The sequence below is a fragment of the Pelobates fuscus genome, chromosome 4 (genome assembly GCF_036172605.1).
Source record: "Pelobates fuscus isolate aPelFus1 chromosome 4, aPelFus1.pri, whole genome shotgun sequence".
Taxonomy (NCBI): Eukaryota; Metazoa; Chordata; class Amphibia; order Anura; family Pelobatidae; genus Pelobates; species Pelobates fuscus.
The window spans coordinates 166,078,966-166,297,665 of NC_086320.1; the positions used below are offsets into that span (position 1 = coordinate 166,078,966).

General features: G+C 42.6%; 2 protein-coding genes across 3 annotated transcripts in view; one reads left to right on the forward strand and one right to left on the reverse strand.

The window, feature by feature from the left end:
• The window catches only part of TXNDC5 (thioredoxin domain containing 5), a 22,902-nt gene extending 21,454 nt beyond the window's left edge, over positions 1-1,448 (forward strand). The window contains exon 10 of the mRNA XM_063451749.1: positions 464-1,448. Coding sequence (XP_063307819.1) covers positions 464-586 — 123 coding nt within the window. The 3' untranslated portion in view covers positions 587-1,448. The remainder of the gene's footprint in view (positions 1-463) is intronic.
• An 8,439-nt stretch (positions 1,449-9,887) lies between these two features.
• On the reverse strand, positions 9,888-199,858 carry BMP6 (bone morphogenetic protein 6). 2 transcript variants are annotated; one of them, XM_063451748.1, is made up of 7 exons: positions 198,836-199,858; positions 83,578-83,770; positions 80,573-80,721; positions 46,968-47,165; positions 19,166-19,242; positions 13,788-13,898; positions 9,888-11,060 (listed from the first exon to the last, which is right to left on the reverse strand). In XM_063451748.1, exons 1-7 carry the CDS (start codon positions 199,383-199,385, stop codon positions 10,911-10,913), a joined length of 1,428 nt encoding a protein of 475 aa, XP_063307818.1. In that variant the 5' UTR covers positions 199,386-199,858; the 3' UTR covers positions 9,888-10,910. The 2 variants fall into 2 exon arrangements, with proteins under 2 accessions (XP_063307818.1, XP_063307817.1); XM_063451747.1 differs by having other exon boundaries at positions 80,573-80,724.
• Between the last annotated feature and the right edge of the window lie 18,842 nt (positions 199,859-218,700).

Consider the following 218,700-nt stretch of genomic DNA (forward strand, 5'->3'; position numbering starts at 1 on the left):
TTAAGTGTTGCACTGAGCTTGACAGTCCATCCTGTTAAGTCCTTGGTGGTTTAACTCCGTGGAGCTATACCCAAGAGGCAATCAATTGCTTAGAGCACCAGCTACCTTGTAAAGACTTCTTATTGCAAGTCTTCACCTTTTTCCCTAGCCCAGATTTTTCTGTGGCTTTTTAATCAGACTTACTAATACAGCTCAAAGGCTTCACACAAGATAACTACAGCTTGCATGCAGGTTTACATTGGGCATAGATCTACTAAACATTGGTGTATATTTTTGGTTTTTTTTATTTTATTTTTTTGGTCAGTGGAGTGCCCCTCTAATATACTGGAGACCGCACTATGATGCTTATTGCTGTAGAGCAGTGATGCTTGGTTACAATGTACTCTTGGATATTGCAATGACAAAAGGTTGTGTTTATGACTTTATTTTAATCCTCCCCTTCCCATTTTATCTTATTACACAGGTTCGTGGATATCCATCACTGATACTTTTCCGTGCTGGGGAAAAAGTCGATGAGCATGAAGGTGCCAGAGATCTTGAAACTCTGCAGAACTTCGTTGTACGTCACTCTAAAGATGAATTATAAGACCATGCTAAACCCTATGGGTTTGTGCTGCCTGACTGGGCCAAACAATTATTGAATTCTACCCATGCAGTACTTTTGGTGGAACACTGAATTTGCTAAAGTGATTTTCAGCTAAGCTTGTTGGTGTTCTACAAAAGACACCTGACTTGAAGGAAAAAAATAGTAGGTGTCTTGGTTTTATCTTTTGAAAATACCACAGACCTCTTCTTCAAAAACATCTCCGGATGTAGTCAATAATGCCACTACTATGGACCACAAGGCAGAGCTTTCACTCTGCCTAAAGAGAAACTTACACTTATTTGCTGGTGGGTTGTTGTTTTTTTCTGCTCAAATCCAAGATGGTGTGAAGTGCCTTAGTGTATTTGGGTGACAAGATGAGAGGCATACATTCAATATTTCTGTTAACGTGGTTTTTTTCCCCTCTCCCCTGATTTCCCTTTAGATGGTTGCCCATCTAACATGTTTTTTGTTATTGTGTACTGTTATGTACTACCAGCATCTGAGGTAAAGGCACATCAGCCCCAATAAAACATATCTTTTTATATGGAAAACACAAGTGCACCATTTTCTTATTTCCTGAATGGAGCTATGTAAGGCAATTTGAAATGCCATCATAGGGAACCTATAACAAACATGTAGTAATGTTCAGATTTATACCTGAGCCTTCCCATATGTTGTCCTTGTAGGTTTTAGCCTTCCATTCCATATGGCTTCTTCTTTAGTATCAAAATGTGAATTGCTGGTGGTTCAAAGGGATCTTCAAATTATAGGCCAAAAGAGCTGAACTGAAAAACTATCTTATTCTGGGAATTTTTCCTAATCTGTTTCTGATCTAAAATATAAAAAATACTTTGTATAAAAATTGTCTGGGTTTGTTTTCTTTCTGTTTGTTGGATTTTGGGTGTTCTGTATTTGGAACATTTTATGCAAAATATGAACGGACTACTCATATTTCCAGTAATATGTCAGAAAATCATTACAAATGGCCCGTATAATACAATTGTATAAATCGTTCATTTTAATTAGCTGAACGTATAGTACTAAAGTTTAGGTTTTTTTTTTTTTTGTTAGAAATCTTCGATAATGACGCATTGGTAAACAAAGTAATAGTATGTGGTATTCAATGAGCTCCCACGTGAAATACTTTGTGTACCCTAGTAACACCCATTTACAGCAATAGGTGTGAATTTTGTAACTCACATTTCAAGCAGCTCCGTTTCACTCAACTTAGCAGCAACAACCTGCAATTTCACCTATAAAGTTCTTCCACTTATCAGAGCTTCATCAGTTCCTGTACATGAGGATATGGTAAATGAACTGGATACTAAGCACACCATGACACCTAGTGACTACATTTAGTATACACACATGCTCTGTGCCATAAAGTTCTTAAAGCTTTCCTCCCTAGAGAGGGAAGCACCTACAAACATTTGTCTACCCCATCTCACTTTTGCCTCTTATTACCTTCAATACATTATATAAAGTGCTTTTTAAAATGCAATGAGTAGGTCAAGGACTGGTCTTTAAACAGAATAGCTGGTAAAAAGGTTTCCTGATTCATTTGCTCACGTATGAAATGATCATGTGTGGTTAATAGAGAATCTGGCTAAATCATAAGGTGTCATGCAGAAAAATGTCCAGGCACATCATATTGAACAATATCTAAATGTAGGTGGAAACAATGCATTTACATAAACTGATTGGAGGTCTAATCATTTGAACAGCTTCGCTGTAGAATAGTAACTTTTAAACGCATGGCAGTACATTTTAGGGACTTTGTGTTTTTAAAAAAAAAATAAAAAAGACCATATTGGATGTCACTTTCACAAAAGTCCTAAGGGTTTTTTAATTTATGTTTTGGTAATCTGAAAAAGGTTGCTGAAATGTATAAAACTAATTATAGGAAACTTCCTTTTTGTGTATATATTACGAAGAATGCAGCACATTAAGATTGTATGCACTCTCTAAAGTCTTCAATGTGAGCAAAGTTCTTTTCTGCTTCAGCTCCAGATAGATCTGGTACAACTTCTATCATGATAAAGACTAATGGCACTAGTTAATGAAATGAATAGGATAAATTTGTGGTGTGTTTGGGTTTTTGTTTTGTTTTTTTCTTGCAAAAACAGAATATGGAAACTCTGAGAACCAAGCTGATCAGGCAAAAACAAGTTCAGAAGGTCCAAGGTAAGGTCAGGTAGCAAAGGTTCATAAGCCGGTAAATGTAGCGAAGTCCAAATAGCCAGGAGATCCAGTGCATTGGGAGTAGAATAGGACCAGAGAGCAGATATGTATGGTGAACAGTAGCAGGATGCCGTTAAGCTTAGCCAAAGCTTCAGAATAACTGAGCACTGAACTGAGCTTTTGTATGGGTTTCCTACTCACAAAGATGGTCTCTTCCTAGACCTAGAGGTTAAGTGCCACCTGCCTCCATAACTAGTGCTTGTTGTGACCGCTCCATCTTGGCACATAAATGCAGCAGAGATTGAGGTCTGATCTCCAACACTGAATTGTGGACAGTCACAGCATGACATGAATGATGCAGAAGGTAAAGCAGGTGATGAGGAGCAGCTAAGAGACTTTCTCCTAGGCTCTTGTAACAACCCCAGGAAAATGGCAGTGAGTGTTGAAATGGAGTAAGCTTAACCTGTGGGATGGGAAACATTTTAGATTTATGGGCATTAAAATTAAGGTTAGAAAATTTTACTTTGCATTTCAAATTTATGTAGCATATTAGGGAGGGAATCCACAACAAAAATCATGTCTGTAGAAGCAACAATATAGCCAAATTACTATACACTGTTAATCAAGCCACAAACTTCATTGCCAAAGCCTATCTGCCCCAATTTAGCAAACATGTCCTCATCTACCCTATCTCAAGCCTTTTTTAGACTTTCTACGGTCCACAACTTCTCAGTGGGATCGGGCAATAACTAGTGCATAGCTCAGCATCCTGACCATCCATGTGAAGTACTGTAACATGGGCCATGAAAGTCAGGAGAGATAATTCCCATGTAAAATGGCATTAATAGCCGCTAACTGTTACGGCAAACAGGCTTGGGGTCAACGTTTTAATCAGAGCCAAGGACCTTTCCAGTTTGATGGTCTATGTAAGTACCTCCAGGGTGATGTCAGTTTTTAGTGCTTTCAAAATGTGTGTGCAGAGATATGTGAGGACTTTATGCAAATCCTTAGACAGGAGGCCATTTGGGAGTTTGGAAAAAGATTCTAGAGATGGATAACCGCCTCTTAAAGCTAAAATGGCATTGGGAAATGTTTTCCCTCTATGCATATAGACAAAGGACACGAGATAGTAGCATTTATTAGAGTATTCATAGAAGTGCTGTATGGTTTCTGGGCCGTTAAGCTATCAAGTTTTTTGCGAGCAGTAATAAATTGCAAGAAAATATCCTCATTCAAGGTTGTTTGTGCATAGTTCCTAATCTGGAGATTTCTTGGTGACCGTGCAGCTCTGCAAACATCAAGACCTGCTGGACAAAAGTATGGGAATTGGCCAGGCCACAGGTCTCCAGTACAGCCACTGACATTTCAGTAGCAGCTACCTGAGTCAAAGCTTGCCGAATCTGCCTGTAGTAACTACTAACCATAGTAGTAAGTCAGAGCGTTGTGAAAGTTTTAGTGTGTGAGCAGGTTGTGCAACGTTGTCAGAGATGAAGGTGAGCAACATGCTATGTTGGGCAGGGCATCACCAGAAAACCATCCGTAGTGCCCAAAGCTTGGGTCACCCTAGCTCCTGACCTGTGTAGTGGCGTTTCTTGGTGTTTATTGTTCCCCCTAATGGTGTGCGTGCTTTGAAAATGTGCTGATTGGAACTTGCACATGCAGGAACTCAGATAATGTGTCAGTATCCCGCGGGCGGCTGTGAAGGGAGGCTGCAGTCTGCTCGCGGCACTCACCCTCCAGCCGTCCGCGGTCACCCTCCTGCCATGCGCTCGGCGGGCGGCATCCTCCCAGCCACGGATGCCGCCCGCGCCTTCCTCCACGTCCCCCAGCATGACGCTGGGAGACCGCCCAATTTATTACATGCCGGGGTCAGCCACCTGACCCGGCGTTAAAGGCACAGTGCCTCAATCACAGTGGGAGGTCTAGATACCTCCCACGTGTGATTGTTAATTCTGATTGGAAATTATCCAATCAGAATTAACCTTATGGTTTAAATACTTACCTTTCCTCTTCCTCCCTGCCCTGTTGTGGTCTTTGATTTATAGTATTGATACTGAACGTGTGCTTTCTGGTTACGTACTCTCTGGCTTGTTATACTGACTTTGTGACTTTCTCCTACCCTTTGACATCGGCTTGTTTCTCGTTATTCTGTCTTCTGGTTCTCCTGACTATTCTTTGTGTGCTTAGCCCGGCCACTCTAAGGTCCGGTACTGCACCTTTTCTGTGTGTGTGTGTGTGTGTGTGTTAGCGTGTTTGGTTCCGAGAATCGTGACATAATGTGCCTCAATCACTGCAGCTATGCCACGTCCTGGCAAGTCAAATTTTAATTCATGATTGCAGGGATTTAACCCCTTAAGGACACATGACATGTGTGACATATCATGATTCCCTTTTATTCCAGAAGTTTGGTCCTTAAGGGGTTAAGAACTCACTCCTCAATAACCTCAATCAGCAAAATCCACATGTCTTATGATCTGCGTAAGTAGAACCATCCACACAGATATCTGTAAGTTTCATGTAGCAAACAAATTACCAATGAGGCCAACATTTTAATCCATGCTCCATGTGCAAGACCATTGCAGACCGCTTTTGTCTTCAAAATTGCTCTAATGCAACACTGAAAGATTATGCATACACACTTTTACACTTTTTGTCTGCTACACCTTTTATTCACACACAGCATCCCAGGCATTCTACATATAGCCCCGCTCTTTTATCGTGATTTTGTACCTCTTCGTTTTGGGAGGTATGTTGTTGGTGACAAAACAAATTGAAAATCCAATAAAATCTAAATTTTTGATATTCGTATGGTTTCCAAAATGCTTTTAATCTGTCAACATAATCTATTACCATAAAAGTAGTCTTGTATTTTATTTCTGAATTCATCTTGTTAAAGGGTTGGTCTATTTTCATGCCCTTAACAGGAAGCCTGATGTCTTTATTAATTAAAGAGTAATCTAAACTTATAGTTTTATCATTTACTGCCACAATTATCAAGGCAAACAGCTGTAATTATTGGGAAGTATACACATACTATACTGTTTACATCTGTAGGATATTCTGGAACAACAAATCCGATCCATGAAGGTCACCACCTCGCAACTTGCATGACTTAATTTCTTGGTGCCAGATACTAAGGACACATTCAGAGATCTTGTGGAGTCCATGTCTCAACACATCCAAGCTAATTTGGCAGCATGAGGTGGACCTACAATGGTATTAGGCAGGTGGTGTTCATATTGTGGCTGATCAGTGTATCACCAAGATATATGCTGTAGTCAATGTAAAATACAGAGATTTACTAATCTCTACTTGCTTCTAGCACCAAATTGTGGATGTTACTCTTTGTGTAACATCCACCTGTAGGGCATCCACTTTGGTTTGCCCTGCTTGGAGACATTTTAGTGATGTCAGCAAACTAGTTTTGTCCCTCTATTCCTATTCTCTCTAACCAGAACTAGCAGTGCCAACTAGGGAGTTTCTGTGTCAACCACAGCACATGTGTTTTGGTTGCTATGCTTGGGAGAGCAGAAGGAATTCCTGTGAGTGTCTGCTAGGAGATTGACTGAGAGCTGGGAGAAAAAATGTTTTTTTTTTTTTTTTAATTTTATTTTAAATAGGGTTTTTCTTCCAAACTATACATTTGCAAACAAAGCTGCTAGCACAATGCATAGACAGAATCTTATGCTCTTTCGAAAGAACATAGTGCTACATGTATCCTTTAAAATAAAATACAAATACAAATGAAGAGGGGAGGCTAGGACTATCCAATGACAATTGGGATGCCTCTACTTTCTTCTAACCAAGTTTACAATGATCTCCCTATTTCTTTATTTATTTGAGACCAACTATGGGAAGCCTTCCCAATAAAACCAGTTCTAATACCAATTTAATCAAGTTTACTAAGTTAGGGAAAATAGCCAACTTTTCACACTAATTACATTGCAAACAATATTCTATTTTATAATCAAGTATACGTATTTAGGACTTGCTAAAGTACCCTAATGTATATTATTCAGAGAAATAAATGGTATATACAATCAACAATAACAGTAGGGTGCATTTGCAGCCTTTTCAATAGACATTTTATATTAATCCATAAAGCACATACATTAACTAATTGCAGTGTTGTGCTACCAAAAACAGAAATCAGTCTCATGGTCTGTGTGCATCCATATGGTAAATTTGGATGCCCTTATGATGTTGCAGACAGCCTCTTCTACCAGTATAGTGATAGGCAATTTTCCAAATGAACTCTGAATTCGGCAGATGAACACTTTGTTTTTGATAAATCAGGAAAGCATTAAGTTGGATTCATTCTTTTTCGGGATGCATCATATGATACATGATGCGGGTGCAGGGCCGTCTATAATATGAATAGGACCCTGGGCAAAGAATTTTGTTGGGCCCCCTAGGCCCTGCGACCCTCTCAATCCACCAACCCCCCAATTACGCCCAACCCCCAATCACTGACATATTGACACATACACACACAGACAGACATATTAAAACATTCACAGATACATACTGACACACACATACACTGACACACAAATATATACTGGCCGACATATTGACACACATTCAGACATACTGACACACACACAGACGCACATACATACACACACAGACACATACACTGACAGATATACTGCAACACATACAGACACATACACTGACAGACGTATTGACACACACACACACAGACATGCTGACACACACAGGCATACTGACATACACACAGACACACTGACATACACACAGACACACTGACACACACACAGACATACTGACACACAGACACATACACTGACAGATGTACTGACACACACACAGACACATACACTGACAGAAATACTGACACACATACACTGACAGAAGTATTGACACACACACAGACATGCTGACACACACAGGCATACTGATATACACACAGACACACTGAAACACAGACAGACGTACTGACACACACACACACAGACAGACATTCTGACACACACATAAATAGTGACACACACACTGACAGAAGTATTGACACACAAAGAAATACTGACACACACAGACATGCTGACACACACACACTGACAGAAGTATTGACACACACACAGACACACTGAAACACAGACAGACATACTGACACACACATACTGACACACACAGACAGAAATACTGACACACACAGACAGAAATACTGACACACACACACACAGACAGAAATACTGACACAGACATACACACACAAACATACTAACATACATTTAGCCACCCTCCAACCACCCTTACCTTTTCTGGAGGGTGGTTTCCCTGGAGTCCAGTGGCAGGCTGAGGTAGTTGGGAGTTCCACTTTGAAACTCCCCTCCTCCCTGCCTTTCTCCTCCTGTGCGGCTCTAATCTCCGGTGGGAGGAAGTGACGCGCGGCACTCACTTCCTCCCATCCGGCTGCCGAACAGGAAGGGGCCCGGTCGCGCTGTTTAAGCGTAACAGCGCCCGACTGGGCCCCTGCTGGCACATGCCCCCCGGGTGGCCCTTTGTGCATGGGCCACCCGGGGGCCCTCTTTAGCATGCGGGATGGTGCGGCTCTGTGCAGCCGCACTGCCGGGTCCAAGGGTGGCTGCGCAAATCGCGGGGCCCACGGAGCAGCTGCTCTGGGGCCCCCCAGGAGCAACTGGGCCCGGGGCAGCTGCCCCGTTTGCCCCGCGCTAAAGACGGCCCTGTGCGGGTGTAAAAGTAACAAAGGTGTTTCTAAGTTTACCGGCGAATGCTCTCCTGACTCAGTTTTATCTCTCGATGCACAAATGCTGGAAATCAGATCTAGCATGGATCTAAACTATCTAAAGCAGCGTTTCCCAACTGGTGTTCCGCCAAAAGTAAAAAAAATAAAGTGGGCGCTGGCAGCGAAGGAGCAGTGATCTGAGCACGCCAGCCGCTCAACCGCCCCACTTGACCCCGGGGACTGCTCGCCAGCCGCCCAGCAGCCCCACTGGACCCCAGGGACCACTCACCAGCCGCCCCGCAACCCCACCGGACCCCAGGGACACCTTGCTAGCCGCCCAGCAGCCCCACTGGACCACAGGGACTCCATGCCACCACTCCTAAAGGTAGGGGTGGCTGGATGAAAAATGTAAAAAAAAATTAAAAAAAATTGCATGTGTGTCTGTTTGTATGTGTTTGTGTGTCTGTCAAAGAGTATATGTGTGTTTGTCAGTGAGAGTGAATGTGTGCTTGTCAGTGAGTGTGTGAGAGTGTATGTGTTCTTGTCAATGAGAGTGTATATGTGTTTTTATGTGTGTCTGTAAAAGAGTATGTGTGTTTGTCAGTGAGAGTGTATGTGTGTCTGTCAAAGAGTATGTGTGTCAATGTGTGTATCTGTGTGTCAAGGTTTGTGTATGTGTCACTGTGTGTATCTAAGTGTGTGTGTGTATGTGCCAGTGTGTATCAGGGTGTTTGTATGTGCCTGTGTGTGTGTGTGTGGCAGTGTGTGTATGTGCCAGTGTGTGTATATGTCATTGTGTGTATCTGAGTGTATGTGTATTTGTGACTTAAGATGTGTGTATCTGTGTGCCACTATGGACCAGTGTGTATCTGTGTGTCAGATACATATATACACACACACACACCCACACAAATATACACTGACACAGAGATACACACACTGGCACATATAAACACAGATATACACACCTTGACACACACCGGCACATACAAACACAGATACACACACCTTGACACACAGCTACATGACGTTGATACGTTATGTCAAAGGGTTCCACAGGAAATTAATTGGGAGCCCCTGATCTAAAGGGACATTAGATTAACCCTCCCCATTCCCTTCTTCAAACGTGAATGGAGTACAGTGCATTAGTTCATTTAGTTTCCATAATTTTAAGGGTAAGTTGTACTACCAAATACACTGAAGCAGACATCCTTCAGTCAAATGTCCAGAAGACTAACTTCAAAGAACCAACCAACCATTTTGTCCAAAGTGCTTATACTTTATATTTAGGAATTTTAAACTCAATATTTTTGATCCTACATCACAAATTGATTACATCGTTATTTAAGAGATAGGCCTGTTTAATTGAGCTATTATACAGAATGGCATGCTCATGCATCGGTGATTTGGTTTGGGAGTGAGAAATAGTTTTATTGCAAGATATTACAAGAAATCACTTCTCTTTGATGACAGTCCAATATTTAGATTACAATTAAGGCAACTAGAGGGGAAAAAATGCACATATATATATATATAACACTGTGTTACACATAAAGAATGAAATGATCATTGCTAAACAGACCAAACTTCAAAAGAGTGTGTAAAACAGGACACAGCGGGTAAGGCTCCAGCATAGTCCATGCAATTTACAATGTATCAATATAATTGTAGGTGATGGTGAGGTTTGAGTGCTGCTTAGGCAGAGAGCCAACTGGATTCTGGTTTTAAGAGATGTTTAAGACTGATAAATACTGATAATGAAATCCCTAGGAAGGATGTTTACATTGAGTACAAAACCCTGGTGGACATTTAACTCTTCCATTTCCAGTTAAGGCCTGCTTCCTTGGCCTACTGGCAGTGCGTAGAGTAATTGTATGCTACTGTATCTTGGATTTTATTTAATTCCCACTGCCCTGGACCAGTTGGTGACATTGACAAATGTTTGGGGGACAGATAGTTACAGATACAGCAGTGACAACTCTAGTTGGCTTCACAACAATTAGAAAGATAACTACGTTCTTCCACCATATTGTGAGCTAAACAATGTCTGAGACTGGGACCGTTAAAGCAGCAAAAGAGGTTAATACATATATAATTATATATATTATTACTATTTTATTTTTTAACTAGATGAAACACAGCTTGATCCAAGCTAACAAATAAACTTGCAAAACCTCATTGTGGAGGATTCCTTCTCTTTCACCTTCACATGCCCATCTTGAAACTGAGATTATTTTTCCATGGGGACAAGGTGAGTTTAGGTGTACAATCCATAGCTGGTGTCCTCTTTATTAAGCAAGTACCATATAAACTTTGCCCATGCCTCAGATGAATGTCAGTCAATGTTGGCCATGTGTGTTTTCTTCTGTTGGACTGAGCTGGAGTCTAATCCACTTTTGGAGAGTAGTTGCTAGACTCATTTATTTCAGTTCAATGACAACCACAGGCTCTCACCACCATATTTCTGTACTTCTTCAGGATGACATTAGAGTTATCATCAAAATAAAGCACTGATATGGCATTTAGTTTGGTTGGAGCACAGCAAGGTTTAGGGACATACTCGGGATTCATAAGGTGAACCTGTACAAAAAAAAGGAAGACTTTAAGTTCATGCCCGCAATGTATTTCACAAATGTAGGAGAAAAGATACATCAATCATGACATTTATTTAATCACCACCTAGCAACTAGCCACTGTCTAAAAATAACTTTATTTTGATAGACGTTCTATATCTGTGCTCTTTGTATTTCTATATTTACATACCATATCTGCTGAATAAAATGATATCCCTTCCTGGATTATAGTATCAAACTCTACCTTCAGAAATCAGAGGCTTTTATCTATCTGTGTAAAGAACATCCTTTTTCTTATATACTTTCCTATTTTCCATATATTCAAAGTTCCAATGTGTAGACAGCTGCATAGAAATACATAAGTTAAATAAAAAATTCATAAATGTGCATAATTTACAGAATTTGCGGTGGGATAATTTTATTTTTTATTTTTTTTAATATTCCTTTCTGGCAGGGGCTGCTTAATCTTTCAGTAAGAGGAGTAAAATCCCTGTTGGTCCATTGAAGTGGTTGCCATTTACCCCTCACCAATGGTTATAATTCTTCCATTCAGGGCAGTCATCCTTAGAGGTCCACTTGGAACAAGTGGACCTTTGCACCTCCGTGTCAGTGCTCTAAATCATTCAATGACGGTGATCTGCATCCACCATAGGTACACACAACAAGTTCCCTTACTATAATTTGGTATTAGTTAGGTGGAACTGATATCACCTGTAACATACCCCTTGCCCTTGGTACATGTAACTCATGGAGTATGTATACTGGGTTTAGTACCATGGTTATAGGGGAAACTTGTTTCTGTACTTCTTCATTACAGAAAATATATTATAAAAAGAATATCTTGGAGAAGAAATTAAGGAAGAAAATGGAAAATGAAAATGATAAAAGTGAAAATAGGTGAGTAGGTGGAGGGGATAGAGAGAAAATGGAAAAAGAAACCTGGAGGCATCTGGCTATCTTCTGAAATCAATCCTCCCCAAGGGGCTTAACAAATTGGCCCCACAAATGTAAGTAGATGCTCTCTTTGTGCACCCTCTGTGACAAAGGGAACACCATTTTCAAGTTGTTTCGAACAATATTAAAAGGTTAAAAGGTGGACGTACTATCTTTCTTTTTTATAATTGTTTTTTTTTTTTTTTTTTGCACTGCAGGTAATATGCACATGAATTTTTTTATTTATTTATCTTTGGTTTTGTCGATATGCAGGGCATTAAATACCATAGGAGGAATTCCTCCTGATCTAAGGCCGGTGAAACTAAAGAGGGAGCATTGGAAATTGTAGCCCCGTGCGCTGCATGATGGGTGTATGCCTTTGTAGTGAGTAGTACCCCTAACCAATGGGGCTGCAGGTGGGGAAGGGGAGTATTCCCTGCCAACTACTAGGGCACCACTTAGCGCACCATTTAGAGCCGACACATCTGGCAAGTACTCAGCCATTTCCCTCAATTGATGAGTTAAGGCACCTGCCAAGGTTATTGAATTGCGATAATAGTTGAAACAAGATAAAATAAAATAAAATAAATGCAACATTAAAAGAACAGAGAGGTAAGATGGGTCTGAAACCCAATGTTCTGTATCAGCATAAGCCTCAGTCAGGTGTCAGGGTGGTCCCCTGCTAGAGTCCTTGGGGTGAAGGGCATCACTGCATCCTGGATCCTAGGTGCTGGTCAATGCTTGGGATCAGCACCTAGGTATGGGAACGGTGCCCCATCGCCGGCGTGTGCTCAGTCTGAGGCAGGGTAAGCTAGTCTGCTTGGTCCAGTTCCCTGGGACCACTTAAGAGTGACTCCCTGGTCGCTAGGGCCAGAGCGTAGTAGGCCGTGGATCTGAGCTGTTGCTTTTGCAGAGTGAAAAAATTGCATTAGTTAATGCGGCATGGCTCCCTGTGACATGTGCGAGTGCAGAGGATCTGGTTTGCCACCCGTGGCAAATATGGGTGAGAAGATTGCACCAAGTCCACATTGAGCTTCCAGGTATAACATCTGATCTGGTTCGTGGCAAGCTCCGTCACCCATGGACCCATGGTATCTTGCCAACCCTTTGTAACAATTATTTTTAACCAGTGTGCATGAGATAATGTTCATTATATTATCAAAAACATCTGTCCAGTTTGCCTGATCTGAAGATTCTCCCAAGCCCCTCACCTCTCAACAATACTTGAAGGATCATAATGGGCCATATAAATAGAGTGAGAGTACCGGTGTATAGCAGGGATATCACCCATTGGGAATTCCAGGATACAAAATCATACAAAGTGTAGTAGTTACATAAATTGAAATAGTTCAGTCCTAGGAAGACTGATTTTTTTTTCATTCTGGAAGTCTTTTGTTATTCCCTCTACACTTAAAATGCAAGTTCTCAGTGATTTGCCCATGCCCAACACATGTAGGTTCCACATGGAACATTGGGGTTGGAAAGGTGAGAGGAGTCTAGTTTCCATCAGAGAAAGGCCTTTCTGTTTTGTGCATGTGGCTTCTTGAATTGTCTTGGAGTGGACTTTGTCACGTTTCACAATTCTATTCAAAAGAGAGGTAAGACTCAGGGTGAGAGCTCACTAAATGTTTGAGATCAAGTACCAAGAAGACATTTGAGCCAGGGACATTGATATTTCTAAAGAGATTCAGAGCTGTCTCTTCTTCCTGTGAGATCTCTCTATACAAGGATGGGAGCTTTAATAAGTGAATAATTATATGCTTTTCTTACATTATGAAATAATAATTTCTTTTCTACTTACCAGGGTCTGCACGATAGCATGGTTGGTAGCATTCATGTGGGCGTTGAGAGGAAACGAGCACTCTCCACCACAGTAATTTGCAGCATAACCTTTTGGTGCAATTATCCAGTCCTTTAAAAAATACAGTTATATGAGTCACTCCTTTTTTATGACCAACAAATTTACAACAGACTAATGACAGACTGACAGAATGATGGCAATTATCCCAGTTATTCAGGTGTTTGAGGGAAAGAGTAATCATGAAAACTAAATGAAAGGGACTCTAGAATTAGACTTTTGTAAACTACTTACAACTTATAAGAGGTCTCGGGTTATTATCTTTTAAAATTATTTCTTTAAAACAAATGTTGGTGGAAAACAGAGAAGTATCATTAATAATAAGAAGACCATCACAACCTGCAAGGGACATTCCTTAGCAGTGCAAGGTCCGTTCATGAGCATCAGCATAGAGCTCTAAGCCTCTCAGGAGGAAGATTGATAAACCCTTTACCAAATGTCTTGACTACTTACATTGGGATATCACCAGTGCAGTAGTGATTATGGTGCTTGGAGTGTTCCTACAAATGTCTAGGCACCCAACATAACATACATTTGCAAATGTAGTGGTTATAGTGCCATTAGACTGCCCCAGTTCCAGTTCTAAGCATTTTTAAACCCCCTGCTTTCCTCTTTTGGAACAGTTTTTGCAACACTTTTGTCCATGTTAAAAATCAATTAATTGATTGTAGAAGTCAGCTGATGTGCCCAGACAATGAATGGCTTTAAAATATGCATGAAATTGACATTGCTAATGCTTTCAGCATAACTTACGCCTTAGCAATAGTTAAGCAGGAACCAAGGCGAGGTGTGCTTTGGGATCTCTGTTTTTACTAAAATAATTCAAAAACAGTTTGACCAAGAGTTTGGGGATGGTACCCACAACCTTCTATCAGGGGACATATTATTTGTGGGGATACCCCATGTATAAAGGGGTGTTCTGAATATTGGGGAAAATTGGGATTTTTCTGCCTGGAGATAATCAAGTTATTACTTTATCAGACTTGATTATCTCCAGGGCTAGGGGAGGGAATTGTATGTTTGTGCTGGGTGTGTTTTACGTTTTTACTGTAACTGATTGGTTATACTGTGTCCCTCCCTGTGGGATGTCCCCTTGCATGGGGACTTGCATAAAAGCCTGTGTGTGGTCATTAAAGCCAGTTCTGTTGTACCCTTCTTCTTGACTTCGGCTGATGTTTGGGGATTCGTATGCTTTATTAAGGGAATTATCTTATAAAGCTATTTGTATTTGTATGGATTTCGTCTATTTCATCTACCGAACGGAGAGCTATATTCACTGATGCTCTGGCGGTTCGGGAGAAAACTACCGAATGAGGATTAAATATACTAGGTTTCCTTACATTTATATAGCGGCATCAAATTCCGTAGCACTGTGCAATGGCCTCACAAGGGGGGGGGGGTGCAGACCACACCAGGGTACATCCCCAGGGAGGCATGGGGGGTGACACCACCGACATGAAATAACACTATATGACCGGGTAGGGGGGAGGAAAGAACACTATGGGACAGGGGAGGTGGGAGAAATACCACTATGGGACAGTGTTAGGGGGGAGGAAAGAACACTATGGGACAGGGGGAGACACTAGGGAGGAGAGAGAGGAACATTAAGGGGGGGCACTAAGGTACAGGGGAGGGAAGGGAAAAAGAACACAGGTAGGGAAGACCACTAAAAGAGAAGGGAGAGGAACACTAAGAATGGGGTGGGGAACATTTATGGTAATGGGGGGCACTAAGAGACAGGTAAGGAGGGGGAAAGAGGAACACTAAGGGACAGGGGAAGGAGAGGAACACTAAGGGACAGGGAAGGGAGGGGAGAGGAACACTAAGGGACATGGAGGGGTTACATCATGAGTTACTGCACTGGGTGATACCAACCCTAGTGACACCACTGTCTACATGGTTTATATTTTATTTTATGCATTTCTGGTATCCTGACCCAACTTGTTTCTGACCTTGAGTATTTCTGCAATCCTAAACCAGCTTGTTTATTTGTTTATCTGTATTTCTGTAATCCTGAACTTGACATTTACTGAATTTGTCTTTATCTTTCTTACTTTAAGTCCAGCCACTCTATGGCTCTATGGGATTTGCCATTTCCTGTAAGTTGGGGTACGACCCCGTGACTATATATATTTGGAGCCAGGCAGCAGTGCATTTCCTGGGACCTATTTACTTGTTTATTCCACCCCACAATACACAGAATCCAGCGTACTCACTCACTCACTAAACATCAGCTTCAAAGCTTACAGAATGTAATATTTTATTTTCTTTAAAGACACCTGACCTCAAAAAAGTGGGGATTTACCATTCCAACGGTAAGCCTGCGATAACTCCAATGCGATAACTCCAATGCCTGTTTTCATATGTACGTGTATATATATGTATTTATATAAATGAGATGGTGTCTCAAAGAGATCTGTGCATCTCCAACCACCAAACACCCCGCACAAATATTTGGAGAAGTAAAATTTAAAAAAATGAATAGCAGTCCACCTTGTTTCCAACCAAACTGAAAATTGGTCCTTCCTGTCCCTACCCATAACCCTTGTCCTCTTGGGACTTTCTCAAGAGCCTCTAAGAGGAGCAGTGAAATGCATAACTTGGCGTCAGACTGGAAGACATTGTGACATTGTGGGCATATTGAAAAGATTGAGGACTGGTACAGTTATTATATTGTGGCGCTGAATTGTGTTTAGGTTGTTTGAAATAACTACAGTGTGTTTCAAATACCGATGAGACTGTGAATTAAATATATGTTGTTACATTGTATCAAGGAACTGTATAAATTTCAGACTATAGTCACAGTTTCCTATGAACATTTCAGGTGAATATTAATCTTCAGTTGAATTAAGCTATTTCCTCCCTATTGCTTTTATTGACGTGGATATAATAAAGTTGTTAACTGGATTAATGGAGATCAGGGTTGCTCCTTTTTCCTGCTGGAGTTTATATATTTCGGATCCTATGTACATAAAGATCACATCCACCGGTGCACAGCTGTCTGAATGGAACATAGCCACTCTTATCTTCTGAGTTTTCTCCAAAAGGGAAAATGTTACTTAATGTTTTTAAGTTGTATGATATATAAACATTTGCATTATTAATGTTTTTTTTTTAATCTGTTTTAACCACTTCACTGCCTAAACGTAATATTAAAGTTTGTATTTATTTATGTATTTTGTAGTATATGAATCTAGTCCATAAAGCCTAATTCACCCTTATTTAAACTCTAGTTATTACAAAATAGTTTTTTCGTTGATTTTTATTGTATGTATTGGGACTGATGTGTAATATAGTCACTGCTGCCCCCAGGAGTAGTGGGAGTTTGACCACAGGGCTTAATTTATTTTTATTTTTTTCAATTTGAATTGTATTGAAAATTATTTGCATTAAACATCTTTACCATGTTATGGGTAAGGTAATTAAGCACTGATGTAGTGACACAATCTGACTGTATATGTCATAAATAACAATCTTGTCTAGAAGACATTGTGAAGTTATGTAAGGCATAGGTATGCACAAAGAAACATTATGTATGGGTGATGTAAATCTGGAAATAACATAGATGCAGTAAAACGTGGTGAGAACAGTTCTGTGCCTGAGCACCCTTCCATCGATATTCCTTAACGAGCCGTGCTGGAGTGGTATGAGCCTGGGCAACAGCAGGCGCTTGGGAAGGTTCAGCAGGCTTTAGTAGCTCTTTGTATTGAGACAGCTTGGTTCCTGGTATGTGAGTCTCTGAACTTTGAAGTGTCCATCTAAGTGTCGCGGTTTGCTTGAGCTTGTGTCCTTGCCTTTCAGTGTGGGTTGTGCCTGCTTGGTCGGTGATTTAAACCTTTGCTGGGACTCAAGGGTGCCGATGGTTGTGGGCTCTCGGTCATTCTTGGGTGTCTCTACTTGTGTCTCTGCAGCGGTTGTTCGTGTACGAGGTGAGAGCCCGAGTTTCTGCAGCAGGGGCTCTGGATCTTCTGCTGACGTCAGTGTTGTAGTTGCGTCTCCACTGGTCACTACTAGGGATCCCCCTTGTCCCCAGCGGTACCTTATGGAGTGTTCTCTGAGTTTTCTGGCGGTTGAGGCCAGCTTCCTCCTTTCTGTTAGGGCAGAGAATGGTATGTCCGCGTATATTGAGACCACTTGGCCCTTGTGTTGTACCGGTCCCCATTCCCTGGAGCGTTTCATAATCGCTGCTTTCACTGAGATATCACGGGTTATGGCTATTATATCTCTAGGCGCGTTGTTTGGAGCCGCAGCTGACTTCCTCACTCTGAATGCTGAGCTTATTGTATGTTGGGCAGGGGTGTCCTTGATGCCCATAGTGTCTGTTAGGTCCCTTACAAAGGTGAGTATCATCTCGTCAGGTATTATTTCTGAGACGCCTCTGAGGCGCAGATTTTTTTTGTCTGTGGCGTGTTTCTAGTGTGGTCACTGCTTGGGTCAGTTGTTGTACCTGAGAGGAGAGGCTTTCCAGTTTGTTGTCTGTGGTTTGTATGTGTTTGGTTCTGGAGGCCTCTCTGTCTTCCATTTCCTGCACCCTGTGACGGATCACCCCTATTTCTGCCTGGGCTGCCTGGAGGTCTTCCTTCCAGACCTTCCTGAGGTCGGTCAGTAGCCTCCTGATGTCTCCCTTTGTGGAGGGTGTCTCATCCTCCTCGGCCTCAGATAGGCCAGCCTCCGCTCTGGAGCATGGAGAGCTCGGCGGGTCTTCTTCCTCCTGGGAGGCCCCTGATGGCTCCGGCGTCCCCTGCTCCTCCGGCACCATTTTGGTCTGGCGCTGTGCCAGCGGCCTCTCAAAGGAAAGCTGAATATCTTGCTGCCGGGGAGCTTCTTGTTGGTAAGTTCTCTTATGTTTGCGCCCCATTGTCTCTGTGTGTGGGGGTGTAAGTTTTATCGCCGTGAACGCTGTTTTTGCAGCTCTTTTTCGTTTATTCTCCCAGGCCTTTACGGAGCACAAGGGAGACATGTCTGCTTGCCTGCTCTGTAGGCCACGCCCCCCCCCACAGGGCTTAATTTTGTAAATACCAGGGAAAATAATATGTGATCATTCAGAGGCAAGAGGACTTTATTCGTATAAGTAGAATACAGACACACTTTTGTAGAGAATTAGGGACAACTTTCTACAACATAGAAGCGATTATTTACTTTTAATCTTGGAGTTTAACATTTATTTTACATGTCAACATGTCGGGGATTGGGGATAGTGGCTGGAAAACTCGATTTTTGTCTAGGGTGGCATAAATCCGTGCAATAACCCTGCTCAATTTAGTAATAAGAAGGAATATCAACAATTACATAGGATTTTACTCACACAAAATGACTCTTACCTGCCATCCCAAGTCCTGAAAACTAACATACAGCTCATGTTTCCGGCACGCCGTTTTAAGATCACTGCTGTTGTAATCTAATGGGGGGAAAAATGTAACTATTAACACAACGTAATTAGACACAAAAAAGTGGGTTAAAGTTAGGATACTGCAGTACCTAAAAAATAACAAACTTCACGTGTGAACAGCTGTAAGTTCTCCACCATTGTAGCTCTTAAACAATGGTATACACATAAGCAATCAAACATAAAAAATGGAAGAAATGCAATAAGAATGCTAGTGCAACACGGCGTCACTCAATTTTAATGAAGGACATCAAAAAAAAAAAATTCGGGTTTGCTACCCTTTATAAAAATGGCCATTCATAAAGCGTGTTTTGCCAGAAACATACTTTTGGATGTCCATGGTTAAAATTGAGAAGCACTTTGTTGCAGTAGCATTCTTGTTGTTCTTGTTTATTTATATTTTGTAACATAAGCAGACAGTTTTATCTTCAAGAAAAGATATCACAAGTAAACAATAGTTTGGCAAAATGATCTGTTGCAAAATTGCTGTTGTAACAGGTTATATTGAGTGCACTTCAAGATAACTAACTATTGCGCTGTTATTTATAAAAACTTCAAAAACATCTCCACTAAATCTGGAAATGTGGAGAATTGACAAATCCAATTTAAGGCCATTTTGGGAAATGTTCCAATTCAACTACTTATGCAACTTGGATATTTTGACCTACAATTTGCAGTTTCCTTATCAATTCTCAAATATGTGCATTGAAGGGGGCACTTTCATCGCCCTCCTCCCCCCCCCAAATATAAAAGGAGTATTTCATAAAGATACAATTTCAGTGAAATTGAAACCTAGTCAAGAGATATATGGAGACAAAGTACTATTTTGTCGTGGTATTTCTTCTCCAATAATGATATTTCTAGAGTCTGCACTAAGTAACTGCTAGCAGAAAAAAGAAAAAAAAAAGAATATCCCAAAAGGAAAAGTGTAAAAACATTAATTTTATGCTAGAGACCGTGAGCTTTGTAGTGGAGACAGCCTTATGTTGAATTGAAATATTTGTTCTCCTTTGATTTCTCTACTGCCAAATGAAAAACAAATTTAGAATTGGCAAATGCTTTCGACCTCTTTTATTTCATTAGTACATGTGCTATTTTGCTTTAATTTAAGACATCACTTGAGCTTCCTTTAATTTGTGTTTAAAAAAAAAATTAAAATCATGACACATATTCCCCAGGACTTCAAATAATTTGACAAAATAGTAAATCATTTCTTCAAATAAATAAATCACTATTATAGGGAACTGACAGTGAACTTTCCCAGATATTAATTAATTAAAACTTATGTATTGAATCCAAGGGAGTCAATTTACTAGCTGCTGATACTGCATTTTTGCACCAAAATTCGAATGGGCACATACACAGCTCTTACAGAAAAAAAATAGGCTTCGGTCAAAGAACGTTCACATCACATGAAACCATTGTAATCCATTAATAGATAACATTGGAGTTTTTTTTAGGATCAATTCTATTGTGAGAGAGGCTTGGAATATGGCTCCACTAGCTAAATGTCACCAGTAGGTCTAACTTGAATAAGGGATGTGTCAATATTAAAATGAACCCTTTTATTATCACATCTCTCTAATGTGTTGCAGAAAAAGCAAAATGAGAAGAATCAACTATAAACAAAAAATGTCTGAGTGTCTGTAAGATTCCAGAAGTAACCCTGACATGTATGGCATTACACGCCAGCTGGTAGAGTTAAAAAAAAACAAAACATCAGCATGGGATAATAACATAGGGAAGCCCAGCAAAAGGCCCTTTCTTCCTCTGTCCACCCTATGTGTGGTGGGGTGAAAATAATTTAGATAGGAATTGATCGGAAAAAATATAATTTTATGACCTAATTTGTATTTTGATAATAAGCTTTTTCTTTATAGAATCTATTCATGTGATGACTTTTATTATAATGCTGTGCTGTGTGATAGTTTAATTTATTAAGTGATAGGCAATGGTATGCATTTTGAGTTTTGACTATATGAAAATGATGTTAGCATCTTACACCAATAATAAGTCCTTTGTTTCACTAGGGAATACCTGGTTCTACATGAAATCAGTAAAACAGCTAGGTAGAGGGATGTAATTTAGGTAATGTTACTACTTATATATGCAGCTATTTTCAGGGGGTCTAAAATGATGGAGGAATTCTTGTTTTCAGTAAGCTTGTTCCATAAACGGATGACTCTTCGGGAGAAAGCTGCCTAACAATTTCCTTTTTTAATGTGTATTGAAATGGAATCTCTAAAATTAACTTTGCAGGAAATTGTTTTTTGTACTCTACATGAAATCTAGAATTGGACTTGACTTGGAATATGAGACAGAACTGGACATGACATGGTGCGAACATGACTGCTCTAGGAACATGGTCGAAGGATATTCAATGCGTGTGATTATACACCTTAATATCATACACAGTGCAATGTCATCTTAGACTTTCAGGATGGAATAGTAATATTGTTAGTAAGCATATCCATAACAGGGACAATAACTTGACAAACGTGGAGAGGTCAGAAACCCAAGTCATCATTAACTCAGATAAATTTTTCAGACTTGGCCAAGTCAAAATATTGGCAGATCATATCTCTAAGGTCATAGCAGGTCAAATAATAGTGACAAATCGTTAACACAATTGTCATATTAAAATGGTTTAAATTTTGGTACTTTCTTTTTTTAAATAATTATGGGTAACATTCAGTAAATTCACAAATAAAATGGACTGCACTCAGCAAGTATGTAAAGGACCACTATTATGTTAGGAACGTACAGCTATAGTGCCCTAGTCCCTATTTAGATTCAGACCACATCCCATTGTGCAAAGTGCAAAATAGGGGAATTAAAAAAAAAATTCTCTAGTGCCAAGACTCCCTCAGTGAATCTGCCCGCTCCACCTTCCGCAACTTCAACATGGAGACGTTGCTGCCTTGATGAATCTCCAATGGAATGCTCCTCAATGAAGTGTGCTTCCAATCAAATGCTTCTCATAGGGAAGTATTGAATTCAATGTTTTCTTATGAGCTGCATTTAGTCATATGACTGAGATGCATTTGGCTGTTCCAAAGGAAGCGACACTAGAAAACTGCAATTTTTTTCACTGGAGGATAAAACTACAGGGCTACTGCATCCGTTAGTGGTCTTTTAATGTGTGTCAAGGCTGATTGACATCACTGTACTAAAACAGCAAACTGTCACACCTGTGTAAGGCACAGGAGAATTCTACCACTGGCCACAAGAGCAGAAGTTGCAATGGAACATGGAAAGGTTAGACAATGCCACACATCACCACCGCCAGTTAAGGCATAAGGACATCCACTAAATCTCCCTACTACATTTCTGTAATATATTGAGTTAACTTTAAAAACTGACTTTGCCCAAAATTGTCAGCTTTCTTATATTAGTTATTTGGACACTTCTGTTTTACATTGCAGTACTCTTTATTTGTTTCTGGCTACACTAGAAACATGTGCAAAAACATGTGATCTCTAATACACCACAATCTACTCTTTAACAGCTAAATCTCTACCAGAATCTCACATACAGTACAAGACATAGACTACAACAATACAAGACAAGACAAAAAAAAAAAAAAAAGCAAAAGCCAAAACTGCATCTGAGCGTAAAAACATCTGCCTTAACAAAGCACTGGCTGCTTAGATCAGGTTTCTGAGCTTTGGCTTGGAAACAAGAACCAAAGGACACGGTCTTCTCATCAACAGCGTCATTTTAAAACAGAAGCTCTGCTTTTCAGTTTAAGGTATGCACCTGAGGGATATCTTATATTTCATGGAAACTGATTGGGAAATACAAGTGCTCTGAAAATTTCCTATTTTTAGAGCTGAAAGATCCACTGAATGGTATCCGTTAGAACGATTTCCTTATACGGAGATTCAAAGACAACACCTGCGTTGGATTGCTTTAATATGTGCACCTGGGGCAGTGTCAGTTGCATGGTACCTGATAAATCAGCATTGGGAGGAACATAACAAAATAGCAGTGTCGTCCTTTCATGAACCTTTAGAATTACAGTGAAATACAGAATCAGAAAGGACATATTTGTCGTTGGAAGATGGAAAACAAATGTATGACAATACTGGTCTATAAGAATGGAAAGAGAAACCCGAAATAGCCTTCCAGTGCAAGGAATAAAAGCCAACACAGGCTAATCATTTAGAAATGTTTAGATGTACAGAAGGCTATCCTGAAGAACAAATAAACAAAAAAAGAGTCTGAGAGCCCACAATGAGCAGACAATATACATTAATGTCTTTTTTTTATTTTTATTTTTTTACTTTTTACTGTGAACTTTGCCAGTTTTGCTATTTCAGATTTTTTTACAGTACAGTTGTAGAGATTGGCAGAGTAAATTTGTTGTTGTCTTAAAGGGAATCTGTAAGAACTTATTTATTTCCTTTACAAAATAACCAGTAACCGGGTTCATCACTAAAGTGAGAATTGCCAGGAATGTAAATTCAAAGTAAATGTAAAATTAAAGGCTAAACTGACTTGGACAATTTTTCTAATTTGACTTTTTTGGTCTATATTTTGAAATTAATTTTGAATACACTTTGAATCAACAACAATTCTCGCTTTACTCAGGGCCGGATTAAGAGCACACTGGGCCTGGTGCTGACAATTACGATGGGCCTAATTACGGAATCTTATCGACCAAAAACATTAAAACAATCATACCTCCCAAGCGTCATGTATCTGATGGAGATGGTGCTGGAGGGAAACTCATAGGATGCAGCTATAAGAAAACACATACTCCATGCTAATCTCTCTCTAATTTATATCTTTCATCTTTCAATTAAATCCATAACCCTTAACAGCAGTGTCCAGTGAAGCAGGAAGTCAATGGGTGGGGTAAAAGGGTGGCCACTGGTGCGAATCACGTGACCAGACCTGCCAAAAGGGGAGAACATGCCCAAAAAGGGGGCATGTCTGTCCAAAGAATTTGAAGAACAGCCTGGCATGAATGCATGTCAGGCTGCCCGCCAATCATGCAGGCTGTCCAACTAAGGGCATACTATGCAGGCAGCACCCTGAGCTTGACATAAATGCGTCTAATGATGCGCTCACTCCATGCTTTCTAAGGACTGTCCCCTAGCACTCGCTGGTCCACTTGTCTCCTTACCTTCTTACTAGCAGGCAGAAGTTCCTGGTATATAATCTGAGACCGATAAAAGGTGTATGTAGTGAGTGTAGATGAATGGGGACATGCCACAGTGTTAGAGAGACAAACGTCTGCATTACCTAAACTAATTTTATTGTCAGCCAGTCCACACAAGTTTTGTTCCCATACATCCCTCTTAAGCTTCCAAACTTAAAGGGACACTATAGTCACCAGAACAACTACAGCTTATTGTATTTGTTCTGGTTAGTAGAATCATTCCATTCAGGCCTTTTGCAGTAAACACTGTCTTTTCAGAGAAAATAACTCCACTGGCCACTCCTTAGATGGCTGCTAGAGGTGCTTCCTGGGGAAGTACTGCCTAGTGTGCAGCACTGCCATTCAGTGTCTCCACCCTCGGCATGCAGACACTGAACTTTCCTCAGAGACGCATTGATTCAATTTATCTTTATGTGGAGATGCTGATTGGCCAGGGCTATGACTTGTGCTGGCTCTGCCCCTGCTCTGCCTAGTTGACAGTCTCAGACAATCCTATGGGGAAGTATTGTAATTTGCTCAGACCACCACTTCTGATGATGTCAGCAGACAGTCAGTTTAGAGGCAGAGCCAGCAGCTGCAGACTTGAATACAAGTTATATTTTACTATACTTAGGGAGGCAAGAAGGGGGCAGGGTGGTGGTTTTAACATAATAGGGTCAGAAATACATGATTGTGTTCCTGACCCTATAGTGCTACTTTAAGCAAGAGTATGTGAAGAGTAGGTTGCCACCTTTCTTGGAACAAAATACCAGCCTTAATCCTTTGTATAATCACAAGGAGTGACATCAGAGAAAATTCTGTAAAATCACCAACAAACTACTCACAGTTTGATTCTGCTGTATAGATGGATTGCTCCCAGTGTCTCAGTCTCGCAAGTCACCTAGTGTCTCAGTGTCCCTATGTATCACAGTGTCAGTGTCCCCATGTCGCCCAGTCCCCTAGTCTCCCAGTGTCTCAGTGTCCCCATTTCTCCCAGTGTCTCAGTGTGTCCCCATGTCACTAGGACACTGAGAGACCTGGGGACACTGAGAGACCTGGGGACACTGAGAGACCCGGGGACACTGAGAGACATGGGGACACAGACATTTAGGGAAACTGGGAGAAATGGGGACACAGACACTAGGGACACAGACACTGGGAGACATGGAGACATTGAAACATTTGGGGACACCAAGACACTAGGGACACAGAGACATGGGAACACAGACACTGGGAGACTATGGGACACTGGGAGACTAGGGGGACACTGGCTGGGAGACAGACACTTGGGGACACTGGGAGACATGAGGACAGTTGTGGACATAGACATGGTGACACTAGGCACACAGAGACATGGGACACAGACACTGGGAGACTTGGGGACACTGAGACACTAGCGACACTGGATGGGGGACACTGGGAGAAACAGCGTCCCCATGTCTCAGCATCCCCATGTGTCTCAGTGTCCCCAAGTGTCTCAGTGTTACCAGGTCTCCCAGTGTCTGTGTCCCCATGTGTCCTAGTGTCTGTGTCCCCATGTGTCCTAGTGTCTCAGTGTCCCCTAGTGTCTCAGTGTCCCTGCTGCCTTTCCCCCCATCCCTCACTTACCTGAGCTGTAGAGCTGCTGTCTGGACTCTGTGCTGTGTTGCTGCTCCCCACGGATCAGTTAGTAGTAGAGAGAGGCAGGGATATGCATAGACATATAATACCTAGACGCTGCATTGACCGCTACTTCGCGGGGCGGCCATCTTGGATTGGTCACAGTGTGATCTGCAGCATAGACATATATAGAATATATATGTCTATGATCTGCAGAGCAAGGTCCTCAAAGTAAACCTGGTTAGTCTTAAAATCCACCTGGAGGGGGGGCGGGGCCTGTCAGCCAACATGGCCGGACGTGTTCTGTAGGAGCTCCGGCACAAAGACACATACAAAAGCATTTTGCAAACATGCTACCAAGCCACGAAACCCAAAAAGTGACACAGCGCTACACACAGAGCAGAATGAGGCAAATCCCAAGCCGGGGTGCCACCGGGAACTCTGAACCGGCCGTGCGGCCTAAACAGGAGCGGAGCCTGGGGCCTGGGGGAGGCGGCCGATTTCCCGGCGCAGGGCCCGCTCACAAGCGTGGAACACTCAAGACCCTGCAACCCCCCCCTCTGGACCGGCGGGGGATATCCCGGTCCACGCTGGGGACGACCACCCCAGCAACGCTGCCTGACCAAGCAGGAAAATCCACAACCACACGAGGCCGGCAAGGCCCCGACAAAATGGCGACGCAAACGAGGCCTGCGGCAAACCACACACTGCACAAGCCGCCCAAGCACACAATAGAGTTCGTTGACAAACTCTGTGCTCACCTCTGGACACAGCTCCGCCACCGGGAACAGTCATTCCGGCTGGCCAGGAGAGAAGCGGTGGCCTGGTTACGCCCGGCTATCAGGAGACGGATGGGCAAACTCTCCTCTCGCTCTTGCAAACAGGGACCCCGAGTACCATGCGAGAGACCGAAATGGCAGGAAGCGACACAGTATCCCTCGGGAGCCGACACGCGCACCAGCACACACCGGGGTGAGACTAGAGAGCACGCCTGACCTGCTCACAACCCGACAGCCACAGACACCGGGGCCCAGCGGGGAGCAACTTTACACCCACAGTCGCACCCGGTCTGCGGCACTACTCACCGGAACGCGGCGCGGAGTCCCGCTGATGACCGAAACAAATGGAGAGCCCCTACACGGCACAACGAAGATGGACTCTCACTGGGACACCAGGCCTGCCTGCGTCCACAGCCCACCTGCCCAGTATACCTGCAGGAACTGGCTTCACCTGGAAGCTTAAGGCCCAGCCGGGGTATAGGTTAACTGACTGCTGGACTGTGCTGGCATGCCAGACTTGCTGCCGTAAAAGATCACTCCTCCATTGCTAGTGATACATGGCGGTGTTACCCATGCCTACTAGTCACCATTTGATGTTTAGACGTTTAAATGTTTTAGCCAGCTTATGCTTTGTCTCTCCTCTCTCCACTTACGCTCACATTTCTCTCGCACTAAATTAGCTGTGCTTTGGGTCTCCCATGCATAACTATAACTCATAAGTGAAATCCCAGCACCAAGACTAGGCACGCATACCTAAATTGTGCTTTATCAAATCAGACCTGTTGTTTATACTATATAGACCTCTCACCCATGCACAATCAGGACTAACAACGCTGTTGCAGTTAGCGCAGTTTAACATGTTTAAGTCCTCTCACCTTAAAGACCCATAGCGGTACTAACAGAAGTTGATGCAAATGATTATAACAGTTTTAAAAATATCTCATGCTTTGACACTTCTCCAGCTCTAGCCTGTTATTATTATAAAATGTGCCGTCAAGCTGCAATGCCATGTCAAACCCACTGTTGCTAATCATCTTGTCAATGCTGTTGTGGCATTGCAAGAAAAATGTTCATTGTTTTTTCCATGCACAAGAAAAATAAAGAATTAAAAAAAAAAAAAAAAAAAAAATCCACCTGGAGGGTGTATAGATCCAGTAGCATGATGTTTAATCCTGGGATATTAAATAAAATTAACTGACATTTGCTGCTTTAAGACCTCTGTGGTTATTTACGTTATCGACTAAGTTTACTCAATACATTGAAATTATTTGAATTTCCAGATTGAAACTATGCGTTGCATTTGGATTTAGGTTTGCTAAAATTAAAAGTTTAGTGAACTAACCCCACAATCTATCATCTTAATATACATGTTTTAAAGTGGGACTGGATTTTTGCCTGATTTGTAATGTATTTACTTTTCACCTATTTTTAACTAATATGAATTTTGGAACTGTGCAAAATAAAATGTAGATATTTACAACTCTTTATTATTGTGAGCTCTGTCTTTTGCACTTTGGGGTCCGCATGGAGATAGCATAAAGAGAATAGGAGAACTCAAACAATCACATCACTATTTACTAAAGTGAGATTTGTCACTAAGGCAAAGTAAATTAAAAGAAATTAGGGACAGAAGTCCTAATATATAGACATATAATACCACACCGGGTGACCGGCTCAAAATGGCGCCGGCATTTCATTTTGCATCACTGATTTTCTTAGGAACAGCCTGTACTTACCATGAAGAAAATATGATTGTTTTCCGACTCCGCTATATTTTTATTAATATTCCAAATAAATTATTAACAACCCACTCACCGCAACTCACTATTTAGTGAGTAAACCATTACAAAAATAACCTTCTAGACATATTGAAATGAACCATATGAGCAATCTAGTCTATTATTAAGTCTCTATACATTCCTGCTTTTCATCATGTTAAACCCAGCATTAACCGCAGTGGGTAAAATGAAAGTTTACTTTAGGATAAAAATAGCAATAAAACTTTGTTTCAAGGCCAAACCATTCTATAATCGATCCCCAAGCAGTGCTAAAGTTAGAAACTTAATAATTATACAAAATCATACCATGAACACTGCAGATTAATTATTCCCAGAATTTGCATTCCACACACATAGATAAACACCATAACCACTACATCAAGCTACATTGGCTATGGTGTTTAGAATATCCCTTAAAGTTTAGATACAATCTAGGGATCCAGGCACAGACACATGTTAGGTGTAATATGCTTGCTGTTTTTGCTTTGTTTTTTTCATTTTCTTCTTTAGATTATTATATATTTTTTTCTGCCCCATGTGCTCATCATTTCTGCCCTTCCAACCTGGATATTTCCCTTTTGCTACTGTTATGTGTAATATTATGACCATTGGCGTACACACAATCCATGGGGCCCCGGTGCAAAACTGATCCGTGGGCTCCCTCCGACAGAAACACACACACACACACAGATACATACAGACACATACACACAAGAAACACATGCATACAAACAGACAGGCACACATATCTATAGACAGACAGACACACACACACAGACACAGACACATACATACAGACCGACACACACACAGACACAGACAGGCACACACACACACACACACACACATACAAAAACACATACATACAAACAGACAGGCACACATACATACATACAGACACACACATACATACAGACACACATACATACACACAGACAGGCACACATACATACAGACAGACAGGCACATACACACACATGCAAAGACACATACATACATACAGACGCACACACATATACAGACACACACACACACACACACACACAAGACACACATACAAAGACACATACATACATACATACATACATAAAAAACAGACAGGCACACAGACGCATACATACAGACACGCACACCCATACAAACAAACAAACACACACACAATGTTTAAGTCAACCTCCTGTTTCCTACCTTTTAGGTGCAGGAGGGTGACTTTCCTTGTGGTCCAGTGGTGGCTCAGGTGGATGGGAGTCAGAGTTCCCACTCTGACTCCCTCTGCTTTCTCCCGCGCGGGCTCTGTGTGTTAGCTGGGAGGAGTGACGTGCAGTCAGTTCCTCCCAGCTGGTGATCTCATCACAGGGGGCCCGGTCGTGCTGTTAAAGTACCCAGCGCTGACCGGGCCCCCTGACAATCCATCTCCAACGGGTGACCCTAGCAGGATGGGCCACCCAATGGACCCCTTGGACGGCGGCCCTGGCGGTATGCCGCGAAAGCCGGGGCAGCAAAACATGGCGGCAGGTACCCGGTCACAGGGGTCCGCAGGGCTGCCGGGCCCCCTGGAGTGACGACCCCTGCGACCGCAGTATGTACGCCACTGATTATGACTTAGTCCTCTGGGTGTTCTAACTCAGATAGTAGCTTCATTCCTTTGGGGGGTATCTGAATTTTGGCTTCTGTGTTTTTCCCCGATGTCCACTTTTTAAAAATGTTTTATCAAAAGGCAAAGTCATTACAAAAGATACGGTAACTATTTTCTAGCCTAGATGGTTCTTTAAAAACATTAATAGCTTTTATTTCAGCAGGCGAGGCAGTGCCAAGGTGTCAATTTAAAAAGATTTCAACTCATCTCTCAAAAACCAGTGCTCCACGAAGACCATTAGCTCATAAAATGGAGGCATGGGACCTTAATTTGAATCGTCTGACTGTCACGTATTTCATTTTCACTGTAGTTTTCTCAGTGACTAAAACAAGCGGCTAATATTTGGAAATCTATCAATATGATGGTTTCAATTAAGAAACCATCGTGGTGACAAGCTACAGCTGTTCCTTTTAGCAGTGTCACTGGTATTTTATTTTAAAGAAAACAAATTCCAACCCAAAATGTCTTTACTTTTCCCTCCCACATATACATCTGAAGCAATTTTAGATTTCCTACAGCTTTTCTTAAGTTAAGTGCTGGCAAAGAACACATAAATATTTACCAAGGGTGATTTTCCATGGAAAACTAAACTAAGCCAAATTTACCAGCTCCCTAGTTGAAAATTAAAAATTAAATTAACTTTTAAATCACCAGTACAAGCAGCATGTGCAAGAGTGCAATCGTTACTACTAAGTTATCGCCACGCTTCAAATCAATATAATCAATATATAGAAAATATAGCCTGTGATTGTGTTACTTATTGTGACACTTTAAAGGTCTACTGTCACTTTCCAGAATTTGGATTATTTATTTTTATTATGTTCACTTATCACCTGTATTTAACAAATATGCATTTCTGAGATGAAGTCAAAACCTCTTCATCCTCCAAGATGGAGGGGCGCCTCCATCTTAGCTCCCTGTCAATCATTGGTATAAACTCTGTCTTGTGCACCTGGCAGTCAGAAAAGAGAAAACATACCAAAAAGAAGAGAAATTAAGAAATGTTTCTAGTTCTCCTTCTTATTTGCAGTTTGTGCTCTGGCTGTGCCTGGATTGAACTGGATTTTTATGGCATTTGTTAAATCTTTAATATTTAAAGGGACCCTATAGGCACCAAAACAACTTTAGTTTAATGAAGCAGTTTTGGTGTGTAGGTCATGCAGAACGTTGTTTTGATTCATATAGTATCCCTTTAAATTGTTATCTTGATATAATCTTTAATACTGCTGACATCCACCAATATGGTTGCCATTACAGCTATCTTAATTAAGGACATCTTGGTTAAGTTGCTCAGAGGGAAATAATAATAAAAAAAAATAAAATAGATCCTACACACAATTAAGGAGTATATGGATCATTTCTATTTATTCATCAATCAAACAAACTTGCATTAAGCAAATAAAGGCAAATACCGGTACCTCAATAGCTGTCTGCTACTGTAATAGTTAGTGGACTATTTATACATCTAAATTTAAAACAAACCCTAACATGAACCCGTAACTAACACACTGTATCTTCATTATTTCTTACATATTCCGACTTGTTAAATAATTTATTTATAATAACCAGCGGGCCATGTGATATTCATACATCCCAGCAAAAACTTGTTAAGTGTTCGTGCAGAGACATTGCTGCTTAAATTAAGCAAAATCTACACCATCCATGGAGCAGTTTCTCATTGTGGCTGGATCTTCTGAAATGACCTAGATATTTATTGTAGATAATACTGCAAATAGGCACTCGGACAAATGTTGCTGATACTTTAGATACTTGCCCCTCTGCTGTAAAAAAAAAAATTAAAGACTCAGCAAGTATTTTTAAAAAAGATGAGCTGGCAAAATGTTGATATCAGTAGTGCCAAGCTTGAATGAGATACTTCTGGTTGTCAGGTGATTCTTTCAGATGCTGAGAATTTTCTATTACTCTTAAAGGGACTGGCTGTGACGAAGCCTTTGATGATGTTGATGGGGAAAATTACCATGATTTAACTAAAGTCATATATTTAAAGTGTGTGTGTGTAAAATAAAAGAACTATGCTATGGTTTTGCAGCTACTAAACAGCAGTCACGAGATCACAAAGAGACCCCCCAATTACCATGGTCGCACATCTGCAAGAGATTCACAAAAGCATTTCTATTGTACTTTCAAGTCATCCTCTCTTAATCCTCTCTTATTAAATATAATCTTGCAAAATTTGGCCCAGCGTAGAATTGTAACAATGATTTAACTCCAGCAGCGCCAAAAGGGAGAATAAATGTTAAGGCAGTAAAACAAAGCTTTGTTTCTGGCATTGATATAGTTAGTGCAGATGGAAGAGTAAAATTGGTGAAGGGCTTTGGTTTTCGGCAATCATTTCAATCAGATCCAGATGTGCTTATATACCCTAGGAAGTCCAGTTTAGTTTAACCCATGCTAGATGTGTGGAGATTTGCCAGTCTGTAGCATTTTGATGGAATTTAATCCAACACTTCATGTAGTCAAGATGCTTTCTGTACACTGATTAGAGGGAGTGTACGGTGGTCGCATTTCATGTAAGCTGCATGACTTGGGGTTTTTGTTTCAAACAGACTTTAGCAACCACAGAAAATTTGCTAATGAGCAGGTGAAGCTGGAGCATAGCATCATTCTGGCTTGGTGGATTTAGTAAATCCATAGAGTGCAATGCAGAACAGAAATAAAATAATGCAATGATTTATTGTTATTATAAATAGAATGTAAAGAAATCTCTACTGGTATGCACAATATCGGCTGCTGCACGCCGCATGGATGCTGTATCATGTCTTCATTTAAGATGATTTACTTGTTCATCAACTTGTTGAATACTATAGGGTTCTTTAGTAACAGTGCAAATACTGTACAAGAACAAACACATATGTAAACCAAAAAGAATTAAACATCAACCTGGATACTTGATGTAATGTTCTTGATGTAGGTTTAATTCCTCAGCAGCCCTCTTAAAATATTATACCTGAGTGTCTTTTTACTCCAACTAGTGAAAACCCCAAGACAACAATGGATAGCAAGCTAATACCACTATTTTGTTCTCACCACAATGTATCAACACAGGCAGGGACTTCAGAATGTTGACAATAGCAAAACTTTCACAATAGCAAAGGTACGAGTGATCTCAAGATGACTATCTTCAAGGGACACTTTAGTCACCAAAACTATTTTAGCTTAATAAAGCAGTGTTGGTGTATAGGCTATGCCCCTCCAGTTTCACGGCTCAATTCTCTGCTATTTAGTGAAATCACTTTATTAATACAGCCCTAGTCACACCTCAATGCATGTGACTTAGAAAGCCTTCCTAAGCACTTCCTGTAAAGCGTCATCTAATGTTTACACTTCCTTTATCTCAAATTCGCTATAATTTAGAATTTACTATATCCTGCTCTTTTAATAGCTTGCTAGACCCGGGACGAGCCTTATGTATGTAATTAAAGTTCAAATTACAGGGCAGGAAAAAAAAATCTATTATTATTATTATTATTATGTTATTATTTATATAGCGCCATCAAATTCCGCAGCGCTTTACAATGGATGGACGAACAGACATGTAGTTGTAACCAGACAAGTTGGACACACAGGAACAGAGGGGTTGAGGGCCCTGCTCAATGAGCTTACATGCTAGAGGGAGTGGGGTAAAATGACACAAAAAGGTAAGGATAGTATTAGACTAGTGACAGCTGCAGAAAAGGAATCAGTCCGGAGCTATTAACAGTTTAATTGATACGCTTTTATGAAGAAGTGGGTTTTTAACGATTTTTTTGAAGGAGTGGAGACTGGGTAAGCATCTAACGGAGGAGGGAAGTGAGTTCCACAGGAAACTAATGTATGTTACATCTGATTGAAAATGAAACCATCCTTTTTCATGCAGACTGTGTGAGTAACAACCAGGGGAGGTGTGGCTAGGGCTGCATAAACAGAAACAAATGTGATTTAACTCCTAAATCGCAGGGAATTGAGCAGTGAAACTTCAGAGACATGATCTATACACAAAAACAGTTTCATTAAGCTAAAGTTGTTTTGGTGACTATAGTATCCCATTTCAAGTGCCATTGGGGTTCTCTGTGACTTCATGAATGATGTGTTGCTATTGAAAATATTTTGGTAGGACGACTCCTTGCTAGAATAGTCATGTAGTCAAATGTTTTGCCTATCTGCCTATAATATATTGCCAGAGGGCTTCATTTATAGCATCTGTTTACTTATATTGTTTTCTTGACCAACATGCTCCAGCCTCTGACGAAGGTGCTTGCAACAGCACCGAAACACGCGTCAGGCGATCCATTGTCTTTTTTAGACATCACATTTGCTCACTTATTCACAGTATGACACTGTAATTGATTTCACTTGTCCTTGTTTTATGTTTGAATAGATAGGTAACTATTTCTGCCACTGTTAGAAGCCAGCGGATTATATAGTATTTTCACAATCAGGAACATTGTTGCTATTTAGGCTGCTACTAGTCTGTTAAGCAGCTTCAGTTACATTTGTCTTGTATATCCGTTCTGACTATCTACTCTGTCTATAGATATGCCGTGAGCACTCTAAGCTTCACGATATCTATATTCTCTATCTCTCTATATTGTATATATTTACAACCTCCTCTTAATTCTCTAATATTTTGTATATTGATTCTTTGATACTATTATATTAGCCCATATATATATATTTTGGGGGATCTTTTTTGGAGGAATTTAGTATCTCTACAATTTGGAGACTTCATTAAGTGGTAGTTATTGAGTATTTACTAATATATTCTTTTTTTCTTTTTTCTCATTAGATATAGTAACTATATAAAGCAGAGACCACATAGAGCATGATGTATTGAAGCTCAATTTGGTGTGTTATTCTGCCTATACAGACTCATATATACTATTAGGGGCACATGATATAATACCATATTCCTATTTATTCTTTAGTTCTATGGGATATTTAGCATTTTTTATTTTCATTATCTTTATTTTTTGTTTGACTACTTGATCATTTCCAGCTATATGCAGTCCGATACATCTGCTTTTTGCAGCTGTTTGTTCTGTTTTTTTATTTTTTCTTCTATATAACCTGGGGTTAGGCCCCTGGAGACTTCTGGAGTCTCCATTAGGTACTGGGCAAGTTTACCTATACCAGTGACGCCAACTTTGTTAGGCGTTACATGGTAGTTGTTTACTTCCCTTATCCATAGACCGACATGCGCCAGCAACAGCTTTTTAATGGATGATATAGTCCTCTACATCCATGCATTTAACACTATCCATTTAATGTACATCATACATCATACATCATAGTACTTTAATTAAATATTTGACACAAGTAAACTTAAATTTTGTGAGTTGAATAAATCTTCAGGATTTATATAAGAGTTTTTCCTTTTATTATAATGTAGAACAGTGGTTCCCAACTTTTTTTTTTTTTTTACTTGTGTACCCCTTGACAGCACATTTCCATAAATTATATGCTCTTCCTCTGCTCCAGGCATCCATGCTCCTCCTCTGCCCTGGGCTCCACCTCCTACTCCAAGCTTTGCCTACTTTTCCTCTGCCCAATGCTCCCCTGTTTTTCCTTTGCCCCAGGCTCCCCTGCTCCTCCTCTGCCTCCGGCTCCATTTGTTTTTCCAGGCTCCCTCTGCTCCTCCTCTGCCCAATGCTCCCCTGCTCTTTCTCTTCCCTAGGCTTTCCTGCTCCTCCTCTGCCCTAGGCTCCCCCTGCTTCTCCTTAGCACCAGGCTCCCCTGTTCCTCCTCTGTCCCAGGCTCCCGCTGCGCCTCCTCTGCCCAGGCTCCCCTGCCTCTCAAAGACTTAGGTTCCCCTGCTTCTCCTCTGCCCCAGGCTCCCTCTGCTCCTCCTCTGCCCCAGGCTCCCCCTGCTTCTCTTCTGCCCCAGGCTCCCACGCTTCTCTTCTGCTCCAAGCTCATTAGTCCATGTTTGAAACATAAACAACGTTTAACATAAACAGGGTTATTCACTAATGTGAGACTTGAAAGAGAACTTCAAATATAAGCTCAAAATAGTCAAACTAGAAAAATCAGCTTTGCGTTCACTTTGGACTTAAATGTGAAATTCTTGCCCTTCACAAGCACCATTAAAATAAGGTAATTCTATATAAATAAATCTGACAGGTGCATAGTATTTACAGTGCATTTTCTTTGTGTACTTATTTCAAAAAGAGCTGTACACTTTTTCTGACGTGTGCATATCATACCTATGCATATACAGGGGACCCAGATAGGGGCCCCCTGCTCCCTACCTCTTATTTTACAAGTCTACTTTTTACCTCCTTCTGTCCTCCGCTCTGCGTCAGAGGGAATCAATAAAAAGGGGGACATGATGGTCTCTTCTTATTTCCTGACGGCTGCAGAGGGATGACTTGGCAGTTCATCACTTTTCATTGGCTGACGGCTGGAGAGTTGGTGATGTGAGGATACAGTGCTCCTCATTGGCTGGCGGCTGCAGATAGGATGACGTGAGGGTGCAGCGCTCCTCAGTGTCTGGCGGGTGCCGTTTCCAAATAGATGCAGAAGTCAGTTCCGTCATTACTGCATTTTTGTTTGCGTAGGCCTGGGGGAACTTGTTCGTACTCTTGAACTGGTGGGAACTGGTGTGTACCCCTGGGGGATACCCGTACCACACGTTGGGAACCGCTGATATAGAGGATTGCAGGTGTTTTCCATTTCAGGTCAGGTCTGACTGTCACATCATCAAATATTAAGACTGTTGCGTCATTGAACGTAAATATTTTTATGTAGTTTATAGAGCTACATTCTCTACATGTCTCAGTTAGGAATCAAAACAGTAGGCGTCTGAATATGATATCTTGCTATGACTGAACTGTCCAGGCTTTTCAACAATTTGTTAAGCAGAATGCTGGATAGTCAGATCTACAGCTGGAGATCATACTCCAGGGAATTACACATCACCTATGTCACTTACTTGTTATTGCTATTTCAAATGGAGTAATCTCGAAAGACTATCATCTTCAGCTGTGATGATACAGATCCAAATAGTTTTCATTCTTATGCTCGCTGTAGAAGTCATAAAAATACAATACAGAAATAGAAAATCTGTAATGAACTGCTAACCAACGATGCAAAGAATTACATTAGGAGAGGCCAGACATTAATCCCACAGGGTTTACACTACCTGACCTGATCTCTGGTTATTGACCTAACATCCTTCTAGTCGGCATCCTGAGCATGACACAACACTTGTGTATTCGTAACATTTCTTATCCATCTATAAGCCATAAAAAGTGTCAGTGAACAATATTATGCTGAATAATCTCAGGCCTATTTTGTGCCATAAAAGTTACTAGTCATTTATCTTTCATTGCCCCCCAATAATTCTTCAAAAAAGGTATCAGATTAAAACTCAGAAAAAATAGAAAGAAATGGGATCGGTGTGAAAATGGGTGTAAAAGGGAATAAACACCACCTCCACACTGATCCCATGCACCAGGAGGGCACTCCAGCAATGCCCAGGGGCTTAACCCTAGATACTAGCAACAGAAACAAAGAAGCAAAAATTCACTGAATGTAATGCTGACTGGAGATAAAGACGTAGGCACCAAAGTATCCAGTGGTATGGAACAATGTAACCAGAGGGAGACCACTAAAGATCTGAAGTAACAGAAAGTATCAACACAAAAATAAACTGTGACTCCAAATAATAATAAATACCGAACTAGCCTTATACGGCTACTCCCATGCCTAAGTAAGTGAGGAGATAAAGTTACTAAACACCTAATTCTGCAATATTCATATAGGCTTTATTAGTCCTGGCCCTTTAATGCATAGGGTGTTAGTAAATCTCCACTTAGTACCTAAGCACCAGAAAAAGTGCTAAAGGGAGAAAGGTCACTGTCTAAAGGATTGGCAGCCCTAATAATCAAAAGTAGACAGACGGATAAAGTAAAATAAAATAAAGAAAGGCTCTCTCCTTGTGAGACTTACTAGATAGGCAGAGAAGAAAAAAATTTAAATCATAAATCATAACAAACTCCCATGCCTAAGTAAGTGAGGAGATGAAGTGCTAAACACCTGAATCTGCAATATACATATAGGTTTTATGAGTCCTGGCCTTTTAATGCATAGGGTGTTAGTAGATCTCCCCTTAATTCCTGAGCACCAGTAAAAATGCTAAAGGGATCAGCAGCGCTAATAATAATAATAATAAAGTAAAGTAGAGAAAGCCTCTCTCCCTGTTAAACTAAATAGGCATAGAAGAAAAAAATTGAATGGAAAAACTTAAACTATAACAAAAACGTGTATCACACAGTGCAGTGAAGTGCCCATGTGTGTGCAAGTTAAAATTGACCCATAGGAAATAGCCTAAAGATTAAAACTCATGATACATTTTAAATGCAAAAGTGAGAATTACACCCAATTTGAGGGCAAGTTTAAATAAATACTATGTGATTTTATGTGATGGTACAGGTAAGGATGTGGAAGCCTTGTGCGTAGACATATGGATAGAAGGTAACATGGGAAATTCCAATAGTAGGAATATGTTTTGAGCCCCAAACCTTAATACCGATGGGGTAGAGCAACTGCTATCTCAAATCAAAAAGTCTGCACAACTGGTTAATTTGTTAATCATGGGATATTTTAATTATCCAGACATTGATTAGACCAGAGGGACTAGTAGTACAATTAAGGGAAACAGGTTTTTGAACCTGTTAAACAATAATGTTTAGACATGTGCAATTCGTTTTGTTCCGAATGTAAATTCGGACGAATTATGTCTAATTCGTACATTCGGATGCTTACGAATGTCCGAAGTTCAAATGGCTGAATTTCCGAATTGCTAAAGTGCTTCGGATTTCTGAAAAGTGGCAAAACAAGAGGTAAGGGTTGAGGGTTAGATTTAGGGTTAGGGGCAAAACAAGTGGTTAGGGTTAGGGGTTACGGGTTAGGTTTAGGGTCCTAAAAACCAAAGACGAATTGCCAAAGTTCCGAATTGCCTAACTGAACCGAATGCTGTTGGTCCGAATTGCTGAAGCAGACAAATTTGTTTACTTACCCAAATTTCCGAACTGAACCAAATTTTTTGCCCATGCACATCACTAATAATGTTATGTCTCAATTAATAGAAGCACTAGAAGAGATACTTGCCTGGATCTTATCATAACTAGTAATGTTGACTTATTTTCAAACATTCAAGTTAGGTAGAGCTTTGGAAATAGTTACTATAATATGGTATAACTTGAAATTAACTAAAAAAAAATGAAAAAATAATGTGGGCTGTATAAAAACACTTAATTTTAAAAGGGCTAAATTCAATAGAATAAGAGCATTTTACAACTAATTATCTGGTAGGAAATATTCACTGGCAAAAGCACAGCGGATAAATGGAAGGGTGTTTAAAAAAATTCTACAAAAGTACATTTCTCAATACATACTATTAGGAAACAATTATAAAAGAAACAAATTAAACCAATGTGGTTTAGTAAAAGGGTCAGTCAAATGATAAAAGATGTGATCTACTTGGCCTTTGCTAAGGAATTTAATACACAAAATGTTTCTAGCAAAACTGAAATCAGTTGCTTTCGATAAAAAATTGTGTTGTTATGGAGGATTTACACAGAAGGAGACACATCTGGATCAGGGGGATACCGGAGTCTATAACCTCTGGGGAAATACCACATTTATTAAGAAGAATCTGGGCTAACCTGCTGACCTCATCCAAGGCCAAAACTATTGCTGTGGACTCCCAGTTTCAAGTGTTAAGGGCCTTCAGAGCACCGATCGGAAGCGAAGGACGGCAGCTATATCCTAACTGTCCTTCACTACCAAAGGGCTGGTAAGCAGACGGTGGACTTATTTTGCTGCTATATGTGTTTTTAAGGCTTATAATAAAGGAGTTTTTTAAAATTATTACCCGGGTCACTCTAGGGACTGATCCTCCCTGGTCTCAATATCTTTGAGTGGGGCTATTATCACTCTCAACTTGTGAGTTCAATATCTACAGAGGTTTTATACATATTTGTTTTATTTTTGTAACTTTATTGCACTAGGAGTGCTTTCTGTGTTCCTTTTTGTCTCCGATTTGCAGATACCACCAGTGTATACTTATGGAATTGCAAGTATATATACACATGTGTTTTATTGTGGGTTAATATTATTTCACTTTTTTGCAGATAAACACCCAGAGAGCACTTTTGCTATATATATCACTAAGGGTGTTCTTTTAAATCTTGCGCACCAGCACTTTTTTTGTTTCATTGTTTGAATGTTTTACCAAGATCTGAAGCGGGTTGCTGCAAACAATATCGAATTTTATTTAATGTATTGTTAATTTCCTGCGCCATCTTATTTATATAGACATGTGTATTGATCTCTAACAAACCTTCATTCCAGAGGGATGGCAAGAAACTGCAACTAAAATGGAACAGTAGAGGAATCCCCCAGAATCTTGCACCTGGGCCCTTTATTCATTAGTTCTGCAAATAGGCCATATAAACCCAGATTTTAAGCATTCAGGCATAGATTTCAGCCATTTAGCAGTGTTCAGTATGGCTGAAAACTGGACTATAATTAGGCTCATTTGGAGCCTGTATGCAAAACCTGGATATTATTAAATAGCATCAAGAAAGTTGAGATATTCCAGTCTGAATGTCCTCATACACAGCTGGATGGTTTTGCCCCATACAGTACATGGCCATTTGTATCTTTTTTTCTCCATGAACCTTTCAATAATGCCTTTATAACACTGTCATCAACAGAGCTCATCATGAAAACCTTATGCAAGATTCATATAATCCTGCTCCAACCAAGATTACTTTTTAATTCTATATTGTTTCTCTTAACCTTTGTGGGGAGCAATCCACCGCAGAATAACTTTATCTATAGCAGTGGTTTTGCTATACGTTACTCCAGCTTACCTTTTCAGACAATGGAATAGGAGCGCTACAATATGCTGAGGGTCCACATCCCCCCTACCCGACTATCACAAGATAAACCGACTAGTATTCATTAATAAGAAGCATATGGTTGGAGGACAGGAAGCAATTACTCATTAAATAGCTGTTACATATCTATTGCGCTACTGGAATGACAAATGTTTGTACTATTAAAATGGACGTTTTTGTTTTATAACAACATTTCTAGCATTAAGTTTGTTCCATTTTTTGCTAAAATGATACTATTATTAGCAAATGTATACAATGTGCAAAACTGGATTACTTACCATGCACAATTAATGTTAAAAGATAAACATTTCTAGAAACAAAAATATCAGTAGTACTCTGTTACCTTGGGTATTTATGGCAAAGTGTATTATGCAGGACAAGAACCTTTCACAATTTGTCATGTAAAGATGCAATGCACTCTGAATGATAACATTTGGATGCCCCTAATCTGACTGCAGCACCAGGGTATGCATGTCCAAGTCTGCCTGAGATTAGTGGGGATTGCAATCCAATACAGGTGCTACTGTTCACAGCTGTCAACATTAATCCTGCCCATGTCTCAATCATGATATCCCAGGAGAGGGGCAAAAGAGACAGAAAACCCCACATTTTCTCTCCCCCAGTTCCTCTCTCAGCATATAATCAGAGGAAAGAGACTGCTGCTGCTGTGCAGTATAATTGACACTAATCTCGGGTAGCCCCAAGATCCCTAACCTAAAACAAATGCTGTACATTTTATATAACCTACAATGAAGAAATCACTATATATGATTGTGTGGGAACGTCATTTTTTTGTGTTTAAAAATAATTATATAAATGAACGACGTTTTTTTTTATATATGGAATAGAGTTAAGAAAAATATTAGTGTAAGCAACTCTGCAATAATAAGAAGTTAATTTCCCAAGGGATTCAAAGAAGTGGTAGAATTAAAATGTCCATTAGGTTACATATACATACTTTTACATGTTTATTTTACTGAATAGTTTGGCCTGTATGGGAATAGAGGAATGCTTGAGCATTTTCTAAATATTTCATCATTTAAATGCAACTTATATTTTAAAATCATGTTTCTCAAAAAAGTGAAAAAAAAAATAGTCTTGCTGAAATGGAGATATCTTTTGCAAGTCAGTTCTCCAGTTACAATACTTTGCTTTTTAGCAAACAGACCCAAATAAGTTTAAATTCTATGCTATGTACTTTTATTAATACTACAGGGAATGTGTGAACAGGGGATGTGTGTTGTTTGCTTTTCACTTTTCAATTCACCGAAATAGTTTGGTCCCAGTCTAATTGTTTAATTAATTTCTAATTGTTCAGATTTTGCTGTTTGAATACTAAAGCCCCGCCATTACATACTGTTCTAGCAATAATACAGTAATTGTAGAATAGAATCAGTGGTGTGGGATTAATGGTGAAATATTCATATTTTGTAGAATTTTACTAAAGAAAATGTTTGTTTTCATTGAAAATGCCATATCTGCGATATTCCACAAATTATTTTGCATACAAAAGGTTTTGCATTTAACTTGCAGACAATACCAACAAGCAGGGACGGCAAAATGTAGAGAATTAAAAAAGTACAAAACAGGGAGAGAATAGTTGTATTTATAGTTTGCATATAGAACCCAGGTCCACTGTGTTCTCTGCCAGGAATTAGAGAGGAGATATAAAGGGGCACTCTAGGCATTAAATCAACTTTATCAGCGTTAAGCTGTTATGGTGTTAACAGGACTCATCTTAACGTAAGGGGTTAAACTGTTAAATTACAGTTTAGCCCCAACATTCTGAAGATTAAACTTGTTCACTCTGCCCATCAACTTTCTTCAGAGTCCAGCGGTGTCCAGTCACAGACCTCTGAAGTACTTCAAAAGTCTGGGGTCAAACAGTTTGTTAAATGTTTAATGACCTCCTGGCACCATACCAACTTCATTGTGATCAAGTTGTTATGTTGCCCAGGTGGTCTTTTAAAGAGCCACAACCAGGTGGGTATTGAATATTGACAGAACATACTAGCAGGTTTATTCACTAAACTAAACATTGCCAGGAACTCACAGTGACTTACAAATTTAAAGCCAAAAGAGCCAAACACAAAACATAGGTGACTTGGAGTATTTTATTTAGTTTGGCTATTTTGGCCTTAAATTTGAAATTCACTTTGAAGTAGCGTTTTCCAACAATTCTAGCTTTAGTGAACAACACTGTAGGATACAGATTAAGCCAGTTTCTCATCAGGATTAATTGTGGGAGTGCATAATTAAAGGGACTCTCCAGTGCCAGGAAAATATATTTGTTTTCCTGGCACTGCAGGACCCTGCAGTGCTGCTCTGCCTCCCACCCACCATCCCATGTTGCTGAAGGGGTTAAAACCCCTTCAGAGACATAACAGAGTCAAGCTCCAATGTCCCTCAGCGTTGGGTCAGGCTACGCCTACTCTCCTTGCTTGCTTTCCTATGGGGATTTCGGCGACGCTGGAGGTCCTCACATAGCGTGAAGACGTCCAGCGTCGTTTAAAACATTTTTCGTCGTTTAAAACACTTGATAGACAGCCGCAAGAGGAGGACTTAACCCTGCAAGGTAATTATTTCAGTTAATAAAAACTGCAATAATTACACTTGCAGGGTTAAAGGACCACTATAGGCACCCAGACCACTTCAGCTCAATTAAGAGGTCTGGGTGCCAGGTCCATCTAGGGTTAACCCTGCCTGCTGTAAACATAGCAGTTTCAGAGAAACTGCTATGTTTACATATGGGTTAATCCAGCCTCTAGTGGCTGTCTCATTGACAGCCGCTAGAGGCGCTTACACGCTTCTCATTGTGATTTTCACAGTGAGAAGACGCCAGCGGTCATAGGAAAGCATTGAGAATGCTTTCCTATGGACTGACTGAATGTGCGCGTGGCTCTTGCCATGCATGGGCATTCAGCCGATGACGTCGGAAGGAGGAGGAGAGTCCACAGCGCCGAGGGAGCCCTGCGATGGTTAAAGGTAAGTGATTTAACCCCTTCCTCTCCCTTCACCCAGCGGAGGGGGACCATGAGGGTGGGGGTCGACCTATTAACACTATAGTGCCAGGAAAACAACTTTGTTTTCCTGGCACTATAATGGTCCTTTAACCCCTTAAGGACCAAACTTCTGGAATAAAAGGGAATCATGACATGTCACACATGTCATGTGTCCTTAAGGGGTTAAGGGTGGTGGGAGTTGGCACCCAGACCACTCCAATGGGCAGAAGTGGTCTGGGTGCCTTGAGCAGAATGGTGTGAATTACTTAATGGGTAGGATGGTGAAGCTGAGAAGTTTCCATGCTAAATGTATTAGGACTTGATCCCTGTTTATACTCAAACTCCATCTAGGAAACTTGCAATCCAAATTACTGGATTATTTCACAAATTTCCAAACATGGTACAAAATGTTAAGGTGTAAATTTTTATATCATATAAAGCTGAAGTATATCACTTGTAGCCTAGTAGCTGCATAAAAAATATTATTACTATTTCTAAAGCGCCAACAAATTCCACAGCGCTGTACAATGGGTTCACTACAAACGGCTGAAAGTGATTATGGTGCTCAGTCCCTTTTAAGTAACACACAACAAAAATCCCAAAGAAACAATAAATTAAATTTATGAATACATCTATATCTCCCACTCAAGAGCTGTATACCTTAAAACTGAAATGATAAATAATATTACTTCATATAAATATATTAAAGTGGCTACATTTCATTAGGATAGATATTATAAAGTTCTTAAAGAGTTATTCAAAGGATCATGCTGTTGTGGTTATGATGCTAGAAGTACCCTGGTGCCATGCCCCATTAATGGGGAAATCTGTTTTACATCTTGTGTCCTGTTAAAATGATTCTGTAGTGTTAGGAATACAAAGTTGTATTCCTAACACTATAGTGCCCTCAGATCCCCCCCTCCCTCGCGACCCTCTCCTCCCTCACATAAAGTGTTAAAAAAAAGAATTATAATCCCAAGTTTGAAAACAGTGGTTGGATAAGTAAAGCCTAGTTATCACATATCAATACCAAGATAAAGAATATAAGACGGTGTTCAAAGGTAAGTTTTCAGGGCTCGAGTCCTGCAGGAACGCGTGGGAACGCCGTTCCCGTTTGTGGTCCTGCAGGCACTCAGGGGGCGGCAAAAAATGCCGCCCCCAAATGCCTCTGTGCTCCCCCTGTCATGGGAGGCCCAAGAGGTGGCCTAATGGCCACCTGAAGAACCCCCCCGGCCGGCTCTTGTCTCGCTGTCAGACGCGGCGAGGGAGCTGTGTTCTCTCTGCTCCCTCTCGCCGCGCGCCGTTTGCTGATGCTGGGAGCCGGAATATGATGTAATTTCCGGCTCCCGGCATCAGTAGACAGCCCGCGTGGCGAGAGGGAGCAGAGAGAACACAGCTCCCTCGCCGCATCTGACAGCGAGACAAGAGCCGGCCGCACTGAAGCCCCACTGGACCCCAGGGACAGGTCCACGCCAGCTCTCCAGGTAGGGAGGCTGGGTGGACATTTTTAAATTTAAAAAAAATATACAAATAATTCTTGTGTATATGTGTGTTTGTGTCTGGGAGTGTATGTGTATGTGAGTGAGTGTGTCTGGGAGTGTGTGTGTGTGTGTCTGTGTGTGTGTATGTGTCTGGGAGTGTGTGTGTCTGTGAGTGTATGTATGTGTATGTGTCTGGGAGTGTGTGTGTGTGTGTGTCTGGGAGTGTGTGTGTCTGGGAGTGTATGTATGTGTGTGTGTATGTGTCTGGGAGTGTGTGTGTCTGGGAGTGTATGTATGTGTATGTGTCTGGGAGTGCGTGTGTCTGTGTGTATGTGTCTGGGAGTGTGTGTCTGGGAGTGTATGTATGTGTGTGTGTATGTGTCTGGGAGTGTGTGTGTCTGTGAGTGTATGTATGTGTATGTGTCTGGGAGTGCGTGTGTCTGTGTGTATGTGTCTGGGAGTGTGTGTGTCTGGGAGTGTATGTATGTGTGTGTGTATGTGTCTGGGAGTGTGTGTGTCTGTGAGCGTGTGTGTCTGTGAGTGTATGTGTGTGTGTGTATGTGTCTGGGAGTGTGTGTGTGTGTATATGTCTGGGAGTGTGTGTCTGGGAGTGAGTGTGTGTGTCTGTGAGTGTATGTATGTGTATTTGTGTGTCTGTGAGTGTATGTGTGTGTTGGTGTCTGTGTGTGTGTCTGTGAGTGTGTGTATGTGTCTGGGAGTGTGTGTGTCTGGGAGTGTGTGTGTCTGTGAGTGTATGTATGTGTGTGTGTGTATGTGTCTGTGAGTGTGTGTGTGTGTGTGTCTGTGAGTGTGTGTGTGTCTGTGAGTGTGTGGGTGTGTGTGTCTGTGAGTGTGTGTGTGTGTGTCTGTGAATTTGTGTGTGTGTGTCTGTGTGTGTCTTTGTGTGTGTGTGTGTGTATGTGTTTGTGTGTGTCTTTGTGTGTCTGTGAGTGTACGTGTGTGTCTGTAAGTGTATGTGTAAACCTGAGTGTGTGTGTGTATACGCGTTTATATATGTATACAAGTTTTGGTGTTTTTTTGGAGGTGGGGTGGGGGTAGAACTCGAGTGAGTTCCCACACTTTATTCCCCAGGACTTGACCCCTGTAAGTTTTCATAGACAGATTCTTAGCACAATAAGTTGTAGTGGGTATATTTTCTGGATTCTCATTTTAACATGGTGTGGCACAAAATAAAACATTTTGAATGATTATATGGAAGATCTGAACAAGGTCAATTTTTCTCATAAAAAAAATCCTTCCACTGATATTTATTCTTCCAAACTTGGAAGAATGAGGGGTTGTCCACTTGGCTGAATCTCTGTTAATAGCAATATGTAGAGCTTTTTCGAAAAGTCATAAATTATATTTAATATAAAGGACTGACAATATGTAATGCAGAGCTTCATTACCTGTTATGCTGGATGTCCTGGACACATCTTGTGATTGAGAGTAACGGTTGCGATTCTGATTTTTGCGCTTGCTTGTGGCTGATCTTGTAGTTCTTAGGTGGACTTCACTTGCTTTAAAGAAAGCCACCATAAATGGTTGTTTATCGTATGGACCATCTCTGCCAACTAAACCCGCAGTTCTGCTGTTCACATTCTGACCTTAAAACAGAAGACAACATTATCCTATCTTAATGAAACCATACTTCTTTATAAACACTGCTCAACAATTGCCCTCTAGCTGAAGGGGAGAACCCAGTTTGTTTCACGGATTTATATTTAACAAAACAATGTAGAGTCCTTAAACGTTGACCTTGTAAAAAACGTATGCAAAAAATAAACATTTCTTGTAAATTTAAGCACTTAATAAGGACTCCTAAAAAGTCCCACACAAGATTCCCTCAACGTAATCTCTAGTTTGCTTACCTATTACATAATCTCATTATACCCCTTCTGCTTTAAATTTCCTATTTCCTTTCTCCATAATTCTGCAGGAGAATTCAATTAACAGATTATTCACAGAGAAGAAAAAGGCTAGATGAAAGCTGTTGATAACAATAATACTAGTAAAATTAATTTGGCTCATAATCATTTTGACTACAGGACAGAATATATATATACCTCTTCCGAAGTCATCCATATATATATATATATTTCCTTTCTACACATAAAAACAAATATGAAACAAATATAGAAAATAACGGTTTTCAGGCTATAGTGGTCACTGAAATAGAGGATATCATATCACAAAGACAGACAATGAGTAATATATTCAGCACTAGATACTGCCAGTGAGTCAAATGGATTACCCGAAAAAAAAAAGCCAAGGCACATATAGCCATAAAAGTATCCTATTTTTTCAATAACAATTGTCATGAAAGGTTCACTGTAACTGTGATTCTCTGCTTATGCATTGAATACATAATTAATCATAGAGAACCATTGCTATGGGTGTTAGGTACAAAAACCCAACCCTATTGCAAGAAAAGGGGACTGTATGGGGCATAACCCCGGATAAATTTCAACAAACAAACCAAATAGAGATTAAACTCCCAAAGAGATGGAGTTAAATCTCCACTAGTATAAAAACACTTATTTTAACAATACAATAGTGATACAATTAGAGATAATGTGATTATAGTCTTTATTAGTATTAACTGGACACCACCTCTACATATACACTATGGTGAAAAAATATATAATAATAAATAACGTGAAAAAATAAAAAGAGAATAAATGTGAATTAAATAGGAGGGAATCCCTATATTAAGAATCCCTTAATATAATATATTAATAATAGGAGGGAATCCCTATATTAAGAATCCCTTAATATAATATATTAATAATAGGAGGGAATCCCTATATTAAGAATCCCTTAATATAATATATTAATAATAGGAGGGAATCCCTAAGAGTAATAAGCTTGATATCATACATATGACAAGTTACTCTGTATATAAATACATTTATATCACAATTTAACAGAGGATAACAGCAACTCCTTATATTGAGATACATTAGATACTGAATTATCTGGGCTTAGATACTTGTAGTTATAGTAGCACACTATGGGGTCTACTGAGTAAACAAAAGATTAAACAGCACCTGTGGTCCTCAGTAGTGATGTACCGAACTGTTCGCTGGCGAATAGTTCCCGGCAAACATAGCGTGTTCGCGTTCGCCACGGCGGTCGAACACATGCGCGGTTCGATCCGCCCCCTATTCGTCATCATTGAGTAAACACGGTCAGCAGACACATTCCAGCAAATTAGCAGCAGACCCTCCCTTCCAGACCCTCCCACCTCCTGTACAGCATCCATTTTAGATTCATTCTGAAGCTGCATTCTTAGATAGTGTAGGAAAGTGTAGCTGCTGCTCATTTGATAGGGAAATTGATAGCTAGGCTAGGTCCTGAAGGACTCATCTGATCTCTGCTGTAAGGACAGCACCCCAAAAAGCCCTTTTTAGGGCTAGAACATCAGTCTGCTTTTTTTTTTCTGTGTAATGTAATTGCAGTTGCCTGCCTGCCAGCTTCTGTGTCAGGCTCACAGTGCATACTGTGCCCACTCATATCTGGTGTCACAATAGCTTAAGTTTGCATTTAAAAACAAAAAAACTTTTTTCACTGTAATAGATTGAATAGCAGTTAGTTGTCTGCCAGCTTCTGTGTCAGGCTCACAGTGGATACTGTGCCCACTTGCCCAGTGCCACCACTCATATCTGGTGTCACAATAGCTTAAGCTTGCATTTAAAAACAAAAAAAAATGTTTTCACTGTAATAGATTGAATAGCAGTTAGTTGTCTGCCAACTTCTGTGTCAGGCTCACAGTGGATACTGTGCCCACTTGCCCAGTGCCACCACTCATATCCGGTGTCACAATAGCTTAAGCTTGCATTTAAAAACAAAACATTTTTTTCACTGTAATAAATTGAATAGCAGTTAGTTGTCTGCCAGCTTCTGTGTCAGGCTCACAGTGGATACTGTGCCCACTTGCCCAGTGCCACCACTCATATCTGGTGTCACAATAGCTTAAGCTTGCATTTAAAAACAAAACATTTTTTTTTGCTGTAATAGATTGAATAGCAGTTAGTTGTCTGCCAGCTTCTGTGTAGGGCTCACAGTGGATATTGTGCCCACTTGCCCAGTGCCACCACTCATATCTGGTGTCACAATAGCTTAAGCTTGACATTTAAAAACAATTTTTTTTTCACATTAATAGATTGAATAGCAGTTAGTTGTCTGCCAGCTTCTGTGTCAGGCTCACAGTGGATACTGTGCCCACTTGCCCAGTGCCACCACTCATATCTGGTGTCACAATAGCTTAAGCTTGCATTTAAAAACAAAACAATTTTTTTCACTGTAATAGATTGAATAGCAGTTAGTTGTCTGCAAGCGTCTGGGTGTCAGGCCTTCTGCGTGTACTCTGCCAACCTCTGCAAGTGCACTTTGCCACTCATATCTGGTGTCACAATAGCGTGCCTTTAAAAAGCAAAAAAGTTTTTCACTGTAAGCTAATAGCAGTCAGTGTCCTTCAAGTGGGTGTCAGGCCTTCAGCGTGTACTCTGCCACTTCTGCAAGTGCACTTTGCCACTCATGTCTGGTGTCACTATAGCGTGCCTTTAAAAAGCAAAAAAGGTTTTCACTGTAAGCTAATAGCAGTCAGTGTCCTTCAAGCAGGTGTCAGGCCTTCAGCGTGCACTTTGCCACTCATATCTGGTGTCACTATAGCGTGCCTTTAAAAAGCAAAAAAGTTTTTCACTGTAAGCTAATAGCAGTCAGTGTACTTCAAGTGGGTGTCAGGCCTTCAGGGTGTACTCTGCCAATCTCTGCAAGTGCACTTTGCCACTCATATCTGGTGTCACAATAGCGTGCCTTTAAAAAGCAAAAAAGTTTTTCACTCTAAGCTAATAGCAGTCAGTGTCCTTCAAGTGGGTGTCAGGCCTTCAGCGTTTACTCTGCCAACCTCTGCCAGTGCACATTGCCACTCATATCTGGTCTCACAGTAGCTTGCACGCATAGTACCACTAATCCAAAAAAAAATGACAGGCAGAGGCAGGCCACCCCGCAGGGGCCATCGTGGTCGTGGTGCTGTGATTCGCTTTGGCCCCAGAATAATGCCCAGTTTTCAGAGGCCACGTACCCTGAACTTGAAAAGTTGACTGGCTAACACAGGACACCCAATCTTCTACAGCTTCCGTTCGGAACCTTGACGCACCATCCTCCTCCAGCGTAGCTTGGGCACCTCTCAAGATACCACTCACCCGCCTGCCGCCACCACCAACACTAGCACCACAGCCGCTTCACTTAGTATGTCAGAGGAGTTATTTACACATCCGTTTGAAGAAATGAGTGATGCGCAACCATTATTGCCAGAGGATGTAGATAACAGGGATATGTCTCAGGCAGGCAGCATTACACACATGGACGTATGGTGTGATGATGATGATGTTGTACCCGCTGCTGCTTCCTTTGATGAGTTGTCAGATACAAGTGAAGCGGTTGATGATGACGATGCGTTCATGGATGTCACGTGGGTGCCCACTCGGCAAGAAGAAGAACAGGGCGAAAGTTCAGATGGGGAGACAGAGAGGAGGAGGAGGAGACAAGTTGGAACTAGGGGGAGGTTGTCACAAGGAGCTAGTGGCACAGTCAGACAGCATGCATCGGCACCCGGGGTCAGCCTGACAGCACGCCAATCAACGCATGCTGTGTCCACCACCAGAATGCCGTCATTGCAGAGCTCAGCAGTGTGGCATTTTTTTTGTGTGTCTGCCTCTGACAACAGCGATGCCATTTGCAACCTGTGCCAAAAGAAACTGAGTCGTGGGAAGTCAAACACCCACCTAGGTACAACTGCTTTGCGTAGGCACATGATCGCACATCACAAACGCCTATGGGATCAACACATGAGTACAAGCAGCACACAAACTCAAAGCCGCCATCCTCCTCCTGGTCCAGCATCTTCAGCCAAGTCAACCACTGCTGTCCTCCTTGCCCCCTCTCAACCATCCGCCACTCCGTCTCTCGCCATGAGCAGTTCACGCTCATCTGCCCACAGTCAGGTGTCTGTCAAGGACATGTTTGAGTGTAAGAAGCCAATGTCAGAAAGTCACCCCCTTGCCCAGCGTCTGACAGCTGGCTTGTCTGAACTATTAGCCTGCCAGCTTTTACCATACAAGCTGGTGGAGTCTGAGGCGTTCAAAAAAATTGTGGCTATTGGGATACCGCAGTGGAAGGTACCCGGACGAAATTTCTTTGCACAAAAGGCAATCCCCAACCTGTACTCGATTGTGCAAAAGGAAGTAATGGCATGTCTGGCACACAGTGTTGGGGCAAGGGTCCATCTGACCACTGATACCTGGTCTGCAAAGCATGGTCAGGGCAGGTATATCACCTACACTGCGCATTGGGTAAACCTGCTGACGGCTGCCAAGCATGGAATGCGTGGCTCTGCAGAGGAGTTGGTGACACTGCCACGACTTGCAGGCAGGCCTGCTGCCACCTCCTCTACTCCTCCTACTCCATCCTCTTCCATAACCTCCTCGGCTGAGTCCTCTTCTGCTGCTGCGTTTTGCACATCAACGGCACCCCCCCAGCTCCCAGGTACTATTCCACATTCCGGATACGGCAGTGTCACGCCGTCTTGGGTTTGACTTGCTTGAAAGCAGAGAGTCACACCGGACAAGCACTCCTGTCCGCCCTGAACGCACAGGTGGAAAAGTGGCTGACTCCGCAGCAACTGGATATCGGCAAAGTGGTTTGTGACAATGGAACAAATTTGTTGGCGGCATTGAAGTTGGGCAAGTTGACACATGTGCCGTGCATGGCACATGTGTGTAATCTGATCGTACAACGCTTTGTGCATAAGTACACAGGCTTACAGGACGTCCTGAAGCAGGCCAGGAAGGTGTGTGGCCATTTCAGGCGTTCCTACATGGCCATGGCGCACTTTGCAGATATCCAGCGGCGAAACAACATGCCAGTGAGGCGCTTGATTTACGACAGCCCGACACGTTGGAATTCAACACTCCTAATGTTCGACCGCCTGCTCCAACAAGAAAAAGCCGTTAATGAATATTTGTATGACCGTGGTGCTAGGACAGGCTCTGGGGAGCTGGGAATTTTTTTGCCACGTTACTGGACCCTCATGCGCAATGCCTGTAGGCTCATGCGTCCTTTTGAGGAGGTGACAAACCTAGTCAGTTGCACCGAAGGCACCATCAGCGACATCATACCATTTGTTTTCTTCCTGGAGCGTGCCCTGCGAAGAGTGCTGGATCAGGCCGTAGATGAGCGTGAAGAGGAAGAGTTGTGTTCACCATCACCACCAGAAACAGCCTTATCAGCATCGCTTGCTGGACCTGCGGCAACGCTGGAAGACGATTGTGAGGAAGAGGAGGAATGTGGCTTTGAGGAGGAGGAGGAAGACCAACCACAACAGGCATCCCAGGGTGCTCGTTGTCACCTATCTGGTACCCGTGGTGTTGTACGTGGCTGGGGGGAAGAACATACCTTCACTGAGATCACTGAGGAGGAGGAACGGGAAATGAGTAGCTCGGCATCCAACCTTGTGCAAATGGGGTCTATCATGCTGTCGTGCCTGTTGAGGGACCCTCGTATAAAAAGGCTGAAGGAGAACGACCTGTACTGGGTGTCCACGCTACTAGACCCCCGGTATAAGCAGAAATGTTACAAAATTACAACAAGTCGGAAAGGATGCAGCATTTGCAAAATAAATTAAAAAGTATGCTTTACACAGCGTATAAGGGTGATGTCACAGCACAACGGGAATCTAACAGGGGAAGAGGTGGAAGTCATCCTCCTCCTCCTCCCACGACCATGCCGGCAAGGACAGGACGCTTTAAAGACGTGTTGTTGATGGAGGACATGCGGAGCTTTTTAAGTCCTACGCATCGCCACAGCCCTTCGGGATCCACCCTCAGAGAACGACTCGACCGACAGGTAGCAGACTACCTCGCCTTAACTGCAGATATCGACACTCTGAGGAGCAATGAACCCCTTGACTACTGGGTGTGCAGGCTTGACCTGTGGCCTGAGCTATCCCAATTTGCGATAGAACTTCTGGCCTGCCCCGCTTCAAGTGTCCTGTCAGAAAGGACCTTCAGTGAAGCAGGAGGTATTGTCAGAGAAATCGCCTAGGTCAAAAAAGTCTAGATTACCTCACCTTTATTAAGATGAATGAGGGATGGATCCCGAAGGGACTGACAGTGGGCGATACATTTGACTAAAAAAGGCCTGATGAGATGAGCTGCCTTGATCCACACGCTGCTGTATGTTAGCTCTGAATGCCGGTTGACTTGCGTGACTTATCCGCCACCAACTAGGGTTCAAGCCGCAATGTTTTAGGGCACTTTCTGCCTGGGAAACAAACATCAATTTTTATGGCCGCTGCTACAGCAGCGGCTGCAACAATACCTAATTTTTCAGGCATGCGTACATGCCTAATTTTTCGGCCCTCTGGTGCTGCACTGTGGCTTCAAAAACTATACCAAAAAAAAGGCACATAACAGGGATTAAACTGATAGGAATAGTACTACTTAACACACCACTCCTACCTGGTGGCACATTAGATTGCACGCGCAATGCCCCAAATTTGAAGTAGGAGGACCGTCCAAGCATCTTTTTCCATCTCCCGGTTCCTAAAATCGATGCCATATACACGTCCCCTGATAGGGCACCAGCGCGTTATTCTCTTTTTCACTTCACTAGGGACACTTTACTGCACTATGGGCACTTAGACCCACTCTTTGTCTTGCACACTGTTATTCCTAGCCAACATCTGTGATGGGAAATCAGGCAGTCATCTAAACGTTTAGATTGAGCTTTAGCTTAGAACACCCTTGAAGGTGTTTAAGGAGATTAGGGCTAGTTTAGAGGATTCTTCTTAGACCTCTCTGAGTCTTTATAGCCCTTCTACCTATCCAGCATTTCTGGAAACTAGCTAAGAGAAAGGGTGGCTGTGTGTCTGTGATACATTTAACTTTATATCACCTTATTGACACTTTATCACTCCGGTCTCCATACTCTCTGCCTATACCAATCTATTTAGAGGGAATTTCCTTGCCCCCTGCCAATATTATATAATAGGTAATAATGGTATTACCATTATTACACAATTAGGTCTCCGAGGACAGGTGTCAATCCATATCTGCCAAGTGACCCTATGTAGGGGGAACAGTCCCTATTCTGCTCTGTGTCAGTGTGTATCAGGGATCATTAGGATAGGTGTCAATCCATATCTGCCAAGTGACCCTATGTAGGGGGAACAGTCTCTATTCTGCTCTGTGTCAGTGTGTATCATAGTCTCTGAGGACAGGTGTCAATCCATATCTGCCAAGTGACCCTATGTAGGGGGAACAGTCTCTATTCTGCTCTGTGTCAGTGTGTATCATGGTCTCTGAGGACAGGTGTCAATCCATATCTGCCAAGTGACCCTATGTAGGGGGAACAGTCCCTATTCTGCTCTGTGTCAGTGTGTATCAGGGATCCTTAGGATAGGTGTCAATCCATATCTGCCAAGTGACCCTATGTAGGGGGAACAGTCCCTATGCTGCTCGGTGTCAGTGTGTATCAGGGTCTCTGAGGACAGGTGTCAATCCATATGTCAAGGTGTCAATATGTCATGTCAGGTGTCAATCCATATCCATTGTGATTTAGGAATGTTAGGTGATTTATGCCCTTTATGGATTAAAACCAGACTCTGCATCAACTGTGTAATTTTCCATGGGAGTTTTGCCATGGATCCCCCTCCGGCATGCCACAGTCCAGGTGTTAGTCCCCTTGAAACAACTTTTCCATCACTTTTGTGGCCAGAAAGAGTCCCTGTGGGTTTTAAAATTCGCCTGCCCAAGTCAATGGCGGTTCGCCCGGTTCGCAAACGTTTGCGGAAGTTCCCGTTCGCCGTTCGCGAACCGAAAATTTCGTGTTCGCGACGTCACTAGTCCTCAATTGAGGTATATTCCAAAAAACTAAAGTGGTTATAGTACCAAATCCCACTCTCCTTCATTGGAAACCTAACAGCACGGGAGGGAATCCCTGTAAAGAGTACTAAGCTTGATTTCGTACATATGACTAGTTGCTCTGTATATTAATTAATTTTATATTAAAGTTTATATCATGATTTAACTGAGGGTTTGTCTTTAATGATAACAGCAACTCCTTATATTAGGGATGTGCATGATCGAAAAACTTGGTTTTGGTTCGGGTTGGAAATGCCACCACAACCACTTACACATCTGTAGGGCTCCCAGTGCCAGGATTGCCACCACAACCACTTACACATCTATAGGGCTTCCAGTGCCAGGACTGCCACCACAACCACTTACACATCTGTAGGGCTCCCAGTGCCCGGACTGCCACCACAACCACTTACACATATATTCTATTGGGCTCCCAGTGCCAGGACAGCCACCACAACCACTTACTAAACATGTGCAATTTGTTTTATGCAATTCGGATGCTTACGAATGTCCGAAGTTCCGAATTACCAAAGTATGGTAGTTCGGAAGTGCCGAACTGAACTGAATGCCATTGGTCCGAATTGCCGAAGCATGCAAATCTATTTACTTACCCGAATTTCCGATCTGAATGGAAAAAAATTTTTTGCCCATGCAGATCCCTATCAAATATATTAGATATATTGGAGATTTGGAGGGGTTCAAGATAGCCATCAACATGTATTTGATAGACAATTTAGCTAAAGCTAATCCTCTTAAACCTTCTCCCTATATGTAGATCACAATACTTCACAGACAGTCCCCCCTAGATCTATCCTCAAAAGATTCTCCCTACCAGTAATCCATTTATCAAATGTAAAGAGTTGCTCCTAACAATATTAAAAATCAGTATCAGTTTGATGAGCACTTCAGCACAATATCGTGCCTTTATCAAAATACATATTTATAAATTAGACGGAAACTCGAGCATTGATCTGAATTGACTACTCAAGAAGGACGCTAGTATAAACTGATAGCTGAACTTCATGATCTTTAAAGATTGAGCGAAAAAAACACAGAATGGTTAAGCAGTTATAGAAAAAAAATGCATCTGGAAAATTAAGATTATGCAAAGATCCAAAACCTCTCAGTAAAGCACTGAAAATATCTAAAACGAATGATATTTTACTGGATTCACCAAAGGCAAATACATTTTCAGTATGTGATTTAAAAATTGCTTTTGACATTTAGAAGTGAATGAAGATTCTATCTGGTAGAAAACCTCAGCAAAATATGCATATGTTGTAATCCTGCATAATTAAGAAGATATAAATCACACATCAATATCAGCGACCTTTACTTTATGCACCATGAACACTGCTGAAAAACGCAGCAAGCAGGGTTTTCAGGCATTCAGTGGAAAATTGGAGTTAGTTATGCAGGGCAATATTTTATAGAGAATGCTGTTTTCAACCAAGTAGAAACATAATTCAAGGATTCACAATTAAAAACCGTACCAAAGAGAATAGAGAGGTTTAGTAAATAAGCTACTGTAATACCAAGAATCAAATCAAATAAGTCAAATATGCAGAACAGGTCAAAGCTAATGAGCCAAGACTACTGGGCCCAGTAGGATTAAATATAAAGACAGGAAGTCACAAGCCTGGAACTCAAAAATAGATTCCAACAAGCAAGCAATCCAGAGTTCTTCCAGAATCTATTCACAGTAATGGCAGTCTTCGAGTATCACATCAAGTTGTAAATGTCACAAAGTGAAACACATACAAAACTCTTTTTTTTTTTTTAATGGAAGCACAAAAAAATCTAGTCTAAATAAGATAACAAGATAAAAGATAACAGGCCAAACTGCATCCATGAAATTGAAGGAATGTGATCCAAATTCACACTAGACAGGTGAATTGGGCTAAAAAAGGTTATGGTTACAGGACCTTTGTCGAACCTCTGGGCCCGAGGTGGCCAACCAAGGTCATTTTATGGTGAATCCTGCTCTGATTCCTGAACAGAAATAAACTAAGCCAGCAGAAATATTGTTTAAACATACTGTGGAAAGTAAAACTGATCTATGATTAAAATAAGGATCCTTTGTGATTCTGATGTTTCCCCCGGTAGTAATGGAGAAACCAGGAGCAATCAGCCTTCGGCACTGCTGTATGTCTCATGCATATGATGCTTGGTGGCACTCAGATCAGTACTACAAGGGTAAATAAAAACAGTCTGATATACTAATTCCAAAAATTCCTCCGAATGTCACCAGCAAACTAATGAACTCTTTGAGGTATCTCTAGGTACGAAGTATAGGGCAAGACATTACGTTTTTGTAAAATCACAAAAACACAACTTCGTTTTTCTTGTTCTTTAACTTCATTTTTATGTTTAGTAAATTATGTTTTGTAAATATAATTGTTGATTCATTGGTGATTGAGTCAGAGAAATAAAAACATCTAATAAGGTCTCTGTAGCATGTTTTTCCATATCTGCTTCAGCCAGGATAAACCATGTGGTGAAAGAGACTCTCGAAAAATAATCGTTTTGCTCTTCTATTTGTTATTTTTATTCCATAAAGATTTGTCTTATTCTTTATTTTTAGATCTTTTACAAGTAGTGTTTATCAGAGGTCATAGATGACATCTACTCTAAAATAGTTCTGTTTTTTAGTAAAAAGTAAACTCCATGTCTGGAAATTTAAATAATTTTTACAAATTATACTTTTTCCAGTATAACAGCCAAAACTTTTAAAACGTGTAACTGTCGGGAACATTGCGAAGATGTAAAACATATTATATTATACAAAACAAAACATAAGGAGTATTATTAGATCAACATCCAATAGTACTGGCAATGAAGGAAAGTGAAGGACAGTGACCAGGATTCTTCAAACCTCAGTCCTTCAGGACTTGAATAAGATAAATATTTACTATTTCAGTGTTTCCTGCACAACTTAGAGACATATTTTGGATCACTGTGTTACAAATGCAGACCTCCCAAATGTCCTAAACCTGGTAGGATTGTCACAGTTTTGAGATCCTTTCCTGCCGTCCTCAGTTTGTTTGAACAGTCCCTAAAAAGTATACCGTGAGCGAGGGGCGGGGCCGGACCGCCAAGCAGAGTAGATGCATGGAACTCTAGCTCCTGCAATTTACAGGCAATTTGGTCCCAAAACGCAATTTCTGGCGATGAGACACGCAAGGCAACTGCACTATGAGGTGCTAGCTCTGAAGATCAGCCAATAACTCGATTCTTGACCCTTTTAGGGGAGAAAACTGAGCTCCGTGACCAAGGCCTAGTCAAGCCTACCTAGGTGGTGAGTAGGGTGGACGGCCGCCGCCCTGCTATCCTGCCTGACTGCAAAATGGGGGTGATGGCCCTGCTTCCCCCCCTCTGGGCCGGTGGGGGTCATCCCGGCCTACCCTGGTGCTCTACTCTGATCGGAGACGTCGCCTAACCTATAAGATGGCGGCTGAGCCTGACCGGCACTCTGTGGAGAAGGTGACCAACCCCCTCTCAGGGCTCTTGGCGCTCACAGCGGGCAACTCTGGAAGAAATCGTCTGAGCAACTTACATATCCTGAGACCCGGCCTGGGGTGCTACCTATCGACACTGAGTACCCTGTGCGGAGATCATCTGACTGACAGCTGGTACGGACCCACGATGCCGAGATACACAACCGATAGCTGCCTCTGCACATATCCAGTTCCCAACCGCAAACGGCTGATACCACCTGACAAGCTATACCACGGCATCAGGGAACCACTCGCAGATGGAGCCGAGAAGCGAATGACTGTGGCCTGCCAGTGATGGGAGCTAGCTGCTCTCTGCATGAGGACTGGGGTTGCCTACTCTCTGACTCCTGAGAAGTAATTATCAGGGTCACATTCACCTTCCCACTGGGAAGAGAGTCTCTGTTCAGGGGCCCAGGGGTCTTTAATCACTGTGGCATGATTTCCTCCGTTTTTTTTTTTTTTTATGCATACACTAGCCATGCCATTTTGCTTAGCACACTTGCCATTCTCATCTAAACTACTTTAACTATGATTTCCTTTTTTTGTTTTTCATTTCCTTTTCTCATGCCTGCTGTCAGGAAGCAAAGTGCTCATATTATACCTATATAAAAGTGCACATATTATATAGTTGATTTCCTATTGACAGATGTGATACCTTGTCGTAAGCACCTACTACCAGCCTGCACAGCCACCTACATGCATGTCCTCTTGTCTGTCATTTAACTACCAAGCCTTGGGCAAGGATCATAATAATCTGTCACTGACAGTATAGATTGCACAGTATCTGATCCAGTATAAGCACCCTGACAGATAAGCAAGACCAGCCTGAAATAGCCTGTTTGTTATTCACTGTTTTTATTAAGTTCACTAACTCCGCTAATATAACTAAACGTAATGAACATGTTTACTATAACAAAAATGTGCATTCCAATTTTATGCCATGACAGTGTGTTGATTTAACATGCCTGCAGAGGCCTGATTTTGCTGTTGTGGCAATACAGGTCAGTTTGTATTTTCTTATATGCACCAAAAATAAAGAATTAAAAAAAAAAAAAAAAAGTATACCGTGAGCATATCTTTAAATGCACTTGTGCCATCCTATGGGCACTCGGACCATATTCAGAGAGCTGTACCAGTACACTGTGCATGCTCAGTCTGTAGGCTCTCCATCCCTGTCCCATTTTCATGCCTCCCAATGTTGGGAGGTATGTAAAATGACTTGCCTCTGTCATATACTAAAAACATCATTCCATGAGACAGATTTTTCATAAGGCTGCCAAGGGGCAACAGACAGTCGAGGGGAGGCACTGTTAGCAACCTGGATCATCGTTGCTATAGTAGGAGTGTTTGGGTGGGAAGGGGAATACCTCTTTGTCCTTTTTGCCCCGACAACCACAATGGCAGGTCCTCGCTTCCTGGCAGACAGCAGGATAAATTATACTAGAACATGCAGAGATGACATCAGCGCCACAACCCCATGTGACCTATGGCTGAATGCTTTTGCTGTTGCAGCCCCATAACCAAAAGGCAGGAGCTGAGTTATGCTTTGGGAGCTTATTAGAAGGAGCACAGGCGAAGGAGGAAAGAAAAGAAGGGAACCAGCGGAAAAGGGGAGAACAAATGAGCAAAGTGGGAAAGGGAACGGAAGAGGGGTACACATGATTAAAGGGGGGATTAGATGGGAAAAAGTGATTGAAGGTGCCAATTAGAGGGAAACAAGTAATGGATGAGTAAAGCAGAAGGAGAAAAGATCGGAACAAGTGATTGAAAGGGGAAAGAAGAGGGTATCAACTGAGGGAAAGGGAAATGAGAAGAGGGGAACAATTGGAGAAAGGGTGCGTTATGAGGAGGGGTACAATTGGGGCACACCTGTGAGCGGGAGATAAATAAATAGAGGAGATTGAGAGAGATACAAAGCGACAAATGGAAATTGGAAATATAGTGCACAAACAAATCCGCATACATGCACATTCACACAAATACTCTCTGCATGCACACACTGAAAATAACACAATTACTTTAATTTGAAAGGGTGTAGTCCTCTGATTGTATCAGCATAAGGGCAAGCATAATCAGGCAAATTTCTTCAGCAGTGTTACTTAAACGATGGGGTCATTACTCATTAGGCTTTGATTATACAATTTTGTAAAACCAATGTTGCAACATAAATAATAGCCTGTGAATGGTCAGTATAAAAGTATTAAACATACAGTTGTTACAGGTTGCTAGAATAGCAGATTTGTGTTATTTAAGCACAGTGATGTACTGTGACTTTAAAATGGGAAACTGCAACTGTGTGTAGGGAACTATTTCTTTAGTGGCCATTTTAAGTGAGATCCTTAGTGTTCAAGTAGGGGTTGTTCCTGCTCTCCATTCTGAAACAGTCACTAGCCTGGATTAAGGTATTGTGAGAAGGACATTGTGTGCAGTTTTATCCAATATCTTCAATGGTAGTTTACTGGGAATATAAGTGAAAACTGGAAGCAAGCAAAGATTTCTAATCTATACTGAGGCAGTTGAACTTCATCAACAAGGGACTGAAAATCCAGATTGCCATAGCCCTGCATTATTTGGTAAATGGACAGCTAGAACACATTAGAAATATTTGTGCCTGCTGAAAGAACATTGGATTCAGAGCAGACATTTTTCAGGGACCATTATAACCTGCTGAAAAATGTTGTGTTTGAGTGACATTAATTCCGGGGACATTCACCTCTGAAGGGGCAAGGTATTGAAAGGTATGTGACAGAATTTAAAAAGAAAGCCAATGATTGTGAATTCATTTTCTACACTTAATAACATGTTAAAAGATAAATTAGTCTTCGTCATTACTGATAAGAGACTAACCTCATGCTGCAAAACATAAAGAAAATGTGCCAGGTCACTAAAGAGTAAATTTATGTTATGACTGCAAACATGCCTGCAAGGTTTTACCAGATTATTTATAAATTAGAGAATAAACCTACAGCTCGATATTTTACAAACGTCGCCAAAACCCGCCCCCCCCCCAAAAAAACGATTTCCAGTGTTTGGGTGTATTTGTTAACCTTGCAACAAAATGAATCATTTTGCAACATGTTATAATTCACAGTGCAATGAACAGGAAAACGTGAGAGCAGTGAATACTTCATTTATTGGGGCACTACTGACAGGTAAGAAGAGAAGAACTTAAAGTATCACCATAGGGCCAGGAACACAAGCATGTATTCCTGACCCTATAGTGTTAAAACCACCATCTAGCCCATCTGTGCCCCTCCTGCCTCCATAAATATAGCAAAAGCTTACTGTATTCAAGCCTGAAGCTGTAGATCGGCATGCTGTTTGCCTAAAAAAAACAAGCAGTCTGCTGACATCATCAAAAGTGGTAGCCTGATCCAATCACAGTGCTTCCCCCATAGGATTGGCTGAGACTGACAAGGAGGCAGATCAGGGGCAGAGCCAGCATGATTCAAACACAGCCCATGCCAATCAGCAGCTCCTCATAGAGACAAATTGAATCAATTCATCTCTATAAAGGAAAGAACAGTGTCTGCATGCAGAGGGAGGAGATACTGAATGTTTGGATGCATTTTAGGCAGCCATGACCCAGGAAGGATCTCTAACAGCTATCTGAGGAGTGGCCAGTAAAGTTATTACTAGGCTGTATTGTAAACACTGCAATTTCTCTGAAAAGACAGTGTTTACAGCAAAAAGCCTGAAGGTAATTATTCTACTCACCAGAACAAATTCAATAAGCTGTAGTTGTTCTGGTGACTATAGTGTCCTTTTAAAACTCTGTATTATTTTCAAACGTGCAAATCAAGTGCACATCCTTTAAAGGGACACTATAGTCACCTGAACAATTACAGCTTAATGTATTTGTTCAGGTGAGATCTATAGCTCCCTGCAGCCTTTCTCATGTAAACACTGTATTTTCAGAGAAAATACAGTGTTTACATTGATTGATAGGAATACCTCCAGTGGCCGTCACTCAGACGGCCACCAGAGGGACTTCCTATCATGCAGGGCCCTAAAAAGGCCCTGTACACGTCAGACGTTTGAAAATACGTCTGACGTGTGCTGGAGAGAGAAGGCACTGTGTGCGCGCCTTCTCTCTCCAGCCTGTCAGCAGAGGAGGGGGGCGGGCAAAGACCGCGAGCTGAGCTGTCAGTCAGCTCAGCTCGCGGCCAGTCACACCGCGCGCATGCGCGGTAGTGCGCTGAGGACTTCAGAGGGCGGCATGAATGCCACCCTCTGAAGTCTGTGCGCATGTGCGGCGAAGCCGCGCATGCGCACAAGGGAGCAATGACGCTTCCAAATGGAAGCGTCTGATTGCTCCCTGCTCGCGCCCGCCTATTTTGTCATTTTGACTAAATAGGGGGCGCGGCTTCACGAGGCTCCCGGCGCTGGAACGAAGTGAGTAAACAGGGGCTCCCTGGAGAGTCCCTTTAATGTTATGCCAGAATTATTTACTAGAACGTTTCGCATCAGAGATAAAACACTATGTGGCGAAACCGACCTCGCCACGTGTCCTTGGAGGGGGCTGATTGCCCGCCTCTTGCCTTTGGACTATGGACCAGACTTTATGGGAATGTGATACCCCAGATAGCCATACCATGCTGCCTATTCATATAATGAAAGACTATGGGAAAGACTTTAGCTCCATGGCAATTGTACTGTGTGAGTAGGATCTGCGCGCTATTCGGTAGTTTTGTGCGTGCAGATCCCAGCTATCTGGGGATAGGTGAAATGTCTGTGTGTTATGTGTAAATGTGACTTTATGTATTTTAAAGTGTTTTATGTTGTTTTGCAACCATGTGGTTAATGGAGTCTGCCTTTAGTCCTGGGTAATTGGATTACTTCTCTAATTAACTCCAGGGCAGAAGGGAGGAAACCAGGGTGCATTGTGGGGATGTTTTTCTGCCAGCCAGAAAGGAACAAAAGATACTTTTAGTAACTTTTGAACCCCTGGTCGGATTCATGCCATTTTTTAATATGTTGTTCCCCTGAATGGATTGATTGTGGATATGTATTTTTATGTGAATGTGATGTATGGTTTTAAAGTTATGAAAGTTGTGTAAAAGTATATTTTACACTGTATGCATAATGGGATTATGTGTCACACTAAGGGGAGGGGATGTGTGGGAGGTAACATCTATGTCATTGGTTCTTTTATGCCTCCCCCTGGGTGTGGCCTGTATGTGTGAGTTGGAAATAAAAGCCAGGCTGGATGAGCCAGTCCAGAGTTCCTGTTTTACCCTCAAAGTGATGTGTCGTCTCATTATTGGGGGGAAGGATTTATGGCATGCTGTTCCAGTTGACTGCTAGGAGTACAAGCCTATTCGTATGGTTCCTATTCAATGGTCTACGGCATTCATATGCTTGGGAGAATTTAAAAGGTTTCCCGGATTCGGTGATTGTGGTGTCTGCCAGAGTGCTTGGAGTCCTCAGGAAGCACTAGGAGCATCCATTAACGGAGGTACCCAGTCGGGGTGCCAGGCGATCCGTTACATTGGTGGCAAGCGGTGGGATGGCGTCCTAGTGCGAGGAGAAGCAGCTCAGAGACACTGGTAACGTTTGGAATTACAAATTGAGGGCAACGCTAGTATCCGTACAGCGCCCCTGGCTACAGCAGGATGGAATCAGCTAGTTTTTGGACAGCGTTCCATGATGAGGAGGAGGAGGCGGCCGCGGACTACAGGGATGCAGACAGAAAGGAAGTCTGGTATGATGCCCTGGAAGACGCCCAGTGGCGGCGAGGTGAGAGTCTCCCCAGTGATGAGCAGCGGCTACAGAAGCGTGTGGCGATGCGCATGTATCTATTGGGAGAGCAGCCCCTGGATGAGTGGGTGACAAGACTAGAGACCCTGGTATGGCGAGAGATCTGGCTAGACAACGCATACCAGGCCCTCTGGTGGCATACCATTCGACTTACCCCCTGGACGGCCGAGCACGACTTACCGGAGGGGGATGATTATGATGGCCCGGGTTTATTATGGGATGCCTTGGAGGACGACATTGATCTTGGCAGCACGGAGGGGTCTAGGTTTTGGGACATCTACGACTACCGGATGGGCATGTATGTCTGGGCTGACGAATGCGAGGTGAGCAAAGACATGACCCACCTGGTAACAAGGGAGTGGGAGCTGGAGCAGGACTACCAACACCTGCTCAGCTTCGTGCAGCTCCAACCTACCCGACAAGCAGAACCAGACCTCATAGACTGGTCCTGGAGAGACCCACAGATGGCAGGTGGAGATGGGATCGAGGTCTCTCTACTGGCCCTACAGGGATGCTGGGCAGTCGGCCCAGATCCCCAGCGGCAGGTTACAGTTCAGAGAGAGGAGCTTGTTACACCCTCTCTCCAGCGGCAGCCTAACCCACCAAGGGGAGACCGTAAGCCCCACACCAGCGCAGATGGGACCGTGGTCTCGGCGCCCAAGTTACAGGGAGCTGAAGGAGCCGTCCTCCCTCCCCAGCGGCAGTGTGATTTGTTGGGAATTGGGAGCCCGATCTCCATTCCCCAGCGGCAGAGTATCCAGCAGGGAATAGAGAGCCCATCCCCCTTTCCCCCACAGCAGGACTCTGTGCTGGGAGGAGAGACAGTCGGTCTCCCTCCGCAGAGACGGGAAGTATGCATGGGAGAGGAGATTGTTACCACCTCTCCCCAGCGGCGGATCATTAATGTACAGGGAATAGAGAGCCCAGTCTCCATTCCCCAGCGGCAGAGTGTTCTAATGGGAGAGGAGCTGGTTACCACCTCTCCCCAGCGGCAGCTTAATGTACCAGGGGGAGACTGTAAGCCCCACACCTGTGCAGATGGGACCGTGGTCTCTGCACTTCCAGCACAGGGGGTAGGGACGGTCGGTCCTGCCCCCCCACAACAGGGCTGTTTAGCCAAAGGGGAGACAGTCTGTCTCCAGCAGCAGAGTTGTGTAACTCAAGGGGAGACAGTCGGTCTCCAGCAGCAGAGCTGTGTAACTCAAGGGGAGACAGTCGGTCTCCAGCAGCAGAGCGGTGTAACTCAAGGGGAGACAGTCGGTCTCCAGCAGCAGAGCGGTGTATTTAAAGGGGAGACAGTCGGTCTCCAGCAACCAGGCTCCAACCAGACTACTCCCGTGGTAGTGCTGGCAACAGGACAGAGTACCGCTGGTCTCTGCCCCCTCAGCAACCTACCAAGGCAGCCTACCAGTCCCCCACACAGCCGTGGTGAGGCACCTGAACCTGGACAAGATTCTCCCTCACCCAGGTGTAGTAACTGTTTATTGTGGGTGGGCTGCTCTGCTGTTTCTGTCTTGTGGGTGGGCTGCTGGACTAACAAGGGCACTGACCGGCAGGAGGTCAAGTACCCTGTTAGTCTGGGGGGTAAAGGGGAGAAGTGTGGCGAAACCGACCTCGCCACGTGTCCTTGGAGGGGGCTGATTGCCCGCCTCTTGCCTTTGGACTATGGACCAGACTTTATGGGAATGTGATACCCCAGATAGCCATACCATGGAGCCTATTCATATAATGAAAGACTATGGGAAAGACTTTAGCTCCATGGCAATTGTACTGTGTGAGTAGGATCTGCGCGCTATTCGGTAGTTTTGTGCGTGCAGATCCCAGCTATCTGGGGATAGGTGAAATGTCTGTGTGTTATGTGTAAATGTGACTTTATGTATTTTAAAGTGTTTTATGTTGTTTTGCAACCATGTGGTTAATGGAGTCTGCCTTTAGTCCTGGGTAATTGGATTACTTCTCTAATTAACTCCAGGGCAGAAGGGAGGAAACCAGGGTGCATTGTGGGGATGTTTTTCTGCCAGCCAGAAAGGAACAAAAGATACTTTTAGTAACTTTTGAACCCCTGGTCGGATTCATGCCATTTTTTAATATGTTGTTCCCCTGAATGGATTGATTGTGGATATGTATTTTTATGTGAATGTGATGTATGGTTTTAAAGTTATGAAAGTTGTGTAAAAGTATATTTTACACTGTATGCATAATGGGATTATGTGTCACACTAAGGGGAGGGGATGTGTGGGAGGTAACATCTATGTCATTGGTTCTTTTATGCCTCCCCCTGGGTGTGGCCTGTATGTGTGAGTTGGAAATAAAAGCCAGGCTGGATGAGCCAGTCCAGAGTTCCTGTTTTACCCTCAAAGTGATGTGTCGTCTCATTATTGGGGGGAAGGATTTATGGCATGCTGTTCCAGTTGACTGCTAGGAGTACAAGCCTATTCGTATGGTTCCTATTCAATGGTCTACGGCATTCATATGCTTGGGAGAATTTAAAAGGTTTCCCGGATTCGGTGATTGTGGTGTCTGCCAGAGTGCTTGGAGTCCTCAGGAAGCACTAGGAGCATCCATTAACGGAGGTACCCAGTCGGGGTGCCAGGCGATCCGTTACATTGGTGGCAAGCGGTGGGATGGCGTCCTAGTGCGAGGAGAAGCAGCTCAGAGACACTGGTAACGTTTGGAATTACAAATTGAGGGCAACGCTAGTATCCGTACAGCGCCCCTGGCTACAGCAGGATGGAATCAGCTAGTTTTTGGACAGCGTTCCATGATGAGGAGGAGGATTTAAAAGGTTTCCCGGATTCGGTGATTGTGGTGTCTGCCAGAGTGCTTGGAGTCCTCAGGAAGCACTAGGAGCATCCATTAACGGAGGTACCCAGTCGGGGTGCCAGGCGATCCGTTACACACTACTTTGTTTGATTGGGTAGACACAATGTAGGCCTTTTTTCCCCCCTCTGGCTGAACCTGCATTGTGGCAATGCCTGCTACCTCCACCAGCACAGCAAATAAATTGCTAGTGTACAGCATTTGCACTCTGTAAGTCTGCCCCGCTCTTGGGCTGAAACAGGTGATTAAGTTGTCAATTGCCCACTCGCTCTCCCTTTCGACTTCAATTTCTACATTCCTTTCTTTCTCAATCGTCCTTTTTTTTTTTTGCCTTCTTTTTTTTTATTCAAGATAGGCTTTTATTCACATCATTTTGCATACATAAACAGTGGGCTTATTTCAATATAAGCTGTTGTACAATCATATTGCAGCATTACAGTGCAGTAAAGTCAGTCGTGATAGCAATAATATAATTACAAGTCTGGAAACCAACACGTCCATGAAGTGTACTACAGGTGCCATATCTGTATACAGGCGTTTATAATAAAGGGTGCGAATGTAATTTGACATACTGTGACATTGCCGACAGATATTACAAAATAAGTGGGCATTTTTATGAATGTGCTTAATGAACTTAAGAGTAACGAGTATATTATATATGTAAGTCTATCAGTGCTAACTTTAAGTATTTAAATTAATACTAATATAAGTACAGCAGGCTTAGTAGCACATGTCTTATAAAGATAACTAATAGTCGGTATGGGGAAGTATGTAGAAAAATTGCATGGTTGCAACTGTGCATCAGGCCTACCTGCTATCCAAGTTGTATGAGCTATGTGAGTTTTCAGGTTAACCTTTAAAGGCGAGTGTCAGCCCACAGTGTTTCGCTTATGTATGTCTGATTGTTCATTTTCCTTTGCTCTATCCTATTTCCTGTGTGTTTTCCTGCAATTATAAAGGGTATATTCCAAAAAAACTAAATCAATTTACAGGGTCACAGTTATGAACGTTGTGCCTTAACGTGCGGGAAGAAGAATGCAGCGAAGAAGAAGCAGCTCTTCTGTTTATCGCCAGCTGGGAGCCCCTGGGTTCTTATAATTTATCTTGTGGCAAAAACGGTGTCATTAACTATGGCGTATGGCCTACTCCATTCTACTGTTAGGCTTATGTAGCCATAGCCCAGGCTCCATATTAAGTTTGTACCAAGTATAACTCCCTCTAGCGCTCCAGGTAATCAGGATGTGATAGTATAAGAGAAGGGGAAATAAAAAAGATGGGAATGGTGCCCTCGGGGTTGTGGAGGGGCCTGTGGGATAGGGCCTGTGACGAAGTGCCCTTCGCCACTTGTGCCTGGAGAGGACTAATTGCCAGCCTCCTGCCCTGTGACTATGGCCCCTGGAAGATTTTGCCCTTTTAGATACTTTATTTGGGCATAGTGAATTTTATTAGACTGATTCTGGCCCTTTAAATGCTCTGACAAAGGATCTGCAGTTTTGCTATGCACTTCGGATGCAGAGTGTGAAGAAAACCCCTGTTTTATGGACTTAGTTTGACTGTTTTATTCCCCCCCTCTTAGAACACCAGTTAAAACCCTTAATAACTGTCATATTTTCAAACACTGTCTGACCCTTTTAACTGTCATTTTTTTTTGTCTTCCTCTGAGGAGGAGTTGTTTTGCTGCATGAGTGCTGTTGCTTTTGTGTACTCATTAAACAGACCTGCTTGACCCTTTCTTGAAGCCTTGGCTCATGTTTGGGGGATGGGATAGGTCTGCAGTGCTGATGGTGTCAGTTGGAGAGCTTGGAATCCTCGGCAAGCACTAGGAGCATCGATTGGCGGAGGTAGTCGGTCGGAGTGCCAGTGGGTCCGTCACAGGGCCCTACATGAAGATCCCCGGTTAGGTCCTCTTGTGAACCCCAGGGATCTTGGTCCAAGCACGTGCGGCCAGGTTATATTAATAATAAAAAATAAAAAAAAAAACACAAGTAAGTAATTAAGGAAATAAAATAAGTAAGTAAAAATAACTTCCTGATTTAGGTGGGAGCTATCCCTGCCTGAGTGTGTCACATGTAAGCTGTAGTATGAAGCCTCTGCGGGGCCCTGCCCAGTGCATCAACATCTGGCACCCAAGGGTGCCAACATATACATTAACACCCGGCTCCGGGTAAAGCCCCCCCCCATGAGCTTCTCGGTATAGCGGGCACTCGAGGTACCCCCAGTCCATGAGGCCCCCCTCTCCTAGAGTCCACTAACTGGGCGGCCTCTGCACCTCCACTGTCCCGGTGGAGTCTCAATAAGTAAGACAGGGTGCCTCCGTGGGCCCCCTCCATCGCCGGCCACTGCTCCTAAGCTTAGTCCATGCGGCCCCGCGGCCACCGGTCCACCGCAGCCCCCCACAGACCAGCCTGGCCAGGCTCGCAGCAACGGGAAGCAACATTCTCCATGTCTCCGGATCTCTTAGAGATGGAGGTCACTCCTGTCCGACCCGAGACAGTCCGGTAGCCATGATGCCACTGCATGTCGGCAGTCCTCTCGGCGCTCCTGAGTGATTTCTGGGCGGACTCCAGGGTGAGTGTGTTAGGAGTCATTTAATCCGTTCCATGACAAGGCAAGTAGGGGGCTCCACAATGTATGTCTGGTCTCCCCTGTAGTGGCTGAGTACATACTGGCAGAGCTGCATCCAACGTCCCGCAATTGCAGGCTGGTAACCGCAAGCCTGTATATGAAAAATTGCATCTTCAAAACAGGAAACAAGTTAAACAATTTAACAGGTGACCGAGATGACCCCCGGGGGTGCGGGGCCGCAGCGTGTTCTCTCCGGTCGCCTCTTGCAGGCGCTTTCATATCATGCTCATTCACTGAGCATGTGCAGAGTGCTTCCAGGCACAGCAATAGGCCTCAGGTTCATGCCATCATGTAGGCCCGAGTTTTCAGCTTCCTCACTTTTGTAAGATCTGCAGCCACCGGTTGGTCTCTTTGTGATGCTGGCAGGTTACTCTATTCAGATATCTTATTTTGCAGGGTTAATAGTCAGCTTGTGGGCAGAAAATCTGTGTTTATTCAGGCTTAGGACTGGAGCTGCATGAGATGGCTTCCTTTCCACTCCACGGCTGTCTGGCTGGAGTTGAGCGCTCCCTTCCAGCCGGTTACTTTATGAAGCTGAGTGCAAGCGCCTCCCCTCAGCGCAGCCTCTTCCTGCCGCCGAGGAGCCTCCTTCACTGGTGTCTGCCGTAAGCTGTGTTGAGGGGGTGGGGATATGAATGACATCATATCCCTGCTCCCTGTGTACCACACAGCACGGCTGGCGCCATGTGATGAGGCTGGGCTGCAAGTCAGGACTCCACAGAGCCAGTCACCTCTCAGCATACACCTCAAGGACCTGTATGTACAGTAGGTATGTAATTGTGACTGTCTGTGTGCATGTATGTATGTCTCTGTGTGCATGTATGTATGTGTGTATGTCTCTGTGTGCCTGTATGTATGAATGTCTCTGTATGTATGTATGTATGTATGTCTCTGTGTGCATGTATGTATGTCTCTGTGTGCATGTATGTATGTGTATGTCTCTGTGTGCCCGTATGTATGTATGTCTCTGTATGCATGTATGTATGTATGTATTGTATGTATGTCTCTGTGTGCATGTATGTATGTATGCCTCTGTACGCATGTATGTATGCCTCTCTCTGTACGCATGTATGTGTGCCTCTCTCTGTATGCATGTATGTCTCTCTCTGTATGCCTGTATGTGTATGTATGCCTGTATGTGTATGTCTGCATGCCTTTACGTCTTTGTATGTATGTTTCTGTATGCCTGTATGTATGTGTCTGTATGACTGTATGCCTGCATGTTTCTGTATCCCTGTATGTCTCTGTATCCATGTATGTCTCTGTATCCATGTATGTCTCTGTATGTGTGCACAGTGGTGGATCCTGGTTTTGTGCTGTCCTAGGCATGACAAAACTCAGGCACTCCCTCCCCCCCACCCCGCCTTCTAAATACACATACGCACTCACTGACCAGACACATATACACTCAGTGTCAGACACACACTTTCACTGACAGACACACATACACTAGCTAACAGACATACACACTCACTTACAGTCACTAACAGACATGCATACACTCTCACTAACAGACATGCATACAAACTCACTAACAGACACACATACTAACACACTCACTAACAGAGACAGACATGCATACACACTTACTAACAGACACACACTAACACACTCACTAACAGACACACACACTCAATAACAGACACACACAGATATAGTAACACACTCCCTAACATACACATACACACACACACTCACTAACAGACACACACTCACTAACAGAAACACACACACACTCACTAAGAAAATACACACACTAATAGACACACACACACTCACTCACACTCACTAAAAGACACACACACTCACAAATAGACACACACACACACACTCACAAACAGACACTCATATTTTAAAATTCAATCCACCCAGCCTCCTTACCTCTGGGAATGCTGGGGTGGATTATCACTTTCCCTGGGGTCCAGCGGGGCTGCTGGGCGGCCTCTTTTGCAGTTGGCGAGGGAGCATTAATCTTCCTGTTCAGCGCCGCGTAGTGATGCCGGAGCCGGAATGAACAGGAGGATTAGTGCTCCCTCGCCGCCCGCCCGGAAAGTGCCGCCGCTATCAGCCTGGGGGGACCTGAGGTGGCTTTTTTTACCGCCCCCCAGAAAGTGCCTCGGGGTAAACACACCCCTGTGTGTGCATGTCTCTGCCTGTATATCTCCGTGTGACTGTGTCTGTATTTCTCCGTGTGACTATTTCTGTATGTCTGTATGTCTCTGCCTGTGTGTCTATATGTCTCTGCCTGTGTCTGTATGTCTCTGTATGATTATGTCTGTGTTTGTATGACAGTCTACCTGTATGACTGTGGCGGAACCAACCTCGCCACTGGGCATTGGAGAAGCCTGTTTGCCCGCCTCCTGCCTGCTGACTATGGCCCCTGGGAGATTTGACCCTTTAAATACAGGATTTGGGCATGTTGTATTGTATTATGCTGCTACTGGCCCTTTAAGAACCATCTGGGGACATACTGTGGAGTTACTGGGTGGCCACCATTTCATGTATCAGAGGCACATGGCGAGAACAATGGATTAAGCACATGGTGAGAACAATGGATGGCGGCCATAGTAACTCACAGACACTGTTGTGACTTTTCTACACGGTGCCATCTCACCGGTATTTGGTGCACAAAGACATTGTGCAGTAGTTTTAAACTATACAACAGGGGACACATTATACAGTAATTATTTTTTAAATAATCTGTATATGTTCTGCGGAATCTGCATTAAACTGTATCTTCCAAACTACTGAACGGATCTGGGTGAATTTTGGATATGTGGTTCACCCAGATCTCCCGGTTCTGAGGATATACTTATATATATGGGGTTATTGCATGTTTTGGGGTCCCTGTGATATGTTTTATAAAATTGTATTTCTCTGTCTGTGATAATTATATTACCCATTGTGTTCAGTAATCATATCACAGGCAGAGGGGAGGATTTTGTGTGGGAGTATCTGTGTGTATTGTACGTGTTGATTGGTTGTTCTGTAAAACCCTGTGGGCAGTACTATGTTTGTGGATTGGGAATAAAAGAGGCTGTATGTGTCAGTACAGTCAGTTCTGCTTGACCTCAAAACTAAGTGTCGTCTCGTTATTGGGGGAATTGGATTGTATGCTGATTGCCAGGAATGTAAGCTGATTGTATGCTTTTCCTGTTCAGCTGTTTACATAATTCATATGCTTGAGAGCATTCGTATGCTGCTCCGGTTCGGTGATTGTGGTGTCTGCTGCAGTGCTTGGAGTCCTTAGGAAGTTCTAGGAGCATCCTTCAACGGAGGTACCCAGTCAGGGTGCCCGTCGATCCGTTACAATGACGTTGTTTGATTGTGTGCCTTAAAAAACAATGTCTGTGTGCCTCTATGATTGTGTAAGTATGTATGTCTTATTTCCTGCATATCTATGTCTACATGGCTTGGAAAAAAAGACACACAAAAGGATCTGGAGGGGAGGGACACACAAAATGGACTAAGGGGAGAAAAAGCCACATAGAGGGACTGTGGTGAAAAAAAAACAGGGGCTGGGGTAAGAGACACAAAAAGGGGATGGGTGTAAGTAAGAGACAAACAAAGGAGGTTGTAAGACACACTAAAGAGGGGTAATACATTCAAAAGAGGGGATATGAAACACTAAAGAGGGTAAGAAAGTAAAAAATTCAAAAGGGGGGGTTACGAGACACACAGGTGAAGATGCAATTTTTTTGTGGGTGGGGGGGAGGGGGGGGACGGGGGACACACCGCATCTGTGTAGCTAAAAATCCTTGCACCGGCCCTGACCACACGCACAGTACTCACTAGGAGGGGGAAGCTCCTTCCGTTCTGCGTAGGTGCGCCGGGTGTCACGTGACTACCCGGCGGTCAGTGTGAGAGCGTGCCGCCAGCAAGAGGCCGCCCCCCTTCCCTGCTCTAACATGCTGAATGGCAGTGATGGCTGCCATCAGAGAGAGACAGGGGAGGGGGGCATGGGTAGAGACAGGGGAGGGGGCTTGGGGGACAGAAATACATGGAAGAGGGCAGTGGCGTACACACAATCCATGGGGCCCCGGTGCAAAACTGATTCGTGGGCCTCCACCTCTCCTCCCCCCCTCTATCCTGACCCTCCCCCCCTCTACCTTGACCCTCAGACCGTGGTCCCCCCCGACACATACATACAGACACAAACACACACACACCCCCGACAGACACATACATACATACAGACACATACATACACACATGCAGACACATACATACAGAGACACACACACAGAGAGACAGAGACAGAGACACACACACAGAGAGACAGAGACACACACACACATACAGAGACACACGCATACAGAGACACACGCATACAGACATAGACAGACATAGACAGACACACAAAACAGAGACACACATACATACAGAGACACAAACATACACATACAGAGACACACACATACATACAGATACACACACACATACAGAGACACAACCACACACATACATACAGATACACACACACATACAGAGACACAGACACACACATGCATACAGAGACACACACATACATACACACATACATAGAGACACAAACACATACAGAGACACACATACACACATACAGAGACACACACACCTACATACACACATACAGAGACACATACATACACACAGAGACACAGACACATACATACACACATACAGAGACAGACACACATACAGAGACACACACACACCTACATACACACATACAGAGACACACACCCATACAGAGACACACACATACATACACACATACAGAGATACACATACACACACATATACAAAATGTTTCCTACCTTTTGTTACTTTCCCTGGGGTCCAGTGGTGGCTCAGCCTGATGGGAGTCAGAGTTCCCACTCGGACTCCTTCCTGCTTCCATCCGCGCGGGCTCTCTGTATGTTGGGAGGAGTGACCAGGGAGTCACTTCCTCCCAGCAGTGATGTAATCACAGGGGGCCCAGTCACGCTGTAAAAGCGCCCAGCGCTGACCAGGCCCCCTCACAATCCATTATTATCGGGTGGCCCTGACAGCATGGGCCACCCGATGGACCCCTTAACATGTGGCCCCGGCAGTTTGCCACGCGAGCCGGGGCTGCAAAACGTGGTAGCTCTTACCTGGTCGCGGGGGTCCGCAGGGCGGCCAGGCCCTCTGGAGTGACGGGCCCGGTCGCAGCTACGACCCCTGCGACCGGGGTATGTATGCTGCTGGGAGGGGGGCATGGGGACAGAAATACGTGGGAGGGGGGCATCGGGGACAGATATACATGGGAGGGGGGCATCGGGAACAGATATACATGGGACCCCTCCCATGTTAATAGTCAGCTTGTGGGCAGAAAATCAGTGTTTATTCAGGCTTAGTACTGGAGCTGCATGAGATGGCTTCCTTTCAGCTCCACGGCTGTCTGGCATGGGGACAGAAATACATGGGAGGGAGCATAAGGACAGAAAGACATAGGAGGGGGTATATGGGGACAAATACATGGGAGGAGGCATGGGGACAAAGACATGGGAGGGGGCATGGAGGCAAAAACATGGGAGGTGGCATGGGGGACAGAGAGAGACATGGGATGGGGACATCATGATGACAAAGAGAGGCATGGGGACAGAGAGAGACATAGGAGGGGGCATGGAGGACAGAGAGACATGGGAGGTAGGCATGGGGGAAGGAGAGAGAGACATGGAAGAAAGGCATGGGGGACGGAGAGAGAGACATGGGAGAGAGGCATGGGGGAGAGAGAGACGTGGGATGGTGACATGGCGAGAGAGATACATGGGGAGCAAGACATGGGGTGAGAGAGGCATGGGGAGAGAGACGCATGGGAGAGAGAGTGACATGGGAGGGAGGCATAGGGAGAGAGAGAGTGACATGGGAGGGGACAATGGGGGAGAGAGTGACATGGGAGGGGACATGGGCAGAGAGAGAGTGACATGGGAGGGGACATGGGGAGAGAGAGAGAGTGACATGGGATGGGGACATGGGGAGAAAGAGTGACATGGGATGGGGACAAGCGGTGGAGAGTGTGACATGGAAGGGGACATGGGGAGAGAAAGTGACATGGGATGGGGACAAGGGGGGGAGAGAGACATGGGAGGGAGGCATGGGCGAGAGAGAGACATGGGAGGGAGGCATGAGGGAGAGAGAGACATGGGAAGGAGGCATGGGGTAGAGAGACACGGATGGGTGGGGGACATGAGGGGAGGGAGACACGGATGGGTGGGGGACATGAGGGAAAGGGAGACACGGATGGGTGGGGGACATGGGAGAGGGACATGGATAGGAGGTAAGGGACATGGGAGGGAGACTTGGATGAGAGGAGGACACGGGAGCGAGATATGAATGAAATGGGGAAGGACATGGAAGAGGAACAGAGAGATGGAATTTGGGGAGAGACATGGATGAATGAGGGAACGAGATATGGATGAAGGGTGGAACGAGATATGAATGAAGGGTGGAGCAAGATATGGATGGAAGGGGAACAGAGAAATGGAAGTGTAGGAGAGACATGGAAGGGAAGGAAGAGAGATGGAAAGAAAGGGGATAGAAGCGAGCGAAGCTGAGAGTGCAACAACACCTTACCCTGTCTGGAGATTGCAGAGGGACTAGAGAGTGAGTGGAGCAGATAGTGTGGCTACACCTAAGGTGTGACACCTTACTTACCTGGCTGAGACTGCAGTTTGCAGAGGGACTGAGGGAGCGACTGAGACACTAAGTAACTTGAAGTAAAGCTTTTAGATAGATTAAAAGCTTTTAGATAGATTAAATTCATATTATATGAGAGTGAAACATGTCATTTTAGTTTGTTTTGCTCTAGGATTCACCAACTTTCATACAGGTCACAGGCAATGGTGTATCCTGGTTTTGTGCTGCCCTAGGCAGGACAAAACTCAGGCGCCCCCTCCCCCCCCATCCCCACCCAACCCTTCCACGCGCCACCCCCACCCAACCCTTCCACCCTGCCCCGCATTCTAAATATACACACAAACACATTCACTGACAGAAACACATACTCACTAACAGACACTCATTCACTAACAGACAGACACACACTAACAGACAGGCACACACTGACAGACAGACACACAGACAGACAGACACTAAGAGACACTAACACTAAGAGACAGACACACACACTGACACACACTAAGAGACAGACTAACAGACAGACACACACACTAAGAGACACACACACACACTAAGAGACACACACTAAGAGACACACACACTCACTCACATTAACACTCACTTTTTTTATTTTATTTATTTAACAACCCCCCCAGCCTCCTTACCTTTAGGAATGCTGGGGTGGGGGTGGGTTCTCCCTCTTCCTGGGGCTGTCGTCGGGCTGCTGGGCTGGCTGTTAGGCGCGGGCGGCACTGGCGAGGGAGCAGTTTCCCCTGAGCTCTCTGCTCAGCTCCCTCGCGCGCCGCCCGCAGAGTGAGGCTGGGAGGCGGAGCCGGAATATGACGTCATATTCCGGCTCCCAGCCTCACTCTGCGGGCGGCGCATGAGGGAGCTGAGCAGAGAGCTCAGGGGAAAGTGCTCCCTCGCCAGTGCCGCCCGCGCCTAACAGCCAGCCCATCCGGCATGTCAGTTAGCCGCAAGGCTAACAAGGCATTTGCCCTGGGCGTCTGGGGGCGGCTTTTTTTGCCGCCCCCTGGAAAATGCCGTCCAAGGCAAATGCCTTGTTTGCCTCGCAGCTAATACGCCCCTGGTCACAGGCAGCACAGATAACCAGTTACATTATTCTATCTACTCATCAGGTTATTACTAAGAAACACAGTAGCACCGTACACAGCCAGCACAAAATCATCACACATTGACAGCACAAAATGATCACACACATTCTCATCACACAGAGCCAGCTCAGTGCTAGCACACAGTTTCCATCACAGCCCAATATCATCACACAAACTATTCCTATCACATGCAGTTCCCACTATACTCAGACAGCCAGATATATCACACACAAACTGTAACCATTTCACTCAGACAGCCCAATATGCATTCCCCATTTCATCCAGACCCCAGTACATCACATGCAGTTCCCACTATACTCAGACAGCCTGAGTTCAACTGTCACAACCAAGGTATTTATTAAAAAAAAATGATACCAGTAAAGACTCCAGCTTGTAATATTGTGCAAGGCCTGAGTGCCCTGGGGCAGCTGTGTGATGCGGCCTTTAAGAATTTAGCCGTGGCGGAATGTAGATGCGTCACCAAGAATGTGAGAGAGCACTCTCGTGGCCAATGTAATGTCTTTGTTGCCACTGGAAATTTCGTCCAGCATCTTTTTGCATGGTACATGCAAGAGGCTGTTTGAAGTCCTGGGCAATCTAAATGCCGGGGTAAGTCCTGGGTGCTGTAGCAAGTCCTGGGAGTGCAATCTGTGTGCTCGGGTTAATATATGCCCCCACTATATACAAAGTGTTATGTCCCACACACTGCCCTGATATATACCCTTGCACAGGGCAATTCAAATAACCTTGTGCACATACTGGGGCCTATATATTGCCCTGTGCATGGGGTATATATCAGGGCAATGTGTGCGGTATCACCTTGTGTAAATACTGGTAAAAAGGTGTGATGTGCCTGTGTTAGGCTTGCAATATGGTGACAAGCATTCCACTGGCACATTAGCATCATCACCAAAGTGTAAATATATATGTATGATTTAAAGCTGATAACAGATTCATTCGAGCAGTGCTTCCCAAACCCATTCTCATGGCCCACCAACAGTCCAGGATTTATGTATTTCCCTGTTTTATTCCAATGGAGATACTAACAAAACCTGGACTGTTGGTGGGTCTTGAGGACTGGTTTGGGAAACGCAGCATTAGAGAAAACCCTATCATTGGCATTATTGGGAAAGCATTGTATAAGAAGATTTGCAATTTCATGTGCACTAACTGATTGAGTTCTCCTTGTAGTGGTTTCATATAGAAGGGGGGGGGGGGGGGAGGGGCTTTGGGTGACTGGCAGGACTCAGGAACTTCCAATTCCTCTTTATTCACTTTTTATGGGACATGGAGGGTGAGGAAACAAAATGTAATGCTAGATTTATTTCTTTAGCCTCCCTTTACATGGTGGAAAACTTTGATCTAATACATTTGCGTTTTTGTTTTTTCATGATAGGGGAGAGGGGGGGGTGCTGTTATGGTTCCTCACCAAGGGCGCTGGAGACCCTAGGTACGCCTCTGAGTCAGAGTGGGAACTCTGACTCCTATCAGGCTGAGCCACCCGCACCTAAAGGGTAGGAAACAGGAGGATGACTAAAACATTTTGTATTAGTCTTTATATGTGTGTTTGTATGTATGTGTGTGTATGTCTGTCTGTGTGTCTGTATGTGTGTGTGTGTGTCTGTCTGTCTGTATGTTTGTGTCTGTGTGTGTATGAGTGTTTGTATGTGCAAGTGTGTCTGTATGTATGTATGTATGTGTGTGTGTGTGTTTGTATGTGTGTGTGTGTGTATGTCTGTGTGTCTGTATGTGTGTGTGTGTGTATGTCTGTGTGTCTGTATGTATGTGTGTGTGTGTGTGTGTGTGTTTGTATGTGTATCTGTTTGTCTGCATGTGTGTGGGAGAGATGTATGGGAGGAGGAGGGTAGACGTATGGGGAGGTTGTGGGGAGTAGACGTATGGGGGGGCCTAGGGCAATTTTCGTACCAGGACCCCATGGCTTGCAGCTTGGCATAGGGGGAGAGGTTCTTGGCCTTCTCCATCTCAACCATTGCGTACAGGAAGGAAGGAGAGGCATGGAGTGGCCACAACCATGCTCGCACTCAAACATAAACAGAAACTGAGAACTACTGTACTACTTTTTCTGAAGATGGCCTCTTTAGTAAAGACAAAAATATATCTGTCAATATTATCAGGGGTTGTACCCCTTCAGCTCTGTAGTCCTTCAAAATTCTGTGTGCTCTGTCATTGCACATGGACTAAAATCTCTTCCCACGGCTGTACACATTTTCTATTACATAATAAAGTTTTGATCCACAAATAAAAAAACAAACTATTTTTGTGTGTGGAGAGCAACAGAGTAATAAAGTGGATGTTGTGTTAGAATTGGGCATTTGTGTACGTATCTAGATTATGTCAAGTTATCAGATCTATTGTTTTCATCGACATAAGGATGGGAGCTACAAGAATGTTTACAAAAATCAATGGAATAAAATATGACTGTGCTGATGTTTTACTTCAAGAGATTAATTTCCATCTTGTTACCATATTTTGTAAAGAGTCAGGAAACAAGGAGTTGTGAAGTCCATTTGTATTGGTACAAGTGAAGATGAGATTATTAGACACAAAGGTATGCTCAGTTGATCTTTATATCTTATGTATTTACAATTTGTTTAAAAAGGAGTAGATATTTAAAAACACAACTTACCATCCCTCGTTTCCACGCTAAGCTGTAATCCAAGATTATGTCGGGGGTTCATAACCCACAAATTGCTAGTTGCAGTGATATCAAACTCCAGCCAACCTTCTTCTGAAGCCCATACTGTTTGTGTATCCAATAAGAAAAAATCTAATTCTCTGCTGTTAGAAAAAAGAATATGTAATGTAATGTTTCACACATTGATCTTCTCACACTAGATAACATTTTCCTTAAACATGTCCATTGTAAGTATTAAATGCAATTAGATTTCCTAAAAGAAAGGGGCTTGTTGTACAGAGATGGGTTATTACACTGCGGTATAGCAAGGGAGTGTGGGAGTACTTTATTTTCTATCTCATCCCTCCATATCCAAAAAATACATAGGTTATATATCATAAGTATCTACACTGTCTTATACAAACACACACACACATACACACAAAACACACAATTAGCTGCAGGCATAGACATATTCACACACATAATTATCAAAACACCCTCACACACACTGAATTAGCCACATTGTTTTACAATTTAAAATAACGATCAACTTGAATGTACTGCCACTTTCTTAAAGGGTTACTTGAAGTACCATGAACACTTCAGTGATTTGAAGTGGTTATGGTGTTTGGAGTCCGTATGCATAGCATTTCAGAAAGAAACACAGTACACACAGAGATAAAAGACTTTGCTGCCGGAGGTATAAGTCGACCTCTGACAGCGTCATTACGACAGCGACAGCATCATTATGAGCCCGGAACAAGCATTCCAGGATCCTAATGTAAAATCTATGCATAAAAAGCATCCACCGTCAACATGCATAGCAGGCTGGCGACCGACGAACAATAGCGGCATGGCTGCTGCCCTAAGCAGCCCTCTATCAGTCCTGCCTCTGGGACATCGCTCCCCCAGCAGTGAGGGGCAGAGATGTCACAAAAGGAGGATCAGACCACAGGGAGAACTTAGCACAGGATCGCAGGAAAGTTTTTTTTATTTTTTTTAAACTGTTTCTTTTGTTACAGCAAACATTTAATTGACTACACAATTGAAACACTGTGAGGTATTTTTTTTTTGTTTGCTTTTTTTTCTAAAGAATGCATTGCGGGAATTGATGTGAATTGAAAACTGAACTGCAGCATTTAGGCCAAAATAGCATAGTTGGAAAAATAACTAAGTTGGATATTGTGTTTTCCAATTTTTAGACTATTTTGGCAAAAATATTTAAATTCTGTTTTCAACTCTCCAAAACTCACTTTTCACTAGATAATCCTGTATGTGCTTTTAAATGAACACTCCAAGCCTTGCAACCATTACAGTGGTTCTGGTGTCAAGAGCACGCTGGCACCATTCCACATAATCTCTAGTTTGACAGTGATCTGGTATCTGCCAGGTGCCTGTCTTGCATATGTTATTTTTAAGCAGGAGAAGCCAGATGACAATGTAAGAATTCAATCATTAGCTGATAACATCCATAGAACGCTCCCAGACAATGAATGAGTTGATACCATTCCTGTTTTTAACAAAACAGACATTCAGATTCTTTAGCTTTGAGATAACCGTAAACAAATATGGGCTTTGGCATTACCCAGGTAAGTGTCAAACTGTGCTCAAGCAATGGTTCCAGGCCACACTTGGTACCATAACCACTACATTGGACTGTAGTTGTTGTGGTGTTTCGAGTGTTCCTTTAAAGGAAGGATTTATTTATTTTCCATTTTTTCAGCTGTGTCTTGCTTGATGGGACATGTAAGAATAATGCAGCTTACAAACACACGTATGGGTATGTTAGTGTGATATTGTTTGTTTAATTTATTGCCTTTCGGAATAGGTTTATAATGTATTATTTATATATGGCACTGGGTTAACTCCAACCTTGATTATCATTCTTAAAAAAAAAATGGTCACAAACTGAAAGTTGATTACATTGTAGTTTTAGAGATAACTGTCTTAGTTCTTGTAGAAATAAAAACAAAATAAAAAAAATAATAAACACAGCAAAATTGTCTACCCCCATCTTCAAATATTCTGGCTAAAATTCTTCTGGCCACGTCTTACGATTACCCAGGTGTTAAAACAATTGTTACACATCACTGGCACATTAGTGGGATGTTAATTAAATGTGTTAATAAAAAAGAAAATAATCTGCTAAACCTCTCTGTATATGCCACATCAAAAGCAATAGTACAGATGCAGCTTAATCTTATTTTAATTGAAATAGGTTTTCTGCATGTGTTTTTAAATAGATGTAAAACTTAAAAAAAATATATATATAAATTAGGGGTGCGCGTTATACTCGAATAAATATATATCCCAGGACCGCCGGGCTCATTACAAGCCCGGCGGTCCTGGGGGGGCAAGCAGCAAGCGTTTACTCACCTCCGTGCGGCTCCTCCAGCTTCCCAGTGACATCGTCAGAGCTGGCCGCGGGTCTCGCGAGATTTACACTGGGAAGCTGGAGGAGCCGCACGGAGGTGAGTAAACGCTTGCTGCTTGCCCCCCCAGGACCGCCGGGCTTGTAATGAGCCCGGCGGTCGGTATTATCGAGCACCCACTCGAATATTTATTCGAGTATAACAAGCACCCTAATTTTAGATTAAAAATCGGTATAAAATTTTATACCGATTTTTAATCGAAAATTAGGGGTGCGCGTTATACTCGAATAAATATTATATATATATGTATTGTAAATGGTATATGTACTAAAGTACGACAAAATATATTCACAAATAAATATTTTTACGGTTTGCACACTTGGGCTCATTTCCATTGTTATTGGTAAATTTTACGGCCAAGTTAATCTATAGAACGTTTTTCTCTAAAATTAGCATATGGTGGCTATATCCAAACTACAAAGTCCTACCATTAGTGACATATAAGACTTTTAACGTCTCCAAAAGGATAAAGTACTTCTAGATATTAAACAAATGATTTCCCTTTTGCAATTAACATTAAAATAAAAATTATTATTAATTAATAATTGTAAAGAAAAGAAGGAAAACTACTTCTACAAATACCTGGTCTGCTTCTCATTTAACACTTGATAAATACTGATTAAGAATGTTTGGTTCTCAAAGCCTCCCAGAACGCAGTCCTTGTATATCCGGAATTCAGCAGCAGTCACGGCCTCTCCATCTGGGATCTGAGATAAATTAAACTTGAATTCTTTTTGAAGTCGTAGTCGCGGTGACAGTTCTTTGTCATATTCAACTATAAAAGAAAGAGTAGGCTGTCCATTAGCTTGTCTTCTCAAACTCTATAAATTAATGGAATACCATGCAATAGACAAGAAGAGGATCAGTAAATGAAAGGGCTGTATTCATACAAAACTATTGTCAGTAGTGCTTCAGGGGGCATGGAACAGGTATAGATAAATATATTCAAAGCACAAGTGCATTTACATTGCCTAAACATCATAAAATACATTAAACCCATTCAATACAAATTCTTTCTACGTACAAGATCCAATGCACTCACTCATTCCATAAACAGCAATTTCAAGTCTCACAAATGTTATTAGTATTTTTTTTTTAAAACAGCTCACCTAGGCAAATATAATATGGGTTTAGTTACAATATATGATCACACATTGCATACGCCTGCCATAGCATCAATGTACTCCATTCTTGACTGCTAGAGTAGGACCTTCTTTGCATGATGTCTAACCCTTAGCTTCCCAGCTCTATGGCATTTTATATCGCTAAGTGTTTTTTATCTGGTAGGATGGTCATAGTTTGCAACATCTTATCCAACCTCAATAACGGCAGCATCATCCTTAGAATCAGTTTCTAGTGCTTCTGTTCGTTCCAACATTGTCAGAAAATTTGCGGAGCAATTTTATGATTACTGAGACAAAGCACATTTCAAGCAATTTTTTGGATACTGCATTTCACAGTGCATTTTTGTGCATCATCTAAATGCTGTTCTCGTGCATCTTTCTAATTCTTAGATATCACATAAATTGGGACTGGCCCTTTAAAGCCATGCAACTCATTTGTTTTCGTGCACTTGAGTGGTTCTTGATCATGTGAATAGTCCCTCGTGATACATATTATTCTCTGTTGTGACAACAGATGTTTGCTGACATTGTTCAGGGGACAGCCAAATTATGAAACATCCATCACTTTATTTACTTTACCAAGGGTGGGGGTATTCTTCTCCAGTGGTCCAGTAAAGAATGGTGGCCTCCAAATGATGGCAGAGGCTTCCAAACTTTACTCTCTTCCCAACATTTTAATTTTCAGAAAAAAATGGACATTTATTTTCAGCGGTGTTAGTGGGGGTGTGGCTGGGGGAGGGGCTGTTCTGAGAAACTTGGCAACTTTCTAGTAACAATTTATGCAGCTAAAATGTAATTTAGAAGAAGAACAATGTATCTTACATGAACTGATTACTAAACACATAGGTTGTAAGTTTAAATAAACACTATAGGCACCCAGATCTCAATGCAGTGGTCTTTATCTCAAGGCAGTAATCTTGGTGCCATTTGCCCCTCCCCCCCACCCCACCTTGTTTTTACTCTGCAGTTGAAAACATTGCTGTTCTGCAGAAAAGCAAGGTTTTCTTCGCAGAGTTAAGCTGCCTCTATATCATATTCACAGTTACTAGAGGCGCTTCCATAAAATTGCATCTGAACGGCGCACCATGTTATTATGCCACACATGGACACAAGTCTCCGAGTGCTTTCGTGTGAGATTGGCTGAGAACATCAGCACTGATGATCTGAGCCAAAGAGATGGAGTTTTATGGAGATGACTGAAAAGTAACTATAGCACCTGTTTTTCTAACCCTGGACCGATCACCTAAATATTTGTATTCCTAATGCTATAACGTTCCTTTAAAGTCAAATTACTGTGAGTATTATTGCTGTGAAGGTCTGTCAGACACGCCAACAATATTGAGCTCCTAGAAAAGAGGGACATTAGGAAAGAAAAGAGGGAAAGAAGAATTTGGGTCTAACATAGGGACACTTGGGAGGTATGAAATGGAAAGGAAGGGCATTATGATAAACAGCCTAACATAGGGACTGCACCTCCTAAATAGGGATACTGGGGAAGTATGAAATGGACACTCCATAAATGGTATTAGGCTGTTTCCTCTGAAAAATTCCCTTGCATGCTCCTAATTGTATCTTAATTTGCACAGTCGATGCTCCCCTGTCCATATATTCAAACCTGTCACATTGCTGTGTGTATGATGACTCACAATAAAGCCCATACAATTTATAAACTTCCCTTGTACACATAATCTTCATCCGCTAGCCCCAGGTGAAGGTGATAAACAGAAGTCACAGTAGGAAACATTACGCAATCTACCCCCAAAAGTAGAAAGCAAAAGTCCTAGAAAATTGGCTATTAGGCAGGATATAGAATACCTGTTCTGGTGTGTCCAAGATTAGTGGGACAGCAGCTGCTTTTTGGGATCCTAGGAGTACTTAGGCATAGGAAATACATGTCCTAAAAATACTGTAGATTGTGACTCCTATCCTCCTCAGCCAGGATGTGCATTTCTGCCACTGTAAGGTGTATTGGCTTGTGAGTAGTTGAAGTTATCATACTATATAATATATGTACATCAGATTAAATCCCATCCGTCAGCATGGAACAGACATTTTCCTTTACAAGCCTCACTAGTTCTTTCCTACAAAGCTCTTCACACAGATGTATTTCATCCACTTTTTTGGCAAATATATTAATATTGGTTTTCACTCCAAATATATTTAGCTGAGGCTCCTGGGAATAATACAAGAAGTTAAAACCAAAACAGGAGCTGTGATTCTGTAGTGATGATTCCATGAGGTCTGTCCAAGGCCCAGATACCTTATGACCACAACTGTGTTTAAAGGGGTCATGACATTGCAGCTTCACTGCCACACAGCCATTTTACATTTACTTTTTCCTTTACTTGTTTCAATATTAAAAATATATATATATATATTAATGTTTAAAATCTTCCCGTACTTCATTGATGGCTGCAATTTGCTGTGCTTTGTTTCTAAATTCACAAAAGCTCCAATGTTTAGCTACACAGCCAATTTGCTAAAATTCACACCATCCATTAAGTTACCCAAGAGTTATCACGATTTTGTTTAAAGTTCTAAAATTAAAAAGTAAAGTAAAAATAAAGTAATTTAAAACAGGCTTGTCCGTTGTAAAGCCGTGTCATGTTTGCTTCCATAAATAAACATCGGGAGACATCGGGAAGAAAGGGAGCTATATTTCCCTTTCCTTCCTCTTCATGCTGTCGTCAGCAAAAAGAAAGATGATGCTATCATAAGCTCCTCCATCTTTGTATTCTCAACACTGGTCTATGGAAACACTACTCAAGACTTTGGTGTCTTCCTAAGAACATCTCATGCTTTCAAAATGAGATGCTATAGGGAGCTATTGTGCATTGCGCAAGAAGTGTCAAGGATGAATTAGCATTCAGAAAGACACCATGAGTAATTTGTTTTTATTTAAGAAGATGGATGGTTATGAACCATTCTTGCATATTTTATCTGTGCCATTGACCATCATTAGTCTGTTGAATCCAGATTTAATCATGTCTTATATTATTATTATTATTATTATTATTATTTTATTATTTATATAGCGCCATCAGATTCCATAGCACTGTACAATGGGTGGACTAACAGACATGTAATTTTAACCAGACAACTGGACGTACAGGAACAGATAGGTGGAGGGCCCAGCTCAATGAGCTTACATGCTAGAGGAAGTGGGGTATAGTGACACAAAGGGTAAAAGTAGGGGTAATGAAAGAGGTTTCTAGAAAAGTATTCATTGAGGGCTTAGTAGGTCATTTTTGACAGTTGCAGGAGAGGAGTCATGGAGGGTGGGGGATAAAAACCTGCTAACCGTTTAATTGATATGCTTTCTTGAAGAAGTGAGTTTTCAATGATGTTTTGAATAAGTGGAGACTGGGTGAAATTCTTACGGAGAAGGGAAGGGAGCTCCACAGAAGAGGTGCAGCCCTGGAAAAGTCTTGGAGGCGAGCGTTAGAGGCGAGCGTACAGACAGAGGATATACGTAGGTCTTTGGCAGAGCATAGGGGCCTAGACGGGACATACTTGTGTATTAGGGAGGATAGGTAGGTTGGAGCAGCATTATGTAGGGACTTGTAAGCAAGCACCAGAATTGTAAATTGAGCCCTATATCTAACTGGAAACCAATGCAGGGACTGACAATACATGACAAGATATGACAATATATGACATACAACTACACCAAAGAGATCTTGGTCTTGGGCTTTGGGTAATCTTTTCCCAGTAAACAGTTAATGTGCTTAGATTTAAATGTAAAAACAAATCCCATATCTTAAAACCATGCCTACTTTGATCTATAAAAGAAATCCAGAATCTCCAAGCCTAGCACATTTGATCAAGTTACTCATTTAGCTTGTTTTCCATAATTAGCTGTATGTGCATGTATTAATAGTATTTTCCACTAATTTGTGTCTCGATTACTTAGATCTAGGGATATACTCACATGGAAAAAGCTGGATACAGAGCGTGCCAGTGTTACAGTGGTCAGTAAGTTGTAATATGTCGGGCTTTACCCATTCATTATTATGAGAAAAGCAAACTGTGATTTTCCCACAACTGAATGTATGCAAAATATAAACTGAAATACACATTTTATTTATGTATTTTCTAGCAATTTAGGTTTACAATATCCTCTCTGGGTTCCCATGTATTGCCAAATCAATGCATGACCCATTGTGAGTTCAGTGTATTATGTAACAAAAAATGTTTGTTTAATTTCCTTATATATAGATATGTGTATAGATTATTATTACACATATTCAATAGCTACACACAGATCATAAAACAGTAACAGATCACAAATTTTATTAAAGACACGGAGGCTCCTATTATGCATATCTCTTTCTTTATTTCCTCAGCAGCAAAGATAGAGGAATATAAATATTATCAAAAATGAAAGAAAAACTGTACAGGCATAACAGGTAGCCAATCACATAACAGAGGAAGTAGCTATATAAGTCCTGTGTCTCCCACAATCCCCCTCTTTCTTTGCTGCTTCCTCAGACAGCTAAGTATTTTACTTGAGCTCTCCTACTCATTGCATTTTTGTTTACTTGTGCTTCATGTTTTGATTATGCTTTGTTTCATTATTGTCGTTTTTATTCATTGTTGAAAACTATCTGGTACCTACATCGTTGGTGTATTTGGGGGTTGCCCTGGGGGCTTTGCCCGCCGCCGCGGGCTGCTTTTCCCCTCCTACCGTCCCTGTTTGCCGCTTCTCGGCGCTATCTCAGCCGCGTGGCCCTTCTCCGTGACCGCGGCTGAGTGTGCTCGTTTTTCCACTCTCACGGGCTGCCCACGCGGGTAGGTGCACGCGCCCCTTCCCCCGCCTGGAGCCGGTCCACGGGCACACTCTGACACGTGCGGCGGCCATTTTGGGCGGTCATTCGCATCACCCTGTTCTACCGTGCGGTCGGTCCCTTTGCTCCGGGTCCCCTTGCTACACCAACGATCAGGTTTAGCTTTTTTCTGTTCTGCTGGGTTAATCAACCCATTTCTAGTATTTTCGTTTTGCTTCTATTGTGCCTCATTATGCAGGATAGCAAGGATGGGCCTACTGACCCCTCTGGGGATTTCCCAATAGATAATCCTGAGGGTGCTATGGCCTCTCAGGAACTCCAGGCCTTATTAGAGGCTACTATGGCTTCCTCCCTTCAAAAGGCTATTGCCTCCGCTATGGGGGCTGTCTCATCCCCTTTTACCCAGTCACTTCAGTCTGTGTTTTTGCCTTCCATGGCTGCCCCTAACCCCCTGGGTGTGGGGTCCCCTTTCCCCGTGGAAAAGTGCCAGACCCCGCTGGGGATAATGATAAAGGGCTTTTAGACCCACAGGGTAACCCCCTGTTTGACCCGGACGACCTGCGTCACCCGCGGTCTGCTGAATGGGTCCCTCCAGACCATATCGCCCAGTATGTGGCTAAGAGAATTCGCACGCCTCTGTCCAAGGAAGGCCGCAATAAATTGCGTGCCGAATGCCCACGACCTTCCCTCCCTGGCGCTGCCTGTAAGACCCCAGACGTTGACCCTCAAATTGCCCAATTTCTAAATAAGTCTGGGTGGAAGCCTAAAAAGGGTCTTGATCACTCCCTGAAAGGGTGCCAGGATAAAATTCTGGATACGCTGGGCCCCCTGTCTAAGCTGTACGAGCTCCTTGAGGCCGCTCGTAATGGTGACTCAGTTCTGGATATGGATGTGGCCATCGGGTGGGTCCAGCGAGCTATATGCCTTGTGGGGAATGCCAACACGGCTATGTCCTCCGAGAGACGCAAGGCTATTCTTCTGAAAATAGACCCTAAGCTGGCTGCTATGACCGTAGCTGAGCCTGACTCAGCCGATGAGGGGATGTTGTTCGGCACATCCTTTGTGAAGGACATGGGGTCCTATGTCAAAACCTTTATGGCTATCGACAAGGCGCAGGCAAATATGAAGCGCGTCTTCGCGCCCAAGGTTTTCGGTGGGGCCGGGCGTAGCAGGAACCGTCCACCCGGCCGTGGTTTCCGAGGCTCATTCCGTGCCAACAGAGGTTCCTTTTTCCCCTCTCGAGGGTTCCAGGACCCGAAAACGCCTCCTTTCTTCCCGGCTAGAGGGAGATCGTGGGGCTCTAGATACCCCCGTGGTGGGTCTTCGGGCAGACGCCCTTATGGTGAGTACCCCTTCTTCCCTTCTCGATCAGGTTCGGGTGGCGGGGAGGCTAGCCTTATTCTACCCAAGGTGGGCAGTTATAACCTCAGATGCTTGGGTTCTGCAATGCGTAAAGGGTTACCAACTAGATTTTGTCTCCCTGCCTGTTCAAACATATACCCCCAGGGAATTGTCCCTCCCACAGGAGCAGGACGCGATGATCTCCACGGAAGTCGCGGAGATGTTCTCGAAGGGCGCCATCGAGGAATTGCCGTTCGCCACTCCAGGCTTTACGAGCAATCTCTTCCTTGTACCCAAGAAAGGGGGCGGTGTCCGCCCAGTGATAAACCTTCGCCCTCTCAACGCCTTCCTACGCTACCAGCATTTCCAAATGGAAGGCATTCATTGTCTCAGAGACCTTCTGAGACAGTCGGATTGGATGGCCAAATTGGACCTGAAGGATGCGTACTTCACGGTTCCAATAGCGATGGAGTCCAGGGACTACTTGCACTTCACCTGGCACGGACGGCGTTGGCGTTTTACATGCCTTCCGTTCGGTCTCTCATCGGCCCCTTGGTGTTTCACCAAGGTTATGAAGCCGGTGGTGTCGTTCCTCCGTACCCGAGGGGTTCGACTGATTATTTACCTGGACGACATCCTAATCATGTCCCAGTCGTTGGAATGCCTGAAGTTGCATTTAGACTGGACGATCAACCTCTTACAGAACCTAGGTTTTCTGGTCAACTGGGACAAGTCGGTCCTGAAACCCGCCCAGTCTATGGAGTTTTTGGGGTTCCAGGTGGATTCCGTACGGCAGTTCCTGTACTTGCCAGAATCCAAGATAAAAGCCATCCAGAAGGAGCTCCGTCGAGCTCTTCGTGCTTCGGACTTGTCAGTCCGGCAGTTGGCGAGGATCATCGGCCTGCTGGCCTCCTCCATTCAGGCGATATTCCCAGGCCCCTTGCATTACCGGGCTCTCCAGCGGCTCAAGGGGTCACACCTACGTTCGGGTCGATCGTACGAATCCCGAATTTGTCTGGACGAGGAATCCAGAGACGAGCTGGTATGGTGGTTGGCACACAAGGAAGCCTGGAACGGAAAAGCAATTTTCGGTTCCGTTCCGGACGTGATCATAGAATCAGATGCCAGCTTGCACGGCTGGGGGGCTCGTTGTGGCGACATTTCCACGGGGGGCAGATGGTCCGACGCAGAGAAGTCGTTACACATCAACTGCCTAGAACTTCTGGCGGGGGCCTTTGCGATTCGCAGCCTTACCCCTGGAAGGGCGAACTGTTGTGTTCTCCTCAAGTTGGACAACGTATCGGCGGTCCGATACATAAATCACCTGGGCGGCACCAAGTCAAAGATGTTGGCTCTACTGGCGAAGGACTTTTGGCAATTCTGCCTTCTAAACAACGTTTCGGTGACGGCGGAACATATTCCGGGTCTGGACAATTCAGGTGCGGATTGGAACTCCAGACATTTGAGAGACTCGGGAGACTGGCGATTGCACGCCTCGGTCTTCCAAGGCTTAACCAGGCTGTGGGGTCGGTTCGAGATGGACCTGTTCGCATCTCGACTGAACACTCAGTTGCCGAAGTTCTTCAGTTGGAGACCGGACCCGGCGGCTGTGGCGACGGATGCCTTTCTTCAAGAATGGCCTCCAGGCCACCTGTATGCTTTTCCCCCATTCAACATAATCGCTCGTACGATCTCGAAGCTGGTTCGTCACGACTGTTGTCTGGCTCTGATCACCCCTCTGTGGAGATCCCGTCCGTGGTTCCCTCGTTTGATGGAGTTGTCCATAGACTTCCCTCGTCTGTTGCCGAACTTCCAGAACCTCCTTCTGGATCCGGATGGGAACTCGCACGAATTGGTGCTCCAGCACCAGTTGCCCCTAGTAGCATGGTTCCTTTCAGGGGACGCTGGCTTGTCCCTGACGTTCCGCAGTCAACTCTCTTGCTCCTCGATAACGCCTGGGCTCCGGGCACGCGATCAGCTTACCGAGCTGCATGGAAGTCTTGGTCTGATTGGTGCGTGGAACAGGCAGTGGATCCCGTATCTGCCCCTCTCCATTTGATCCTGGGGTTTCTCACAGCCCTGTTCGACTCAGGCAAGGCGTACAGGACTATCAATGTTTTTCGATCGGCCATATCGGCCGGTCATGGTGGTTTGGAAGGTTTACCCGTCGGCAAACATCCTTTTGTATGCCGTCTTCTCAAGGGTATTCGCTTCGTCCGTCCGCCTAGGTCGCGGTTTTCGACATTTTGGGACGTCAACATTATGTTGCGGTTTCTGTCGGAGTGGTACCCTAACCAGGACTTGACTCTTAAACAACTATCCTCCAAGATGGTTATGCTGTTTTGCCTGGTCTCTTGTAAGAGAGTCTCCGATGTTAGGGCTCTTGATTGGGGTGCCTTTGTGTTTACGCCTGATGGCGTTACTTTCACCATATCTAGGAGAACTAAGTCGGCGTCCAAATCCTTCGTATATCCTAGATTCCCGTTATGTCCGGCACTCTGTCCGGTGGATTGTTTGAAGGCCTATCTAACGTTCACCTGAACGCCATCCCCTATTCATTTCGTTTAAGGCTCCTCATCGCCCAGTATCGACTCCGACGCTAGCGCGTTGGATTCGTTGGCTTTTATCACTAGCGGGTGTAGACACGTCTGTCTTTACGCCTCATTCTGTACGGGGTGCTATGGCTTCGAAGGCATCCACAGTTGGTTGCCGCCTGGAGGACATCATGCGCGCAGCGGACTGGTCCCGAGAGTCGACCTTCAGAGACTTCTATTTCAGACCAATTGAACACGTCGCATCTCAAGTGATAGCACAGCTTTGAACTTGCATAATAGGAGCCTCCGTGTCTTTAATAAAATTCCCAGATTTTACTAGTAACATGACGTAAAGTCATGATTTTATTAAAGACACGGAGGCGAGTATTATTCCCTCCCACCCTCCCGGTGTGGATTTGGGATTAGAGATGCTTCGATGCTATACAAGTATGTTGTCAATTAGGTCTGTATTGAGTTCATGTTTTGTATCGTGTAGTTTTATCATGCTTAGAGGATTTGACAGTTTTATAGTGATTTCTAATCTTCTATATTTTTCTATTTCAGAATCCTGTTTCATGTAGACCCCTCACGTTTATGTTTGGTAAGTCTACAGTTTTGAGTTTGGAAATTACCATATTTCTCTATCTTTTTTAGCTTGAAGTTATCGTTTTGTTTCCCGTTTTCTGTTTGGATCAAGTGGGACATCGTTTATCTTACCTGGTCTTCGGTTTCGCAAGAAAGAGGGGGATTGTGGGAGACACAGGACTTATATAGCTACTTCCTCTGTTATGTGATTGGCTACCTGTTATGCCTGTACAGTTTTTATTTCATTTTTGATAATATTTATATTCCTCTATCTTTGCTGCTGAGGAAATAAAGAAAGAGATATGCATAATACTCGCCTCCGTGTCTTTAATAAAATCATGACTTTACGTCATGTTACTAGTAAAATCTGGGAATTATATGTAAGAAAAATGTTTTGCTATAATGAAGGACTGGTCACATGTACAGTGTTACAGTTGCAATCAAAATTATTCAACCCCCACTTATTGTCAAAAGTTTTATGTATATCAGATGAAAGAATTCTATCAATATTTATTTTGAACAGTATTAAAATGTGATTTAATTTCCTTCCAATATATATATTTTTATTTATCTAAACGGAGGCCGAGTTGCTGCATCATGGACATTTAGGTTGTACTTGCTCCTTAGGTATACGCCCCAAAACCACTTTCTTACAATGAAGTGGTTTTAAGACGTACAGTGTGTCTCTTTAAGATATTTCAGTAATGCACTATACAGCACCTCAACCCTTTCCCTATATAGTAATTCTTTATCTACTGTGACCAAATACACCCACTCCTGAGACCTACTGCACGGCCTCATATTCACAGATGATGGTCCATCAAAAAAAACAAAAAACGAAACTGTATGTTTGAACAGAATTTTATGGAGCATCAAGACTTTCAAAATAAATAAAATGTATAGCAACCCCACACTCACAACAAGCGCTGTTCTGTAGAAAATCCGAATGGTTATCTCCATGCAATACTTGTCTGTTGAGTTTGCCTGACTTACAGTAGAGTTTGCTTATTTCTCTAAGTCTAAATAAAATAACCCACAGCAGTTTCTGTCAGTGGAGCATAAACAAGCTGTTCTCAACTGCTGCTGAGAGTTATCTTCATATACAGCCAGAATTCCTGTAATCCTCCTACTGGTCTGTCACTTATAGAGCTTGGAACACACAGTTCTGCCATGCTTGCAACTTTCTTCACCATTGAAATAGAAAAGCTCGCTAGGAAAAGCGCTTATTTTTTTTTGTATTTTTATTTTTTTTTTGGTATTATTCTTGGCTGACGGCTTTCTTTTTTTGTTAGGGGTAATACAAAACATACTATGTAAGCCTGTTTTAATGACAAGTCCAAATTTAACCGCACTATTTCCAGAGGACATCGTTTGCTTTAAAAATTACTGTGACTTTGGGGGAAAATAAAATATCTTTCTTCCTTCTTCCTTTTATATTTTAACAAGAATCTCTCTGTGGTGGTTTGTTTGTTTGTTTAAAATAAAAATAAAAAAAATCAATTACCTGAGCATGCAGTGTGTTTATTTGCAATTTAACCCCTTAAGGACACATGACGTGTGTGACACGTCATGATTCCATTTTATTCCAGAAGTTTGGTCCTTAAGGGGTTAATCAGGTTTTGTCAATGTGTGTATTTGACAAATGGAAATCTGCATTGTGTTTGCAACATGTAACTACATACATATGGCGACGTTTCCCACTGAGCCCTTTAAAGGATAATTTCCATATTGAATTTTAATTATTTACTTTGTTGTTAGAAGTCTATTGCAAGGCATTTACTTAAAACACTGCAATAAGTGTTGACTGTCATCAGGGCCGGTGCAAGGATTTTTGCCGCCCTAGGCAAAAGTAAAGTTTGCCGCCCCCCATCCCCCCCCGATATGACATCACAATGCCCCATGTTAACTAACGCAAGTGCTGCAGTGCCACCGTGTTTACATTAAAAGGCCTGCAGGGACAGGCTATAGACACCAGAACCACTACATTAAGCTGCAGTGGTTCTGGGGACTAAAGTGTCCCTTTAATGTGAGGTAAATTAGAGGTTAGTGCCACGAATAATATACTAGATTGCCTACTTACAATCAGATGAGGATGGTGATGGGCTCTACCTGCAGTCTGGCTCCACTGGTCTGGTGTAGAACAGGCTCTCTGGAGGCTGTTTGTGTTCTGGGAGAACAGGAAGAAGGCTCCATTTTTTTTAAGGCCCTTTGCACAGCTCAAGGTCTGGGCCCCAGGGTCCACCTTCATGTTCCACCAATTAGTTTGTTCACAGGAGTAGAGGATGTCCTGATATGTGTGTAAGGAATGCATTGTGTGAATCTGTGTTTGTATGTGTAAGGGCTGCAATGAGTGTTTCTGTGTATGTACGGGATGCAGTGTGTGCGTCTGTAAGGGGTGCATTGAGTGTGTGTAAGGAATGCATTGTGTGTTTCTGTGTGTGTAAGGGATGCATTGTGTGTAAGGGTTGAATTGCTTGTGTGTGTGTCTGTGTGTAATGCATTGTGTGTTTTTCTGTGTGCAAGGGGTGCATTGTGTGTGTGTGATGGATGTCAATCTCTCCCCCCTCCCTTGTCACTCTCTTCTCCCCCTCTCCCTCCCTCGTCACTCTCTTCTCAACCCCCCTTGTCCCTCTCTTCTCCCCCCCATGTCCCTCTCTTCTCCCCCCTCTTGTCCCTCTCTTCTCCCCCCTCCTCCCTTGTCACTCTCTTCTCCCCTGCGTGTCCCTCTCTTCTCCCCCTCCCTTGTCACTCTCGTCTCCCCCGTTGTCACTCTCTTCTCCCCTCCCCACTCTCATTCCCCCTCCTAATCCCGTCAATTCCCCTCCCTGTCAATTTATCCCCCCCCCCTTTCAATTTATTCCCCCCACCCTGCCTGTCCATTTATTCCCCCACCCTGCCTGTCCATTTCCCCCCCTCCCTGTCCATTTATCCCCCCCCGTCCATTTATCCCCCCCCCTCCCTGTCCATTTATTCCCTCCCCCTCCTGTCCATTTATTCCCTCCCCCTCCCTGTCCATTTATTTACCCCCTCCCTGTCCATTTATTTCCCCCCCTCCCTGTCCATTTATTTCCCCCCCCTGTCCATTTATTCCCCCTTCCCTGTCTGTCCATTTATTCCCCCCTCCCTGTCTGTCCATTTATTCCCCCCTCCCTGTCCTCCCCCCTCCCTGTCCATTTATCCCCCCCCTGTCCATTTATTTCCCCCCCTCCCTGTCCATTTATTTCCCCCCCTCCCTGTCCATTTATCCCCCCCCTCCCTGTCCATTTATTTCTCCCCCCTCCCAGTCCATTTATTTCTCCCCCCTCCCTGTCCATTTATTTCTCCCCCCCCCCTCTTCATTGATTTCTCCTCCTCCCCTCCCTGTCCATTTATTTCTCCCCCCCCTTCATTGATTTCTCCTCCTCCCCTCCCTCTCCATTTATTTCTCCTCCCCCCCCTCTCCATTTATTTCTCCCCCCCCCTCTTCATTGATTTCTCCTCCTCCCCTCCCTCTCCATGTATTTATCTCCCCCCCCCCTCTCTATTTATTCCCCCCACCCTCCCCTACCTCTATAGTAGCGTGGCCGAGCTCTGTATCATGGTCCGCGGGTACAGGGAGCATCTGTCTCCTGTACCCGGCGGACTAACAGGAAGTGAACACCAGTGTTCACTTCCTGTTAGTCCGTCCGAGTACAGGAGACAGATGCTCCCTGTACCGGCGGACTATACTGCGCTCGGTCACGCTACAGAGAGGGAGTGACAGGAGGGAGCGCTGAGCGCTTCCCTCCTGTCGGCCCCCTCCCTCTCCTCATGCTGTGCCCGGGCGGTGCGCCCTCATGGACGCACCAGCCCGGGCAAAGCTGCAGCCGCCTGAGGCTCTCTACAGAGCGCTCGGGCGGCTGCAGCATTAGGGGGGCCGGCGCTCCTGGCGGCGCCCCTTCCCAAGGGGCGCCCTAGGCGGCTGCCTAGTCCGCCTTACAGGTAGCGCCGGCCCTGACTGTCATTTGAGGAATACAGCACCATCTTGCATGACGTAGCTCCAGCTAAATTTAGGGTTTAGGGGCATAAACATACACAAGGGGTGTGGCAGTTATACCCAGACACACCCTAAAAGGGTTCTCTTCCATATCCTGCAGTTACATGCCGACTAAGGCCTTGATTTAATAGCATTGGCAGAAACCAGTCAATAACCATCAACTGTTTTTTGTTGAATATTTTTTTTATTGAATTTCATATTTGGTGCCAGATGGAATTCAAGCAGGTGAACCCGTTAACGTGGTGAGCTGCTCAAAATAAAACCACAGATAAATCAGCATCGGAAGTACATTTATGACCTGTTTAATGCTTAACCCTGTTAGTCATGACATGCTACTTCCTTCACTACTACCACCCTTAGGCAGATCAGGGGGAATGGTTAGGATAGTGTCAGTATTCGACCGGGCAGGTTGGACAGCAGTTGTTGGACCCCTCACTATTCAGTGAATTAAAAAAAGAACAGAAAAATAAAAAATAAAAAGTTGCTCTTGCCTGAAGTCCTACTAGCAGTGCCACTTACACCCACTTTGCTTTACAGATTTAGAATTGGTTTACTGATTTAATATATATATATTTTTTTTTTATTACTCGTAAAAGACAGTTTATTTGATTTTCAGTGTGCTTCTCTGCCACTGCTTGTGCTTTGGAAATTAGCAGGCTGCTCCCCTCAGTAACATAATTTATGTTATGTTTATAAGTAAAAAAAGAATCTTTGTACTGGAAGACGCATAACCTCTCCCCCCACCCCCCTTCCACCCTCATACACTCTCCCATCTCCCTGACTCAACGGCACCAGAAGACCTCAAGAAGCTAAGAGTACTGTAATGGATGCACCATCTTCTACCACATCCAACGAGTCACTTGGTACCCAAACTCCCAAGCCACCAAGAAAGGCATACCCCGAAACCCGCCTTATCCAGAACTAAGCGAACAGATGCAAACCCAAGGAATACATATGTTACTTTCAAAACCAAGTGAAACTGCACTCTGATTAAATTGTAACCCCCCCCCCTTTTTCTCCTCTCTATTCTGTAACCCCAATTAGCACGAACGCTGTCTTTTTCTACACAATGCAAAGGAAAATGTATCACATCCCCCACCCCTCTCACCACTGTTCCCCCACCCAAACCCAAGCCTAAAGAACAACAGACTCCGACGAGAAAGCAGAAATGATCTAGTTGCAATTAATCCATGTTGAAAAATTCCAATAGATAATTGGTACATATGCTTGCACTGTTTGACTCCTGTAAAATCTGTTAAGTGAATCTTGTAGCACACAATGCTAACTCCCCGGTTTACTTTCTGTATCCCAACCCCATAAAAAAAAAATCTTTCAAAATAAAGAATTTATAAAAAAAAAAAGAATCTTTGTAAAAACACGTATTCTAAAATGCAGTGGTAATGGTGGTTCTGGTGGTCATTCCCTTGTTCACACACCTAAAAAAATAATTACAAATAAAAATGTGAAATTACTCCTGCTGCGGCTTCCTCTTTTCTCGAATGCCTTATAGTGGTTTTGCCCTCCCTGACGGAGTCTTGCAGTGTCGTCTAACTCCACAGATACAGTTGGGAAATGCTGATAGGGCGCTGTTTTTTTCCACACCAAAGGATGTTCACTAATGCTACATACTGGATGTGTGGGAAAGCTTTTATCTTAGGATAAAAGGGGGAGTGGGTGGGCCATTGCCCACTCACCTTTTTCCATTCATTTTTGGATAAATCCCATTTTGAACTCAAAATTACTCAGAATTGGCATTGTGAATGTGGCTGGTGTTGCGCAATCATTAGGCCAGGCAATAATGTAGCCATTTTTGCATATCAGTACATATCAGTGGGGGGACACAAGATTTTCCCTTTTATATAATAATAATAATCCCTCACATCCAAATGTCTCCTCTTTTTTTTTTTATTAAATAACTCCTACCAAGAATGGTTGGAGCAGGGGGTGGACAGCTATCTGTCCTGCCCCAATTGTTTATTTTAAGATTCCAATGACCACATGTTGAGGCACCATTATTTAACATGCACCATCCCAATTGGATTGAGACTGCTAGCGACTGGGCAGCAATGGCTGCCCAGTCTCTAGTTTTTAACATTTAGCATGGCAGATTTTAACATTTAGCATGGCAGATGGGGATATAGGGAGGCAGTCTTATTTGGCAGTCTTATTAGGGTTTTTATTTATTTATTTTTCAACTTTTTTATGTGGTGGATGGCTAGCAAGCACTAGGTTTGCATTGCTGTGGGTTTTTATAAATAAAATATGACAACCCAGATGTGGAATCAAACCACTACCAGCTTCCACCTTTGTAATAAATGTAAAGGCATTATTGTTTTTGATAACAATAATAAATGTTCTTGCTCCTTAAGATGTAGTACTAACACATATAGAACAGTTCACATAGATTAATAAACAAAATAAAACCTAAATAAGCTTTGTTCAAGTATCTAGGAAGGTCACTCAAAAAAACTATCACACCGACATTTGGTTTTGGAATGTTGATTCTGACCGGGACCATATGTATGCTCCTTGTGTTATTTCCTACACACTACCTTTTCTTCACTTTTGCTTAAAGGAGCACTATAGAGTCAGGAACACAAACATGTATTCCTGACCCTATAGGATTAAAACCACCATCTAGCTACCCTGGTCCCCTCATGCCTCTCTAAAAATAGTAGAATCTTACTTGTATTCAAGTCTGGAGCTGCAGGCTTAGTCCCTGTTTCCTGTAGACCTGCCCAGTGCCCACTGCCTGCTGACATCAGCAGAAGTGGTAGCCTGATCCAATCACAATGCTTCCCCATAGGATTGGCTGAGACTGACAAAGAGGCAGATCAGGGGCAGAGTCAGCACAATTCAAACACAGCCCTGGCCAATCAGCATCTCCTCATAGAGATGAATTGAATCAATGAATCTCTATGATGAAAGTTCAGTGTCTGCATGCAGAGGGAGGAGACACTGAATGTTTGGAAGCATTTTAGGCAGCCATGACCCAGGATCTATAACAGCCATCTGAGGAGTGGCCAGTGAAGTTATCACTAGGCTGTAATGTAAACACTGCATTGTCTCTGAAAATACAGTGTTTACAGCAAAAAACCTGAAGGGAATGATTATACTCACCAGAACAAATTCAATAAGCTGCAGTTGTTCTGGTGACTATAGTGTCCCTTTAAGTTCAGTGTAATACTGTAGCTTCAACTCTCTTTGTGATGCTATTGGTGTCATGGGACCAACAGCACTTGAAAAATAATAATGCTATTATTTAATATATGTTACAGCTCTTACAGAACAACAATTCAATGTTCTCCGCTTCTAAACTGAAAAAAAAAGTTTTAGAAAAGATTTGGCTTAATTTGTTCATGCGTAGGTAGGTGTTAAGCACTTTAAAATTTGCCAACTGAGCTTTTTAATGTAATATGTAGGAGTTTTTTTTACAGCTCTAGACATGGATAGAGCATAACAAAAAGTTCAGGTCAGCTACCATATGACGGCAACGGGTTGTCAAAATTGATTTATATGGACACTTTTTGGTATTTTTATTTATTATGTTGTGGGTGCTGTATCTTTTTTTTTTTTGGTACGTATTTCTGTGTTAGCTATTTTTATGTGTGTTGGGTGTCACAGACTCAAGCCCAAAATGAAAAAAAACTAAAACATGTAAATAAGATCTATTTAAAAAAAAATGTTTATTGAAGAGAGAATGGGATACAATAATCTATCTTTAAAGTATACTCTGTAAATACATAAAATGTTACAATAAGCAGAATAAATGCCGTATTAACAAACTTTTGAATATTTTTAAAAAATAGTTATATAATAATAATAATAATATCTAGTATTTATATAGCACCTTTCTCCCAGTGGGACTCAAAACACTTTTCAGCACACACTCTTGGAATTAACCAAATTGGCAGCTGAATAATAGATGTTATTATTACCCAATTGATGGTACTCATTTTATCAACCTCGGAAGGATGAAGGGCTGAGTTGATCCTGCTGGGATTTGAACCTGTGACCTTGCATTTTTTGAACAAGCTATATAGTCAGTCAAATAGTTACATATTGACAATGACAATATCACAGCCGATAATAACACTATCACAACCGAACTCCTAGGTATGTGCAGCATATAGAGTCATGGCTAATCTGAAGAAGCTCGTGAAACATAGACTTTCCTGGGGGACCAGATCTTGTTGTGTATAGTGAGTGCATTATGTAATCTAGCAGGTAATTCCTCCCCCTCCTATAAAAAAAGTCAATGTTACAGATAAGAAGATCCATTTTGTGGCACAGAGTCCTTGCACATTCTGCCATTACATAGCCTGGCAGCCAGGGCCGGCCCCTCCTATAAGGCTAGGGCCTAGGGCGCCTCTTATGAGGGAGCGCCCTGCGCCCTCATCGCCAGCCCCTCTAAAGCTGCAGCCCCCTGAGCGCTCTATAGAGTGCCTCAGGCGGCTGCAGCACTGCCTATCTCACCCCTTTCTCCTTAACACCCTCCCGTTCCCTGTGTAGCATGGCCGAGCTCCAATCCACGGTACAGGAACATCCGTTTCATGTACCTGGCCGAACTGACAGGAAATGCTCACTGCACAGGGCGGCAAAAATCCTTGCACCGCCCCTCTAGCAGCAGTAGTACAGGCATGGTGACACAGTTGCACTGAGTACCGTGTGAGACAAAGCTGGGACAGTGCATAATTTTTTTTCTTTTTGCAAGTGCATGTATCTAAAGAAAATCCACATGGTTTCATTATGATAAATATATTCAGCATGGAGGTTTTTCCAGGATAGAGTGAAGCATGTTGCTGTGGCATTGAACGGTTTGGCACTTTTGCAGACTCTCAGGTTTTAAAACATGTAGTGATCAGTTAGACACAGTAACCAATATTGTGGCATTAACCAAAGTTTCTGTGTAATAAATGTGAATACATGAGAGTTCTCTCAATAGTAGTGTACAGGATGTTCTCAGGCCCATTTGGTATTGTCTGCATCCAACCGGACAAATGTAATGCCTCCATGTTTTAAAGACTGTTTGTGTCATAAGGACAGACATTTGTATAAAAGTAATACAATCATAGACCAAGACAGCAATTACTTAGGAATCTATTAAATAGCATTTGTTACCTGGGAAAAATGTAGAAGCACCAACTTACATTAACTATACTTCAATCTTTTCAAGAGGATCAAGGTCTAGAATCTAGGATCTAGGATCTGGAACTGTATCTTATCGCATGTCTTCTAACGGACAACAGAACATTTATTGCATATTTTACTACATGAGACAACGAAATGACCGCTCAGTGCACTAATTTCAAAGAAGTTTAGTGACACAAAAAAAGCAAAACTCTTTCAATAACAGATATATTCCTTATGAAAATTCCTTTTAGTAGACATAAAGTAAGAACATAAGATCCACTGGTGGCCTATTCCAAAGATGATTATTAAACTAACAACCCATGATAAGGGCAAAGGAACACTTATCATACATATAGTATGATTTACAACTTTTAGGGGGAAACATTGTGGTTTAAAAGTGCTTGGAACTAATAATCAAAGAAGTTAAACAATGCAAATTAACACAGAAAATACTAGGAAAAACTATTAATTATATTGACCCATATGACAATGTACCTCCTATTGAGAAAACAGACAGATAAATGCTTGGCAAATGGTAGTATGCTTCACAAGCTCAAATTAATAAACAGATGAAAATTGAATACAAGCCACAGACAAGAATATCCCAAAAAAATCAAACTTGAGATCCATGGAGACCACTTACCTCAAGGTGTTAAACCATTAAGGAACATTTTAACCCTAAAGTGCCTGAAAAAAACGCAACATCGCTAATGGTTTAAGCCCTCAAGGTAAGCCGGCGGCCCGGGACCACCTCGGATCATAACTAATTTGAAGGCAGTAGTTCCCAAAACCGCTTTGATCCATAACATTTCTGCTATGTGACACACAATTCAATAACAAGCAGAACTATATTCTATTTCTCAATAAAACTGATAATTCTCTTATCAGGTTCATACCAATTAGAATCAGATTTGTAAATATAATTTATTACCTAGCCCATTAGCAAATGTAGCTGACGACATTCGTATCAAACTATTTGTATCTGGTGTATCCAAAGATCCTTTAATGCCAGAAATGTGACAACAAACTTGTTTCTATGTCATATGTTAGTAAATCCAATTAATTACTCCTAAAACTCTCATGATTTTTTTTACCAAAGTGAGAATTCAAAGTGAATTTCAACTTTAAAGCCACAGTAACTGAACTGGACACATAGTTGAGTTAGAATATTTTTACAAAACGGCTGTTTTGACCTTACATTTAAAACTCACTTTAAATTCTCACTTAAATGAATAACCCGTAAATGCCAAATTCAGTCAAAATGATTGCAATATTTCAGAATCTAGAGCAAGCCATCACTGCTAATTAGAAGTAGATAGAAATGTAGGTGGATGCAAGTCCAAATATTCTAGAACTTTCCTTAAACGAGCAAATTAGTCCAATGGGTTGTTACAGTTTGCCCCATATATATCGGGTATTATTTGGAACGTACGTAGGTTCTGGATGACAGGATGAGTAATATATAATTTGTAACTGTGGATTGCATGTGTAAGATTTGTTTTACAGTTTAGTCAAGTTTGTATTTTCACTACATTTCCACTTGACTTTTAACTGTAGCCTTGTATGGCTGTCAACACTCAAGTTTGTCCTCCTAACGCTTGATGTAATTGGAACATAACAGGTGTTGGATGGCAAAGTGTCATAAAATGAGCAGCAGTCAGTGGCATACACTACAGCTTCTTGAAGTCAGACTTACTACAAACGTGTCTAAATAAATAAATCACGCAGCTGACAATTTTTCAGGAATTACAGAAAGTAGCACAGGTGTAGCCAATAGCTGTATCTCACACATACGGTCCTTGTTATTTGGCCAGAATATATATGTATTATGTCTTATAAAACACGTTGGACATACAGTGTATTCTCCAGCTGGTCATACCTACCATTCCATAGTAGTAAGATATTTCAGAGCCATTCATTGTTCAAGGGATGTTGTGTGCACTACTCATTCTATATGAGGTATCTGAGCTATTAACCCGAGACAAAAAAAAATATTCTGCAGTTGTGTGCGGGGGTTAAATGTTATTCTTCCTGACCTCAGAGGAGAACAGTGGTTGTCTGCATTTAATTTTCAAACCACATTTCGTCCTTTTCCGCCTGCACAAGACCACAAAGAAAAACAAGTTTCGTGCTGTGCATTCTTTTCTGATTCTTTTGGGTTAATCCTCAGTTTTTTGCTAGGAACAGCACTTGTTCAAGTAGCCAGAGCTGCGAAAGCTCAATTTTATAGGTCCTCGCACAAAAAAGAACTGGCACAGAGCAAGAACTTTTGTTGTTGCGTCTAGTGACCAGTCTATGTATGGAAAAACAATCAGATCACAATTCACACATACGTGGTACTTAACGTGGGGTTTTATTTACTAAATAGTGAGTTTAACCTCGAATGACAAAATATAGAATAAAATAGCTGACTTGGAAAAAAATTACATATTCGGCTATTATCCCAACTTGGCTATTTGGGTTACATTTTCTACATGACAAAAGAAAATGGAACATAAGCACAATAAAAAACAATAAAACACAAACAGTATTACATAGATTAAATATGAAAAAGATATTTGCACAATATCCATGATAAACACCAACGTAAAACATGCACATTAAAAGAAATAGGAAGGGATATGGTACCATGGCTTTCTTTCTTTACACACTGCATGGGAGATTATCCACCGATGCGTAAATGCAACAGCATATCTCTCAACACGGAGAAGTATAACATTTGGGTGTAGGATCATGTTACAGTATGCCAGTGGCAAAATGAACATTACTGTTGATGCATGGCAGCGAAGTGGCATGTCTCACTCTGGCTAGTGCATAGTCGTCAAGCCAGCCCAGGCTGCCTATAAGCACATATAAAAAATGCCCTGCATTAGCCTAGCCTAGTGTAGGTGCAATGTCTAGAATGGGTTTAGAGTGACTTTTCTCTGGAGTCTACCGAAGCAGGACACTAGAGATACAATCCTAGGACAATGTAATACGTTTGTAAAGTGAGCTTGCCCAACCAGATCAGGAGATTTGGGAGGCACATAGAGAGATTTTCAGTTTGCATTGAGTCACTAACAATAGTAGAAACAGTCTCCTAACATGACACCAAAACAAAAGATAAATGGAAGTGAATATGCAGTGTAGGAAAAGCTTGCAATAAATATTTAAAGGGTTACTCCAAGTACCATGAACACATTAGTGATTTTGGTCATGGTGCCTGGATATTGTGTAGTTTTTGGCTATGAAACACTGCCCATGCAAAGTTTAACCCACTGCTGAAGGTATGTAACTCCACCATCATTGGGGTGCTATCAGCTAAAACTAGAGTTCCAGGCTAGCTAATGTCAATTCTGGACAACTTTTGTTGCACACAATTCCAGTAATTGGCTGGGAGTGGTCAACTAAGGATCTCAGCCAGTGAATGGTGACGTCTGCGGTTTTCAGCCTCTATGGCTCTGCAGACGCCGGAAGCGTGTTGTGACTACAAGGGAACATAGTAGCCCGGTGGGGACAAAGGCAGGAGGAAAGCCATTGCTACAGATGACTGTAGTGGTCATGATGATTGGAGTAACCCTTTAACCCCTTAAGGACACATTACATGTGTGACATGTCATGATTCCCTTTTATTCCAGAAGTTTGGTCCTTAAGGGGTTAAATGAACAGTGCAAATCCCTAAAGCATTTATGCTTGCTGTAGTGGTTTAGGGGTTAGTAGAGTATCCCATCATTCACACTTTATAAATATGCAATTTTCAAGACAAGTTGGAACTTTTATAAGGCTGCTAAGTGGCACCCTCCCAGTCAGTCAGCCAGCTTGTCAGACACATAGCAGACAAGAATGTTTCTCATAGAGTGATTGTTGTGCATTCAGCCTGCATCCCAAAGTTTCCCTATGAGAAGCATTGAATTGGCTGGAGGATCATGAGTATTGATGACCTCTCGGTTGGTGGAGGAGAGAGCTGTTGCGAGGGAGCATTTTAGAGGAAATTAAAGTAACACTTTAACACTTTAATCAAAATTAGTTCCTTGGGAAAATTACAATTAAACGATATAAGTGATACTTTGTTTTAATAATCTTTTCCCAGTTGTGTTGAACAGTTTTATTTGTGATTCTGGAGTGTTTCTTTAAGCAACTTGAAGCAAGAACAACTATTTCATGAGAACATAATGTGCACTGAATTTTAATTCAATCTATCGTCACGTTTTGATCAAATGATAAGCATGTTCAAACAGTCCAGCAAAGTGTAATGTAACATTGCTTCAAATAGGTGCCCACATTTATACAACTCTCACAAATGACAGCTCCAAAAGAGCATTACGCCGTGTAGCCCCAATCAAGTATTTGATTTTCTTTTTTATCTTAGTATTTTTTCTTGAGAATTTTTTTTCTTGATTTAAACAACATATACAACATATACGGTATAGACAAAAAATTAAATATTACATTAACAACAATAATCCAACACAATTGGAAAAAGATTATTAAAACAAAGTATCGCTTATATCGTTTAATTGTAATTTCCCAAGTAACTAATATTTAATATATAGACATAACAGTGCAAACTTACAAATCTAAGTCATGGTCAGTTCAAGAGTAGGAGTCTCTTTATGTCAAAAAACAAATTTCAGTCAAAACTTAGATTTTTAGTTGGTTACTACTAGTATTTCCCGTTCTCTTTTTAAATTTACTATAGATAGAGATTTGAGTAATTCATAGGCTCACGACCATAAGGTTTTACCAGTTTAGATTTTTGTTTTGTTTGTTTTGTTATGCAGGTGAGTACACTAGTTGAGATCGCCACATCAATAAATATACAATCATAAGAACAGATATGAAATATCATGACTACAGCAGTCGCGGGATCTGCATATTTTAAATTAAACAAAAAAAAATGAGAACCATGTCTAGCACAAGTAACTAGTTTGATATTCAAATATGAGAGGAGACATGGAGAGACACAAACACCTAGGCCATTGTGAGAATAATAATAACGTTATGAGAAATCTTGGCTCAAGAAGCCTAGCGCAGGTTTAGCAAGACTAGACTGGAGAAAGGTATATCCTATATGCTTAGTTAAAGATAAGCTGTAGGTGATGCACAAGAAGTAAGCCAAATTATCAATAGCCAGGTGAGTGAAAAACTGGAGCCAACTCCACACTATGAGAGACCCACTGTAGAGCCAGAGGTCAGCCGAGGCCCACATTGCAAAGTCCATGAGACAGTCTGTGAGAGTCCACAGGTGCTGAGACAAGAAAAGCGACCCCCCCGTGCAAGCAGTATGTGCGCTCTCTGTGACCCTCCCGACGGCACCAACCCATCATTGGTAACAGGAATGATGGAAGGTGAATAGTTAACTGTGGTGTAGGCTTTGGCTTGCTTTTCATCCACTGCGCTCCGCGGCTTGGAATTAGGGGTGGCGAGCTTGTCAGTCGGTGCTTCATCATAATCCGATGCAGTGTAACACTGTCCTGGAGCCTGACCATTCGGAGCGTCAGTCATCAGCTTCCCAGATGAGGTCCCCTCAAACTCGGCATGTGGGGTATAACGTGAAGGTAGCAGTGAGTACCTCTGTCTCTCCTCTATAAGACTCAGGAAGGCTGCAAAGATATCTTCTAGCCTTTGCAGGATGGTCAGTGGCTGGGTCTCAGCAGAGGGCCCAACTGCGTTCGCCTCTGATTTAGGGGCAAGTGATCTCTGTGGATGCTGATGCCATGGAGCATGGGGAGGAGTTCCAGGGACCGGATAACCTGAAGGGGGGGATCAGGCACTCGAGTACAGGATTCCTGCTGACAGCACTGGCAGGAGAGCGGCCACCTCCCCCGCGCCCGCCATGCTCATATAAAGATCGGGTGGTTGCTTGTGAGGTATCATCCTGTACCTCTTGACGTCACTTCTTGCAGTGTGGCTTAAATATGTAAAAGATTAGCTGTTTATAGGTGATAAATCGCAAAGTTTGCTCTTAAGAGCAGTAGCTGCAGCAATCAGCGTCCTCTCTATTCAGGGGCCAAGCCTCGCCCTCCAAGTATTTGGTTTTACTTTAATAACACTAAAGAAGAAAGGTATGAATGTAAAATATGCCACTCCTGGCACCATAACAACTTCTTGAAAATAAAGTTGTCATGATGCAAATCCCAAAATGCTCTGCCCACAAACATCAACAACAGTCCAAGGCTCAAATCAGAAACCTTCAGACAGACATGCTACTGATAGACTGAACGCGTCAGCTGAGCCTTTCAACTTCTGGCTTTCCTTATTGTATTTTCCAATTATTTGTCTGTCTCTTTCTGTATTGGTCTGCATTTTACCCCTCTAATCTGTGCCTACCTATGTATTTTAGTTTATTTTTAAGATTTTTTTTCTCTGTGGCTTTTACCAACTTACCTCTGTGTCTCCGATTCTGAAGTGGTTATTCCACCTCAACTCTGTCTTTCAAAGATTGAGAGGAAGAGTGAAAACTGGGTGTAGATGAGATGGAGAAAAGACTGAGAGGTACACCCAGGATGAGAAATTATAGAAAGAGGAAAGACTAACGGATAGGTGACATTATTAAGACTGAAACAAACTCAAAGAAAGATAAATAGGAGTACAGGTCCCCTGTATATGAAAAATACAATTATAAAGAGATATTCCTGAAAGTGGTTGATTTGAACAACGCCAGTAGTCAAAGACAAAATAAGGGAAGGAGAGTTTATAACTATCAAAATGTTGCCATACATCAAACCAAAGAACTTAAATCATAGGGAACTGATCTGGCATCTCTGATTGGCTGTTTGGCTTTAGAATCCGAAAGAGAAGAGCATAGTGCTAGATGTACATTCATTCCTAATTTTATCTAAGATTCAGCATTTCATTTTTAATCAGTACTTACATGAGGGAAAATAATACACAGACTGTATAGTTTACTGTACCATAGATTGTATAGTTTAGGTCGGATGCCATTGAAGATCCCAGGTGATAGAAACATAGAAACATAGAATGTGACGGCAGATAAGAACCATTCGGCCCATCTAGTCTGCCCAATTTTCTAAATACTTTCATTAGTCCCTGGCCTTATCTTATAGTTAGGATAGCCTTATGCCTATCCCACGCATGCTTAAACTCCTTTACTGTGTTAACCTCTACCACTTCAGCTGGAAGGCTATCCCATGCATCCACTACCCTCTCAGTAAAGTAACACATCCGGATATTATTTTTAAACCTTTGCCCCTCTTATTTAAGACTATATCCTCTTGTTGTGGTAGTTTTTCTTCTTTTAAATATAGTCTCCTCCTTTACTGTGTTGATTCCCTTTATGTATTTAAATGTTTCTATCATATCCCCCCTGTCTCGTCTTTCCACCAAGCTATACATGTTAAGATCCTTTAACCTTTCCTGGTAAGTTTTATCCTGCAATCCATGAACCAGTTTAGTAGCCCTTCTTTGAACTCTCTCTAAGGTATCAATATCCTTCTGAAGATAGGGTCTCCAGTACTGCGTACAATACTCCAAGTGAGGTCTCACTAGTGTTCTGTACAATGGCATGAGCACTTCCCTCTTTCTACTGCTAATACCTCTCCCTATACAACCAAGCATTCTGCTAGCATTTCCTGCTGCTCTATCACATTGTCTGCCTACCTTTAAGTCATCAGAAATAATCACCCCTAAATCCCTTTCCTCAGATGTTGAGGTTAGGACTCTATCAAATATTCTGTACTCTGCCCTTGGGTTTTTACGTCCAAGATGCATTATCTTGCACTTAAATGTCAGTTGCCACAACTCTGACCATTTTTCTAGTTTACCTAAATCATTTTCCATTTGGCTTATCCCTCCAGGAACATCAACCCTGTTACATATCTTAGTATCATCCGCAAAAAGACACACCTTACCATCAAGACCTTCTGCAATATCACTAATAAAAATATTAAAGAGAATGGGTCCAAGTACAGATCCCTGAGGTACCCCACTGGTGACAAGCCCAAGCTTCGAATATACTCCATTGACTACAACCCTCTGTTGCCTGTCAATCAGCCACTGCCTTACCCATTCAACAATATTGGAATCCAAACTCAAAGATTGTAGTTTATTGATAAGCCTTCTATGTGCAACAGTGTCAAAAGCCTTACTGAAATCTAGGTAAGCAATGTCTACTGCACCACCCTGATCTATAATTTTAGTTACCCATGATACTTGAAAACGAGAGAAATCTCAATGTATAAATAAATAAATCCCTGTATATTATATTCAAGAGTAACCGAGAGCGTGTCTGTAGCAGGTACCAGGTGAGTGTTTCTCAAACATCAATTGACCAAACAAAATCAGTAACCAGCCAGGCACACCCCATATGGCTTGTGCAGGCCTCTAATACATAATAAAAAGGCATTGTGGAAGAACATAGAGCCATAATATCTATCCTGTATACCTAATAGAAAGAGCAGATCAGAAGTGTAAGACTGCCAAATGGAAAAACATGTGGATACAGCAGAGAGGAGGCCTAGGAGATGTATGCAGCTAGAGAAATAGGCTTCTCTTAGAAAAATAAGATTTTTAGGACAGCCTAAAAAAGCTAACACCATATATGCGGCATCTGGGTATCACAACATCGTGTGAGGGCTTCAACGGAGTCAACGACCCTTTCCTTTGTGCCCTAATCGTCAGAGGCGGCTCTCTAATTAGGCGGTTTAGGCGGCCGCCTAAGGCCTCGCGCTGGCTGGGGCCTCGCGGCCGCCTAAACCGCCTGTTGGCAGAGTGTGTCAGGTCCTCGGTCACTGACCGAGGACCTGACACCAGGAGGGGGCCCGGCGGCTTGCCCGGTATGCCGCCGGGTGCGAGGCCCCTCCTGGCTGCCAGGCCGGCCACCGCAGACACTGGTCTGCAGCTCCGCAGTGTGCAGAGCTGCAGACCATGTGACTCGCGAGAATTGGCCAATCAGAGCGTTGCCGCGGGTTACCACGGCAACGCTCTGAAATCTCGCGAGATTACACGGTCTGCAGCTCTGTGGAGCTGCAGACCGGGAGCAGTGGCCACCGGACCACCAGGGAGCCCACTGGACCACCAGGGAAAGGTAGGCTCTCCCTCCCCATCACCCCCCACCACACTCAGGCTCACCCCCCACCACCCTCAGCCTCACCCCCCACCATCACCCCCAACACCCTCAGCTTCACCCCCCACCAGCCTCACCCCCACCACCCTCAGCCTCACCCCCACCCCCCTCAGCTTCACCCCCCACCACCATCAACCCCACCACCCTCAGCCTCACCCCCCACCACCATCACCCCACCACCCTCAGCCTCACCCCCACCAACCTCAGCTTCACCCCCCACCACCATCAACCCCACCACCCTCAGCCTCACCCCCACCACCATCACCCCCACCACCCTCAGCATCACCCCCCACCACCCTCAGCCTCACCCCCCACCAACCTCAGCTTCACCACCCACCACCATCACCCCCACCACCCTCAGCCTCACCCCCACCAACCTCAGCTTCACCCCCCACCACCATCAACCCCACCACCCTCAGCCTCACCCCCACCACCATCACCCCCACCACCCTCAGCCTCACCCCACCACCATCACCCCACCCTCAGCCTCACCCCCACCACCATCTCCCCACCCTCAGCCTCACCCCCCACCACCCTCAGCCTCACCTTCACCCCCCACCACCATCAACCCCACCCTCCGCTTCACCCCCCACTACCATCACCCCCACCAGCCTCACCCCCACCACCATCACCCCCCACCACCCTCAGCCTCACCATCCCCCATAACCCCCCCACCACCCTCAGCTTCACCACCCCTCAGCATTACTCCCCCCACCACCTTCAGCATCACCCCCCTCAGCATCACCCCCCACCCCCCTCAGCATCACCCCCCACCACCCTCAGCATCACCCCCCACCACCCTCAGCATCACCCCCCACCACCCTCAGCATCACCCCTCACCACCCTCAGCATTACCCCCCACCACCCTCAGCATCACCACCCTCAGCATAACCCTCCGTCACCACCCTCAGCTTCCCCCCACTCACCATCACCCCCTCCTTCTCACATCACCCCCTCCTTCTCACATCACCCCCTTCTCACTCTCACATTACCCCCTTCTCACTCTCACATTACCCCCTCTCACTCTCACATTACCCCCTCTCACTCTCACATTAGCCCCCCACTCTCACATTAGCCCCCCCACTCTCACATTAGCCCCCCCACTCTCACATTACCCCCTCACTCTCACATTACCCCCCCCACATTACCCCCCCACTCTCACATTACCCCCCCCACTCTCACATTACCCCCCTCTCACCCTCACATTACCCCCCTCTCACCCTCACATTACCCCCTCTCACCCTCACATTACCCCCTCTCACTCTCACATTACCCCCTCTCACTCTCACATTACCCCCTCTCACTCTCACATTACCCCCTCTCACTCTCACATTACCCCCTCTCACTCTCACATTACCCCCTCACATTACCCCCTCTCACTCTCACATTACCCCCTCACATTACCCCCTCTCACTCTCACATTACCCCCCTCTCACTCTCACATTACCCCCCTCTCAATCTCACATTACCCCCTCACTCTCACATTACCCCCCTCACTCTCACATTACTCACTCTCACATTACCCCCTCTCACTCTCACATTACCCCCTCTCACTCTCACATTACCCCCCTCACTCCCACATTACCCCCTCACTCTCACATTACCCCCTCACTCTCACATTACCCCCCTCACTCTCACATTACCCCCCTCACTCTCACATTACCCCCCTTACTCTCACATTACCCCCCTCACTCTCACATTACCCCCTCACTCTCACATTACCCCCCTCACTCTCACATTACCCCCCTCACTCTCACATTACCCCCCTCACTCTCACATTACCCCCCTCACTCTCACATTACCCCCCCTCACTCTCACATTAACCCCCCTCACTCTCACATTACCCCCTCTCACTCTCACATTACCCCCTCTCACTCTCACATTACCCCCTCTCACTCTCACATTACCCCCCCTCACTCTCACATTACCCCCCCTCACTCTCACATTAACCCCCTCACTCTCACATTAACCCCCTCACTCTCACATTACTCACTCTCACATTAGTATCACCCCCTGCTCCCTCTCACATTACCATCAACCCCCCACTCCCTTTCACCATCACCCCCCGCTCCCTTTCACCATCACCCCCCGCTCCCTTTCACCATCACCCCCCGCTCCCTCTCACCATCAGCTACCCCATACACATAGGGTCTCAGACAAAAACACAAACATGCTCACAGAGACATACATTAGCACACACAAGGATACTCTCTGTCAGACACACTCTCAGGCACATACACAGGTAGACAGTGCGTCAATGTGTATATGTGACACTTTTTTGTTAGTGGGGCCTCATGTTTGTGTTTCGCCTAAGGCCTCATAAAGTCTAGAGCCGCCTCTGCTAATCGTGCTTACAACCTGGTGGGTAATGGACTCCATTGTTGGGGAAGATTACAATTCCAAATGTGGTACCTCAACACTGAGATTTATCTGGTGAATTATACATTGTTCCTTTTAATCTTCCGTAAGAAATCTGTGTCTAACCCTTTTTTTAATATAGTGTATAATAATGAATTAAAATTAAATCTTTCTGTGCATGCTTATATTTTCACACTGTTATGTACACTATTACACAGGATACAACCCATGCCCACACGGTTACAAACACACACCGCTACACACACTGACACAAACATACACAATCCCCATACACACAAGCATATGCACACACTCACAAAGACATTTTCTGCTTACAGGTGCTTCTGATCCAGCTCTGGGTGCATGTGATCTCAGTATTAAGAAAGAAGGAAGACTAGTATGAATCCAGATTTGTCAAAAAACGAAGTGTAAAATTTCAGCATTCAATTTTCGGTGGATTACAACTCTCACTGACAAACATTGATAATTGTCCTAATGTGTTTTACACCCCACCTCCTATAGAATGTAAGTTCGATTGAGCAGGGTCCTCTTTAACCTATCGTCCCTGTAAGTTTTCTTGTAATTGTCTTATTTATAGTTAAATCCCCCCTCTCATATTGTAAAGCGCTATGGAATCTGTTGGCGCTATATAAATTGCAATAATAATAATAATAATAATTGCTGATGATTATGAGAATGATAATACCCGGTAGCTAGAAATCTAAAGATCAACTAACCCTGTTTGAAAGTTGGCTCTCCATGCACAAGATCTATCTATAATGTGTTCCATTGTTATTTGCCCATGACATACACACTTTAAGTTATTCGGACCGCTTGGAAATTGTGTTTTAATGTATAAGATAAAAAAGTGCAAATCCATGTTAAGACTCTAAGGGAACTTCTGGCGCATTGTATGTATGAATTTTACCTGAATACAAGAAACAACTAACGGACAGTCATTGAATCAAACAGATGTTAACTAGCACCAATGCACGTTCTGGCTGGTTTTATCTACACTTGTCCTCATTCACTGCATATATTTTATTTTACTTCCCGAAAAAAAAGAATATGGCAAATTATAAAATGACCAGTGCAGTATTCACGTTGTTCCACCAGATGTCACTGTTCAAAGATAGTGCTATAAAAGGTTCCAGCAGAAGACTTGTGAGTCAGTTATCATAATCAAACAATGGCAATTGTTTAACTATGGCATGATTTTACATACCCCAACATATTTGGGGTTTTCAGGTTTGCCTTTGAAATGTATTTTTACTGGAATTATTTTATCATAATTGTGGGAGAGCTTTAATAGTAACTGCCACCTTATATGATTTTTTTTATTTTTATAATTATTTTTGTTGTGCCTTGATACATTTCGGATATTGCACATTTACAAGTTATGTAGTAGAGAGTCCATAATATCCGTGAAACAATACAGTAATCTGCACAAATTTAAAATATAAGAAAACATGAGTAACTCAACACAGTCAGATTGTAGCAACATGTAAAATAAGAAGAGCAGAACATTTGCATTGAGAGCGTATTCTACAGGAATTAGGTATGTAACAAGCTTTGATAGTAATTGCTAATTGCTTCATGGTATAGTACCACTGGGTATCGGAATCATGAAAGATATGCAATACAGGAAGGCCGTGGCCATGTGTACCCAACATGTGATTGGTGCTTAAACCTTTTGGTGACCGTTCCAGGCTAGAGTAGCACACATGAGCATATGCTCAGAGAGTTAGCAAAGATGCGAACATAAGGCTTCACTCAGGGGCACCTAATAATGAGGTATCTACTCATCTCCCTTCTAGGTAAAGTAAAAATCTAGGCAACGGTTTAATGGCAACATGGGAACAATACGGTTAGACTATGCATTTAAGGGGGCCCACATGTGTGTGATATTCATAGTTAAGATTACGGATTGTAATCCCCCCTACATAGGAGGGCTCACTGAGCTCCTGTCCCATTGCTGTTAAATGAGTGAAAATAATGTCACCTGTACCAACTGAAATTTAAATGAAAAGTAAAAAAACAGAGGTAGGAAAAAGCATAGTTATAAATGTGAGATGAGGAACCACATGCTTATTATTAGAGAAGGGGCTTAGCCTATGCCCACCAAGCAAAACAGTATACCCGGCAGAGTGTTATTGTTCATAGCCGTGCTCCACCAGCCCCCGGCTCTTGTACAGTCCAGCGCAGCCTTCCAACCGCATCCTGCATGCCGGTCGCGTTCTCAGGATCGTCCACCAGCTGGCTTCATTCTGCACCGAAAATCCTCCTGCCGAGGGGGTGACCTGTGCGTGCAAAGTTGACCCTGGTCGGACTGAGGCCTAGGTAAGTTGCGGCTGCCAGCAGTACAGAGCCTCCGGGATTGAGGTGGCCGCCGCTTATTCTTTCTCCTCCTTCTTGGTTTCGGTGCCAAAGTACGGCCATGTAAAGCAGGCTGTGAGTTGAGGACACTTTCAGGGATTGTCAGTGTGGAGCTTGCCATAACTTCCCTCCCTGCTCTTTGGCTTATTGTAGCCCAGAATTGTGTCCAAAGTTGCTCGAAGGCTTGCTCTATCCGCACCTCGTGGAAGGCCCAGGTTGTTGCGGTGGCCATCTTGAAAGGCTTTTCACGGCTATTAGACCTCACAGATTATTACTCTCTAAAGCTGTTTTCCACTGCCGCAGGTTGTTCCACCAGTGGGGACCGGGATATCCCCCACCGGTCCAAAGGGGGGGGAACAGGGCACTGAAACAAGTTGGAACTGTGTGAGGTGGAGGAGCGGCCGTCTCCACCACCCCAATGCTGCGTGGGTAAGCAGAAATAGCAGGAGTGCTGTTGAAAATTGGGTTTAATACCCTTTAATTGTGGTCAGTGTCAAGCAGAGGCGGCTCTAGACTTTATGAGGCCTTAGGCGAAACACAAACATGAGGCCCCACTAACAAAAAAGTGTCACATATACACATTGACGCACTGTCTACCTCTGTATGTGCCTGAGAGTGTGTCTGACAGAGAGTATCCTTGTGTGTGCTAATGTATGTCTCTGTGAGCATGTTTGTGTTTTTGTCTGAGACCCTATGTGTATGGGGTAGCTGATGGTGAGAGGGAGCGGGGGGTGATGGTGAAAGGGAGCGGGGGGTGATGGTGAAAGGGAGCGGGGGGTGATGGTGAAAGGGAGTGGGGGGTTGATGGTAATGTGAGAGGGAGTAATGTGAGAGTGAGGGGGTTAATGTGAGAGTGAGGGGGTTAATGTGAGAGTGAGGGGGGGTAATGTGAGAGTGAGGGGGGGTAATGTGAGAGTGAGAGGGGGTAATGTGAGAGTGAGAGGGGGTAATGTGAGAGTGAGAGGGGGTAATGTGAGAGTGAGGTGGGTTAATGTGAGAGTGAGGGGGGGTAATGTGAGAGTGAGGGGGGTAATGTGAGAGTGAGGGGGGTAATGTGAGAGTGAGGGGGGTAATGTGAGAGTGAGGGGGGTAATGTGAGAGTGAGGGGGTAATGTGAGAGTGAGGGGGGTAATGTGAGAGTGAGGGGGGTAATGTGAGAGTGAGGGGGGTAATGTGAGAGTGAGGGGGGTAATGTGAGAGTGAGGGGGGTAATGTGAGAGTGAGGGGGTAATGTGAGAGTGAGGGGGTAATGTGGGAGTGAGGGGGGTAATGTGAGAGTGAGAGGGGGTAATGTGAGAGTGAGAGGGGGTAATGTGAGAGTGAGTAATGTGAGAGTGAGGGGGGTAATGTGAGAGTGAGGGGGTAATGTGAGAGTGAGGGGGTTAATGTGAGAGGGAGTAATGTGAGAGTGAGAGGGGGTAATGTGAGAGTGAGAGGGGGTAATGTGAGATTGAGAGGGGGGTAATGTGAGAGTGAGAGGGGGGTAATGTGAGAGTGAGAGGGGGTAATGTGAGGGGGTAATGTGAGAGTGAGAGGGGGTAATGTGAGGGGGTAATGTGAGAGTGAGAGGGGGTAATGTGAGAGTGAGAGGGGGTAATGTGAGAGTGAGAGGGGGTAATGTGAGAGTGAGAGGGGGTAATGTGAGGGTGAGAGGGGGTAATGTGAGGGTGAGAGGGGGGTAATGTGAGGGTGAGAGGGGGGTAATGTGAGAGTGGGGGGGGGTAATGTGAGAGTGGGGGGGTAATGTGGGGGGGTAATGTGAGAGTGGGGGGGTAATGTGAGAGTGGGGGGGCTAATGTGAGAGTGGGGGGCTAATGTGAGAGTGAGAGGGGGTAATGTGAGAGTGAGAGGGGGTAATGTGAGAGTGAGAAGGGGGTAATGTGAGAGTGAGAAGGGGGTAATGTGAGAGTGAGAAGGGGGTGATGTGAGAAGGAGGGGGTGATGTGAGAAGGAGGGGGTGATGGTGAGTGGGGGGAAGCTGAGGGTGGTGACGGAGGGTTATGCTGAGGGTGGTGATGCTGAGGGTGGTGGGGGGTAATGCTGAGGGTGGTGAGGGGTGATGCTGAGGGTGGTGGGGGGTGATGCTGAGGGTGGTGGGGGGTGATGCTGAGGGTGGTGGGGGGTGATGCTGAGGGGGGTGATGCTGAAGGTGATGGGGGGAGTAATGCTGAGGGGTGGTGAAGCTGAGGGTGGTGGGGGGGTTATGGGGGATGGTGAGGCTGAGGGTGGTGGGGGGTGATGGTGGTGGGGGTGATGGTGGTGGGGGTGAGGCTGGTGGGGGTGATGGTAGTGGGGGGTGAAGCGGAGGGTGGGGTTGATGGTGGTGGGGGGTGAAGGTGAGGCTGAGGGTGGTGGGGGGTGAGGCTGAGGGTGGGGAGATGGTGGTGGGGGTGAGGCTGAGGGTGGGGTGATGGTGGTGGGGTGAGGCTGAGGGTGGTGGGGGTGATGGTGGTGGGGGTGAGGCTGAGGGTGGTGGGGTTGATGGTGGTGGGGGGTGAAGCTGAGGTTGGTGGGGGTGAGGCTGAGGGTGGTGGGGGTGATGGTGGTGGGTGGTGAAGCTGAGGTTGGTGGGGGGTGAGGCTGAGGGTGGTGGGGGGTGATGCTGAGGGTGGTGGGGGTGATGGTGGTGGGGGTGAGGCTGAGGGTGGTGGGGTTGATGGTGGTGGGGGGTGAAGCTGAGGTTGGTGGGGGTGAGGCTGAGGGTGGTGGGGTGATGGTGGTGGGGGGTGAGGCTGAGGGTGGTGGGGTTGATGGTGGTGGGGGGTGAAGCTGAGGGGGGTGGGGGTGAGGCTGAGGGTGGTGGGGGTGAGGCTGGTGGGGGGTGAAGCTGAGGGTGTTGGGGGTGATGGTGGGGGGTGAGGCTGAGGGTGGTGGGGGGTGAGCCTGAGTGTGGTGGGGGGTGATGGGGAGGGAGAGCCTACCTTTCCCTGGTGGTCCAGTGGGCTCCCTGGTGGTCCGGTGGCCACTGCTCCCGGTCTGCAGCTCCACAGAGCTGCAGACCGTGTAATCTCGCGAGATTTCAGAGCGTTGCCGTGGTAACCCGCGGCAACGCTCTGATTGGCCAATTCTCGCGAGTCACATGGTCTGCAGCTCTGCACACTGCGGAGCTGCAGACCAGTGTCTGCGGTGGCCGGCCTGGCAGCCAGGAGGGGCCTCGCACCCGGCGGCATACCGGGCAAGCCGCCGGGCCCCCTCCTGGTGTCAGGTCCTCGGTCAGTGACCGAGGACCTACACACTCTGCCAACAGGCGGTTTAGGCGGCCGCGAGGCCCCAGCCAGCGCGAGGCCTTAGGCGGCCGCCTAAACCGCCTAATTAGAGAGCCGCCTCTGGTGTCAAGTTTGTCATTGAGGAGCTCTAGCTACACACGTCTGCCTCGGTCGGCTGTCAGGCCCCGCCCCACACCTTATATGATTTTAATATGACACATTAAAATGATATATTACTATATATTATAAAAATTGAACATATTTTAAAAAGCAAAACATTACTTATACATCCCTATATTTAGCCAATTTTTGCTTTTGAGGCAGCGTTAACATTGGAAAGCCTGCAGGGACATGAAATAGACACCAGAACCACTTCATTAAGCTGTAGTGGTTCTAGTGACTATAGTGTCTCTTTAATACACTGGGGACTGAGCATCAATTTGAATTACCGTATATACTTGAGTATAAGCCGAGTTTTTCAGCACATTTTTTGACTTATACTCGAGTCAGGGTCTGTACTTACATTGCCATAATACAGACCAGGACCGCCGGGCTTGTAATGAGGTCCTGGAGGGGGCCGTCAGCAAGCTGTTACTTACCTCCCAGCAGCTCCTCCAGCTCCCCAGTGTAAATCTCGCGAGACCCGTGGCCGTCAGAGCATTGCCATGGCAACGCTCCGCGCGGCACACAGACCGCAAGATTTTTACTGGGGAGCTGGAGGAGCTGCAGGAAAGGTAAGTAACAGCTTGCTGCCGGCCCCCCCACTGCTTAGCCCATAGCACTGGACCACCAGCGACTGACATAGCCCCCCCCCCCCCTCCCTGGCCAGGTAACAAGCAGGGAGGGGGGACAAAAAAAAAAGTAAACAAATAAAATATTAAAATTTAAATATTAAAAATGCCCTCCCACCACCCAGTTTACACACACTACACAAACACACAATCTGCATTATATACACACACACTGCATTCACACAAACACACACTGCATTATATATGCACACACTGCATTCACACAAACACACACTCTGCATTATATACACACACATTCTGCATTCATTATATACACACACACTGCATTCATTATATACACACACACACTTCATTCACACAAACACACACATTCTGCATTCATTATATACACACTACACACAAACACAAACACACACACACTGCATTCATTATATACACACACACACCTCATTCACACAAACACACACATTCTGCATTCATTATATACACACACTACACACAAACACAAACACACACACACTGCATTCATTATATACACACACTACACAAACACACACAAACTCTGCATTCATTATATACACACACTACACAAACACACACACTGCATTCATTATATACACACACTGTAAATAAATATTCAATTAATGTAATTTTATTGGGATCTAATTTTATTTAGAAATTTACCAGTAGCTGCTGCATTTCCCACCCTAGGCTTATACTCGAGTCAATAAGTTTTCCCAGTTTTTTGTGGTAAAACTAGGTGCCTCGGGTTATATTGGGGTCGGCTTATACTCAAGTATATACGGTATTACTGTTGTGTCAAATATTTATTTGTGTGCTTAAGGTTATTTACCTCCATTGTTTTATGTAGTGGGTTATTTGTTAATATGCATCAAAAATTGTTGGATTATTGAGTAAGGTGTTACTTTACATATGTGGAAAGTGTCTAATTTCTTTTAAAAAGTGTACATTATTTTTACTGAATTAATGAGCACTATTAATGACAACAAACTATCTATGCAAGGACAAGGGGACGGTTTCTTGAAATGTGTTGCAAAAGCAGAAACATTAATTAAACGACAGAGTGCAAAATGTAATTGACTTAACTGTGTTTACAGATAATTAGCTCAGTGTTTCAGCATCAACCACGTATGGATTGTGAACTTTGATTGCAATACATGTAAAATAACAGAAAATGTTTTGTTTCTTTTGGTTCGATAGGTTTTGAAAGTAACAATGTATTTGTATTACGAAGAAGAAAAGGCTAACATAGCCAAGAGTTGCACATACGGTGTCTATCTGTGACATAAAAGGGCACAGAGATTTCAAGGCAATATCTAAACTACAGAGTAAAGGTTTGGTAAAGGAATATACATAAAAACTTGCCAGAAGGATCACGGTAGAGAATGATGTGAATGTTGTCTAAGAAGGAAGGTACATGTCCCCCTAATCCTAAACAGAGTCAAAGAAACTCAATAAAGTCTATGCAACTCTCTAATACAGCCAATGTCTTATACAGCATAATATACTAACATTTACTTCTGTTTATTCCACATATTGTATGACTTATCTCACGACAGACAGAGTAGAAACTGCAGAGACGCTGAAGGAATACCATGTAGTGTTGAGAACCAGTTTGAGAGAAAGCTTCAATCACTTCTAACACACAAAGTGAGTACATGTCACCAGGGCTGCCATTTGAATTTTTTGGGCCCCTTACACAACTCAAGGTCCGGGCCCCAGTGGTCCACCCAAAGGATGCAGTGTGTGTGTAGAGTGGATGCAGTATGTGTAGTGTGGATGCAGAGTGTGTGTAGTGGATGCAATGTGTTTATAATGGACGCAGAGTGTATATGTATGGATGCAGAGAGTATATGTATGGATGCAGAGAGAGTGTGTATACTGAATGCAGAGAACTCAGCTTCTATCAGAGGAAACTAGACTCATGTCTATTCATTAGACAAAGGAATGAAAAATTGCTTTATCTACTAGTTTATGCAGAAGACATTACACTCAAGTAAGCAGTAAAATACCTCAAATGACCTGTTTATCTTACACTAAACTTCTCACGTGCCAGAGATCCCAGACAAGTAGGATATACAGATGTAAACTGTGCTGGATACAAATCAGATTGTAAATCCATAAGGGGTCATGTGATCTTATATGTGAATGGACCTATCAGATGGACTGGTCATAAGCAAGAATCAGTGGTACCTTCTTTGACAGAAGCAAATGGCTTAACCCGCTTCTAGTGGACTTGGGAATGCCAGAGCTAAAGCCCATCTGACTGATGGAAGACAACCAGAGCAGTACAAATATGGTGCAAACAGAGAAGGTAAATGTATGCACCAAGTACATTGGCATTAAATGCCATGCAATAAGAGATCAGTACAAGAAAGGATTTATTGAGATGCAGTACTGTCCACAGCAGAAATGACAGCTTACATTTTGACAAAACCCTTGCCAAGATACATTTGATGGGTTTGAATATTTGGTGACTGATCTGTATGTGTTTGGGGACTTGTTGTCTTGTCTTTCTTCTCTCTCTCTCTCTCTCTCTCTCTCTCGCTCTCTCTCTAAATTTCAACATTCTTAGTCTCTTCCCAGGTTCAGTAGAAGAAAAATATCAGTAGGAGTTACTCCAAATATACGACATTTATTGGCATTATTTTCATTCTAACTTTTTTATTATTTACATAATTCATTTAAATCAATTTACGTAATTTGTTACAATCAATTGGAAATGAGATATCAACAGAAGTCTGTATTGTCTCTTTAAGTAGGTGTGCGCTTCCTCTCCACTCCATAAAATAGTAACAGTAACATTTCATTATATTCTGCACAGTTTGATAAGCACTGGCATAAGTGTGGCTATGGGCAAATTAATCCAAAGTCATAGTTAGATGTTGAGGATAACAGCAGGTGAACAAATCATACAGGAACTTGAAATTGAGCCTGTTGAGAGACAAATAAATGAGGATATGAATGGAAAAAAATCATTTCCAACAGCTAGAATGTGATCTGCAAGTGTCTGTTGAGTTTTGACAGCTTGCCAGTGAATACTACAGATTGTTTGCTTTCCTTTATTCGAATGGTAGTGTCCATGCATACTTTAATACCTTTGAGAGCAGAGCTGGACACCCCATGGCACAGTTACAAGTATTACACTAAAACATTTTCAACTATCATCATTCGCAAGCAAAGAGAGGAGGCTCACAAAAAATATCAAAACAACAAAAAGGGATATAATGACAGCATTGAACAACTTAACAGTATTGCTTACAATCTGAAATAAAACATCTATAAAAAGGATTTAGTGAATATTTTATATGCTCATTGTTTCTATATTCAGTTGCTTCAAGTTAATTATTATTAGGGATAAAAATGTAAATATGTAAAATTGTTGGAAGTTGAAGACACATTTAATTTACAAAAGAAACCATTATCAGATGGTCATCCAAATGCTAAATTAACTGAGCAGAAAAGCCAAATATTGCCAGTGATTGAGCTGCCCCAAAAACCATGATAGCAAGCAAGTTCTTCGGGCAAGTCCAAGAGAACGTTATTCTACATTCAACACAAAGGACAAAGTCATAGAAATACTCAAGTCAAAAAAGTTTGATTCAAAAAAGTTTGCACTCTGGGTCGAAGGTTGGGATCAAGGAAGCTAGTAAAGAAAATGGCAATTTTTAAATTTTTTTTAAATTTTTAAATTTTTAAAGAATACACGAAAATCACAACAAACAATGTACTAATCTTGAACGTAGAAGAGCATCAAAGAAAACTGATAAAGTACCCAAAGACGTAAGTTGCAATGGTAATGATGGTAATTCTGACTCAATTTTTATTACAAAATAAATGTAAATACCGAAAAATATGTAACAGTAAAGGAAACTGTGCCATGTAAACAATTTAATTGTTAATGAAGTAATTCCCAGGGTTATTCACTAAGTGAGAATTGTCAGGAATTCAAAATGAATTCAAACTGAATGTAAAATTTAAAACAACACTATAGGCACCCAGATGACTACATCTCAATGAAGTGATCTGGATGCCATATCCCTCCTCCCCCCTGTGTTAACCCTGCAGCTGAAAACATTACTGTCCTGCAGGTCGTAAAACGCCACTATTTTAATGCGATACATTTTGCTGCCCAATGCTTTCTTATGAGAAAACATTGGATTGGCTGAGATGGTCGATCTTGTTGGTATCAGCCAAAGAAGTGGAGTGGTATGCAGGGACAAGCACTGCACGGGAGAAAAAGTAAGTAGACTCAACTTTTTAATCCTTGCAGCAGGGGCACAGTCACCTACATGCTGACTAAAGTTCAATAGCGTTAGGAATAAAAATTAGCATTCCTTATACTATAGTGTTTCTTTAATGGCCAAAATAGCTGACTTGGAGCATTTTTCAATTTCAGCTGTTTAACTTTAAATCTAAAATTCACTTTGAATTCCTGACAATACTTACTGTAGTAAATAACCCAGTGAATCTTCAAAGGTGTATCTCACAGAGAGACGGGGACATTTACAATATAATGACACTTTCTCTAATGCTTGAATGATTTTTCAATCCTTTTGCACAGAAGTACGAAGGTCAGACGAAGGTGAGTTGTAAAAAACACAAGCTAGCTTTGGATTTGGAATAGAGGTTCTGTGCGTGTTTAGACTCACACAATGTTCTCGCAATGTCAATAACAACTTGCTAAATCTATAACTCTTGCAGTTATCAGGTGCGAGCAGTAAGCAAGACGTTGAATAATATAAAGGGTCTTTTTGGCGGAAGCTTTTCTGTTGCTAAACGATCCCACTGAGACCCAATGACTAAAGAAAAAAATAACTGCAGCTGTTTGGAAAGTAGAATAACATCTGTAAAGCACCACCATCCACCTACACCCGCAGAAATCAAGAAGACTCCGAGCAAGATCTTATTTTTTTTCGTTACCCTAAAGGGACTTAGCTGAAAAATGCATATTTCAACACTTGATGTTTGTTTATTTGCAACCTTCTAGTAAGATGTAATCATATTTTAGTCCAAAGGAGCCAAATTTAAATTCATCACAAATTCCTTTTAAATTCTCTGCTATTTTATTCAGCTCTGCGATTTTGTCGAAAAGCATGCTATCTCGCTGTCATTTGTCCACAATTACAGGTTTGGTTACTAAATCCCATAGTAACCGGATAATAAATATGACAAGTCAATTCGAGGGAACATAAAACAGTCAGAAATCCAATCCTGAACATTTTCGGTGTGTCTCATTTCTACAGAATGTACAGAGAGAGCAGAATTAATAAAACTACAGGTGAAACTAGTTAAATCAGAAAACCGAAGCAGACTCATGCTCGATGCAAACCTCTTGTGAGTTTATCATATGTAGTTTCAGATTTGGAGGGCTGCCTTTCATAATTTGACAATCTGCTAAATTCTTTGAAACCTGAAACATAACGAGAGCCAAAGCAAGTTGCATTTTAGTTGTCTGTATCTGATTGGTCAAGGTATCTACTTTTACTGCCTTTGATTTCAAGCTTCAAGTTCTAACCAATAGTCAGGCTGCTTTAAGGCTCTCTGGGACCATGGGCAAGGTTTAGTGGTCCTCAACAAATGCAGATGTCCAGTTTTTATTGAAACATAAAGAAACAAAAAACAAAACGTGCAAGGATATATAAAACATACGGAGATTGTTTTGTACAACCAACACTTTTTATTTTGTTGTTGGCATAGGTAGAAAAGTAGCGTAGAAAAGAAAAAAAAGGAAAATAAAATAGGTCATTCCATATTGTTAATTGTTTATCACATTTTATTGTGCTGTGGATTCAGTATTTTACGTAGTAGAGAAAAAGAAAAAAAAGGTGAGGAAAAAAAGGGAGGCAGTCTCATATATATTTTTTTATTTTAATTATTTTCCCTTTCTTCCTTTTTAGATACCATAATATAATAGCAATTTGTTTTGTATACATTCATGCTACCAATTTTTTTTCTCTTGTTTTTCTTTTTTAACTTTCCGTACTCCTTACCTGCTGAGCTGATTACTATGGCAGCACTGCCTTCCCTGTGCAAAGACGATCCGTGTAGCCTAATGATTTTGTTTCAGAACAACATTTTGTTTGTATATATTAAATACATTGAGAAATGGATGACTAAGATACTTTTATGACTGAAGAATGATTAACCAATACAATGCCATAATGCCATGTTTGTATTTTTTTGTCTGTCAAAAATTAGGAACACTCCAAACACAAAAACCACCACAGTGCTCTGTTGTGATTATGGCGCAAGGAGTGGCCTGGGGTCCCAATGTAAGTAGTCAAACTGTTTTAGAACAATTTTGGGTGCCCTTCCATGCCTCCACTACTTCAGATAGGGGGTCATAAGCTTTCTGTCTGAGCTAAGATTGGCAGTGGACACATGGAACTCACATGGTTTGAGAACCTCTGCATGCGAGGCAATATGCTTGAAAAGGCAGTCTTCATGCTCCAACAATATCTCTTGGTGGGAACGCATTCAGCGAACAATACCTTCCAAAGCAGCAGTACCCAAACTGTGTACAGGGGTGCCCGTCAGAATGTTTCCCCGGTGCTATGATCATGTAAGGACCGAGTGCCGCAGTCCTTTAAGACCACGTCAGGGTCCCTGTAATGTCTGCTGGCAAATAGGAAGTGACAGCCTGTCACTTCTGTTACGGTTACCTCCAAGCTAGCTGAAGGCTGGAAGGCTTGGATGTCCTGGGTCCCGAGGGTGGAGAGAGAGAAGCGCCGTTCCGTTCAGCATCTCACAAGAATCCTGCGAATATAAAGCAATCCCACTAGCTATGGTACAGCTAGGATACCCTTGTTCCCACAAAACGAGTCGAGGCTGCAATTTGAGGGTCAAAACGAACTGAGTTTAATGGCATACAGGCATCGCTATTTATGCAAAACCCCAGGTCCAGGGACAGCCCCCTCTGGACCTGATGGGATACAGGGACAATACAAACAGTTGACCAATGGCATTACAGTGTATCGTTTGAAATGGTCACCGCCCAGCTTGGAGATAATGACTCTAACGGTTATAGGTTAACGGTTTAATTAGCTCTAAGCGCCCAAAATCCCATGTTTTATTATAACATATAATACAGTATAAAAATATATAACTATAACATTTCAATAGACACATCTTGCATTCCACCATTCGTTAGATAGCCCAGATCTGAGCGCAGTAGATAGGCGAATAGCGCTCAGATCTCACAAACGGTATAGCTAGTCTCTTCAATACAAAGTCCTTTTGTGCCTTTTTGCCCTGAACACAAAATGGCGGCCATGTTTTCAGGTTGGTGAATAGAGAGCGGGACCTGGACCTAAAACCCATGGAGCGAGTAACGGCTGAACAATTGCGCGAACACCGCTCAGAGGATGGTTGTCCCAGCCCTTTGAGAGCCAAACAGAGACCGCCATGAAGGGGGGTACTTAACTTGCGGTTAACCGAAGACCCAACGTCCTAATTGGGGCCACACGCCAGCATGTAGGTGGTCCTCGTTCGGGAGTCTTTCGTGAGGTTAAGTTCGGTGAATTATTACACGAACGAGGCCACCCTGAGACAGTCAATTAGGCTTGCAGTTAACTGCAGATCGCAGCTTCCCGGTGGTCAATTAGTAGCACACACCACTTGTAGGGTGGTCCGTCGTTCGTATGCACGAATACATAGTCCTGACTGTTCAAGGAATGAGTTTTATACAGTATAACTACCGAAACAGGGTATACGGTAAAATAAACAGGGTAATCCCATAACGATCTGTAGAGCACCCAAAACAACTTCCTCCTAGTATCCTGCAGGGAGACAGTACGGGAGGGAGAGGAAGCAGCCGCAGCGTGAGGGGAGAGGAGCACGAAGAGCTCCATTCCCCCTCACTACCCCCAGCAGTGCCAGCAGCAGGACCAGCACTCCAAGCCACCCTCCTGGACAAACAAGGTAAGCTAACAGGAGGGTGGCTGGAGATATAAAAAAAAATAACTTCTGTGTGTATGTGTGTGAGTATGTGTATTAGTGTGAGGATGAGTGTATGTGTATGAGTGTGTGTGTGTACGAGTGTGTGTATGTGGCATGTTACGTAGCAACAGTATGTATAAACATATAATGTAAGCTTTCTCTTGAGAGGCCTGAGCGCTTCATTTGCTGTGATTTATGTGTACTCTTTCTTGGAAAACACAAAAAATCGTCAATAAAAATAGATTTAAAAAACAAAAGATTGGCAGTGGAGAGAGGGAGCAATGCCTGACGGTTCAAAAACAGTTTAACTACTTACAATGGTGGAGGAGGCACCTCTAGCTCCATAACAGCTTCTGAGTGCTTTAGTGGTTATGGTGCTTGGAGTGTTCCTTTAAGAGCCACTGGCTATTGTCATTTCTATCAAGTAATATTTAATTCTTAACTCTCCTCTTTTTTATTTTTTAAAAGATAAATCATTATTTTACGAAATTTTACCAACCAATAAATTAACAAACACACTCGTTAGTATATACAATGCAAATGGTTTGGTGCTGAGTAGTATCTTGGAGGGAGGATGGGGCAGCAGCCAACGTGCCAGGAATCTTTCTTATCTGGCTGACAGAAGAAAGTTGATAGGAACATGGTGGTATGCCTACACAGAATAGTGTTAATGCAATGAGAAACTGGAGACAAATGATTGTGTATAATGTCTTGCAGTAGAAGTAGAAGTAAAAAAGATGCAATTGCACTTTATTGAGCAGAAATATAGCTCTGATATGTAGGCTTGAGCGGTATATTTCCCAGTTAGAAAATCAGGTGTCCTCAGAGTAGATAAGTGGAAACACAAACATATATACTAAAAAGTGCACACTGTGATGAAATAGCAGATACAAAGAAAATCAACCTACTTACCTGAATATGAGCATAACGGGGTTGCTCAGCCCACAATTTCTTGGGTGGTATATTCCCCACCAAGGGGAAAGAAAGCCTGCTTATCAGAGCTAGATTTTAGCTCTGGTAGCTCAATAAAGTGTTAGTGCACATTTTGCTCCCTCTTTTACTTCTACTGCAAGCCATTCTACACAATGATTTTCTAATTGCATGAACACTATGCTGTGAAGGCACGACCACCATCTCCCTATCAACAGTCATTAGTATGCCATAATTACATAGGAAAAACTCAGGGGAAGCAGCAGATTTGGCAACAGGTAAAAACAGTCACCAGATCTGAGGAACTAACTGCAAAACCTAATATAGAATAATATATTTGTTTCTGAAGCTTGACATCAACGCAGATGGTTGGTGCTACAACTGCCAAAATGTTATTTGTGTCTTATAATGCATCTGACCAATTTGCCATTAAATATAGTTACATAAAGCCCCAGAATTATCCCTTATTTGCCTAGCACAAAACCCTGGATTAAACCATATATTTAACTCTCTAGAAAAGAGGCTTGCTCATAACGATAATTGGGATTTTCCCACGTGGGGCAAATTTTATTGCCTGTGCTTATACAAAACATTTTAACTTGCACAAAAAGGCACATTTTTCACAGGTAATAGAATCCATACAAGAATGCAAAGCACCCGTGATTTTTATGATATAACTACAACAGACGCTATGAGAACATAACAATAATACATTTTAATCTCACTCAATCTCCATTTAATCAACATTGTTCTTGCTTTCTGGCAGATGCTTGGCAGGAAACTAGAACATCGACCCAAACTTCTGTATCTATAACATCTGCAACCAGGCTAGCTCAGTAAATATTCCCGGAGACAGGAAAATGCAGGGCAGTGTAGGATTTAACTGTTTGGAAGAATTCCGTTTATATTTGTAATTCAACTGGTTTTCTAAAAAAAAAAAAAAAAGTAACTTCAATTCCTTGAAATCATTTTTATATTTATTTTTTTATTAATTCAGCAATGAATAACTGAAAAGTAATAATGCATTTCTTTGAAATAAGCAAATTATTTTAGCAGCTGTGTTAGTAAAAGGAATGTATGGATTCAGGAGGTACAATAACAAACAAAGGAGAGAATAAGTGGAGATGCTACTGTAACGAACAGAGGAGCAGAAAGCTATGGATTTTTTTGATTTCTTTACATTTTGAGTAAAATGTTAAGGTCCTGGGACAACTGTCAACAGAGAATATTCCTACTCACAGCGCTATTTACCAGTGGTGGTTCATCCATGGAGACATTTATAGCTGTGCCAAAAACACCTTTGCCTACTATAATATTTTTATTATTATTGTAATGACACAATGTGTCTAAGTATATACCTCACGAATAGCCAGTCTGCTCCGATAACCGATGTGAGATGACATCCAGTGGTGGGAGAACTGGTGGAAATTGCAAATTGAATGCATGTTAAACTGGCTCATGGTGTACTAAGAGTTACATTTAGGACATTTTAAGCGCATTTACAAGCACTAGAGCAGGTGCTTTGGTATGACGTGTGCCCTTTGTGGGTGGGGATGTTCTCTGTGACACTAATTGCATCACAGTCACACCCACTCACTGGCCAAACCCGGCCCACCCTATATGAGGCCTGCCAATGTTGGTAAACTATACTATTGGAGTGAATTATGTTAAGTAGGGTGAAATTCTGTGCTAGTCCAATTATTATAGTATCTGTCAGACGGTTACATGGTTGCTAGACCCATCATGGTTTCCTGGAAATCTGACAAACCTCAACTCTTACAAAGATGTGCTATACATGACATAAAACGTCTTCTGATTTTCAGGGTCTCAAGGTGAATGGCAGATTCTCAGATTTTTAAGAGTAAGCTAATGTAAGGAACTAAATTGCAAGGCAGGAATAGAGTCCCGTCATCTTAATACCTCAGCACCCTTGCATGAAAGAGTAGTATGCGCTTAGGCTAGTGTGGACCCAACCCTGACTATTTACCTTTTAAGAACCTCAGAAATAGCTTTAACAGACAGTTAATGCTAAATGTGTTCATAGCACTTTCATTTTCAACAAGCTAGCTTTGAAGAGTACTTACACTTTTATCAAGTTTACAAGTGAACAGACTGGATAATGGGTGTTGAGTGATTAAATATCACCGGGCAGTAGCATTTTCCACCACATTCAGATAGTGTGAATATTTTTTCTGGACGATCCACACATTGTACATTGCAGTAGTCCCGGCACTTTGAGACAAATGCATGTTTGAATGTAGGGAGATCTTTTAAAGGAATAAAGACGTGGTCTGAGAACATTTAAGTGAAAACAGCTATATGGTGGAATCACCACAGCAACATCTGCTTACAGAGAATTGGATGCCTGGAAACTTCTGCTGAGAAGTCTGTGACATTTAAACAGATTATCCAAAGATTCAATTTGTATAATCCTGGAAAACAGTGTCTCTTTTTAACTGGCATGTAAAACATCCAAATTATGGTGCTGCCAATACAACATTCACAAAGGTGTGGTGACTCACATATCTGCTATATACCACAGCAGTGAGCTGATCAAATCTAGACAGAAAAAGCATTAAATATTTGGCGTAATAAAGAATATATAATTATGCAATTACTCTTAAAACCCATGGTAAATGCATGGACAAAGGATGAAGATTGGGCAGATGAACCCTCACCAGACCCCATTTAATAGTGGGAGAGAAACTCCCCTAGCTGAGAGGCGTGCTTAATAATGCAATCTAACCAAGTGTATAAACGTTTATTACATACATTTCAAAGTTTTTCTTACTTTATTTTGGTTTGTATATTAATTCAAAAGTGTTTACTTGTTGGTTTAAAAATAATAATAATAATTGTCAAGTGATATAGGTCCCTTTAAGGAACAAGTTGTCTTTCTGCATGCTCAAGAGGCAAACACAGTTTTCAAAGTTTCATAGAATCGGGTAAACTGCAAAGGCAAGGACAATAATTGTCATGTTATATATTTAGTTATAAGTCAAATCTGGTCCTTTGGGAAGTCCCATCTTTCCATTTCTTGTGTTTTTGCAGCAAACCTGTACTTACACAGAACCAGGATTTGCAAGAGTAGGCAGAAGCCCAGCAGGATGTGTTGTGCGGCAAGCATTATTGATTTTTAAAAGTTAAAGTTCAATTACACAAGCCTTAAACAGCATCATGTGTTTTGTGGATTCAATTACACAAGGAGATAGATTGGGCATGTTCCCATGCTTCATCACAGGGAGTCATGTTGTAGCACTGAGCACAGAGGCCAGTGAATATATATTAAGGTTTATAGTGCACTAAACGGCATTAAACCCAAAAAATTCTTTGGTGACCATCCCTAAAGCCCTACCACTGCCCCTTCCAAACTCCACTCCTGCCCCTCCCAAATTCCATCACTTAACACACTTCTCGGCACACTCACACTTACAAACACATACAGATATGCAAAAGCACAGACACAAGCACACTTACTCACAGACAGGTACAATCAGGCAGACACAGACAGGTACAAATAGACATAGATAGGCATAGACAGGCACATAGACAAGCATATAATCTTATGATATACATTGCCATTGTCTCCCCTTCTGGGTGGCTATGGGTGAACCCTACCTACCCCCCTCAATTAATAATATTAAGAGAGAGCAATTAAAACTAATAAATATAAACAACTTGAAATAGACTTACTATATATAGCTTTCTGACTTTTAAATCTTCTTATCTTCAGCCCCAAAAGAGACCAAATACAAAAACCATAATACCATGACACAACACCAGAAAATTAAAACAAACTTGATTGCAACAAAATGATATTAAAATTAAAAACTGCGATGCAATAAAAGTAGATTCATGTTCGCCCCATTAGGGCTCCGCGAAGAATGAGTCTTCAAAGCAGAAAAAGCCTTTCCCATGCTGGAATTTTCATTAAAGCAACTAGACCTTGTAAGCCAACCAATCAGAGTGCTCTGACAGGTAAGTCTCACTTCTATCGAGGCTTGCTTTTAAAAAGGCTTTTCCTGCTTTGAAACTCAATTCTGTGTGGATCTCTTGCGGGGCGAAGATGGATCTACTTTTATTATGTCTGAGTTTTGGAGGGTTTTTTCCAAAATATTTTTTTTTACATTTTTCAAGAGTTTTGTTGCACATTATGGATTTTAATGTTTCCCTTTTTGGGAACGAAGAAAAGTAGTATTTGAAGAAAGAAAACTTCGGGTTGTAAATATAATTTTTATTTTTCCAGCCTCCACATGTTTTGAGTTTTTATTTAGTGTTTCTGTTATATACTACAACAGAACTACTGCAATGAGAAGAGTAATGATGGTGAAGTTATGAAATGGTCTATTATTTGGACTACAGCCAACATAAATAATATCTCCTCCTATGAAACAGTGGGGCATCTCACTGAGACACACCTTAGATAAAATAAAAACAAAACAAATGAAAGTAAATCATTCCAAGAAAAGCAGCCTAGCCTTTGAGTTAACCATGGCACTTACTCATCAGTGTCTGAAACATAATATTCACTTCTGGTATATTTTATTAAAGCCATCTTTAAAGGAATACTCTATGTCTAAATACAAAAATCACTGTTTAGTAGATACCAACAATGAACACGCATGCTTTTAATTATGCTTTTTTTTTTTTTAATTGGAGGAATATCCAAAATCTTGCTAAAGCAGTAGGTTTCCTCCCTAAAGTCTTTGAAACCCTTCCCATCTTCCCCAGCACAGACTTCCTGTGGCTATCCAATCACAGGTTTCCCAATACAGCTTAACGAGAAATCTTTGCATGACAGGTGCTCTGAGTAATTGCCTCACTGAGCTAAACTACCTGGCAGTAACAAAACAGCCCACTGGCTACCAGGGGGCTGTAACAAGGTTAATTTATAAAAGTTCCAGTTTCTATTGAAATCTGAAGTTTTTGTAAAAAAAAAAAAAAAAAAAGAGGGAACACATTAACCCAAAAAGCAATTCAGTAAGTCGAAGTGATTTAGGGTCTGGAATTTCCCTTTAAATGTTGTAAACATAGGTAGGACTAGTGCCTTTAGAGACATCCTTTCATGCCGAGGTCTGGGTTTTCATTATAGAAGCTGCATATTGCTTAGTTTTGTACTACATTTAGTAATATCAAGATTAAAATGATGATTAAAATTATAAAAAAAAAAACATATCCAGAGTAGATGTTGCTTAGCACCAGTTCTCCACCCTTGGTTCCCATCAGTTAGGGGTAGCAAGTGTACAGAGAACTAATAAATCGGTCTACCCATGGCCCGAGTACAGTTTGTGCAGAGTGACCGTTAATAATAAATGATGCGCTTGCTGGAGATAACTCCCAGGTACCACCACATGCAGAACACCAAAGAAGAAGCCTGTGATATTTGGACATGATCTTGAAACAGGACACTTGCAGGACCTACAATTGTTGAGCGATATATCTTGGTAAAGGACTAAGTTCAGGTATGTATACAGACATTTTCACCCTGTCGTATGGGAAATCACACAATGTAAAACAATATATACTAGTATTACCCTTCTTTGTTAGGGGTAATTCAAGTGTTCAACAGGATATCTATAATGATAATGAAGAAAACTTCTCATAGTGTATTATGTTTTACAATTTTAGGTTTACACATGAATACTAGTTACACTCACTATTTAGGGAGCAAGCAATATCAGCTCTATTTGATAATAGAGTGTTGGCAGTATCTCAATCGACCATCAATTTGTGGAAGTGATCAGTATTTCCATCAGTAAGTGTCTTTTGAATTTTCCTCAATATTTCAATGTAGGTTATGAGGTGAGATACACACAGTGGGTGGAAATTAAGTATAGCTAGTTTATTTTAAAAAACAAAAACATCTAAACGGGCTATCACCAATGTCAACTTTTGAGTCAGCATGTATTGCATCAACACTTCCAAAGAAACTTCTTTCTATGTGTTACAATCTGCTTAACACAGGGGACACAATGACACTAGACAAATACAGCCTGGCATGGCAAACCAACATAAAGCACTAATTTGACACATTACAATGGTCAAAATCATTCATGGCACACAAAGGGAGATAATTCACACTTAGAATTAATGAGGAAACTATTCTACAGATGGTATATGGTACCAGTCAGACTAGCGAAAACTTTCCTGGGCACGAAGACTTGTGCTGGAAATGTCGAGTTGACAAAGGCACAATATATCACATCTGGTGGTCTTATATCCACATACAACCATACAACCATACTGGTCGATGGTAGAAGACATGATTTTGCATGCACTACAAAATAAAATGACACTTACACTATACTTGGGCATATTGTTTTTAAATCTCAACAGATTTCCCAATTGTGATGCCACTCTCTCCTATTTCAAATACTCATAGCAGAGGCTCCCTCCAGACAAGCCTTGATACAACAAATTTCTACAAATTTAGACTATGGGCAAGTGGCGAAAGGACAACTCAAAACACAAGCATTCTATTTGTTGGCTAAAGAAAAATGGGAAGCCGATATAAAGACCTTAGACTAACACTGTCATCCAACACATACACGAGAATTTCCACTTTGCGGTCTGTTGGCCGATATAATCCTCACAACAATCTACAACCCTGCTAGCCCCTCAATAATTGACACACAAGACACAGCTGTGCAATCAAAGAGATCAGTCCACTTCAGGAATGACCTTATGTTCATATCAATCATACTATGAGATTGTTTGCTGCTTGATTCATGAATGTGAGATTTGTCAAAACACTATGGTACACTACACACTCTCTATGGAAGACCAGAATTATCTGCCTACTACACATCCACCTCTCCCCTCATATCCCACCTCCCTTACTACTAGACATGTGCAATTCATTTCGGTCCGAATAAGAATTCGGACGAATTTCGGACAATTCGGACATTCGGGTGCTTCCGAATGTCCGAATTGCCGAAGTCCCGAATTGCCGAGGTCCCGAAATTACCGAAGTGTCGAAGTTCCGAAGTGCTGAAGTGCCGAAGATGCCAAAGTTCCGAAGTGTCAAAGTGCCGAAGTTCCGAAGCACAGTATTGCCTAAGTACTAATATACTTACCCAGTGAAAGAAGAAGAATGTTACAGTGCATACAATTTTAAATAAAAAGTATACAAACATAGCCAGGATTCAGCTGTAAGCATTTGCAACACTTACAACAATCAAGTAACATACATTCATATAAAATGTAAGTTACTTGGCCAATCAATGTAATGACAGGAATGAATAAGTAGATAACTCCCCAATTCCCATGGTATTGGGGAGCTATCTACTAAAAGGCTGAAAGACCTGAATTGGTTTTTCAGCCAAATTTACTGATACTAAGTAAAGATTACTTAGTATTAGTAAATTATGCCCCTATTCGCTATACCGCGAGAAGGGCATGTCTATTAAACAGTGAGCAACCAGTGGCTGCTCACTGTAAAAAAAAAAAAGCCCCCCCCCTCCCGAGCCACCACTCACACGTCAAACTAAGGAGGGGTGGATTAAGTAACCGATCAGAGAGTTATGAGTCAAATTACACAGCGTGGGAAAATTCCAAAGAACTTTCCCACGCTGTGTAAAATGACACAGAGCACTCTGATTGGTGGATTTCAAACCAACCAATCAGAGTGCTGTGACAGGTAAATGTAGAGACTTACCTGTCAGTCTCTTCATTTACCTGTCAGAGCACTCTGATTTGATGGCTTAAACCCATCCAATGGTGACTATAGTGTCCCTTTAAAATTAAATTTTAATTGACCTTGAATTCTTACTTTAATGAATAACACTATCTGTATATCTTTTTATAGAGACGTGAGTAGGTCCAACTAGTTATGAAGACAAACTAGGTAGTTTCCTATGGCACCATCTAGTATGGGGCACATTGTTTCCAATTTGGTCATGTCGAATGCAATTGAATTAATGATAGGCCTAGGAAGGGGGACAAAATCATACCACGCTTTGGACACTGTCTAAGAGGCAAGATATGGATGTTAGAATGGGCTAATTTAAATAGACCAACTTGTCCTTATCTGCTGTGTCATATTCTATGCTTTCATATACAAGACAAGAGAAGTTAGTCTCCATGACTTACGAAAGAGACCTTTCAAGAGTGTGGGAAAGTATGTGACACAGAGGGATTTAGGCGTTCTAATTAATCAGGCGCTAACTTTACAAAGATATTATGCTTCTAATTTCTTTAGCTCCCAATTAAGCCTAATACTTTTTTAAAAAAAATTATCTTGTGTTTCTTAAATTTGGTCCTGGGTATTTTCTCTGTGCTTTGTGAAACCATGAAGCACACGCATGTGTCACTTTAGGTTTTGCGATGCTTTTTAACTGTGTTGTTCTAATTCCACTCAGGACTGTTCCAACACTCAGCAGCTGTGTTTGTTTACAGGGTTCGAAATTAACACTGAACTAGTGGATGCATTCCAGAGATGTTCTTTGGCACTCTGAGTATATGTTTTAGAACATATAACTCTATCAAAAACCCGTCAGTAGTGGTGTGCAAGGAATGATATAGCCATACACTAACACTATTTAATTCTGAATAGAGAATAATGGATACAGTATTATTGTCTTGTATTCAGTTAATGGCAAGACATTCCTTGTAGTATTCGCATCCAATGTAGCACATTATTGGAATAAGATTCATTTAGTTTATGACAGTCTGTGAAATGTTACAGATGTGAGCAAGCTCATCAAATGGAAAGATACAGACACCAATTTGTTGCATTTTTCCTATCATAAAACTATATTTAAATGTATTATGTCTTGTGTTCTTTTTTTCATCATATATAATTGTTTTAAAATCATCCCATTAGTTTCAATGAGCTTGTTATATTATCTGTGATTTATTCATTTCACTCTTCTATGAGAACATCAATTATAAATCCAATATAATATAATATAATATAATATAATATATATATATATATATATATATATATATATATATTAACAAATAACAGAATCTTGGCAAGCAAAATAAATCTGTTGAGATGTAGCTTGTTACATTGCTTCATTATTGCACCCTTGAGAAACAGCTCTATCATGAAGCTAAACCGATTTAACCCCAGACAACCTATAAATGGGGGCTCCCCTAATCATCCTTCTATGTCCGCCAACAACTCAATTAAATGTACTGAAAATATTTTTTTTAGGTTTAACCCCTTAAGGACCAAACTTCTGAAATAAAAGGGAATCATGACATGTCACACGTCATGTGTCCTTAAGGGGTTAAACAACAAACCCTACGTAACGGTTTGTGTGTCACCGATGTAACCTGGCAGCCAAGGAAGATGGACAGGAATGCGCAGTTAACAATGACGGCTTCCTTATACTAGTCAGTGGGACTGCTAGAGCACGTGTACTGTGTGGCCGTCGCTTTCAAAACTGAGCAAGCAGAGCAATGAATCTGCATCAAATTTCGCATTCAGCTTGAACATTCCTCCGCGGAAACTATTCAAATGATTCAGAAGGATTTCAGGGGCAATGCAATAGGTGCTTCAAAGATGGTTGAGAATCTGTTGGCTATTCTGTCTTTCCCAAAAACTAAAATTACCGTTGAAAGGTAAGAGATTTCGCACCGTAGATGAGATTCAGGTAAATACAATGAGGCAGCTGGTGGCAATTCCAACTAAGGATTTTACAGAGTGTTTTGGACTGTTTTGAACAGTCGAAGAGATGCTGGGAGAACTGTTTGAGGTTCCAAGCTGCATTCTTCTAAAGGAACTGAGGCATCATTGCCCTATGTACAATGTTTCTTGTATCCTGTATCTTCTTCAATAAGTGTCTCTATTTTTCATATTACATGGCTGAATACTTTTTTCCTTCACATATAAAGAAATAAATACACTCACATGCACATATATTTTCACACCTGTACATTTCTTTCCTATACATTTCAACACTCTCCAGATCTATATTACTCTTCCACTCCACTACAGATTTCCATGCATTCTCTCCTCCTTATTCCATCTTATTCTCATCTCTCTTTTATTTATTTCATATTGCTATATTTCCTTTAGTACAGCTCAACATTACTCTTCTCTTCATTCCAGTTCTTCACAGCTCTATTTTAACTCATCATTGCTCTTCATTCTTTTAACTCCAGGTATCCATCTCTACTTCTTCATTTCATTCAGTAATTGGTATTGCTACTGTATTTTATATCATGTAATTGTGTTGCCAATAGTGTTTTTGAGTTACCTATTTTCCTGTAACAAAATTGACATAAGTTATGTCCAGAGCAAGATTAAGATTTCCCAGGACCCTAGGCAGGGTGCCAGATCAGGGGCCCTCATAAAGCCCTGAGCTTTGTTCGTGTGAGTGACGTGTGTGTGCGTTGACCAAATGTTGTAGTGTTTCTCACCCCCTTCTTGCTTACATTCCCTGGTTGTTCATGGAGGGTGAGCATGATCTCTGGCAGTAAAGAGGAGGTTAAGTAAGATCCCTGGTGGAGGTTGAGCTGGATCACTGGAGGTCCAATGGGGGAGCTTCATTATCTGTACCAATATCATGTACAGACCACTTTTAGAGTATCCTCAGTTTCTGTGCTCAGTCAATGACTCAGAGTTCTGGCCGTGGCACTCTGAGTCATTGAGACATGGCAACGAGACCACGAAGGCACTCTTACAGTGGTCTGCAAGTGATATTGGTACAGACTACAACACTTCCTCAACGAAGCGAGGGATAGCAGAGCTGTCCAGGGAGCTCTTTTGATTTACTTGCTGGTTCAAGAAGTGCCTTCTCCTAGTCGCCTTATTCACCTAATAGGTAATCTGGCTCTGGTTATGCCTAGTTACAGTATAAATTCAGATGCCTGACAGCAGCATCCGTCTGTCAGGCATCTGAATTCAGCTGTGTTACTTATGTAGCCTAGAAAATCCCTTTAAAAGGCCAAGTTGTTTGTCTGTATCTAGTACATTCTATTATACATTTTTTGTTTGTCTAGAGGTCCTATATACTCACCTTGCTCTCTAATGTCATCATTTAGCGCTGCACAACACAGAGCTATTTCTGAAACATTACTAACAGACAAAAAAAAACTAAGCAAGTTATTTTATAATGAAGATCCAGCAACAATACAATTCTAGTGTGAGCTGTTTTAGGGAATTTAATACTTACAAATGTTAAGTCATGTCAGTGCACAGTTAGGTGATATTTTAAGGGTTTTGTTGGAAAACATGGTCTAATCGTTAGCTGACAGCTAAAGGGCACACTGTTTTGATTGTCAAACAGGTTGTATATGATGCAAACATATGACTCAGAAATTATTTCACATAAACATTTTGGTAACAGCAATCTGACTCATTGCCTCCAATCACAGGCAATAATAACAAGACCTCTAGCGCATCTGCACACTGTAGGCACAGCACAGTAGAGTGCATGACTGCTTTGAAAAAAATGCTCATCAGTACGGATGGGAGGAACATATTCTTCAAAATGCTTTTGTTGTTTTTGTGTTTTGAGCTTGATTATCTGCAACGTAAAGATGAAAGTATCTATAAGGCTTTTTCTATGCTCTGATTTTACAGAAGAGAAACAATATGTGCTTCATATTTTTGTTTTCAAATAATGCTGTTTTAACTTTAAAACTACTGAGATTGGAGGACTTGTTTTCCAGCTGGCTAATGATGCTGCCTTAGGTGGAGTTACACGTCTAGTAGTAATGTACTATATCTCTGTATGTACGGCTTTACAAATTGAAACACTGGACATACAGACTTCAAGTACCAGACCACTTCATATCTCTGGTTCTATACATGGTAGATGGTTCTATAAATATTTTGCCACAATATTCAGACCTGCAAACGATATTATATTATGTCAACAGGCAGCCTGTAACTGGTTTAGTAGCTAGATTCAGATTAATTGATTTTTTTTATGCACTAAATTACATTTTGCAGACTTCAAGTTCTGAACTTTCAACAAGTACAACTGTACTGTAATATGATACTAATTATTATTATTTTTTGCAGTGCATAAGTATACAACAGGCTTGAGGTGTCCCAACAGCAGTCCCCAGGCATTTTGACATAAATAGAACAGTGGGACAGTATTGTTATAATATCTCATAGTAGAAAAAGATCCGGCAAACAAGCTGATTAACAGTGTACAACTTAAGGTTACCACCCCCAAAGACCTCCAATAACAATATTAGTGTGTCCAGACTGCTGCAAGATAGCCTAAACCATTTCCACAACGTTTCACCATAGGTTAATCAGGTATGATGCTGGTGAAAGATAGTTCCGGGTACTATTCAGCCTATACCCTTCATGGGCATGAGACAGTCCTGCAAGATGGTATTAGGTAGGGAGCCTTGCACTTCAAATACTGTTGGTGTAGCAGATAGACAGGACAGACCTGTTGCCAGTCTCCGGGCATCACTCCTCGCTGCTGCCGGAATATAACACTCGGATTGCGTTTTGCGAGCAGGCTCGTGACTTGCTTTCCTTGGAACTTGTTGATGCGGTCTGCCCTCCTGAGACGTACCATCATTGAATCCGCTGCCACGCGGTGACTACAGGGGCCCCTGATGATCTTTGCAGGTAAGTATGGTAGTTGGGCTTGAGGGGTCATCTGGAGGAACCTGGATTTTAGTTTGTCCCAGAATTTGTCGAAGAGGGCATCTAGCCGAGACATAACTCTGGACCACACTCCTTGGTGCTTCGAGGAACACATGGTCTCTGCCATTGTAGCTGTGTTGCTCTCGGAATTGTCATGGCAGTGGCACCTGTTTCCCTCAGAGAGTAGGGACCCCTAGGGTGGGGACCAGGATCACCCCCACCGGTCCAAAGAGGGGGTAGCAGGGCATTAGCTGTATGGTGAGTAAGCACGTGTTGGGCTGGGAGATCGGCCGCCCCTCCCTGCCGCAGTGCTAACCAGGCCTCTCACTAAGTGAGTCTCAGCTGAGACTGAAGTCAATGACCACTGGAAGCTTCCCCGAGCCGGTCAACTGAATTAGAGTGCCAAGGAGGCTCAAACCAAGCAGGAGACACCCGGGTAACTGGATAATAGCTTGTCGCACTTGAGGACCTCAAAGAGAATGCGTCCAGTTGCCATCACTGTCAGGCCCCACCCCCTGATAATAATAATTTTATTATTATTACCAGTTTTTATAAAATGCTAATATTTTCCACATCTCTTTCCAATTATACAAAGGGGTTAAATAACAAGTAATTGACAGAAAAAAAAAACATTGACAGACAAAGAGGTGAAAAAGGCCCTCCTCAAAAGAATATTGTACAAATGCGTGGTCTGTTTTAGGACAAGACAAATTTGTATGTTCTCTTCACTAGTCATTTTTCACTCCAGAATAGTAAAACAGAGTGTATTTTGTCTCTACAAGAATTGCAGAATAGTCTGTGCGATATTGCTACATATTCACGATATACGAAACAGTAGTTTTTAAAAGTAGCCCTTGCTGTGCTGTCATCGTCACCCCCCAAAAAAACAAATAAATAAAATTCAATATATACTTAGCATTATTCCAGCACAGAGCCAATTTTTTCTCTGCAGTCTGACATCACTCCATTAAGTTGCTGGAGGAGGGATGTAAGGGGAGGACAAGCTAAGGAGAGGACCATGAGTCTGGGGGGGGGGGGGGGGGGAGGCAGCACACACAGCATAGTAGATGACAAATTTGCACAGAATTTTCATCAGTGATCCTGGCGCTAATGACGCCCCAATGACACTGCCTGAAGTGGAGTTATACCTCCAACACTTCATGTACAGACACCAGGCACCATGACCACTTCAGTGATTTGAAGTGATTTGCTAAGAGTAATCCTTTAATTGCAAAATTTTTGATGCAATAACTGGTCTGAAAAAAAATATCCAACTCACTTATAGTCACGTCTTTACATTGTTATTTTTCCCTACATTTTGCAATTTACTACACTGCATTGTGTATTAAATAGATACATGTCTCTGTTCTCCATATATGTTCAGGTTGATTTATTCTATTTTCTTCTGTTGACATATATTTATTTTTTCCAGTAAGATGTGCTACATCATATTGTGACACAAATATCAAGTACACCTCTCAGCAGGTTGCTAGAAGAACATGGTCAGGCAGATGGAATGCAGGATGTCTATAACTCTAGCCTGATTATAAGATTTCCCATGTACCAATTCTTCGTACATTGGCCGTTATGGATCATGTAATTTGTGCCCTCTGTAGAGGGAGAAAGAAGAGCATCTGGGAGGAGGTTCTGGAGGTATAAACAGTAAACAAACTGAGAAAAATGTGACGGGTAAAATGTTTTATCAAATATAAAATGAGATTATAACATAATGCAATATTTACCGGCTAAATGACTGTTAGATTCCCACAAATTAATCCTGCTTTTTCTATTGTACGAAACCTCTTATTGCCAGGCTCTAATTAAATTTGCTACATTAAAGTCTGCAAAATGTCTAAGTATGCGTAGAGAAGGTGTGAAACATACAGTATGTCTAGGCTGTCAAGGTTCATAGAAAGTCCAGGTGCCTTATTAGGTCCCAAAGGAATTTGTGTTCCTCAAACTCACATAGTGCTTAACAACAAGACTAATTTTGGGGGAAATAAATCTTTTTGGTTTTTTTCTTTTTTTTTAATTCTTTATTTATGGTATTTTTTTCCGTTTTGCTCAACAGTGTAGGAAGTTACAGAAGGCAAAGTAAAGAGTTTAATGGGATAGGCAGAATTACAATACATGTTAAAGGTGGTGTGGTACATCTTACCATGAGAATATTATTTCAATATTTCATTTTCATGTAACATGTTGCAGAGGTTCCCTTTCACTGTCTCCTTTTAGTATACATTTTTCTGTTATCCTCTGACAGTTGTCAACAGTAGTGGTTGTGGGAGTAACATAACCAGTCTCTCACCATTCATGTATTCTCGTGCCTACAGCTAGGCTACTACTACATCAGAAGGGGTTTAGTGTATGCACTTTGAAACCTTATGATATGATTCTTCGTTTTGATGGGAGAAATATCCAGTGCACCCAGTTCATTGGCAACGTGCCGTTCCATTCTGTGACCATGCTGCATCTGGAGTTTGGGATAAGTCGCGTGTGGTGGGTGCGTAAGCATAGCAGTTCTGGGGTCCCATAGGTCTATCCAACCGAGTGTTGTGTCTCGTAAGGCGCACCCGTGTCTACTGATTGGGTGTAGGGGTCCTCAATTACGGGATGCCATGATCTTTATAACAATCTCATGATATAGTGAGAATGCGGTCTTTGACTAAAAGCTATCTGTGGGGCGTGTGTTGTTCTAGAGGCCCCTGGGTGCCCATTAACTTATGGTCCATCTTTTCTGTGTACTTCTTATTTGTTTCATGGTGCTTTTGTCTCTTCCTCTTTTGGGAACTAGGTATGTATTTGATCCTTTAGGGGTGTGGGTGTTTGGTGGGGAATGGGAAGAGGTATGGGTCTGGGTTGGGTAGCTTGGTATGGAGGGTAGGGGTAGAGAGAGGAGCCAGGGCGGACAGGAGAGAAGGGGGTAGAGAGGGGCGCCGCGCCCCCTCCCCCCCCCACATCCAGCCAGGCGCCCGCTATGGCCCTTAATTTAATGCAGTGCCCCATGGGTCCCAGATTTTGTGGAAGAACCTGGTGTTATTGTGGATAAGTGCGGATCATTCGGCCATCTCCATGACTTCTTTTATTTTCCTTTGGACCTCCGGGATTGCAGGGATCTCCGTGCTGCCCCAGTGTGTGGCTATTGTTCTCCATGTTGCCAGCGCTACTTTTGCCACCAATTTATTTTGTGCCCTGGTCAGTTCCTCATGGGGTTTAGACAGTAGCCAGATCCATGGATCTAGGAGAAGGTCTATTTGTAGTGCTCTGGAGGAGAGACTGGCAACTTCTCTCCACAGTTGGGATATGTGGTTACACTCCCACCACATATGGATATATGCGCCCCTCTCTCAGCATCCCTTCCAGCAGGGGTTATAATCCAACTGTTGCATTTGTTTGAGTCTCAGGGGGGTAAGATACCAGTGGAGCAGAGTCTTATAGGCCTGCTCTTTATGATTGACACATATAGTGATCGATGCTTTGGCCTCCCAAATGTCCGCCCAGTCCGATGGGTCCCCCAGGGGGCCCAGATCTCTCTCCCAGGCAGTCACATATGAGAAGGCTTCCAGGGGGTGCGTTTCGTGTCAGAATGTTGTATAGCAGGGGTTCTCAACCTTGTCCTCAAGGACCCCCTACCAGTCCAGGGTTTAGGGATTACCTGGGTGTGTCTAAGGTGTTTAGAAAAAGAAAAAAAAACACCTTAGAGTCTGTGTTTTTTTCCCCTTTTTCTAAACACCTTAGACACACCCAGGTAATCCCCAAATCCTGGACTGGTAGGGGGTCCTGAGGACTGGGTTGAGAACCCCTGTTGTATAGGATGGAGATTTGGCCCAGAAATAAATCTTTTTAAATGTATGTCAGTAACGTCACCACAGAAGGGTGGTGTTTGTGTTTATACACCGCGCGTTCTCTAGATTGTAAGCTTGTTTGGGAAGAGCTCTCATTAATTTATTGTTCCTGTCACAATTTCTAATAGTTTGTTTCATTTGTTGCTAAAGTCCCCTTAATAATATTGTAATATCTGTATTGTACAGTGGTGAATATGCTGGTGTTATATAAAAGCCAAAATCACAATTAGGGTTGCAAAATGATATCCACGAAAGAATCGTTTTAGTAATGAGAGGATGAAATATCTATCTATACATATTAAGAACGTTTTGCACAAACTGTATAACTGTAACAGATAGCCATTTTTTATTTTTACTATTTCTATTTTTAATTGATGTCTATTTCATTGACACCACTGGATGTAGAGATTTTTTTAATACTTTATTTTAAAATAGTAAAATACCTGCAAAGAAATCAAGTCCATAAGGTGCTCCTTTTATAGCAGTTATTTTTAATAAGAAATTATAAGGCAATACAATTCCTCCAATGTATCCATATATTTAGGTACTGAGCAAGGTGAATTCTGAAAAGAAGCATGCTGAAGACATAATACTGATACGTGCCATAGATAAAATAATAATAACAATAATAATGTCATTATTAGGCCTGGCCATTCTAAGATGTAAAGAATTATCTTAGAATGGCCAGGCCTAATAATGAAAAAAATGAAGGAAAATGTTGACGTTGCCCCAAACCCTAAAGGTAGGCAAACAAGAAGATAGACACGGAAAGCTAGAAAACCCCACCAAAAACCAGTATGCAGGAATAAGGTTCAAAACCAAGGTAGGGATAGTGCAGATAAGGAACCGAGAAATAAGCTATAACTATCTTGGACTATCAAAGATCTTATTATTTGTGCTCTATGAGTGATTGCAAATCATGTTGAACGAGATATGCATGCCTCCAGTAAAGAGTCCTTACCCACACGCATGCTGGAAATTATGCTACCTTACATACATACAGATTTGAATAGTAATTGTATCTGTTAGAAAAGAAAAAGTGTATTGGAGGCATCGAGGAACGCTATCCTAGTCTCTCTATACCTAAACACACAGCATTACTTCTCTCTTAACCACGGTAATGGCGTGAGTACCGGTCAGCATGTAAAAGGTTAAATTTGTCATTTTAGTTAATCCCCACTTATTTCCTTCCCTGCCTGTTTTGACTCAACATCAATGTCAAGAGCAGCTTGAACGTGGAGGGCAATGTGTGGTGGACAGACTGCCAGCTGGCTTGGCGTACACTACACAATGGGAGGTCCCGTTTTCTAACTATGATGGAAACGATGAAGAGACAATGTCAAAGTCTTGGAAAGACCTGCAGTAATGACATAATCCAACTACATCCCACTTTAAGAATGTATTCCTCGTAAAACCAGTATGTGGCAATGGAGTAGAATGTTGCACCAAATGTAAATATAATTAGATCAATTTGAAACGGTGCTGTCATTTTCAAGTGGTGTGCAATGGCCACCTGCACGCACTATTATTGGTTCATATAATTGCTTGCAAATGCAGAGACACAATTTAATTTGTATCTTAATTTTCCATCCTTATATTTGTATGCCAACAACACATTTAAATTGCACCTGACATTATAAAAACAACATTGTGATCTTGCATAGAAAATCTAATTCTGCCTACACATTGCTCTAGTCAAGTTATTTTCAGATGCAAACATCAAAATTTGTTTTCAAAATTTGTATTTCCCTATTTTTAAATCTATGCAGTTGGAATGTATATACAGATTACAAATTTGTCACCCACAGGTATCTATGGATGCAGTCTCTGGACCCCTAGAAGACATGACAATGCCCCATCATTCTTGCATTCTAATATGTGGTAAGGTAGCTGGGGATCATTGTTTCTGTTAATTTAAAGGTGCTGTAGATGTGTTGGACGTAACCTTTAGATATATGTTGTAATCCATACTTTAAAGTGCGCTGTAGTGGTTATGGTGTTTGTGTATGGCTTAAATGAGCAGCTATGTGCAAATATGTCAAATCCCACAATTTACCAATTATGATCCATGAATCAAGCTGCATGTATATTTGTCTAATTTGAGGGGAATATCCTTATCTACATGTTGGGGATGACAGATCCAATCCAATTATATTACTAATACTGGTTAAAAGTGCCATGTAACTTGCCGCTGCATACAGCTTAGGACTTGTATGACATAACTACAAAAAGGTTGGAGCTGTCATGGAAGTTTCCAGGTCTGGTTTAACATAGAGTCTAATGGGGCTGCAACTCCAGGCCAATGTCCATGGAAAGGCCCATTGATTCTAAAAAAAAATAACAAATATTTTTTTGCTTACTCTTCACATGTTCCTGGTCTATGTTATTTTGCAAAAGGAATAGCGTATGGGAAGTTGGCAGGGATGCAGAGAGAAAAACATGTGCAATGGTGGGCTATAAATTATTTAACCATAAATCTGACTTTGTGCAGTGTGCAAATGATCTTGTTGCTTCTATCTCTTAAACAGTCAAAAAAAAAGCAACATAATGTGGCTGTGTGGATTGTCCCATTTTGGCTACACTTACTTGTCACTACACACACATCCACTTTTACTGTACTAGGCAGCAACTTCTGCCTGCTAGTATGAAGGGAAGGCGAGTAGAGGACAAGAGAATTCTAAGAAGAGAGGTCTTCACAGTTTATTATTAGTGAGAGAGGAGATGAGAGCTGTGCAGCTTGTAAGATGGACCGATACACTGTGTTAAGAGATGGAAGAGAGAGATTGACATAGGATATGTGTATTCTTAAAAATGTCCCTCCAGCACCAACTCCACCCTGTACAAGACACACGGAGGTCTGGCTGTTTAGTGCTTTCTATTTAGAAGACTCAGTTATGAGTCCCATCATAATCATTAGCACCTGGTCCAATAAAAGCCAACTCCATTTTATGTTCTTAATATAAAGTTATGCACTTCCATTAATTTTTCCACAATATCTATATAGCCAGTGGAACATACCTTATGTTTGGTGCTATGTTGAGATACCACTGTTTACTAGTAAATCAACTTAGGCTATCTAAATTGGAAACAATACCATGACATTTAGAATTTTTTAATCTGAGGTTCTTATTCCTCTCTTGACAATCCACCACTGAGTGAATAAACCCATATATCATGCCTATTAAAAATTGATTCAATTTAGAAAGAATTACTGCTTTTTTAAGATGTTGACATTAACGTGGGCATTAAAAATTTACATATAAACTGCAAAAGATTTCTTTGATCATTGAAGGCTATAAAATATAATAACACCTAAAGACAGGAAGCTCTTCATAGCTGGAATGGCCAGCAAACGTGTCAGTAAGTGATTTAAATGTGGCTTAGTTTATCTAATTCTAAGTCACAGAACAAAATATGGCTCCCTTGCCTCCCCTCTGTGCCGTAGCTCAGTAATTGAGTGAATCTAGCCTTTCCACGTCTTTGATCTAGTTTTTTGTTTTTAATGTTCCGTGTCAGTCACCAGTAACTACGTTTCAATAGACATTATGTCACCTCTTTGGCACAAGTAAACATAATGTCTAACACCTAAATAACTTGTGCCAGGCAAGCGTAATGCAAATGTTGACAAGATAAGTACACAATTTTGCACCTGCAGGAAGAATTATTTCAACTGGTGAACGTGGACGATATGTGTGCGATTTACTACTCCTCCCTAGCCTCGTACAGCTGTTTTTGGGAGCTAAAAAAAATTATGCAATCCATTTCTAGTTTCCAAGAGAAGGCAAAATGTTCAGAACAATTTATTTAATTTAAAGGCATATTAAGAGGAGGAATGATAATCAAAAACAAAATGTGAAATTATTCTTCAAATAATAACTAAACATGAAATGATTTTGATTAAATTAAGAATCATTAAAAAGAATTAAGAAAATTACCTACAGATGGTGTCATGGAAGAGTTGCATACTATTATGTAGCCTCTATAATAATACAAAGGATTTTTTTGAAGTTTCAGTTAAAATGTCAATATAACCGTTTATTGTGCAGTTATTTTGGGATTATCTGTGATATTAATATTTGTTTGTCTCTATACCAGGCTCAGAATGAGTATTTATATTCATTGTATGGAAACAAATTCTTTTTTATACCTAACCTATACCTACACCTACTTATGTTTGAGTGCCTAACTTGAAATGCTTAAGGTGAATCTGTTGTGAAAAAAATTACTTACCTGAAATTGCTCCCATATACACTTAATACATCATATATCATATATACAATAATGTAAAATATATTGACTTATTCACACTTTCTCCATTACAGTGCCACTTCGTGGATGTTACTCTTCGTGTAACACCCACCTCCGGGCCATCCTCCGCTTCTCCTTCTAGAAGAGCTGCCTAATGGGAGGTCTTTTCTGCTCCGCACCCCAAGGCTCTGACCGACAGCTGGGAGAAAAGCTTATTTTTAAACAGGTTTTTCTGCTAAATCTATTCATTTGCCAGAAAAAACTGCTAGCACAATGTATAGGTAGAATCGAATGCTCAATCTAATGAGCATAAGTTGTTTGGGGTATTTAAGGCTATCATCCCCTTGCTCATACCCAGTATTATTCAGTTAAAAGATTATACTAAGAAGAATGTAATTTCTTCACAAGACATAATGTGAATAATACTCCCTCAATGTTTTAAACTTTTACTAAATGGAACACAACTTTTACAATGGAACATTGTATTTATTTATTAATTTGTAGGGTTTATTTTTTTTTATTTTTATTTTTTTTAACAATTTACTAGTTATACTCCCAAAGAAAACTTGCATGCATTTTGTTTCCTGCATGTTTTTTGGGGGTGTATATAAAAAGAAAAGCTTGCAAAAGCTGCAGACCTGCTGTGTGCAGCATTTGCAAGCCCTCACCTATTTACCGGGGAGAACACATAAGTGGTTTATGTGCCTGGAGTGTTTTTTTTAATCACAGGTCAGCAAGTGCCATTTGGAAAAACTATACATCAACACACACATGCATTCTCTAATCCTCCTATAAATCTTGATTCATTAATGGGTCATTCTATGCAACATCAGAACTTTGCATGCTCTGCTACATTCCCTTAGTGCATTATAAATGCAGTGGATTGCAAACACTTCTGCAGCTGTAAGACTGTCCCTGGATCAGTGAGGTCAAGAGAGGAATTTTATTTCCTTCTTTGTTATCCAAGATCCATTAAACTTGTACGTGTGGCATGCACTCACCGTCCGTATGGAAAACTTGGATGGACATCACTTCCATGTCCCCTTCTGCTCTGGTTAAAGCCTGATTGACACAAGTCTGAGGAGTGATTACAGTTGTGAAATTACAGCCATGGTAGTGGTGAAGGTTATTCACAGCTCAAGTCTCCTATGCGATGATTGACTTGTTTTATGGGACTAAACTATATATTCCATATTCCATTACGGAATAAGATTAGAACACCTCAGACAAAAAAAAATAGAGACTCCATATTGGTAAAAAGTCTTCTAGATCGAAGAATGGACTGTCTGCTTTCTTGTATAAATTCACAGCACTAGGAACTTTAAATATAAGTGTATTTTTCTTATTTATTTTTATTTTTAAGTATTTGGATATTTTAATGCATTATCCACGGAATGTTTTACAAAAAGGAGTTTCATAGTATGTCTCTGCCTAGAGTGTCCATTTAATATTGGAAATTTTCTAACAAAGATCAGTGGATCACTTTTTATTGCTATCTTAATTTTTGTATTGTAAATTTGAGCATGGAGTATCACGGGTCGTACATTAACTTACAGTAACTGGCAAATTTTACAAATAGAAGTTCTAGTATAGACTTATTACTGGGTTTTAGAGTGGCCCGACTTAGTGTTAATAAAGATACAGACAAAGTCAGAAATAGCCAAGATCAGGATGATAGAAATACAGATATATGAAAAAAAAAAAAACACCTGGGTCAGTATTCCAGAAATACACACAGTCAATAAACAAGCCAGGCCAGGATACCAGAAATACTCAAAGTCAATATACAAGCAAAGGTCAATATCAAAAGTTCAAGAGAGACTTTCTTTAAGCACTAAACGTGTATTAAGGGAGAAGGCATGATAGGGGATGAAAAAGGACCCAAATTAGCATTATATATGTTAACACATATTCTGATTAATCCATGTCATCTCTGCGTTAAGTATTGAAAAAGCTATTTCAGGTTGAACAGTCGCATGGTGCTGTCAGTCCGTGCGACCTTAGCAGGGGAGCAGCATGGACACGTGGAGTGTTCTGCTTGCGTGGCCAACGATGGAAGCAGTGCAGACGCAAGGAGCAGGTAAGTATGTTACATGGACCTTTCCTTTTTTGTTTTAGCTATCTGTTCAAAATCTATTATTTTACCTTGAGTAAAGTTACAGGCCCACTCACCCTGCTATTTCTATCCACCTGCATATTGGGTGAAGAGAAAGGAGAACTACATTTAAATTGGATAGGGAAAGAGTCCATAAATAACCTTCATTCTGCCAAAGAAGGGGGTAGCTAATAGTCTCTGGGATAACACAGGGGTCTTAAGACCTTTGTATGAGTTCTTTTTATTACCTATTGCCTCTATCACACATAGAGAGTAACACATAATACATGATATCATGTCTCTCTCTCTCCTTACAGGTGTCACAAGGGCCCATGATAATTTTCTTAAATCCTTCAACCAACACATGGTTATTATTATGTCTAATGGGTAGTTTGGGATATAATTATTAACCCCTTAAGGACACATGACATGTGTGATATGTCATGATTCCCTTTTATTCCAGAAGTTTGGTCCTTAAGGGGTTAAGCAATTCATTAGCATTTTTACTCAGGGATAACGCTTTAATTTAGTTTAAAAATTGGTCAATTTTTTTCGCCATTCAGCAGATTTTTAATGTTAAGAAATCAAATTGCACTGAATTTGTATCAGTGTTTTAAGTACATGAAAAAATAATGGAAAGGTCTTAGATGTGTTTTCACTAAATACCGAGCTGTGAACCTATGTTTCAATTTGGATAAAATATAAAAAATATATAACTTAGGTGAGACAAAGCTTTTTTTTCAATTCAAATATTGTCAGTTCTAACATCAACACGTGCTTCCTGAAGAATAGTTTCCTTTGTCTTGTAATGACTTTATTCATCCTATCAAGAACTTGTAACAAGAGTACTTTGGAATGGTCACCACTGTACTCGAGCTTCTTTATCCACATACATCTATGATATTGAGACAATGAGGGTATTTATCGGTGCTATAAAAAGTGGTTAAGGTAAAATTCTGACATTATTTGGACCAAATGTATTAGTGTTCTAAAAGCAATCTAAAATGTGCTGATTTTCTTCATGAAAAAATCAATCCGTTTTCACAGAAATGTCCATCTCTGAAGGCTAACAAAATTAGAGGGGAAGAAACAGGACATTCTGATTAATCCGTTGTGTCCCTGAAAAAATGGCATATATTCAAAATGGCATTTAGGACACAAAAGAGGTGAGGAAAAAAAAACACCTGACAGACTTAATAAACTGCACCAAACGTTTGCAAAAAATTAGACATAAAAGTTTTGGCGACAAATCTGCCCTTATGTTTCAAAAGAGAACCTCCATTGCTAAGCATAATCCTTGATTTTTATTATTTAAAAAAAAAACACTAAAATTTGGATACACTGCAGTATTACTACAATGCAGGTTACTTATCAAAGTACTCTGTTTTAAAAAAAAAAAAATAGTATAGAGTACTAAAATTGGAGGAATCACCATGGAAACCAGTGGGACCAGCAGGGACATTCCATTGATGCCGCCTCCCTACATTTTCGTACCACTTTTTTATTTTTACAACAGAACAGTTTGATAAATATCCCTCATTGTCTTGCCAATTGTTTATTGATTTTGTATCTGGCTGTTATTCTGTATCTTTGTAAGCACTTAATAAACTAAATGTAATTTTAAGTTATGCAACTCACTAAAACAGGAAATGTATAGAACTGACAAAATAAATTAACAATTTTAAACTAGAATACTAATCCGTAAAAAAAAAAAATAGCTGATTTTTTTTCATTTCCACTAGTTTGTACTTCGATTGAAATTCCTTTTTAATCCTACATAATTATCAAATCTGTGAACAACCTCAAATGTCTTTTCATTTAGATTCACTTTAAAAATGCAATTATGAAAACATCCAGTTTAAAAAGATGCTGATAAATAGACTGCAGCATGTAAAAGGACATGATGGGTACAGCAGTATTTAACTTGCAATGCAATTACGACGTTATAGGGTTACAAGTTAGGGGTGTTTTCGGTTAGGGTGGTTTAGAATCTAAGGACATTTAGGACTAAGCAGGATATTAACCTGTTACCATAAATTATTTTAAGACGACCCCCAAACTAAATGTAATTCTTAAGCGTAAGTGAAGCCCTAACTTTATCTCTAAACTTTCCCCTTACAGTAGAGGCAACTTTTTTGATGTGTGATTATTTATCCTTTCAAGGAGAGTTCTTTAACTACAAAAGTAATTTTTTTTCCTTATTATTTTTATTTGCGCTCTTTAAAAATCCACTGTATTTAAATTGATGTTTTAAATGAATACGTCATTTATGTAATTTAGCCGTATAGATGTCCTCATTTGTATGTGTATCTTGGCTTTCTGCACCCACTATCCTCACATCAATCAGCATTTCCTTTTCTACCAGATCTCCATCTAATCTAACTCCTCACAATAACCATATGAATTAGAAAGGCGTTTTATTTTCCTTCAAATCCAGAAAAAAATGCTTGTCATTTCATTTTATTATCTCTCAGTAACTCTTCTCACGCCCTGTCGTTGACCTAACATACTTTAAATCTGCACTAATCACTTCTATGTTCCAATCGTATCTCAAACACTTTTATTTATTTAAATTACTTTGAAGGGCTTTTACTATGTGACAACTACAGTAATATCTATAATTAAAGTCCATCAGAATATCTATTAAAAAAATATTAAAGTTTAAAGCAGAACAGCCACTACTCTGAAAGTAACAATTCCTCATCCAGGCACTCCAGTAAAAGCTAAAGAAGTTGTTTTTGGGGTGAGTCGTACAGCAAAGGTAACTTTAAATTGTAAATTCAGAATGAAATCTACTTACATACTTACATTTTTAAAGGGACACTAAAGTCACCAAAACAACTCTAGCTTAATGAAGCAGTTATGGTATATAAATCATGCCCCTGCAGTCTCACTGCTTAATTTTCTGCCATTTCTGAGTTAAATCACTTTGTTTATGCAGCCCTAGTCACACCTCCCTGCATGTGACTTATACAGCCTTCCCGAACACTTCCTGTAAAGAGTCATCTAATGTTTACACTTCCTTTATTCTGTTTAATTAATAATTTCTTATCTCCTGCTCTGCTAATAGCTTGCTAGAACCTGCAGAAGCCTCCTGTATGTAATTAAATTTAATTTACAGAACAGGCGATAAAAACTTAAATAAGTGACATTGAAAATTGATTGAAGATTAAACTATTTTGCTTTCATTTAGGCCGTGTCAGTCACAGCCAGGGGAGGTGTGGCTAGGGCTGCATACACAGAAACAAAAGTGATTTAACTCTTAAACGGCAGAGAATTGAGCAATGAAACGTCAGAGATTAATTAAGCTAGAGTTGTTTTGGTGACTATAGTGTCCCTTGAAGAGCACCATATGCTCTATGACAGGGGTCACCAACCCCTGGGCTGTGGACAGGTGCTGGTCCGCAAGAATTTATTGCCAGTCTGCGAAAGCTTTCACCCGACTATACCATCAGGTGAAAGCTTTTGCGGACCGTCAATAAATTGCCACAAGATATTTCCCTGGTGCTATGATCTTATGATCATAGCACCGGGAACCGTGCCTCCCTCTCCCCTGCCGGCTCTGCATCTCCTTCTCCGGCCAGTTAGCAGTGTAATGCTGGCAGCCAGCAGGGGAGGGAGAGAGGACTCGGGGGAGCTCTAACCTGCAGCTCCTCTCGCTTACTACGGCAACGCTTCAAATCTTGCGAGAGTGAAATCTAGCAGCTCCTGAGACCACCAGTGCTTCCCCACCGGATCACCAGAGATTCCAGGAAATGTCCCCCCTCCCAGGCAAATGTAAGCAGGGAGGTGAGATATCAAAATTACATTTTTCTTTTTTCTTATTAATTTTTTTTATATATTTATTCATCTACCCTTTCAACCCCACAGACCCACAATCATTCTCCCCTATACACACACACTGCCCCTCATACACCAACACACTGCCCCAATACACAAACACACTGCTCCCCATACACACACACTGCTCCCCATACACACACACTTCCCCATACACACACTGCTCTCCATACACACACACATTGCCCCCATCCACACACACTGCCCCCCCCATACACAAACACACTGTCCCCCATACACACACACACTGCACCCCTTACACATACCATTGGATTTTATTTCTGGCTGACATCGGTCCGCAAAGTATTTCTCCTTTTCTGACGGGCCTCGGGTGCTAAAAGATTGCAGACCACTGCTCTATGACATCAGCTTGGGTGGTGTGATCCCCACCAAGGATATATGTAGGTAGATGCAGTCCCTGTAGAAACTCATCTCGATAAATACAATGTGAGGATAAATTCAGGCTAAAATACAGGACCAAGTAAGATAAATAAAAATAATATTTTATTTTTTCAAGGTAAAAACTATTTTATTGTGGTAAAAAAATAGATAAAATAAATACAGAGTCCTTCTAAACAATCACAAAGCATTTCGCCCTTTGGCTTTTTCAAGTGATAAGACATTATCATTCAGATTTCATTCTGAATTTACAATTGTTACTATTTCAAGCAGAGAGCACTATATTTGTTTTATTCATTTCATATGCCAGTTGTACTGTGAGCACTTAAAAAGGACGCCTAAAGACATATCCATGAGGGGGGATCATACCGCTCTAAGCGATATCTAAGAGCAGATTGGAGGCTCTCCCTTTGTGAGTGTATTTTTATCACTATAGAAAGTAGACCTTTGAATATACTGGGTTACACAATTGTTGATGTAATTTTATATGAGATAACAGAACCAGAACTGATTGCCCTCTAATCTTACATCTGATCGTTTGCCCATCAAGGAAAATAACAGATTAAGCTCCAAAAGACACTATCTCTAGCAGGTATTACTTTGCTACTACAATACTTTTCTCTTTGAGATATATACTACACTTTGTATTCAAGTTGTTAGATGTAAATCTTATTCATCCACGTGTGTATGTGATACTCATATTTATGTATGCGGTGCAGTTTGTTTTTTACTACTATCCTTTCAATTTTACTTGGATTGCTGGGATATCCAAGTTACATTCCTGCTGCCTTTGATGTTAGCGTTGCATCTTCTTTCTGCTTGAACACTCTGTATTGTGAGATTACAGCATGGGATGGGGATCTGCCTGTCATGCTTCACTTCCTACTTGCTGTCCCTGAAAATCACACATTAATCGGTGCTAGGCAGCAGTACTGAAAGATCGGAATCCTCTGGGATTATGAACTAATCACTGTGGCTGAATTTGATCGCTTAGACACGGTGATTTAATTAGAATTAAAGGGCTATGTACAGCACTCTCCTTGAGCCCTGCACACACCTCATTCATCAGTCTGGAGCTTCTAATTGTGGCCCCAGGTAGGTACCCAATGATCATCAAGTCACCACAACTTTCTGTGTGAATAGACACTCATTTATTTCCTCAATTATCTGCATTAATTCACAGGACCGGTTGTTTAATGAAAAAAAGAAATACCCAGGCACACCTGAGGTTTCTTCTAAAAGGCAGTCTTTATTTGAAATAAGGAAGTTGAGACAACATTCCGTCTTCTCTCTGAGCCTTTATGAAGTCTGGACCAGTTGTTTAGGTATTAATTTCTATTTTGGTTAGCGCCAACAAAGGAAGATTTGTATGTCTTTTGGCTTAAATTAATTGTAGACTAGATACTCATGGGGACATACTGATCCTGTTGTCTGAGGCCTAGAGAATGTTTTGGAGGGCACTTTCGGAGACTAGAAAACTGTGTACTTATCTTCACACTTTGCAAGCAACATTTTTGGACTTTCTTGATCACTTATCACAGCACACTTCCCTTGTCCTGACCTTGTAAGCTGACAAGGAAAATCATTTCTATACATCTAATCACTTGTTTGAACCACTATCGGTCCTAGTACATGTCCTATTTATATTGAGATACATGTTTGTGCAATCATTTTTGAATCTCAGTGTTTGTTAGTTCTGAAACAATAGCAGTGGGACCTAGTCTTATAAACCATGGCTGATCTTTGAGCCACCATCTCTCACTGAAGATTTGGTAGCCTTCCCTCTTCAAAGGAAGGTCTTGAGTACCACTGGCGCACTTTCAAAAGGCATCAGTTGTGCTCGTCTGAAACACTTATGTGATCCAGTCTGATTGTAGATGGGAGAAACAATGTGTAGTCTGTCGGGGACTTGAAGACTGGACTGGGCATAAGTTTGGAATGGGAGATTGTCATGTTTTTTTTAGCATTAAAAACTCATGCATCTTAGGAATATGAAAAACTGTACTGAATAACAGATATAATGAATTCAGTCCATACAAGCATAATCATGGAAGTTTCTGAAAGACGTCCATGAGAAATAGCTAAGTGCTTTAAGGGAACTTAATTAATCAGGCAATTATAGAAAGGAAATATGAGACTTGTGGCATTTAAAAAAAGAAATGTAGAACTTACAAGAACACTAATACATTTTAAAGCTTTTTTAAGCATATGGAAAGTGTGACAAAATGGTAGAATTCTAAGAAAAGACAGAAAGTAATTATATATAACAACCTTTGGAGAGCACTCCTGTCTAACCCTCTAACTCTCCTTGACCTAACAAGACCTTTGGTCTCGACTCTGAGTCAAAGGCATAAATATATATGTATGTGTCAGCACACCCCTTTTAAAACAAGCTATGGTTCTACTAAGGCTACATGAAAACAGAACAAGAGCAGGGGAGCTGACTCTACTACTAGAACATACAGAAACAACTTTCTCCTCACAACTTCATTCAGAACACAATTACATTATTTGTAATATCACTAATATCTGATATCATTAAGGTGGAAGTTTCTCCTTACATTTTAAAGATATTCACTCCTCACATATTTGGATAGAATTCACTGTCTCAGAGATCTCAATCAATGTATTATGTCCAAAAAGGGACACAATTTATACATCTAATAGTGAATGGACCAAAGGTGCCCTGAGGGTGAAAATGGTTTAAATACTTCCTAGCGGACTGCGCCAAAGGACTCAATGAACCATAAACACTATTGTGGGTTTTAGTGGTTATTGTGTTTAGGCCGCTGTTTTCAAGGCAAAGCACTGTGAATTTTATTGATTCTGCATCTTTTTTATACATTACACTTCTGGGCTCTTAGAAAAAGATGTTCGCCAGAATAATAAGGTACAGAGAGGATGTGGGTGTTATATTTTCTAAAAGGAGGACAGTTGAGACGTACATAGTATTCTCAAGACCTTGAATTCTCAAGACTATACCTTTGCCAACACAAGTTAGCTGGATACCCTGACCAAAAAAAAAAAATCAAAGCATAATTGCATTAGCAAATTAAAACGTAACCTTTATTATTCCAAGTATTAAAAGGGTGATTTAAATTACTTAGACTAATAAAGGTTAAGTTTTATTTGCTAATGTAGTTATGCTTTGATTTTTTTGGTCAGGGTATCCAGCTAACTTGTGTTCCTTAAAACAATATGGTTCATGCCCTTCCTTGCCCTTTGATCTATCTCCTCCCACTCCTTTTCTTACTATACCTTTGGCAATGTTTGCCCTTTTCCATGTAAAAGACAAAGCAGTCCCCAATATCAACTTTTAAAGTAAATGAAAGCATGTGCTGCTATTACAGTGACCCTTAATAAAGATATATAGCCTGTATATTCTAAAATACCTCCTAATGTATTGCTTTGAAATGTTTATAAAACTACAATGCAACGGTCTTGTCCTTGCCTGAGTGCAAATCACTTATACCAAAATATAAATATCAAGGAAGGTGCACTCACGGGACTTTGTAGATCATTTTGGTAGCTTTCTTGCAATAATACACCAGAAAGTGTGTCAACGTTTCAGTCCCTTTGTGGGACTTTTCTCAAGATCATGAAAGCACCAGTGTAAGCTGTGTAAGTAATATATAACAACATAGCTGCAATATGTGCTGTACACATTACTGATTTAAAACAGTTAAAGAAACACACAAGCCTCGTCTAATAGATCTAGGGAAAGGAATTAAAAACAGGAAGAATCAAGAAGGATAATGTATGGGGAGTTGAATGAAAATTAGGAAACATGTGGCCTAGGGCTATAATCGGCGAGGGAAAATGAGGCTTAGTTGGGGCTATACATATATATGATAGGATTGTTTAGAAATGTCTGATCAGCCAGGTGTAGAGTATCTGATAAAATGATACCGTTATTGTAAAATATCTACCTATGAATGTGAAGTGGGTTAAATATTATGTCTGCAGGGATGGGCTGTGAATATTTGACTGTTTCATACAACACACAGAATTCACAAATAAATCTACAACTAACCTTTCAGAAAAGTAAGATTGGCTCTCACTGGCACGTCATTAGGGAAAAGAGATCATGCCAAGTGAACCAAATAATTAATTTGAGGCAGAAAGTAGCAGTTAGGAGGGAAAAACACTGATGGCGTTATTTATTTGTACTTTCTAAAATACTTTGATCTGGTGTGGCTCAAAAAAGTTCAAATATAACACTTAAGAGATCATAACATGGGACAGTTTGATTCCAAAGCAGCAGTAGAAATATCACATGTGGTAAACCATTAAGGTGTAACCCAGCCCAAAATTCGTCTGGGCTAAACATAGCATATAAAACAGCACCCTATTGACAGCGTTACCTCATGTATTAACAACATCTTTTGTATATCGCTAATTATTAAATATGGGTTATATTTGGCATATTTTATGCATTTTGTAATGAAGAACACTATTTTTATTTTTAAAAGGATCATATGGATTTAAAATATAGGGTTGCAAGTTGAAATGAACGAAGGTAAAAACCAGCAATTTTATGTTTAGGTTGTTGCTATAAATACCTATAACAACATTTTTAGTCACTATAATGTTGAACAGTTAAAAACTTTAGCTATTATAATGAATGCACAGAGACAGAATGGATACCATGGATACGTTTGTTTCTGGTCAGAGTGAGCACAAGTACTGAAGCAAGGGGGGAATTAGCTGCAGCTTCATGGGCTCCATGAACAATGAATAAGTCTGTGTATAAACATTACTAGGAGAAAAGGGGTAAGACTACAAATGTAAACACTAATATTTGCTTGAGTAAAGATGTTCCGAAGCAGCAGATCCATTTCAGTGATCCCTGCCGCAGTAATGTCATGCTGATCCGAAGCAATGCACTATAGTCAACAGGAGTAGTTTAAACACAACAAACTTCAGCTCGACAAGGTTCCAGCAAAAAATACACAGCTCGGTCCAAGTAAAAATGTATAACTTTATTATAAGTACTTAGACAAATAGACCAGCATAGTGTATCAGAAGGCACCCCCACCTCCTAAATGAGGTATCTTCCATTGCTCTATAATGGTGATAGACTGATCCACCACAACATTAAAACCACGTGCCTAATATTATGTAGCTCCTCCTTGTGCTGCCAAAATATCGCTGATGTGATGAGGAATGGACTTCACAAGACCTGTGAATGTGTATCTGGCACCAAGACATTAGCAAGGTGGGGACTCCATGGATCAGATTTGTTGTTTCAGTAACTCTCACATATGCTCAATCGGATTGAGATCTAGGAAATTTGGAGACCAGGGCAAGTCATGTTCCTCAAACCATTCCTGAACATTTTTAGCAGTGTGGCATGGTTGAAAGTGTGGTTTAGCAGTGGTTTAGCAGTGTGGCATGGTATCCTGTTGAAAGAGGCCACTGTCATCGGGGAACATCATTGACAAAGGATGTATGTGGTCCGCAACAATCTATAGGTAGGTGGTACTAGTCAAAGTAACGTCCACATGAATGCCAGGACCCAAAGCTTCCCAGCAGAACATTGCCTCTGCTGTCCTGCCTTCTTCCCATAGTGCATCCTGCTGCCATCTCTTCCACAGGTAAACAACACACTGGCCATCCAACTAATCTAAAAAAAACATGATTTATCAGACCAGGCAACCTTCTTCCACTGCTCCATGGTCCAGTTCTGATGCTCACATCCTCATTGAAAGTTCTTTCCGTAGTGGACAGGAGTCATAATGGACACTCTGTCCGGTCTACAGCAAATTGTGTTTCACTGTGTGTTCTGACACCTTTCTATCATGGCCAGCACTAAATCTGTCAGCAATTTGTGCTGCAGTAGCTCTTCTGTGTGATCAGACCAGACTGGCTAGCCTTCGCTTCCCACATGCATCAATTAGTCTTGGGCACACATGACCCTGATGCTGGTTCAAAAGTTGTCCTTTTTTGCATTACTAACCGCTGCATACCAGCAACACCCCACAAGACTTGCCGTTTTGGAGATACTCTGACCCATCTAGCATCACTAGTTGACCTTTGTCAAAGACACTGAGATCTTTTCACTTGCCCATTTTTCCTGCTTCCAATACATGACATTTAAGAACATGTCCCACTCCATGACAGGTATCATTGTAATGATATAATCAATGTTATTCACTTCACTTGTCAGTGGTTATATTGTTGTCTCTGATCAGTGTATAATAGTATTGTTTTTTTTTCTTTTGCAAGAATGTATTTAGTTAAAATTGTCTAGTTTAAAAATTAGGGAAGAGATCAAAAATAAAAGTAAAAGACTGACATTCTTGATGGTGTAGATAGATGTCTAAATGCACCACAGCAAAGACACAATTATTATTTTTTTAAATAACCCCTAAAAGCTTCTTTGTTTGATTTTTTTTTGTAGGTCTCTATGGCATACAGTATTTAAAGGAGCTGTGTTAAAATGTGCCCACTCATGTCCATTCCCAAAGCATGATTGTTATACCACATTCACTTAATATATCACTCGTAGACTAGAGAACAAACTAAACAGATGTCCAGGCTATCAGTGGTTAATCCAATGCAGGTATTGTTGGACCCAGAAAGGCAATGTTTGAGCTCCTTTATCAAGGCATAATCTTGGTTTGATGCAGATTGCACATTTGACAATGTTCTGACATTGAAGTATTATCTTAGCTTCTGTTACATTTTACTTTGAAGATTCCTTAACAGCATTTGGAATCCCAAAAAGCAATAATAATAAGTGTGACGAGACCAATCTCGCCACATTGCATTGGAGGAGCCTGGTTGCCCAACCGTTACCTCTGGACTATGGCCCTGGGAGATTGGGCCCTTTAAAAACAGTATTCGGCCATACCAGAGTGTATGTCACTCATTCTGGCCCTTTAAATACTGTTGGGGAAGGTTTGGCACTTTTTATATGGCACTTTGGATGCAGCCGAAGTGTCGAAGTTGTCGAAGTCGTCGAAGTGGCCGCCATTCGACAAAGGAACACGTGGCGGCGGCCATTTTAATTTGGTCGAATGCGGTCAGCGGTGTATGCTAAAGAACCTGTGGAACTAAAATCGGCTACGCAAATACATGAACACCGCTGACCCTTACCGTCGCCAGGGATGTATTTACCACAAGGCAAACAAGGCATTTGCCTAGGGCGGCACTTTCAGGGGGGGCGCCAAAAAATGCCACCCCAAGCTCCCAGACAAATGCCTTGTTTGCCTCATGTTCTGGGGGCTGTCCACCTTACTGTGAGTGAGTGAGTGTAGCTGTCAGTGTGTGTCTTTCAGTGAGTGAAAGTGTGTGTCTTTCAGTGCGAACGGGTGTGCCTGTGAGTGTGTGTCAGTGTGTGTATGTCATTTTATGTGTAGCTGAGAGTGTGTGCCTGTCAGTGTGTGTGTGTTGGTTAAACAGCGTGTGCCAATGACTGTATGTGTGTGCCAATGACTGTATATCTGTCAGTGAGTGTATATCAGTGCATGTATCAATGAGGGCATGTGCCTGTCAGTCAAAAAAGTGGCCTTGACATGAATTGGGGGGCAAATTTAGATTTTGGGGGTGCCCGAATTTAGTCATGCCTAGGGCAGCACAAATCCAAAATACACCACTGACCGTCGCCTCCACTTCGACACTTCGGTAAAAGTCGAAGTACGTTCGACAATTCGAACATCCTGTTTTAATGCGCTATTTGCAAGAACGGACCTGTTCGTGCCTTCGAAGGGGACTTAGCCATTTTTCTACAGGAAATTGACCGACCGCACAGCCCAAATCTATGGAACTGTTTTGGGCAGGAAAATGTGCTTGCGGTCGGTCATAAAGGACTTCCGGCTATCTTTTTATCTACTGGGGGGATTTGTATGATTTTTGAGAGTGTTTAAAGTATGCTGAGTTTAAATATGCAATTTTTATGGAGATTGGATGTATGGTTTTAAAGTTAGAGGGTATGTGGAAAAACTGTATTTTTACTGTCTGTGATAATTATGTTAAACCATTGTGTAACATAATTGTATCACAGGCAGAGGGGAGGATTTTGTGTGTAAATGATGGGAGTGTCTTCTGTAATGTACGTCAATGATTGGTTATTTTGTAACACCCTGTGGGTGGTCCTACCTAAGGGAAACTGTCATAAAATAAGGTTCTTTTGGTGCCATTAAACAGACCACTGCTTGACCTTCAACACGGAGCTCTGTCTCGTTCTTGGGGGGATTTACTGTATGCTGTTAGAGACTGATTGCCAGGAGTGTAAGCTGATTGTCTGCTTTTCTTGTTCGTCTGCTAGCAGCTATTTGTGAGGTTCCAGTTCGGGAATTGGAGGGCTATTTTGTATCCAGTTTGGGAGTTTGGTGTTTTGCAGTAGCTGTGCCTGTATATCTGGAAGGGGAAGATCTACTAAACGGCGGTTTAACCCTTTTATCCCTGGGAGTGCCGTTACAATAAGTAATAGTAAATTTTACACAGATAACAATCATTAAATGGCAGTCATATCATTCATGTTTTACATGCATAGACAGATAAACCTACAGACAGACAGATTGCCTTGGAGTAAAAGAGTCATAGAAAGACAGGCATTTAAAAAAAGTAATTCCTCAATTCTTCACAAAGATATAAACAGAAAGATGTGAGATGTGAGAGCCAATATTATTTTGCTGGAGGACGAGCAACTGTGATTTATGGTGTCATAAGAATCCTTGATAGCCTTTGCAGATCTATTTAAAAAAAGATAAATACTTCATATAGTGACTATATGAACTTAACACTGAAATATATAATATTACATCAACTGTATCAAATGTTCAGTTTTTTTAAACTCAAATAGCAAGTATTTTGAGACAAAGAAAGAGACCCTTTCTTATTCCTACTTCTGACTGTCATTCATTACGTTCGAACAATCTACCACCACCTGATGTAGTAAATATAAGGCATGACAAACGCCGCTTTCCACAGACGTTGGCCACATACTCCTTTTTTTTTTTTAAATTCTTTATTTATTGCAAGGTCAGACACCATATTCAATAGAAACAATATGATACGAAAGCATATACAAACATATTCATATACCAACATGAACATAAGGCAAACAAAAGTGCACATTCAAATAACCGCCTGTAAGCAATGTAGTGGATGAGTGCTCGTTGGCCATGAGAGTCCATATATTCATGGTGCCCCACCCTGTTTTGAAATATAAGTAAAACAAAGAAAATTGACTGGCTATAGTACGCCTGTCACTCTGACAAAGTGTTCAGAGTTATCGACTCGTGCAACTTATACAACGATTAACTATACCAGCTATCTCCAACCTAGCGTATGGGTTCGCCTTTTTGGATGGCCTGTAGGACCTAGTATAATCTGTAGGCGCCCTGAAACCCACCACAACTAGTGCGGGGGTTTCGCTGACAAATGTGTGAATTTGAGAAGTCAGTCAAAAAGATATAATATGTGAATTGGAGATGTCAGTAAAAAGATATAATAGTAATAGATATAAGAAGTGAAAATTAAAGTTGGAGATATAGAGAGAAAAGAAAAAGATGGGAAGGGTAATGGTGGGATTGGGAATGGGAAGGGATGGTACAACAAACCTCCAACAAACATAATAGTTAGTGCACGTGGACTAGATTTTGTGTAGCTGCGTATGGTAGCGAGTTTCGTGGAGCCTAAGGAGCGGGTGTCAGGATCGGGACAGGGATCCAACACGCAGAGTACAAACAGTAGCCAGATACGTATACCGGACCTTAGAATGGCCGGACTAACGTAAGTAGTACAGTATAGAATGGTCAAAGACAAGCCGAGGTCGAGGGTAACAGAAGACAGGTAAGCGAGAGACAAGCCGAATCAAGGGTAACAGAGATAAGCAGAGTAAGGTAAACAAGCCGGGTCAAAACCAAAAGGGATAATAGAATACACAAGCACTGAGTGACTAGAACAAGCTAGAACCACGACAGGGCAATGAGCTAATGAAAGAAGCTCTGTTAAATACCCTGTTCAGAGCAGTAACCACGCCTCCGAGGCGTCCTGATTGGTCCTGCAGCAATTGAGTGACAGGTCGTTCCGGAGGAGTGTCCTGATGACAACTTCCTGCCTAGATGCTGTAAAAGGCAGTCACTCCCTCGCGGCCGGCCTTGCATGACCGGATAGACCGTGGGAAAGGGAGCCATCAGGCCGTCTGGATGGAGGAACAGCTAAGTCTCTACCTCTTTCGGAGGTAGAGACCACAGGTACCCTGACAGTACCCCCCCTCTCAGATACGCCCACCGGGCGGAATACACCAGGGCGAGAAGGGAATCGAGAGTGAAACGCCCTGCGGAGACGGGGAGCATGCACCTCCTCCTGAGGTACCCAACTTCTCTCCTCAGGACCATAACCCTTCCAATCGACCAGATATTGCAGTTTCCCCCGGGAGATTCGAGAATCAACGATGGAATTGACCTCATACTCCTCCTGACCCTCCACCTGAACTGAGCGGGGAGGGGCGATCGTGGAGGAGAACCTGTTACATATAAATGGTTTTAGCAAGGAAACATGAAATGAATTAGGAATGCGTAAGGCATTAGGCAACGCTAAACGATACGCAACTGGGTTAATTTGAGACAGTACCCTGTAAGGTCCAATATATCGAGGAGCAAACTTCATGGACGGCACTTTTAACCGAATGTTTCTAGTACTTAACCATACTCTATCGCCTGGAACAAACACCGGTGCTGCCCTTCTACGTTTGTCAGCGTGTTTTTTAACCAGCGTAGAATTGTGCAGAAGGATTTGTCGAGTTTGATCCCACAACTCTCTTAAATTGGCAACATGAACATCCACCGACGGTATCCCTTGAGAAGAAGACTCCGAAGGAAGGATGGAAGGATGAAAGCCATAATTCAAGAAAAAAGGGCTAGAATGCGTAGAATCACAAATGAGATTGTTATGTGCAAACTCCGCCCAAGGAATCAAACCGACCCAATCGTCCTGGTGTTCTGAAATGAAACAACGTAAATATTGTTCAACTTTTTGGTTAGTGCGTTCAGCAGCTCCATTGGACTGAGGATGATAGGCAGAGGAGAAATTCAATTTGATGCCTAGTTGGGAGCAGAATGATCTCCAAAAACGGGAAACAAATTGGGAGCTTCTGTCAGAGACAATTTGGGAAGGTATCCCATGCAAACGGAAAATCTCCCTGGCGAATATCTCCGCTAATTCGGGCGAAGATGGGAGTTTAGGTAAGGGAATGAAGTGAGCCATTTTAGTAAATCTGTCTACCACAGTGAGGATGACAGTCTGCTTTTTAGAGATAGGCAAATCAACAATGAAGTCCATTGCCAGGCAGGACCAAGGCTTTTCAGGAACCTCTAAAGGGTGCAGAAATCCGCATGGAAGCGAATGGGGTAGCTTGGTCTTGGTACAAACTTCACATGCCCCGATGAATTCTTTAATATCCTTGCGTAAGTCAGGCCACCAAAAATCTTTAGAGACCAGCGCATAGGTCTTGCGGATGCCAGGATGCCCAGCCACCTTGCTGTTATGGAGACAGCGTAGCACCTCCAGTTGGAGAGCGGCAGGAACGAAGTGTCGATCCCCAGGAGTCTGTTTGGGTGCCAAATGCTGAAACTTCATGATCTCAGAAAGCAATGGAGAGTGAATCCTGAGATTCGTGTTCGCGATGATATTCCCCTTAGGAACTATGGAGGACAGAAGTGGTTCAGTTATAGTGGATGGTTCATATTGACGAGACAAAGCATCGGCTTTAGAGTTCTTAGAACCAGGTCTATACGTAAGTACATAATTAAAGTGAGTGAGGAACAAAGCCCAGCGAGCCTGCCTGGCGGACAAGCGCTTAGCCTCCCCAATATAAGACAAGTTCTTATGATCCGTTAGGATAGTAACAGGGTGTAGTGTCCCTTCCAGTAAATGTCTCCACTCCTTTAAAGCCTTAATGACCGCTAACAGTTCCCTCTCCCCGATGTCATATCTGCTCTCAGGCCCAGAAATTTTTTTAGAAAAGAAACCACAAGGGTGTAACGGTTTATCCACCCCTAACCTTTGAGACAGAACAGCCCCAACTCCTGTCTCAGAAGCATCGACCTCGAGCAAGAAAGGCAGAGTCGTATCAGGATGAACTAGAATGGGAGCTGAGGCAAAAAGGTCCTTGAGAGTCTTAAAAGCACCAAGAGCTTCCTCAGACCAGAACTTAGTATCAGCCCCTTGTTTGGTCATATTGGTAATAGGCGCAATGATAGAGGAGTAACCCTTAATGAAGCGCCTATAGTAGTTGGAAAAACCAATAAACCTTTGGATAGCCTTGAGTCCTTTGGGCAAAGGCCAGTCTAAAATAGATTGGAGTTTACCAGGATCCATTTTAAAACCTTCCCCAGAAATCACGTACCCAAGAAAGTCTACCTGAGACTGATCAAAACTGCACTTTTCCAATTTGCAGTATAGACCATGTTGCAGAAGTTTGTGTAACACCTTTCTGACCTGTCTATGGTGAGTCTCAATCTCCTTAGAGTGTATTAGTATGTCGTCCAGGTAAACAATAACACAATCATGCTGAAACTCCCTAAATACCTCATTAATCAACTCTTGAAATACTGCAGGAGCATTGCATAGTCCAAATGGCATAACAGTGTATTCGTAATGGCCATACCGGGTATTGAATGCCGTCATCCACTCGTGACCTTGCTGGATTCTCACCAAATTGTAAGCCCCTCTGAGATCTAACTTGGTGAAGATTTTGGAGCCCTTAAGACGATCAAATAACTCGGTAATCAGTGGGATAGGATAGGCATTTCTGACAGTTATTTTATTCAAGCCTCGGTAATCGATACAAGGTCTCAGCGTGCCATCCTTCTTCTTAATGAAAAAGAACCCCGCCCCAGCCGGAGAAGAAGACCTCCTGATGAATCCCTTTTCTAAATTCTCCTGAATATACTCCTCTAGAACCGAGTTTTCCTGAACAGACAAACGATATACATGGCCCCTCGGATGCATAGTCCCGGGTAGAAGCTTAATTTTACAGTCAAATGACCTGTGTGGCGGCAAAGAATCGGCATTCTTCTTGTCAAACACTGCCCTTAAGTCTAGGTAAAGGTCTGGTATTTGTCTTTCTGTGGACTGAGTAGGATTCTCCTGTATGTTAATATTAGCTAATGGAGAAACCTTGCACAAACACCGATCCTGGCAGCCCTGGCCCCACGAGAGTATCTCCCCTAACTCCCAATCAATAATAGGGTTATGTTCTTTCAACCATGGGTACCCCAGAACTATGGGAACGGAAGGAGACGAAATGAGCAGAAGAGATAAATTCTCCACGTGTAGGATACCAACATTTAACTCAATGGGTATGGTCTCACGAAAGATAACAGGGTCTAGTAGTGGTCTACCATCTATGGCCTCAACGGCCAAGGGTGTCTCCCTTAGCTGGGATGGGAAATTGTTTTTACTAGCAAAGGCTTGGTCGATAAAATTCTCAGCAGCACTGGAATCTATCAAAGCCATAGCCCTTACTACTTCCCTCCCGCAAGTTAAGGAAACTGGTAGCAGAAGCCTGTGTTCTTTATAATTAGGAGTAGAGGACAAAATAGAAACACCCAAGGCCTGTCCTCTAGAGAGACTTAGGTGCGAGCGTTTCCCGGGCGGTTAGAACAGTTCGAGAGTAAATGACCCTTAGCTCCACAATACATACACAAACCCTCTCTTCTCCTGTACTGTCTTTCCTGCTCAGAGAGGCGGGTATACCCTATCTGCATAGGTTTAGGAAGCAAAGATACCGTGGAGTCAGGACTTGGAAAAGCGGGGGCTAACCTAAAAGAAGGTATCCGGTTCCTCTCTCGAGTGTTCTGTCTCTCTCTTAAACGTTCATCTATACGAGAGATGAACGAAATTAAATCCTCTAAATTCTCAGGGAGTTCTCTGGTAGCAACCTCATCAAGGATTACTTCAGATAAGCCATTCAAAAATACATCCATATACGCCTGCTCATTCCACTTGACCTCTGACGCCAGAGACCAGTGCATAATCCACCAGTGTTTGGTTCTCCTGTCTCAGACGCAACAGTAATCTGGCTGCATTAACCTTTCTACCTGGAGGGTCAAATGTTCTACTAAAAGCAGCTACAAAGGCGTTATAGTTATAAACTAATGGGTTATCGTTCTCCCATAATGGGTTGGCTCATCTCAGAGCTTTCTCAATAAGTAGGGTGATAATAAATCCTACATTTGCCCTATCTGTAGGATAAGAGCGAGGTTGCAATTCAAAATGGATACTAATTTGGTTTAAGAAACCACGACACTTCTCAGGAGCCCCACCATAGCGTACTGGGGGGGTAATGCAAGAAGAAGCACCCACTGTGGCTACCTCTAGACCTGAACCGACAGGAGAAACAGGGGTATTACGTATCTCCTCTGGTGGGTTATTGGCACGAGATAATAGAGCCTGTAGCGCAAGCGCCATCTGATCCATTCTGTGATCCATGGCTTCAAACCTAGGATCAGGAGAGGCAAGCTGACTGTTTGTACTCGCAGGATCCATTGGCCCTGTCGTAATGTCAGGATCGGGACAGGGATCCAACACGCAGAGTACAAACAGTAGCCAGATACGTATACCGGACCTTAGAATGGCCGGACTAACGTAAGTAGTACAGTATAGAATGGTCAAAGACAAGCCGAGGTCGAGGGTAACAGAAGACAGGTAAGCGAGAGACAAGCTGAATCAAGGGTAACAGAGATAAGCAGAGTAAGGTAAACAAGCCGGGTCAAAACCAAAAGGGATAATAGAATACACAAGCACTGAGTGACTAGAACAAGCTAGAACCACGACAGGGCAATGAGCTAATGAAAGAAGCTCTGTTAAATACCCTGTTCAGAGCAGTAACCACGCCTCCGAGGCGTCCTGATTGGTCCTGCAGCAATTGAGTGACAGGTCGTTCCGGAGGAGTGTCCTGATGACAACTTCCTGCCTAGATGCTGTAAAAGGCAGTCACTCCCTCGCGGCCGGCCTTGCATGACCGGATAGACCGTGGGAAAGGGAGCCATCAGGCCGTCTGGATGGAGGAACAGCTAAGTCTCTACCTCTTTCGGAGGTAGAGACCGCAGGTACCCTGACAGCGGGCTGTACCCTGTAAACCTCCCAGTGGGATCCTTAAAGTCCCACCATAGGAGATCAGATTGAGTGAGTTAGTCGATTCCAGAAAATCGCGATAGAGACAGGGGTACGGGGGAATGAGCCCGTCCCCCCCATCTCCTAATCGCCTACTCCGCTATCTATCCATGGGGCCCAGACCATGTCAAACTTTTTAATGGTGCCCCTGACTCGAGCCGTTAGCTTATCCATGAGGAAGGCATCCTTGATCTTTTGCACCACTATATTGAGTGTGTGTGTGTGGGGGGGTCTCTCTCTGTAGCCACACTTGGGCTAGGGCACTCCTGACTGCCAAGTTCACTTTATGCAATACATTTTGTTCCACTCTGGACCAGTCATCCAGAGGCCTGGCCAGAAGGAATACCCAAGGGTCTAGCTTAACCTCTCTGTCAAACATATCCCCCAATAGCTCTGCCACCCATTTCCAATATTTTTGTGCCTCAGGACAATCCCACAACATGTGTAAATAGGTCCCCTTTTGGCCACAACCTCTCCAACACAGATCTGTAGACATTTTGTGCATCCTACAAAGTTTCACCGGGGTGGCGTACCACCTGAACATGGTCTTATCGCCGCGGCCTCCCAGATCTCCTGCCAGTCAACACCCTCCAGTTCCTTGCTAAGGTCCACTTCTCATTGGGATATGTAAGTGAGCTCCCCCCATTCTGACGTGTTTGTACTTAAGTGTGTATATATAATGGAAATGAGGCCCCTAGGGAATTGTTCTTTAACCCCTTAAGGACACATGACATGTGTGACACGTCATGATTCCATTTTATTCCAGAAGTTTGGTCCTTAAGGGGTTAAGGCACATGTTTTCAAAGAAAGTAGGTGGTGTCAGTGCGCTATTTTTAATCGCCGGAGTCTGGGCATAATCCCTAAGCTGAAGGTATCGGAAAAAATCAGAGGGGCGTAAAGTAGCCCTGGTTTTCAATTCCTCAAACGATATGAGTGAGCCACCTTCATATAAATGGCATAGACGTTGGACCCCCGTGCTTTCTATACCCCTAAAATCTCTAGCTTCCATTCCCGGGATGAAGGCTGTGTTTCTCAGATAAGGGGCCAACGGGAAGAAGTGGGGGGACAACCCATACTTAGTTGATGTGGCATCCCAAAGTTTCAAGGAGTTCGCAGTAGCTGGGCATTCGACGCGGATTGATGGTTTGTGGTCCCTAGGGACCCACATGAAGAACTGAGGGTTATCAGGCCCCATGAGAGACGACTCTAAGTCCACCCACCGCCTCTATTCCGGAGGAGAGTGCCATAGTGCTATTTGTGTTAGCTGGGCCACTAGATAGTAGAAGTAAAGGTTCGGCAGACCCAGACCCCCCTCGTTTTTGCCCTATAAAGAATGTTGCGTGAAACTCTATGTTTCCTGTTCTGCCATATAAATTTTCCCATGGCCTGCTGGAGCGCACCCAGGTCAGACTTAGTCAGCCTGACCGGGAGAGCCTGGAACAGGAATAGAATCCTAGGGAAAACGTTCATTTTCACCGAATGAATCCTACCGATCCAAGAGATCGGTTTATCCAGTCATTTTTTCCATGAATCGCAGAATCAGAAACTTTGGACGCAGAGTGTGAGTTCAAGAATAAGTCAATTCTAGAGTAAGTATCATGGGGCGCAGAGTAAAAAGTGTAGTCACGGTCATCTGGATGATGTGCCCTCCAGATGTCTATTAGGCCCGTACGGTGTATAAATGAACGGAGCAATTTATCCTGGCCACCTCTCCTGTGAGACCTTGGGAGTCCGCCACTTAGACCCCTGTCCACTGCAGGACACGGAGTGGCATTGAGGTCCCCTCCTACTATTACCATGCCCATTGGGGGCATAGATATTGAGAAAATGTAGTGTGTGTGAATACAAACTCCCCGATACCAATATAAAACGCCCACTCGGGTCCGCTGTCACATTCCCTACTCTGAATGGGCATCTGTGGTGTATAAGCACAGTTACACTATTCCTTTTGTTTAAAGCCCTAGCCTCGTGTACAGTTCTAAATGTATGATCCTTAAGAGCAAACTTCGCTGGCGCCGGTATATGTGTCTCCTGCAGGTAATCTATATCTGGGTTCATGCGTTTAAGTTCCCTGAACATGAGGCGACGTTTACTCGGAGCATTTAGGCCCTTAACATTCAGGGACAGTAACTTTAGGGGCATTGTAACTGACAGGAAATCAAGCTTATCCTCCTAACCAGTCCTGCCAGGAGCTGGCACAGAAGTAACAGTAAACGTTGTATCGCCATATAATAGTGGCCTGGTCTCCGTTAACCAGAGTAGTGCTTTGCATTGCACCTAGTTACACCTGTGTCCCCTCCCAAAGGCAATCGTACAGGGGCGGGGGAAGAAGGGAGAGAGGGAAAAGAAAAAAGAAGGAAAGTAGAAGGAAAGAAATAGAACATAGATAACTTTCGCCTGGTCTTACCTATAGCCAGGGTTAACTGGGGTATATGTTGAAGCTTCTCCAGAGCACTGAAGAGGCTCCAGAGTAGCATGAACATAGACCAACAAAGATAAGCACCCCCAGGGTGCCAAGTTAAACCATACGTGAGATACAATATGCATTGCAATACAGCCAGTCGCTACCCAGCTCATAGCCCGACACAACGAGATCTTCCTACTCTACTATTCTAGCCCAAAATGATGCACCCAAGCATCCCAGCGCCCGTCTCCACCTCCATATCTGCAAGACCCGGGGACCCTCCCCCCCGAAAGGCGGACACCCCAACCTTCATAGAGGATCCCCCCCTCCGAGGCCGATACACGGGCAGAGGGGGGAGGACATCAATTGGTTCATGCACCACCTCAAATATTGGGAACGCCTCGAGGATAAAGAAAGGCACATAGGAGGAGAGAGACCCCACTGAACTTGAATTCCCCACACCCGAGAGCGGAACACCCCGGGGGCCACCCACAGGGACGTCGGCATCTATCTCCCGACACCCCAAATTAAAAACGAGCATGAAAGGGCAGGAGTCATGGAACAAACGACAAGCGAAAACATTGAGTAAACCCGGAACTTCCCGCATCCCCGGAGGAGATCCCGACCCCGCACATAGCCCTCTGCATTTAACGCGTAGATATTTGGTAAGCAAGAAATTTAAATAAAAAATAAAAAACAGTAATTACCCTCCACTCGAAAGACCAAGCCAAGGGGTTAAATACAAAACATAGAACCCGCCCCCCAGCCATGGTCAGTCCGTTCAGCATGACCAGAACATTACCGTGATGCCCCCTCTTCCCGGATCCGAACCCCATCTGGCACAAACCCCGCATGAATCAAGCATAAATGCAGCTAAAGAAGTAAAAAACGTATACAATAATATTTTCTCCCCAACATGCTATAGGAATCGCCGCCCACCGCCCAGAGCAATCCTAGAGACCCAGCAATAAGCGTGATCAAAATTAATATCCGCCCGATACTGTCACGGGCCCGTAGGGATACAGAAGGCTAACCAACCTTCACTAGAACATAGTTCCCGCCTTCGGCCCCCAGATGCAAAAGTGAACAGTAGTGAAGGATCAAGGCCAAAAGGTTCATATGCGAACGGAGGCAAAGTCGGTGACAACTAAAAAACCCTAACCCACCCCAAACATGGCGACCCCACCCGCGAAATGGGCGACTGACTGAGCCGGGGCAACCCCAGTAAAGACCCCGGAAACCAGGGCCGAATAAGAGAAATAGGCCCCGGCCCCACCCTCCCAAGCAACATAAGCCCACCCAGAGAACCTCACCGCCCGGATCCGCAGACAACTGACCCATGACCGCAGCGTAAGAGCCGACCTCTTCATTCACCTGCCACATACCACTCACGAGGAAGGGCACTAAGGACCTCCGCCGGCGCTTTCGGAACCGCAAGACCCTCTGGAACTCGGATCCCCAGCTCGCTCAGGAATACAGCCGGGTCGCCATCTGTAAATAAAATCTTGGTGCGGCCATCTTTAAAGGCCAACAGCCGAAAAGGGTGACCCCAGGCATATTTAATTGAATTCCGCTGCAGGAGCTCGGTGATGGGGCACCACTCACGCCGTCTCTGCAGTGTAGCCGGAGTTAAGTCCTGGTACAGGGCCAGATCTGCCCCTTTATAGACAATCGGGCCATCCCTGCCACATTTCATTAGGGCCTCTTTTGTCTGGAAAGATAAAAATGGAACGATAACGTCTCTTGGCCGTCTATCATCTGCCCTTTTAGCCCGGAGCGCTCGATGTGCCCGCTCAATATGCCATAAGTGATCCGGTACGTCGGGGAGAAGTGGCCTAAAGATGCCCAAGACGACATCAATGAGAGACCCTTCCCCCTCCTGCTCCAGTAGGCCGCGGAGACGAATGTTGTTCCGCCGCGATCTATTCCCAAGATCGTCGATCGCCGATTCAGCCGTAAGTAATTGGGACGTCAGGAGGTTAATCTGTGCGGTAGCCTCGTTGTGGGCCACGACCGTGGATTCCATTCGCTGTTCGAGTGCCGTCGTCCTTGCGCCCAAGGCCTGTATTTCTGCCTTCACTTTAGCCGTGTTTCGGACAATCTCGGTGGCTAGGTATGTAAGAGCCTCTTTTAGCTTGGCCAATATCTGTCCGGTATCCGTTTCAGATGCTCCCATGGCGACACTGCTCCCCGGGCTTGAGGGTGAGCGCCCTGTCCCTTGGCCGTCCCGTCCGCCATTTTGGGTGCTCAATCGCACAGCGTGGGTGGCCGCAAACATCTCTGACACCGTTGTACCCGTATTGCAAATGGTATGCCATTATGGGTGTAAATTTAATTCCTGGGCTACTATACAGCCTCAAAGGCAACGTAACCAATCTGGCAAATTTCAATTTCAAATGTAACGTGCTATATTTGACCCTGTAACTTCCCAAAACACCATAAAACCTGTACATAGGGGGTACTGTTTTACACGTGAGACTTTGCTGAACACAAATATGTGTATTTTTTTTGCAGTACAAGCAAACAGTATTGTGACATTGACAGTTAACATGTCATGTAGAGCTAAAAAAAATAACAACATTTCTTATTTTCTCCCATTTATTTCATATTAAATTATGTTTCATAGCTAAATATTTGATATTAAATGAAAGCCCTGTTTCCCCTGAATAAAATTATATATAATAAGGGGGGTGCATTTAATATGAAAGACGTGAATTACGGTTGGACAGACATATAGCGCAAATGCCAGGTTTTGTTTACGTTTTGTTCTGTTTACAACTTGTACATTTGGCTCAGTCCTTAAGGGGTTAAATAAAGTATTTTGGCTACCTCACTACCTGCCTTTCAGCCATATATTTTTAGTAGTACTTATTATTATTTATTTTTATACTTTTACCTGACATCTGGACCCATTACCCGCTGTGGACAACCAAGCAAAGAAATCCTTGGTGGGGATTATACCACCCAGGCTTGATATATAGAGCGGTTAGTCTGCTCACTCTATTGTAAGCATATTTTTATTTACCTTATTCATACTAACCTAGCTATATAGAGAGCACTATTGGCTGCTTTTTTTGTCATTCCATATGATCTATTTAATCATTATCCAGTTGTGTTCTACCATCATTCTACTGTGTACCAAAACCAGAGGGATATCCTGCATTTGGCAGTTGTATACCACTGCATGCTGGTTTACCTTGAGCTGGTTATAGCTCTACCATATGTGAGTTGACATCTTATCTAAGTGTAGTTTATCCTACCACTTACTACCATATTGCACTATTGGTTTGCCTCTGTTTTTGCTTCCTTTTCATATACTGCTATTAAGCAAAGCTACCAAGAAAGTCCCATACCAGGACTAGAAGATGTATTGCCACCTTTGAGACTGTGCCGTACCATTTGGTATTTTTTATTCTTTCAAGTTTTATTGTGGACTCTTTTTATATCCTGTGGGATTTTTATTGCTCTTATTGCTTTTATTGCTTATTATTATTGCTTATTACTATTGTGTTTGGAGTATTTTTCTTGGCGCTACTTGTATATTGTTGTTTGACTTGTTCTAGTTTTCTTAGGGAGGGATTCCCCTTTTATCAGGTGTGCTGCCTCTCATCCTAGTGTTCTTAGTTTGTTTAGTGCTGCTCTATCCCATGTTCATATAGTGTGAAGTGTTTGCGGCTGACCCAGAATAAGCCCAACTAATAAAAACTCTGCTTTTCCCACTGCACTACACAAACATGCACACTACATGCACTACACAAACATGCACTACTACACAACCACGCACACTACATGCACTACACAAACACGCACACTACATACACTACACAAACACACACAACACGTTTTGCCGTCGAGTGTCTGGAACTAAAATCGGACACTCGACTAGTCAAACACCGCTGAGACCTCCAGACTTCCATGGATATGTGCGGAAACTACCGAACAGGCCGCCGTTCGGTAGAAATACTCATACAAACAAGGGGATTCCAACGAAGGCAAGCCACAGCTTTTTCCTTCGGTATTTTCAGCCGGTTATACTCTTAACCAGAGACCGACCGCAAGGCCAAATCTTATGGAACTATTTTCGGCTAGTGTTGCCTGTGCGGTCGGTCATAACTTTAAACAGCCATAACTCCCGAACCCCTGGTCCGATCTGGGTGATCTTTGAGTATGTTACTCACCCAGATCAGGGCTATCAGGGGATCCCCTATTTAGGAGTGTACTCCAGGTATTTGGGGTACATCCAGAGAGTAGGGAAATAATGTATATGACTAAGGGGATTATGTGTCATGCTTAGGGGAGGAGATGTGTGGGAGGTAACCCATGTGTGATTGGGGTATCGGGTAAGTACTGTAATCCCTCCCTTGCATGGGAGAATCCTTTATAAGGAAGTTGTGCAAATAAACGTGAGTTCTTGTTTTAACCCTCAAGCTGAAGTGTCGTCTCATTCTTGGGGGAATTTGATTGTATGCCGATTGCCAGGAGTGTAAGCGGATTGTACGCTTTTCCTGTTCGGCTGCTTCCAGTGTTCGTGTGCCTCTTGTTCGGGAATTCGAAGATTCGTGTAGTTTGCAGTTCGGGAGATTGGTGCTTGCAGTAGCTGCTTGTCTGGCTGAAAGGGGATTATCGCCTAAACGGTTTTTATCCTCTGGTGAGAAAAACGGTCCGTTACAACGACTTTTCTAAAAATATGTCAAATGTGTCCAAATGCATTTGGCTATCTTAAATGGAAGCAGTGTGTATACAAAGAGATATGATTCATACAAAGTTCACAGGTTGTGATGGCAGCTATCCTTAAATTAAAATAACAGCCACAGCACTGTAGCAATCGATCTGTCTTGCACAGGTTATGGTGCAAGGAGCTGTTACTGTGTGTGTGTGGCTAATGTTGTTTATAAATGCTGTGATTAGAAAAATACTCATTCACATATGTCACAGACAGAAGTCTTCGTTTCTCCTGGAAGGTGAGATAGACAATATTCTTGGGTGGTTCCATCTCCCCTGAGAGGTTTCTTCTTAGCGCGCAATGGTTGAGCTGTGGCTGTGTGCTGTAGCTCCCATAATTAGTGGGGAAGAACCAAGTTAAAAGAAAGTCCCTCTCAGGGTACAGTCACCCAGTCTCAAAAAACTGTATACCGTGATATTTACAGCCTATCATAAACCACTTATTTCCCAAAACAATGCATGAAGACAAATAACATAGTTTCTAAGGTCTCTAAGTAATCAGTAATCAGTTATCTAACGTTCTATTCACTAGATAGAACAATATGAGTTTATATAGAGAGAAAGCAAACCGGTTATTTCAATCAATCAATGCTTTAAATCTGGGATACATAATGACATCCTGTGAGATCCATTAGCTCCAACAATTTTTTTGCATAATTATATAATGATCATGGCCAATGAAGAAACTTAAAGAACCACACTATGGTATAAACACTGTTCACTCATGATTTTCCCATATTACAATATGGTAACGCCTTCACAAACACTTTCCAGATCTATACATCACTAAATATTTATATGGAGAAAGTATATATTTACCTTCTTCATCATATAAAGAGCTAGAAACCTATTCCCTCACAAAATCCTTTTACACGCAATTCAGGACTTGTATAACACAATTTAAAAAAGAACTGTAAGTATACTGAATTAAATAGCCTGACTACATATTATTATTATTATTATTTATTATTTATATAGCGCCATCAGATTCCATAGCGCTGTACAATGGGTGGACTAACAGACATGTAATTGTAACCAGACAACAGGACGTACAGGAACAGATAGTTGGAGGGCCCTCAATGATACATATAATTTAAAATGAATAGATGTGGGTTATTTTATTTAGTCCACCCCCGCATTTAAGGATTTTGATGTGTTGACATCATTGAACATATATGAATTATGAGCTATGTTATTTAGAATACTGTGATGGTTCTAATTTAAACTTTTAAATCCAAGAGAATTAAGTGGTGTCTGAAACACAGCATTCGAGCTAGTTGATATGCCCAATACACAGCATTTTAAACTCACGGTTTCTCAATAAATTACTGAAGTTGTAGTTTAGCTTTACTTCAGGATGTAAACAACTTGGGTATCGTGTGAGCTAGACGCGATAAGATCTGAAACCAGAAACCAAATCTAATATGAAAAGCAGGAAACATTACAATAATGAAATCTATGGCACAAGGGTCATCGGCCTCCAGAACCCAACTGAAGAGGAAGGTCAGCATCTGCGTTCCATTCAGCAGTTCTCTTATCAGCAGAGACCTGGGAAAAAATGTCTATGTAGTGAGTACAAATGTGAACATAATTTATATCACATTGAGAACGATTCCATGCAGACTGCAGCTGTTGCCCAAGCAAAATAAATCTTTATTCTTGTTAGTGGAAATATCACAATACATTTCAATTGCACATCCCTTAAAGCACCATTATGCATGAGGTTTAAACAGATCTCATTGCTGTTTTTGCTCTTGCATTCAGTGGATTATGATGGCTGTAGGCTGTAGTAAGTTGTCTATTATCACTGCGCCATGTGTGGAAATGTTAGGGTTATGTTGTGTTTCATGATTTCTAACATATGGTATATTATTGTACATGTACATTAGAAAGGTTTGGAATTTTTTTTCTTTTTTATTGATAAACAATCATTAACAAGCTGTTACTCTGTATATTAACTATTATATCCTTGAATCTTATTTTCTTAAAAAAAACAAAGAAAGGATAAAAGAAAGAAAAAAAAAACGCAACCAGGCGTTAAAACAAATAAATTTAAAAAATTTAAAAAAACTTTGTAAAATCTGAAATAACCCAACTTCTTTATGTAAGATAATTTCATATTTTTAATATTCTTACTGCAGATAATTTTCTCCTTTGGCACAGGTACAATGTCCCTTCTTTGGATGTCCTTTAACCAATCCAGTTTTCCTTTGAGGCCTGCTTCAGCTTCAAAACCATTGCAAAAATTCTGGAACGGGCAGCATGTGTCCGGTCTTGCCACGATATTTTCATAGCGTTAAATGCAGAACTTCGATTAAGTTATTCCAATATGCAGAATGTTATTTTTGTAGTCATTTATCTGTAGATGTTCAATTACAATATTAGGTATTTTTTCATGACCCACTTCAACTCACTGAAGGATGACTTGACATTCTCCTTTTGAGTCTTCAGATACATTGCAGGTTTCACGGTTGTGTTAAAGGGGGCTTTTTGTCGAGTTCCTGAGACAGCAAATCAGACCCATCACATTTTCACAACCATACATGGTGGATAGATTGATGTTCTTCTATTCAAACAACTTTTTAGTTATGTCTACCATAGAGATGGCTGGTGGATATCCGGGTTAATATTAAAGATTTTGTATACATGCAATGCTTGCAAAAGGATCACATATATCCACAAAGACAACTACGAACAGCTCACTGCAGCCAGTGGCAGATCCAGATCCTAATCTCGGGAGGGGCACTGATAGTGGGCTGTAGTGGAGTGATATGGTTGTGGGGGGCTGTTGGGGGGGGGTAAGAACTGTAGTAGGACCTATTTCTGCCAATGCTTCTATCTGCAAGTGGTGTAGATAGAAGGGCAGCAGCGAAGCAGGGCCATTGGAAGCCCTCTCATACGCTGCACTTCTATCTCGGGAGGGGCAACTGCCCCATTGACCCCCTCCCCCTGGATCCACCACTGATTGCAGCTCACTATTGTTGGCACTGAGAGGAAAAAGAGGAGGCTGGAGGTACAAAGTGGCCAGGTGTCTAGAGGGGATGAAAGAGGTACTCCTTACTGCTCCTATTCTTCAGGCAGGAGTCAGGACAGTGAACAAGCAGTGGGTACCAATATATCACTCCACACTAAATGCCTAGCATTATAGGAAAAGACTCAGAATTGTTATCCTGGCAAAGGTAGTTAGCACAAAGTATTGAATAGAAGGGTGCCAACAATTGTGCCACATATACTGTATATTTAAGATTTTTGGGGGATAAACCTGTGTGTTTGCAGTTCTTTGTTATCCATGAGAGCAGAGTATTTTTGTGTATTTTTTTAACAAAAGATCAAAAAAAAAAAAAAAAGACAAAAGATAATGTTTCACAGCCTTCATTTGCAAGAGTGCCAATATTAATGGAGGGCACTGTATATAACTAAAAATAAAGAGTTACACTCAGCTGGAAACCAGCACTGAATGTTCCCGGCGCTGCCTTCCCTGTCTCCGTCTGACATCAATGGTGCCCAATCGTGATTGTTTTACTGGCTCCAAGCATACTCCTTTAAGCTGGGTAGGGGTGGTATGGTGGGAGGGACATACAGGGTAGGGAGGGGATTTATTTTTAACAGAAAAAACAAAACAAAAACAAAGAACATGCAATGTAGGGACGTGGGAGGGAACCTATGGAGGGAGGGAAAAGCAAGACTTCCCCTGGCAGGTAGCGCTCGGAGCACCACCTGCAAGGGAGAATCTCAGAGAAACTAATTTTGATATTAGGCAGCCCAGAACAGACTACTGGACTCCCTACGTCACATGTGCCAGTGGTGCAATTAGTCACGGCCACAAAAGTGCAAATCCCTCTGTATATGCATTGTTTCAATCAGAAGCCCTGCACATACAAACTCCTACCACCGTGACCACTTCTAATAGCAGAAGTGGTCATGGTGGTTGGAGTAACCCTTTAAGTTAATGAAAATCATGTTTGATTCTCTAATGACACAACATTAGTTCTGCAGTAAAAGGTTTCCTCCCAACAGAGACATTTTGGGGTTCTTACTTGAGTCAAATTAACTGAAAAGGCTAAAAAGTGACTACTTCAGAGGGAGGAAAGGTAGGCAAAAGAGAAAAAAGTGATAATACAAATATTATTTCCAATTTTGTTAAAACTAGTTTTCTTTATATTATGAAAAAGGTGACAGTATATCTTTAATTGCAAATCAAGATAATTTGATGCCCACAGATCTGGCACAGCAGGTCAAAAAGACCCATAATCCAGAACAATATATGCGAAGGATGACTGTGGTGTTTTTCTAGCCGTCTGTTTTTGTAAGGCTGATTGCGAGGAAATACGGCTGATATACTCTACCATGATTTTAAACAGGAAATAAAAATGATGACTTGCACCACAATCGCAATCCAAGCAAGAACCCTTTCACATGCCGAAATTTCTTCAAATTTTTAACCCTTCCATGAAAATAGAATTTTATGTAAATAAGAAAACTACATTATAGTTTATATGCAGGAGGGTCAACCTTGCTGTAGAAATCAAGTAACTGGACTATAAGAGTCCTCTGTACCATTTTCTAAAAAAATATTTAAAAGCCCACTATAGGCACCCAGACCACTTCAGCTCAATGAAGTGGTCTCGGTGCCAGGCCCCTCTAGTTTTAAAAACAATAGAAAATGGGCAGGTGGTGAAAGTGATAATAGGTCACAAATCTAGTGTAGGCAAGCCACTGTCATAAGGTCACTCCCAACCTTTATACAAAACCAACACGTCTGAACACTACTTCAGGCAACAGGGCGCCACAAACCACTATAAATATATATTATAGGAGATTTCCATAAATAAAAGGCAATAGGTCCAATAGGGCAAATACAGAGTCCACTTTATTAAGAACAGTAATAAATAATAGTGCAATATGTACAATAAATAAAATAGATAAGTACACAGTCAAATTGGCTAAGAGCCCCTAAGGATAGCAGCTATAAACATACAAGTAACTTAATAATGCAAAATGCTAGAGTGCAATAGTTTAAGGGTGCAAGATGCAAATAGTACTGCTCCACAAACTGAAAACAGCACAGTGCACACACTTGCTATATAAAACAAATAACAAAATAAGTACATGTAGAAAAAAGACTGCTATACCAAGACAACAGGGCTACAATGTATGAGAATGCAGATTGTACATTAGGCAGGTCTGTGAAAGCAGACCGCATCAAAATCGAGCACTCCCAGTGGAGGTTTGCTCGCTATGCGGCTGTGTAGATTATACATAAAGTTTATTTGTATTCTAGCTTGGTGGCGCATGCGCACACCGACCAGCCGCACGTCATTATGTATGACGGTGCGTAAGGCACAGTCTGCGCATGCGCGATCAATGGAAGACGGCCGGACCGGCGGATTTAAAAGAAGATGAGGACCAGCAAGAAACTAGCAAGCTCCTGAGGAAGTCGACATCGACGAAATGCGTTGAGCATTGACCATTGAGTATCTACGAGAGCCATGTTGTCTTGGTATAGCAGTCTTTTTTCTATTTGCATCTTGCACCCTTACACTATTGCACTCTAGCACTTTGCATTATTAAGTTACTTGTATGTTTATAGCTGCTATCCTTAGGGGCTCTTAGCCAATTTGACTGTGTACTTATCTATTTTATTTATTGTGCATATTGCACTATTATTTATTACTGTTCTCAATAAAGATGACTCTGTATTTCCACCTATTGCCTTTTATTTATGGGAATCTCCTATAATATATATTTATAGTGGTTTGTGGCGCCCTGTTGTCTGAAGTAGTGTTCAGACATTGTGTTGGTTACCTCTAGTTTTAAACCTGCAGCTGAAAACATAGCAGTTTCAGAGAAACTGCTATGTTTCACTGAGGGTTAAACCAGCCTCTAGTGGCTGTCTCACTGACAGCTGCTAGAGGCGCTTCCGCGATTCTCACTGTGAAAATCATAGTGAGAAGACAAGCTGGACGTCCATAGGAAAGCATTGAGTAATACTTTCCTATGGGCGGTTTGAATTTGCGCGGCTCTTGCCACGCATGCGCATTCGGAGCTGACGTCGGCGCTCAAGAAAAGTAAGTGGCTGAAGGGGTTTTAACCCCTTCAGCCCTGCGGTAGGGGGGCCCTGAGGGTGGGGGGGACCTAATCAGGGCCGTCTTTAATTTTGATTGGACCCTGGGCAAGCATTTACTTGGGCCCCCCTGACTACATATAGATACACACAAATACACTACCTGACACACATGCAGATACACACTGACCGCATATAGATACACACAAGAACATACAGATACACACAGACACTGACACACACATAGACACACACACAGATACAAACACTGACATACATGCAGATACAAAAGGTACACACACACAGACACACATGCAGATATACAGATACAAACACTGACACATACAGATACACACACACACACGCAAATGGACAACATACAGGTACAGAGACACATTCTGACAGACGTACTGACACAGACAGCCATACTGAAACACACATACACAAAGACATACTGAACCACACAGACATACAGATACACTGACAGACATACTGGCACATATACACACAGACAGATGGACATACTGAAACAGACATACATATTGACAGACATATTGACAAACACAGACATACAGAACCACACGGACATTGACAGACTCACACATAGACATTCTGTCACACATACACACAGACAGACATACTGAAACATGCATGCACACAGAAACTGACAGACATACACATATACAGACATTTTGACACTCACAGACAGCCATACTGAAACACACATACATACTGAACCACACAGACACTGACAGACTCACACACACACACAGACATACTGACACACTGACAGACATTCTGGTACACATACACACAGACAGACAGACATACTGAAACACACATACACACAGACACTGACAGACATACACACATACAGACATTTTGACACTCAGACAGCCATACTGAAACACACAGACATACAGAACCACAGGGACACTGACAGACTCATGCACACACAGACATACTGACACACAGACAGATATACTGAAACACACATACACACAGATAGACATACATATATACTGACACACACACACACTCAGACATTCATGCAAAATTTGATAAGCACCCTCCAGTTTCTTACCTTTTCCTGGAGGGTGGATTCCCTGGGGTCCAGTGGGCTGGCTGGGGTGGCTGGGAGTTAAGCTCTCGCTCTCTCCCGGCCTGGCCCCCTTCTCAGCAGCTGGTCCTCCTTCCTCCCGCGCGGTTCCGGTTTCTGTGGGAGGAAGTGATGCGCGGCGGTCACTTCCTCCCAGACGGCTGCAGAAAAGCAAGGGCCCGGTCGCGCTGTTAAAGCACCACAGCGCCCGACCGGGCCCCTGCTGACACAGGCCCACCGGGTGGCCCTAAGTGCATGGGCCACCCGATGGGCCCCCATAGTTTGCGGGCCGGGGCAAACGGAGCAGCTGTCTTGGGCCCCCCAGCAGGGACAGGGCCCGGGGCAGCTGCCCCGTTTGCCCCGCGTTAAAGATGGCCCTGGACCTAATGACCCTATAGTGCCAGGAAAACGAGTTTGTTTTCCTGGCACTATGGTGGTCCTTTAAGTGTAAACAAAGTACAAAACATGAAGTGCAGTTAGTAATTCAACATAAGATAGCAATAAGTACACCCATATGTTTAAAGAGAAACTATAGTCACCAAAACAACCTTAGCTTAATGAAGCAGTTTTGATGTGTAGATCGCGCCTCTGAACTTTCACTGTTCAATTTGATGTAGAATTATTAAAAATCTTTATTGAACTTGTATTGAATTATTGTACTAACTCCATTTTAACCTTACACTGTGACAGACCCTCCATTTTGTCCTCATTACCTGACAGATCCTCCATCTTAAACTACATTACATGACAGAGTTTCCCAGCACATTTAATACATTGAACAGAGACTGTATTTTCTATAAAGACATAGCTGACTGCGGAATTATTGAATCTCCTGTAACATGCAACAAAGTATAACCAAGGCCAGAGCCAAGGCCATGAGAACACTGTGAAATGTTCTATTCATAAGAGAACCTTGCACCTGACCACAAGACCTGACATCACTGACTGTGTAAAATGATGCTCAAGCCCCCCTTTCCACCGAGTAAACCTCATGCTGGGAAAGATGGCGCTTGAGCCTTCTGTCCACACCCGTGTCCAGAACAATACCACCTCCCGGTGGGAGGACACCTAGCTAGTCACTCAAATCCCTGAGCCAATTAATAATATTGATAGGTGGACACTAACCCAGACACTTAACATTTAATCCAATTAATGATGTTTATTTTGTTATTATCTGATATTCAATGATGATGTCATTTTGCCTTTAAAAGGGTCTGCATACTCGTTTTCTAGCCAGATGCCATTACATTTTCTGAAGTGCTTTTAACCTGAACTCCATGTGTCAGTGTGAACTTACTTCTGCGTATACGCAATTTAATCATCTCAGATTTGGACAGGAACAGATAGACATTTAAACATATTTGTTTATTTCTAAATTAATCTACATCAAATTCACTGCCATTTAGGAGTTAAATCACTTTTGTTTCTGTTTATGCAGCCCTAGCCTCACCTCCCCTGGCTGTGACTACCACAATTTGCATGAAAACAAAATGGTTTCATTTTCAATCAGATGTAATTTACTTTAAAAGTTGTATCTCCTGCTCTGTAAATTGAACATTAATCACACAGAGGAGGCTCCTGTAGGGTCTAGCAAGCTATTATAACAGTGCAGGAGATAATACATTCTTAACTAAACAGCATTTGCAATAAAGAAAGTGTAAACATTAAATGACTCTTTACAGGAAGTGTTTAGGAAGGCTGTGTAAGTCACATGGAGGTGTGACTAGGGCTGTATAAACAAAGTGATTTAATTCCTAAATGAGGGAGCAAATGAAGAAGACCATGAAGATGACAGCAGCAAACCTAGAACCCAGGGAAAGGATCCCTACTAGACCCCCCAGAGAAAGCATCCCAGAGGTAGGGAAGGCTGGGTGGACGTAAATAAAAATAATGTAAAAACATTGTGAGTGTGTTAGAGAGGATTTTTATATGTCTGTCAGTAAATGTGTGTGTCAGTGTGTATCAAATCAGTGAGCGTGTGCGTCAATGAATGTGTGTGTGTCTGTCAGTGTGTGTCAAATCAGTGAGAGTGTGTCAGTCAGTTAGTGTGTGTCAGTGTCCCCTGTGTGTAAGTGTGTGTGTGTCAGTGTTCTCTCTGTGTAAGTGTGTATGTCCCAGTCTCCTCTCTGTAACTCTGTTTTTGTCATTGTCCTCTGTGGGTAAATGTGTGTGTCTTTCAGTTTCCTCTGTGTGTAACTATTATGTGTATATTTTATTTTCATTTCGTGACTTTATACTTCAGATTAAAAGATCATACACTCCTCTTGAGATCTACATCTAGAACGGAAATTGGGCGGTAGCTCAGACACAGTGCTGGATCTTTGCCCTCCTTTGGGAGGAGTGTGATATTTGCGGACATAAAGTGGGCCGATGGTTTGGCCCAGTGGCGTACATACCGCAGTCGCAGGGTACCCGCCGCCATGTTTTGCATCCCCGGGCCGAGCGGCAAACCACAAGGGCCGCCGTTCAAGGGGCTCATCGGGTGGCCCATGCTGTTAGGGCCACCCGATGGAGATGGATTTCCAGGGCCCCGGTCAGCGCTGTTAAAGGGAAAGTCACCCTCCTGCAAAAGGTAGGAAACAGGAAACATCTGTATATCTATGTGTGTCTGTGTCTCTGTATGTATGTGTGCGTGTTTATGTGTGTATGTATGTGTGTGTATCTCTGTGTGTATGTGTCTGTATGTGTGTGAGTGTCTGTGTGTATGTCTGTTGGGGGGCTGTATGTGTGTGTCTGTGTGTCTGTATGTATGTGTCTGTGTCTCTGTATGTGTGTGTGCATGTATATCGGGGGGGTGTGTATGTGTGTGTCTCTGTATGTATGTATGTATGTCTTTGTGTATGTATGTGTGTGTCTGTGTGTATGTATGTGTCTGTCTGGAGGGTGTATGTGTGTGTGTGTCTGTCTGTATGTATGTGTATCTGTATGTGTGTATGTGTATGTGTCTGTGTGTCTGTATGTATGTATGTGTCGGGGGGCTACGGATTGGAGGAGGGGGGTGTTGGGTCTTGCTACAGTTGGGTCTTGTGCTGTTTGAGAAAGTTTGCGAGTAGTCTCCTGCATTCATTCCCATGCTCGTATATCAGATGCTTATAGTGTTGATAGGAGCGTTGGATTGAGTGGTTCAATTTCCGACTCCAAGAGGAGCGACAGATTACCATATGGCATGATGAAATAATCTAATCTTGTGTAAGTGGCATGGCTCGAGGAGTAAAAGGTGTAGTCCCGTGCCAATGGGTTAAGTGCTCTCCAGCATTCTGTGAGCTGCTGGTGGTGGAGGAGGCAGATGGTCCTGGCGTGTCTGCTGTCCGGGTTTGGTCCCGTCCGGGATGTTGATTCTTGCTCAGGGTGCAGTGCCAAATTCAGGTCTCCCCCTATTACTAGGATGCCCTCAGCAAATCTCGTCAGGGTGTTGAGGGTGGTACGGAGGAAGTGGTATTGTTTCGAATTCAGGGCATAAATATTAGCTAAGTTGTAGGTCTGATCCTGGATAGTGCCCTTCGTGAAAAGATATCTACCTTGTTTACAGCGGAGAGTGGATAGTTCTGTATAGGAAATCCGCCTTGAAAACAAGATCCCCACCCCCTGTATGCGGTTCAGTGGGTTGTTGCTGAAGTATCCCAAAGGGTAGTTGCGGTCTCTCAGAGCCAGAGCCCGGCCCTCCTGGAAATGTGTTCATTATACGAGAGGAGGACCAGGTCCTCACGGGTGAATCGGTTACCCCCCGGGGTCGGCATCGCCAAGTTGGCCAGCAGGGGTGCAGCCGATGCAAAGGAGGGTGGGTGTGCGCGGAAGCGGGAAGGTTGATAAGGAGCAAGGAAGGGAGTGGGTGAGCTAAGGTGGTCGGGTGAGGTCCAGTAGCGGACCAATAGATTGAACAGCCCTTGTCAAGTTTGAGGGGTCTGTGCAGGTTAATGGACAAGGGTCCAGGTAGAAGGGCGTGCGGGCTCAGTATAACCAAAGACCCGGGCCATCTCCTGGAGGAAAGCAATGGATTGTGTATTGGCTGTCATTACGGGTGATTAGAGTGGCCCCAGCGGCTCTGTATCTCTGAATGTCCTGGAGAGTGCGTGCAGTGTCAGCATTGGGGTGATGTGTCGTCAGTGTGTCTAGTGTTGTGCATGAATGGTGGCTGAGTTTCCAGTGTTGGACTCCGTAATCTCCAAAAACTGCCCTGGTCCCCCAGCCCAATCAGACAAACGTGCGCCTCCTACACTTGTGCCCCGAGTGATACAGTGTCAGTCCCCGACCCCCTGGATGGTACTCACAGAGTGCTGTGCTTCCGAACCAGCGAGAAGGTGGTCAGTGTGTGGCGGGTCCCTATTTCTCGGGCCTCTCCCAGCCTGGACGCCAGGCTTGGCCGTGGTGCTGTTTGGGCCCACCTTTACTGTAATGAATTACTTACTTTAATGAATAAAATTGTTAGTGTGTTACAGAACTCTTACAGAATAATACTTACAGTAACACGTCAGCCAGTGGATGGGACCTAATTTGTATGGTGCACGCATTGGGTTTTGGATGTTTTACATTGCAGAACTAAGGGGGACAGGGACATTGCAGCCAGATCACTTTAATGAGATGAAGTTATCTGGGTACCTGTAGTGTTCCTTTAAACTACAATAAATGTGTTTAGAAATGATTCTGTGTAAGTTATATTGTTCTTGTTCTAAATTACATTTTAGTTGGATAAATAATTATTTGTAAGTCACCTAAAATTTCTCAGAACATCCCAATCATGGCCACACCTCAACCTATATCCTAGAATTAAAGTGTCACTATTTGTCCATTGCATATGTTGGGAGGTAGACTCATGTGTGTGTACAAAGGAAGATTTTTATATCATTTAACAGTGTCTACAAGAGTGAGTTAAATACTAAATATGGCAGATCCTCTTTAAAAAGAGACATTTGATAACAAACTTACTTTCTATTTGAAGCCCCTTTTTTCAGTTGGTTTGGATAAAATTGAACAGTAATAATTAAATAATAATTGACATCACTGCACACTTCTCATTAATTACTTTTTTCCAAAGGTAAAATGGGGAAAGTACATACTGGTACTGGACATAGGCTATGTCATGGAAAGAACCATAATACTCATCTTTTTTCATCATTTCAGTATTGTGTATACTCAAAACTTTGGTTCCCAATCATATATCTAAGTCAGAGTTGGCTAGACACTGTCTCAGCACCGTCGCAATGTACGACACGCATAAATCTACATGGTGTAGACAGGTGGCAAAATTGGTCATAACAACTATTCAGCAGAGAACACAAAATTAATGAGACCTAGAATATTTGATTTTGGCTGCTGATGTAACAAGCTGAAATGCAACTAAACTTGCAAAGCATGCATGTGTCTAGGTGGATTGGACTAGTCATTGTCCTGACTCAGTGTGTGTAATTTGCATCATATTTTAAAGGCTGAGTTCGGGGAAATATTATTTGCATACGTGTAACCGGTCATATGCACTGTGTATTTTTGACTAAAAGGTAGAGTCTCTTAAAATGACATTATTTAGACTGCATATTGGAGCAGAGAATCTGATTACCCCAGCTATAGGTGGACTGCATAAGTAACATTTAAAGACCTGGAAGGGTAAAACGTGATGTATGTATAAGCTAAAATTCTGGAGCAATGCTCTAAATGGGTAACAATTAAATGTGGAATGTTCTGCTGCCTTCTACACTTTATTTGCTCGAACTCTAAGTTTATACATGGCAAACCTTTCAGTGCTTACACTTAATTAAAATCTTCAAAAAGATTGCTTTGATCTAGTGGCAGCTGCTGCTAAAGATGGTCAGCTCCCACCAGTCATGCGCAGATTATGAAATACTTGTCCTAGCACATTGCTGCAGACTTAACTGTAGAGAACATTGTATGACATAAGGTCTAAAATACCACTCTGTATCTTGAAGGTCCATCTGAACGGAGATGTGTGGACTTCAGACTACATTTTATGTATATATGTATGTGGGAGTAAGTGAAGGCACATATTTTATTGTTTGTTTGTGGATGTCCCAGTAACCCTAGATTGTGATCTTGGGAGTTTACATGTCATTAATGGATTCAGGTGAGTGACTGAAGAGATTTAAGCCTACAGCGCCGCAGGAGGGTGGGAGGGGGCGCAAGGGAGGGAGGCACCTTAGGAACCTATAGTACCTTTGTTTTCCTGGCACTATAGAATCTCTTCAAAAGAACACCATACAAACATGTATCCCTAATGTAGTGTGTCCTACGCACTATTTAAGGTTCCACCCCTACCCCCCCAGAAAGTTAAAAGGTAAGATTTGCTTACCCTTTTACCCTTGCCATTCTGGTCTTTTTGCTCCCCCTTGGTTACGATCATCAGTCTTGATGATCTCAACAAATACAATGCTTCTCCATGGGGAATTGTCGCAAATCCCCGCTCTGCACTAGTTAGCATCTCTTCATAGAGGTGCACTGATTCCGTGCATCTCTATGGGGAGTGTTCAGCGTCTCCATGCAGAGTGAGGAGGCTATGAACATAGGTCCTGCAAATATTGCAGAACCTCATCCTGGAAGTCCATCTAGTGGCAAGTATCTGAGTGACAGCCACAAGAGGATAAATTAGGCAGCAATGAAAGGGACACTAGAGGTGGACTTAGGCAGCAATGTAAACAATGCCTTTACTCTTAAAAGGCAGTATTTACAATGCTCAACCAGCAGGGACAGGCTCTATGCCCCAGAACCACTACATTAAGATGTAGTTATCCTGGTAACTATAACAAGCATTTAAGTGGATTTTGCAGTGAACCCATAATGTGTTACCTGTACCCAGATCCGGTTTATGGAATCCCTAAGGGGATAATGGTAAAATATTAAAGTAAGCATTATTGCATTTAGAAAGAGCTAAGACAAACTCGAGAGTTTTGTGAATAAACCCCTCTGTATTATATTTATGAAGTCTGACCAGCAGTAAAAATCATTTAAATACTTACATAATTGCAATGAAGATGATCTAAGCAATGCATCAAAGACGTTTCTAAAGCTCAAGACATTCCATCTGACATTGAGGAGACTAAAGGTAAACAAGTGGCTTAACCACTAATTAGTATACAGTTCATCAAGTGTTACTGAAGACAGAAAAATATATAAAGCGCCTTGCTGCTGTGTTTCTTATTTTTAGCTTTTGGAAGAAATCTATTTCACAATCCTGACGTCATTAGTGTCTTTCAATTAAAAAGGGAAAGTATGGTCCTATTTTAATATAACACTATGGATGTACCAAAACTAAGATTTATTTATTTTTTTTAATTCTTTATTTTTCATGTGCATAATATTATACAACATAATGACCTGCATCGCCACATCAGCGAGTGAAGGCATTCAAGGCAAACAATGTTATGGCAAGAGTGAACAGCACATTTTTTTAATAAAAATTAACAGGATAACAATACTAAGTACTAGTGTATGCGCATCAGTTGTTGCATGCTGTAGTCTAAGAGTGTATGGCACATACTGGTTATTGGGTGAGGTACATCTAATGTTTACATGCTATGTTCATCTAGAGTTATAGTTATAGGCACGATTATGCATGTTAGTCCAACAACTCACTGCTGTGTATAAAGCTATGTTTATCATGGCAACCAATGTAATGCCTAAGACAGAGTTTTAGTGGTAATCTATCTTGAGTGTGTCATGGCATGGAAGATCTGATGCACAGGTACGTCAGTGTGAGAGAAGTATGCAAGCAGATAATAGAAAAGGGGTAAAAGCCTGAGCTGACCGGGACTTCTGAACTTCTTCTAGTGGTAAAGGTGTGTGGGGAGCACTGCCTTGTATCATTAGCTAAACAAAGGTGATCTGTCATGGTAGCAAGCCTGGCATTCCAGCACAGCTATGAAGTCATTCAACCTTCACCCTGGCTGGGCTATAGGCTTCCACCTGGTGACAGTTCATGCCGGGTTGCCAGTGTTCCGTCGGGCTACAGGCGCAGTGTAATGGGGTACAGTCCTGAAAAGACCCTTACATTGTATGAGGCAGCTGCATGGGCGTAGAGAGATTTTGCAGGGCACCCTGGTGCCGGTGGTAGTGTGGGCAGTGCGAAAAGACGGGCGAATCAAAATATTTAACTAAATCATAGTCTATGAAGAGTGTCTCTGCAGCCTGTGGGTATGCATCTATCTGAGTGAATCTCAGGGTGCAGGAGCAGTCCCGTGATCACCCGATTCCCACCTGCGGCCACCGTGGCGGCTGTGCTGGTGCGGTGTGGGGGCCCTCTGTTCTGGTGTCATAAGTCATGGCGCTGTGACTCCGGTCTCCCCTCCGACTCCAAGGTTCTGGGAGGCAGGCATCGTGTCTCAGTGGTGGGTTTGTACGTTTGTGCCTGTGCTCCGTAGGGGTATCCCGCCGCCTCCAGGCATGCCTGCTCTCTTGTCTCTTGGCTCTGCTGGACTGGCTGTGTCTGACTTTGGGAGTGAGGTCCTGGGATTGTCTTGGTGTGCACGGCATGACTCGCTGAGTGGGGGTCTTCCGACTGCTCTTTAGGTGTCTGCGGGCCTGGCTGTCTCTAAGGGGTTGTGCTGAAGCGTGGGTTCGCTTGTGGAGTCTGAGCATCTGCTTCTGTGTGGGATGTTTTAGGTGAGGGATCCCGCCTGCTGGCAGCCTGGGTCAGTTGAGTTTGTATGGCTTAGGTGCTTGATAAGTGAGTGTGCCCGACGGGGCCCCCTGCACCCCATCTCGTGTGTGCCTCCGATTGCCCCTCTGACCCCCTTCCGCTGTATCTGCACCTACCTCCAGCTTCTGCCATAGCTTAGCAAAGAACTAATTTAGGTGATGTAGCATGAGGTCCACCGCTGCACACCCGTCCTGTCCACCGCGTGGGGAGGGTGCGTCCACCATTTTGAGTGGTGGAGATACCTTGTGCAGTATCCGCAGCTCGTTGCCAGCAGGGTGAGTGAGGCTGCTATATGTGGACCGGCATGACCCCCACCGGTCCTGGGGGGGAGGGGGAAGGTGTTACGTCGGGGTCCCAGTCTTGATTGATGTGCCTGGAGAGAGGCTGTCTCTCCGTGGCTGATTTTCAGGTAGGCCGCAAGCCTCAGTGTCTCCGGTTGGTTGCGCAGTGGCTCGAGAGAGGCACCGATCGGTTCAGTAGCCTCTCCCGGTTCCCGGTGTCTTGGTCTGCGGTTTGTGGGTGTGTATTTCTGGGTGTTATGCCCCGTTTTTTGTCCCCAGACGTGGGAGCTCGCGCTGTACACGTCTGGGCTGCATGATTGCTTGGCTTCGCCCCCCGCCCCCAAACTAAGATTTTAAAAACAGTTGCTGTAGGATAAATTTAGATTATACTCAAATTTCTTCATTAGCTGAGGTTAATGGGAGTTAAGTTCCAAAAACAGGGTTAAGGTCACACGTATACATTCCCTGTTCTAAAGAAACGTTAAAAAAAAAAAATGCCCAGAGTTGCCTTTTACTCAGTGAAAGCCTTTCCTGTGTGGTTAGAGCACTGGGTCAAAGTACATTAAAACACTTAACTTCCTATTAACACGCTACTGAAATAAAATAATGCTCTCTTTACTCACATGCATGCTAGTAGCTTATTGCTCTGCATAGATTCAATATCTGCCAGCTCTCTATTGTCTGTAAGTTGTGTCTATCAGACACATCTTGTGCCTGTCTCTCCCTTCTTGTGGCTATTGAACTAGGCATATTTAAGGCCCTTTATATTTCTTATGTTTCCTGCATCTCTCTGCTTATGGTTCCACACTTGTCCTTTGTTCATATATTGTGGGTTATTCCCCGTTTAGGAAGAGTTATCTAGGGCTCTTTAAACACTGATCCATGGGCCAAATGAGTGACCCCTGAGTCAGTGTCCTCTTTATTAACATATTATAATGAACTATATGGGTACAGGTGAGCTCCTTGCATGACAGGCTGATACGGTGCATTGTAATTAAAGTAATGATACAGTATTTAAAAATGACTTGAGATGGGGTTGATTTGAACCTCAAAAACAGAAAAACAGCATATTTATCCGTATTTGATGATGACAGATAGATAGATAGATAGATATAATGTTATTTTAATAGAATTTCATCAAACTCTGTCCTAAAATGTCCAATTGATAAGTGAAGTCACAAAGCTCATCAAAATAGGGAAACGAAGAGTCATATCATAAGCATAATATTTATAACTTCAACTTGCCAAAAAAACTCAAGATATGGATTTAATAAACAACAATATTACATATCCAACAAGCCACACAAAAGAACTAGCCTCGGCATCTAATAAGCTTTCTTATTAGAAAAAAATAAGCAATTTATATCTTTCTTTATCACTGAATTAGAGTTAAAATGCCTGAGTGCAAGACACTCATCAGGAACTTTGACCCAGTGTTTGCAACTCATTCAGCTATGGGCAGCCTATCCAAGGCATCTAGGGTTAGCATACTGTGTGTGCGGACACCAGTGGCAAAATTTGCACGTAGCTGATATGCCAGCCACGAAGAGAGTATTCCAGCTGGTTGATTAACGTTCTGTGGAGGTGGCTTTTATACACAATAAAAAAAGTATTTATCTCTGGAATGAAAGGCTAAAAAAAAAAAAAAAGACTGCAATTAAAACATTTGGTACTATAACCACTTTAGTAGGATGAAGTAGTTTAGTGGTTGGAATGATCCTTTAAGGGTTGGGATTTATCAATGAAATACAGACGTAATAAGGAAAAGTGCTAAGTTATGAACAATAGCAATGGGAACCAATGGAATGTCTCTCACCATTTAGTACTCCGAAATGACACCAGTTTTGCCATGACACATCACCCACTAGGGTGAAATAGCAGATTCCAATACTACCATTTTGGCCTGAATCTTACCCATCAAGTACAAAATGTCCAAATTGCATGAAAGCGAGGGTTAGTTTTTTTTATTGTGAACTATAAAGCAAAGCTTACCAGTCTGGTTTTCTTGTTAGTAATATAAATATATTATTAACAGATCATATATTTTATCTTGAAGATGCAAAATACATAACAGCAATGCAAGCTCACATACTGTGCAGTGTGTGGTGCAAATTGAATATTTCAGTTTCAGGGTCGTTCTGTAAATTGTGTATAGCCTGGAATTGGTCCGGGTTTTTAAAATTTTCAAGCTGAAACAGCAGAGCTGTAAAACCGTTGAATTAGAGCTACTTTGGCCAAAACCTTGCAATTCCATAATCAAAGCACGTTTTTTTTTTTTTTTTTTTTTTTCTGGTTTAGTGAAAAACACTGAGGTTAATGGTAACAAAACAGCAACTAAGTGAGATCAGTATCCCTTTCCAGCAGTGCAGAAGAGTTGACTGTAACATGGGACCATACACAGATTTTTGAGAATAATTCCACAACCAGGAAATTAATTCAGAAAATGGTCATCGCTGTGATAAACCATCATAACCGCTAATAGCAGTACTTGTCTGCTATAGACACAGTGCATCTTTATAGACTGGAAACATTTAGATGCAGAGGGCAGTGCATTCCTATTTACGGTACAGTGTTTTAGTTATTTAAATGTAAGTCAGAGAGAGAGTTCTGAAAAATTTCCACATGGACCAGAAATGGATACTGTAGCTGAGCAAATGGAGAAAATCCACTAATAAACCACTGTTAAACATTAGAGTGACCCAAACGTCAATAAGCTCAGATCAAGGCTAATAGGTGTCTTCCATGATGGAAGGTGCCCAGTCTACAGCAGCACAATGACAGTTACACAGATACACAGATATATACATAGGAGCAAGAAAAGGCAAGTCTGCAGCAGTTGACAAAAAATTACTTAGAGATCTTTCAAAACAACTATTATGATATTCGTGAACATTATGTTATAATATGGTTTAACCCCTCAAGGACACATGACATGTGTGACATGTCATGATTCCCTTTTATTCCAGAAGTTTGGTCCTTAAGGGGTTAAACTCTTTACAATAACTTTTTAGTTGAAAGACACAAAATAACATACAAGCCAACAGAAACAGACAAGACCTTTAAATTTGTGACATCTAAATGGTTGTTGTTGCAGGTGTAAAGGTGTATTTTGCAGGAAGGGTTCTACCAAATGGCATCTGAGCATCAATTCACAAGAGTGGCAGCCAAAAACTAGTTCTTGATTTTTAACTGAACTACAACACACAAGATGCTCAGCCAGCGAATAGCTGAGCTGAGTGTCATAGACGTTTTCAATCTACATATTCTGGAGATCTACTTTTAGCAACTCCATTCTATTCACTAATAGAATGTGAGTTGGTTTATATCCTTTTATATCCGAATGCACTACCATGAGAAAGTTTATGTAAAAAATGAATACCAACATAAATAGTGTGCCAACTGCATAAAAAAGGAAAAAGATATTGAATTATCGTTTATGAATTTTGAGACCCCTGTATTACACTAGAATTGTCTGGCATTTAGTGTATGGCATTATTTATTTATTTCACAGTTTTGTCCCTTTTTATTCTCATACCTACAGTTAATTTAAAAAGATGGTTTGTGCCACATATTGGAAACAGTGCAATTATTGATGTATCTAGCACTGCTAAATTTCAGGCACACTATGTAAATGAGTGGTAATAATAATACAACACTCTTTCTCAGAGAATTCTATAGTTTTGTATAGTCCATTATTCTTGAACATATGTCCAAAAAAAGCATCCTACCACTCTCAATAGAAATGAGCAGCATGGCTGTAGCCTCCAGTTGCTCACAATCAGTTCTAATAAAATGTCTTACTCTTCATTAACTGCAATGTAATTCCATAGCCTGGCTTTTACAGGCACTAACTCTCTCAGTAAATATGTGTTCTTCATTCCATAGCAGGTGGAGAGAAAGTGTGTGCGTTCCACTGAAGAAGAGCTGATCCCAAAACACACTATTGGCATTCAATATTCTACTGTTTGTTTAGACTGCATCTGTGCATCTGGACTACTGCACCCAGGAAATAAGCATTACGTTGCAATGCCACCCCCCTAGTGCTGTTGCAACATTACATTGTAAAAAGAACAAGTGTTTTGTTTTTGTACAGCAAAGCGTAGTGTGGCCAAATGGGTATTTCTGTCTGTATACGTGGGAGGGAATCTTTCACATAATACTTCAAAATCAGCAAAATGGAAAATACAAGAACATGTGTTGAAGATAAATGGCACAGCAGAGTTTAATGACAGTTAATTCCGCAGACTGGGGAGAAATAGGAGAAATGATATCTCTAGCATATTAAACAGTGCATGGCAGGGAAAGGGAGACAGGTAAAGGTGGTACAGAGAGACTCACCCAGGTTAACAAAGCTCATGACCATATCTGCATCAGTGAGGAAGGCGCTGTCCTGGGAGCTGCCATGGGGTGTGCTCAGAAGGCTCTTGACCTTCACCTGGTGGCTGTGTGGTCCTGACCTCTGCCATCCTTTGTTGTCCATTCCCTGTTCCTGGCCAGACATGGCATTATACAGGTCCAGCATGAAGAGGGGGGCAGAGTTGAGCCTTCCTGGCTGTTGCTGTGAGGCAGAATTAAGTCCATGGACCGGTCTAGGTCTATGAGGGAGACCAAGGAGTGACAAGATCTCCTTCTGCATTTCTCTCTTCTCGTGGCTTTTCAGGCGCCTGTACATGAAGCCACTGTCCATGCTGGACCTCCTGCTGCTGTCCACCAGTGTCCCCAGAGCCAGGGGCAACAACAGCAGGGAGCAGGAGATCCAGAGAAACCCCAATAAACCCAAAGATGCCCTCTGCATGCTCCCTGCCAAAAACACGTGCACCCTGCACTCAGATACCTCCCAACCTGCTTCACTAGTGCTCTTTCGGGTAAAGGTGGAACTCATCTGCATGCATGTCTCCCTAGAACATAAACTACCTTGCCTTTGTAGAGTTGGAGCTCAGCTGCCAGTATGGAGTTAAATTGACAGAATTTTGAATAACTGAAAAATATAGCAACCTGCCCCTTGGTGACCAGTTCAGATCTTCCAGCTTTGTTTTTTTGTGATTCAATATTCCCAGGGACCTTTCTGGTGTATCGTTATCTCAGATTAGATATGAGCACAACAGGTTTGCCTTTAGCCCGAAAAAAGTCATCATCTCCTCAGCCTAGCAACACAAACATGTGTCACACACTCAGGAATAGTCCCCAGGCCGGCTCTGTCTAAGCTGCTGGTGGAGGGCAGGGTGGAATTGAAGATGATGTAGTCTCATGGGTGAACCCTCATCATCACGCAGGCTGTATTCTCCTTGTCAATTTCACACAGCCCTTACAGTGGAAAGAGAAAACTTCACACAGGTTTCTCTGACTTGGTCTCTCTTCCATCGCAGCTACTAACTCACATCTACTGAACAAGAGTTTAAACATGTTGGAAAAAGTACGAGTCCTTTGGAGACACCTACTGGATATTCTACATACTGCACACAGTCACATCAGCCAGCATGAAATGGGAGACAAAAAATTGAAGAAATTTATAATGAATAAGACACTCTTACCTGATAAAAAAAATATAATGTTTTCACAGCGAGAATAACATAGGCTATAGAATCATTTTAGCCCCATAATGTTCAACTTTTCATACATTCCTGTTGCTTTATGTGAGCTAAATGAAAGCAAAATAAATAAATAGATTTATTCATTAAAATCCCCATGGAAGCAATTATGTACTTGAATTAAAATGACAATCACATTTGTTTTGAAAGATTCAATAAGATGCCTCTCATCCATAGAATACATGGAGTTTTAGCCGTCCAGGCAATTCCAAACATGAAAGAATCCAATGGTAAATTGGATAAATTCACTCAGTTTTACTCTGAAATTTATTATCCTACTCCCTCTCACTCTGGTGACTCTGTGCTAATTGGAAGGGTTAAATTCTTCCTGAACCAATTAGTCCTACATCAGTTGAGAGATGAACAGATAGCGGTGACACAGGCCATTTCTTCCATGAAACCTTATAAATCTCCAAGGCTAGATGGTTTCACAATGGCTTATTACAAAACCTTCTCACATGAGTTGATTCCCCAGCTCCAGACTTTATTTCAATCCATATGGGAGGGTGAATCCTTTCCAGAGGACTCACTCCTGGCCAGTAATATCCTAATAAACAAACTTGGTCAACCCCCAGATTCCACTGGCAGTTGCAGACCAATTTCCCTTTTTAACACCGATGCAAAGGTTTCTGGTACACCCCTTGTCCTCTGTCTCATCTCTGTATTGCCAGAGGTGGCTCTAGACTTTATGAGGCCTTAGGCGAAACGCAAACATGAGGCCCCACTAACAAAAAAGTGTCACATATACACATTGATGCACTGTCTACCTGTGTATGTGCCTGAGAGTGTGTCTGACAGAGAGTATCCTTGCTTGTGTGAATGTATGTCTCTGTGAGCATGTTTGCGTTTTTGTCTGAGACCCTATGTGTATGGGTAGCTGCTTGAAGTGTGTTGTGTGTATGGGGGGGGGGGGTGGTGATGGTGAGAGGGAGAGGTGGGTGATGGTGAGAGGGGGTGATGGTGTGGGGGTGATGGTGAGAGGGAGTGATGGTGTGGGGGTGATGGTGAGAGGGAGAGTGATGGTGAGAGGGGGGTGATGGTGAGAGGGAGAGGCGGGTGATGGTGTGGGGGTGATGGTGAGAGGGAGTGATGGTGTGGGGGTGATGGTGAGAGGGAGAAGGGAGGGTGATGGTGAGAGGGAGAGGGGGTGATGGTGTGGGGGTGATGGTGAGAGGGGGTGATGGTGTGGGGGTGATGATGTGGGGGTGATGGTGAGAGGGAGAGGGGAGGGTGATGGTGAGAGGGGGTGATGGTGAGAGTGACAGGGGGGGTGATGGTGAGAGGGGAGGGGAGAGGGGGGTGAGAGGGAGAGGGGGTGATGGTGAGAGGGAGAGGGGGGTGATGGTGAGAGGGAGAGGGGGGTGATGGTGAGAGGGAGCGGGAGTGATGGTGAGAGGGAGCGGGGGGTTGATGGTAATGTGAGAGGGGGTGATGGTAATGTGAGAGGGGGTAATGTGAGAGTGGGGTAATGTGAGAGTGAGGGAGGTAATGTGAGAGTGAGGGGGGGTAATGTGAGAGTGAGAGGGGTAATGTGAGAGTGAGAGGGGGGTGATGGTGAGTGGGGTGAGGCTGAGGGTGGTGGGAGGGTTATGCTGAGGGCGATGATGCTGAGGGTGGTGGGGGGTGATGCTGAGGGTGGTGAGGGAGGTGATGCTGAGGATGGTGGGGGTGATGCTGAGGGTGGTGAGGGGTTATGCTGAGGGTGGTGATGCTGAGGGTGGTGATATGGGTGATGCTGAGGGTGGTGATGGGGGTGAGGCTGAAGGTGGTGGGGGTGAGGCTGAGGGGGGTGTGGGTGAGGCTGAGGAGGGTGGGGGTGAGTGGGGTGATGCTGAGGGTGGTGGGGGTGAGGCTGTGTGGTGGGGGTGATGGTGAGGGTGGTGGGGGGTGAGGCTGAGAGTGGTGGGGGTGATGGTGAGGGTGGTAGGGGGTGAGGCTGAGGGTGTTGGGGGTGAGGCTGAGGGTGGTGGGGGTGATGGTGGTGGTGGGTGAGGGTGGTGGGGGTGATGGAGAGGGTGGTGGGGGTGATGGTGAGGGTGGTGGGGGTGATGGTGAGGCTGAGGGTGGTGGGGGGTGATGCTGAGGATGAAGGGGGGTGAGGCTGATGGGGGGTGAGGCTGAGGGTGGTGATTGTGAGGGTGAAGGGGGGTTGAGGCTGAGTGTGGTGGGGGGTGATGGTAAGGGAGAGCCTACCTTAATTTCTCTGGTGGTCCAGTGGGCTCCCTGGTGGCCACTGCTCCCGGTCTGCAGACCGTGTAATCTCGCGAGTTTTCAGAGCGTTGCCGTGGTAACCCGCAGCAAGGCTCTGATTGGCCGGTTTTCGCGAGACACATGGACTGCAGCTCTGCTCACTGCGGAGCTGCAGACCGGTGTCTGCGGTGGCTGGCCGGGCAGCCAGGAGCAGCCTCGAACCCGGCGGCATACTGGGCAAGCCGCCGGGCCCCCTCCTGGTGTCAGGTCCTCGGTCACTGACTGAGGACCTGACACACTCTGCCCACAGGCGGTTTAGGTGGCCGCGAGGCCCCAGCCAGCGCGAGGCCTTAGGCGGCCGCCTAAACTGCCTAATTAGAGAGCCGCCTCTGTGTATTGCCATAAGTAATCCATCGAGTCCAGGTGCTCCTCTCTAATATGCGACACGCTGTGGATATTAAAGGTCTCTCGATAGCAAGTAAAGAATACAGGGTTTTCTGCTTACACAGTTGACCTTATACTTACCATCACTTGGACAGCCTCTTCCCTTCCTGTACTGCTCTTCCTTTTACTCCCTGGTGGATTACAAAGTGAATATTGCCAAATCCATTGCCCTTTCCATACAAGTACCACAGGAAGGTTGAACACAAATGTCGGATACCTTCTACCTCCAGTTTACCTCCTCCTCTATCCCTTATCTTGGCATTAGAATCACTGCACTGCCATCAGAACTTTATACCACCAATTATCCTCCAATTTACTCTGCCTTAAAAAGAGACCTACAGAATTGGGGTAAATACGCCATCTCCTGGGTGGGCAGAGTACACACCATTAAGATGAATATAATGCTGTGTCTAGTTTACCTATTTCAGACTCTCACAATCCCAGAAGCCGATTCTGATCTGCAGTCCCTACAGACATCTGTTGATGGGTAGATTTTGAATCTGACCTTTTCCCTCCAGACCTCCACTACATTTTTTATATCGCTCTTTAAAACCTCCTGCCATGTTTTGCTTCCACAATTCCCAGCCATTCTTAATTGTTTGAGAATCTGAGACAAGTACTCATAGGTATATGTTTGAGAAGGGTTTAGTCATAACATTTGATGCTCTAAAAGCTAGAACCACACTAACCACTTCAAACCTTTGAGGTACATGCAAATATGTTATTTTGTTAATAAAGCATAGATTCTCAATAGTGATGTCGCGAACATAAAATTTTCGGTTCGCGAACGGCGAACGCGAACTTCCGCAAATGTTCGCGAACGGGCGAACCGAGCGAACCGCCATAGACTTCAATGGGCAGGCGAATTTTAAAACACACAGGGACTCTTTCTGGCCACAATAGTGATGGAAAAGTTGTTTCAAGGGGACTAACACCTGGACTGTGGCATGCCGGAGGGGGATCCATGGCAAAACTCCCATGGAAAATTACATAGTTGATGCAGAGTCTGGTTTTAATCCATAAAGGGCATAAATCACCTAACATTCCTAAATTGTTTGTGCTTTAAAACATCAGGTATGATGTTGTATCAATCAGGTAGTGTAAGGGTTACACCTGCTTCAAAGTGACAGACCAAACTCCCTGTTTAACGCACCGCAAACAAGCGCAAACAGTCCATTTGCACAACCGCAAACTCCCCATTTGCACAAGGTTGGATACCAAGCTAGCCATGTCCCGTTCCTTGTCCTCACTGATGTCATTGAAGGTCTCTCTTCCTCCACCCATGAAGCAGGAGATGGAAAAAGATGCTTGGTCGGTCCTCCTACTTCAAATTTGGGGCACTGCGCGTGCAATCTAATGTGCCACCAGATAGGAGAAGTGTGTTAAGCAGTACTATTCTTATCAGTTTAATCCCTGTTACGTCCCCTATCAGGGGACGTGTATATAAGGCATCGATTTTAGGAAGCGGGAGATGGAAAAAGATGCCTGGTCGGTCCTCCTACTTCAAATTTGGGGCGCGGCGCGTGCAATCTAATGCCACCAGATAGGAGTGGTGTGTTAAGTAGTCCCCCTCATCAGGCCTTTTTTAGTCGAATGTATCGCCCACTGTCAGTCCCTTCGGGATCCATCTCTCATTCATCTTAATAAAGGTGAGGTAATCTAGACTTTTTTGACCTAGGCGACTTCTCTTCTCAGTGACAATACCTCCTGCTGCACTGAAGGTCCTTTCTGACAGGACACTTGAAGCGGGGCAGGCCAGAAGTTCTATCGCAAATAGGGATAGCTCAGGCCACAGGTCAAGCCTGCACACCCAGTAGTCAAGGGGTTCAACGCTCCTCAGAGTGTCGATATCTGCAGTTAAGGCGAGGTAGTCTGCTACCTGTCGGTCGAGTTGTTCTCTGAGGGTGGACCCCGAAGGGCTGTGGCGATGCGTAGGACTTAAAAATCTCTGCATGTCCTCCATCAACAACACGTCTGTAAAGCGTCCTGTCCTTGCCGGCGTGGTCGTGGGAGGAGTAGGATTACTTTCACCTCTTCCCATGTTAGATTCCCGTTGTGCTGTGAAATTACCCTTATACGCTGTGTAAAGCATACTTTTTAATTGATTTTGGAACTGCTGCATCCTTTCCGACTTGCCGTAATTCGGTAACATTTCAGGCACTTTCTGCTTATACCGGGGGTCTAGTAGCGTGGACACCCAGTACAGGTCGTTCTTCTTCAGCCTTTTTTTTTTTTTTTTAATTTTTTTTTTTTGCAGTGCATAAGATGTTACAGCTTTACACGGGGTACCCCAAAGGCAATCCTCGTGTTGGTCAGACAATAAGTACATTGGGGTATGCGTTTGTATGTGCACATTTTTTTTTTTAAAAGGTCGCGTTCTGATAAGAAGATGTACAACAATATTAAGTCGTTTGGTTATATGAGTTATGCAGGCAGGATATACAAGTTATATGTAGAATTATTTAAACAAGTGGATGCGGTACACGTGTGTAGGTGCTGTGTTCTGCGTGCTGATGTTGCTTATTCAGGATTGCTCCTTAGTGACTCACCCGGGGAGGCAAGGGTGCGTGTTATAATTACAGGCAGCTTGTGGGTTCACATAATAGACAGTATGGCCTAAAACATAGTTGTTGCAGGCGAGGTGTGAGTGCAGGCTGGCTAGCAGTTTCTGCCCTGGTAGGGTGCCCTAAGCGCTAGCGTGATACATGTTATGATGAGTGAGGTGTAAACAGTATGCTGTGGTCAGAGTAGCATGTAAGCGTTACATATGTTAAAGCCAGGCAGCTATCTACAGACAGCTTATATCATAATATCACCCAGTCCGTTTAAGAGTTCGTATAGCGGCATATTCTTCAGGAATCGCTGTCATGGTGGGTCTGTTGCTTCATGGGTGGCCGTGAGCGTGTAATCGGCCAGTGCTGGTTTCAGCCCTTCAGCGCGACCCAGTGTTGGTAGTCTTGCAGGCTGGGGTACCTCTCCAGATGTGTCGCCTGGGCTTGCCACTATTGGGAGTCGGGTGGAGCGATCTTCAGGATCGGCATTGGGTGGTTTGCTTTTTCTGGCGTGTGGCTCCCTTCGGTTGGCGGCAGACTCGTGGGTATGGAGCCAAGTCCCTGCAGGTTGGTGTCTCCGCTACTCCGTGTCCAGTAAGCCTCTGCTGCAGTCTGTCTTCCGATTTATTGCTCTGTCAGGTGAGATGTCGCTTGGCTAGCTGCGGGAGAGTGAGGCCTCCGTCATCTCAGGCTTCTTGGGCCCGTGCTTGTTAAGTGCCCTCAGTGCACTTGGCAGTCGCCATCTTGTGCGGTGCGGTCAGGCCCTCAAGCGTGTCCGCGGCGCCTGTGTTTTCCGGCTGCTATGCCCCCGGGTGGGGACCGGGATCACCCCCCCGGTCCATAGGGGGGGGGACCAGGGCCGGATCCGCTCAAATTCGAGCCCCAGTCTGGGTGCTGTGTGGCGGGATAGTGGTGCGTCGGCCGTCCGCTCCACTCACCGCGGGAGAAGGCCTGGGTATCGCAGTCTTCACCTCCAGGGGACTGTAGCTTAAAAAGCCAGCCTCACCCTGGCTCCAGCAAACCCTCTGCTTTGAGGCGTGGTGGTGGTCGGTCGTTTCTTGGCTAAAATTGAGTTTTTCCGGCATATTTAAAGTTGAGGCAGCAGGAGCTCCTACTGCCTGCGACCGTCCAGCTCGGCGGTCCGGCCCCGCCCCCCTTCTTCAGCCTTTTTATACGAGGGTCCCTCAACAGGCACGACAGCATGAAAGACCCCATTTGCACAAGGTTGGATGCCGAGCTACTCATGTCCTGTTCCTCGTCCTCAGTGATCTCTCTGAGGGTATGTTCTTCCCCCCAGCCACGTACAACACCACGGGTACCATATAGGTGACAACGAGCACCCTGGGATGCCTGTTGTGGTTGGTCTTCCTCCTCATCCTCAAAGCCACATTCCTCCTCTGACTCCTCTTCCTCACAATCGTCTTCCAGCGTTGCTGCAGGTCCAGCAAGCGATGCTGATAAGGCTGTTTCTGGTGGTGATGGTGACCACAACTCTTCCTCTTCACGCTCATCTACGGCCTGATCCAGCACTCTTCGCAGGGCACGCTCCAGGAAGAAAACAAATGGTATGATGTCGCTGATGGTGCCTTTGGTGCGACTGACTAGGTTTGTCACCTCCTCAAAAGGACGCATGAGCCTACAGGCATTGCGCATGAGCGTCCAGTAACGTGGCAAAAAAATTCCCAGCTCCACAGAGGCTGTCCTATCACCCCGGTCATACAAATACTCGTTAACGGCTTTTTCTTGTTGGAGCAGGCGGTCAAACATTAGGAGTGTTGAATTCCAATGTGTAGGGCTGTCGCAAATCAAGCGCCTCACTGGCATGTTGTTTCGCCGCTGGATATCGGCAAAGTGAGCCATGGCCGTGTAGGAACGCCTGAAATGGCCACACACCTTCCTGGCCTGCTTCAGGACGACCTGTAAGCCTGTGTACTTATGCACAAAGCGTTGTACGATCAGATTACACACATGTGCCATGCACGGCACATGTGTCAACTTGCCCAACTTCAATGCCGCTATCAAATTTTTTCCATTGTCACACACCACTTTGCCGATATCCAGTTGCTGCGGAGTCAGCCACTTTTCCACCTGTGCGTTCAGGGCGGACAGGAGTGCTTGTCCGGTGTGACTCTCTGCTTTCAAGCAAGTCAAACCCAAGACGGCGTGACACTGCCGTATCCGGGATGTGGAATAGTACCTGGGGAGCTGGGGGGGTGCCGTTGATGTGGAGCAAGAAGCAGCGGCACAAGAGGACTCAGCCGAGGAGGTTATGGAAGAGGATGGAGTAGGAGGAGTAGAGGAGGTGGCAGCAGGACTGCCTGCAATTCGTGGCGGTGTCACCAACTCCTCTGCAATGCCATGCATTCCTTGCTTGTCAGCCGTCAGCAGGTTTACCCAATGCGCAGTGTAGGTGATATACCTGCCCTGACCATGCTTTGCAGACCAGGTATCAGTGGTCAGATGGACCCTTGCCCCAACACTGTGTGCTAGACATGCCATTACTTCCTTTTGCACAATCGAGTACAGGTTGGGGATTGCCTTTTGTGCAAATAAATTTCGGCCGGGTACCTTCCACTGCGGTGTCCCAATAGCTACAAATGTTTTGAATGCCTCAGACTCCACCAGCTTGTATTGTAATAGCTGGCGGGCTAAGAGTACAGTCAAGCCAGCTGTCAGACGCCGGGCAAGGGGGTGACTTTGTGACATTGGCTTCTTACGCTCAAACATGTCCTTGACAGACACCTGACTGTGGGCAGATGAGCAGGAACTGCTCAAGGCCAGAGACGGAGGGGCGGATGGTTGAGAGGGGGCAAGGAGAACAGCAGTGGTTAACGTGGCTGAAGATGCTGGACCAGGAGGATGATGGCGGCTTTGAGTTTGTGTGCTGCTTGTACTCATGTGTTGATCCCATAGGCGTTTGTGATGTGCGATCATGTGCCTTCGCAAAGCAGTTGTACCTAGGTGGGTGTTGGACTTCCCACGACTCAGTTTCTTTTGGCACAGGTTGCAAATGGCATCGCTGTTGTCAGAGGCAGACACACAAAAAAAATGCCACACTGCTGAGCTCTGCAATGACGGCATTCTGGTGGTGGCAACGGCATGCGTTGATTGGCGTGCTGTCTGGCTGACCCCGGGTGCCGATGCATGCTGTCTGACTGTGCCACTAGCTCCTTGCGACGACCTCCCCCTGCTTCCAACTTGTCTCCTCCTCCTCCTCTCTGTCTCCCCATCTGAACTTCCCCCCTGTTCTTCTTCTCTTATGACGAGCACCCACGTGACATCCACGGACGCATCGTCATCATCAACCGCTTCACTTGTATCTGACAACTCAGCAAAGGAAGCAGCAGCGGGTACAACATCATCATCATCACACCGTACGTGTGTAATGCTGCCTGACTGAGACATATCCCTGTTATCTACATCCTCTGGCAATAATGGTTGCGCATCACGCATTTCTTCCAACTGATGTGTAAATAACTCCTCTGACAGATCAAGTGAAGCGGCTGTGGTGCTAGTGTTAGTGGTGGCGGCAGGCGGGCGAGTGGTAACTTGTGAGGTGCCCGAAGCTAAGCTGGAGGATGGTGCGTCAAGGTTCCGAGCGGAAGCTGTAGAAGATTGGGTGTCCTGTGTTAGCCAGTCAACTATGTCCTCAGAACTTTTCGAGTTCAGGGTACGTGGCCTCTGAACACTGGGCATTATTCTAGGGCCAAAGGGAACCACAGCACCATGACCACGACGGCCCCTGCGGGGTGGCCTGCCTCTGCCTGTCTTTTTTTTCCGATTAGTGGTACTATGCGTGCAAGCTACTGTGACAACTGGCAGGCCCTGAAACGCACACTCGTGAAGGAAACTGACTGCTATTATATTACAGTCCAATAAGTTTAGTGTTTTTAAATGCAAGCTATTGTGACACCAGATATGAGTGGTGGCACTGGGCAAGTGGGCACAGTATACGCTGTGAGCCTGACAAACACGCTGGCAGACAACTAACTGCTATTCAATCTATTACAGTCAAAATTGTATTTTTTTAAAAAAATGTACACTACTGTTACACCAGATATGAGTTGCCCTGGCAGGCCCTGAAACGCACACTCATGAAGGAAACTGACTGCTATTATATTACAGTCCAAAACTTTTTTTTTTTTAACTATGCTGGTGTATGTGTGTCTCTAGGGGTACTTATGTACAAATGTGGTGGACATACCCACAACTCACTGTATTCTGAAGAACAGCTCATGGATTGTGTGAGGCAGTCCTATCGCAACCTGTGTCGATGGATCCATGGACATTCCTTCCATAAAAGCCAATCGAGCACTCAAATGTTATGAGAACAAGTTACTGTTTAGGATCACTCTTGCCACCTGTAGAGCCCTGACTGAAAAAGTGGTTGCACGTTTTCCCACATTCCTCAAAGCAATCATTCTAAAAATTAAAGATACTATTCAGATAGACAGGCTCATTGCTTCTCTACATCACACTTCAAATCCTTCTACAAGGTGTGGAACCCATGGATGGAATACACTTCTGAAATATTTACAGTAGTATGTTTTAAAATTGGCTTGGCTCTGGTTTCCTTTTTTCCCCCTTTTCTCTGTCCTTCTTCTTTCTACATCCCCCATCTTTCTTCCCAATTCTTACATATCCCTCTAATACTTTCTCTCATTTTATTCTCATATCTCTCATGTAAGGTGAGGTGTGACTCTAACAGCTCATTTGGGTTTTGGAATCTCTTCATGCAATTGTCTGAGTTCAAACTGATTATAATTTGCCTGGATACTATATAATATGCTGTATAGAAATTAATTTGTTTGTATTTGTAATGTTAGAGTGTTCCATTAAAATGTAGAAAGGAGCAAGAACAGGAGCATAGTTGAAGATATTTCTATTAAAATGATTAAACATATTCAAAGCTGCAATAAATGTATGCGTGCATATTTTGATTGGACATGCTAAACAAAATATGTGTTCTGCTCATAGAAATGAATGTATACACAGTAAAACAATATTTTCTAATGAGTGCAAAATAAACACCAAATGGTCAGCTCTGCTTCTTGCAATCTGTGGTGTGAAATGACTTTGAATTATAATAAACTGTTTCTTTTCTGAAAATTTGCCATTTCAAAATAAACACATACAAACTCCCATTTTCTTCCAATATACACTGTATGAACAGTGTTTGTTCCCTATTACAACTGAAAATATCATTAGAATAGAATATCTGCGTTAAAAGATTAAGTGGATAATATGTGTGGTTCTGTTTTAATGTTCCTCTGTTTTAAATGTCATCTATACACTGTACAAGTCAACTAGTATGGAAATACACTGATTAGCCACAACATTCAAACCATATTGTGTAGGTCCCCCTCGTGCTGCCAAAACAGCTTTGATGCTTAGAGGTATGGACTCCACAAGACCTCTGAATGTGTTCTGAAGTATCTTCGACCAGACAACCTTCTTCTGATGTTCACATTCTCATTGAAGGAGCTTTCGGCACTAAACAGTGGTCCTCATTGGCACTCTGGCCAATTTGAGACTCGCAGCCCTACACATAGCAAACTCCGATGCACTGTGTATTATGACACCTTTTTATCATATCCAGCATTAAATATGTTCTTATCAATTTGAACTACAGTAGCTCTTTTGTGTAATCGTACCAGATGGGCTAGCCTTTGCTCCCCATGTGCATCAATGATCCTTGGGCCCCCATGACTCTGACGCTGGTTCACCAGTTGCCCTTCCTTGCACCACTTTTGGTAGTTATTAACCAGTGCATACCAGGAACACCCCATAAAACTTGCCATTTTGGAGATGCTCGGACACAGTCCACTATCACTATCTGGCCCTTGTCAAAATCACTCAGATCTTTTTACTTGCCTATTTCTCCTGCTTCTCACACATGAACTTCAAGAGCTGACAGTTCTCTTGCTGCCTAATATATCCCACCCCATGACAGGTGCCATTGTAACAATATAATCAATGTTACTCAATCCACTTATTTGTGATTTTAATGTTGTTGCTGATCAGTATATAAGATCACTGGAAAGCTGTAATACCCATGTATGGTTATACAAGCAATCTGATTATGTCTGCCTGTCTAGCTTTCTTTCATCTCTAGGACATTCCATTTTTTTTTTTTAGAATGTATGGAACTGTGAAAAAAGAACTTGATGTTTTGAACTACAACTTACACCATTCCCCATGCTAATTTACTTCATGAGCAGTATGATGGTAATTGGAATCCACAATAAATTCAGCATCAGGCACCTAGTGAATGACAGCTCTATAATGCTCCTCCAATGCTACATGAGCATGATGGAAGTTGGACAAAAGATCCAAGTTTCTTGCATGGCTGAGCATGACAGACTGTAACTTGTTTTTCTTGTACCATAGGTCAATTTTTTTAAAACAAAAAATATCAGCATATATGTTTAGTAAAGAAAACCAGAGTGTATATATCCTAAATCAAGAAGTAGAACTAGCTCCTCAGAGGAGTTTGTCAATTGAGGGCTGCAGTGTTTGTTCATACAGTCAGAAATCACAGTGTGTCCATTGAAGTGAGGGGAAGGGGATTAACACTTCATCTTTATTATTTAGCTGAGTACGTATACTTTGTATTCTACTGTTCACCCTATATGGGCATGGGCAGTAAATGTGTATTACTTCCCATCTAGATTCAAGGTTTCTAGGTGGTGTAACTATATCCTAGGACAGGGATAGGCAACCTTCGACACTCCAGATGTTGTGGACTACATCCCCCATAATGCTCTTACACCCATAATGCTGGCAAAGCATCATGGGAGGTGTAGTCCAAAACATCTGGGGTGCCGAAGATTGCCTATGCCTGTCCTAGGATAATTATGAAAATATGTCAATATCTTGTTTATCTTGTCTATATCTTTCCTTACATTTTGTATCATTAAATGTATTGCTTAGGAAGAGACTAATTAACTCAACTGTACGATATTAAAAACACTTCAGGATATATATTTCCATCCAATGCCCAGCACACACTTCCCAGGAATCTATAGCCAAACCTGTACAGTGTAAACCTGTACATGTGCACGGATATGACATCACATATGAGCATGCATAGTGTCCTCCACTGCACAGTGTCTCCTCTTACTTTTGATTATTCTAGCATATAAAGCAATCATAGAAACCTGATTTCAAGAGTGCCTTCATATAGTATGTTGATATATTTTGTGTTTGGACTGTCCCTTCTTTCCTGATGCATTTGAACAGCAGTTTCCCTTTAAAGGGAATCTAAAAATTAAACCTCTGTTGCCTCAGTGTTCTCATAGTATCTGCTTTTGTTGCAATGCATTTGCTCTGGCTCTCCCTATGTTACAATGGTAATCCAGACATGGATAGATGCCATGCTCATTGTGCCTAGTTGTGGAGCAGTCATACATCCAAATATGCTTGGTAGACTATTATGGTAGGAATGAGGGCCCAAATAAAGTGTGACCCTCCAAAAGTGGTACGCTAGGAATGGAGGTCTGATATACAGGGTTAATATACAATAGATCATTGATAGCTGTGAATTAGAACACAAACCTTTGCTGTCCCTCCAAAAATTGTATTTGCTGCCAGACTACAGTCAATTTATTTTCTTTTGGTTTTTTTAAAAAAATTACATTATCTTCTGCTAGTTTGTGGCTAGAGTTGTTGGGAGTTACAGTCCACAAAAGATGGAGTTCATCCCTGCTTTAGCATCTGGAGTTTGCCACTCTTGGTTTAACTACAAAAAAAAAGCTCATTTGTTACAAAGGTGGTGGCAGTAAAATTTTCCAGCGGTAATCCTATGTCAAGCATTTCAAGAGCACAGCTTATTCTAGAAGAGCACTGAGAATTTTTGTTTAGGTTAACGCTGAAAGTAAGCAATTAAATGGGATTACCATAAGATAAATCCGCTACCGACTGAAACACATCATCTGATCAAGCCTAGTGTTGTAATGTTTGGTTTTACTAAAACTTCCTTTTCAGTGTCAACCATTTCAAAGATGCAGTGTTTAGCCAGGACTAAAGCAGATGGTTTGATATAGAGATCCCACAGAGGACATCTTGTGGTGATCTAGAAAACTAGCAAAAGTATCCAGCAAATCTGGCGCAGAAAACAAACATGTTCAAACTCAATTTTGCAAATGTGTTTGTACTTCAAAAGCCGGGCAAACAGAAAGTCAAAGATGTTGATCTGTCAGTCTGACAGCCGCTATTCTGGGAAAAGTATTAAATAAGGGCAATCAACATAGAACCCAAATTAAATGTTTCAATATTTAGCTCTTTGACCCTGATTATCACTTATTTGTCTTTAAAAATCTCCTCCAAAATGAGACATTTGCAATGCAAATGTATGGAACAATAGATATATAGATTTTATAATATTTTTCCAATATTAGTACATTTTAAATCAAGCCGAATATAATTTCAAACAGTAAGAGCTAAGTAGCTCAAAGAGTTACTCCAAGCATTATAACCACTACAGCCCACTCTAGGGGTAATGAGTGTAAATGGGATAACCATTTAGCAATGGTTTGCCCCATACCTGGGTCCCTTCTGGGCTCTGATGCTGCCTAGTAGTCCAGTGACATGCTTCTGGCTCTGAATCCGGAAACATGTCACTGGAAAAGCGGAGGTCAACATTCATTGGTTGAGAGCGTCAGCTCTCAATGACTGACATTCTGAGCCACAAATGTTGCCCAAATTGACCTTAGTCAGCCCACAACTCTAGTTTTTAAGAAACTGCAAAAATTACCTGCTACGGTTAACTCCACCTCTAGTGGATGTCTACCACAGAACTTTAGTCTAATTTTCTTTGTATGCTGCAAAAAAAATAGCTGGTTGAACAATGTACATACGTGACATTGGACCAGTAAACTTCAGAGCTTTAATGCAGTATACTGATGAGGTAAAAATCAACTAGCAATGAAAAATGTATTCCTGATATAAATTCATTTCAGTCTAGGACAATAGTGACAGATTGGAATTTATTAAATAACCTAGCATTGTAAGCAATTAATAAGATCACATTTCAGACCAACAGGCTACTAACTGAGGCCTTGTCGCGTGACACTGCTGATAACATTGCAACATTATGATGGCAGTCACCTAGAGTAATTACAACAGTGTCACCCTGGGGATACTGACTTCAAGTTTTGTATCACATCCAATCTGTCTGTTGCCATGGAAACTTCACTCCACTCCTGATATCTGTGTTGTTATATCCAGTTTATTCTGTTCTGTTTGAGGTAATATGTCACCATATCCCATTTGAATTCCTGTTACATTTTTCCTGTTGAATGAGATCCAGTTTCCATGCAAGCAGTTGGTCACTGGATGACATTTCTGTTCAGAAGCATGATAAGGGTATGAGTTCATTGTTTAGGCCTGAGCAAGACTCTTTGTGAGTCTCAGAATGTGATTAACATGAATTTGCAATATATACAAGTCACTACAAAGTGTACTTACCTATGTTGCAGTGACTTGTAGATAACATGATATCCAATAATTAATCGTGTAATAAAAGGCTGTGGTTACACTGTACTGATGTTTTCAATGTGATCAAAAAATAGATATCTCTACGTAAAGGTTAAACTCTCAATCGCTCAACTACAATAAGATATAAATTAACTGAACACTGAATTGAGGAATTAACTGTTCCTACTTGTGGGCAAAACACTCTTAAAGGCAAACCCTGTTAAGTAGTTACTGTTAAGCGAGAATAACTTTCATATGCAATGTCTAAATCTAAAATCAACACACATTGCTGTCTTGGGAGAAAATGTATAAGGATATTTCCCGTTAAATATTGTAAATATTTTGATTTCCACTTAAAGGTGACATAGGATTTTCAATTAAGTATAATTTTATCTAAATTGCTAGTACGTCCTGTCTAATGATGGTAAAAGGAAAAACAGGAGGGATAGATGTTGGGAAGTGAGTGCACGAGGTAAGGAAGGAAAGGGTCAGCCGAAGGAAAAGATTGTTTGGGATGCAGATGGAAAAAAAATGCAAAAGGGGGAATAAAAAAAGTAAAAGTAAATAACTGCAGTGGAAATGTATAGAAAGAAGATTAAATTGCATGTCTGTTGCAAAGATAAATACTAAAAATATAAAAAAATATTGTTCAATACTGCTACAGTTTCTCAGTTGTTGCATGTTTGTACGTTTATAAAAACTGCAATAATTACCACTGCAGGGTTAAGGGTGATGGGAGTTTTCACCCAGACCACTGCTATGAGCTTAAGTGGTCTGGGTGCCTACAGTGTCCCTTTAATGATTTTGGGTATATGTTTGGGGTTGCTACCATGCTGCAGAATGAATCTGAGGCAAATCGGAGGCCTCCCAGATGGTATTGCATGATTGATAAACATCTGCCTGTCAGGGCCGGCGCGTCCATAAGGCGGCACAGGCGGCCGCCTTAGGGCGCACCGGCTCTGGGGGCACAAAATTCCAGTGACCGGCAGGAGGGAAGTGCTCCCTCCTGCCTGGTCACCTCCTGGATCCCCGGAGCGGCGCTGAAGTGGATTAGGAGGCGGCGAGGGAGCTCTGATCTCTCTGACCGGCTCCCTCGCGCACCTTTTGCTGATGTCGCGGGAGCCGGAATATGACGTCATATTCCGGCTCCCGCGGCATCAGAAAACAGCCTGCGAGGGAGCCGGTCAGAGAGATCAGAGCTTCCTCGCCGCCTCCTAATCCACTTCAGCCGCACGCCTCCCAGCAGCCCCACTGGACCACCAATGAAAGACCAACGCCAGCACTCCAGGTAGGGAGGCTGGGTGGGAAATGTAAATTTAATTTAGATAATTAATTACTGTGTGTGTATGTGTGTGTGCATGTGAGTGTGTGTGTGTCTGTCAGTGTGTGTGTCTGTCAGTGTGTGTGTCTGTCAGTGTGTGTGTGTTCGAGTATGTGTCTGTGAGTTTGTGAGTGTGTGTGTGTGTGTGTCTGTCAGTGAGTGTGTGTGTCTGTCAGTGAGTGTGTGTGTGTCTGGCAGTGAGTGTGTGTGTGTCTGTCAGTGAGTGTGTGTGTGTGTCTGTCAGTGAGTGTGTGTGTGTGTCTGTCAGTGTGTGTGTGTTCGAGTATGTGTCTGTGAGTTTGTGAGTGTGTGTGTGTGTGTCTGTCAGTGAGTGTGTGTCTGTCAGTGAGTGTGTGTGTGTCTGTCAGTGAGCGTGTGTGTGTGTCTGTCAGTGAGTGTGTGTGTGTGTGTCTGTCAGTGAGTGTGTGTGTCTGTCAGTGTGTGTGTGTTCGAGTATGTGTCTGTGAGTTTGTGTGTGTGAGTATGTATTTTTCTGTATGCCTGTCTGTATGTATGTATCTGTATGACGGTATGCCTCTGTATGTATGTATGTGTCTGTATGTCTTGTACGTATGTTTCTGTATGTCTCTGTATGCATGTATGTAACTGGATGTATGTTTGTCTCTGAATGTCTGTATATATGTCTCTGTATGCATGTATGTAACTGTATGCCTTTATGTCTCTGTATGTACGTATGTGTGTGTCTCTGTATGCCTGTATGTCTTTGTATGCATGTTTCTGTATGTATGTATGTGTCTGTATGACGGTATGCCTCTGTATGTATGTATGTGTCTGTATGCCTGTCTATATGTATGTGTCTGTATGACGTTATGTCTCTGTATGCATGCATGTATCTGTATGTGTGTATGTCTTTGTATGCCTGTATGTATGTATGTATGTATGTGTCTGCATGCCTGTATGTCTGTATGTATGTGCCTGAATGGCTTTGTATGTATGTTTCTGTATGCCTGTCTGTATGTATGTGTCTGTATGACGGTATGTCTCTGTATGCATGCATGTATCTGTATGTGTGTATGTCTTTGTATGCCTGTATGTATGTATGTGTCTGCATGCCTGTATGTCTCTGTATGTATGTTTATTTATGCCTGTATGTCTGTATGTCTGTGCCTGAATGTCTTTGTATGTATGTTTCTGTATGCCTGTCTGTATGTATGTGTCTGTATGACGGTATGTCTCTGTATGCATGCATGTATCTGTATGTGTGTATGTCTTTGTATGCCTGTATGTATGTATGTATGTGTCTGCATGCCTGTATGTATGTTTATTTATGCCTGTATGTCTGTATGTATGTGCCTGAATGTCTTTGTATGTATGTTTCTGTATGCCTGTCTGTATGTATGTGTCTGTATGACGGTATGCCTCTGTATGCATGTATGTCTTTATATGCCTGCATGTCTCTGTATGCATGTATATCTCTGCTTGTATGTCTCTGACTGTATGTGTCTGTATGTCTCTGTATGATTATTTCTGTCTTTGTATGACAGTGTACCTGTATGACTTTGACTGTGTGACTGAAAAATGATGCCTGTGTGCCTGTGGCTTGGGAGGAAAGACACACAGGTGAAGATGCATTTTTTTTTTTTTTAATGAGGGTTGGGGGCGCCAAAATGCATCTTCGCCTGTGTAACTAAAAATCCTAGCACCGGCCCTGCTGCCTGTACATCTCAGCATTGAGGAGACTATAAATTCTGACTAAATTCCCCCCAAATTTAATTGAAATGCAGCCCTAAGCTTTCAAGGAATACTCAGCATGCTTTACTATTGCCTGCAGAAACTTACTCGTGTACCGTTCTCTAGTCCTTCAGAGAACAAATTGCCTTCTGCTACAATCAAATATTTAGACTCATCGCTATAGATGCTTACCTCAAATCCTCATAGATTATAAGCTCATTTGAGTAAGGCCTCCTTCCTCTCTAAATACCCATTTCTATAATTGTAAAGCACTTCGGATTATGTTGGCACTATTAAAAATCACTAATAATCATGATATGCCTACAAAATTCTCACATTATGCAAGTGTACCAAGAATTCATTTTGTTTAGAAGGCAGAGGGTGGCCACACCAAATAATGATTTCAGATTTTTATTATGTTCACTAACTTGGCATTTTTTTAAATTGATTACAAGAAACAATTAACACTTCAATTGTTGAACAAATTCTTACCTTATGGCATTTTTATCACCTGCCTAAAACTTTTTCACAGTATTGTATATATGAAATAATCATAGATTAGGCCACATTTGTGACCTTATCAATTAAATACTTTCACAGTATTATATATCTGGTATGATAAATCTTTTTCATAAATAATAACACTACCCAAGGGTGTGTTTTGCCTTTGTAATCAAGGATTTTAGGAGTTAACAATTTTTATTGTGTTAGCTTATAAGCTACTACCTGACTTTTCCGAAAGAAATGTCATCTTTTACTCTATGGGAGGGAGTAGAATCAGTCTTAAAGGAACACTCCAGTGTTGTAAATAAATACATTGTATTGTCAATGGAGATTTTGGGTTCCCCTTTTTCCCCTAAAATAAATAGTTAACTTACCTGTAATTCAAGGCTCCACTTCACCTGCTGGAAGATCATTAGTACTAATGATCTCCTGGTC

Bases quoted from the DNA above. Each gene is read 5' to 3' on its own strand.
- BMP6 (XM_063451747.1), bottom strand. From the start codon at position 199,385: ATGCAGATGAGTTCCACCTTTACCCGAAAGAGCACTAGTGAAGCAGGT. The intron at 83,771-198,835 runs GTGAGTCTCTCT...TTTCTTTTATAG, and splicing joins CATGAGCTTTGTTAACCTGG to TTGAATATGACAAAGAACTG. The intron at 80,725-83,577 runs GTATTTGTAGAA...TTTTTCTAACAG, and splicing joins TTAAATGAGAAGCAGACCAG to CAGAGAATTAGATTTTTTCT.